Source organism: Rattus norvegicus, chromosome 15 (assembly GCF_021556685.1).
Source record: "Rattus norvegicus strain SHRSP/BbbUtx chromosome 15, alternate assembly SHRSP_T2T, whole genome shotgun sequence".
NCBI lineage: Eukaryota > Metazoa > Chordata > Mammalia > Rodentia > Muridae > Rattus > Rattus norvegicus.
Window position 1 is genome coordinate 84,965,938 of NC_141548.1, and position 288,358 is coordinate 85,254,295.

Consider the following 288,358-nt stretch of genomic DNA (forward strand, 5'->3'; position numbering starts at 1 on the left):
AGTGGTCCTTGTTAGTTTCAGCACTAATAGGGAATGCTTCGTGCTGCAACACACATAGCTTGGGTCATTCATCCTAGCAGTCAGAAACAAATCATAAAACCTCACTTCACCGAGGCTATGGAGGCTATCCAGCAGAAGTGAAATGGGCACCCATGTAAAATGCACCAGTAGTTGCTCTCCTTTGAATTTGCAGTGCCCTTCGAGGGCCGCATGTGTTAATGGCTTGCTCTTCAGCTTGGCACTATTGGGATCTGGTAGAAACCGGCAAGGTAGGAACCTAGAGAGAACGTAAAGTCACCAGGAGTGCTCGCTCCCGAGGAGGATTGTAGGGCACTAGCTTTCCTCATTCACTCACTTGTTCTCAGCCAGGAGATTTTCCATTTCATTTTTTTTTGCCACAATATAGAATCTTTCTAGAGACTCTCCAAAACAAAAACAAAAGCAAAACCAAAGCAGAACAAAATTACGGAATCAAGTGACATGTTCTGAAACCTTTAACACTGTGAATCAAAATGTCTTCTTTTATTTAAATTGGTTGTCTTAAGTATTTTGCTCCAGTAATGGGAAGTTGATGATTATAACAGTAAACATCAAGTAACTGTTTGTTGTTGATATATTATTATGAAACATATATATATGTTTCATATATATATCATATATATATATATATATATATATATATATATATATATATATATATATATCTCCTACACCTTTCTAAAGTGTCAGTACCAAGAGTACAGAATCTTTGGTTGTGGTAATTATTTATTAAAGAATCAAGTTGTACAGCTGAAATACACACACACAGACACACACATACACACACACACACACACACACACAGACACACACACCAAACCATAACTCAACTGAAAATAATCTCAAAGAAACTAGCATATTATCCATGAAATGATCAAATCTTTAGGGAATCTTCTAGGAATGTCTGTGGGCAACTCTGAAAACTTCTTACTTTTCTAGATCCATGCCTTATAGGGTGCTATTTGAAATGTGCTTTGCAGTGCCTTAAGAACAACTAAGGGAGAATTATTTAACTTCAAGGTAATTTTGGTGTAGTCCAAAAATAATGTTTCATTCAGACATTACTTAAAGTCCTCCCTCCATCCCTCCCACTCAACACGGAATTGACTTGAATGAAGAGGAGGGATGATTCAGGATGCCGTTCCTATCCCAATTATTTCCCTAACTATTTGGGATCCAAGTTCTTTGGCAGGTAGACAAACACAGAAGGAAATACATGGGAAGATACTTGGTATTTCTTAGTATTGGTAACTGGAGGAATGTTCACTACATTGTTGAGGGCCTTTTATGACCAATGTTGAGATAAAACACAAGATTATCATTTATTTCACTGGAGCTTAGATGCTAGTCCATACACTGATACTTGAAGCCCAGGGGTCTGGTTTATACTCAAATCTGCCATTGGCCCAATTTCCATCGTTGTCTCTATAGTGTACTTTGCAGTGAGGATCCCCCAACCAGATGGCTGTGCTGGAGAGCAGATATTAGTCAAATGGCTCCAGCCCAGCTACCCTACTGAGAGTAGACTTCCCCCTCTTCCCCACATCAAACAGAAAGCACAGACTACTTTTTCACAAATCCCTTCTACTTCCCCAATTTTTCTAGAATTCTCTTATCCCACTTTCAACAGAAAGAGAGTGTTGGCAGCTATCTGCCATCTGAACAAATCACCAGTTAGAAAGAGCATCAGTCCCCTTTTTATAAACACCCTTATCCAGGGATCATCTTCATTTTATATTCCCTAAAAATTGTTTAGGGAATATAAACCTAATACCATTTACATTCATTTTTTTGTTTATTCATTTGTTTCATTCTAGTTTATTTACTCTCCTTTAGTTATAGGAAGTACTTGAGGACATACTATATGTAGTTAAGATTTGGAACAAAAGAGGAAAATGATTGCTTTTTTAGAATCTAACTGTAAAGAATCAGAGGTCAAAAGCCATGAGCAGCTGCTAATGCTGCTGTAACTCTCAGTCTCTCCTGGAGCACATGAGAAGAAACATTTTCCAATAGTCACACAACGAAGCTAACAAAACAATATTAAAACCCAAGAATTCTTCAAATAAAACGTCATCAGAAAAAAAGTCCAATATAGCAAGCAAAATTCAGCAATAAACATCAAGTAGTAAATTTCAATATAAAACTATTGATGGATTAAAAAGAAGTTACATTAATGACCTGACTTGGAGGCCCCATTTGGAGGTCACATATCAGACATCCTGCATGTCAGATACTTACATTATGATTCCTGGTAATAGCAAAATTGCAGATATGAAATAGCAATGAAATAATTTTCTGGTTTGGGGATCACCACAACTTGAGGAAGTGTATTAAAGGGTCACAGCTTCAGGAAGGATGAGAACCACTGCTCTAACAGGTTCAGAAGTATCCTAAGAAGGTGGTATAAGTAACAAATGATAAAAAAATGATTTATCTAGTTGTATAACTTCAACACAGTGATACAGAACAAGTCAACCTCATCACGCCATCTCCCCGTTTGGCTCCATTATGAAGAGTAAGTTATACTCTATCCATTCTCCAATACTGAACTGGTCTTGTTGGCATAAGCAAGCGGTTAATTAGGTGAGATGCCCAATGGTAACACCTGTGCAATTGGAAAGAAAGTTATGAAATAAACAAACAGCTAATAATCACTGGTACCAGCTCATTTTTTGTGAGGTAGATAGGAAATGGTGTGGCATGAAATTACTCTATACATCTGTCAAAAACAAACTAAAATGATTACATCCTATTTCATGCTGTTTGAACACCGAGGTTATTGTTTTTATCCTCGAATCATAGCCTTTTTGCTGTGACACTGTGATCCCAAGTTCCATTAGAATGTAATATAAAAATAAATAATAAACAAGTTATCAGAAAGGACAATTTCATTCAAGGAATGAAATGAATTTGTCAAGGATGAAAAGAACAAGATACCGAATAACAAAGTGTTGTAAATGATGCCTGCATACCGGAGCTCCATGAACACATGCTGTCAGTATACAGCAAGTATTAGTAGCATGTGGTTTATTCAGTAGCCGTCATCTATGAGGAATACAGAAAGCCTGCTGGCATCACGGTTACACTGCTTTATTAGAACTACATCTGCCAACAGGAGCAGAGTTATAAAACTCTATACACTGATGGCAGTGTCAGAGAAAGCTCAGATTCTAATTTACTTTTTATCTTTAGGAGATACAGGTATGGGAAATTACTACGGGTGAATATTAATAAATGTGCCAAGTCAGTGGAGCGGCAGTTTGGTGATGAAGAAGGAGTGCTGAGGTCAGAAAAGATCCCTTTACAGAGCATATAGTCATAGATCTGCATCTTCAAAGGGAAGTCAGTCCTTTTTCAGTAAGAGTTATCCCTGCATCCATCAGCAGGAAGCAGAAAGGCGTTGTAGACACAATGAGCAGGAGCACAGAGCTATGAAATAGGCAGCCTCATCAGAGATGGTGCAAATGGTTTTGTCTAGAAAGGAAAAAAAAAAGGTTCAAGAGATGTTAAAAAAGTACAGTGGCCAAGTAGACAAGAGTCAAAGGATCTCTGGTGCCACTCCAAGAATTATGACCTTTATCAGAGTAAAATGTATCATAGATAATTTTATCACGAAAGGGTGGATATTAGGGTGTAGAGGTCAATTCGGTGATGGGATGGAGGAGTGAGAGGAGCCACATGAGATGGGAGGACAAAGAGCCTGGAATGAAATTATTCCAAGGAATGATGAATCCCTGAACTGAGGCGTGACACTGGGGTTGTAGAATCCATGAAAATTGCCAGGTAAAAGACTTTTAGAAGACTAAGGTATATGTTGATGAGTAGGTATCTTTCTTGGGTCATTGTAAAGAAGTGCTTGACTTAGCCTTATTTATAGTAGCGAGAGGCTGGAAAGATCCTAGATGTTCTTCGACAGAGGAATGACTACAGAAAATGTGGTACATCTACACAATGGAATACTACTCAGCTATTAAAAACAATGACTTTGTGAAATTCTTAGGCAAATAAATGGAACTTGAAAATATCACCCTGAGGTAAACCAGTCACAAAAGAACACACATAGTATGCACTCACTGATGAGCAGATATTAGACCCAAAGCTCAGAATACCCAAGATACAATTCACAAGCCACATGAACCCCAAGAAGTAGGAAGACCAAAGTGTGGATACTTCAGGCTGCCCAACATGGGGATGCATCCCATATACAACTACCAGACCCAGACAATATTGTGGATGCCAAGAAGTACATTTTTCTGAATTTACACATTAACACCAAATAGAAAATAATGCATGGATCATGGATTAAAAGATATAAAAATTATTTAAGAAGAAAGACTATTGGGGGTGGGGATTTAGCTTAGTGGTAGAGCGCTTGCCTAGCAAGTGCAAGGCCCTGGGTTTGGTCCCCAGCTCTGAAAAAAAGAAAAAAAAAGAAGAAAGACTATTAAGTAGTCCCTTAAAATTAATGGCTGATGGGCAGTAATGAGGCTCAGTAGGAAAAGGTGCTTGCTGTGAAGCCTGATAGCCTGAGATAAATCCTCAAAAACTGGGGAAAAAAAACCCGAGACTCTAATGTCCTCTGATACACACACACACACACACACACACACACACACACACACACACACCAAATGTAAAAAACAAAAGAAACTGAGAAATTTGTAATTCTAGTTAGTCTGTGAAAATGATCACTCAACAGCCCCCTCCACAAAACAATAAAGACACGACTTTGGAGGAGAATGTCTGAATTGTACTCCTAGAAGTTGGTGGGTGGTAGTACTGAGTGAATTTGGTAAAAATACATTGTATAAATTCATGGAAAATTTAAAGAATAAATTAAAATTATGAAAAAACACCATCTATAATTTCATTATCTTTTTCCTGTTTCAATTATGATAAATAGAAAGTCCAAACAGTCTCCTTTATAGACTCTCTTGCAGCTATACATGGCCAAGTGATTCAGTTTTAGTTCACAGCTGATACTGGTTAAGGTATTGGAGAATTTTTTAAAATACAAAAGATAACTCCAGTATTACATACGTTAACTAATTTCTACTTCATCCTTGAATCTGGCAGGCAATTCAAGCCTAGAGGGACAGCAAACATACTGCAAGTGTTAGGATGAGAGCCTCCCACTGTGGGCAGTGGAGCAGATAGAACAGGATGCAGCCTTGTGAGTGACATTCTGGAGCAGTTTCGTCATACCTCAGCTTCACATCTTATTTTGAGGGGATAAAAGGCCTTATCTGTGTAAGCTGGTGGTGGATCTGCATTGTGTCAATTGAAGTAAAAAAACGTCCAGGTCGATATGCTCGCTGATTTTCGTACTCTTAACAAGAACTGTCCATCAAAAAATTAGACTGTTGGCAGAAAGCCCAGGGACAGAGATACCTCCTAGGTTCTTTATTCCTTTGAGAGACAGCAGGCTGCTGAATTTATTCACTCACAGTTTACAACATAGGAAGTTAGGGGAGCATTCTTAATTTACTTTGAATTCATTCATTTAAAAAAGTTTTAGCATTGAAACTAGGTGCCTTTATTTTTTAAATCCACTTTAAATATAGTTGTGGCAATTAAATAGGCACCTGAGTTATTTACTAGAGACTAGGACCTACTCCTTCAGAAAAGCACATCAGTACAATTCTGGACATTTAAGCAGATGGGGTTTCACATCTACATAACTGACAGAAACCATTTTCTTTGTAAGATGAGTTTGCAGAAGTCTCTGACATCCCACCAATTCCTGAGTGATTTTCCAGTATAATTAAGGTACAATTCCATAATCTAAGACATCTCCTGGACCCAAAGGAAAACAACTCCTTATTCTAATTTAGTGTTTCTTACTCAGTCATCTGGAATCTGCTTTTAAATAGTTTCTCAAGTATAGGACATATGCAATGTCTAATAGCTTCCGAGAAACATTGTTTTAAGAATATTTTTTAAATATCCTAATTCTCAAAATTTTATCTCATTCTTTCACTTACATTTACATTGCAAATCTACTGCTTTCATTGTTTTACATCTGTAGCCCCTTTTAAACTAGCATTTTTCTTTAAGATTAGATGCAATGCAAAAGCTTTATGGGTACTCCCAGATCTACAGCAATGAAGTTCACCCATACCGACTGTGATGTGGGATCTGCAGGACTCTTACCTGAATGAGGCAGCGTGACAGCTGACTGGCAGGCAATGGAGGGCTGAAGGTCTATTGACACCTTGTTTTAAGGTAGACTTAAGTTCAATGTTGAGGGAAGTACTGAGATGGGCATGTACCTGGGTGGAAGGAGACACCCTGAACAGGTACAAGCCTACTCTGGGCTCAACACACACACGCACACACACGCACTCACGTACTGATGTAGAGCAAAGTACTAGAGCCTTATTGATTTTCCCTCCTTTTACCTAGGATCCTATGAATCCCATCATCTATAACACACAGACTATTTCTTCAATATGAGCATTTCGAATCTCTGACTTTTAGCTGCATATGCTTTTATTTCCCAATTACTACCATGTGCACACCTATCACACTCTGAATTCTACCATTTATTTTGTCTACCTTTCTCTTCCTTTTATGTGGTTGCTGTGCCAAAGCCATTGTTTGTAAAGCTTGTTATCTCAGATGGTTACTCTAGGTACTATGCATATTTTATTTTTATAACTTTTGATGACTTATAGAGAGATTTGTCACATTAATAAATTGTGCAGGGGCTCTAGCATGGGGCTTTGCTGAATTTCACAAGTAAAAAAAAAACCACTCAGAAATATGTATATTGTTAATTAATGAAAAACTATATACTTAGATTTTTTTAATGTAGCAGAGACTATTTTGAGGAGCTCTTAAACGTGCAATGTTACTTAATGTTTTCATTTCAAATTTCCCAGCTGTTTGTTGTAGTACCACATACCATCTTGTGGTACCACTGGGAGATGATGGAATCTTTAGCAAAAGGCTCCTAGGAGTTAAGTCAATGCACAGGAGTCCTTGAAGAGGATGTGAGGAACCCAGTCCTCTATCTCTCTAGTTGATTCTTGGCTTTCATGTTGTGGCAGTTCATTCTCTACATACATCTGCTTTTGTTTTCGTCTCTCACCAGGATCTCCAAAGCAAACAGGGGAGGAAACCAGGAGTAAAAATAAACTGATTCATCTCAGGAACTTGTTCTACTGGTGAGATTCTGTCCTGTAGTGGAGATTATTCCCTTGTTCCCAAATTAAAAGTCCAAGATGTAGGGTAGTGTAGTATATCACTCAAGGTCATTACGAAGTAAAGTAACCCTCTAGACAAGCTCTGCATGAGACTGACTATAGTCTGTTCTTTGTAAGCATGGACTTCTTAGGCTCAAAAGGCTGGAATAATTTTTAATGCTGTGTCTTTATCAAAAGGAAAAATGACACAGAGACATGTACACAGGGAGATACCACTTGAAGTCAAACTCAGAGAAATCTGTGGCACTTTTGTAAGCAAAAGCTGACAGATCTACATAAGTGGGGGTACGGTAGAGGACAGATTATCTCAGACATCAGAAGGAAGCATGAACATCAGCGTCTTCCTACCAAGCAGTGAGACAGATTTCTGCTGCTCAAATTAACTTATTTGTGGTATGTGTCACAGATTCCCCAACAAGCTAATATATAAAGTGTCTCTATGCCTTGACCATGGCACCAGCTCTGGGTCAGTCAAGTTTTTAGAGCAGCCCTTAGCTCTGAGAGTTTGTTCTCTCCTTCCGGATGTACCTTTTTTATATCATTGTTACCATGGATATGCAATGGGGGCTGGTTTTGGAATATCTACAGAAAGATCAATGAATGGAGGTCTGTTATTTCTTACTTGAATAGACCCTTTGTTATGACTTTCTGGGCTTGAGAGGAACACTGGAAAAACCACCACATCTCTTCACAGTGTCTTTACCTCCAAAATTCCAAATGGATGAGGAAGAGCATGTGCGTGACACACTCCTCAAGGATCAGGTGTGCCAATCAACTTAAAGGCATCTACCAGGACAAGAGGAGGCCTGCCTGTCAGCAAGCCCTCAATAATGCAGTTATAATACTCAGATCTGTTGTACACAAAGAACTCATGCTGATATCTCTGTCTGAGAGAGAGAGAGAGAGAGAGAGAGAGAGAGAGAGAGAGAGAGTATAACAAGAGGCCTGTGTTTATTTTCAATGGAGTGAGTCAGTCAAGGAAGACCATATTCAAAGAAACAGGCGTGAGAGAACAGAACTCACTATGAGCTCAGGAAAGGGCTGGCCATTTTATAAGAGCCTGGGCAGGAGGGGTTATATCTTGTCTGTATTTGTTAATTGTTTTCACACAAAGGAAAGTTACTTCCTGTTATCAGCAAGGCAGGCATTCATTTCTTCAACTTGAAGCACAGCCCCTTCAGAGGCTAGAGTTCTATTGCTTCCCAGAATTTGAGAGATTACAACACTGCCTTTCTTGATGTTGGCCCCTCAGTGGGATGACTCCCAAACCCTGGAGGTCAAAGTTGTAAAAGTAGAGGAAGAACTTGTGGAATCAATTGCCTCACAAAGGAGTAAGAAGTGATTTACAGCTGGAAGCTTTTGGGGGTGTGTGTGTCTCCTTAAGTAGACTCATGGCATCATGAGGAGAGAGGGAAGAAGTGCCCATGAGAAGACGGGCACGACTTTGTCACTTTCAAAACAGTTCATCACACATGGGTGTGATTATAAAGTTGGCCATGCTAGGATTTGTTGGAGACCACAACTGTAGCCCAGGCTCTGCCTTTGAAATCAAGTCCAGATAGGCTAATTTCAAACAGCCCCGTATCTCACAATCGTAGTACAGAAAATACTTAAGTTAATTTTCTCTAGAGTAGGATCCTGCCTTTGTCTCTCACCCGTACAGTCAGTACTGGAGACCGAATTCCCGCTTGTGTCTTTAGAACAAAAATTTAGGCTCCAGGAAACAAATGGTTGGCTCTTGCTATGAGGCATTTATTAAAGATTTGCCTTGATACAATAATCAGATAATTGATCTATTTCCTGTGTGGATCAATCATGCTTCAATTGGTTTGATCATCAAAAACACTTTGAAGATTTTTGTTTTTTAGTTGAATGTTTGTTCCCAGACCCTGTCTCTGAGCACTTTTGATATCCTGATTTCAAACACTCCAAAGAATAAAACAGGCCAAGTCACTAATATGCAGATATATTTGGGAGCTAGTGAATAGGGCGAGGAGGGAAATCGAAACCCATCACATAAAATGTAATGTATTGTGTAGAATGTGTTCTCACATGTTCTAGTTTCTATAGTGATTTTTGAAATAGTTTAGTGTTTATTGAATAAATAGATTCAGCTAGTTGGCACACCAAATAAAACCAAAGAGACTTCACAAAATGTTCCTTACTTAGTTTTTCATTTAAATTTTATATTTTTTGAGATTTTCATTTATAAGTGCTATATTTACATCATTTCCCTCCCCCCTTTCATCTCCCTCAACTCGTGTATTTTTATGGATTTTGATTTCTTAACCTAATACTCCAAAAACAGAATTAACAAACTAAATAAGACAAATGGCATACTGGATTTCTTTAGAATTTCCCGCTGTTTTTATGCAGGAAAGGTGAGTAAGGGTCTTTCACTTTTCTCTGTTAGCCCCAAGTCTAATAGCAGCAGCAGCAGCAGCAGCAGCAGCAGCAGCAGCAGCAGCAGCAGCAGCAGCAGCAGCAGCAGAGTTTACAGTTCCCTCTCACGATCTGAGTTGCATTAGTGTGAAACCACAGCCACATCTGGCTCTCTTTATGAAATTCAAACAATTGCCTAACCTCTTGCCTCTTGGAGAAGAAGTTTGTGTGGGCTCACATGACATTTTGTGGTATATAATGAATCTATTAAATTTAAACCAGCTTGCAAAACACAGAAGAGGGAGAATAAATAAATGGCTGCAAGACATCTGGTTGGTTTCTGCGGGAAGTTGCTTTCTCGTTTCTTCTTCATGTCTCCATAAAGTTTGTTCTATCTGTCACCCCTTAAGTCATTTGAGTTCCTGAAGGCAGCAAGATCATGAAGGAGTCCTGGGGACAGAAATATAGTGTCTGGATCCCAGTGTGGCTTCCTGTTTGGCAGAAGCTGAGGCGGTCCGTGCAGGGGAAGAAAGCAGCCTTGAAGATTAGTTTAGTATATGTTGTTTGGTAGACACACAGGCGACTCCCAGGGATCTGCAACATGTCTCTATCGAAATGGTGCATACTGTGCAAATTTGTCCAAGATTCAATTCTAGATGTTTACGGGTGTTGCATAAACAACACGGAGTCAGGCAAGATAATGGGAAAAGATTCAGAGGGAAAATCAATGCTTTATAGTTTTGATCAGATATAACAAATTGTGTGCCAGAATGATTGAATCTAACAATCTAACTTGCTTTAATGTGTGTGTGTGTGTGTGTGTGTGTGTGTGTGTGTGTGTGTGTTTATAGACAAAGCAAATGTCTATACAACTAAGGTGAAGGAAAGGAAAGAATTTAAAAACTTGAGTATAGAAAACTTCATCTACTATAAACCAAAAAGCCCAAATAATTGTAGAATTTTGCTTTTGAAGAAGCCACATGGAAATAAAATATTAATGCATTTCATCTGGTAGATACCGCCTTTGCATTTGACAATAAATAAAATTGACTAACTCAGACAAAGAAATATACAATCAAATACCTTTGAATAATTAGTGTTATGTAAAACCTCTAAGAACATGATTGAGGGACAGTCCTAAGAGTGATTTCATTTAAAAGATCAAAAAGTAAGGATGAGGTTTGTACACTTATCTGAACTTAGATAATACTTATTGAATATCTGATATAAATTAGAGGATACTCTAAACACTTCATGGTAACTGTCATTGCATTGCATAACAATGAGGTAATAATATCCATTTTCCAGTGGAAAAAATTGAATAGCAGAAAACTGCAAAGTGTAACTGACATTGGTGTCTGCAGCATAAAGTAAGAGGATTTGGGCAATACCTTGTTTCTAAGACAAAACAGTGCAAAACAAAACAAAGCCAAAAGTATACAAAGAACAGAGCTGGGATTTATGCAACTAAATTCTTAAATTCTTCATGTCCTAACTTGATTCCAGAGTTTGAATTGTGTATGTATAAATTATGTAAACCCACAACTTCATTTTAAGTGTTTAAACGCCATCAGATCACCTAGAAGGCAAAAATGTACTTTTAAAAAATATATTACGCCCATAGAAAACAAACACTTCACTGAAGTATGTTCACTCTACCCTTCACCTACTAATATTTGTGGAAAGTGATTAGTGTTTTTTTAAAGCCAACTTATTTTTGTATGACAAAACATTTCTAGGAAAAAAATCATTGGAAAGTGAACTGCTTTTGCATATGCATGATCCATACAGAAGCATCTAAATCATTGCAATGAAAATCATACCTTAAATGGACAATAATGCTTCATATGTCATAAGCACAAAGAGTATGAAGTAAAAAATTTTTAAAATATATAGATAATTCAGCGAGTTAATTGAAATAATTTGGTTTTGTTTTGTTTTATTTTTAATTTAAATTACCCTGTTGATTCACTTTTTGTTAAGGTATATTATAAATATGTGTTAGCATGTAATAATAGATAATATAGTATATAGTAATATAGTATAGTATATGGCTCTAGCTTGTATATCATGCTGTATACTCTGGTCAACTGTTATTGTATACTGTATCGAGTGGCAGCAGTATAAAGAATTGTCCCTGAACAAAGACATTATTCACCACTGTAAGAATTCTTCAAAATATATGAACATATCTGTTATCATGGCCTAGAAAATTAAACACAAATAGAACAAATAATAAAAAAGAGAGAAGGGTCCTTATTAGAAAGGTCATTGGCCTCACACAACGCAAGACCTCACCTCTGTAATGAATTGCCTAATTTCATCGAATTCACAGGGAAACTGGGGTTGAACTAATTCAAATAATTTAAGGTTCGATAGGACTAAGCTTAAACTTTCCAGTATTTAGAATACTGTTCTTGGTGGAAGGTGTGCCCTCCTGGTGGCATCTGTTGCCTCCTCTGTGGCTTATACCAATTAACTATCAAGTGGCAACAAAACCAGTCATGCTGAAGTCTCACAATCAAGAGACACATAATGCAATCCAAGGGGAGTCTCACAGGATGCTTGTTCTTGGGTTTACTTTCGATTCTGGATTATTCATCATTTTATTTGGGATTTTCTTTAGTCAAGCAGCTACACAACTCCCCACCCATACAATGTGCAAACCACACAACCAAGTTCCTGCCCTTCATCCAACTTGCTTATGGACTAGCACATAATGCCTTCTTTCATAGGCACCATCTCTTCTAGATATGTTGAACTGCTCTCATTTTTTGGTCAACATGAAAGATAATTTACTCTACATTGTATATTACACACACACACACACACACACAAACACACGCATAACCCAGTCCCTTTATAAGTATGAATAATGAGCAGACATCATTTAAAAGTTTCCAAAATAAAAACTAAATCCTGCTCCTTTCTAAAAATGTTTATTTTATTTTAAAATTATGTGATTGTATGTGTGTAGGTATGTGCATGTGATTATACGCAGTTAGGAAGAAGGCATTAGATCCACCAGAATTGAAGTTGTGACCCACCTGACATGGGTGCTGGAGACTGAATTTGGATTCTCTGTGAGAACAAGTACTTTTAACCACTGAGCCATCTCCACCCCTGATACCTTGGTCTCCAGGAAGAGATATTAGCAGCATGGGGCAGTAAGCTGGCCGTTCCACAAAGTCCCTAAGAGGTTAGGTTGACCATGTACTTAGTCAACACAGAACATGTGTTTGGGTCTGTGCAAATAGAACAGATGTTAGGATACAACCATTCAACACCCCCCAAGAACTCTGAATCCTTCATTCCTGCTCTCCCAATTTCTTCTGTTGAGGATGTTGGCAATTTGGTACTTTGCTCAGGAGGCGAGTAACAAAAGTGAGTTTGTAAAGAAATAGAAACTCACATGCCCAAATCCCTACCATTCTTAGACTCCCCTTCACATTTGATAACTTTGCTCTCTGGAGATACAGAACCCATTGGGGAGTGAAGGACTAAGCTGAGTTTGGTCACACATAGCCATGCTTTGCAGTCACAGATAGTGCTGAGGGTGACATTGGTTCCTGGGCTTTGCTTTGCTTCTTACCATGAGCTGTTTTTACACATGACCTGTTTTTTGTTTTTTTGTTTTTTTTTTAGTAGAACTCAGATTCAATTTTCACTGCTGTTCGCATTAGCTTGTTATGTTGGCAACTAATGACAACTTGAATAAATTTTAGTCCCTTGAGGAAGGCATTTTATGGCAATCTAGTTTCTAATGCTGTGTTTGCCTTAGGGTCCACAACATATTGTGGCTGCCATTAAAATCATCATTTTTATGCACATGGAAGCTTAGTAACAATCTTGAGGCTTTCTGATATTTTGGGGGTTCTTCTTATTCCTAGTGCTTCTGGATTCCTTGGGATTGAGTTCATATAAACTGGTAAGAAGATTAACTTTATATTATCCTCAGTTACTGTGGGAACAAAATGATGCTTATTCTAAGGCACAGTTTCTATCTGGATTGAATTCACTTTCACCCTTGTTGCCCTGTGGATGTATTTTAGTATATTTTCTTTGTAGAGAATATTATACACAATTCAGTGGTTTTCCCATTTTTGACATCTTCTGAATGGCTGTGGTTGCAAATTTCTCTCCAAAGGGCTCATGTAGAATGCCTGAAACTCTAATTTTCCACACCTCCTCACTCATAAAGAAACCAACATATATGGGAGAGTACCAGTGTGTGTAGGAGGCTGAATTAGAAGCCAGAGATGTTACCCACTCTCTGCAATGATGGTCTCTAATCCCAAAGCCCTGGGAATCCTATTTACTTAAATATACATTAATAGTCTGTGTACTAAGCCTGTGCATCCAACCCTGTGTTTGAAAATAGTGCCTCATACAAAGCAAAGTCCAGAATTTTCACCAAAAAAATCATGATTAATTATATATAGCCATGATTGCATAGGGCACAGCCTGTATGCTCAATCATTCGATTGAGCTTGCATAATTTTTTACATAGAGGAGCATCAGTGATTTCAAAACTCTAGTGGGAAAATCAAGTCCAAAGATTGATTTGGCTAAAAAATTTGTTTAAATTCATAAGTACTCAAGAACAAATCTTCCAGGTTTCATTCCATGAGTTTACAAGGCATGAAATCAATGGATATTAATGATATATGAGTTGAATAGCCACATATGTAAAAATCTCTTCATTGTGGTAAATTTCAAACAGACACGAAAATAGACAAAAATATGTTATATTATCAAGAATTTGAGCAATTCCCAGCTACTTGCTTTTTTAAAACTGCATCTCTCTTTTACTTTTGCCGTGTTTATGATATGACCAACCATAATGTCACATTACATTTAAATCCTTAATGCACATCAGAAATTGTAAAATTTTCCTGTAATCATCAAACCTCAATCATAACAAATTCAATAAAACATCAAATTTGTTATTTGCAATGTGATTCATTTTAGCTTTGTTCACTTGGTTTGTTAGAACCAAGAAGAAAATAAGAACCACTTGTTACAGTTATTTGTTTACAGTTTTTTTCCTTCTTGATAAGTCCCCTTTCCCATTGCTTTCATGCCATCGGTTATTAGAAGAATCTGTGTTTTAAGGTTCAGTCACAATGATTATTCACATTCTCAATGTAGGTGATGCTTCCTCAGGGTGCCATTTATTGTCTTCATCTATTAACCCATATTTCACCTTTACCATTTTAAATGTGTATTCTTGAATATATGATAAGCATAACCATGTTTTTGGCAAAGGCAAAATACAGAAGATTGATATTTGCCTATTCTTCTGTTTGGATTCTGCCTCCACCTTCCTATGCTCTTCTTGCTATGCTTGCATACCTTATTTCATCCAGTGGCTCAATACTTTGATAAGTTATTTCTTCTTCAATTCTGCAGAACGTACCCTAGATCACCAAATTCAATACTAGTTTTGGCTTTTTCTTTCTAGCTCTTTTCTAGCATATGTACCAACCTGTGTCCAATAACATATTGTGGTGATATTTTCTGGATACTCACCAACGATCTGATTGTAGTGAAGTGTACACAACTGGCTGAATAATAAGTCCATACATTTAGCCTCTTTTGCTCAAGAAGACAAGTTTTCCTTTAATTGCTGAAGATTCACAATTGCATGGCAAGTTGCAGAATAAAGCCTTCGCAATCACCCATGAAATGATATCAACTCTAGTGAATCATAGTTTCTGTCAGTAGGTATGAATCTCTTTTCCTGCAGAAGATTCTGTAGTGTATTTTAATGCCAAAGATTCAAACTCAATGAGCAATCTGTTTTGGACAGTTCTATTTATTATGATTTTCTAGATTAAGAATGAATAATGGAGACCCTTCTGGTCTCCATCTGTACCCAGAGCTGTACCACAGCCCTCAGACACAAAACCTGCCTGCAGAGAATTGGACTGCCAGGAGTACTCTCCCTTCTAAGCCCATAGCCCACATATGGAACACCACTTTCTATCCCTTGACTGTCCAAAGAGAGATGAGCAGGGAGTGCACAGGGCTTAGGAGCAGCAGGGTGGCCTGGGACAGGACCCTTCCAGTCTCCGTTTGTACCCAGGGCTGGGGCTCTTCCACAGCTCTCAGACCCACAACCTGCCTGCAAAGAGCTAGTCTATCAGGAATGTTTTCACTCCAAAGATAGGCTCACAGGCTCACAGGCCCATTGGAATAAAAAGGTCCGGTGAGAGACAGCAAGACCAACTAACATCAGAAATAACCAAATGGAAAGAGGCAAGCACAAGAACCTAAGCAACAGAAACCAAGACGACTTGGCATCATCAGGACCCAGTTCTCCCACCACAGCAAATACTGGATATCCCAACACACTGGAAAAGCAAATCTGGGATTTAAAATCTCATCTCATGATGATGATGATAGAAGACTTAAAGATGGACATAAATAATTCCACTAAAGAAATACAGGACAACACAGATAAACAAAGAGGAGCCCTTAAAGAGGAAACAAAAAAATCCTTTAAAGAATTACAGGAAAACACAATCAGGTGAAGGAATTCAACAAAACCATCCAGAATTTAAAAATGTAAATTGAAACAGTAAAGAAATCACAAAGGGAGACAAACCTGGAGATAGAAAACCTAGGAAAGAGATCAGGAGTCGTAGATGCAAGCATCACCAACAGAATACAAGAGGTAGAAGAGAGTATCTCAGGGGCAGAAGAGACCATAGAAAACATCGACACAACTGTCAAAGATAATGTAGAGATGCCTGTAAACATACAGGAAGCCTGCAGAACTCCAAATAGATTGGACCAGAAAAGAAATTCTTCCTGTCACATAATAGATAAAACACCAAACCCCAAAAACAAAGAAAGACTATTAAAAGCAGTAATGGAAAAAGGGCAAGTACCATATAATGGCAGACCTATCAGAATTACACCAGGTTTTTCACCAGGGACTATGAAAGCCAGAAGATCCTGGGCAGATATCATACAGACTCTTAGAGAACACAAATGCCAGCCCAGGCTACTATAGCCAGCAAAACTATTAATTAACATAGGCGGAGAAACCAAGATATTCCATGACAAATTTACATAATACCTTTCTACAAATTCAGCTCTACAAAGGACAATAGATGGAAAACTCCAACACAAGGAGGGAAACTATACCCTAGAAAAAGCAAGAACGTAATGTCCTTGCAACAAAACCAAAAGGGAGACACACAAACATAATTAAACCTCTAACAACAAAAATAACAGGAAACAACAATCACTATTCATTAATATCTCTTAACATCAATGGACTCAATTCCCCAATAAAAAGACATAGACTAACAGATTGGACCCATCATTTTACTGCATACAGGAAACATACCTCAGTGACAAAGACAGACACTACCTCAGAGGAAAAGGCTGGAAAACAATTTTCCAAGCAAATGGTCCCAAGAAACAAGCTGGAGTAGCCATTCCAATATCGAATAAAATCGACTTTCAACCAAATGTTATCAAAAAAGATAAGGAAGGACACTTCATATTCATCAAAGGAAAAATCCACCAAGATGAACTCTCAATCCTAAATATCTATGCTCCAAATGCACGGGCACCTACATTCATAAAAGAAACTTTACTAAAGCTCACAGCACACATTGTACTTCACACAATAGTAGTAGGAGATTTCAACACCTCACTTTCATCAAGGGACAGATCATGGAAACAGAAACCAAACAGAGACATAGAAAGACTAACAGCAGTTATGAACCACATGGATTTAACAAATATTTATAGAACATTTCATTCTAAAACAAAAGAATACACCTTCTCAGCACATCATGGGACCTTCTCCAAAAATGACCGTATAATGTCACAAAACAGGCCTCAATGGATACAAGAAGATTGGAATAATCCCATGCCTCCTATCAGATCACTATAGACTAAGGCTTGTCTTCAATAACAACAATAATGACAGAAATCCCATATGTACATGGAACATTGCTCTTCTCAGTGATAACTTGGTCAAGTAAGAAATAAATAAAGATATTAAAGACTTTTTTTAGAATTTAATGAAAATGAAGGCACGACATTCCCAAACTTATGGGACACAATGAAAGCAGTTCTAAGAGGAAAACTCATAACTCTGAGTGCCTCCAAAAAGAAACAGGAGAGAGCATACATTAGCAGCTTGACACCTAAATGCTCTAGAACAAAAAGAAGCAAATACACACAAGAGGAGAAGTAGGCAGGAAATAATTAAACTCAGGGCTGAAATCAACCAAGTGAAACAAAAAGGATTATACAAAGAATCAACATAACCAGAAGTTGGTTCTTTGTAAAAATAAATAAATAAATAAATAAATAAATAAATAAATAAATAAATAAATCAACAAGATAGATAAAGCCTTAGCCAGACTAACCAGAGGGCACAGAAAGAGTATTCAAATTAACAAAATCAGAAATGAAAAGGGAGACATAACAACAGAAACTGAAGAAATCCCAAAAATCATCAGATCCTACTATAGAAGCCTATATTCAACAATACTAGAAAACCTGGATGAAATGGGCAATTTTCTAGACAGATCCTAGTTACCACAGTTAAATCAGGATCAGATAAACCATTTAAACAATCCCATAACTCCGAAAGAAATAGAAGCAGTTAGTAAAAGTCTCCCCCCGCCCCAGAAATAAGGCCCAGGACCAGATGGGTTTAGTGCAGAATTCTATCAAACCTTCAAAGGAGACCTAACACCAATACTACTCAATTTGTTCTTTGAAGCCATAGCTACACTTATACCTAAACTACACAAAGACCCAATAAAGAAAGAGAACTTCAGACCAATTTTCCTTGAGAATATTGATGCCAAATTACTCAATGAGATTCTCACAAACTGAAATCCAAGAACACAGCAAAACAATCAACCATCATGATCAAGTAGGCTTCATCCCAGGGATGCCGAGATGGTTCAATATATGGAAATCCATCAACATAATCCGCTATGTAAACAAACTCAAAGGAAAAAAAAACACATGATTATTTCATTAGATGAGAAAGCACTTGACAAAATTCAACACCCCTTCATGATAAAAGTCTTGGAAAGATCAGGAATCCAAGGCCTTTTACTAAACATAGTAAAAGCAATATACAGCCAACCAGTAGCCAACATTAAACTAAAGAGAGAGAAACTTGAACCAATCCCACTAAAATCTGGGACTAGACAAGGCTGCCCACTCTCTGGGTACTTATTCAATATAGTACTCCAAGTCCTAGTCAGAGCAATCAGACAACAAAAGGAGGTCAAAGGGATACAAATTGGAAAGGAAGAAGTCAAAATACAGCTATTTGCCAATGATATGATAGTATACTTAAGTGGCCCCAAAATTTCCACAAGAGATGAATTCACATACCTTTGGTCACTTGATCTTTGACAAAGGAGCTAAAAACCATCCAGTGGAAAAAAGATAGCACTTTCAACAAATGGTGCTGGTTCAACTGGAGGTCAGAATGTAGAAAAATGCAAATCGACCCACTCTTATCACCTGTACAAATCTTAAATCCATGTGGATCAAGTACTTGCACATAAAACCGGATACACTCAAACTAATAGAAGAAAAAGTGGGGAAGAGCCTAGAACAAATTAGCACTAAGGAAAATTTCCTGAACAAAACACCAATGCCTTATGCTCTAAGATCAATAACTGACAAATGGGATCTCATAAAAGTGCAACGCTTCTGTAAGGCAAAGGACACTTTCATCAGAACAAAATGGCTTTCATGGGAGAATTGGGCTCTGATGATGCCAAGTAGTCTTGGTTTCTGTTGATTAGGTTCCTGCGCTTACCTCTCACCATCAGGTTTTCTCTGGTGTTAGCTGACAGTGGCTTGAGCCTCCTGTAAGCCTGTGTGTCAGTACTCCTCTAGACCTGTTTTCTTTCAGCCAAATCTGGGAAGAGAGGGCTGTTCCCGGGTTTGTGTGACCTTAAGCCTCCAGGTGAGTCGCTTGAAGCAGAAGAGTTGGTCTTACCTCTGCTCTCAGGTATGTAGGTGCTCCTGGAGACTGGCTTTCACCTCTCAGTGCAGGCAGAAACTGGAAAGGTCCTGCCCTTGACTGCTCCTAGGTCTCTGTGCCCAGAGTGCAGAGAGGGCACTAGGTGGGTTCCTTTTGGGTCAGAAAAAAAGTAGTTGTATGCTCTGAGCTCTCTGGATTGTCAGCACTTCTGAGAGTCCAGCTCTCTCCCTACCTCCATAGCTTTCTTTGAACGCTCAAAAGACTTGTTAAGATGTTTATTTAAACCAAAGAATATTTTTGACTCTGAAAAATGAACATCGTGTTTCTTTCAGATAAATATGCTTAAGTCAGCCATCTCTTAAAATATTATTGATTTTCCTTCCATGAACACTTAAAATAAGAATAGCTTTAGTTACTTTATAACATCGCTAGAATGCTTTATCCATAAGGTTGAAAATACAGTTAAATTCTATTTCTCCATGAATAGTGTTAGTTTCATAATAAGTGTTTGGTTGGTACTGGTTGCTTCTACTGTTATTCTTTCACCATGTATCTTTGATCTAATTTTTTTTTACTTGCTGCCACAAGGAGATTAGACATTTGATAATATACACTGTGAGGACTGACCACGTTGATGACTTCAGATAGCTCTTCGCATGTTGTGACATGATCAGACACAGTATCTCAACACTGAAGAAAAAAAAGGCTGAGTAACGGATATGTAAGAATGATTGTTTTCATTTTATTTTCTTGTTGGGTTTTATTGTCTTTTTTTTTACTACACTTTGTGGTTTATTGGCTCTCATACATTGAAAGAGCATGGAATAAAAATTGCCAGATTATTTTTGTATCTGTATCCCATAACAGTGGGCATGTCTTGGGAAAGATGAAAGGATGTCACAATGAGAATTCTTGCAGATCTCTGGCTTTTTTTCCAATTGGTTTCTGTTACTAAACAGATTCATTGCGCTATGTCTGACTTGGAGCAAGGTATGCACACACTTGATGGGCTTTATCTCCATTTATAAGCCTAGTCACACATTTAAGGGAGTAGTTGGTGAAGTTGTTGGCTCATCTTGATTTTATCTCAAATGTTTAAGGAATCCTCTCCCTTGACAATTGTTAGATACCTTGATAAACAAAAGGAATGTTGTGCTTACACTTTTTGTTAAATTTTATTTTAAGATATAGGAACAATAAGAACACAGACAAGCATAGGACTATAAGGTGCAGAAGAACGCCCCAGACTTTTCTCTCTAAAATTGGAAAAGATTGCTGTTTCCTTGTGCACTATATGTTTTGAATTGACACTGGAAATGAGAGGAGTGTGCAGTATTTGACATCTGGGAAGAAATGGAGGTAGCTACTGACCGTTTGGAAAGAGGAGCCATCACACACACACACATGCACACACACATATACATATCTACAAATGAATGGTTCTATAAACTGTGACACATAGCAGCAATTTGTTGTTGTATGGTAGGACTGGAGAAAGGTATAGTCTTAAAAGGGTATATACTCTCATGCATGACACCATAGAGTTTCTGGTGACCCATATGGATTTCTCTGTGTCTCTTTACCAAGAAAAAAAAATAATGATTTTCTACTCAAAACCATAACTATGTGTTCATCAGCAAGACCATCATTTGCTATAATTATACACACACACACACAGACATGCACACACACACATGCATACACACATGCACACACACACGCGCACACACATCCGCATGCACACATACACATATCTACAAATGAATGGTTCTATAAGCTGTGACACATAGCAGCAATTTGTTGTTGTATGGTAGGGCTAAAAAGATATTTTCCCCATCAAACAAAAACATAACAAAAAAGAAAGAGCAAATAAGCGAGTTGTTTTTAATTGTCAGTGACATTTTAATTTCCACCACATCACATAAACTTATTTGTTCAGGCCAGCATCACAGTTCTTAACACTTTGTGTTTGTCTGGGCTCGTTAAATATTTAGACTTCTTTGTTTAGTTTGTTTATATTTGTAATATATTTTTTCTAGGCTGTTATAATTATTTGAAAACAAAACCAGGAACTTCTAATAAAATATTCTAAAAACATGAAGTACATGAAAGAGCATTTCATGTAGTTTTAATCTATTGCCTTTGGGGTAAAAATGGATTTTTGTGATAGAACTGTTACAGATACATTATCTTACACACACAAAAATACTGTAGGAATTGGAAGAAATCTAAAATTCAGAGTTGACCATATTTATCTGTTGAGAAATGACATTTATGTAAAAGGTATGATATGATGAGTCTATTTCATTTGCAAAAAAAAGGCATTTTTTTTCGATTGTTGGATGAGAACTATAAAAAGAAATGTTTTCCTCTATATAGATTGATTTCAATAGTTCTTCAGGCAGAAATGTAAAACCATGTAGCTCATAATGTATGGAACTGTACAGAAACCAGGGTGCAAAGTTTTCATTAATTCTTGAAGTGTGAGGCCATCATCTCTGGGGCAGCAGAGTCTAGCTGTCAATTCAAGGACCGGTTCTTCCCCAAGCATCAGAAAGACTTCTGCATTTCCACTAGCTTGAAATGGGGACAACAGAGTTACAAACATTTATCTCAGCCAATCAGATCAAATCTTCATGTAACTGGAAGGAAATGTGATTGTTATATGAGTGAAATGTTTAGTAGTTTCTGCAAAGGCTAGGGAGATAGGGCAAGGACCACTTATATACATGTAAAGTCAAGGTCAACATTCAGAGTTACAAAGAATAAAGTCCTCTTAGAAGATGGAAATATTTAAAGATCTCTGAGTAGTGCTAATTCATTACACAGTATTCAGGTCTCTACAAAGGGATTAAGAATATGTGTGAGCCCTTCAGGTCTGCTTCTCTATCTGGGCCAGATCAGAGGGCTCCTATATCCTATAGTCTGCCTGTCTCCCAAGAAGTTTACAGTAACCAGGGACACAGGTGACACTCCCAACCAAATACCCATGCCAGCTTGGGCACCAACAGAGCACAGCTGATGTGAGACCTACTCTTCCTGCCAAGCTCCACTTTCCTTCTAATCTGCTACTCTACCCAGGCCAGTGTAGCAGGCTAATACCCTCCCACACCCCACAGCCTGCCTGTTTCCCAGAAGGTTTGCGATAACAAGGGACACAGGAAGTCTGACTTAACCAGGGACACAGAAGGTCTGCCTTAACCAAGGGAATGGTCCTTCCAATTTGCAACAATATCTTCAACTAGAACCCAAAGTCTACATGTCTCCCAGGAGATTTCCCCTAACAAGGAACACAAGAAGTCTGCCTTAACCAGGGACACAGGAAGCCTGCTTTAGCCAGAGACACAGAACCCCCCCCCCATTCCCCAACTGGAGACAGGACTACCTGACTCTCAGAAGCCTGGCTCTAACCCAGGTCACAGAGCTCTACATGTCTCCAAGGAGAGTCCCATAACCCCTAAGAAAATAGAAATAGTCATGAAAAACCTCCCAACCAAAGAAAGCCCATGACCAGATGGCTTTAGTGCAAAATTCTACCAGATCCTCAAAGGAAAACTAATACCATACTCCTCAAACTATTCCACAAAATAAAAACAGAATGAACCCTAATTTATTATATTAAGCTATAGTTACTCTGATAACTAAACCACACAAAAACCCAACAAATAATATTGTTGCAGAAATGCTCAATAAAATCTCATAAACTGAATCCAAGAACACATTGAAGCCATTGTTCACCACAACCAAGTAGTCTTCATCCATGGGATTAAGGGATTCAGGGATGGTTCAACATATGAAAAATCCATCATATATACACACACATACACACATATATATATGTGTGTATGTGTGTGTGTGTATAATTTATATAATCAAAAAATCACATGATCATTTCATGAGATGCTGAAAAGGCTATGATAAAACACAACACCCCTTTATATTAAAAGTCTTGGAGATATCAGGAATTCATGGCACATTTCTAAACATAATAAAAGAAATATATAGCAAATCAACAACCAACATCAGATTAAATGGACAGAAACAAGGAATAATCCCACTAAAATCAGTAACAAGACAAGGGGCCACTCTCTACCTACCTATTCAATGTAGTACTTGAAGTTTTTGCTAGAGTAATTAGACAACAAAAAGATATGAAGAGAATACACATCAGAAAGGAAGAATTTAAACTATCACTATTTGTAGATGATAAGATAGTATATTTAAGCAACCTCAAATACTCTACCAGAGACCTCCTACAACTGATAAACAACTTCAGCAAAGTTGCAGGATAAAAAAATTAACTTAAATAAATCAATAGCCTTCCAAATGAGAAACAGGCTTAGAAAAGAAAGAAATTAGGGAAACAACACCATAGGCAATAGCCACACATAGTATAAAATATCTTGGTGTAACTCTTACCAGGCAACTTAAAAAAATCTGTATGACAAGAATTTCAAATCTCTGAAAAAAAGAAATTGAAGACCTCAGAAGATGGAAAGATCTCCCATGCTCATTTATCAGTAGGGTTAACATAGTGCAGATGGTCATCCTACCAAAAGCAATCTACAGGTTCAATGCAATCCCCATCAAAATTCCAACACAATTCTTCACAGACATGAGAAGAGAAATTCTCAAATTCATATGGAAAAACAGAAAACCCAGGGTATCAAAAACAATTCTCAACAATAAGAGATCTTCTAGGGGAATCACTCTCCCTGACCTTAAGCTGTACTACAGAGCAGTAGTGATAAAAACGGCATAGTATGGAGACAGATAGGATGATCAGTAGAATAGAAATGAAGACTCAGAAATAAACCCATATACCCATGGAACCTATGGACACTTGATCCTTGACCAAAATGTCAAAACCATACAGTGAAAAAAAAGAAAGCAACTTCAACAAATGGTCCTAGTCTAACTGGCAGTCTGCTTGTAGAAAAATGCACGCTGATCCATATCTATCACTTTGTAAAAAGTTTAAATCCAAGTAGATTAAGGACCTCAACTGAATCTATTAGAAAATAAAGTGGGAAAGAGCCTCGAACACATTGGCACTTGGGAAAATTTCTTGAACAGAACATCAATGATTTCTGGAGGTTCTCAGAAAATTGGAAATAGTTCTACCTGAAGAACCAGCTATACCACTCCTGAGAATATACCCCAAAGATGCCCCACCATACCACAAGGACCCATACTCCACTACATTTATAGAAGCCTTATTTGTAATATCCAGAAGCTGGAAAGAACCCAGATGTCACTCAACCAATGGATACAGAAAAATGTGATTCGTTTACAGAATGGAATACTATTAGCTATTAAAAACAATGACTTCATGGAATTCTTAGGGAAATGGATGGAACTAGAAAATATCATCCTGGGTGAGGTAACCCAGACCCAAAAGGACATGCATGGTGTGTACTCACTGATAAGTGGATATTAGCCAAAAAGTACAGAATACCAAGGATACAACCCACAGACTGTAAGAAGTTTAACAAGCAGGATGACCCAAGTGAGAATGTGTCAATTCCATTTAGAAGAGAAACAGAGGAGGCAGAAGGAGGGATCTCAGTGGGAGAAAAGAGGGGAGGGGAAAAGGGGAACAATATGGGGGTGGACAGGAAAGAAGCTCAAAGGTCCAGGAGAATGAATGGAAATATGCAGTCTCGGGTGATGTGGAGGGATGGGGTTACCCACCTACAGTCAAAATTACTGACCCAGAATTGTGCCTGTCTAAAAACACTGCAGAAACAAAAGTGGAGAAGACACTGAAGGAAAGGCAGTCCAGTGACTGGCCCAATTTGGGATCCATCTAATGGGTCTAATGGGGGAGGAGCAGCAAGGCTTGACATTATTACTGATGCTATGATGTATTTGGCTGTCTTCTGAGAGGCCCTACTAGCAGCTGAATGAGACAGAAGCAGATATTTACACCCGACCATTGGACTCAAGTTGGAGACCCCTATGTTTAAATTAGGGAAATGACTGAAGAAGTTGAAGGGGAGGGAGACCTCATAGGAAGACAGCAGTTCAACTAACCTGGAACCCAGGCAGCATACTCTGGCTGGTCTGAGGCCCTGGCACATATGTAGCAGAGGACTGTCTGGTCAAGCCTCAGTGGGAGAAGATGTGCCTAATTCTGGAGAGACTTAAGGCTCCAGGGAAGGGGCAGGTTTTGTGGGGGGAGGGGGATCATTCCCTTGGAGGCAAGGATGAGGAGGAATGGGATGAGGAACTGTGTGAAGGGGGACTGGGGGTCGGCAATGTCTGGAATGTAAATAAATAAAATAATCATACACACATACAAATATGCGTGATAACCAAATAAGCAAAACAAATCGAATGTATGATATTAAGGACTCTATGCGGCCGCATGGATAGATAGGACTGTACATTAATATACAGTCTATAAGCCTGAAACATTGACAGTGATATTCAATGATTATTTCAGGTGCATGGTGGTTGGTAAATTAAATGGCTTTCTAAATTTAGTTCATGAGCTAAAAATAATTATCTTCCTGAAGCAGTTTAGCACAAGTTAAATATAAGTACTGGGGGCTTTCTTTTTGAAGAATACTAAGGTAAAACTACATGACTTTCCTTTAAAATAGAAATAATCATGTAGCAGTTCAATATCTTTAGTGAGTATCTTAAAGCAACTTGACAACCAGAAGAGAAAGTCTTCCTTGACTCTCATTTCTAGATTTAAATAGGTTTAAGTTTGATTTTTCAGTGGTTTGGTTTTCAGATACAACATACCATTCAGCTTTAAAAAGTAAGGTCATGCTTCCATTTGCGGTAATGTGAGGCCAGGTTGCAACTGCGGCCTTGTGAAAAACATGGAGAAAGATGTATTACGCGGCATATGACAGACAGTGAAGAACAAATACTCTGTGATCCTGTAGGTATTTGTGTGTGTGTGTGTGTGTGTGTGTGTGTGTGTGTGTGTGTGTGTGTGGTGTGTGTGAGTGTGTGTGTGAGTGTGTGGTGTGTGTGTGGTGTGTGTGTGTGGTGTGTGTGTGTGTGGTGTGTGTGTGGTGTGTGTGTCAGTGTGTGTGTGTGTGAGTGTGTGTGGTGTGTGTGAGTGTGAGTGTGTGGTGTGTTGTGTGGTGTGTGAGTGAGTGTGTGTGTGGTGTGTTGTGTGGTATGTGAGTGAGTGTGTGTGTGGTGTGTGTGTGTGGTGTGTGTGAGTGTGTGTGTGAGTGTGTGTGTGGTGTGTGTGTGGTGTGTGTGTGGTGTGTGTGTGGTGTGTGTGTGTGGTGTGTGTGTGTGTGAGTATGTGTGTATGTGTGTGTGTCTGTGTCTGTGTGTGTGTAGTATATGTGTATATGTGTGTGTGTGTCTGTGTGCGTCTGTGTGTGTGCATGTGTACATTTGTGTATATATGTGCATGTGCATGTGTGTGTGTGCACGTGTCTAGATTAGTAGGAGACCTCCAGGAAGTCTGATAACCGAAGGTGAAGAAGTGTCACGCACATGAACACTCTGGGAATAAAAGGCGCATCTCTCAGGACAAAGAAGACCTTGCTTCCTGGCTTCTGTTCATCTTTTCTTCAAGTCTTGATGCTGCTAGGAGCAAAGCAGAGAAGCACTGAGAAATTCTCTTCCAGTTTTGGATAAAGCTGTAAATAAATTTGTATTTCTTTTTCCATAGATGTTAGTCAACCTTCTCTTAATTTGGACTACTGTTTGGACCCAGACCTGGACCTTAGGTCCAGGGATATCAGTATTTATTTGAATTCCACGAGAAACTAAGATTTCTGAATCATATGAGGAAGAAAGGATGGTTGTGGTCAGAGGGTGCAGGAACAGAAATCAGGCAAAAGGCGCAGGTCAGGCCCAGGAAGGGCAAGTACTAGGAACCTGCACTTACTATTGATGCCTGCCATTAGCAAAGCACATTGTATACTTAAAAATATGACTGGGGCAGACCTTACAGTAAGCATTCTTTTCCTAGTAATTTTAAAGCATGGACAAGAGGAAAATAGGAAAATAGGTTATAGTACAGACTGTGCTAACAGTTTCATAGTCATGGACTAGTTTCAGAACTCAGGCAGGCCAGCCACTATACATGCTGTTATATGTCATTCACACAACAAACTCCAAAAAGAAAAATATTCTCCAAAAGCTTTACCTTTTAACAGACTTTGATAAAAATATTTTGTAGGAAATTTTAGCATTTTATAAATCAAGCGTTTCTAATTCCTAAAGAAACTACATGAAGGGTGCCTGCATTCTAAGAGATAATATAAAAAAGAAACTCACTCCTAAGGGGTGTTAAACCATGTGCACATTGGCCAGTTTCTACATCAGTCCAAAAATCTTTCTTTTTATTCCCTGCCAGTAAAAATGTCATTCCCTAGTACTAAGGCAGAAGAGGGATTCCATGTTTTAGCACAGAGGATTACTGAATTGAAATAATTGAAATTGATAAGCCATTTATTGAGTTCAGAAGACTCCATTTGTACACGATGTTGGGTTGGCAATACCAGTCTGGTCAAGAATGTTTTACAACCCAATCATAGAAAGAGGTTTACAGTGCATGTACACGGTTTATAAATACCTAGTATTTAACCATAACTTTAATTCTCCCTTCCCTTTGGTTTTGCACAATAGTGACTCTTTTGAAAAAAACCACTGGAATTAATGTGCTATTTTATAAGAGCCTATTATGAAAGTATTCCACTCAAAACAATTTGAATGGCCGACTGCTGAAGCAACTGGACCAACAGCAGTCAGTCTTGGGCAACTATTTCACTATCTATCGTCCCAACCTCATAACAGTTACTGGGTTTTCACAACACGAGAAGGTTTTTAAGTTTTGTATGCCATATAGAACAGTGAATACCTAATATTCTATTAATTAGACTCCACAAATCAAACACATAAGTAAAGTGTGTATGGGAAGATCTATTGAAAATGGTTACATTTGTGTAATGAAAAGTATAAGCCAAGAAAAAGATGATATTCGTATTTAACTTAATAATTATATGCATTCTCTTAATTCAGTAGACTCACAATTTTATTACACTTGATTTTCAAGTCTTTTATTTTTTTTTAACTAATTCGTAGGTTAAAAGTCTGTTAACCTTACACTCTCCTGGTGTATAGGTTGTATTTTTGAGATCTTTTGAACTTCTCAGAGTTTCTTTATTAAGATTTTATTATGAGATTTAGTCCAAATGAGTTTCTCTTGATATTCCAATTTAGGAGAATATGTAACTTTGTGTTGAATACTTAAGGAAAATCTCTCGTTTTAAAATAATGATCTAGACTTTTATGGTTTTATTATGTTGAGTTCCTAATATTCTAAGTCAGTGGTTCTCAACCTTTCTAATGCTGTGACCCTTTAATACAGTTCCTAGTGTTGTAGTGACCCCAACCATATAATTATTCCCATTGCTAATTCATAACTCATTTTGCCACTGTTATGAGTCATAATGTAAATATCTCTTTTCCAATGGTCTTAGGCAACCCCTGTGAACCCCCAAAGCCATCACAGTCCATAGGATGAGAACAACACCCATAAGTCAGGTGTCTTTATTTTTCTATGGCTAGGGAAGGAAGTAGAAGGAACCAATAATCTGTGTGTTTTTCTCCTTGTGTGACTCCAATAATAACTGATATAACCAGTAATAGATACATCCAAACTAGCAGACACCTCTGTTAGAGTTTGTTTTAGATGTCATTACTGTGATAGAAAACAATTTTGTTAAGGAGACAGAGGACTCCACATTTACCTATAATTTCCCTATATGGTTACATTTCAGAACATAATGGGTGGTAGCACATAAGATAAGGAACTTTGTGGAGAGCAGGTAAAGGAAAGAAAAGTTTTTAATGGCTTCTTTCTATTTGCATGGATACAGACAGCCCTTGGGATAACCCATTCACTATTATCTAATGTCATTTCCATGCCACACACACCCCCCTTAAAATAAAGTTTATCTAAAATAACCCTATGTGTAATTATTTGTGTGGGATTTACCATCCACTCTGGTTCGTTTTTTCCCCATTGTTTTTTTTTTATTTTTTAAGATTTATTTATTTATTTTATGTACATGAGCACACTTTCACTAACAGACCAGAAGAGGGAGACTGATCCCATTACAGATGGCCGTAAGCCACCATGTGGGTACTGGGAATTGAACTCAGGTCCTCTGGAAGAGCAGGCAGTGCTCTTCACCCCTGAGTCATCTCTCCAGCCCCTGGTTCAGTTTTTAGAGTAAGAGTTCAAAAGCCATGGCAGAAAGACAGTATCTATCCTGCTATTGTTTTTGTAAACATATTATTAGGGAGATACAGACCTAGCTTTTTTAAATGTCTTTCATTACTAGAATGGCAAAGTCTGAAGTACATACTGTATGGATTTTAAAATAAAATAAAAATATGGTCATAAGACATGAACTTGGGAGGTGCTAGAAGAGAAGAGAATGATGTTAGGACACCCTTCATGAATTGATGGAATAGCAAGGGCCACTGCAGAGTCTGAGACAACCTCAACAGAACTTCAGTTGACCAACTGTGGGCACTTAGGACTTGCTTCTCACTATCTTCTATATAAGTTACATTACTCAGAGCTGTGACAAAATATATGATAATAAGCAATTGCATGAAGGAAAGATTTATTCTGCTTCACGGTTTGAGGGTCCATCGGGGTGAGCATGGCTGTGAAGTTTGAGGCAACTAGTCATATATTGTCTAGAGTCATGAGGCCAAGACAAATGGATGTTGTTGCTCAGATGGCTTTTTCTATGCAGTTAGTCAGTCCCGTATCCTCTCTAATGAAATGATGCTACCCACAACGAGGGAGCATCTTCCAACCTCATCAATTTAAGATAGAAACTCCCACACAGACACACCTAGAGCTTTCTTTCCTAGGTGATTCTAGATCTTGTTGACTTGATAACGTTAAAAACTTTAGTTTGTATATACAAAGCTCTTCTACCTCATAGAGGCTTAAAGTTCTTTTGACCACCCAGTCCACAGAGAGATATTTAATTTTATTGATTTATAGAAATTTATTTCATTTGAGTGTGAGAGAGTCATGAAGATCCTGAGGTTTATTGATCAAAGTTCTTTCAAAAGGGCTTTTTAATTCATATCTGAGCTAAGACCAGATACTCTGAATGTGTGAACCTAACTTGTAGCATGATTCTTGCTTCCTTCTCCTTTTCAAGGAATATGTTTTACAAACTCACCCACATTAGGCTAATACTTGTCATTTCCTTACTTTCCAAGGGACTCATATCTCAAGTAATATTTTAAAAGCCTTCCGAAGACCTCTGGGTCCACTCATAGTATAAGAGAGATTAGCATACATGAAGAAAGCCCGGACAAATGAATTTGTGTTAAGAGCATTTCATCCTGCACCTTGCAGTTAAGCATCCTTTCATACTCAAACAGCAATTTTGCCTGCCACAAAGTTCAGCAGACACTTGGGCACACTGATTGCTGAGAAGTAATTCACACAATACCCTGGAAATAGCCTGGTCTCCTTAACTCCATTTTCTGTGTAGTTTCTGCTCTCACTCTTTCCCTAATATTTACTAGGACTTAGGGATTGCTCAGTCACTGTCCTCATGGTTTTAATTTTATCAATGGACTTACAATGGCTTCGTTATAAGTGTTTGCTTCATTCAAGTTCTGGGTAAGAAAGAGTCGGTTTTGAACAACCTCTCTATCCCTTGCTTCTCTGAGTACCTGAAAGTATTTGTTTAAAACTTGGAAACTTGTACTTAATATAGTTTAGTAAACATGGATTTTATATTTAGGATAGTTTATATTTCCTTATTTTGCTTTTTCTTTTATTTCATTTATAACTTGTCCAGATTTAATGTTTTGGATTGTAATATTTACTTAAAAATGTCACCACTAATTTATATAAAAAATCATATTTGTTAAGCCTGACTTCCTGTGGTCTGCTTCTCTGTTTGTGTATCTCAGTAGTCAGCTTGGATAGAGTGAGTAACATTTAGCCTAACAGTCCTTGTGACTCTACACAGAATCTAGCAATTCAGTTCAACTTTTCCTCAGTTCATAGATGGCTTTTTCCTTTTCTTGGTCTGTCTAGGACTTTCTATATATTAATGTATGGTTTTCCAGTCTTCCAGAGATCTTTGAGGATATTATTTTCTTACAAGAATTTTTAAGCTGATGCCTGGGCCCTGGTAACCTCAACAAGCTAGTCTCTCCCACATGTCCCTCACAAGTCAATTAAATAAACACATAATAATGAGAAACAGAAGAAAGATTTACTCAATGTGGATACATTAGAATAAGCAGAGGGTTCCAGCTACCTCCCATTTCAGTTGTGAGCGTGCTGGCATGAGGCATGGGTCTAACTAATGGTGGAGAGGGATACACAGCTAAGCAGTCATGTCACAGAGTGACACTTGCCCATTGTCACTGTCTGGGCTTCAGCCTGTCAAGCATAATTGTCTGACAAGCTGTCAGAACAGTATAAACTCTCTTTTCTTGGAGACAAGCTCCCCCTGTGGAGGACACCAGGACTGGTCCCTTTCCTTTCTCCATCAAGGGACTTTTGGAGCAATGCTGATGGCTTGAGGTTTGTTGTTTTAGTAATGGAGGAGACAGACAGCATGGCATGAGCATCTCTTCAGGATATCCTGATTCCAGGCAAGACAGTTGGAATCCCTTTCGCTGTGTCATTTTCCAGGTTTACCTGGACCTTGCGACACTGTAAGGGTCCCCTCTCATTTCCTACTGAATTTGTACGTGTAGCTTCAAACCTGGTTGTCCTCTCCCCATCATCAAAACTGCTGCTTTTTTTGTGATCAGACCCACGCAGGAAATCTACAGCTCTGACACTAGTCTTGGGTGGAAGAGGGCAGAGCAGCCCCAGGCAGAAACACAGACACCTGCTGCTCTGATCTAAAGCTCTGGCAGGTTTTAAATAAATGATGCTTCTCGGTGTTTTGTCTGCATGGCTGAGTTCCGCAGACTGAAATTGCTGTTATCAACAATTGGGTTCCGTCTTCTACTTTTTGTTTGTTTGCTTTGCAAAGAAGGATCCACCAATCTTCTTATGGTATCATAACCAGCTCTCAGTATTTAATTGGTGTCTTTTCAGACATTGATCTATAGGTGTATTGATAATATCGTGGTTAGGATTTTCAGAAGTCTTTACCAGAATGAGATATACTGAAATATTTATGGCTGAATTATAAGATGTCGGTTGTCAGTTTAAAATTATTTACATCTAGAAGAGTGATTGGAGACAGAGATAAGGCAAACTTGATGGGAATTATTGAACCACAGTAGCAGATACCTAGAAAGCCACTACATTTTTCTGTAATATTTTATGCATTTCCACTGTTTATAATTAAAATACAGAATAAAACAGAAATAATCAAATCCTGAGATCATATGTATTTTAATATCAGAGTTAAAATTAAGCGTTGCGTTCTAACTGCACATTTTGAAACAATTTACTTCCCTTAATCAGGGAATTCACTAATTCACAAGGGAACCTATAAAATTTCAAGTTTTCAAGACATACATTTCTGTATTTAGTTTACCCCATCTTGAAAATGATCATACCATAAATGGGATGGCTTTTTATGATGCCTGCTTTCAGTTCTTTTTTGTCTGTGTCTTGTGCCTGCTTCTCTTTTCATCTGATGTTTGCATAAAAAGTAGCACACTCTATAAGCATAATAAATGTGATTAATAATCTTGTATTAAATCCCTTGTATCTGGCTGTTTTTGGCATCTTTGAAGTGATACTCCTGGGGCCGGTGGATAAGGAAAAAGAGTGTTTTGATGTCGCTGGCATAGAGATCCAGGGGGTACTCAATTCTCTAAGACAAGATAATAGAGGTCTCCCCTAAAACTAAATCTGGGTCTCAGATAGCAACAGAATCTTTATAACAGTGATTTACTCTACATTCCCAGCTTCATCTGGGTACATTTTCAGGCCTCCAAAGTCAACCATGGTGTCCTGGTTAAAATATATATATATATATATATATATATATATATATATATATTTAACAAGAAAAAATTAGCCACTGGCTGGACGTAGAACCACGTGGCACTTTGACCTCCAGTGGGACAGTTGCAGGGCAGAAATTCTTATGACCACTGGTTTATGAACCAGTTCAATTTTCAGCCGTCTTAAAAAGGATTTCTTCTCTATCACAATTTAACTCTTCCACAGATTGCTTTGGGAAATCTTTAAAAGTATGTTTTTCTGCTGAGACAGATTATGAATTACCAGTCAGTGTGTGGAGGGTGCTTTTCAGTTTGACAGCTCCATACTGCAGAGTTGTAGGAATGTTATTAGTTTCACTTGTGGGAAGCTAGACATTGGACCGTTATGAAATATTCCGTGGGAGAGGAGATTCCTTGAGCACCTGACAGGATCCTTTTAAAAGCCTAGTGGGAACATAATGAAAGTGTGAACTTGGGGCAAGTTCAAGGAAATTAGATATCACAAATACTACCTCTAAGATGACTTCCTTGCCGTGCGATGCGTCACAATGGGCTAATATTTCCAAAGAGTTGATAATATAAATTCTTGACTTGAGAAAAAAGAACAAAAAGGGATGTAAATGAAAGACCAATGAGCTTGAAATCCTTAGGAAATCCTACACAGCCTGCACTGCCTACCTGAACACAGTAATCCTGCTCTGGTCTCCATCTTAATGGGAGAATATAGTATCTATCGTTATTTCCAGCTTAATCAAACATTACACCATTATTCATATGTTCTGCATTTAATGACAAATAATCTTTAGAATATTTATTTTTTTTCTTCCCACATTCTTGACTAAGAGCTATGTAAAAAATGGTGTCATGATATCTCATACTCTTTGTGGGATAGTTTGTATTAACCTGTAGTGTCCAGGAGAATCAAGACAAACCACTTTCTTTGCTTAGTATCAATCGTTAGTACTAAAACAAGCCAGCAAACAAAAAGCTTTGACAAGGTAGATAACTCAAAGAGCTCACTTTGCCTTTTACATAAAGTATTTACCTAATAACGATGGAAAGATCTCCCATGCTCATGGATTGGCAGGATTAATATAGTAAAAATGGCCATTTTACCAAAAGCAATCTACAGATACAATGCAATCCCCATCAAAATACCAATCCAATTCTTCAAAGAGTTAGACAGAACAATTTGCAAATTCATCTGGAATAACAAAAAACCCAGGATAGCTAAAGCTATCCTCAACAATAAAAGGACTTCAGGGGGAATCACTATCCCTGAACTCAAGCAGTATTACAGAGCAATAGTGATAAAAACTGCATGGTATTGGTACAGAGACAGACAGATAGACCAATGGAATAGAATTGAAGACCCAGAAATGAACCCATACACCTATGGTCACTTGATTTTTGACAAAGGAGCCAAAACCATCCAATGGAAAAAAGATAGCATTTTCAGCAAATGGTGCTGGTTCAACTGGAGAGCAACATGTAGAAGAATGCAGATCGATCCATGCTTATCACCCTGTACAAAGCTTAAGTCCAAGTGGATCAAGGACCTCCACATCAAACCAGACACACTCAAACTAATAGAAGAAAAACTAGGGAAACATCTGGAACACATGGGCACTGGAAAAAATTTCCTGAACAAAACACCAATGGCTTATGCTCTAAGATCAAGAATCGACAAATGGGATCTCATAAAACTGCAAAGCTTCTGTAAGGCAAAGGACACTGTGGTTAGGACAAAACGGCAACCAACAGATTGGGAAAAGATCTTTACCAATCCTACAACAGATAGAGGCCTTATATCCAAAATATACAAAGAACTCAAGAACTTAGACCGCAGGGAAACAAATAACCCTATTAAAAAATGGGGTTCAGAGCTAAACAAAGAATTCACAGCTGAGGAATGCCGAATGGCTGAGAAACACCTAAAGAAATGTTCAACATCTTTAGTCATAAGGGAAATGCAAATCAAAACAACCCTGAGATTTCACCTCACACCAGTGCGATTGGCTAAGATCAAAAACTCAGGTGACAGCAGATGCTGGCGAGGATGTGGAGAAAGAGGAACACTCCTCCATTGTTGGTGGGATTGCAGACTGGTAAAACCATTCTGGAAATCAGTCTGGAGGTTCCTCAGAAAATTGGACATTGAACTGCCTGAGGATCCAGCTATACCTCTCTTGGGCATATACCCAAAAGATGCCTCAACATATAAAAGAGACACGTGCTCCACTATGTTCATCGCAGCCTTATTTATAATAGCCAGAAAATGGAAAGAACCCAGATGCCCTTCAACAGAGGAGTGGTTACAGAAAATGTGGTACATCTACACAATGGAATATTACTCAGCTATCAAAAACAACGAGTTTATGAAATTCGTAGGCAAATGGTTGCAACTGGAAAATATCATCCTGAGTGAGCTAACCCAAACACAGAAAGACATACATGGTATGCACTCATTGATAAGTGGCTATTAGCCCAAATGCTTGAATTACCCTAGATCCCTAGAACAAACGAAACCCAAGATGGATGATCAAAATGTGAATGCTTCACTCCTTCTTTAAATGAGGAAAAAGAATACCCTTGGCAGGGAAGGGAGAGGCAAAGATTAAAACAGAGACTTAAGGAACACCCATTCAGAGCCTGCCCCACATGTGGCCCATACATATACAGCCACCCAATTACACAAGATGGATGAAGCAAAGAAGTGCAGACCGACAGGAGCCGGATGTAGATCGCTCCTGAGAGACAGAGCCAGAATACAGCAAATACAGAGGCGAATGCCAGCAGCAAACCACTGAACTGAGAATAGGTCCTCTATTGAAGGAATCAGAGAAAGAACTGGAAGAGCTTGAAGGGGCTCGAGACCCCAAAAGTACAACAATGCCAAGCAACCAGAGCTTCCAGGGACTAAGCCACTACCTAAAGACTATACATGGACTGACCCTGGACTCTGACCCCATAGGTAGCAATGAATATCCTAGTAAGAGCACCAGTGGAAGGGGAAGCCCTGGGTCCTGCTAAGACTGAACCCCCAGTGAACTAGTCCATGGTGGGAGGGCGGCAATGGGGGGAGGGTTGGGAGGGGAACACCCATAAGGAAGGGGAGGGGGGAGGAGGATGTTTGCCCGGAAACCGGGAAAGGGAATAACACTTGAAATGTATATAAGAAATACTCAAGACCCGCGGATCCCGGCCCGCAGTAGCTCTCTGCTCCCAGACCCGGTGAGAGAGAGACCCAACCGCCTGGTCAGGTGGGCACTCCTGAGGCTGCAGAGCAGAAGAGACCACCAACACTGCTCACCCCTGCCCACATCCCTGGCCCAAGAGGAAACTGTATAAGACCTCTGGGCTCCCGTGGGGGAGGGCCCAGGAGCGGCAGGACCCCTGCCACAGACACCGCCGGACCCTGAAGGAAACAGACCGGATAAACAGTTCTCTGCACCCAAATCCCGTGGGAGGGAGAGCTAAACCTTCAGAGAGGCAGACAGGCCTGGGAAACCAGAAGAGACTGCTCCCTGCACACACATCTCGGACGCCAGAGGAAAAAGCCAAAGACCATCTGGAACCCTGGTGCACTGAAGCTCCCGGAAGGGGCGGCACAGGTCTTCCTGGTTGCTGCCGCTGCAGAGAGCCCCTGGGCAGCACCCCACGAGCGAACTTGAGCCTTGGGACCACAGGTAAGACCAAATTTTCTGCTGCAAGAAAGCTGCCTGGTGAGCTTGGGACACACGGAAGCAGAATTTCTCTAGAACCGGGCACGTTCTGTGTTTACCGGAAGTCCCACACCCGCGGATCCCGGCCCGCAGCAGCTCTCTGCTCCCAGACCCGGTGAGAGAGAGACCCAACCGCCTGGTCAGGTGGGCACTCCTGAGGCTGCAGAGCGGAAGAGACCACCAACACTGCTCACCCCTGCCCACATCCCTGGCCCAAGAGGAAACTGTATAAGGCCTCTGGGCTCCCGTGGGGGAGGGCCCAGGAGCGGCAGGACCCCTGCCGGAGACACCACCGGACCCTGAAGGAAACAGACCGGATAAACAGTTCTCTGCACCCAAATCCCGTGGGAGGGAGAGCTAAACCTTCAGAGAGGCAGACAGGCCTGGGAAACCAGAAGAGACTGCTCCCTGCACACACATCTCGGACGCCAGAGGAAAAAGCCAAAGACCATCTGGAACCCTGGTGCACTGAAGCTCCCGGAAGGGGCGGCACAGGTCTTCCTGGTTGCTGCCGCTGCAGAGAGCCCCTGAACAGCACCCCACGAGCAAACCTGAGCCTCGGGACCACAGGTAAGACCAAATTTTCTGCTGCAAGAAAGCTGCCTGGTGAACTCAAGACACAGGCCCACAGGAACAGCTGAAGACCTGTAGAGAGGAAAAACTACACGCCCGAAAGCAGAACACTCTGTCCCCATAACTGACTGAAAGAGAGGAAAACAGGTATACAGCACTCCTGACACACAGGCTTATAGGACAATCTAGCCACTGTCAGAAATAGCAGAACAAAGTAACACTAGAGATAATCTGATGGCGAGAGGCAAGCGCAGGAACCCAAGCAACAGAAACCAAGACTACATGCCATCATCGGAGCCCAATTCTCCCACCAAAACAAACATGGAATATCCAAACACACCAGAAAAGCAAGATCTAGTTTCAAAATCATATTTGATCATGATGCTGGAGGACTTCAGGAAAGACCTGAACACACTTAGGGAAGCACAGGAAAACATTAATAAACAAGTAAAAGCCTACAGAGAGGAATCGCAAAAATCCCTGAAAGAATTCCAGGAAAACACAATCAAACAGTTGAAGGAATTAAAAATGGAAATAGAAGCAATCAAGAAAGAACACATGGAAACAACCCTGGATATAGAAAACCAAAAGAAGAGACAAGGAGCTGTAGATACAAGCTTCACCAACAGAATACAAGAGATGGAAGAGAGAATCTCAGGAGCAGAAGATTCCATAGAAATCATTGACTCAACTGTCAAAGATAATGTAAAGCGGAAAAAGCTACTGGTCCAAAACATACAGGAAATCCAGGACTCAATGAGAAGATCAAACCTAAGGATAATAGGTATAGAAGAGAGTGAAGACTCCCAGCTCAAAGGACCAGTAAATATCTTCAACAAAATCGTAGAAGAAAACTTCCCTAACCTAAAAAAAGAGATACCCATAGACATACAGGAAGCCTACAGAACTCCAAATAGATTGGACCAGAAAAGAAACACCTCCCGTCACATAATTGTCAAAACACCAAACGCACAAAATAAAGAAAGAATATTAAAAGCAGTAAGGGAAAAAGGTCAAGTAACATATAAAGGGAGACCTATCAGAATCACACCAGACTTCTCGCCAGAAACTATGAAGGCCAGAAGATCCTGGACTGATGTTATACAGACCCTAAGAGAACACAAATGCCAGCCCAGATTACTGTATCCAGCAAAACTCTCAATTAACATTGATGGAGAAACCAAGATATTCCATGACAAAACCAAATTTACACAATATCTTTCTACAAATCCAGCACTACAAAGGATAATAAATGGTAAAGCCCAACATAAGGAGGCAAGCTATACCCTAGAAGAAGCAAGAAACTAATCGTCTTGGCAACAAAACAAAGAGAATGAAAGCACACAAACATAACCTCACATCAAATATGAATATAACGGGAAGCAATAATCACTATTCCTTAATATCTCTCAATATCAATGGCCTCAACTCCCCAATAAAAAGACATAGATTAACAAACTGGATACGCAACGAGGACCCTGCATTCTGCTGCCTACAGGAAACACACCTCAGAGACAAAGACAGACACTACTTCAGAGTGAAAGGCTGGAAAACAACTTTCCAAGCAAATGGTCAGAAGAAGCAAGCTGGAGTAGCCATTCTAATATCAAATAAAATCAATTTCCAACTAAAAGTCATCAAAAAAGATAAGGAAGGACACTTCATATTCATCAAAGGAAAAATCAACCAAGATGAACTCTCAATCCTAAATATCTATGCCCCAAATACAAGGGCACCTACATATGTAAAAGAAACCTTACTAAAGCTCAAAACACACATTGCACCTCACACAATAATAGTGGGAGATTTCAACACCCCACTCTCATCAATGGACAGATCATGGAAACAGAAATTAAACAGTGATGTAGACAGACTAAGAGAAGTCATGAGCCAAATGGACTTAACGGATATTTATAGAACATTCTATCCTAAAGCAAAAGGATATACCTTCTTCTCAGCTCCTCATGGTACTTTCTCCAAAATTGACCATATAATTGGTCAAAAAACGGGCCTCAACAGGTACAGAAAGATAGAAATAATCCCATGCGTGCTATCGGACCACCACGGCCTAAAACTGGTCTTCAATAACAATAAGGGAAGAATGCCCACATATACGTGGAAACTGAACAATGCTCTACTCAATGATAACCTGGTCAAGGAAGAAATAAAGAAAGAAATTAAAAACTTTTTAGAATTTAATGAAAATGAAGATACAACATACTCAAACTTATGGGACACAATGAAAGCTGTGCTAAGAGGAAAACTCATAGCGCTGAGTGCCTGCAGAAAGAAACAGGAAAGAGCATATGTCAGCAGCTTGACAGCACACCTAAAAGCTCTAGAACAAAAAGAAGCAAATACACCCAGGAGGAGTAGAAGGCAGGAAATAATCAAACTCAGAGCTGAAATCAACCAAGTAGAAACAAAAAGGACCATAGAAAGAATCAACAGAACCAAAAGTTGGTTCTTTGAGAAAATCAACAAGATAGATAAACCCTTAGCCAGACTAACGAGAGGACACAGAGAGTGTGTCCAAATTAACAAAATCAGAAATGAAAAGGGAGACATAACTACAGATTCGGAGGAAATTCAAAAAATCATCAGATCTTACTATAAAAACCTATATTCAACAAAATTTGAAAATCTTCAGGAAATGGACAATTTCCTAGACAGATACCAGGTATCGAAGTTAAATCAGGAACAGATAAACCAGTTAAACAACCCCATAACTCCTAAGGAAATAGAAGCAGTCATTAAAGGTCTCCCAACCAAAAAGAGCCCAGGTCCAGACGGGTTTAGTGCAGAATTCTATCAAACCTTCATAGAAGACCTCATACCAATATTATCCAAACTATTCCACAAAATTGAAACAGATGGAGCCCTACCGAATTCCTTCTACGAAGCCACAATTACTCTTATACCTAAACCACACAAAGACACAACAAAGAAAGAGAACTTCAGACCAATTTCCCTTATGAATATCGACGCAAAAATACTCAATAAAATTCTGGCAAACCGAATTCAAGAGCACATCAAAACAATCATCCACCATGATCAAGTAGGCTTCATCCCAGGCATGCAGGGATGGTTTAATATACGGAAAACCATCAACGTGATCCATTATATAAACAAACTGAAAGAACAGAACCACATGATCATTTCATTAGATGCTGAGAAAGCATTTGACAAAATTCAACACCCCTTCATGATAAAAGTCCTGGAAAGAATAGGAATTCAAGGCCCATACCTAAACATAGTAAAAGCCATATACAGCAAACCAGTTGCTAACATTAAACTAAATGGAGAGAAACTTGAAGCAATCCCACTAAAATCAGGGACTAGACAAGGCTGCCCACTCTCTCCCTACTTATTCAATATAGTTCTTGAAGTTCTAGCCAGAGCAATCAGACAACAAAAGGAGATCAAAGGGATACAGATCGGAAAAGAAGAGGTCAAAATATCACTATTTGCAGATGACATGATAGTATATTTAAGTGATCCCAAAAGTTCCACCAGAGACCTACTAAAGCTGATAAACAACTTCAGCAAAGTGGCTGGGTATAAAATTAACTCAAATAAATCAGTTGCCTTCCTCTATACAAAAGAGAAACAAGCCGAGAAAGAAATTAGGGAAACGACACCCTTCATAATAGACCCAAATAATATAAAGTACCTCGGTGTGACTTTAACCAAGCAAGTAAAAGATCTGTACAATAAGAACTTCAAGACACTGAGGAAAGAAATTGAAGAAGACCTCAGAAGATGGAAAGATCTCCCATGCTCATGGATTGGCAGGATTAATATGGTAAAAATGGCCATTTTACCAAAAGCAATCTACAGATTCAATGCAATCCCCATCAAAATACCAATCCAATTCTTCAAAGAGTTAGACAGAACAATTTGCAAATTCATCTGGAATAACAAAAAACCCAGGATAGCTAAAGCTATCCTCAACAATAAAAGGACTTCAGGGGGAATCACTATCCCTGAACTCAAGCAGTATTACAGAGCAATAGTGATAAAAAATGCATGGTATTGGTACAGAGACAGACAGATAGACCAATGGAATAGAATTGAAGACCCAGAAATGAACCCACACACCTATGGTCACTTGATTTTTGACAAAGGAGCCAAAACCATCCAATGGAAAAAAGATAGTATTTTCAGCAAATGGTGCTGGTTCAACTGGAGGGCAACATGTAGAAGAATGCAGATCGATCCATCCTTATCACCCTGTACAAAGCTTAAGTCCAAGTGGATCAAGGACCTCCACATCAAACCAGACACACTCAAACTAATAGAAGAAAATCTAGGGAAGCATCTGGAACACATGGGCACTGGAAAAAATTTCCTGAACAAAACACCAATGGCTTACGCTCTAAGATCAAGAATCGACAAATGGGATCTCATAAAACTGCAAAGCTTCTGTAAGGCAAAGGACACTGTGGTTAGGACAAAACGGCAACCAACAGATTGGGAAAAGATCTTTACCAATCCTACAACAGATAGAGGCCTTATTTCCAAAATATACAAAGAACTCAAGAAGGTAGACCGCAGGGAAACAAATAACCCTATTAAAAAATGGGGTTCAGAGCTAAACAAAGAATTCACAGCTGAGGAATGCCGAATGGCTGAGAAACACCTAAAGAAATGTTCAACATCTTTAGTCATAAGGGAAATGCAAATCAAAACAACCCTGAGATTTCACCTCACACCAGTGCGATTGGCTAAGATCAAAAACTCAGGTGACAGCAGATGCTGGCGAGGATGTGGAGAAAGAGGAACACTCCTCCATTGTTGGTGGGATTGCAGACTGGTAAAACCATTCTGGAAATCAGTCTGGAGGTTCCTCAGAAAATTGGACATTGAACTGCCTGAGGATCCAGCTATACCTCTCTTGGGCATATACCCAAAAGATGCCTCAACATATAAAAGAGACACGTGCTCCACTATGTTCATCGCAGCCTTATTTATAATAGCCAGAAGCTGGAAAGAACCCAGATGCCCTTCAACAGAGGAATGGATACAGAAAATGTGGTACATCTACACAATGGAATATTACTCAGCTATCAAAAACAACGAGTTAATGAAATTCGTAGGCAAATGGTTGGAACTGGAAAATATCATCCTGAGTGAGCTAACCCAATCACAGAAAGACATACATGGTATGCACTCATTGATAAGTGGCTATTAGCCCAAATGCTTGAATTACCCTAGATCCCTAGAACAAACGAAACTCAAGACGGATGATCAAAATGTGAATGCTTCACTCCTTCTTTAAATGAGGAAAAAGAATACCCTTGGCAGGGAAGGGAGAGGCAAAGATTAAAACAGAGACTGAAGGAACACCCATTCAGAGCCTGCCCCACATGTGGCCCATACATATACAGCCACCCAATTAGACAAGATGGATGAAGCAAAGAAGTGCAGACCGACAGGAGCCGGATGTAGATCGCTCCTGAGAGCCACAGCCAGAATACAGCAAATATAGAGGCGAATGCCAGCAGCAAACCACTGAACTGAGAATAGGTCCCCTATTGAAGGAATCAGAGAAAGAACTGGAAGAGCTTGAAGGGGCTCGAGACCCCAAAAGTACAACAATGCCAAGCAACCAGAGCTTCCAGGGACTAAGCCACTACCTAAAGACTATACATGGACTGACCCTGGACTCTGACCCCATAGGTAGCAATGAATATCCTAGTAAGAGCACCAGTGGAAGGGGAAGCCCTGGGTCCTGCTAAGACTGAACCCACAGTGAACTAGTCTATGGGGGGAGGGCGGCAATGGGGGGAGGGTTGGGAGGGGAACACCCATAAGGAAGGGGAGGGGGGAGGGGGATGTTTGCCCGGAAACCGGGAAAGGGAATAACACTCGAAATGTATATAAGAAATACTCAAGTTAATAAAAAAAAAAAAAAAAAGAATGAGTCCCAGGTGAAAAAAAAAAAAAAAAAAAAAAAAAAAAAAGAAATACTCAAGTTAATAAAAAAAAATCCCAGAGCACAAAAAAAAAAGAAATACCCAAGTTAATAAAAAAAAAGAAAAAAGAAAAAAAAAAAAGAAAATATCACCAAGCCTTCTATACAGTTGTAGCTCAGTGTAGTGATTTCAATGTGTTAGACTAGGTGTTCTGTTTGAATTCACACAGAACATTTTATGGACATATAAATGAGAATGAGTTAAGCACAATATACCAAGTATTAAAAATGCCTTGTAGGTTAAAAAATGGGGTTCAGAGCTAAACAAAGAATTCACAGCTGAGGAATGCCGAATGGCTGAGAAACACCTAAAGAAATGTTCAACATCTTTAGTCATAATGGAAATGCAAATCAAAACAACCCTGAGATTTCACCTCACACCAGTGAGAATGGCTAAGATCAAAAACTCAGGTGACAGCAGATGCTGGCGAGGATGCGGAGAAAGAGGAACACTCCTCCATTGTTGGTAGGATTGCAGACTGGTAAAACCATTCTGGAAATCAGTCTGGAGGATCCTCAGAAAATTGGACATTGAACTGCCTGAGGATCCAGCTATACCTCTCTTGGGCATATACCCAAAAGATGCCCCAACATATAACAAAGACACGTGCTCCACTATGTTCATCGCAGCCTTATTTATAATAGCCAGAAGCTGGAAAGAACCCAGATGCCCCTCAACAGAGGAATGGATACAGAAAATGTGGTACATCTACACTATGGAATATTACTCAGCTATCAAAAACAACGAGTTTATGAACTTCATAAGCAAATCCAGGGAACTGGAAAATATCATCCTGAGTGAGGTAACCCAATCACAGAAAAACACAGATGGTATGAACTCATTGATAAGTGGCTATTAGCCAAATGCTTGAATTACCCTAGATGCACAGAACACATGATACTCAAGACGGATGATCAAAATGCGAAGGCTTCACTCCTTCTTTAAAAGGGAAACAAGAATAGCCTTGGCAGGGAATAGGGAAGCAAAGATTAAAACAGAGGCAGAAGGAACACCCATTCAGAGCCTGCCCCACATGTGGCCCATACATATAGAGCCACCCTATTAGACAAGATGGATGAAGCAAAAAGTGCAGGCCAACAGGAGCCGGATGTAGACCGCTCCTGAGAGACACAGACAGAATACAGCAAATACAGAGGCGAATGCCTGCAGCAAACCACTGAACTGAGAATGGGACCCCAGTTGAAGGAATCAAAGAAAGGACTGGAAGAGCTTGAAGGGGCTCGAGACCCCATATGTACAACAATGCCAAGCAACCAGAGCTTCCAGGGACTAAGCCACTACCTAAAGACTATACATGGACTGACCCTGGACTCTGACCTCATAGGTAGCAATGAATAGCCTAGTAAGAGCACCAGTGGAAGGGGGAGCCCTTGGTCCTGCCAAGACTGAACCCCCAGTGAATGTGATTGTTGGGGGGAGGGCGGTAACAGGTGGAGGATCGGGAGAGGAACACCCATAAAGAAGGGGAGGGGGAGGGATTAGGGGGATGTTGGCCTGGAAACCGGGAAAGGGAATATCAATCGAAATGTAAATAAGAAATACTCAAGTTAATGAAGAAAAAAATAAGAAAAAAGAAATTCAATGAATTCTTAAATCAGCAGGAGGAAAGAACAAGATCAACAACAATGGCCGCAGATATCACCCAGCCTCGACCTACCAGCCAGGTTCCTTATAAGGAAGTATTGATTCCTGTGGGACTCATCATCTCCATCATCTTTATTATTTTCATTTGCATATGTGTGAAGAGGATGTGTTGTACCCAAGGAGACCTCCCTAGGTAGAGAACTTCAGCTGCTCAAGGACTACTGCATCAACTGCCACAAGCCACAGAGGAATGAGGGGCTAGAGGAGACAAGAGGAGAGGTTCCCAACCAGAGCACCAAAATGTTGTCCCAGGAGGAAGATCCCAAGACATTGGGAGGCCCAAGGAGGGCATCAGAATCTGTGGAACTGGAGTTACAGATGTTTTCAAGTACTGGGAGCTGAACGCAGAACCTCTCCAAGAACAGCAAGGGATCTTAACTACTGAGCCTTCACGCCAAACAATGAATGAATTTTTCCTTTAAAAAAGATTTTTATTTTATTTATGTATATGAGTACACTGTCTCTGTCTTCACACACACCAGAGGTGGGCATCAGATCCCATCACAGATCGCTCTGAGCCAGTATGTGTTGCTGAGAGTTGAACTCAGGACCTCTGGAGAGTGAGCAGTTCTCTTAAGCGCCCAGCCGTCTCTTCAGATTAATAAATTTCTTAAAAAGAAAAAAAAAGAGTTGAAGATTGGAATATGGGGATCTACTACTGAAAGCATGCCATATTTTATCTTTAGAGTTTAACTTGTTAGTAAAGCACCAAGTTACTACCCAATTCATTGGTAGAATCTCTCAATGAAGCACAGAGTAAACCTGATCCTCCTATTCCCATTCCCTACTTTCCCATAGGTTTGCACTCTTTCAAAGATGTGTAGTCTATATTTGAAGTGTAAATTACATCTAACTGGCTCATCGTTTGGTTTCTCTTCACTGTTAGAAGGAAAACTTTAGAGGAGCAAAGTTTTTGCTAGCTTTGTCTTCTGGGATGCTGTTAGTCCATAAACAACATCAAGCATATCACCTTAGTGGCCACCTATTCTTTGTGCTCAACCCACTCTACACTTGGTAAAAAGAAATACTTTTCAAACCAGTATAATCCATGATGCCGACACACTAATAGGATTTCCTGTTTGTTTCCATGGAGACTGAAGTTCAGTGGTACTGACAGCAATTTAGGATTCTTGTATCATAGAATAAGTGATTGAATGGAGGCATGGAGAAGGTGGCACAAACAGATGATTTATTAAGAGAAAATACATTTCTAATGGAGAATATTATATGCCCACTTGTGGATTGGGTTGTAAGCCTAGTGCAGGATGTTTCACATGTGTTCAACCTGCTATATTTTTAATTTGGCCTGTGCTTGAGTGTGTGTGTGTGTGTGTGTGTGTGTGTGTGTGTGTGTGTGTATGTATGTTCTTGCTAATATGGTTTTTTCACATGTTAATTTTGTAGCCATTTCACAGGCCTTTCAAACTTCACTTGCTGTCCTATTCTCCTACCTTTCCAGTGTTTAAGAGTCGGAAACATAGTTGAGGTCATGCAATACATAGGTAAGATCAATCAAGCTAGATGATCTGCCTCGTATGATTTCCTCAGTCAGTGCAAGTCATGTTAACTTATCCAAAGTACACATAAGCCATGTGTCTCATGGAGCAGATCAGTTGTTCTGTGGGATCTCTACCCTTGTCCTTTCTTTGAAATTAACTATTTCAATCATTAGTCAGTTTTCAAAAGAACATTTTGACCCATCCAAGTATATTTTCTGCTTTTCATGTTGCATCTGAAGTTTTTTCCAAAGGTGTACGTTGCCTTCATGTGTGTTTTACAGCGAATCATCTGATAGCTGATCCATTTTGGAAGGGATGCTCAGTATCCAATGCTTTACTATCAAGCCAAAGACTACTGTATCATTCTGATTTCCTACTAATACCCCCCCCTTTCTGAGCCATTTTAGAGACTGATTCAGCAAAATGGAGCTCAAATGATAACTTCAAATTTCTCAGGTCTTCAGCAACTGACTGACTGTCCTGTACTAGCCTTGTGGAATGCTTGAATCGTTGAAATGTAGCTTCCTTTGCATTGACATTTCTATACTTGGGGAGACAGGTAGGTCCCTTTGCTGTTAGTGTTAAAGCTTCGAGCTTTAGGGGTTGGGGATTTAGCTCAGAGGTAGAGTGCTTGCCTATCAAGCGCAAGGCCCTGGGTTCGATCCCCAGCTCCGAAAAAAAAAAAAAAAAGAAAAAGAAAAAGAAAAAAAGAAAGCTTCGAGCTTTGATATGTCAGAGACCCAAATTCTCAGTAGCTAATGTCAAGAGTTCTAACATTAGGATTATTGGATCTTCAACTCTGGCTATAAGAAAGTCCTGTGATAACCTCAACACAGTATCACAGCTCTGGATTGCTGCTTATCTGCCCAAGGTAACAATCTCACTGGGCTTCTGAACTCTTCTTGCTACTGGTTTGCACTTTTCCAGTCTGTTTCCGCTCTCTACCATCTCTAACCTTCCCAGTGCTTTTATAGTCTCCTCTTAGTTGTCTGCCTCCACTGCTCCCAGCTGCTCTCTGTAACACCTCAGTCAACCTCTAATTGATGCTTCTGGGTAGCCTGGGGTTAGCCGCCTTAGCTATCATCCATTCTACTTGCAACCCAGCTCAGCCCAATCTACTCTTGACAAAAGACCAAAAGTAGTAAATAAGCCCCTGGGATGTAGTCTGTGGGTCCTTTGCAGAGAAGTCTCCAGGGATGCTAGCCTAGGTCAGGAGGAATGTTGCTCTTATAGGCTGTCAAACAACCATGCACCATCTTCAAGGAGATAAAGTCTTATCTGGTCATTGTGGTTCCTTTGAACTCTCACCTTCATATCGATGGATGGATCTCAGTATCTCCTAGTAGATCTGGGGAGCTTAAACAGACTAGATTATTCTCATGACAAATTAAGGACTCCCTGGAGAAACGACCTCTTGCCTAACAGCTCTTGTTATCTCTGCAGATGTGATGGGCACTGAAGCTATGGCTAAGACAGTCTGGATAGACTCTAATGAGTAGCAGCAACGTTCTTCACAGTCATGCTGCATTTGACAACTGAAACTGCTCGCTCCATATCTGTCTTCTCTTCCTGGCAGCCCCAAGGCAATCATTTGGCTCTTATCCAAGTTACCTGCTTTTGCACCGGAAGCCTGAGAAGGTTTTGACAGCTGTCAGTCAAGCAGCAAAAGGCTTACTCCTGTTTCACTCAGTTAAAGAAAGAATGAAAATACAAAATACAATAAAACTCTATCATCAAATTAACATTGTCAACAGCATTTAACTCCCCATCGGAGGTAAGGTCCTTCTGAAATGTCTCATGGGCTGTCTCAAGCTCATTTTTTCTTTAATTAAAATCACTTACTACTTTAATGTCATTATCTAATGGCTCCGTTCTACAACATGACTTTAGACTCTGCCTTCAAAGCTGTAGGAGGAACATTTGAATAGCCAGAAGATAATAGAACATACATGATTATGAACAGATTCATTCATATTCTGAGTTTGATCTTCTTTTAAAGATGTCACCATGTTCTGTCTTCCTTGGGAAACTCATAAACCTAACCTCATCTGAGTTCTCAAGTTGTACATGAGTGTTGCTAAAAAATGGGTCACTGTAGCTTCTTTTGATACTTTATAGGTTCTTTTTTCCTACCTTTCTCCACACCTTTCCCACCCTTTTAATCCCCTGACCCTGGATAGGAGAGTAGGAAAAAATGAAAGCGGGGAAAGGGGGCGATGTTATTCTTAGACTACTTCCTGCTGAATATAGACATTGGATTCCTTGAGACAAGTTTGATCTTCACTCTCAGGATATCTAATTTCTTATTGTTGTTTCTTCTTTATGCACAACTACTTAAGAGTGACCCACCACAACCAACAGCAAACCAACAACACCCCACCACATCCCTAGGGGGGCCTTAACATTTATGTGCCCTCTGAAAAGTCCCTAGAATTCCAAACATCACACAAACGCAGAAACTATCTGCAGCTAGGAAAATCTGTGCCCCTGCTGAAGCACAAGACAAATCATAGTCAGCTGCTGTTAAATGGCCCCACATCCCCACATTTGGGATCAAAATAAATCATAAACTACTTCTGTATTTTTTAACGAAATCAACATTCCAAAATTGTCGCTACAGGTGATATTATATGCTTAAATGCCGGCAAGGTAGCTCAAGGTATCTAGAAATGACTATGAACATAGCTGAATTAATATCAATCTCTCATGCAAATCAGGGGGACAGGTATCAATAGTCAATTCTTCATTTCTACTTTACAGCAAAGTGCCACATATTATAATTTTTGTTATCAATAAGAAGAAAAGATAACATGACTATCTTCAAGGCTCACAATTGATAAATGTTGCAAGTTGACATTTACCTTAAAATTAGGGTGTCAAGAACCCTTAGGCTAGACATCTCTGCCTTTCATTATCTGATCAAAAGGAGAGTCTTGTATGCTGAAGATAATTTGCAAAGATTGCAGGATTGAGTTTTAAAGGAGAGAACAGCCTCTCATTATTTTGTTCTTTCAAATTTATTTTTCTCTAAAATTACAAAGTTGTGATTATTACAAATAATAATACATTTTTAGCAAAAATGAGTTATTAATCTGCAACTGTGGTACATGTAACAATATTAATTAGAAGCTGATTCACTAAAATTCAAAATTAATATAGCATTTATATATTTAGCACACATTGAGTTATAAGTATATAGCTTTCCTTGACACACAGATATATTTCTGCTGAATCGTGTGTATTTACCAAAAGTTTTCGATTCTACTCAGTAAGAATCCCTAATAGCAAGAATTAGTTACTTGATATTACTGGATAGATACTGTCCCAGTCTTTTGGAGCTACAAAACAGTAAACCATCATGCTTATTACTAATGAACATGGTATGATATAAAAGTAGAGACAAATATTTATCAATAATATTAGAGTTGATATCAGGTTCTTGACTGAAGCCAAGAGTAAAGAGTGGGTGTTTCAAAACAAAATGAAGATTAGATAGTGAGTAAAGAAATTCTCTAAACTTAGAACTTTTATCAATTATTTCTTTTGCTCTGCATATTTTTGACACACACATAAAAGCCAGACGCTCCAGGATGAATCAGGAAATTAAGAGGTTGGTAAGTAACAGTCTGAAATGCCCTTGACATTTCTTTCACAATCAGTGACTGAATACACAAAACAACCATAAGACTGTGGCTGAAAGCAGACATAATTTAGCTGAGACTTATCAGGAAAGGAAGATAAAGTATCCCAGAGCAAACAGTAGCAACCCACACTGGCTGAACTATAGCAAACAAAGCCTTCGAAGGCAAAGGAATGGAAACAGACTGGCACTTGTCCATGTCGAGCTCCAGGAATCTGAGACAGAACAACAGGCGGAGACACAGCCACTTGACAGCAATTTAACGCTATGCATGTATCAACCCAGACAAAAAAGAAAAGGATTAACAATTCTTCACCAGCAAGGTAAAAGAGGATACATGCTTAACATCAACCTTAAACTTAACATCAACCTTAAACTGTTGAGATGGATGTCACTGTAGACTAATTAATTATAGTCTATAAATTTGAAAACGTGAAGCAATAGGAAGACTTGTGTGTGAATTTGTGTAGCTTTGCGCTCTTCCCAATCATTATTGTTTGCTTCGTGGGATATTCAGGTCCACTTTTCAGCTTCATTTTCTTGTAATTCTAAAGCAGTGTCAGGCTTTCTCTTACTTATCAAAATTGCCAGGCCACACTACAGCGTACCCAGGGGATTAATTATGGAAATGTGGAACAAAGACATCATTTGCCTATTGGTTTGAGGAAAGAGCCTCTTGTACTTCAATATCGCCCCTCATATAGAGCAAAGCTCTAGTAACAGACTGGTCAGGGCACTATAGAAGATGCTCTGTGGGTCCCAGTTAAGAAAGGGGGAGAGCATTTCCCAGCCTTAAGAAAGTGACATAGCAGATGAGATAGAATAGTGAGGGTTCATAGAAGGTATAGAGCCATCCATGCCAAAGGTTAAATGATAGACACCTGTAGTTTCCATTATGAACAAACTCTCCTAACCATTTTCACACAGTTTCACTGAATTTAAGTTAGATAAGCTTTGCTCTTTCCCAAGTGTATTTCATTAAACACTCATTATTGTTTTAATCTCCACCATGACGAATGTCTGATTCATGGTCAGATGTCACGTTATTGAGTATTCTATAAAAGATCTCATGGTTTCTCTAGAAAAGCATCAGATGATCCCAAGTATTTCTTTGGATAGGTAATGAGTTTTTGAGTCATAAAAAAGCATGCTATACCTATTAACAAAAGGAAGCCATGGAAACTAGCAATCAATCAATCTCAGAAAGCCTCAACAGAGAGCCGAGCCCTCAGGATTGTGATGCCTCCCATGTTAGCTGTCAGAACATTACCAGGTGTCATTTAAGAGTCATTTATCCTATTAAAAGAAGGATGTCAAGGCACAGGATCATTACAAATGCATTTTATGAAATTACTTCTGAAAGTTTTAATCACAGGAGAGCCAGAATTTCCTTTACCTTGCTGAAAGATGCTTTTGATGCTCCAATTTAGACGAAAGCAATAGCTACTGAGGTTTAAATATATTTCTTCTGCATCTCGCTGATTCTATTAATTTTTCTATTGAATTCAATTATTTTTCTTATGCAAGAATTTTCTTAAGATCCATTAACTCTGGATCTTAAGTTCCAATATGTGGGCAGCAATCATCATGAGTCTAATTCTGATTCTACATGCATGAAACCATATATCTTTAAAAATATTTTTCAGTTTTTGAGATTATAATTATGTCATCTTCCTCTTCCCTTTCCCCCTTTATATACTTATACTACCTTCATCTTTTCAAAATTTATGGCCTCTTTCTCACTGTTATTAGATACATATCTGTACGTAAATATGTGAGAATATACATTTCTAAACACATAAATAACTTGGTCTATATAAAATTACTTGTATGTTTATTTCTAGGGATAATTATTGGATAATCATTTGATATTGGATAACTACCATATTCTTCGTCAGGGAAGACTGGTTCTTCTGCATATATATGTATATCTGTATGTATATGTATACATGTGTATATGTATGTATGTATGTATAGAACAGAGAACAACCTCCAGTGTCAATCCTTGCTACTTTTTTTAACCTTATATGACACAGAGTTCTATTTGTCACTGTTGCCCACAAAAGTGATTTGCTAGCTGACTTGGGAGCTTCTGAAGATTCTCAATCTTCAATGCTCATCTCCCTACAGACATGCCCACAGTACACACATGTACTATTTCTTCTAGCTTTAAATGAGCTCAGGACCTTTTGTTTGTATGAAACATTCTGTACCCATGGGAGTTGTCTCAACCTCCAGCTTATGTGTTTTCTTTTCAGGTATTTAAAAATGGCTGACATACCCAATTAACCATTTTGTCGTTAATGTTAAATACATATCTTATGTTTAAATAAATCAGTAGTGATTTTTTTTCTGTGATGATCATTGCTGGAACATTGAAGTCTCTTTTAGTGTTTGAATATTGTAACTATTTTTATTTATTTATTTATTTTTGGTATTTCCAATATTGAAAGTTTTGTGTGTATGTGCACGCTGTGTTCTGTAGTGTTGTGTCTCCTTATGTATTTCAGACCAAGAAAATTCTAGAGGAAACAGGAAATATAATATATGGTGTGTATCCATAGTACAGTTGTATAGTGATTAGATTTCTCACAAGTGATTTTCCTTGTGCTGTATTTATATCAGCTCTGTCCCTTTCTTCTCACAAGACCACCAAACTGTCCAGACCCACAGGGTTTAGAAATATGCCATCAACTCAAAAGTAACTGGGACTCTGACAACTGTCTTTATACTCACTCTCAATTACAGTTTGACCCCATCACTCCTAATGGTACTGTCAGTTCTTAATAACAGCACATTTTGAAAATTATTTAATGTAGCATCTGAAATTGCTTCCAATGATATGTTTAAATCCAGATTATAATATAATGGGAAAGAAAATTTATAACATAAGTCATACAAAATAATATAAGAATGGCTGAATTAAATTCATATATTATCATATTTTATGATATGATTTATATCAACAGACTATATATTATCAATGTCTTCACACATATTTTATAGTAATTTTCTAGGTGACAATTTTTGATAGGGGCTAAATTAGGTACAAACAATACAGATATATTGCTACTTTGTGATGGAGCTACAATTAGTTGCCAAAAGACCAGCCTGGGCTTGGAGAGGTGTTCTGAGGACCGGGTATTTGAGAGTGGAGAAACAAAGGACTCAAAGTCAAACCATTGGTTACAACTGATGGCCTAAGTTCTGCTCCAGACAGTTTTTTCTTGCTATTCTAAAAGCTCACTACACAGCTCATCTCTTGCAGTTCAAAAACCCAGATTTTTATTTACCCCAGGTTCCCTTTTGATTATCCTTTGAATCAGCATCCCAAGACCTCAGCCCCTTCATTCTTAGAAAGAGACAGCAAGCACAAGCCTAGATGATAAGATAGCAGTGTGGGATCCCATCCTGAAATTACTATTCCTCCCACTTCTGGGCCTGTACCTTTACTTCCTCTATCCCAAACTGACTTTGAACTCAGGAATCTGACAGCCTTTATAAGCATAAACAAACAAACAGACAGACAGACAGATACCTTTGCTAGTTGTGATCTTGCCCTGCCATCAGCACTCCCAATCTCTTTATCTCCTTCCTTAGTATCTTTCTGACAAGCTGTCTCATAGTGCAGCTGCCTCTGTTCCTTTAGCTCTCTGAAGTTCTTTATATAGTTCATATTACATCTTTATTTTTGCATAGTTGAGAGATTATATATTTTGCAACTCATGTTTCCATAGTTCTTTCCCACAGCCTTAGGAGCTGTCCTGAAGGTCACGGTGTTCTACCATTTTGCTAAGAGATTAGATACACACTTGGCTCCTGGACTTGGGCTCCCATGTAAGACCCAGCCCCTTGGTCAATGGTACTTACCAGTGACACACCGAGATGGATGCAAAAGCAAGAGGTTTATTTTCTGGCACATTGGGGTCAATCTTCAATTAGTCCCTCAATGCGAGTGACTAGAAGGTGACACCTAATGGCTATTACAAGCAGTTTTAACACATTTTAGGGGCACAGGTTAGGCAAGGTTGCAGTTCAAACTTATTGGCTAAGCATATTAACCTTTAAATCTATTGGCTAGCAAGCATCAGTCAGTCCATTCTGAGAATTTTCTACTCAACAATGTTCCTGTGGATGGAGAATGGAACTTGGCCTAGCCTTGACCCACGGCAGGAAGCTGGAACCTGGCCTAGCCTTGCCCCAAGGTGGGTGGGTGTAAGGCTGGTGAAAGCCCCTAGAGTCCTTCATCCCTGATTATCGTGGTGTTTTTAACCTTGGCAGAGAGGACATTCCTCAAAGGAGGAGGATACAAATATATATATTATCATACAACCAGCCTTACTCCCTCAGGAACTATCAACATGTACAGAGGCCTACACTGGCTCTATTCCAGGAGCAGGAAGCATGTCATGCTATCCCTACCATAGCCAAGCCAGACTTAGCAATTAGTTAATTTGATATTGAAGATATGTTACTGTTTTCCTCAGATAAAACTGATGTAGTCTAAGATTAGAAAAGAAAATACCAACATCTTTTATAATATAGCTAATATTTCTAATTTTTAACTAGTATAACTAAATATGAAAATACATCAATATTTTACAAAAGAAATACAGAAAAAGTAAAAGTTTAAGGCTATGGAACCTTTTACACACAAATTTTCACATTGATATGGTCCCTTTAAACAATAGACATTGCACAATGACACATAGACAATACAGTTTTACTGCATCTAACTCCAATACCCAATAATCATGAAAACACATAAATACAGGTAATATCATACAGACTAAGCAAGTTGTATTCACAGAGTTAGAAGTGGGGCGTGCGCTATGTGTGTGTGTGTGTGTGTGTGTGTGTGTGTGTGTGTGTGTGTTTGCAAAACAAAGAAAAAGAGGCCATAAATTTGGAAGAAAGCAAAAGAAGGGGACACATGAGAGGGTTTAGAAGGAGAAAAGAGTTAGGGTTTTTTTTTAAGGAATAATTTTGGTCACATTGGGTTGAACAAATAAGCGTTCTTTGGATAAATTATACATATTATAGTAAGAAAATAACAGTGAGCCTCTTCTTGCCATAATCATCATTTGGCAATTGAGTACAATTTGAAATTTTCAAGGGAATAAACTCACTATCCATTTGGCAAGGAAAGCATACTCTATAGGGAAAAAAGTAATACACTCCCCTACAGAAAATATAAGGCAGAGTTTCTGCTTAATCTGGTTATATGTCTATTTTAGTACTGCAGTCTATTGTACCTTGCCATAGAGGGGATGAGGTAAACACAGCCCTACTTCTAGTCCCTATTTCATCCTTTGGTTTTTTTTTTTAATTCAAGAGATATTTATTAGGCAAATACAAAATTCCCAAGGAAATCCAAGTGCTGTAAATACAGTGGCTTTTATAGAACAAAACCAGGCAGGACAAACTGACTTTTTACTGTGAAAAAGAAAGAAAAAAATGGGATATGAAGCAATGAACTAGGAAGATAATTTTAAAGAGTGAAAATTAAAAAAAAATCTGCAATTATAGATACAACTTATATAAATGGAAAATAAAACCTTAGCAAAGAAAGTAATGTCATTCATGGTAGAAAGATTATACATTTGGCTACAAGAATCACACATAAAAACACACACACACACACACACACATCTATCTGAAAAGGTAACTTCTGTGATGAAATTTTTGTAATATGGAGGAGACAGCTATGCAAGTGTAAGACTTGAAGTGAGTCTTAACTACCTGGAGAGCCCCCAAGTGAAACACAAGAATTCGGAGTTCAGTGTAAATTCAAGAGGTTTATTTTCCAGCTTGTCAGGGTCAACCCTCAATCAGCCCCTCATGGTGAGTGACTAGAAGGCAACCACAAATGGCTGTTACGAGCAGTTTTTATACTTTTTAGGGGCACAGGTTACCTCAGCAAGGTTAGAGTTCAAATTTATTGGCTAAGTGTATTGACCTTTTAATCTATTGCCTACCAAGCATCAGTCAGTACATTCTGAGAATTTTCTACTCAAGAATGTTCCTGTGGGTGGAGAATGGAACCTGGCCTATTCTTGACCCAAAGCCGGTGAGTGTATATGAGTGTGAGGGGCTGGTGAAAGCCCCTAGGGTCCCTCACAAGGACTGAGTTAGATATCACATTTAAATTGCCTAGCCCAGGAACCCATATCCCACCTGATCGCTTTCCTAGACAATAACTGATATCTGTCGGTCCTCTCAAGTCATAGAGAAAAAGACCATCCATGGAAAGAAATAATGAAAAATAGAAAAATAAGATTACACATTCAATTACTCATAAAATATTAAAATTGCAGCTAGATTAGAACTGACTAGGATTTAAAGCAACTGAATACAATTTTTAGAAGAGGTATATGTGGCTTTTGAAATATGACCCTGTGGGGGAAGATCTTAGACTCAGTCCAGCGCACATGAGCTATGCAACTTTTTGTTATGAAGAAAATATTAGTGGATCAACAATTTATATTTAAAAATGTGTCCTAAAATAAGAATAGATGTACAAAACACAATTATTCTCAATCATCTTATTACGACGGAGCCAGAGGCTCGCAGAAAACCAAGCTTTGTATTTTTTCACAGTGGCAACGTTTCAGAATTCGCTAATTCAATGTTTGTGGGAATTTTATAGAAAATACATTTTGTAAAATTATTATATCTCCCACCTGTTAACAGTTAACGATACAGAACAAATGCTCACAGAAACTTCCTTCAGCCACTCAGTAGGCTGGGCATGCTAATACTATTCATCATCCTATATAATTTCAAAAAAAAAGAGAAGGATCTACAATGGTCCAAACTTAGCATAGCAATAAAATGTCTCCTAAGGATGCATTGCTATATGCACATATTAGTGCCTCACTCAAGCCCCATCGAAGAAGAGTCTTACAATAGATGGAAATTAGCACAGAGACTCACAACTGCACAACGTGTAGAGACAGACAAACATTGGAGGACTCAGTTCTAACTGGGAGGTCTTTATCAAATCCATCTCCTATAGGAAGAGGAGATGGAAAGATTGTAAGAACGAGGGATGGTGAGTTAACTCTAAGGAAACAGTGTCTTCTATATAGAGGAGAACTGATACACTCATGAACTCACAGAGACTTTGACAGCATGCACAAAACCTGTGTAGGTTGAAGTCATACACAGTCTCAGCACTGAGAAAGGGAAGTAGAAAGAAAGTCCCACTCCTAATCAAGAGACTCTTTGGGATTAATACGTGTGAGAAAAGGAAAAATCAGATATTCCAGTAGAGCATTACTGTGTGTATTAACCACACTCCAGGGCAACTCCCAGGCCAAGGAATAGTTGACAAATAGGAAATGGATTTCATGGTGTTTTGTCTCTCTGACTTTCTATGTGTGTCTTGGTGTCTCTTTGTCTCTCTCTTTCTTCCTTCCTTTGTTTTGTTTTATCTTACTGGTTTTCTTTATTTTGGTTTGTTTTTATTTTAATTATTGTGGGATTTTTTTGAGAGAGAGAGAGAGAGAGAGAGAGAGAGAGAGAGAGAGAGAGAGAGAGAGAGAACATGAACTTAAGTGGATGGGAAGATAATAAAGGTCTGTGAAAAAATGGGAAAGGGAGAAAAATTTATCAAAATACACGTCTGAACAAAGTATAATGACCCAAACATTTTTCTCACCATTAAAAGATTTATAATTTATCTAAGAATGCAAATACAGATATTATAATGTGGATTAGGATGAAGATTATATCTATGTGTGTTACCAGTTGGGGAAAATTGGGAATGGTGTATTTCTTCCCATTTTTAAATTGTGTCTTTAAAATTCATTACTATGTTCTTTTAATAAAATTGGTCGTTTTTCTGAGGTTCACATTATCAGAAAGGAATGGGACTCACTGTTTAAGGAAAGAATTCATGTGATGTACTTTGGTCTTTGTACATTGAACATTGAGCAAACTTTGGGTTCTAGTGCAGACTTTGGCTTGTCAAAGATCTTCCTTGTTAGACCATGAGACCTCTGACCCTTCCAGTCTCTTCTTTTTGCACAAGTTCATTGTGACCCCCTCTTGTTCCTGATTTTTCTTATCCTTCCTTAGAATATCAACAGAGATTTGTATCATCTCATGATAGGAATCTAGTTATGGCAGCATTCCTCCACTCATCACAGACGGCTATTGCCCTTGGCAACTTGATCTTGTACATAATATATCAAATGTCATAAGGAGAACTTCCCCATGTGTCACACAGACCTGTTCAGCAGCAATCTTCAAATAAAGATTCCACTGACTCTGGGCTTATTTATGCTTCAGCCTTTAGCAGAACAAGAGAATTAAAATGTTTACCCATATTTCTTCACTCCTATTAAGAATTCAAATGAATCATTCCATTTGTGGGTAATTTTCAGAATGCAATAGAAACAAAATCTTTAAACAAGCAGTGATCTGCTTTGCTCTGTTTCAAAGGTCAACTGGACTGGGGCAAAAACTATTTCCTAAAGAGTAAGACTAGTTTTCTGAATTAATTTTCTTCTTTATGTCTTTTAGCTACGCGAATGTCAAACTAAAGAGAATATTTACCTTCTATTAAGAGTGTCTTACATTTTACCTAAAATACAAAATAAAAATCCCATCAATGCAATGAACATGTAACTTGTGACCTAATTTGAGTCCCTATTTGGTTTGAATTGTTAGAGTCAAGAGCCACATGACCTCCATCCAAATGTCTACATTAATAAAACAAAGGCCATCAGTTTCCTCACGCAGTCTCATCGACACATGCATAAAGAGTTCTCAGAGACAGGGGAACCACGGAGACAAAGGATTCTAACAGCAGTCACTGAGAAAGTACTGACATTGAGGGGTGAAATGAGAGGAACATCCTTCTAGTTCAATTCAACAATTGCTTCTTTGTTTTTCCACACTAATCAGAAGCACACATTTCCTACATTTGTTCCTTTAGCGTCCATGTTTCTAGCTGGCACTGACTTATCTTATGTGTTTTATTTTACATGACGAGTTCTCTATACAAATAAGCATCACCATTTCCTTAACTTTGCATGCAGAATGTCATTTGGACTCCACGAACGGGCTGAATACATTGTCCTTAAAGGCAAACAAACATTGAATGATGCGTTTATTTGTCTTGCCAACTGGAGGGAAGCCCCAGGAACCTAAGTTTATGTAGTGTAGTTGAAGCCATTTAACAACACTTGGAGAAAAAGAATCTTGACAGTGAATCCCCTCCATGCATTTATTAATGACTGTAACTGTTTGATAAGCACTTTCCTAAGAATTCAGGCATGGACTCTAGGAGCCAAGATCAATGCTAATGAAAATGTAGAGATATACTGAGGCTTCCTCAACCTTCTTCCAGATAGGTTTGTCCATAGCAACTTGCTAATACAAATCTATAATTATTGACCAACTGGGTTCCAAATGTGCTTCTGCGACCAAAGCATAGAAGGCATCACTTAAACAAAAAGCCAAGTGTGTGTGTTTCCTCCTCAAGTTCCCTCAAGTATCTTCTCTTCTACTGTAGTTAGTGGTCCCCCTTTGGAGCAGGGTCCATTGCCTTGTATTTTCCACTTAACTTAATTATTCTAAATTCTGTCTTTCTCCTCGTTAATCCACCTTCACAGGAAGAACATTGGGATATGAGCATGCGCGCGCGTGCGTGCGTGCTTGCGTGTGCGCGTGCGCGTGCGCGTGCACGTGCGCGTGCGCGTGCGTGTGCGTGTGCGTGTGCGTGTGCGTGTGCGTGTGTTCATCCAGGCCCGTGGCAGAGCTTCCTCCATCCATTGTATTAGGCATGTTTTAAGCCTGTTGAGTTATTGTCTTGTCTATTTATGTCTGGAACTTTTGTTTTCCATGCCTCAGAAAATGCACAGTTTCAGCACTCTGAATGTCTGACTTTGCTGGGGTCTGAATTTTGGACAATTGTATTACTATCGACTTTCTATTTTAAAATAAGGGTAGAAGAAAAAGAAAGGACGCTTTAGATAAAGGTTGATGGAAAACTTAACTTTGACATATAAACGTAAAGGAAAAGCTAGTTCACAATGAAAAGCTGCCTGTTTTTGCCCATTTAATCGATAAATATTTTCTCTGTAAACATAAAACATGTGTGTCCTTGAAAAATAATTTTAATAAAGTAACAAAATCACCAGTAAGTGTTCTCTTTCACACAAACTCTGAGATATGGGTATCATTTTCATATAGTGAAAAATATCAACTATTTGTAGTTTTCTTTTGAAAATATAAAATTAAAAATGTTCTAACAGATGCACGGCAAAGGCGATTGTTTTATTGTCCTTTGTTCTTCGTAATGTTTTCCTTGGAGATTCACTATTTATGGCTTCTAGGTTTTAGGTTCATCAATGTTTTAGTTTGCAATTTTTTTGAAATAAATCTATTATTTATTGTTGCAAGTATCTTTCATAATTGGTTTGTTCAGATTTGAATATTTGTCTTCCATGCTGTATTAGTCACTTTACTTGTTGCTGAGGCAAAATACTGACAAAACCAAAGTACGCCCTAACTGTTCGAGATCACAGTTTGAGTGTGCACAGTTTGAGGGTGCAGTCCATGATGGTGGGAAATCATAGCAGCGACAGGAGGGTAAAGGCAGCTATTGACTCTGTGCCCACAGTCAGAAAGCAGTGTAGAATGTAAGCTAGAGCTCATCTCACTTTGTCCTTTTAGTTCAGTCTGTCACACCAGCCCAGGGAACAGTTCCTTACAATTGAGGTTGGTTTTCCCATTTCAATTAACCAGATGTGGTGAATCCATCACAGATATGCTCAGAGGCTCACCCTATAGATGATGCCATATCTTGTCAGGTTGCCAGATAATATTAATCATCACATACGTAAGAAGTTCAGTTTTTGTTTTTGCTTTCTGCATACATATGCATAAATATCCTAATGTCCTTGTTCGCTGATTCTATCATCATTGAGCAGTCATTTGCAGCTGCTTGCAAGTGTTTTCTTCTTGTAGAAAGTGACATTTTCTGTTCATTTGCATGCCCAGTTATTTCTGCTGCAATAGGAGACATCATAGTTTAACTCTTGGTTGCTTTGCTTTTGTATTTCCAACAAGGCCTGAACACATTTTGATCCTATCTTATCCAGTGCAGCATTTAGTCTAATATTATTTTTTTCCCCATAACCAAAGCAGAATTTCTCTCATTACTGAAGCTGATAAGCCATCTATAATAAATTCTTAAATCTTTCTGGGAACTGTTAATAATTCTGATCTTGCTCAATGTAACTTCTCTCTCTTGGTCCTTTCAGAGTAGCCTCTGGCTAAGCATTAGTGAGTTAATAAGAATCAAATTGAAAACTGAAGAAGGACACCTACAAACCCCATAATTAATTTTATGTAGATTTTCATTCATGAACTTTGTTCTATGAACTCTTTCCTGATTTCTGGGTACTCCCTGCTTAGCTTTCTCAACTCAGAGAAACATGAAAGTTCTGCTTGGAAATGCCTTCCTCAGCCACACTCTGAAACTTTCTCTATGCCAAGTTTGGGAAATCTCCACATTCATCTATTTGACTCCCAATCCTCAAGGATCTCTATATTCTGCATTGCTCCCTTCCCCCATCCATTCCCCATTGTCTTCTTCAACATCTTAATTGGTATAAGCATTTTTTTCCTTCTTGATCAAAAGTGGATATCTATCATTATAAAAGAGGTTTTAGCTTTTGTCATAAAATATTGTTGAAATATATTTAAATAAATTTACAGTATTTTACATTAATAATGCAGTACTTAAAACTTTTCCTTCAACCTTTTTTTAAAACTATTCCTTATTGACAAGAGGTCATTTATCTTAAATATATCTCAGACACGGAGTAGATGAAATTATGTTAGTTTTCGAGGACAACTTTAACAACAGTACAAACTTGGTGATTTAAGGGACATACCTCACTTGTAAGTTGTAGGTATGGAGACTAGAAGCCCGAGAGCTAGGTGTCCATGGGACGGATTCTTTCTGGAGGTTAAGAGAGAAGCATCTCTCCATGCCCCTGCCCCAGTTCTGCTGGTATCCTGCCAATCTGACACTGCTTGTTAGATCTTTGCTTTTGTCTGCATGTGCTGTTCCCAACCTGTGGGATTCTGTGTCAATTTCCCTTCTGGAAGGAGTAATGAAACTATGAATTCACCCTATGGCAGAATGACCTCATTATGTAAAGACACCTGCACTCTCTTCCCCCTGAGTTCATATGAGCACAGAGGGTTAGTTCCTCAATATGTAAATGAATCAAGATGGAATTCAACATATATATATGTATATATATATATATCAACAGACTGTTTATATATTAAATGTGACTGTCTCCTGAGAACTTAAAGAACTGATATAAAAAGTGAAAGACTTAGAAACAGGCAGAACTCTTCAAGTTCAAGGCCAGCCCCTGGTCTACAAAGGAAGTTCCAGGACAGGCAGGGCTATTACACAGAGAAACTTTCTCTTATAAAAACAAAACAAAAAAAAACCTATCCTAAATAATGAATGTATAAAGAATAAACAAACAGTCCTTTATTTTTTAAAAAAAGTTAAAAGACTTGATTAAAGCACCATGCATTTCTAACATAATGAAGTCCTGTAGATCACCAGCTCATTGATAAGTGTGCCCACTTCCTTAAGACTTTTATATGCTATGAAATATATTACAGCATCTTGCCACTCCCATTCTCTGAACACTTTGATTCCCCCTGGGTCCCATCTAGATTAGATATATATTTTCCTTTGCAATTGTTTATTGATCTTTCTTTCTGAGTGAACTTTCTTTAGCCTTATTTAATCCATTTCCTTTTTCTAAAATTATTTTATGAGAAATACTTATAATTTATGTGTGCCTTTTTGCAAAGAGGGAATCTATCAGCAAACGTAGTGTGTGTGTGTGCTTTTCTTAAATTGAGGTCGACTCTATCAGTAAATGTTATTTTATGAGTGTTTGTTCTGGTGTCTATAAAGCCATTAGCAAACAAAGTCAGTTCTATTAATTCAAATAACAATATTCTGAACCATGTGTCTGCTGGCATATTAGGGGTTATGAATAGCCTAACCTGGAACTTATAAACACATAAATTTTGCAATTGCCTTTAAGGATAGCTAACAAGGACTGGGTTAGATAAGGATCTGTAACTGACTGTGAATTAAAATATTATCCCTGGTGCTGAATTCAGAAAAAAAAAATAAGTGGAGAAGGTATGGGGCACATTTGTTACATGTAGGCTTCCTGTCTCTTTATTTCAGCTGACAATAGCTTTCAGCATACCGTGTTAATATTATCCCATTACCCAAATCAAGAAACACTGGATTATCAAAGCTGTCTTAGTTAAGTTTTTACTGCTGTGAACAGACACCATGACCAAGGAAAGCCTCATAAAGGACAACATATATTTTGGGCCAGCTTACAGGTTCAGAGGTTCAGTCCATTCTCATCAAGGTGGGAGCATAGAGGCATCTAGGTGGGCATGGTGCAGACAGAGTTGAGAGTTCTACATCTTCATCTGAAGGCTGCTAGTGGAAGCTAGCTTCCAAGTAGCTAGGGTGACGGTCTTATAGCTCACATCTACAGTGACATACCTACTCAATCAGGGCTATACCCTCTAATTGTGCCACTTTCTGGGTCAAGCATATACAAACCATCACAAAGACAAACAAAAGTAGTCCTTATCATTCATTCAACCAGACTTAATAATTACTCAGTGCCCACCACTGAGCTAGGTACTAAATAAATAGTGAAAATGGGTCATGGATTGCTTTGAAATGTAAAGAACTGAGAATAGGATTAGGAAGAATATGAGAACAAATTGAAAGGCTAGAAAAAAAATGGCTCAGTAGTTAATGATGCTTCTTATCCAGAGAACCAGAGTTCAATTCCCAGCACTTATATCAAATAGGTAGCAGCTGCCTGAGACTCCAGTTCCAGGAGATTCAACGCCCTCTTGTGACCTCTGTAGGCATGTTCACACACACAGTGCTAAAAACTAAAAATAAATATTAAAAATATATTTAGAATTTTGCCCCGTTAGCTCAGTGGGCAAAGGCACTTGCCTCCAAACCTAAATTTGATCCCTGGGTTCCACATGGCGGAAGGGAAGATGGGGTAAGTTGTCTTCTGAACTCCACTTACGTGTCTTGGCATACATTTCCACCCGACCACACACAAATAACAAATGAATACTATTATATAAAATTTAAAATAGATATTTTAATTTAAATGCGTATTAAATTAATAGAGATTAAATATATAATTTAATTTAAATTCTTTCCATTTAATTTAATGAATAGCCTATAAGTAAAGTAAGAGACTGTATGGCCTGATGATTGGAGAGTTGTAGGAATGATTGGCTCCAGAGGAGGCACAGGGTGATAGATAGATATGGATTTATTAGCATTCTTCTACCTGCAGACATCCAGTCTGACCGGTACTCTTTGATGAAGTTGCTGCTTGTCTTCTAGTTGTGTTTCTAGATTCTTTATAAAACAAAAATCAGGTATCCATAGGTGTTTAGATCTATGTCTGCATCTCCAATTCCATTCTCTTGATTAACATTTCTGTTTTTATGCCAAGACCATGCAGTTTGTACTACTATAGCTCTGTGGTATCTGAGGTGTCCGAGAAGGTGACACCGCTAGCAGTTCCTTTATTGTTTAAGATTGTTTAAGCTATTCGAGGTTTTTTTTTTTTTTTCCAATATGGGAATTGTCCTTTCAAGGTCTGTAAAGAATTGTGTTGGAATTTTGATAGTGACTACACTGAATTTGTAGATTGCTTTAGGTAGGATGGCCATCTTTAACTATGTTAATCCTACCAATCCACAAATATGGTAGATAGTTCCTTCTCTTGCTATCTTCTTCAATGTCTTTCCTCAAAGACTTGATGTTTTTATCGTACAAGTCTTTCACTCACTTGGTTAGTGTTACCTCAAGATTATTATATTATTTAGGCTATTGAGAAAGGTTTTGTTCCCCTGATTTCTTTCTCAGTCTGTGGGTCATTTGTACATATGAGGGCTACTGATTTTGTTTAATTAACCTTGTTTCCAGACACTTTGCTGAAGGTGTTTATTACCAGCTGTAGGAGTTTCCTGATAGAAATTTTAGGATCACCTATGTATACTATCACCTCATCTGTAAATAATGATACTTTGACTTTTTTCTGTCCAATTTCTGTCTCGTTAATCTCCTTTGTTATCTCGTTGCTCTTGCTAAAACTTCAAGTAATACATTGGAACGATATGGAGAAAATGGACAGTTTTATCTTGTCCCCGATTTCAGTGGAAATCCATTTAAGTTGATGTTGGCTATGGGCTTTTTGTAAATTATCTCTATTCTGTTTAGGTATATCCCTTATATCCCTAATCTCATGACACTCTTATCATGAAGGGGTGTTAAATTTTTGTCAAAGGCCCTTTCTGCATCTAATAAGACAAACATTTTCAGTTCATATGGTGGTTTACATTTCTGAGTTTCATATATTGAATAATCACTGAATCTCTGGGATAAAGCCTATTTGATCATGGTAGATGATCTTTCTGATGTGTTCATAGATTTGGTTTTCAATATTTTATTAAACATTTTTGCATCAATGTTCATAAGGGAAACTGGTCTGTAATTCTTTTTCTTTGTGGAGTCTTTATGTGGTTTGGGTATCAGGGTTACAGTGGCCTCATAAAATGAATTGCGTGATGGTTCTTCTCTTTCTATTTTGTGGAATAATTTGAGGAGTATTTGGTGTTAATGCTTCTTTGAGAATCTGGTAAAGTCTACCCTAAAATCATCTAGCCCGAGGCTTTCTGTGACTGGGAGACTTTTCTTGACTGCTTCTATTACAGCAGGCGTTATAGATCTACTTAAATTATTTTTCTAATATTGATTTGACTTTAGTTCATGGTACCTATAGAGAGAATTACTCATAAATTCAAATTTTTCCATTTTTGTGGAGGACAGGTCTTTAAAGTATGTCCTGGATTGCCTCGGTGTCTGTTGCAGTGTCTCGCTTTTCATATCTGATATAAATTCGGATATTTTTTCTCTGCCTTTTAGTCAATTTGGATAAGGTTCGCCTACCTTGTTGATTTTCTCAAGGAAGCAACTCATTATTTCATTGATTCTTCATGTTATTTTCTTTGTTCTAATTTTATTGATTTTTAAGCCCTCAGTTTGATCATTTCTTGTCTTTGGCTCATTTTTGGTATGCTTAATTCTTCTTGCTCTAGAGCTTTCAGGTATTGCTAAGCTGTTCACTTGCTGTCATGTAGGCACTAGGAATTTTCCTTTTAGCACCACTTTCCTTGTGTCGCATAAGTTTGGGTACACTGTGTATTCATTTTCAATAATTAGTGCAAAGGTTGTGGGTTATTGCTCAGTTGTCAGTTTTCTTATGCAATTCAGGACCACCTACCAAAAAGGCCGTGCTAGTCATAGTGGGCTTGCCCTTCCCACCACAATTAATAATCAAGACATTACCTCACAGACATGCCCACAGGCCAGTCTGATCTGGGCGCTCCCACTATTAAGAGTCAGTTTCAGGTGACCCTAGGCAGTGTTGGCAAGCCACGGTAACAAGAACCCCATATGTGTTGATTTTTAATATAAACTGATAGGAAAGGTTTTTTAAAATGCAATAAATATAAATAAAATTACAGAAATTTGGACCGTGGAGTTTTGTTTTGTTTTTTCCTTTTCCACTTTGTTTTATAAGACATTTGGTAGTGTTCATTGTGTAAAGCTCCAATGGCAGTCTTGCCCTCAATTTTAAGGACAGAAATAAATGCTGTTCTCGTACGAATGTCTGAGGGGATATTTGATGAAATATGCTATTAGAAACCATCAAAAGCTGAAGGGCTTATGGCTCTAATATAAAGCCAGCTTTATTCCATCTGTAGAAATCTGGTAACACACACAATAAAATATAACAGCCAATAAAGCCTGTTCTCCACTGTTTTCCTCGGCACAGTCTTATATTTGCAGTGGATTTTTGTTCTACTCTCTTTGTTTAGAAAAATATGCCGGCAATGGGCTGTTTGCTTATTATGACGAACCAGAAGGATTTTCCTCCTTCGTCCTTTGGACATTTGTTCTCTCCTCTCCACCCAGGTTCTTCCTCAACTCCAAAGTCCAGCTTGAAATTTGTCAACAAATAACTCACCAGGGGTCAACGCTGTGCTTTGAGGTCTCTTTTCTTCTTTCTTTTCTCATTCCCTCTGTCCTTTTATTTAAAAATTTTTTTTATTCTCTTCCTTTTATTTCTTTGTAGTCCTGCCTCCCAACTTTGATGAACATTTAAAGTTGAAAAGAAATTGGTACAAAATACCTTTTGGCTTCAGACTCCTGTAATGATAAGTATCTATCCACAGAGCCATCAATTATCCTCTGGGTTACTTTTATTCCTAGGCAACAGTATAATAGTGAAAAGATCAATATCATCCTAAATAAGTTTAGCACCAGAAAAAAAAGTATTAAAATCTGTCAGCAATCATGTGTGTAATCTAATTAGGCAAGTCGGCCTCAGTACCATCCATGTGGGTTTGCTGGCTGGCATTTCTTCAGAAGGCCCATAACTAGCCTTAATTTGAAGCTGCATTTGGAAGGCTGCCTGGAGTAGAAATTATAATTATAGATCCCATGGCAGTGGGAGTGCCATGGAGTTCCAGGATCCCTAGAACAAGTGAAAATTAATCTTGCCCTATGTTTGCCTGTTTGGGAGTTTTGGAGGAACTTTAAATAATAAGTAAATATTTTTATACAAAAGGAAGATTAATTTTTTTCCACTTTATCTAATTAAAATTTAATCAGAACCAACTGATACCAAAGGAAAGCATTTTCAAAAGCTACCTGGCCCTTCTATTTTGAATATATTATTAAGCTATGTCATCTTTGCAAATTGAAATTGGGTTCTTAAATTATGATATCAGTATTCTGAAACATCTTCACAACCACTAATTACGCAATCTCATCTTCTTTGCTGTTTCTTGGGCTCACAGTTGGGATGTTTCCATTTTTACATTTAGCAAAAGATTGCATGTTGCAACTTAAATTGACTTTTTTTTCTGGCCTTAATGATTGCCTGGTTTAGAGGATATCATCAGAAAAAGTTCAAAGCCATTCCAAGGAATGCAATCAACCTGTTTCTAGAGATGTGCATGAAAAAATTCATAATAATTTTCTCAAATATTATAATAAGTACCCTTAATAGAAATTTCAATAAATGTCAACATGGCTAAATAAGAAATTACTATAATCTAATATGTATTATTTTATCTCTCTGAAATAAAATGGTCTCAAACATTGAAATTGTCCTTGGCATTGAATGGTTTTGTCTTTGGGTAAATTATACTTTAAGTGGAATTTAGGCTTCAGGAAGGAAAAAAAAATCCATCAAGCCAACCTTTAAAGAGTGAGAGTTAAGAAGGCAGAAATGTTAAGTGCCATTTCCCTCCCAAAGAATCACAAGGATCTGGAATTAATATAAATATTACTTTTAAATCCATTTTTTCTGATTCCGTCTTTAAATAACTCTTCATGTGTCTTTCTCTCTTATTTCCACTTTGTTTTTCCTTGTCTCCCAGGGCAGTCTTCCTGCTATCTCAATATTATTTATAATGGTTGTCTCAGTCGGAGTTGTGTTATAGCACAAAATATCACGACCAAGAAGCAAGTTGGGGAGGAAAGGGTTTATTCAGTTCACACCTCCACATTCCTGTTCATCACCAAAGGAAGTCAGGACAGGAACTCACACAGGGCAGGAACATGGAGGCAAGAGCTGATGCAGAGGCCATGGAGGAATGCTGCTTACCGAATTGTTTCCTTTAGCTTGCTCAGCTTGCTCTCTTGTAGATCTCAGGACCAACAGTCCAGGAACGGTACCATCCATAATGGGCTAGGCCCTGCTCTCTTGATCCCTAGTTGAGAAAATGCCATACATCTGGGTCTCATGGAAGCATTTCCTCAAGGCAGGTTCCATTCTCTGTTATAGCCCCAACTTGTGTCAAGTTAACACACAAAACCAGACAGTATATTGGTATCTAAAACAAAGCAATAATTTTCTAGGCTGCTGTGTGCTTTAGTGTTTCCAGTTTATTAGAACATCTTTACCATGAGTGGTATAGCTGGGTCTTCAGGTAGAAATATTTCCAATTTTCTGAGGAACCTCCAGATTGATTTCCAGAGTGGTTGTACCAGTTTGCAATCCAAACCAGCAATGGAGGAGTGTTCCTCTTTCTCCACATCCACACCAGCATCTGCTGTCACCTGAGCTTTTTATCTTAGCCATTCTGATTTGTTTAAGGTGGAAACTCAGGGTTGTTTTGATTCGCATTCTCCTGATGACTAAGGATGTTGACATTTCTTCAAGTGCTTCTCAGCCATTAGAGATAACTCTGTTGAGAATTCTTTGTTTAGCTCTGTACCCCATTTTTTAATTCAGTTATTTTGGTCTGCCTTCCTGTTTACATCATCTTGCTTGAGAAGAAAATTAAGCTTTCGTGTAAAGGAAGTAACAAAATAACCATTTTAAGAACCTGAGATGTGTATTAAAGAGAGTGACGAATCTTACCATGGGCAGTTTTGCATTTTGGAAACTCAAGAGTAATCAATGTCTGTATTACTTCCTTTATAGCAGGTTGTTCCATTGGATACTTTTTGAAGATCCTATATTTATTCTCTCCTTTGGAAAGTGTGAAAAGACTTGAGTCCTTTTGTAAAGACAGTCTAAGGTGAAAGGAGGTACATGAGTCCAAAAGTGTGAATCTGCTCTAGCTGTCCCCTGACTTTGCTTTTATTTTATTTTTTAATTTAATTTAATTGTTCTTAACTTATTCACATTACATACTGCTCACACCCCCATCCTGTTTGCTCCCTCCCACAATCCTTCCCCCATCCTCCATCTCCCCTGCTTCACTGAGCTGGTGAGGGCTCTCCTGGGTATCCCTTTTCCGAACCCTGTCACTTCAAGTTCCTGGGAGGCTAAGCTAGACGCTTCCTCTCCCTCTGAGGCTAAACAAGGCATCCCAGCTCTTAGAGCCTATCCCAAGTACAGGGAACAGCTTTTGGGATAGCCCCTGTTCTAGCTGTTCAGGACCCACATGAAGATCAAGCTGCTAAGACATCATGAATTTTGCAGGCAAATGGATAAAACTTGAGAATGTCATCCAAAAGGACATGCATGGTATATGCTCACTTATAAGTAGATATTAGCCAGAAGATACAGGTACTATGTCACACTCCACAGAAGCAGGAAGGTCCAAGTGAGGAATATAGACTCTCACTTAGGGGAGAATGAAATAGTCATAAGAGACAGATGGAGGGCAGGAGCTGGGAGGGAGGGGGCACAGGGAGTGGAATGGGGGATTCAGGATCAGGTGTGGGGAAGGACAGGAGAGATGGCAAGATGGCCATGATAATGAATGGAAACCTGCAACTGACAGGGGTGAGGAGGTGGGGGGACATCTCCAGGATGAGACAGAGACCTGGAGATAAGGGAGGCACCCAAGAATGAATTGGGGTGACCTTATCTGTGACTCCCTACCTTGGGGATATGGAACCTGAAGAGACCATAGAAATCATAGAAAGTTTGGGTTCCATCGATATTAATAATTTCATATTTCACTTTCTTATGAGAATACAGACTAAGAAAGTTTGGCTGATATATTAGTTATTTGTTTCATAGCTATGTCAAAGAACCATGACAAAAGCAATTTGAGGAAAAAGTATTTATTTCAACTCATATCACGTTTCAAAGGTAGGTCTATACTCTTAGTCATGGCAGCAGCAAGCAAGAGGCAGCTGGTGCTACAAGGTGCACACACAGGAAGAATAACACAACAAATGCTAGCTCTCAGCAAACTATCATTCAGTCCCGAATCCCAGCCTATGAGATGGTGCCACCTACAGCTGAAGTAGGTCTTTACCTCAATCAACATAATACAGATAACTGCTCACAGGCATTCCCTCATAAGCATGCCCTGTGGTTTATCTCTTAAATAAGTAGCTTAGGTCAAGCTGAGGATCAATACTAAATATCAGGGCTGGCTTATGCAAGAAGATGCACAAAGAACGAGCGGCTAACACATAAGTGCCAGTATCCTCTAGTAGGTTTCCGCTATCCTTAGCACTGTTCTTTTTAAACGGTTCTTTAATAAAAAGAATTATTGCTTATCAATGACTGCTTAATTCATTGGATTCAACATCAACCAATAAAATTATTTTGCTGAGTCTTTCATAACCTATGAAAGTTCTGAAATGAATATTTGGAATATCTGGGTGAATATTCTGACAACCTTAGCTGTTTAGTTTCACAATAAGATAACAGCCACCTGAAGTCAGCCCAAAGGCAGGTGAAACTCGTTACAATTCTCAGAGTTATTCTTTGGAGAGCCACTGGTTATGATAAGGGTCTGTAAATGACTAGAAGACATTGCCATGCCTTTCAAGAGGGAGGCATTTGCTTACATCACAGACACCTCTTGTCACAAAGAATAAAACCTAAACTTTCAGATGAATGCAAAGGATAGACTTTGATCTGGTCCAAATTTACAATTGCCATTTACAGATCTGAGGTCCTATGCTGTAAGATTTCAGTAATTCAATTCAACAGTATGCATTATGGTTCAGCAGGCATGACCTAGATACAGGAAAACGCAGGGTCTACAGGAACATTAAAAGATAAAGTATGTCATTCTGGGTGAATTTGCCCACAGTAGTGTGTGTAGACACATGAGTGTGTGTGTGTGTGTGTGTGTGTGTGTGCGTGTGCGTGTATGTGTGTGTGTGTGTATGTGTATGTATGTGTGTATGAAAATTGAAACCTGTGATAGTTTTTAACTGAACAAATACTTCAAAGAATTGATGTTAATAATGAAAAGCTTGTGATCTCTAACACCTGATCATGTATGGTAACTGTGCATGCTTACTGCGCCTGTGTAGGTCTCTGTCAAAGGTCTTTTTTTTTGGGGGGGGTTCTTTTTTTCGGAGCTGGGGACCGAACCCAGGGCCTTGCGCTTCCTAGGTAAGCACTCTACCACTGAGCTAAATCCCCAGCCCCTCTGTCAAAGGTCTTTAACTGAAATAGTGCTAATGTGCCACTCATTCACTTTCAAACATGATGGAAATACACTCAAACAGTAGATCTACATAAAATAATTATGAAAGTACAAAATATACAATACATATCAAAGGAGCAAAATGCTAAGCACAAAAGTAGAATAAAGTTGCATTCCCAAGCCAATTACAACTGGACACAACTTAGTTTTCTTTAGCTGCCCACATAGTGAAAGAGCATAAAAGAACAATTTTATAGTGATAATTTTTCTCTCCAAGACTCACAGAATTCTAAATTGCCAAAATCTCTTCTATTTTCCTACAGGCTTGAAACAATTGAAAGACATAATCCCAGAGCTCACACACAGCAAGGCTGGTAATATCCACGGGCAGGTATCCCTGAGAGTATGCTTGAGGACTGCAAAGGCTTCTCTAGAATAAACTATAGTCAACGGGAAGCTGGTAATATGCTGTCAGAATGTTGGAGAACCAGGAAGTTTGGTAATATAACAGAGTTGTGGGCCTTCTTGCTAATATCTCTCCGAATGGTCTAAATCCTAGAACCCAAAGGCCGAAGACTCTTGGATACAGCAAAGTGTCCTTTACCTTTTTGATCTATTTAGATACCAAAGGGGATTGGTGATGGTTGATCTGTACAGAGTTCCCTGAGTCAGTTGCACATCAGTTCCATACCATTCCCACAGATGCACCTCAGAACGCTTTCCCAGCCATCTGAGCATTCTGTAGCCCAGCCAGCCAGGTAAATAAAACTGCTCAGCACACAAGCTATCCCAGAACCATACAGTCAGTGTGTGCAATCCTATCCTGCCTTTTGTAATTCTCATTCTTAATTAGTCTAGCTTCTGCTCATAATGAGATTGCCTTGGAGGAAACGTTTGACTTTGGAACTCCAGATGGGTACCTCTGTACCAACACTGCTTTATTGCTCTCATTGACTATTTTTATCTGTGTCTTCACTATCATTTTGCATTTCTGACAAAATAAAAAGAAGAGACCAGCAACATAACTCAGCAGATTAAAGGCACTTGCTGCCAAGTCTGATGACCTGAGTTAGATCCCCTAGACCAGAGGTTCTCAGCCTGTGGGTTTTGACCCTTTTAATAGTTAAACAACCCCTCCACAGGAGTCACCTATGACCCCTGGAAAACATAGATATTTACATTATGATTCATAACAGTAGTTAGATTACAGTTATGAAGCAGCAATGGAAATACTTTTATGGTTGGGGGTAACCACAACATGAGGAATTGTTTTAAAGAGCCACAACATTAGAAAGAGTAAGGACCACTCTGGTAGACCCACATGACACAGGAGAGAATTTACTTCCAAAAGCTTTCCTCTGAACTTAATATGTGTGCTGTGGCACATATGAACATATATATATATATATATATATATATATATATGTATATATATACACACACATACAATATATACGCACACACACAAATAAATAAATACATGTAATTTAAAAATAAAATAAATTTTAATAGAAAAAGTTTATATATGATTTAGGAATAATTGAGTTTGAATATACATACAAATAAATATTCATAATTTAAAAATAAGATACATTTTTTAATAAAAAAAGTTCAGAAATTATTTACAAATAATTGAGTTTGAAGGACACCAGGAAAATCTTGCAAACCAGCTAGGATGGGATGCACAAAAAATGGCAGGCAGAGGCAGTAGTGTGCATGAAAGTCTGTAAGCAAAATGAGCATGGGTTATCAAAGAGACGACACTTCCATATGGAAACTCAATGCTCACTTCATCACATATGTATTATGAACCATATGGTTATAGAATATGCTAGAAAGAAGCAGAAGACGTGGGGGAAGCTAAGGGCTCTCAGAGGCACTGCTGGTGTTCATCTAGTAGTCATTCCTCCTTCTAACAAAACACCATTCAGAAACCCATTTGCATTTTAATCATGAGCCTCAGGCTTTTCCCAGACTGGCATACACATGAGTATGTCATGCAACTACTCGAGGCTGGGGAAATTCTAGCCTTATTCTTATGATACCTCATATACTTACATGGGTTATTCATTTCCCACTAACTGGGATAACCACAAACGGGGTCATCAGATAATAATTGTCATCTGTTGAGTGTGCTAAAGGTCGCCCCATAGAGTTGGGATTTCAGAACAAACTTCATTTCTGGATAGGTTATTTCAATTTGAATGAATTATTCCATTTTTTTCCAGTAGTATCAATAAGTCCTTGGAAGCAATGGGTAGAACAGGTAAGAAGTATTCATTACACACAATAGAGAGGGAAGATAGAGAAGGGGACAGATGAAATAATAAAAGCTACTGTTAAGCGCTCCTTTCCTCTCTACACCCTGGTCCCAAAAGAGAGCATGCCTTATGACCTAGTATTCTTCTCCCAGGTGGAGATGGTCCCAATCATGCTGGATTCACCATGATGAAAGCTCAGCTATCGCAGGATCTCTGCATTATATGCACCTGCTCATTGATAAACCAACAGAACACAGAGGTGGATGTGGGGTGATATGAGTCTCAGACTAAGCATTCTCTAAGTGCACAGGAAAGGTTTATAGCTAACCATCTGTTTAGCCGTCCCAGTAAAGACCCATCACATCAGTTTTCCACTGGTCCCGTGACCTAAGATTGGTTGTCTCACACAGAGTCACTGGCTCTGTGAACAGGACATCTTCAATCTCTCTCCCAAGGCTAACACGATTCACACTTCACTTCTTTTTCCTCCATGCTCTTCCAATTTGTTTGCATTTTTTATTTTCAAATAAATATGATGCCTTTAAAGCACTTTCATAGCCACTAACTGCTTAGCAGAATTATTTATTCTTAATTGCACTCAGGGCCACACAGTTTTGTCTTAAGCTTACTCTTGTGTGATATAAATTATCCTGGTAAATTGTCATGTGCTGTTTGTAGTTGTAGAAATTAGACTCTGGGTGTTAAAACAGCTCCTTTATTCCAGACCCCAGCATGTTTATCTCAGTTGTAGTCCAAGATTCCATGTCATAGGGCAGGCTGGATCTTGGCTTTGAAACATGGGTAGGAGAATAGCAAACAGGTAAGGGCATTGAGATCTCTGCTCTGAAGAATAGCTGGAATTATTCTAATTGATGTGACTATCACCAATCCTAAAATAGAAAATTGTCTGTGGTCAGAATAAGAAGCTGGCAAATTGTCCTGCTCTTGACAGAAATAATTCATTTGGCAAGTCCATCCAGAGTGTGTCTACTGGGCTTCCACAGTCATGACTGCTGGATACTGTCAGTTGATCGGATGTTGCTTTGAAGTCTGTCTGCTGCTTGTTATTTGTTCTTTTATTTGCTATATACTTAATTTTCTTGCTTATTTAAACACAAACTCAATACTATCATGAATGATTGTGTGTACAGAACATCTCAATTACTCTAGAATAGTGGTTCTCAACAATGAATGGCAACTTCTTTGGCGGTCAAATGACCCTTTCACAGGTGTTGCATATCAGATGTCCTGCATATCAGCCACTTATGATTCATAACAGTAACAAAATTACAGTTTAGTAGCAAAATAATTTTATGGTTGGGAGTTACCCGCAACAGCAGGAAAGCTGAGAATGACTGCTCTATAATATACAATCTGAGATCAGAATTTTATCAATTTGTTCCCTATTTCCTCAATGCCCAGAAAAGTGTTGAGCAAAAATTAACATTCAAGAAATATTATAAGTGAACAAATACATCTTATTGTCTAGAGACCAACTATGTGAAGCAAAATCAGCTCTAAAATTGATTAGTGTGTTTTACAAAGCACTGGATCCTGAATATCATTGTAGTCTGTGTTTTCTTTGTCAAGTGTGTCTGTTTGGAGAGAGCAGTATGTTCTTAAGTTTATTAGATTCAAGGTAAAGATCAAGAACTTTAACATTTTTCCTTTTCCTTTTAGGAACTAAATTGCCCTTAGCAATTGAAGATTTAAGAGCTAGAAAGGAGGGCTGGAGAGATGGCTCAGCGGTTAAGAGCACTGACAGCTCTTCCAGAGGTCCTGAGTTCAATTCCCAGCAACCACATGGTGGCTCACAACCATCCATAATGGGATCCGATGTCCCCTTCAGGTGTGTCTGAAGACAGCAACAGTGTACTTACATACATGGAATAAATAAAATAAATCTTTAAAAAAAAAGAGCTAGAAAGGAGGAATAAAATGACAGGTCAGCAACTAAGAGCTCATACTGTTCCTAACAAAGGAGACAAGTTTGTGTTCTTGCACCCAGAATGGGCAGCTCACAACTGCTCATACTCCAGTTCTGAGGGGAATTGACACCCTCTTCTGGCCTCTACAGGAACCTTCACTCAAGTATACACACACACACACACTTAAAGTTTCTAAATAAACCATCAAATAGCTGAAACAAAGGTGTCTAATATTCAAGAAATGTTTTACTCAGCTCTAGCACTGGCATGATACCTGGACCTTCTGAGCTGGGTCTGCAGTGAACTGTTTCTCTGGGAATAGCTGTGCTTCCTTAAGAGGACCAGTCACTGCTAAGGATCTCACTTCACAGGTCATGTAATGCAGAAAAGGCTTCTGATGACTACAAATCTTTATCTTTTCTTAGAATTTCTATCAAAAGACATTTATATCATTCTTCTAGGAAGCTTACTTGGATTCTCTTTTTAACCATCACGATTCAGCCTTCATGATAACTGGTTGTAATAGCTTCACACAGAGAACTAGCTTCATTGAAGCAAAAAATAAAGGAATGAACAAAGTAAATAGCAAAACAAAACTAAACCTATTAGAGTGCTCACTGTGAAATGCAATGCCAATGATGTGACTGGGGAAAATGTTAAATGTCACTGAGTTCTGAAAATCCCTGCAATGCCTTCTCTGTCTCCAAGTTCCATGACCCTTTGTTGGCCTTGAACTGCCCTTTGACTCTCTGAGTTGTGACAAGCATATCCATGCACTCCTGACCAGCACAAAGCACAGAGAGGATTCAATATTTTGTGGGGGTGGTGGATATGACTTTGAAATCACCCTGGTGTCCAACTCATACCATGCATGTAAACTCACTCTATCATGGAAAGTGATTCTGCTTCTCTGTGACTCCTGCTCTCTCGCTCTCTAAGCTGCCTACTAAGGAGTAAACTTTTCAGCACAACTAAGGCCATTTTTAATGAAAGAATCCATTCTTAAAGAATAACATCTGCTATGGCCAAATTTTTCTTCTGATATGTTTATTCTTGTTCATACATGAATATATTATATGAAAGTCACATATGGCAGGATTGTTTGTATTTTAAGCTTAACACTAAAAATGCAAAGAATTAGAAGTCTAATCCCAAGGTCATCCCTAAAATTATACATATGTATACAAACCCACACACATGGACACTAGAATGACCACAGAGAGCAAATGCTGATCTGACTCCCCACTGTGCCTTAGAAAGGGTAGCTTTAGCAATTCAACACACTACTAATTTTTCTAGGCTAATGTAGTCATTTGCATATATGCATGAAATACATATGCAGTTTTGATACTAACAAAACTATGTGAAACATATTGTTCTGTAAGATTCTTCCCATTAACAACAATTTACTACCAATTTACTTTCTGGATAGTTCAGTCATCTCACTGTAGCTATAGGATTTTCCTTTCCATGAAAGCAGTTGGAGTTAATGGCACAGGAAATACCATCCCAGTCTCCACCGCAGTCTCTCCAGCCTTTGCTAGTATATGTTCTATGATGATTAGTCTCTTTCAAAATGATTTGGTGATGATATATATTTCCCATGAAACGACATTGAAAGCTAAGAAGAATCCGTGCCCAATTGCCTCCTCACATGTGTATCACGAAGACAGTGGATGCTAACTTGAGGGTGAATTTGAGAGCTAATCTGCAGTCCTTTCAAGCAGCATCATGGCACAGAGGATTCTGCATTTGTTCTCAGTCAGCTTACCAGTTTGATTGACACTATGCTGCCCAACATCGTTATCTAATCTTTATCTTGAATGTCAGTCATGAGCAGCAACAAATGGATGCTAACGTGTGTCTGGAGAAGCTCTACAAATCAGCCCATAGCCCCATTTCTAGACAAGACAGCATAAGAGCTGCCTTTCTTTTCCTGCTTCTCAAATACTTTTAGTAATTAGCATTTTTATAGCTTTAAAGTGGCACCATTTTTCTCACTGTAAATATTTAATTCCATAATGCAAATAACCAGCATTATAAGAATGTACATTTTTCCCATTTAAAGCCTCAAGAAAGTGATTAAAATTTCAATGAAATATGTCATGCAAAATATGCATATTTCAAGAATGTGAAACTGTAAAACATATACTGTATGCAGATACTTTTTCTAAACACTCTTCTAATTTAAGGGTTTTATCTATTACAGTTTCACAGAGAATCAAAATTCAATCCTATGTTTATTCTGTGGAGTAAAACTAGAAGTCCTAGCTATTTTTAATTCTGAATTGGTTCTTAATAAAGGTCAAAGGCATCAACAAAATCACTGGTAAAATTGAGCATTGTAAATATTTTTTTGTATTCTCCAGTATTGTTTTCAATAAATGATCTTTTGGAGATGGAATCTTGTCATTTGTCGCCTCACTTTGTGGCGTGATATTTTCCTCTGGACCTTGATGCTGCATCAGGATTGCTGTTATGGGAAATTTCTCTGAAATGATTTTTACCCTTACAAGGCCTTTGGTGAGATTTTCCTCCTTGTCCATCTCCCCCTGCTAAAAAAATATAGATGGCAATGTAAGTATGCCAGATAAGGACCAGAACTTGTCAGTAATTTAGACATTTTTTTCCAGGCAACTTTTATCATATTTTATTTTCATAAAGAACATACCTTTCCAAAATGAAAATTTGTGCCACAAGACAGCTAGAACTGGCTACTGCTTGTGCTTCTGTTAAACATCAGCACAGGAAGGAACACTGCAGAAGATCCACAAATGAAACTTTCAACAGAGGCCATATACAGATACAGGAAGCTGCCCAAATCATCCTATATTTAAGAAGCATATCTATTACAGTTTCACAGGAAATAAAAAACCACTCTGCTTGTTGTCTCAAGAAGGCATTTAATGAGGAAGTTGAGTGCATATTAAGATGTTCACAGGTCTCATGGGAAAGGCAGCTATTAACCCATGAGTAAAAAGGAAAGCTAAAATTTAGAAATAGAAATATATCCCATGGAGGGAAAATGGTGAGAAAATGCATTGACTGCCTTCAGGTAATCAACACATTCAGGGATACTGAGACGCAGGGTCACTCCCACCAAAGCTCACACAGAAGACACTGTAGACCTTCCATTCTTGTCAGCAGAGTCTTTTGTTCTTCTTGTCAGAACAAACGCCAACTTTAATCCTATGTCTTGGCCTTTTTATGGGTGAAAATGTAAACATATCAGCAAAACTCTGGAGCGTTTAGCCCCCAGGCTTCAGACACAAGGAGGTATCACGGATAGGAATGGTTCTGGACCTCATCAGAACACATCTCATTCAAAAGTTCATTAGTATGATTTCTAAGATCACAGACAGGGTCTCTTTAGAGACCCAGAAACATACATGCATCTCAAATTTAGCTGACACTGTTTCCCTTTGAAACTTATTTGGATGTCCCAGTTAGACACACACACACACACACACACACACACACACACACACACACACACACACACACACACCACAAAACACAAAACAAAAAAAACCTCCAAAATTAACATTTCTAAAGATGACAGCTTTGTTAGAATTATACTCTTAGATAAACCTGTTTTCATAACAAAACTCAGGAGAGCAGACCTACTACCTCTCTCTGTTTAGTTGCTAGAGTTATAAAAGAAGGAGAATGAATTATGAAAGTTGGCTAGCACTTTCTTAGTGCCAAGCCACATTAACACCATTTCCTTCCTCTTGGGTGATATGTGCATAGAAGATGATTAATGTGTTTTCAATCTGGTTAGGAAGTTTTGGATAACCAAAGTCCTTGTCAGTTTTATTGAATCATTCATGAAATTGATTTGAATTTGTACAAGATTCTCTCCATCTTCAAAGACTAATTTAGTTATTTGAGGATGAATTTTTTGGCAGTTTTCAAAGTATATTATCTGTCTCTATTTTAATGAGCCTCAGGTTTATATAATCTTTGGTAGTTTCTGGCAATGTTATTCTCAGTGTCTATGGATTTCAGAAACTTAGGCACCAACTTTTCATTTTTAACATTTGGTTTTTAGCTCCAGAGTTTTATAAAATATCTGCCTTAAATTATACTTATATCTTAATCCCAAAATCACCACCATGCTATAGCAAAACTATATCTCAATGTTACTTCATCCTTCAGCATATAAAAAATTAAAAAGATAGTAAGATACAACTATGCATCAAGTAGAATGACAAATTTAAAAATCTTACATTGCATATTGGCAAGGATGTGAAAAACATTGGGACTTTTTATAAATATAAATTGCCAAACTATTGGCAAACAGTTTGACAGTTCTTAAAATATTCAATATATACCCATCAGATAGCCCAGCAATTTTCTTTGTTAAATATTTACTGAAGAGAAATGAAAGCAATTACTCAATAAAGATTCATGCATAATCATAAAGCTGCATTTGTAATAGCACAAACATAAAATAAACAACAAATGACAACCAACAGATAAACGGTTAAGTAAATGGAATAAACCATTAAACATTCACCTTGGCAAATGGATGTTAAGGTAGTTATGCTGAGTGAGTAGCGCTAAACAAAATGAGTAAGTGTTGAGAGTCTCCATTTACACATAATCCTAGAAAATATATGGTATCTATATGAAAAAGAAACATACAGGGATTTGGGATAAAGGAGTTGGAGAATCAAGAGAAGCATGTTGGGCTTTGGGATTTAGGAATAGGTATGTTATAACAATCATGCATGAATTTCCTGAAGAACAAATTAAAATAAAAATAATCATAGGCCTGGCTTAATTAGATTTTCTGTCTGGGGTTTGTTATTCGTTACTTTTCTGTGGCTGTGAGAAACCAACTTGACCTATGAAATGTATAAAAGAAAAATTTTATGTGGGCTTCAAGCAACTCATTCAAGGAGTAGGAGTTCATAATTGTGGGCATGCTAGCAGGCTGGCACACATGGTGGCTGGAACAATGGAACAACATCTGGGAGCTCACATCTTCAATGGTAATGGAAAAGACAATGCAGAGAGAGCATTCTAGAAGTTTAGTAATGCCAGTGACTTACTTACTATAAAGCCAGAATTCCTAAACCCCTTCAAATACCACCACCAACTCGGGATCAAGAGTTCAATGGTCTAACCCTATATGAGATATTTCTCATTCAAATCATGACAGGGCACTTCTGGTCTTCTGGTACCAATTTTTAATTCTGCTAAGAATCTGAAATTGTGATCAAACATCGTGACTAAAAACAATCTAGGTAGAAAAGGGTTTTAATTTCATCTTAAAACTCTTAGATTACAATCCATCACTAAGGGATTCTAAGGCAGGAATTCAAGCAGGCACAGAAACAGGAACTATGAATAAGGTAGCTTGCTGGCTTGCTACTTCCAGTTCCTTTTCTTATATCCCACAGGACCACCTGTTCTGGAGTAGCCCATCCATAGTGGACTGGACACTCTCGCATCAATCGAAAGTCAAGAAAATGCAACAAAGACAAGCTTATACACATCAAAACAATACTCTTTCTTCAATTGAAGTTCCATCCCTTCAAGTGACTCAAATTTGTGTCATCTTGACAAAAATTAACCAGCATTTGGTTTCTTATGAAGTTCAATCAAAAGTCCAACAGGGCTACCGTTAAATCAAAGGTAGCAGGAGGATCCTCTTCCAAGCTGGCTAGGCACATGGCTGATGGCAGATGATCTTGTTTTCTTTCAATGGGTTTTTTTTACATGAATTTGCTTCTGTGTCTTGTACACAATTCAACTGAAGGAAAAAGAAGAAATCATGTCTTTTAATTAATCATCTTTTAATTGCCGTGCTATCACTTTAGCCATCCTGATGTTCAGAGACCAACCCTGGACAATGTGGGGAAACACGACTCACAGGATTCCCTGTTTGATTTCCTGCCCTAATTGCTTTCAATGATGAACAGTACGTTAAATAAATCCTTTCCTTCCATTTTTGTCATGGTGTTTCATCACAGTGATAGTAACCATTACTAACATACCCTCTTTGCCAAATAATTGAAGAGTTGCAGAAAAAATTAAATCTAATATATGAAAAGAATCAGAATTTGACTCAATCTCTTCAGAACTCGTTGACCTCCAGGATCTTTACTGAAGGTTTTAGACATTATGTATTGATATTATTTGAGACACGAAAAGGTTCATTGCAATATTAAGACAGGAAGAACTAATAGAAAGGCTCATTGGCTTCTTATACCAAATATCCATTCAGAGTCACATAAGGCTTGTAAAGTAACAGTCTAAAAGATAAGGTTTTGAAATAAATCAGATCACTATACTATATATGAGTATAGATAAAATAAAATATTAGCCTCAGTTTTACTTCTTGTACATAATGTTAACAATGAACTAAGCAATTAAAAAAAACATACTTTTTTTCAAAAGGAGACCGGAAGCCCTTTGTCTCAGTTCCCAGCTCCCACAGGTAATTCCTGGGAACACAATTAGTCAAGATGGCCAGGGGATCAGACAGATAATCTTCCCTCTCCTTCTTTACCTTCAATTACAATATCCAAGTCTCAACCCCAGATTTGTAGCAGACCATCTGCTATGATCTCTTCCTCTCTGAGGAAGGAGGAGAGGTCTACAAAGATCTTAGTTGGACAGCCAGCTTTCTTCCCTGAAATGGACAGACCTTCTCAACGTCCTACCTCTTTCTAACCCATCCCTATTCTTTCATGTCAGCTCCTAATACCTAGAAAGAGACTCTATCCTAGACTCCAGTGGCCAAAACTGGCCGGATGTCAGAAGCAATCTTTACCATGTAACCCATAGCCACACACTCTCCTGAGCACCAGAGAGTGCAAAATAAAACACAGAATCAAACACAAATCCACAAAACACAAGACCAAATATCAACATCTAGAATTACAATCATCTCAAATCCAGATGCCTAAATGCCAGTATGAAAACCCAATTAACATCCAGAACATATGTCTCCACTGGAGACCAGCAACCCTACTACAGCAGATCTTAGAAAACACAATATAGCTGTCCACAAGACAAGAACTTCAAATTAGCTATTGTAAATATGTTCAAGGATCTTAAAGAGCTTGTAAATAGATTAATAAAATATGTGTGTCTCTGCATCTACATGAATACTTGTGGGTTTTTTTCCTGTGGTTCTCTTGTTTCTATTTGTTTTGTCTTATTCCAAATTCCTTGTTTTTTGTTTATCTTCTAATTTAATTTTATTATTATTATTGAGAGGCCTGTTTGTTTTCTGAGACTCAAAGATCATGATGTATTCTGATGGAAGGGGAGAGAATAGAATGTCAGAAGAGTTAGGAGAAGGAAGCTGTGATCAGAATATATTGAATGGGAAAAAAACTGTTTTTAATACAAAAAAGAATAAAACAGATTGAAGAGAATATTAATTTAGTAAAGTGATTTAATCTTTGTATTTCTTGTTTTATATTTTAGTCATGAGCATTTTTCAAAGGTTTTCATGCTTAAAGTTAATCATTATGTTTCTAAAAGAAAACCTTTCTCTTCTTTGCAATTAATTTTATTATGACAAGCTGTTGCTTTCATAAACACTCACTCAGGCATGCTAAAATTGATTGGAAATATACTAGACTGTCAGAGTGCTTCATCCAGGCAGGTAGAAGTGGTTCAAAGATTCAACATGACCTATTAATCTTGCCCAGAATCAGAGTTTGGTTCCCAGCACCCAGGAAGCCCACACTAGCCCATACTGCCAGGGTATCTGATACTGTTTTGGATGTGTGACACCTATACACATACCACCAAAAGACAGACTTGCCTACACATGATTGAAAATAAATCCCCAAACCTTATCCACCACCACATGCAGATTATAGGTAAATAGACTGTGAACTTTGTGCTGGGGTGGATGTGAAGCAAGATGGATACTACTCCATTGCTGGTGGGAGTAAAAGTTTGTACAGCCACTGTGGAATATGGCAGTTCCTCAGAAAATTGGGAATCTATTGACATCAAGACTCAGCTACACCACTTTTTGGTGTATATCCAAAGGATGCTTCATTCTAACACAAGAACACTTGCTCAATTGTATTCACAGCAGCTTTATTCATAATAGAAACTGAAAACAACCTAGATGTCCTTCAAACAAAGATTGGATTTTAAAAAACATGGTGTTTTTACAAAATAGAGTATAACTCAGCTGTTAGAAAATATCATATCATAAAATTTGCAGGCAAATGGATAGAAGTAGAAACAATCATTCTGAGTGAGGTAACCCAGACTAACAAAGACAAACATTGTATGTAATCACATGTAAGTGAATATTAGCTGTTAAGGAAAGGATTATCATGACAAAATCAATGCATAGATGGAGAGATGTTAAGTAACAAGGAGGGTTCAAGGTGGGGATGGGGGAGATGCATGGATCTCCCTAAAAAGGGGAAATAGAATAGATTTAGTAGTTTGACTGAGATGAGTGGGAATGGGAATTAGGAGTAGCAGAAGGGACAGGAAGGGATAAAGGAAGAGGGTACTGAGAGGGTCAACTGAAATTTGGGTCCACTTAGAGTCAACATAGAAATCTAGTGCAGTAGAAACTCCCTGGAATCTATGAAGGTGACCCTAGTAAAGATTCCTAGTACTGAGAGGTAAGGAGCCTGAACTGGCCATCTTTTATATTTAGGCAAGTTTTCCAATGGAGGAACTGGGAAGCCAAGCAAGCCATAGAACTTTCACCACACAATTTGTCCTGCCTGAAAGATATGCTGAGGTAAAGGTGGCACAGAAATTCATGCCATGAGGGGAAGCCCATGCCTGACACTATCTGGATGACCAGAAACCAAAGGCTAGATAGCCCAAAGACCTGGTATAGAACCAAACAGGACTGTCAATAAGAAAAAAAAAGTCAGTGAAATAATTCCTAATGATATTAGTTATACTCATAGATTGTTGAGTAATCCAATTGTCATCAGAGAGGTTTCATTTAGCAGCTGATGAGAACAAATGAAGACTCAAAGCCAAACATTAACAGAGCTCAAAGAACCCCATGGAAGAAGGATTGTAGGAGCCAAAGAGGTCAAGGACACTACAAGAATCCTGTCCACTCACTGTGGTTAGGACAAAACCGCAACCAACAGATAAGATCTTTACCAATCCTACAACAGATAGAGGCCTTATATCCAAAATATACAAAGAACTCAAGAAGTTAGACAGCAGGGAGACAAATAACCCTATTAAAAATGGGGTTCAGAGCTAAACAAAGAATTCACAGCTGAGAAATGCCAAATGGCTGAGAAACACCTAAAGAAATGTTCAACATCTCTAGTCATAAGGGAAATGCAAATCAAAACAACCCTGAGATTCCACCTCACACCAGTGAGAATGGCTAAGATCAAAAACTCAGGTGACAGCAGATGCTGGCGAGGATGTGGAGAAAGAGGAACACTCCTCCATTGTTGGTGGGATTGCAGACTGGTACAACCATTCTGGAAATCAGTCTGGAGGTTCCTCAGAAAATTGGGCATTGAACTGCCTGAGGATCCAGCTATACCTCTCTTGGGCATACACCCAAAAGATGCCCCAACAAATAAAAAAGACACGTGTTCCACTATGTTCATCGCAGCCTTATTTATAATAGCCAGAAGCTGGAAAGAGCCCAGATGCCCTTCAACAGAGGAATGGATACAGAAAATGTGGTACATCTACACAATGGAATATTACTCAGTTATCAAAAACAATGACTTTATGAAATTCATAGGCAAATGGTTGGAACTGGAAAATATCATCCTGAGTGAGGTAACCCAATCACAGAAAAACACACATGGTATGCACTCATTGATAAGTGGCTATTAGCCCAAATGCTTGAATTACCCTAGATGCCTAGAACAAATGAAACTCAAGACGGATGATCTAAATGTGAATGCTTCACTCCTTCTTTAAAAGGGGAACAAGAATACCCTTGGCAGGGAATAGAGAGGCAAAGATTAAAACAGACACAGAAGGAACACCCATTCAGAGCCTGCCCTACATGTGGCCCATACATATACAGCCATCCAATTAGACAAGATGGATGAAGCAAAGAAGTGCAGGCCGACAGGAGCCGGATGTAGATCACTCCTGAGAGACACAGCCAGAATACAGCAAACACAGAGGCGAATGCCAGCAGCAAACCACTGAACTGAGAATAGGACCCCCGTTGAAGGAATCAGAGAAATAACTGGAAAGCTTGAAGGGGCTCAAGACCCCTTATGAACAACAATGTCAAGCAATCAGAGCTTCCAGGGACTAAGCACTACCTAAAGACTATGCATGGACTGTCCCTGGACTCTGACCTCATAGGTAGCAATGAATATCCTAGTAAGAGCACCAGTGGAAGGGGAAGCCCTTGGTCCTGCTAAGACTGAACCCCCAGTGAACTAGATTGTTGGGGGGAGGGCGGCAAAGGGGGTCAGGATGGGGAGGGGAACACCCATAAAGAAGGGGACGGGGAGGGATTAGGGGGATGTTTGCCCGGAAACCGGGAAAGGGAATAACACTCGAAATGTATATAAGAAATACTCAAGTTAAAAAAAAAAAAAAAGAATCCTGTCCACTGACTCAAGTACTTAGGTTTCATAGGGACCTGAAGCAACAACCACAGTCATCATGCCTTCATGGCTCTGAGGTAGGTCCTCCAAATATATGTTATAGCTTGATATTCTTGTAGGACTCTTAACAATGGAAGTGGAGGCATCTCTAACTCTTTCACCTCCTTTTGGGTTATCTTGTTCAACCTTGATAAGAGAGCTTGTACCTAGTCTTATTGTAACTTGTTAAGCCATGTGTTGGTTACTATCACTGAGAGGCCTGCTGTTTTCTGAAGGGAAATGGAGGAGGTGTAGATCTGGGGGAGAAGAAAGATAGAAGATAGAATGTTATGAGTGGAGAGAGGAAAAACTAGTCCAGTTGCAATGTATGAGAAGAATTAATTAATCAGTTAGTTAATTAATTAAAACAACTAAATAAACCACCTCCTCAAATACAATGCCTTGTATGCAGAATTTATGTAAATGGACTGTAAACTGCATGCTGGGAAACTTAGCTCTGTGTCACTAGCTCTGATTTCCTCAGGGGGCCTATTGATAAGAAGTCAAAGAATAAACTAGTCAAGTTCTACATCAAGCCTAGTTCTACAATGACCAACTATACATATGCAACTCACATGAGTATTTTATATTTCTCTTTCTTTTTTTTTTTTGGTTCAAAGGGGAGTTGATTATTTTTTGGTAATAAATGGGACTATCTGAACTAGGCAATCTTTTTAATTTGGATGTTTTAAATTATAGCAGAATTAAAATCAAAGTGACAGAACAAATTTTTAAAAAGGGTGTTGGAGAAGTTTATCTACATGAGAATTCTTCCTCTTTTACATAGAAAGGACTTCTGTCAGCCCAGATGCTAATATTCCTTAACTGGCACTGACTGATTGTTCTAAAAATAACATTGTTCTATCATACTGTCTATGGAAATGAGTAACTTACTTTCATATGTTGTACCATTCATCCATTCCTTTATTTTGGTTGGGTAATGTGAGAGAAGGCCATTCCCTCCAAATTCCATGGAATGGTCTCTATAATAACAGTTTTTCTTACTGAAATAAATAAATAGATTTTAGATACATAAAATTTTCTGGCTGCACTTTCTACATGTTAATGAGCATATTAAATAATTCTTATGACTTGGTTTTTCATATGGGATCAATCATCTTTTAGCTTTGTGTATCTTAAATGTGAAGGTTGCCAGTATTAAAATATTATGCACAACTGTTATTCATTTCATGGTATGATTGTTTACAACTAAAGCTATAAGAAGCTTAAGGAAAAGCACTTTGCTATAAAACTTTTCTTATCCTAAACATAATTCTCAGAGCAGTGTTCTCAACCAGTGTCAATCAACAATATCAACCAACCAGACCCCCCGCCCCCAGGAATGGACCCATGGCTCCAGCCGCATATGTAGCAGAGGATGGCCTTGTCTGGCATCAATGGGAGGAGAGGCCCTTGGTCCTGTCAAGGCTTGATGCCCCAGTGTAGGGGAATGCCAGGGCAGGGAGGTGGGAGGGAGTAGGTGGGTGGGTGAGCACCCTCATAGAAGAAGGGGGAGATAGCAGGTTTCTGATGGGGAAACTGGGAAAAGGGATAACATTTGAAATGTAAGTTTAAAAAAATCCAATAAAAGAAAAAAATGTCAATAAATAAATAAATAAAGCCATAAGGATAGTGCTATTTGTTAACTAACTTCAGAGGCACACCGGAGACTAAATGCATCCAAGAAGTATCTGCACGAAGACATTCTACACAGCCTGGTGTCTGCATTGCCACAGAGAAAGGGAAGTATCTAGGAACGTGATGTTTATGCTTTCACAGGACCAAGAACAGGCCGGGCTCACTTTTGGGTTACTACACTGTCTGTTTGAGTATAAGTGGTAAACATTGTGAATGGTGTTTAAAGTATGACCGAACAGCATTCTTACTCAGAGCAAAGAAGTGAAGGGGAAAACACATGACCAGAAAACCATGAAAGATTGACATATTGTGAAAGCATCGATCAGACTAAGTTATACAGTGAGATATATCATTCTTCAAGCAGAATGTAAAATCACTTATGAAGATTTTGTCAGAGTTGTTTGGGTTAGGCAAGGCAAAAGTGGAGCAGCTAAATCTCTATTTTCAGGTGTATGGCAAGAATGCATAAAATTGAAACTTATTATGATTTCCTTTTGTTCATGGTGTACAGAATAAAATAAAATAGCATTAAATCAAGTCAGAGGCAATTTAGGTTAGACTTAAAATCATCTGTGGTCTCAAAATAGAAAGCAAGCATACGCCCTCCAGTGGGACACTCAAAACTCTGGCTTTGATGGTAAACAAGAGGAAGAAGAGGAATAGAAAAAAAATCAAAACAAAACAGAAGAGAAAGAGGAGAATGAGAAGAGGGAGGAAGAGTTTGTATTTCTAGTTCTGAGCTAAACAGTTGTATTTTCTTACTGTCCTTCATATCAACTATGTTAATCATTATTTCTACTCTTTATTTCTTTCCATTGTCTTTTACAAGGGGGATTCTTAGTCTAACCCAGAGGATTCCTAAACCATCGCCAAGAAAAAGCTGAAAGGAGATCGAACTGAACTTAGAATGGGCCATGCAGGACTCATGATGTCTCTCTCATAGGTGGGGTATAGCTCACTGCCTGATTATTTGGGTTCGGGTATTGGTAAAAACAGGGAGACGATTACATGTACAGGGAACTGTATAGTAAGATCATGCCTTCCTGTGTGGAGTCAACATGATATCGGGGCCACAAATGAGGTAAAGAAGCACGAGTCGAGTTTAATGGAGACTTGGATCATTGTTGGTTGCACATAAAAATGTGAACATTGTTAATGCTAGGAAACAGGGCAGAAAAATACTTGATAAATGTTATTAATTTTCTGCTTTTCAGACCATAAGTAAACATGGATGGATACATATACATATATTGCTGAAGCTTCAACCCTATGACCCTAGCACAATCGACAGAAAGAGATGTGGTAAGCATGGAAGGGCAAGAAAGTAGAACCTACCCAGCAATGAAGGGTCCAGAACTGCGTTTTCTAAAGGAAGAGCAGATTCACCCAAAATACGGTCTCTCCAAGAAGTGAGGCGATTTATTTATGGCCCCAGGACAAGTACATGGTTGCAGGGAGACTGAGTGGTTTAAAATAGAGCAGAGCTGCCTGATTCTGTACATCAAATGGACAGGTCGTTGTTGAACCTAAGAAACCAAAAGTGATGGACGTGTTTACTACCATAAGATTGATGGGATGTCTATTGTTTGTAGAAATGACACAACAAAGGTCTTGACCCAGAATGAGGCAAAGAGCTAGGAGATGACTTTGGTTTTCATGCAAATAAATGAGACCCCTTTCCCCTTTTTTCTCTCCTCTTTTCCCCTTCCTCTATCCTGTCAAATCTTATGATATAGTTTCTTTTCTTGAGAGACACTTCAGAACATTTCACAACTTTTGGTATATTTCCTCTCTGTTCATTTCTGCTCCTCATTTAAACAAGTTCTTTGAAAACTGAGAGCTTGGCATTGTTCTTGTCTTCCTGAAAAGGATCTTCCCTCCCACAATTGTTCTTCCCTTAGAAATGCTGATTGTGATTTCTCAAAAGACATTTTATTAAATGTGTCTTTTCATAGCTTTTTACAGATCCAAAAACAAAAATAACACGATTTGATATAATAATTTCTGAAGAAAGGCATTTAGAAAGTTTGACTCATGGGAAGGTAGAAGGCCAATTTCTGAACTTTATTAGGCACTTGTTAGGCAAATTATTCTTTTCCATTTGAAGATCATTGACCAGGGAAAAGTAAGATTTGCCCCGGATCTCTCTGTCTACAAACCATTAATCCACTTTATCTTTTAATCATTTTTTAGTTCACATTGCAGATGGGAATAATTCTCTGTGCTTAAGGAAAGTTAAAGTTTATCTTCAACAACAAAACCTCAGACAGTGTCCTGTAAAACTCTGGGTACTGTGAGACTTGGCTGCAGTCATCATATCCAAGTCCAGTAGCCAACCAACATTTGGTTCTTTCTAAAGGACCCTTCTAAATTTCCCTAAAAACTTAGTTCTTTAAGTCATATGTGGCCACACTCATCTGTATTCTGGTATTCAGTAAGAGTAGATATAACTTGATGTTAGGGGTTTTACTTATAAGCAATGTACCATCATCTGCCATCAAAATAGGTAGATACATATTAAATAAACAGATATTTAGAATATGCACATCTATTTAAAAATTTCTAGTAAGACACACAAACACACACACAAACATACACAGGGTGGAGATAGGGGCAGAGAACTACAGATGAAACAGGGGCTGATTCTGCCTGTATGGATCATTCCTTTTAGATTTCGAGGCTAAAATATGTTCAAGCACAGACAGGCAAGCAAACAGTATGATGTTATTTCAACAGTGTATTCCCATTGTCATTCTCTTCTAGATTCTTATACAAAGACACAAATCAAACAATAAGATGGGAAAGGAGAGGTGCTCCTAGAAGTCAGCTTAACTATTTCCCATTGGATGCACAATCTTAGCCACAACAAAAGATGCAAACTGGACCCTTTCTTAGGCTCTTTCTCTGGTTTCTGGACATCAGAAAGTCTTTCAATGTCTTCTGTTACAGAGTAAAAGTTTAGGGACACATCTCATGGCCCGTCTTGGCATTCGAGTACCTCTAATCCATTACTCTGCTCACAGCAGAATCACCTCAGTGCTGAGCTCAGCATCTCTCAGCACATCAGTTTACATCATTGAGTTCAAGTGTTTCTAATCACCTTTGAAAATGTGTCTTATAGAACTTGGGATTCTTGTTAATGTTTTGCTTAAGACTTCGCTCATTCTGGAAGCTCAGCAATTCTGTGCAAAACATATAGGAAGTCACAGATAAGGGACATTGATCCGCTGCACCTGGGCATGAATGTTATTCCTCTTAAACTAAAAGAATAGTGATTACTTGTATTTGGAGGACAGAAGTGACCTAATAAATGATTCTTCAATACTTGTTGGGACAAAGTGGAGGCACCAAGGAAATAGATAAATCATGTCAGCGGCCTGGAGGTCTACAAAGGACACCTTCACACTGTGCCCTCAAGTTGGGCGGACTTACCAGAGGCCTATTTCAGGAAAACCTAAAACTTTAATAAACCAGTTTCAATTTTGACAGGAATTGATGATGATTCTTTCTAAATCAATACATCTTAGTTAGTGTTTTATTGCTGTGAAGAGACTCCATGACCACAGCAACTCTTATAAAGAAAAACATTTAACAGGGGCTGACTTACAGGTTCAGAAGTTTAGTCCATTATCATCATGATGGGAAGAATGGCAGCCTGTGGGTTGACTTGGTGCTGGAGAAGAACTACAAGTTCTTCGTCTGGATCTGTAAGCAGCAGAGAGAGTGACAATTGGTATTGCTTGAGCATTTTAAACCTCAAGCTCCCAGGTGGCATACTTCCTCTCACAAGGCCACACTTAGCCCAACAAGGTCATACCTCCTAACTGTGTCACTTGCCATGAGCCTATTGGGGGGGCATTTTGATTCAAACCACTACCTTCCACTCCCTGAACCCTTCGAAAAAGGTAAGACCCCCCTCATCATCCCCCAAAAAAGCCAGCAAGGTAAACTCCAAATTCTGCAACTCCATTTCTGATGTGAAGATTCACTTCAGATCTCCAAATCATTTCAGCTTTGTTAACTGCAACACACTCGTACTTTGGGCTGTTCTCGTTCCCTGTTAAGCAGCTTTTCTCTGCAGGAATCCCATGGTTCTGACATCTCCAAGACAATCTAGGCTTTACTTTTCACTGCATCTCACTCTGTATAGGCAACCATGTAGGGACATCCCTCACCTATGTCTGGCCTCAACAACTTTCCTTACCCATAGATGGGGATTCCACAATCCCTTTCTTTGACCCTTGACTCTAAAGCTGGAAGCATGCTGATGAAGCTGCCAAATTTTGGTGCTGGCTGAGACTGGAACATGGCCTCCTCATTCCATTACAATTTCATTGACTTTCTGTTTCTGCTTTTGATGGTTTCCTTCACTGCTTAAGCATGGCTGCCTAGGCTGACCCCAATCTTAGAGATCTGACAGCCTCTGTCTTCAGAGTGCTGGGATAAAGGTGTGCACCACCATGCCTGACACTAAGTTTTCCTTTAATTCCTTTTCACAAGCTGAGCTGGGTGGGGTCTTGCTCTGAGGTCAACACTCTCTTTATTCCACTTAGTATTAGGCTTTTTTTTTCTTTTTCTTTTTTTTTTTTTTTTTCGAAGCTGGGGACCGACCCCAGGGCCTTGTGCTTGCTAGGCAAGTGCTCTACCACTGAGCCAAATCCCCAACCCCAGTATTAGGCTTTTTAAAAATATGTTTATATTTCCTGGTGCCTCCTTTCTCCTCAAACTGTGTGTTTTGTATTTTTTTCCGTACTCAGCATGATCCTTTACATTATAGATTTGCATATAGCATGGCCACTAGTAACCAAGCAACATAGTCAATCCTATGCTATCTGGAAATCTCCCCTGCTAAAGCTGTCAATCTATAATTCTCCACTTTAACATCAGGCAGATTAAAGGTTTATTTTTTATGGGGTGGTAGGGGGAGACAAGGGCAGAAAGCAGTCACATTCTTCATCAAATATTACAAGAATGTTCTCCAGGCCACATATTAATATTCATCTCTGAAACCTCTTGAGCTGGGTCCCCACAGTACAAATCACCCACAGCACTGCTGTCTTCCACACATAATAGCCCACTGTGCCCTGCCTGATGCAGTCAAGTGGTTCTCTAATCCGAAGTCCACATTCCTCCAAACAGAAGCCCAGTCAGGCCTATCACAGTGATAATTTTAGCTCTCCAGTTAAAGTAGGGGCTTCTGGAGGTCAGATGATTAATGAAGTTTTGGCTAACATCCAACTCACAGAAGGTTCGGTGTGTCACCAAACTCATCCTGCTATTTCCCCAATTCCGGAATGTATAACTAGAGTTAGAAGTTGTACTTAAAAATTCTTAGACGTTGGAAGAATCTTCACATTGGTTGCCTGACCTGCAGGATTGAGGGCTATTATGATTGGAAAGGCTACATGGAAGCCTTTACAGTTGCCTCAGCCAAAGAAATAATGAATGGAAAACAGTATCACATCCCTGGAGGAACCACAAAAATTAGTACGCACGCACCATAAAGGACTTGAAACAGTCAGGGGTGGTGGTTCTCATCTCTTCTCTCTTTAACTCTCCAATCTGGCCAGTGCAGAAGACAGGTGGATCACGGAGAATGACAGGAACTATCAAAATCTCAGTCAGGGAGTGGCTTTGACTGCAGCTTCTGTACCAGACGTGGTGGCCTTATTTCATTATCACCTCTCCTGTACATGATATGCAGTGAAGGACCTACCAAACACCCTTTTCTCAGTACCTGTCTGTTAGGATGACCAGAAACAGTTTGCTTTAATTTGACAAGGCCAGAAGCATATCTTTACAGTTTTGCTTCAAAGACATATTATCTCTCCTGCCCTGTGCTATAGTTAGTTAGAAAGGATCTCCATTATCTGTCTCTCCAACACAATAACACATTGGTGTACTATATTGATGACATCAGGCTGCTTGTACCAAGTGAGAAGGAGAAAGCAACTGCTTTAGATTCCTTGGTAACAACTATGCATATTAAGATGGCAAATAAATCTAATCAAAATTTAAGGGCCTTCTACCTCAGTGAAATTCCTAGGAGTCCAGTGCGGCATACAGAAATATTCTTTCTAAGGTGATGGATAACTTACTGTATATCACCATCAGAAAGTGAGCCAATGTTTAGCAAACTTACTTGGATCCTATTCAATCGGGTGTGTTACTCTGGCCTCTATACCAAGTGATACAGAACGCCACTAGCTTTGTATGGGTCCTGGAATAGGAGAAGGCTCTTCAAGAGGACCAGGGTGCTATATAAGTTTCTTTACCACTTGGACTATTTAATCCAGCAGACTGATGGTACTCGAGTTATTAGTGGCAGATAGAGATGCCCTTAGGGGCTTTTGGCAAATGACTATAGGCAAATAACAAAATAGAACTTTGGGATTTGGTAGCAGGGCTCTACCATCATATACAGACAACTATTCTCCCTTTGAAAGATAGCACTTGGCCTGCTAGTAGGCCTTAGTAGAAACTGAATCTTTAATAAGTTCCCATGAATCCTGAGCTGCCCATCTAGATCTGGGTGTTATCTGATCCTGATCCGCCAAGTCATAATTACAATGTGCATAGCAGCAATCTATTTTCAATGGAAATGGTGTATAATGATCTTGCCTAAGCTGTTCTTGAGTAAAAAAGCAAGTTAAAAGAAGATGTTGCCTACAGTCTCTACTCCCATCATAACGCCATATACTGCAAAGTATGTACCTAGAGCCTCATGATGCGTTCCCTGTGATTGGTTGACAGAGGAAGAGAAGGCTCAGGCCTGGTTTTTGAAGGTTTTGCATGTTATGCAGACATTAACCAGAAATGGAGAGCTGCAGCATCACAACCCTTTCCTAGGACAGCCCTGAAAGACATCTGGTCATTGTTTTGAAGGAGAAATGGGCAAGTGTATGATTGTTCACTGACTCATGAGCTGTAGCCAATGGGTTGTCTAGATGGTCAGGGACTTGGAGAGAACATGATTGGAAAATTGATGAGAAAGACATCTGGGGAAGAAGTATACAGATAGATCTCAACAAATGGGCAAAGGATGTGAAGATACAACTTATGTCCTATGTAACTGAGCATCAAAAGATGAGCTCAGCTGAGGAGAAGTTCAATAATCAAGTAAATAGGATGAACTATACTTGGATATTGAGCCTCAGTCCCCAGCTAATTCTGCCATTGCTCAATGGGCCCATGAATAAAATGGCCATGGTGAGGTTTTGCATGGGCTTGACAATATGGACTTCCGCTTACCAAGACTAGCCTGGATATGGCCACTGCTGAGTGACAGATCTACCAACAGCAGAGACTAACACTGAGCCCCAGATATGACACCATTCTTTGGGGTGACCAGCCTGGTGGCAGGCTGACTATATTGGATGATCTCCTCCATGGAAAGAATGATACTTTGTCCTTACCAGAATACTGTAATTATGGATTTTCCTTTCCCAAGAAAGGAAAACCACCATTCATGGACTTTCAGAATACCTTACCTACTATCACGATATTCCATACAGTTTTGTTTCTGACCAAGGATCTCACTTCATAGCCAGAAAAATGTTATGGTGGGCCCATGACCATCATCCTGAAACATCTGGTCTGATATAAAATTATATAGCTTTCTGAAGGCACAGGTATAGCACCAATTAGGTAGCAGCAGCCTGTAGAGCTGGGAAGGGTTCTCCAGAAGGTAGTGGGTGCTTTGGGTCAGTATCCAGTATATGGTAGCATTTCTCTCATGGCTAGGATTCATGCATCCATGAATCAAAGAATGGGGAAGGGAACAAGTCTAGTCATTATCACCTCCAGTAGACCACTAGGAAGTTTTTTGCTTCTTGTTTCCACAATCCTAATTTCTGCTGGCCTAGAGGTTTTTATTTCACAGTAAGGAGCACTCCTGTCAAGAGGCACAACAAGCATTTCATAAACTAAAAAAGCTCAGAATTCCACGTGACCACTTAGGTCTTCTAATGCCCTTAAACCAATATTCAAAAAAAGGAATAACAGTGTTAGGAGATAAGGTTAATCCTGATTACGATGGGAAATTCAATTGATTCTCAACAATGAAAATAAAAAAAGATTATGTCTGGAGTTCAAGAGATCCTTTAAAGTCAATGGGAAACCACAACAGCCTAATCTATTTAGGCAAGATGACAGTGGGCATAGACCCATCAGGAATGATGTTATGGTTCACTCTTCCAGAAAAAGAGTCATTAGCTGCTGAGCTTCTTGAGGGGGAAAAATACAGAATGGGTAGTAAAGGAAGGTAGCTACAAATACCAGCTTAGGCCATGCCACAAGTTACAAGTTAGAGAAATAAGGATTATAGCTGATATAAATACTTTTTGTTAAAAAATGTACTTTGTTAAAAATGTTTATACAGATATTTATGTTTTCTTTCAATTTCTTTGTCATACATTGTAATATAAATTAAGAGAGTATTAGCAGTTATTATATTTATGTTTGGGTACTGAAATAATGTCCCCCTAGTGACATTGCCACCTATTCTAAATTTATAATGTGTTTGTGGTTGTGTGAGGGACATTAATAGGATTTTAGGCATAAATATGACCTGGTGTACAATTATATGTGAGATACTTTGATTATATTTAGGTATTATCATAACCTGGTTATTATTTTCTTTTTGGAATTAACATGACATAAGGAGGTATTACTATGTGCCAAGTAGACCAGGGGTAGACTTGTAATGGCTATTATTGGCTCTCAATTTGACTATCTCTGGAATGAACTACAACACAACAAGATATAGAGGACACAACTGTGAGAGACATTTTGCTTGGTGTGAAGTGCTTGAAGTGGGTAGGTCCACTTATAGTCTGAACTTTGGGGTAGGAAAGATATACCCTTCATCCAGACCACACCTTCTGCTGTAAGTCTACATAAAGACATAGAAGAAAGTTTCTGCTCTTCACCTGTTTGTCTTCACCTTGCTAGGACATTCATTTCTTCACTAGCATTAAACCTGCTGCTTCTTCAGGATCCCCACAATAAATGAAAGACCAGTTGAGACATCCAACTTTGTTAACTAAGCAAGTACTCAACTCTTGGGCTTGCCATTCACAGCCAGCCATTGAAGAAAGAGAAACAGAGAAAACTCTAGAGAATACTGAATAATAATACACAGGGATTCTTAAATTTCATTCTGCTGAAAATATGACTAGAGAGCTTATTTAAAAGCTAACTATCAGAACTAGAGAGATGTCTCAAGAGTTAAGTGCAGTGGTTGCTGTTCAAGAGGACCTGAGTTTGAATCCCGGTGCTCACATGGTGACCCATGACCATCTTTAACCCTAGGATTTTGGGATATGTATACAACTGCATGCATGTGGTATACAGGCATAGATGCATTCAGAACATCCATACACATACAGTAAAAGTAAAGGTTTAAAGAGAAGAAAGAAACAAATTATCAAGAAATTCTGAGATGATCCAGTTATGGGTGCATTTAGAGATCAACTTTTGTGTGGTACCAGGGAACAGAACGGTTACAATAATATACAGAAAAAAAGACCATTTCCTGTTTACATATGGTGAAGTTGCCTCTTCGGAGAGCAATACATACCTAAAACTTAATGTGCAATCTGTGACAATAAACTAACTAACTGTGACAATAAACTAACCAGTGCTAGTTTGTGAGCATGACTTTGTTACCAGTCCGAGTTCACACTGCTTCATTAGACCTTTATTATACCAGGGGCAGAATGAATGGGATGATGGGAAAAGCACACATCTATGCTGGGACAACCTGATATATGGATCTGTATGTTGGTTTGGGAAACACTAAAGCTATATCAGATGTTTTGTTCTTTTCTGTGGCTGGTAAGAATACTATAAGCCACACAACTTTGGCTATGCAAAAGGCTTTAGAGAGCTTATTTTTTGTCCTGAAAAGTTGGCCATTGTATCTAGGAACAAAACACAATTAAGTGTGCAGATTAAACTTAATTTTTTAAAAGCTTTCCAAGTGAAAATAAAATGTTTTCTAAAACCACTTCTTGCCAATCCTCAGTATACATGAAAAAGCCTGGCAGAAAACTGACAGTGGCTTGGCTGACGAATAGCAGTGGCGGGTTTTCCCATACTCAGTTCACAGAACATGCCTGGAGCTGCCCACAAGGCACTGCTGATATCATTGCCTAGTACCTTTGGTAATTTTGGCTCCTCTCTCACCCTACCTACCTATGTGAAAACTTACCGGATGGAGAAAACTGATCATCCAAGCGAAAGCCCTTCTTTGTTAAATGCAAACAATTCAAATGAAACACAAATATACTGCTTAGAAATGTTAGCAATATCTTGGGAAGAAAGAAAGGGTTACCCATGAAGCTGAATTCCTACTTTGTATAGGATGTAGCTACAGAGCCTTGTTACCTTAGATCAACCTTTCTAATGCGTGTAACCCTTTAATAAAGCTCAACATGCTGTGTTGACTACCAACCATAAATTATTTTGTTGCTACTTCATAATTCTAATTTTGCTACTGTTATGAATTATAGGAATATCTGATACACAACCCTGTGAAAGGGTCATGTGACCTCCAAAGGGGTCACAACCCATAGGTTTTAGAGGAAAATAGGTTATTACATATCCAAGCAACTCCCTGATGAAAAAAAATTCAGCCTCATGCTAACCGTGTAACATTTGATTGATTATTTTTCTGTAGACATTAGTCATGTCATAGTGGATAACTTTTAAATTAGCTGGCAAATGGAATGGTTTCTCTAATTGTTCCTGTTAAAGATAAAATGTTAGCTAATTTCAATAACAGAGAAGAGCAATTAGACAGATCAGTGAATCTTTCTCTTCATACTTTCATCTCAGAAGTTCTATGTTAGCTTGAATAGCGCTTTCTGCTTTGATCAGAATGATTATCAGATGGCTCTAGTTTATGTGAGACAAGAGCACATCTGAATTGCCAACACGTCTGTGAAGCCCATGTCCAAGTTGCATTAGCTAATTTCTACTAATAGTGGGTACATTTTCAATTAAGTGATGATTTGATCTGTGAAAAAAAAGTGATTATTAATTTAGTCATTGTCTGTGCTCCATTTTGGCTGAGTAACAGAAACTTCAATGAACTCAAGCAAAAACTAAGGAATTTCTTGGGAGGGAAGTTTGCTCTTGCACATGGTTCTCTGTATTAGCTGGGCTCCTCCTGGACTGTGTGCTTGGGAATCAGAATGCTGGATTAGTTGGACCAACATGTCTTCTGAGTCTTAAACTCAGCCTCAAGTTAGACCATGGTTGGATCATACATATATTTTGATAGGGCAGAGAAGTTTTAGTACAGCTTGGTTCAGCTGTCTTCCTATTCACTCAGAAGTTGATTTAATAGGCTACCATTACTTCTGAGATAGAACCAAGCCCAGCAATGCATATCTGAGTAATTTTTCTAACTGTACACAGCTAATGCTAGAGGTCATAGCCATTCATCTTCATGACTTTAGCATCTTCTAACCCATAGAACCAACAGGCTAGTGTGAGTCATTTAAGTGCTCACAATAACCACTGAAATTAAGATGATATCATTCACGCTAATGATGGTCATCACATCTACAAGATTAATTATTACAAAATTATTTAATCATTTATCAATTGATTATTAATACATTTAATTATTGGCAAAAACATAAACAGGGTCCTGAGAAAAACTAAAGAGTTGCTCTAATAATAATGGATAATTTTTACTCTGTTATAACAAGACAGTTTCTTGTATGGTAAAGTACATACTCCACTGAGTGTCTAAGTGTATTATCAAATTGAAATCTCATATTTATTCAAGTGTAGTATCATTGCTCTTATTTAGACGTAAGCTTTACAGTTGTGTTAAAGAAAAAAAAATACTCAGAGTCAAATGGTTAGAAGATATTCTTGAGAACCAAGTATGATTTGGATGCCTTGGCATGATGGCTTGTCTTACTGCGTTATTATTTATATCAGTGCGCCTCCGTTCACTGTTCACACATGGCCCTGGAGAAGAGAAGTGCAATGAAATTCCTGACTCCTACATTTTACCCTAGTAATCCTGTCCTTCCTCATTCTGTTCATAATTTAACTATGGACAATTATGACCGTTTTAGGGTACACACAGAGAAGGTGCAGGAAGGAATAAGTAGGTATCTAAGTAAGCTTAAATGATTTGGGGTTGTAAATCACTTAAAAAAAAAAAAGAAAGAAAAACGACCTTCAAAATGGAAATTTTCCAAGGCACATTGGTCCTTGTATGTTGTGTTCTTACCCTGTACCTCTTTACAAAAAGATGCACTAGTATATTGTCTTCTTCATATTAAATAATTTTTTTTATTAACTTGAGTATTTCTTATATACATTTCGAGTGTTATTCCCTTTCCCGGTTTCCGGGCAAACATCCCCCTCCCCCCTCCCCTTCCTTATGGGTGTTCCCCTCCCCACCCTCCCCCCATTGCCGCCCTCCCCCCATAGACTAGTTCACTGGGGGTTCAGTCTTAGCAGGACCAAGGGCTTCCCCTTCCACTGGTGCTCTTACTAGGATATTCATTGGTACCTATGAGGTCAGAGTCCAGGGTCAGTCCATGTATAGTCTTTAGGTAGTGGCTTAGTCCCTGGAAGCTCTGGTTGCTTGGCATTGTTGTACTTTTGGGGTCTCGAGCCCCTTCAAGCTCTTCCAGTTCTTTCTCTGATTCCTTCAACAGGGGACTTATTCTCAGTTCAGTGGTTTGCTGCTGGCATTCGCCTCTGTATTTGCTGTATTCTGGCTGTGTCTCTCAGGAGAGATCTACATCCGGCTCCTGTCGGTCTGCAATACCCTTGGCAGGGAAGGGAGAGGCAAAGATTAAAAAAGAGACTGAAGGAACATATTAAATAATTTTTAATTCAAGCTAATTTCTGGAATAGAGTGGGGCATCTGACCTGTACTAAGTCAAGAAAGAGCAAAGCCAGATCTCGCTGCCAATCCTGCCAACAGATAAACAGTGAATCACCGAGAAGCAACATGGTGCTTAGTAGATTTATTTTTGAACCGTTAATAATGGAAGGGGAGAGGAAATTTTAAATCAATGTCAAAAGTATTTTTAGAACACTTTCTACAGAAGTTTAATGACCACTATATACTTATACATATACAATACTACCTTAGATGGTGTCATATCTAGTCTAGTAGATCTTATAAAATGAAAATCAGGCCTCAGTGATGCCTCAAAGCATAAAGACTCCTGCCTACCAAGCCTGAAAACCTGATTTCAATCCCCAGAACCGACATGGTGGACTAAGAGAATCAACTCCCTCCATTTGTGCTCTGAGCTCCACACTCCTGCCAGGGCACATCTGTGCCCTTTCCCACAAACACACACAAATAAATATTTTATCAGAGGATGGCCTTGTCAGGTATCAATGGGAGGAGAGGCCCTTGGTCCTGTTAAGGCTCAATGCCCCAGTGTACGGGAATGTCAGGGTGGGGAGGCAGGACTGAGTGGGTAAGTAGGTGGGGAAGCACCCTCATAGAAGCAGGGGGAGGGGGGAAGGGATAGCAGGATTCTGGAGGGAAAACTGGGAAAGAGGATAACATTTTACATGTAAATAAAAAATACCCAACAAAAGAAAAAAAAAGAATATATTGTAAGAACAACAACAAAGCCCGAAAACACAAATCTCCCTAAGTGCATAGAAAGACAGACTTCAAAACTAACCTGGACAGGAAGGAGACTGGAGGGGTGCCAGGCTGAAAACAATGATCATTTCTCTATAATTTTATTGCCATCATGAGGTCTTTGTCCATGTCATTATTAATGTCAGAAATATTCATTGGTGTGCACCATAATACGTACTAGGCACTTAGATAAGCAATGGCTGAAGTAAACAGAAATGGCTACTTCCCTCTGGAAACGTTAGGTTCCATAGTCTTCATTTGCTGACAAAGTCATGACCATTCTCCATCAATTTAATGAAATTGCTGTTATCCTTCTTTGCTCAATATTTTTTTTCCAGAAAATGGTCATTGTTTCATGTTTTCATGAGAAATGGTACAAAGAAGAGACAATGGCGAAAAGGACAAAGAGCGAGGTACTCCCGCATCTTATCTCCTACTGTTGGTGCTGAAGATTATGTAAGGCTGAATAACTCTGGGAGTAATGATGACACAGGTTGAGTGTGGTCAACCTTCCTCTGTGCAGATGCCCATTTCTGATGCTTCTTCACCCATGAAGCTGAGTATGTGCTAGTCTCTTACCTTAATTAACTTTAAAGTTTACATCCTGTCTTAGTCAGGGTTTGTATTCCTGCACAAAACATCATGACCAAGAAGCAATTTGGGGAGGAGAGGGCTTACTCAGCCTACACTTCCACATTGCTGTTCATCGCCAAATGAAGTCAGGACAGGAACTCTCACAGGGCAAGAACTTGGATCAGGAGCTGATGCAGAGGCCATGGAGGGTGCTGCTTACTGGGTTGCTTCCCCTGGCTTGCTCAGCTTGCTTTCTTATAGAACCCTGGACTACCAGCCCAGGAATGGCACCACCTGCAATGGACTGGGGCCTCCCACCCTTGATCACTAGTTGAGAAAATGCCTTAGAGCTGGATCTCATGGAGGCATTTCCTCAAGGGAGGCTCCTTTCTCTGTGATAACTCCAGCTTGTGTCAAGTTGATAAGAGGTACAACTGACCTCTTATCAACTTGACACATAAGCCCATCACTAAGCCTACTCTCTTATCCATCCCCACGATCTAAATAACCTTTAAAGGCCTTACAAATTCTTATGCATTAAAATTTCAATCCCTTTCAAATATCTAATCTCTTTTGAAATTCAAACTTTTTATTTTTATAATTCAAAGTCTTTTAACTGTGGGCTCCACTAAAATACTTTCTTACTTCAACAGGGAAAAATAACAGGGATACGTCACAATCAAAAGCAAAAATCAAACCATACCTGTTCAGTGTCTGAGATCCACACACAATCTTCTAGGTCCCTCCAAAGGTTTGCATCACTTCTCCAGCTCTGCTCTTTGTAGCACACACCTTATCATCTAAGCTCCAGCTGCCTGTACTCCATTGCTCCTGCTGTTCTTGGTGGTCATCTCACGGCCCTGGCATCTCCAAAACATGGCTATCCTCTGCTGTAACTGGACAACACTTTCACAAATAGTCTTTCATAGGCTCTTTTCGTGGTGCTAAGCTTCAACTTCTCTGCATGACCCCTTCAGTCCTGGGCTGTCAACTGCCACTGAGGCTGCACCTTCACCAATGTCCTCTCACAGTACCAAGTATCAGCTGCCACCCCTTCATGTTTCAAAACAAGTGTCACCTGGGTGACTTACACAGTCCCAAGTCTGGCTGCCAGCATGTGATACAACCGTGGCTGCCACGGGAACACAGCTTCTCTCAGAAAACACTTCACAGATGATTTCACCTCGGTGATGCTGGTCTCCTCTTAATCACGGCTAATTTCTTAGCTCCAGCTGACCAGCATCAACCATCCCAGTAATACTAGGTTCTGCTTCAGCAGTTCTGGCATCTTGTTAATCACAGCTGATTCTTCAGCTCCCATAACCAAAATCACAGATTCTTCACAATCAAAACAGCAATGGCCCTAATATGAGTCTTTAATTTTCCCTCTGAAATGTCACAAGCCAGGCCTCCACTGTTTGCACTGTTCTCAACATTCTCTTCTAAGCTCCTGCAGAACATCCCACAGAGCTCTTATCGCCCAATGGCTCTTCTAGCCCAAAGTCCTTCTACAGAACTGCCAAAAACATAATCAGGCTGTCACAGGAATACCCTACTCCTGTACCAATTTATCTTAGTCAGGGTTTGTATTCCTGAATGAGACACCATGACCAAGAAACAAGTTGTGGAGGAGAGAGTTTATTCAGCTTACATTTCCACGTTGCTGTTCATCACCAAAGGAAGTCAGGACAGGAACTCACACGGGGCAAAAACTTGGAGGCAGGAACTGATGCAGAAGCCATGGAGGAGTGGGACTTACTGGCTTGCTTCCCATAACTTGCTCAGCTTGCTTTCCTATAGAACCAGCCCAGGGATGGTACCACCCACAATGGACTGGGCCCTCCCCTCCTTGATCAGTAATTGAGAAAATGCCTTAGAGCTGGATCTCATGGAGGCATTTCCTGTGATAACTTCAGCTTGGGTCAAGTTGATACATAAAACCAACCAGTATACATCTATAATGTGTATATGCATACACAGGTGGATGTATGCATAATATGGCATAGTATTTCATAGGCATAAAATGGAAAACCAAATTAAGAGAATGGTGCACACAGTGTTGATTTCTGCAGTATTGTAGAACAACTTGAGTCCTCATCATTCAAGAGCAATGGAAAGTATTATTCTAAAGACTCCTGGAGGTATAACCCCACAAACTCATCTAGTTCCACTGCATTCTGGATGCGCAGTAAGCAGCGTTCTTGAAAAACCAGCCTTTCTATTAGAAAGTGGTATGAAAGTTTATCTTCTTCCAGAAAAATGAAAAAATGTCTAATAACGTGGTAGGGTTGGAAAGTATGATTCCAAAGATAAATAGGCCACCCTGGGAATACTCGGCCTAAAATGAAGGAAGGAGTAATATGCACCCTTTGCTGTTTCTGTTGCTCATTCTCTTAGAGATAGTAAATTTCATTAAATATAATAATTCACATATGATAAAACTAACATTTCCATCCCTAGCAAGAATGTCTTTAAATACATGAAATTAACAAAAAGATTTTAAAATATCTAGTCATGTGCTATGTTAAACTTTCTTTGGGTTTTTTTTTTCTAAGATCAACATCGTTAGTCATAGCTGTTGCATTATCAGGACTTACCCCTGAATAAATGGAATTCTTTACTACTTTAAGTGCTGTGTCTAAATTTGAATAATATTATTTATAACTTTTAATGTTGTCTAGTAATCCTGCGATTGTTCCCACTTGCAAAATGTTCTTAGAAATGTACAATAACTATGTTTGTATTTGGCCTATCTGAATTGAGATAAAACTCATCTTGGAATTGGCTGATACAGCTTTCAAATAGCTTTTAATCTATTTATTAGTTCATATTTCTAGTCTAATATATTATACACAATATATAATATATATATACTTATTCATGTATATATGAACACATAGGTATGAGTATGTGTGTGTGTGTGTGTGTGTGTGTGTGTGTACACATATATGTGAACAAACCAAACCATTTATTTTGTGAGATTTTTTTCTAACTTTCTGGCTTTCACTAGTTGCACCCCCTGGGAATACACTATATCTGAAGTTTCAATTGCTTTTAGAAGATAAATTCCCATAGCATATGTCTATGTTTTCTATTTTTAAACTATTTCCTACTATAGATCCATCATAATAAAACATATTTCAAAAACTATTTATTAAGCTTGCGTTACCTATACTATATTACGTATTTCATGGGACAAAAGCAGTTAGCTTTCCCACCAGAGTATGCACAGATGATGACGACACTCTGCTTGCCACAGCTTTCTCCCACATCCAACGCCTCTTGCTGCTCTCCCTTCGCACAGTAAAGTAGCATTTGATTCACAGGCATTTGGTTATGAATTAAACGACAGCTTGGAGTGTGATGCTATTCTTACTACACACAAACACATGCACTACCCTGAGTGACTCCTCCATCCCTCTTGTTCTAAAAATACCTCCACTGGGTTTGCCATTTTCCCGGGAGGATAACCTGACGAGCCAAATCTTTGGCCAGGGGAATCTGACCACAACATCTGAAATCACTCATGGCTTAATGAGTTGAGTCTGCATGAAGTCAAAATTTAATTGTATGTTTATAAGACTTTTTATCCAGGCCTCAAATGATTTCTTTTGTACATGTTTCTAAGGGAAATGAAATCAAGTCTGTCCAAACTTTGCTTGTCTGCCCCAGAGAACTGTGTGGTTCACATGAGAAGCACTAAAATTCTTTATTCAGCAAGAGACTAATCTCTGTGGATGCGTCACACTCTGGGCAGGAGTACCGGATTTCAGTTGTTGATTGAATCCACACTTCCCTTAACACCACTTCAACTGTTCTTTTCAGATTCTAGATGTTACCAAACTTTTGGCTAGTCAAAGGTGACTCCACCCACACTCTGTACTCTATTTGAATTTAAAGTCAGAATGTGATGCTGACATCAACTTTCCCATATTTAAGGAAGTTAAGTTCCCATAGGATTTGCTTTTTCAAAATGATTTTTTTATTTTATTTTAGTGTGTGTGTGTGTGTGTGTGTGTGTGTGTGTGTGTGTGTGTGTCTATGTGTGTGTTCCTTAAGTGTTGGGATGCCACACTTGAAGAAAGTGGCCAGAAGATATCGATGAATCCCCTGAGCTAAAGTCAGAGGTGGTGGGAAACAAACTCAGATATCTGCAATAGTGGTGCAGTATCTTAAGCACTGATTCATCTCAGCAATCCCAACAGGATTTTCATTGTCATTGTCTTTCTGTTTCCTCCAGTGTATGTCTTCCCCAATCATGCCAGATGGTTTACTGGACATTTTAAAGGACTCACTTCTTCATTATACCCTAAGTAACACATTCATTAGAAAAATCTCGAGTCTGTCCCAATTGCTCACACCCGAAAAATTCATCTTCGCTGGTTTTCTATTGCTTTTGCTTCTGACATTTATATCTCTCACAGCACAGCTCCGAGCTGCTTACTCTCTGGAAGCACACATTCTCAAATACATCTTTGAAGCTGCCTGGCTTTGCTCTTAGACAGGAGAAAGGGGCAGGGTTACTGATTAAAATTCATTTCTGGAGATACAAAATCACTTCAAGCTAAAATCTACTTAGGTTGAAGCATGTATCTGATCTTTAACACAAATGAAACAAACCCTAAGAATAATTTACTGAATATAGAACAGAAAGCATAATCAGACCAGATAGCCCATAAATTGCCAATGCACAGCACAGAGTCAGCTTCTCTCATGTAGAATTCTCATTTTCCTTTCCTTGATGACTAAATGGTCAACACCAAAACAGCCTCTAGAAAAAAAGTGTGGCAACTGGTGACTGGGGTGAGTTAGAGTAAAACAGAAATGCTCACTTTGGGGATGCACTAGATAAAAAGAAAGGGATAGATGAGCAATTTAAATATTCCCCTTTCTGTTCTCAGTGGGAGAGGATGGACCTAGTCCTACAGTAACTTGGTGTACCAGGGCAGGTTGGTATTCATGGAGGGACCTCCCCTTCTCTGAGAAGGGAATGGAGGATGAGAGGAAAAGGGGTTGGGAGGGAGGGATAAAAGAGGAGGAGGGAGAGAAAGCTCAATAAGGATGTAAAGTGAGTAAATTAATTAAAAATTCACATATTGCATCCTAATTAATAACAGAACATCCACACGAATATAGAAGTCTTATTTGACCAGAAGACAGACCACAAAAGAATGGGGTAATCTGAACTTGATTTTTCACATTTTTGATAGTTCCTAATTTTATCCCAAAGGGGGGCAATAAAGCTAACAGCCTTAACTGGTCTGAGGTTACAAGTTACATGTAAAGGATGCCAGTCACTGACCAACCTCTTCTTTGTAGAACTGGAAGGTCCATGGAGTGCTATTTTGAGTTTTCTGCACAAAACAACAAAGAAACAGACAAACAACAACAAACAAAACAAAGCCAAAAGAAAAAATCCAAACCAAAACCAAACCAACCAACCAAACAAACAAACAAAAAAATAATGGTGGCTCTCTGATGGTATGAAGAACTTCCGTTGCTGGCATCGGGACACTACAACCAGAATTAGAATATTGGAACTAAATAAAGCGCAGTCTGGAGCCAACTGGTCAACCTTCTCACCTTTAGTCACATTTCTAGAGAAGTAACTTATTTGAAAATAGAGACAGGTTTAACTAAGTCAGCACTCTTTGGCAGCAATTGGGCTAGCTTCTAATCAAATTTTAAGTTACTCATTTGTGTGGCAAAGGCAAACTATTCTTTGAAAGAAGACTACCAACGAAAAACTAAAACTCCAACTTTGATGATGATCAACATTGAACTAAATGCACCTGCGCACACTTACCACCCACTGCCCTAGTTTCTTTTTTCTGCTACTGTAATAAGAAAATACTCTGAGGAAAGAAACTCAAGAGAGACATTGTTTGTTATGCTTCAATTCAAAAATAGAGTATCACATTACTAGGTAGTCAAGGCAGTAGGCAGGAAGTCACATGGCACCTGCGGTCAACAAGCAGAGAGACAATAAATGGATGCTAGTGCTCGTCTCTCATTCTCCACCTTATGCAGTTCAGAGTTTCTACCCACAATTGATGAGTACTTCCCACCTCTATTGACATTCTTAAGATAATCCTCACGAGCATGTCGGAACTATCTCAATAGGCAATTCTTAGTCCCAACAGGTTTACAAGGAACACTGTCTATTACACCCACATGGACTGAGCCCAGGTCTGGATAGGAAATAAGTGCTTGATTTGCGCAAACTTCTGGGCATCCACAGTGCTCTTGACAAGACCTTTTACTCATTCTCCACATCAAACTCCATCTTGTAAGCTCTTCTTATCCCCATGGTACACTATATGAGATTTTGTTCTTCTTTACTTATTGACATATTGTTTCTCCGGGAAACCTATTCCTATAATAGTTTAATCATCCCAAGTTAACCAATGTGAGATACAGATAGAACCCTGTTTTCGTCCATCTACAATGAAGGAATCACGTCCCTAAAACCTACTCCTGCACCCCATCACCAAATACATCCTCCTTACTTGGGAACCCAAAGGCACATACCATTTTTCTTTTGTCATTATCTCTGTCACTATATTCCTAGACTAAGCAACATGGTCTTTCTCTGACATTATGATCTAACCTCCTAACAGAAAAACATGCCTTAGCTCTTGTCTTCCCACCATTTGTCCATCTCTGACCAGCCATATTCCTCTCAGTTAAATGTAAGACAAATCTGGATTTCCTGACTCACAGCTTCAAAGTGCTTTTTAACCCACTCGATAAATTCAAACTTTTTAACCTAATGGAGGAGGAGGTGAGAGTAGTCCATGAAGAAAGGGAAGAAGAGAGAATGATTAAAAGGATTATTTTATTTACTACTTGTGGTTTGGAAGAATCCACATGAGATTAATGAGGCTTGCAAGTTGGGCAAACAAGGCCTCTTTTGTATGTAGTATTATTAGATCCACAACCTTGGTGGTTACTTTCATTTTTCTGTCCTAGACCTTATTCATCTCTTTCTTACTCCAGTTCTTCCAAAAAGTACAAATGAAATGATTCACATATCTAGCACAATAACAGATAGTAATGTGAAAGAAACAGTATACCAAATGGTGCCATATATGACCTAGAACAAGGCATTGTATTATCACAACCAAGAGAAGGAGGGGACAAGTCTAATGAACTTAGAGGACAGAGAGCATAGAGCATAGGTCTCTAACCTATTAGGGACCCTAGGAAAGGGACTCAGCTAATTTTGGCTTTCTTTTTATTATGTGAATAAAGAATGTAAAACCAAACATTCAGATGAGCTCCCGCGACCACTGTGTTTACGGTCAATGCGTTTCTTCTTCTTTCTCCACCACATGAGAAAGCAGGCACCATCTAGGGGATGAGTCGTTTATGCCACCTTTTGCTGAGAAACCATTTCTGTTGTCTCTTCCTTATGAGAACTATACAGAACTTCTGGACAAGCTTTGGCCACATCCTCTAGGTTATAGCTTTGGGTCCCAGAATAAAGTCCCATTACTCGGCAGATATTTTGATGACCATCCTACTGAAATACCTTGTAGCAGAACTGGAGACTGTACCCATTCTACCTGGGAAAACCCGTGTCCCCACTCGTGATCCTGCAGCCTCTGCTGCCCCCTGGTGGTACCTACTAAAGTTACTGTCCCATTGATGGAGTCAAAGTTCCCAGGAAAACTCAAGAAACAGTTTTTGAGACTTACTGCATTTGGAGTATTGCGTATACAGAGCTGTGGCACAATGTCATGGCATATGTTTTTCAATAAAAACAACGTTCAAGAAAAATATTAATTTTCCTTGAAAAAAAAAAAGATTATTCCCTGATAGCTAACCAACCATACATGGAACTGTAACTAATTTTATTATCAGAAACACAGAATAAATCAACAGTGCCACTCGCACATTTCAAAGTTTAAAAACAAGAGTTATAAAGATAATTTAAAATAGTTCAGGTGAAGTTCATAGGTTTTACCTAAATGATAGTAATTTCCCCATCTTCAGAATATGTACCATTTGATACTTAAAATTCTCGTGGGTGCCTCTGCTTAGCCCAAATTAAACACACATTAAAGCCTGAAACTGAAATAAAAAAAGAGGAAAATTTAGGACTGCCTTATGGAATCTAATATTTCCATCAACTATGTTTTTTCATTTATAAAAATTTCCACAAAGAAAAATGAGTTATATTTGAAATACGGTTTTTGTTTTTTGTTTTTTTTGTTTTGTTTTATTTTTTGTTGAAGCATCTTAGAAAATGGCCTCTAAGTTGCCACAGTCTACTTAGGAAATTCAAAGACTATGACATATTTCTCAACCCTTCTACTATTTCTCTGCCTTTGACTGAGAGTCCGCTAAAGAACCATTTTGTCTTTGAGGGTTTCATTTAAGAAAATGTCTGGTAGTAAGATCATTTTCACGTTCTAGGAGGACATCTGTTTCCAATTCCATTCCTGGAAGCCAGGCAGAATCCTGAACAACTCAGATCCATTTGACAGTTTCCCATCCTTGTTTCCACTGGCAAAGTGGCCTTCTTAAATGTTCAACTTTTCTCAAATGAATTAATACCTATAATTTGTGTTCATGCCTAATCTAATGTTCCCAAGCTGGGATAATTTCTCCTCAACGATTTCCCACAGCTGTTGGGTAGTAAAGGTGTTCCGTGCTTTGTTTTTTATGTGCCCGCATATCACTATCAACGCAGAAACCACATTTTAATGTATCCGAATCTGTCTTCTTTGGATGCTCATAAATTGGATATGTGCTCAGGGCCTTGTGGGTGTTTTTTTTTTCTCACTGTAATAAACGGTAGTGAAATCTGAGGAGTTATGATGTACAACCTTGGGCTACAAGGGGGGTACTTTTGACACTCAAATGTCTCCAGAAGATGGAAAATTCAATTTATTTTATTGCCCCTCTTAAAAGTTCTAAAAGTTCTGGAGAATTAAAAACTGTTCTCCATACTTCTTAGAAGTCTTAAGGTCTGTGACTAGTAGGAATTAAAATGTCTATGCCTTGTATAACATACAGAGATGCTAAAAATAATTTATTTGAGTTGAAGCCAGGAATAAGATGACTGGTACTAACACAGACAGACAAGAATCAGGTAGTTTCTGGTGAGCTGGATGTTCACCATCAGGAACTTCAAAGCACCAACCGGATGAACTCCTATTCTTGTTTTCTGAATATTGCTAACAATTTCAAGACTGAAGCTGTCTTTTTTTTTAAAGATTTGTTATTTGTTTTTAATTATATGTATATGTAACGGAGGAGGACATCATGCACAGAGGTATGGGTGAAACACAGAAAAAGACATCAGATCTAGAGCTGGTGTTTTGGGTGGTTGCGAGTTACCAGATAGAGATGTTTGGAATCACATGTGGGTCCTTTGCAGTGAAATATGGGCATTTAACTACTGAGCTATCTCTCTGACCTCAAGTTGCTATTCCTTAGTGGCTAACTTTGTAGGTCCTTCTGCTTAATATGTTCTGGTCTCTCGTAGTTACTCAAGATCTAAGAAGACTCCTACTTTTACTGTCCTCATCATAAATCTTTAAACACTTTCTAACCAATCTGAGAAACACATGGTTTGTGAACCGTTCATTAACCTCTCAGTTACTGACTTTTATGCCTTGAGCAGACCATGCTGGAAATGGTAACTACTCACTTTTATATTACCTTAATTAGTCTAATGAGCAACATGGTGATGTAAAATTGGTTTCATTTTTCAATCTCCAGCATGGAAACTGTGCCTGACACATAATTAGTGATAAAAATTATCAATTGAATGAGTGTTGATAGCATACCTTAAAGACAGTCAATTCTATCTCCACACAAAATTAAATATTATTTCTAGAACCTTAGATTTTATTGTAATAAAGAAATGTGCCCTTGTTAATCTTGATTCTGGGAACAATTTTGGTTGTACAAATACTAGCCTCTATTTGTCAAACTCTAGCTAAAATAATTTTTTTAATTTATGGTAGTTACACAAAACTAACTTCCAAAGATAACATTAATTAAATGAAGTTCACTAATCTTTTTTCTCTCTTGCTCTTAAAAAAATAGTGTAGTATGTTTACTCCTGATTATTAGGCTTAGATCTATTCACTAGAGTTAATTTTTAAAACTTACACCCTAGAATATGATGATTTATACCCAGAAAATGTTCAAGTATTTATTACATACATAAGGTAATTATAAAGAGTATACTGAGTAAATTAGTTCCTTGCATCTTATGTGCAGCCAATTTTGTAATACTCTGCCAATTCCCTATTATATAAAATCTTGCCAAGACCAAGTGTTATAAATCTCTGGACTATTCTCCAATATTATCTATCCACCAAAGTTCTTGACACACAGAGATCAGAATTTTACACTTAGGTCCTACTTGTACATTCATCAAATTGATCAATGACACAAAAAGTATGAAAATAATCTCCACTATAATACGGCTTTTACGTTTTGACTTTAGTTACATTCAAGAGCCTCACGCTCGTCTTTCTTCCTAATTCTGGGAATCCAGACACTTAACCCAAGGTCAAGGGAAAATAGAATTTATGACATGGAGAAGAAAAAGAGCTCATAGAATAATATTCATCAGAAAACCATGAGGCATTTGTGATTAGAATACGTACCTGTTGATTCATAAAGCCCAGGTAATGATCTATAATTAAGTAGCTTTATTAAGTATAAAACAAGGTAAAGTAAAAGAATAAATAGCAAGTGATGATAAATAGAAGATAGATGATGATACAAGATAAGTAGATTATAGGTAGATGATAGATAATTAATAGATAGATGAGTGACAGATGATAGATATATAGAAAGATATGTAGAGATGATAGATAGATAATTGATTGATGATTGATAGATAGATAGAGAGATTATAGATAAATGGTAGATTATACACAGATCAATTATAGACAGACAGACATATATCATTAAATCAAGTACTCATAACAGCCATCAGAAATCAAGTGGGAAAGCCCCTTTAAGACAGTTGAAGTTCTCAACAGAGAGAGTCCCTGGCAGAGCAGTGTCCCCTTATGTGACGCTCCCAAGTGATAGAAAAAATAGCAACAAGTAGAACAAACATGTAAAGCCCTGGGGAAACTCAGTAGAAGCTGACAGAGGAGGCTGAGTAGTAGCTGAAATCTTGTTGATTTCAGTGGCGCATTCTCTCTTTGGCCAAGTTTTCCATGAACTTCTGCCTTCTCACTGTAGACACGTTAATATCCCGAGATAAACAATAACATCTGTCAGAAATGTTTAACCTTCGAGCTGCTCTTAAGGGCACAGTGCTTTTATTCTTGGGCTGCTTACCATTCTCTCTTCCCTGTCACAGAGTTGAGGTGAGGGGAGAGAAGGGCAGCTTATTTCCAGGCAGGGGGAATTGGAGGACATTCGATGTGAACATGCTTGGCTTGAAATGGAGCAAGGCAAAGCCTGTTTCCAAAGCAGCTTTGCAGGGATCTTAAACAGCACATGAAAACCCGCCAATGTAATAATTACACTTGATACTTGAGACTAGTATGTTGTCCGCTGGTAGATCATAATTATAAGACTCCTGTTGCTGACCCAAATGGACATCGTGTGTGTGTGTGTGTGTGTGTGTGTGTGTGTGTGTGTGTGTGTGCATGCGTGTGTGCATGCGTGTGTGTGTGTGTGTGTGTGTGTGTGTGTGTTCTGTTTGTTGTCACTCACATCTATCATGGTTAAGTGTTGCCCCTTTATGGATATTCTGTCATGCTAGTCATTGTCATGGTTCATAGATGTTACAGCTCAATAGTCATATTTTTCTCTTCCTTGGCAGCTTTCATAGAATAATCTAGATAGAATAGCGAGGAAGGAGGCTTTCAGATTAGATCCATCTTAAATCACTCAGGTCCTATGTCCTAAGTGTGCAGCCTCTTTAGTACTAGGAGTTATTGCTCAACTCCTGAGAAAAAAACCAAAGCTACATTCATAATCTGCAGAGATTTCAGGACCACTCGGACTACCCTGACCGATCACTTCAAAGTTGTGTGTGTGTGTGTGTGTATGTATGTGTGTGTGTATGTGTGTGTGAACATACACTCATATATATTGTGTATAATTTGAGATAGATATAAAAAATATTATTCCTTGAGGCTTTTTCAAACACACTTTGTGTTATTATCAAAGGTCAAAGAGGTATTACTTCCAGAGTCAATTGTCCTTCATATTACACTTAGAACCACACCTCAATACTTCAGCCCTCCATCCTGGGTTTCTTGCTTTCTTGTTATAGAAGATCGATCCATATTTGTAGGTCAACCCTTGTAGGAAGGCAGTCAGCTCGTCCCTTATTCCAACAAGTCCTCAGAACTCCACTTTAGTTATCCATCCTGGATTCCTAATTTTTTCCTTGTAGCAGACGGGTCCACATTTCTAAGCAAATCTTTGTTGGGTGGTAATAAATTCCTCCTAGAAATTTCATTAATAACTTATAAATACTCAAAATTCCCAACTCTACTATAAGGCAAAGGCATCAGGGTCTTTCATTTGTAACAAGCACTCCTACGATAGACTCTGCAGTTTGGGCAGGAAGACCGAAGGCCTGGCACAGAGGGATCTGTGGCGAAGACTGCACACCTAGAGGCTGCAGTATGCACAGTGGGCATTAAGCAATTAGTTCAATGAAGAAGATCTACTTTTTATTATGAGCCTTGCTTTAATGGAGGGAGAATTATCTCAAAAAGTGAGTGGATTAGTAAGATTTTTAACATCTTCAAAGGCAAATTACCATAACCATCTGCCTTGAAATCTGCGAACTCTGGAAGTATGATTTGAGCTAATATATTTCAGGTTTCAAATTCTCCTAGTGAGGAGACATTACTTATATATCTTATTCCCTTGTATATATAAAATATAGTGTTGGCTTTGGGCAAGATGCCCTGGGCAGTTTTGATAGAGAGAGAGAGAGAAAGAGGGATGGAGGGAGGGAGAGGGGAGGAAAGAGAGAGAGAGAGAGAGAGAGAGAGAGAGAGAGAGAGGCGGAAGCTAGATAAGATGATTTTTGCAAAAGTCTCTTCATTAGTAATCAGTGTCATGGCAATGCTAATTTATGTCTGTCTTCTGAGTGGCTGGAACAGAATTCCAAACTAATGCCATTTCTGCTTTCAAAGGACTCTATCTTCTAGACCTCATTTAGCATGAGGATAGAGAAACACAGATAAATGTCTTATCAGGCGAAAAAGTAATTTCATGTTCTTGCAGTTCTTCCCTCTGTCTATTCAAATGCTAGATGCCCTTTCATCTTCTACAAATGGTTTTTCTCTTAATCTGCAAGAAACTAGCCCATTCTTCCTAACAACATCATTATATTTTGAGTGAATTATCACAGAACAATTAAGAGCTGTTCTCATGTGGCACACACTTATCTTGGGCTGTTTGTTTCAAAATTTCATTCAGCTGTGCCCTCCACAATTTCCTTATTTTGTTGAATGCTTCTGTCAGCTCCCAGCAAGGAAAATAACACAGTAGGGGGCAGGGCAGAAGTCACAGTACTATAAGACATCATTGCTGCTCCAAACAATGTTCTCCATTAGAGTTCGCTGAGCTAAAGACAATGCATTATTTTGTTAAATGGTGTTACTGTCGCTGCGGCAAAATATTAACCAATTGGTGGAATATTAACCAAGCTGTTCCTCTGACACGTGTGTGTCTGTGTGTGTGTGTGTGTGTGTGTGTGTGTGTGTGTGTGTGTGTGTGTGTGTGTGAGTGTTTGTAAAGCCCTGCTGTGCCATGGGTTGTATTTTCAAGACTTTATAAATAGATTTATAAATAGGTTCATGAATAGGTTTAATGTATTTCAAAATGGTATATTACAGATAAGAATGATAGCTTTAAAAGAAGTCCTGAAACTTCATTCTTACTCAATTGATTGCTAATGATGTGATTTTTTTAGACGATATAATTAATTCTCCTAATTTCCAATGTCTGCATCAGAATGAAGGCTTGTGAAGTTTTTAGTACTAAAATTAATGTGTGTGACTTAGGGATCCATGCAAGGAGACACTGTAAAGGGAGGAGGTATAACTATCAGTAGGCACAATTAAGGCATTTTACCTCAGAATTCCATTAAGCCCTGGTGTTTCTGATTTCATGTCTATTGCTGTGATAAAATGCCTTGACTAAAATCAGTTTAGGAAAAAAAGTTTCTTTGGCTCCCATTTCCAGGTTGTACCCCATTGTTGTAAATCACAGAGCAGAAGCTGGAGACAGCTAGTAGGTACATCACAGTCAAGAATAGAGACGAATGTAGGAACCTATCCTGTTTGCTCGCTGCTTCTGTTCTTATTTAGCTCTCTTCTGTTCTATACAGTTCAGGACCCTTGTCTAGGGAATGGTGTTACCATCAATGAGCTGGATGAGAGCTATTAACAATCGAGACAATCCCCCACAGACATGTTCACAGGCCAGTCAGATCAAGGAAATCTTTCATTTGAGATTTCTTCCCAGTTGACTCCAAGTTGTGGCATGATGACATTTAAAACTAACACAGAGGAAATAAAAATACAGAAGTGTGTGTGTGTGTGTGTGTGTGTGTGTGTGTGTGTGTGTGTGTGTCAGAGAGAGAGAGAGAGAGAGAGAGAGAGAGAGAGAGAGAGAATGTTGGTGAGAATGTAGCATCCCTATGTTTTACTAGTGGGAATGTGCAACTTACTTAGTGGGTCTTCAGAAGTCAAGCAAACAATTTCATGAATTGGAGATTCCACTCCTATGTGTATGTACAAGAGAATCAAAGGCAAATATTCAAGTTCAAATTAAACTTGTACATAAATATCCATAGCAACATTGTTGCGATTAGCCAATTGGAGAAACAATCCAAAGAATTGTCAACAGAAGACTAGGTCAATTACAATACCGTATATTTGTACAATATAAAGTTATTCAGCTTTAAATATTGCCAAAATGTTCATATTATAACTTGTATGAACCTTGAAACAATGCCCACTGAAACAAATCAATCACAAAAGATCACATACTTTTTAAATCTACTGATGGGGTTGGGGATTTAGCTCAGTGGTAGAGCGCTTGCTTAGCAAGCACAAGGCCCTGGGTTCGGTCCCCAGCTCCGAAAAAAAAAAAGAAAAAAGAAAAAAAAGAAATAAATCTACTGATATAAAATGTTAAACATATAAATAAGGCTGAACGGTAGGTGATAGGGAAATAATTCCCAACATGTAGACAGATGGCATTGGTCATTACGGAAGTGTTCTAAAACATGTGACTAGTGGGCTATAACCCTGACCATACTAAAGACCACTGGAATACACATATAACAAATAAAACTGAATTGTCACTAAAATTATACCCAAATATAAATACTCCCTGACCCCTGTTCCATGCACTTGGATATTAGGGCTCTGAGTTCACCCTGTCTACTGCACAAAGATGTTTTTGTAATAAGATCTGAGATATGCATTCATCTCTGTGTATAGAGATGGTTATTTTGAAAGCAGTTTGCTCATAGGCCCCACTTAAACTACTACTTTGTTAAACTAGAGTAGTATACTTTTTGTTTGTCTGCTTGTTTTAAATAGTGGAGATTTTGTTCCATATTTTGGTGTTCTGAATTTACCAAAGCCATTGAAAGTTAGCATTATAAATTGAAATTGTTTTGAGTAATAGCCCAAAGTGTTCTTCCCCTTGGTGTTATTCAACTTTAAGGAATTAATGCATTTCTTGAAGTCGTTATCATTTGGCAGAAATTATTGTCTAGTTAATGGTGTGGAGCTAGAAGTAAAAAGCATAGCTTGAAGTTATCTTTATACACCCAACTGCTCTCCCTAAGTAGACTGGATGCTGCATTCTGTCTTTCTATCTATAATAAGTCATGCTGAGTGAAATTCTGGATAGAAGTGCCCTTGTCACCATCCTAGCAGGAATGAAGATATTCTGGGGATGCTTATGACTACCCTTTGGCTGTCAAAGCCACAAACCATGGACAACTAGAAATGGAAAATTCCTCAGGACTCTTATACTGGGATGAGGAAAATGGTGAGGCCTTAGTGTCAGCCAGAGGATGCTTATCTCTGGAAGAGATTTCACATGCTTCTGAAAGCCCGTCAGATCATGTTGCAGGAGGCTCAGATTAGACAATGATGATGTAGAGGACCATATCTTAACCATGACTGCTTATTTATTCATACCTTTTGCCTTTTATTTAAGCCTTATCCTCATGTCAGGATCCTAGAAATGGACCTGTGGACTCACGGGAACTCTTTATCTACCATGTGGTGACATGGAATAAATATTCATTCTCTGTGTTTCCCTATCACTTCATCTGCTTAGGTAGACTATTAGACTAATGGCCAATATTGACTTGTTAAGCCTACCAGGATCCAAGTCATGCCCCTAACAACACTGGTAACACATCAGAGAATAGCAAGACATTAGAAAGAACATCCTGAATTGTTCCCCCCCTAGTTTTTATTTATACTTCTCCTCGCATTTTCTAAAGTTCTTATTCCACAAGACAGTCACAAGTCACTCACCTAATTGGTTGCACCTGTTAATTGCAATGTTCAGAGCCAAGATCTCATGTTCAGCAACTAAACCACAGAGGAAGGCCACATTTCTCTCTTGAGCTCGCCAGCAGAGAACGGGAATGCTGTGGAATGTATCTTTCTGCCAAGCCCAGAAGGAAGTAAAGAAAGGAAAGGACTGAGAAGCCCAATGCACACCCTGCCGGAATACATGTGTCTGCTCACTGCTGTAAGCCTCCACTCCTGACACGAGCATCCTTCTCTCCCTGGAGCAGCCAGAGCATCCCTGCTGTAACCAGCACATGCAGATTTCAGCGTTGCTGTCAGTGCAAACTATAAATATCCAAATGAACCCCAAAGGGATTTGTCACGTAGGGAGCATGGATATTTCAATTTATGGAAGCACCATTTACAAGGAAGATGCATAGCATCTTAGAACAAACTAATTATTCGTGGATATGTGCCTCGGACTAAAGGGACAGAGGTAAGAAGGGTTACCATTTTAGGGGAAAAAATAAGATCTACTAACAGTCTTCAGTCTGATTTATAGTGCCAGCATAGTGAGGCAGAGGTGGTGCTCTTCCTGTCTCCTGTTCCATTCACTCCTCACTGTGTGTAGCTGAGAGCATTCACATTTCCTGTCTGTCTTACTGAAGAAAGCATGTTTGTGTCTCACGTGTAACTCTTATTTACCCAAACATTTCTGCTTTTTAAAAAATATTTATTTGTTCTATATAAGTACACTGTAGCTGTCTTCAGACACACCAGAAGAGGGCATCAGATCTCATTACAGATGGTTGTGAGCCACCATATGACTGCCAGGATTTGAACTCAGGACCTCTGGAAGAGCAGTCAGTGCTCTTAACCGCTGAGCCATCTCTCCAGTCCCCAAATATTTCTGTTTTTACAGTTTTCCTTTAAGCCATTGAAATTGCCCATTTCTAAACAGAGTTACAGGGTAGCGCAAGGCGTGTAGCATGGGCATGCTTTTCCTACTGAGGTACTCAGTGCTCTGCACATCTCTACACAAGTACCCTGTAAACTTACAAGAACGAAAACTGTGAGATAAAGTTTTCTGACTCAGAAGTGAGATTTCTGCATGGGGTTTTCAAACTGTCATTCAACACAAATTGGAAGTAATTGTTTCCCTATGTTGCACCTGGATAGTACTAAAAAGTGTAATTCAGGTGTAATAAGGTGAAATGGTGTCTAACCATTACCTACAATACCTTATTTAAGAAATTCTAACAACTTACCTGAGGAAAAATGCTCTTTATAATCGGTTCTTAGGAAACATTGCTGAAATTCTGGTTCATTGTTTCTCTTGTGAGATATTTTGATTATTAAGAAAACACAACATTTTTTTATTATGTATCTTATACTTTGAAAATGTTTTCTTTGCTTGTCATTTTCTTTTGACATTATGACTCTTTGATGCAATGGAGAAATTCTAGTTTTGTTTATGTGGATTAGGTCTAGACATTTTTTTTCATCTCCTGCCTTATGCTTTAGAAGAAGACTTCCATGGCAAAGTTGTTTTAAGAAGAAAATGTGCATTTAAGGTGTTGTTATTAATCACAGTCACTACTGCTCACCACGACACTTGAGCTCACTCTGACACTGTAAAATGGTATAAAATTTAAGAAAACAATTTCTTAATGCTTTCAATGTTATCCTTTTACAATCGAATGTCTTTATTTCTTACTATTGAATAAAGCATCAAGTAGAGCTGTAATTCTATTCTTTAAAAAATCAAAACCAAGCCAAAAAGTTTATCTGGCCTTCCTCTAGAGTCTAGCAAATCCTCTATTTTCTGTCTCTCCCCCATTTATTTATTTATTTATTTATTTATTTATTTATTTATTTATTTAATTCATGTTTAGTTTCACCTTCCTTTAGCTACTTAAACACTTACATCAATTTTTTTAAATGTAGTTGCTTAGGAAAACTTTGCATGTTTTGGGTTGCTGTTTGTTTTTTTTATTTTTTTTTATTTTTTTTTATTAACTTGAGTATTTCTTATATACATTTCAAGTGTTATTCCCTTTCCCGGTATCCGGGCAAACATCCCCCTCCCCCCTCCCCTTCCTTATGTTTCTGAGACAGGGTTCAATTATATCGCTCCAGCAGGCCTGGAAGCTCACTACATAGACCTCTGCTTCTGAAATGCTAGGATGTGAGGGTTAGGGACGTGTACAACCATGCCCAACCATGCCCAAGACATTTTAAGTTGAAAAAAAAAAGTCCCTTGGTACCAGTTACTTTTCTATATCAAAGCATTCCTAGATGTTTTCATATTTGGACTTTGACTTGAGTTTTATCATTGTTTAGAACAGGGATGTGTTCCTCCTGATTGCCTATGACTTATTTTTTCTCCTTGTGTATTGCCTTAGCAGCCTTTATTTGGTCTGTGCTTAGATATTTTAAATGTGTTTCTGATGATGTTTTTTTTTTCTTTGTGAGTCACGAATAAAAACAGACATAAGGAGGATGTGATGGATAAGCTCGAAAAACTTAACATCTCATTTGGAGCTTGTAGTTCTACAAAGTCCATCACTGAGGAAAGAATTGTTGTAAGCACAAGTTATGTAGGAATTATGTAGTTCTGTAGACAGGAACAACTGATGCAAAGCAAATTTCTTCATAGTATGCTATATTGGGTCTTTAGGAAGGAGGGGACCTCTGCCATTAGCACCAAGTGCCTGGACATCCATGTCTTGAACTTGTTTTTAGCCCACATCATATTATGGTCACTGGTTCACTAGAGAGGTTTCCGTAAGGTCACAGATGAAAAGGGACACTTGAAGATTCCAGTAGCTATTTATTGTCTGTACCATTCATGCTCGACCTGCTTCCGTGGGCAATTAACCACCCACCCCCACTCTTATTCAGCGAGCACAGAGTACTGAAACTACATGAAGTATACATGTTAAAAAATAATGAGTGCAGGCTCTTAGGTAGTAAAAGAGAGAGCCGTGCAAATATTGGAAGGACAAGTGCAAAGAAGGGGGAGGAAAGGAGAGCTCTTCAGAGGACGTGCACCCATGGGAATTTCAAACAGCCTGAGTTGCAGTGAAAGGAACTTAAAATTCCACTCTCTGGAAATTAGTCTGTGATATATATATATATATATATATATATATATATATATATATATATATATATAATGGGCTTGAATGCCAAGGTAAAAAAATGTAGACTAGATTAAATCTAATTTTTATTTCAAGTTAAGCTAGCTGTCTATGAAAAGGTTTATCTAAAAATAGAATGAGACACACGTGCCAGGGAACCCCAAAGTGGAAAGAAAGGTCATGTGTAAAGCATAGAAAATCTGAGGTCTGGCATACATCCCAACAGTAGCCCAGCTCCTTACATATAGAAGGCACACATTAAATATTGAATGAATTAATGAAAAATAAATGACTGGCGAGGTTTTTTGAAATCAGGCATTTCTAGAAGTTCATAATTTATAACAGTTTCATCTCAAGATTTGAGCCACACATTCTTCTCAAGCACAAGATTCCTCCTAGAGGAGCAGTGTCTTGCCTAATGAGAAAGACAACATTAAGGAACCAGAATCAGGAACACAGCAGCAATTAAGCCAAGGAATTAATGTTTCCTAAGCACTCAAGACACTGCTTTGCACAAATTAAATGCTGCATAACTGATAGAGCTATCCGTTAAGTAAATAATGAAGGCTGGAAGACAAGACCAAGATAAGGCTGTAACAGAGTAAATGTTCAAGTCAGATGCTTTCGCCTCCTTTAAAAGTACCTGGTTCCCATTTTATTCTCCCCTGCCACTTCATTATTTTTGAAAAGCTCCAAAGTAGTTTATTAAGCATTTTAAATGCTTCATAAACAACATTTAAAATAAAATCCTTTTTATAATTAAATATGAGCAATGTCTCAAAAAAAAGCCTCATGAGTAAAGACCAGAGTGGTTCTTCGGGAGATGATGTACACATTTGTAGTAGGACTTCATGAGAAGTCTTTGTCATATCGAGAAAATGCTCTCAAAGGTAACTGTGAGAGCCTGGTTCTTTTCTAAATCGTTATTCTTCCTGGTTCATAATATGATTTTTGTCACATGTTTCTGCCTGTTATATCACCCTTGTTAGGGACATGAATTATTGGGCCCACGCTCAACTGGAAACTCCAGAAGAATGAGCTTTATCTTTTAGAACATGATTCCCTAGAGTATTTTGTTATGCTAATATGATGTTGACCAACATAACTCCTCTTGGAAACAGGTTCATTTGAATCAAGGTGTACACAGAAAGAGAGGGAGAAACATTTGCTTCATGACACAAAGCTCCGTGCAAATGATCTGTTAAGGCAAAGAATTCAGAGATAAGCAGGATACAGCTTGTCCAGTTTTGTGGATTTTAAGGCCTGGGGATTTCAACTTAAAAACAGCAGAAAGCCATTAATGATATTTAACAAGATTACCTGTCTATACCTTGATTTTTAAAAACTATTCTTTCCATTTAGAGTGAAGAATACACTTGAAAAAAATGAAGAAGAAACATCAGGTAGCTGTCATTTCAGTCAGTAGAAATGACTGGTTTCGACTTTAGTAGTGGCTGTGGAAATGAAAAATCACGAAGAGGCTGAGTGGAGATCAACTCCTCTGGAGATAAAGAAGAGTAGTGTTAAGAATACAGACTAGGTTTTGTGGCACAAGAAACTAGGAACCATTTCTCAATGACAAGTGTTTTTCAAATATGGGTTCTGGGGAAGGAACACATTATCACTTTAGCTCATGTTAACCTTCAGAAGCCAGATTCGAGTCCTCCAACTAGAGATAGTAAGTAAGGAGCAGGTCGTATGAATGGGAACCTAAGAAATATCGGAGATAAAGAAATACATGTGATGTTTATATTAGACCATCATAGGATTCAAATTTACAAGCTTGCACACCAACCTCTTACCCCAGTCAAAACAGCCACAACGTGAGCTGTTGCTTTCTACATACGTTAAAACAGATGTCTACAACTTTAATATTATAATGCCCTCCATTGGACTTAGGATGTACCAGTGTGCTGTTCTGTGCATGTACTGGCTAAAGCTTATTTTTATACACCCCAGAAATATGAAAGAGCTAAGAATTTCCCATCAGACCTAAGTCTAAAGTATTCCACCATTTTACAAAGGCATACTTTTGGAGGCCAAGCATTCAACAGGTGCACCTTCAGGGGACATTTAAGATTTACACTATAGCTCATGTCTGAAGCTACTTTGAAAGGAAAAGGAAGCTGATGAATGAACATGGTTTTCACCCCTGGGTATACAGAAATGGAGATGAGTTTCTCCAAGCTTCTCTGATGCTCCAGGAAAGATCCAATATCAATCACCCAAAGAACCAGTCACGTTGATCATCCATTCTTTAGCAGGCTTGCCTTTCAGCCTAAACTCACTTCATCTGTGCATCATTACCACCGCTGGCTAAGATAGCTTCCCAAGTAATAATTGCATGCAAGCCTTTGTCTTGCTAGTAGAATTATTGAAGTGATGTGAATGTACAAGACCAAAGAGAGAATGAGAAAAGATGTGAAAAGCTTCAAAATTTGTTAATTTACTGATCATGTACAGCCAAGAAATTTTAAAGAAACTCTAGTTATGAAAAAACTTCAACAAAATTTAAGATGAATTTAAAAGCAGTATAGAGAGAGGGTAGAGTGGGATGACCAGGGGTTGAGGAGCCAAAAGATTATTTAAATCAGCCACAGTAAATAGCTGAAGAGTTGAAATCTTAAAAAAGAAAAAATAAATAAAAATTAAAAAACTAAAAAAAGGTAAGCCAAACATTTTGTAGTAAACTTGGAATCATGGAGATCAGTTACGTACACAGTTAAGGTATGCATTTTTTTTCCAGAACACACAGGTAGAAAATAAAATATCCCATAGAACTAGAATCAGTGAATTTCCAAGTTGAAACTCTTAGAGAGACAAGGTCTTCATCTTCCTAGAATGCTAGAGCTCCCTACCTATGAGGCCAATTGTGAAGGCCTTTTTTTTATTATTATTTGGTTTTATGTTTTTTCTTTATTTATTTTTTATTGTATATTTTATTTATTTGCATTTCAAATGTTATCCCCTTTCCCGGTTTCTCCTCCACAACCTCCCATATTCCTTTGCAAAACCAAGATCTGAAGTTTCACATTTCTGTGTTGAAGTTTGAGGGACTACCTGTAGAAGCCAGAAAACACGAAAGGAGCTATGAAGATAGTGGAAGGAAATATATGTGGTACGGAGATGGAATGTGGAAAAAACTAGAGATGAAAAGGTTGAATTTGGGATGAAGCCTAGAGGAGAAAGGAAGGAAGATAGTGGGAAGGGGACCAAAATTATGGACTATGAAAAAAATCATAGGAACCTACTAACATATAGGCTGACTAAATGTTATTTTTAAAAAGAAGCTCGGCTGCCCACAGAAACCGAATGAGAGGAAACTTTACTGAAGGCAATACACACCTTGGATATAAGATAGGGAAAAACTGTGACCGACCTGGAAGATTCCTCCCTATTACCTAGTTTTCCAATGCCAGAAAGTGTATTGCATTGAAAAGTCATCAATTACCTGACCCAATTCTGAATTCTATGTGTTATATTACTAACCTACCAGAAAACTATGCCCTCCAATGGAGCACTGGCATGACTATTTTGGGGGTAACCAACTATTTCCTGATCTAATCTGAGGCCTATTCCACGAAATATAATTCATGCCTGAGACTATAAACCTTATCAAAAGCTGGTGGATAGGGAGGTCACAGGCCATATGGGAGAATCTACTTCTGACATTTTTCTTAATGGATTTATAATTAAATTGTCTTCTAAATATTTGCGTTTATACTCATGGACTACAACAACTTCCTATCTTAGAGAAGCCACAAATGTCAGACATGACAGTCAGAGCAGAGACATAGGTCCTGCTAAAGTGCTGTGAGTAAGAGACCAGCGAGTACTGAGTCCTACATAAACATTCACACGTGTCTGACTTTGAGGGCCACTGGAAAGACGGCATGGAAAGAATGTGAGAGCCAAAAACAGAGGGGTTTTATAAAATGCTGTCCTTTAGATATGACATGGCTGTCGCAATCATGATCACACAGTAGTTCTCCCCAACCACAAAAGACTTGCTCAAGGCATGAAAACTGAAAACAGATAGGAACTAAGATAGGATGACGTTATCAGAAAGAAAAAAAAAGAACGGAAAAGCAATGGGTGAGTGGGTGAGATGTTATCACTGTTTATTATATAGAAGTAAAGAGCCGTCAAAAACTTACAACTAATAAACTCCCCAGCACCTGGTGACCATCAATCCACTCAACGTTCATGAAAGCCCTTTGTCTATGTTCCATGGATGAGTGAAATCATACACTGTTTGCCTTACTATACTTGATTTACTTTAAGAATCACAAAGGTCTCCAGTTCCACCCCTACTCTTATACATGACAGGACCCCATACATCATATGGCTGAATTATATTCCGTTGTGTATATGCACCATATTCTCTTTACATACCTGTAAGTTGATGGTCACTTATTTCATTATTTTGAGCAAGGCTTCACTGAAGCTTGAATTAAAACTATCCTTGACTTATTCCCTTTCCTTTGCATCTATGTTCAGCAGTGGGGTTGCTGGATCGCTTGTGGTTCTATTATTACGTTTATGAGGGAATTCTGACCTGTTTTATATAATGATTATTTATAGTTATTTACTCTCCCAGTAGAACTTTTCTCTAGCACTTTTCAGAAGTTATAGTCATGTTTCCTGAGGTCAACTTAAATTGTGGTTTTAAAGTGGGATTTCTTTGATAACCAATGATATTGGAAATTTTCATATACCAGTAGACCATTTATGTCTCATTTTGAAAGATGTCTATTTGGGACAGGTGCTCACTTCTCAATAAAGCTACTAATGCTTCTATTATTTTGATAGTGAGATTCCATAGTACTTTCTATTCTCAGGATGCCAACATCTTGCTAGATCTACAACTGCCAAATATTTTTTCCTACGTCACAGGTTGTATTTTTACTGTGTTGTTTATTTCTCTTGCTGCACGGATCCTTCCTAATTTCATGCAATCATAATAATTTAACGTTTTTGCTTTGTTTTTAGTGATCTAGGGTCTTAGGAAAAAAATCTTTATCTATTCTACTAGTTCAATATTCCTTATAAAAGTTTCAGGTCAGTTGTAGGGTTGGTGAAGATCCTCTCCCAATCTGTAGGCTGCCAATTTGTCCTATTCGTAGTGTTCTTTGCCTTACAGAAGCTTTTCAGATTCATGAGGTCCCATTTATCAATTGTTGATCGTAGAGCCTGAGCCATGGGTGTTCTATTTAGAAAATGGTCTCCTGTACCAAAGTGGTCATGGGGTATTTCCCAATTTCTCTTCTATTAGATTTAGTGTATCCAGTTTTATGTTGAGGTCATTCAACTACTTGGACTTGAGTTTTGTGCAGGGTGATAAATATGGATCTATATTCATTCTTCTCCCTGTAGAGATTCAGTTAGACCAGCACCATTTGTTAAATTCTTCTTTCTGTCATAGGTTTTAGCATTTTTTAATAAAAAATAAAGTGTCCATAGGTTTGTGGATTTATTTCTGGATCTTCAATTTGATTCCATTGATCAACGTTTCTATAGCAATACCATGCAGTTTTTATCACTATTGTTCCATAGCACAGCTTGAGGTCAGGGATGGTGATTCCTCCTAAAGTTCTTTTATCATTCAGGATTGTTTTGACTATTCTGGGTCTTTTTGTTTTTCCATATGGAATTCAGAATTGCTCTTTGAGATTTATAAAAACTGTATTATAATTTTGATGGGAATTGCATTGAATCTTGCTTTTGGTAACATGACTATTTTCACTCTGCTAATCCTACCTATCCATGAGCTTGGTAAATCTTCTCTTCTAATATCTTCTTCAAATTCTTTCTTCAGTGACTTGAAGTTTTTGTCATACAGATTTTCACTTGCTCGGTTATGTTGTAGAAATCATTTAAATTCTGGCCAGAGGTTTTGACCCTTCTTATTTAAGTTCTGAGATGTAAAGTGCACACAACCTTTATATTTACAATTAGCCCTAAACAACACAAGATGTTGGCAGATATTACTCTCTATTTTGTTAGAACCCACTTCTCTTTCAAAAACCCCAAGTTATTACTCACTATGTTTCATCTGGGCTATTCTTAACTCCAATTGGTCAGTCCACAGTTCTAGATTCTTATTATCTTGACACCTAACCCATGGCAGTTTCTTCCTTTTCCTCCTCCTACACTCTTCTCACCCTTGTGGTACCTTTCTGACCCTAAGCCTATGAAACCTAAACCCCATCTATGTACATGTATGTCTCTTCTGCCCAACTATTAGCTATTGGCATCTTTATTTACCAATCAGAAATAACTTGGGGGCAGGGTCACTTAGCACCTTATAGGCAAACTCTCTCATCTCTGAGGCAACCAATCTTGGGGGTCAAATATTAACATTAAAATCCAAGTAGCATAAGGCCAATCCACTATGGAGTTACACCAAGATGTTTTCTATTGTTTGTGGCTATTGTGAAGGGTGTTGTTTCTCTAATATCTTTCTCAGCCCACTTATCATTTGTATAAAGGAGGACTACTGTTTTTTTTTAATTAATTTTGTATGAAGCTACTTTGCTGAAGCTGTTTATCAGCAGTAGGAGCTGTTTGGTAGAATTTTTGGGGTCAGTTATGGATACCATCACATCGTCTACAAATAGCAATACTTTGGCTTCTTCCTTTCCAATTTTTATCCCCTTGATCTCTTTTAGTTGTTTTATTGCTCTGGCTAGAACTTCAAGTGCTATATTGAATGGATAAGGAGAGAGTGTACAGCCTGTCTTGTCCCTGATTTTGGTGGAATTGCTAATACCCAAAATTTACAAAGAACTCAAGAAGCTAGACACCAATGACCCAAATAACCCAATTTAAAAATCGGGAACAAAGTTAAACAGAGAATTTTCAACAGAGGAATCTTGAATTGGCGGAGAAACACTTAAAGAAATGCTTAAAGTCCTTAGTGATCAGGAAGAAGCAAATCAAAACAACTCTGAGGTTTCCTCTTACACCCATTAGAATGGCTAAGATAAAAAAAAAAAAACTCAAGAGATAGCACATGCTGGCGAGGATAAAAAGCAAGGGAAACACTTTTTCCTTGTTGATGGGAGTGTGAACTTGTACGACCATTTTGGAAATCAATTTGGACTTTCTCAGAAGACTGGGAATAGTTCTACCTCAAGACCCAGTTATACTACTTTTAGGCATATACCTAAAAGATGCATCAATATCCTAGAAAGACACTTGCTTAACTATATTTATAGTAGCTTTACTCATAGCAGCCATAAACTGGAAACAACTTAGATGTCCCTTAACTGAAGAATGGATATGAAAATGTGAGACATCTCTGCGATGGAATACTATTCAGCTATTACAGACAAAAACATGAAATTTGCAGGCAAATGGATAGAACTTGTGAGTAGTCACCCTGGGTGAGGTAACCCAATCTCAAAAGGACATGAATGACAAGAACATGTTGTCCTCTGAAAGTCTTCACCCAGCAGCTGGCCCAGACATATACAAACACTCACAGCCAAACAGTAGATGGAGCTTGGGGACTTTTATGGAAGAATGGGAGGAAGAATTGCAGATCCTGAAGGGGATAGGAACTCAACAGGAAGACCAATAGTGTCAACTAACCTGGACCCTTGGGTCTCTCAGATATGAACCCCAACCAATGAGCATACATGGGCATGTTCCTAAGCATCTGTGCACATACATTGCAGATATGCAGCTTGATCTTCATGTGGGTCCTGAACAACTGGAACAGGGGATGTCCCAAAAGCTTTTGCCTGTCTGGGACATGTTCTTCTAGCTGGGCTGCTTTGTCTGACTTCAGTGGGAGAAGAAAAGTCTAGCTTCACAGAGACTTGAAGTGCTGGGGGATGGGGAGGCATCCACTCATAGGAAAAGGAGAGGAGGGATGGGGAAAGGATTGTGGGAGGGGGTAGCCAGGAAAGGGGCAATGGTAGGATGTAAAGTGAATAAGTAAAAAAATTAAATTAAATTAAAAAAGTTTTGTGTCTCCCATTTATGTCTTTAATCCATTTTTTTGGTTGATATTTGCAAGCGGCAAGAGAAATGGATCTACTTTTATGTGTCTGCATGTCAATATCCAATACTTCCAGCCCATTGAACACTATCTTTTCTTGTTATTACATCTTTAAAATATTATTTTGTTATAGATCTCTGAGTATACCTCTAGCCTTATGATTGCATTGAAATGTCCAGCTGTCCCATTGTCCTGTAGTCTCTCTGCCTTTCAGTGTGTAATATTTACTTTTCTGTAACAGCTATTGGATACAACATTACTTGTCTCCAGCTGTGGGAAACCATAAAAACGTAATACCAATTAGTTAGTCTACTGTTGAATAATATATCTCTCAGGGTACATTCACCAATAACTGCACGAAATCAATAATTTTCTATTGGTTGCCATCATTGATCTTGTAAACACGTTTGCACTTAATCTTTAGGAGATTAAACTGAAATTGCCTCTGCAATGCTTTCTGTAAGACAATATTTACTCACCTTTTGTCCATATAAAAATTATCTCATGGGAATTACCTTAGGTTTAAACATCTCAGCTTTAGAAGGATCGTTAATAATAAACACTTTCTATCATAGAAAAGCAATCAACGTTTTGGAATTCCCCCCATCTATCTGGTCTGTAGACACAGTAATTAAAATTCAAATCCAGTACCAGGGCAGAGATGTCTTTTTATTTTAGCAATTCTTGAATTCCATCTCTAACTGTTGGTAGTAATTTTTCCTGACTCCTACTCACAGCTTTAAAATCACTCGCCCAGAGGCTCACAGCAATTCATACATGTCTTGAAATGTATCTGAACTGAGAGGAAGAGCTCTGACCTGTGATCTACAACTCGGATCACAACATTGGTAAAATATGATGCTGATTGAAAACTAAAGTTGAAGAAAATAAATTATTTTCATATTTTACCTGAAAATGTCAGTAATATTATTCAGTTCCTAAATTCGAATGCTTTTCTCCAAGCTAACCATGTATATCAAGATACACAAACACTTTGAGCACTAATAGCTAACACTCCACCAGGTATAGTGTTAATGCATGATGCGTGCTATGCCTGAGTATTTGGATCACTCTACAAAGTTGGTAACATGTCCATTTCACAGGTAGAAAAACTGAAATGTGAGGGGTTAATGAGTTAGATTGACAAAGCTAAGAGAGATGATAGAAATGGAATCCAGTAAAGTAAAAGTATTGTACAATTATAATTAACCAAGCAGATCTTTTTATTCCAACTTTATTTGCACAAACTTTCAGTATGGACTTCTCTTATTCTTACCATACCAAAGCTAACATTCAAAAGTAAGAGATGCTCAAAACTGGTCCAAAGTAGCTCCTCCCTGAAAACACAGACCTGAGACTCCAAATGACTACTGACTGGTGCTTAATTATAACCAATATCAAACTTGCATGACACCACAAATCTACAGGAAAAAAAAAGACAAACTTTGTATCCTGAAATGCACCCTTTCTCATGACATTTCCTTGCTGGATTCAAAAGCCTCCAGTGAAAGAGAGACTCTATGCAGGCAAAGAATCAAGCAAAGAGGAAAAATTACAAGTCAGAAAGAGCCATGTTTGTTTTTGCCTTGTCAGCAAGGCTGGGAATCCATCTTGTCATGAGTCACCTGCAGCAAGCCACCCACACTGCTCAGAGTTGGCAGCCCAATACTGACAGATAAACTTCTCTATTATACTTGACTTTTATTTCTTGCGTTTGAAAATGCTAATTGCTAAAATTTGACCATGTTGAAGTTGTCAAGGGAAGAAAATAGACTCAAGGTAAACATATGATACAAAGAAAATTTACCCGAGCACCAAACAAGTTGGTCTTATTTCAGGGCAATTATTCGTATTGAATATTTCTACTTATTCTCCTGTACTTGACAAGGCCAATGATTTCTGAATAAAATATCGCATTCTTCTGGGCCTCCAATTTGAATTTTTGTACATGATTTCTTTCAAGGATGCTGTGATTTACAGTTGATTTGCTGTGGTTTGAGTGTTTGTGCCTCTCCTGCAATTCAGGAAAAAATGCAGATGTGGATTTTTAACCTCCCTAAAGAGTGATAGGTATTAGGAGGGAGGAAATTTGGGGTAGTGAATAGACCACAAGAGTTGTGCCCAAATGAATGAGATTAATGTATTATATGGATTAAATCTAGAGTGTCACTTTCTTAATTACCTTTCTACTGCTTGACAAGACATCATAACCAAGGTAACATATAGAAGGAAGAATTTATTGGGGATTGCATACAATTTCAGAGTGTGAGTCCATGGCTGCCATTGTGGGGGAGTATGGCAGCAGGTAGGCAGGCATTGAGCTTGAATAGTAGCTGAGAGCTTATATCTGATCCACAAGTAGGAGGGGCACGCGCGCACGCGCGCGCGCGCGCGCGCGCACACACACACACACACACACACACACATATGGGGGTGAGAGAGAGAGAAGAGACAGAGAGAGAGACAGACAGAGACAGAGATAGAGAGACAGAGACAGAGACAGAGACAGAGGGACAGACAGAAACAGAGACAAAGCATGGGAAATTACATGGCTTTTTGAAACCTCAAACCCAATCCCAGGTGATAATATCCTCCAACAAGACCTCACCTGCTCCAAAGCCCCACCTCCTCAAGACCCAAGTAGTGTCGCTCCTTAATGACTTAAGTATTTAAACACTATGAGGGTTGTTCTTATTTAAACCACACTATCTGAAATATCTGGGGACAATGCATTCAAATATATAAGCCTGTGGGGATGAGTCTCACTAGGCAGTCAGCTATAGGCTACTATTGCCTATACATGGCCTTCAGCTAGAGGGTTTGATTCCCTTTGTTTTTTGTTTTGTTTTTTTTTTTAGAAGTTCTTGAAATTTTGTCAGGTATAGCCTAACTGGAATAAACTGGGCACTAATGGTGAACATTCGAGGGTTATACTATAGCTCTGGCTATACCCTCTAGCCTTACCCTTTGTGTCTTGGTCTCTCACTATGCCAACAAAATCTGTTATATATGAAGAATATATAATAAAATATTATATAACAGACGAATGTATAAGAGTTCAGCTCACCATGAACTAAGCTGTTCCACCAGGATGGATATAAACTTTCTCACACCATGGACCAAAATAAAAATTTTCTACCTTAAATTGCTTTCATCAGGCCTTCTGTCATGGTGATAGGATAGTAGTCCATACAGAAAATTGTTACTGATACAGAATGTGGAGTAATTGGTGTGTCTAACCCTCACCACATGGCGATTGAGGTCTTTTAATGTGTTGGTAGAATGGATTTTGAAGAACTTGAATGCACAGCTAGAGAAGCCTTAGAAGCCCATAAATAGGCCTTCATGAATGATTCTGGTAGGAGTGCAGAGGACCAGAATGTGGACAGGGATGTGGTCAGTAAGAACTGCATCATGAAGGTTCTGATGGACATAAGGACTGTATTGACTAGAGCCAGTTGTTGTCTATGCTAAGGATTTTCTTGTTATTTTGCCTATATGCTGAAAAATTGAGTGAGGTGAAATTCAGAAGTAAGGAGCTAATTAATTTAGTGGAGGAAAATTTAAGATAACATCACATTCAAGCTGTAGTATGGTTATTACTAGCTTCCTTTAGTGAGGTTTAGAGTAAGAAAAAGAAGCAAATGAAGAGCAGAATGATCTGGAAATTTGTAGTTTGACTACAAAAGGGGGATTGTTCATAATCGGAAGCTAAAAGGCCTTAGTTGCTAAGAGATTAGTAGTATTAGAAGACTCTACTCCATGTGTTTTCTATACCTTGTGTGTGTCTTCCCACCTCAATTAACCTAACCCAGCTAATCTCTCATGGGCATGCCTGTAGGCTAATAATTCCTCATAGGCAGACCTAAAGGTTTATCTCACAGATGATTCTAGAACATGTTAAGTTGACTAAAAAGATTAACTATCACAAGGGCATTTGGAGAATTGGCAAAATCTCTCCACATGATATAAGAATGTAAGGTCAAGGAAAAGACTTCTCTAGAACTATAGTGACTACTGAGTACCATGCTCAGGCCAGGCACCTTTAGAAGTGTTTCCCACAAGTTCTGCTGCTTTGGTGCTTAGCCTTAGTTTTTAATTCATGTCACTTGAATTTTCGTCATTTTGAAAAAAACATCAAGAATTAGTTGGCATTCCCCTACCCTGAGGCATCGAGCCTTCCCAGGACTAAGGACATCTTCTCCCATTGATGTCCAACAAGGCCATCCTCTGCTACATATGCAGCTGGAGCCCATGGATCCCTCCACGTGTACTCTTTGGTTGGTAGTTTAGTCCCTGGGAACTCAGGCGGGGCTTATCTTCTTCAGTCCTTTCTCTAACTCCACCATTGGGGACCCCGTGATCAGTCAAATGGTTGCCTGCAAACATTCGCCTCTGTATTTGTCAGGCTCTGGCAGAGTCTTTGAGGAGACAGCTATATCAGACTCCTGTCAGCAAGCACCTCTTGACATCCACAATAGTGTCTGGGTTTGGTGGCTGTGTGGGATGGGTCCCCAGGTGGGTCAGTCTCTGGATGTCCTTTCCTTCAGTCTCTGCTCCACACTTTGTCTCCATATTTCCTCCCTTGAGTATTTTGTTCCCCCTTCTAAGAAGGACTGAAGCATTCACACTTTAGTCTTACTTCTTCTTGAGCTTCATATGGTCTGTGAATTGTATCTTGTGTATTCCGAGCTTTTGGGCTAATGTCCACGTATCAGTGAGTGCATACCATGTGTGTTCTTTTGTGACTGGGTTACTTCACTCAGGATATTTTCTAATTCCATCCAATTGCCTAAAAATTCATGAAGTCATTGTTTTTAATAGCTGAGTAGTACACCATTGTGTAATAGTACTACATTTTCTGTATCCATTTCTCTGTTGAAGGAGGCAGGAGTAGGTGGGTGGGTGGGGGAGCACCCTCATAGAAGTGGGGGGTGGGGAGAGGATGGGATAGGAGGTTTCCAGAGGGGAATCCAGGAAAGAGGATATCATTTGAAATGTAAATAAATAAAATATCCAATAAAAAGGCAAAAAGTAGAACTAATGAGACAGAATAAATGGCTCTACTCCAGTCCCCCAGAGTTCTTGTTACTGTCAGAGCCTCATGAGAATAGCCATTAATGTCCATGTTTTTATTGAGATTGTGCTCTTCCAAACTCCCACCAGAATCATCTATAGGACTAAGGGGCACAGACACCTGAAAAACCAAAAAAGGACCTTGGTGTTTTCATGTATTGCCATTGTCTTGTTTTGAAGGTATATACACTATAGAAGTTCGGGGAATATAGGATTTTCATAGAAAGTTTATTGCTCATGAAATGTGTTTGGGTGAATCTTAAGAGGTTTCCCATGTATTGCAGACTGGTAAAACCATTCTGGAAATCAGTCTGGAGGTTCCTCAGAAAATTGGACATTGAACTACCTGAGGATCCAGCTATACCTCTCTTGGGCATATACCCAAAAGATGCCCCAACATATAAAAGAGACATGCTCCACTATGTTCATAGCAGCCTTATTTATAATAGCCAGAAGCTGGAAAGAACTGAGATGCCCTTCAACAGAGGAATGGATACAGAAAATGTGGTACATCTACACAATGGAATATTACTCAGCTATCAAAAACAATGACTTTATGAAATTCGTAGGCAAATGGTTGGAACTGGAAAATATCATCCTGAGTGAGGTAACCCAATCACAGAAAAACACACATGGTATGCACTCATTGATAAGTGGCTATTAGCCCAAATGCATGAATTACCCTAGATGCATAGAACAAATGAAACTCAAGACGGAAGATCAAAATGTGAATGCTTCACTCCTTCTTTAAAAGGGGAACAAGAATACCCTTGGCAGGGAATAGAGAGGCAAAGATTAAAACAGACACAGAAGGAACACCCATTCAGAGCCTGCCCCACATGTGGCTCATACATATACAGCCACCCAATTAGACAAGATGGATGAAGCAAAGAAGTGCAGGCCGACAGGAGCCGGATGTAGATCTCTCCTGAGAGACACAGCCAGAATACAGCAAATACAGAGGCGAATGCCAGCAGCAAACCACTGAACTGAGAATAGGACCCCCGTTGAAGGAATCAGAGAAAGGACTGGAAGAGCTCGAAGGGGCTCGAGACCCCTTATGAACAACAATGCCAAGCAACTAGAGCTTCCAGGGACTAAGCCACTACCTAAAGACTATACATGGACTGACCCTGGACTCTGACCTCATAGGTAGCAATGAATATCCTAGTAAGATCACCAGTGGAAGGGGAAGCCCTTGGTCCTGCTAATACTGAACCCTCAGTGAACGTGATTGTTGGGGGGAGGGCGGCAATGGGGGAAGGGTGTGGAGGGGAACACCCATAAAGAAGGGGAGGGGAGGGATTAGGGGAATGTTTGCTGGAAACCGGGAAAGGGAATAACAATTGAAATGTAAATAAGAAATACTCAAGTTAATTAAAAAAAAGAGGTTCCCCATGTTTATAAAGATTTAGCTGAAGCCTAATCTAAAGTGAAGATGCCAGGATATTGGGAAGCCAAGAATATAAGATATGCCTATTGAAAGCTGGAGATACCACATGCTGACAGCTTAAGACAGAGGGCTTATCAGTGCTCCAAAGGGCAAAGCCATAGGGATGGAGCTTTCTCAGGGCTCATATGATGACACTATGCAATCCAGGTGCTGAACATGCAGAACCAGAATTCGTCCTTTGGTCTCACCCATCCCACCTACCAGAAAACATAGTATGTAAGTAAAAGACCTGTAAGGTTTTTTTTTAAGCTCAGACAAAGCATTGTTAAACAACTACTCCAAGAGTATTATTGAGTTCATTCTGTGTTGTTCATACATGGGTGGGTATGGGGCTGTCCATGAGGACATGCAGTGTATATGCAGTGAAATTCCAATAGAGGAAACTACCTTCCCTCTCTGAGAGCATTTATCAACTAGAGATAGATTCTGTGTTAAAGATGGGGCATGTGTTCACTTTCCTTCTCAGCACTGGGACCCTATCTGATTTAGACCTGTGCAGGCCCTAAACATGATACTAGAGTCTCCATGACTTCATATGTGCATCAGTCCTGTTTTATATAGAAGGCAAATTTTTTGCCTCCTGTTCTATAAAGTTCCTGAGGGGAGGAATTTGGCGGGTATATCCCATTTATGACCGAGTGTTCCAAAGTCACTTGCTCTTAGCACATTGTTCAATTGTGTGTCCCTTTATTGTTCTCATTTATTGAAGGAAGAAGCTTCTCTGGTGATGACTGAGAGATACACTGATTTGTGAGAAGAGCAGAATGTCAATTGGAGTCATTTCTTTGTTACTTTCCTTTATCAGAACAATGGCATTTGGTTTTCCCCTAGGAAAGACTAAACATGTCATTGGCCTATTTAGTCCAAGCATCTTGGCCAGGCAAGCAGTGTTGATTAATCACAGGTTCCATTTCCTTGAGTGGGTTTAATTCCCATCAGACCGTGGTTGGTTACTCCCACAATTTTTGTGTACTATTGCCTCAGCCTATCTTGCAGGCAGTTCACCACTGTGGACCTCAGGGTTTAAAGCTGCTGCTTGCCTTCCTCCTCTCATAGTGCACAGAATACCTTATAGTACCACGAATACCAATCAGGTGGATTAATGGTCTTAGGTAAATACCAGCTCTTGACTAAGTGAGTAATGCAGGTGTTGCCGATGCCCTTACCATCTGTCCTTTAGGAAGGACAACCAATAGCCTGTGATGTTTGAAGATTTCCATGGCACCCCTTTGGCCAACAACTTGATTTGGCATAACATATTCCTGGCACTTGAGGTGAAGTTGCTGGAGAGATATCTAAGTGGTTCTTGCTCTCCCCCAATTTATACAACCTTCATATATGCAAGTATTTTAAGAAGATTTTACCACATGAGGTTTCTCTACAACTCTACAAATTGCCCTGACTTTCTGCCGTCCTCACTATTCACTCCCTTACTTAGCTTGTCCCTCCCATTCCAGTCCCCTATCTATCTATAACTATCTATTTTATTTCCCCATCCAAAGGAATCCTTCCCTCACTCCTAGTATCTTACTCTACATCTACTCTCTGTGGTTGTAGGAATTGTAATGTGCTTATCGAACACTAATACCTATATATAAGCAAATATGTATCATATTTGTCTTTTGGAGGTATCTCACTCAGAATGAGTTTTTCTTTTTTGTTTTTAGTTGCATTTTTAATTTACATTTTAAGTGTTATCCTATTTCCTGGTTTCCCTTCCAGAAACCCACTATTCCATACTCCTGCTTCTATGAGGGTACTCCCTCACCCACCAACCCACCCACCTACTCCCCACTCTGAAATTCCCCTACACTGAGACATCAAGCCTTCACAGGACCAAGGACTTTTCCTCCCACTGATGCCTGACAAGGCCATCCTCTGCTACATATGCAGATGGAGTCATAGGAACATTTCTGAGTTCTCTTGGGATGGTGGTTTTTATCCCTGGGAGTTCTGGGCAGGGTGGGTATAACTGGTTGATATTGTGTTCTTCATATTGGGTTGTAAACCCCTTCAGCTACTTCAGTTCTTTTTCTAACTCTTCCACTGGGAACCCTATTCTCAGTTCAATGGTTGGCTGCTAGCAACCACCTCTGTATTTGTCAGGCTCTGGCAGAGCCTCTCAGCAGACCGCTATATCAGGCTCCTGTCAGCAGGCACTTCTTGACATCCACAATATAATCTGGCTTTGGTGGCTGTATATGGGGTACACCACTATGTGGGGCAACCTCTGGATGGCCTTTCAGTCTCTGTTCCACATTTGGTCCCTTTATTTCCTCCTGTGAACATTTTTGTTCCCCCTTCTAAGAAGATATGAAGCATCCACATTTTGGTCTTCCTTCTTGACCTTCATTATAAATAAGGCTGCTATGAACATAGTGGAGCACATGTCTTTGTTGTATGTTGGAGCATCATTTGGGTATATGCCCAGAAGTGGTACAGATGAGTCCTCAGGTAGTCCAATTTCTGAGGAGGTTTTTTTCTCTAGTTCTATCTATTTACCAGAAGATTTCTTGATTCATCTTTAGAATAGCCGAGTAATCTTCCATTCGTTAAATGTATTACATTGTCTCCATCCATTCATCCATTAATGGACATCAAAGCTATTTCCAATTTCTGGCTATTATGAATAAAAGCCACAATGAACATGGTTAAACAAGTATCTCCGTAGAAGGATATATAATCCTTTGGGTCTATACCCAAGAGTCTTGTAGCTGAACCTTGGGGTAGACCTGTTCTCATCTTCCTGCACTGATTACCATAACAGGTCTACTAGTTTGCAGTCCAACAGTCAATAGGTGAGTATTTCCCATACTCTGCATCCTCACCAGTATGAATTGTTATTTGTTTTTTATTAATCTTGGTGTATTCTGAGTGTTGTAAAATTAAATCTCAAAGAGTTTTGTCATGTCCTTGATGACTGAGGGTGTTGAATAGTAAATGTTCCTCACCCATCTATTTTTTCTCTTTTGATAACTTTCTGTTTAAATCTGTGCCCCCTTTTACATTGGATTTTTTGTTTTGTCGATACCTAGATTTTTTTGTGTTCTTTGTATATTTAGGACATTAATCTCTATTAAATGTGTAGTTTGACACACACACACACACACACACACACACACACACACACACACACACACACGTTCCCATTCTGTAGTCTGTTGCTTTGTCTGAAGAATGGTGTCCTTCAGGAGCAAACATATTCAATCCCTGACAGGGCTATGTTTTGAATAGTTCGATTCTGTCTGAACATGCTATCCTTGGAGGTTCTAGAAACTTTGTGAGGTAGGCGACAGCTAGCAAAGTTAGGTAAGTGGAGATGGTTCTTCCAAGTTTATAGTGAAACCTGGTTCTTGCCTATCTCTTTGTCTTAGTTGCATTCTCTGTTGCTGTGATACACTACCACAAGAAAATCAACTTAAGAGATAAAAAGTACATTTGGTTCATAATTTCAAGTTATAGTCCATCGCTGTGGAGAACTCGAGGCAGCAAAAACTTGAGGCAGCAAGTCATACCATTTGGCAGTCAAAAGCAGATGGCAATGAGTTAATAAGACATCCTAGTGCTAAGATCATTGTGTCCCTCTATTAACCCTCTATTAAATGTGTAGTTTCATTAATTTTATCATTAATTCTGGACTACAGACCATGAAACAATGTCTCTCATAGTTAGGGTAGTCTATCTCAATTAACTCAATTAAAAAAAAATCCCTCATAGACATGGCCTACTGGCCAACCATTATAGACGACTTCTCATTGAGACTCACTTTTGAAGTGATTCTATAATGTCTCAAGTTGACAGTGAAAACTAGCCATCACCTTTCTGCTTCCTGGCTTGCTGTGATGCAAACAGCCTGTACCACAAGTTTCCTGAGCTTGATCTAATGTGCCTTCTCATTGTGATGGACTGAAGCTTGGTTGAACCATGAACAAATATAAATCTGCCCTGTCTAAAGTTACTCTGGTTTTTGTCACTGTTGCAAATAAAATTAACAGAAAGCCCTTATTACAGATATCCCAGATGGCTGCCTTGCCCCACCCATCATGTGAGAATCCAAGCAGAAAATTAAGAAAGTCATACCTGACCATATTTATAATTATCAGATACCTCGATAGTGGATTTCTCAGATTCCACAACTTTGTTTATATGCTCCTCACTGTATGCTGTTTTGCTTTTATAGAGATTCCCAAATAGAAGATGTGGTTTGCACAACAAATACTGGTCTCAAGATAGAGATATGAATTTAAATCTCAAGAAAACATACACATGAACATTGTCCTTTATGTCACTTTGAGCTTCAACACTGTGATGGTTCATATATGCTTGACTCAGGGTGTGGAACTATTTGGAGGTGTGGCCTTGTTGGAGTAGGTGTGTCACTGGGTGAGTGGGCTTTAAGACTCTAGTCCTAGCTGCCTGGAAGTCAGTATTCTGCTAGCAGCCTTCAGATGAAGATGTAGAACTCTCAGCTCAGCCTGCACCATGCCTGCCTACACACTACACACTGTCATGCTCCTGCCTTGATGATAATGGACTGAAACTCTGAACCTGTAAGCCAGCCCCAATTATATGTTGCTCTTATAAGAGTTGCCTTGGTCATGGTGTCTGTTCACAGCAGTAAAACCATAACTAAGATAAACATCCTTAATGAAAAATAAAAATTGCATTACTCACATGATGTAGTAGTAAAGACCATGTATATGCTTTCACAGTACCTAACATAACATTAAAATTTAAAAGTACTGTCTGAATCCCAAGATCAATCCTTTACACAAAAATTTTCTTGTTTAGATGCATTATTTTATCACCCAATAAATGGTCATTCGTTTCCTCTCCTCTCCGTGGGGTACTAAGTTTCTGCATAGAATTACCAGGTATAATTGAAATTGATAGTAGATGTAAGCACTTTCACCAGGCAGCTATAAAGAAAATTACCTTTTTGAAATGTTCCTGCTGTGAAATGATGGTTTACTAGCCACAGGGGGACATAAGAAGGCCACTGGCAGATGGACAAGACTGTCCTTCGTCTTTTGAAAGTTCTACATGTTGCTGACAGTGAATTTGCTATGTGAGTAATGGAAGAGAATAAATACGCACGATCTTCTGTTTTCTTAGAGCTACTGACTCGCACTGTTCAAAACCGAAATGAACACTGGAGGGTTCCAAGCATGTATTCCTTCCATGACGTGTGGTTCTTTAAAGAATATAATCTGTTGTTTCTTGGAATATATGAAGAGTAGTTCTTAGATTTGGGCCATTCCCAATCTGTTATATTACATTCATCGAAGTGGTCCTGGGAAGATAAAAATAGATTTCCTTTGAAAAAATAAAATTATACACAAAATGAAAAGTTCTCCATTTCAACACATTGCCAGAGTAGTGACGCTTACAAACTGCATCTTCTATTTCAGTCCTCTGAACTCAAGATAAGAAGGTTTCTTTTGTCTATTTTATATAAAAAAAGTTTCCTTATGGCCAATTCATCTCAACTGGCATCAAAGTGTAGGTTAAGTCTTGTAAGGTATTATATCATAAAGAATGTGATTTTTTGCAAATATGTGTGGGTATCATGTTTCTTAGGGAATGTCTACTTAACATTCAAGGTATGTACATGTATATATCAAAATGTAACTATCAACAGCTTTCATGAGTCACTTTGATATCCTTGTTAAGAACAGAGCAAGATTAAAGCAAAGAAGAGGCATCCTGTATTCTCTGAACCTAGCTACACATAATCACTGGTTTTATTTCCTAGCAATCTCGAAGGAGATTAATGTAGCTATAAAGAGATTTGGTTGAATTAGTCTAATCAGTTAACTATCCCACCTCAATAATTATAGCTAGATTTACTAGACAGCTCGCCAAGGACACCACACATTACCTATTAGATCATTGAAACTTTTATAGTAGATGACATTCCAATTCCACTTTATAGAAATCCAACTAAGGCATAATAGAGAAGAAGGTGGGTTGTGTGTTCCATGGAGATAGAGCCTAAGTGCAATGAACTTGGGGACATCACTGAGCCTCATGAAAATGATCACACTACCTTGTAAGTAGGCTAATAACCAGATGCAAACACAGCCCTAGTCCAAAAGAATGAGCTCTTAGGTTATACCATTCATTGGTGTCTGACATCTCCATGTCAAATCCAAATAGCACTACTCTGAGTATATAAAACAGAAATTCACATCTTTAAAAATTTACTTGATGATTATTCAATAATAATCATTTTATTTTTATTACCAAGTATTCTCTTTTGGGTGAAAGTAAAAATGCTAAATTCAAAGAAGCCTAGGCCTTTGATAAGGTCTTCATTTCCTAGAAGGGTTCATGAGTATACTTGTCTCAGTTTCTACAATAATTCCAGCTATGAGGATCCATTTTGTATGGTTGTTAAGAAACCCATCATTTGTTGGCATTGGAATCCTGCTTTCTTTGGATAGCACTAGGTGACAAAGTCAGTCAGTATTCTGGTTAGTTTTTATATTGCCTACTTTACACAACCAAGAGTCAACTGGCATGAGAAAATCTAAATTGAAGGGTTTTATTTTGTTTGTTTGTTTGTTTGTTTGTTTGTTGTTTTAGATAAGATTGGTCTTTGGCCATTGTCTCGACTGTTGTTTAATGTGAGAGCCCACAGTGGATAGTGCCAACCACACATAGGTTCATGGGGCTGAATAAAAATCAATCAGGAAAAGCAAGAACAAGAGCAAGAGTGATAGTGAGAATCAGACAGACAGACAGTGTGTGTGTGTGTGTGTGTGTGTGTGTGAGAGAGAGAGAGAGAGAGAGAGAGAGAGAGAGAGAGAGAGAGAGAGAGAGAGAAAGAGAGAGAGACAGAGACAGAGACAGAGACGAAGACAGACAGAGAGAGACAGAGAGAGACAGTATTTTTTTCCTGCCTTGACTTCCCTGGAAATGTAAACTAAAACAATCCATTCCTTCTTCAGGATATTTTTGGTCATAATATTTCATCACAGCATTTGCATCTTCTGTCTTTGAGAAGTTTGGTATTACTCCTATTAATCCAGGAGCACAATATCAATGTCCAATGTTAGTGTCTTGCCATTAGTCACCCTTCTAGTCACCAGGTCAAAGGGTTACCCTCAGTGCCTCACATGAATCACAAAGCATCAACTTCTCCAGTCAATGTGCTTGCTGAGCAGCCCGACCCTTAGCTTCCTATGGTACCTTGGCTTTCAAATTCATAATGTTTTAAATCTATTCTTTGCCTCAACAAACATTTACAATAGATTTAATGAATCTATGTATTACTGAAACTGTCAGGAATAAAAATATAAATCTTATAAAAATGCTCTCTTTATCTACTAAGGGGACTAGGAAAATAACACAATAGAAATATAGTGCCGTGATATAATGTATGAAGTACTTAACTACACTAAAGCAGGGTAGGAAATACTGGGTGTGTGTGGAAAAGATGCTTCAAGGGCAGGATAGTTATGTCACAATATGAGCAAAGTGGGGAAATGAGGCTTCTGTCCATCCTCCCAAAAAGAGATGTGGGAAGAGAAGAGAGTTCGTTGAGAACAAACAAGGTCATACAGCTATGTGAGCAATGGAGTGAAAGAGATGGGGTCAGACGCATAGGGGCTTACAGGGTGCGGTAGGCCACACAATAAAATGACTCTTTTATTTAAAAGTGATAGTATGTTCATTTTGTATTTCTACCTTACAAAATGTGGCTGAAAAATTTAATGCTTAGTGGTGGATGCCTGTGACCCCAGCACTTGGAAAGCCAAGATGTAAAGATTGGGAGTTTGAGGACAGCCCAGGCTGCTTAATAATATCTTATTGCAAAATATAACAAAAATAATTGTTATATTGAAGAATCTTGAACAATTTCTATCAGTCAGGAGTTGAGTAATTAACTATACTTTCTGCACAGAACTTCAAAAGGATAAAATGAGACATCATCTAGCTGTATCCTACTTAGAAGTGTTCAATGGAAGAATATATTTTCAACTCCTTCAAGATATTTAAAAACATCTTTCGGTCCAGATGTTTGACTCCTATCCCATCCTCTTCCACATTTAAAAGATAGAGAACCTCTCAGACTCTTGCCATGCACTATATACAACAGTGTAACAATTTGCCTCCTGTAGGCCACCAAAGTGTCTCTGATTCAGGTAACTCTGTCTTCTGATCAGGTCAGGCCAGGATATTGCTTCTTATGATTAATTCAAAGTTAATTGATTTGGGAGTTTAATTACATCTGAAAATCCCATTATCATCACAAGGTCTTCTTAGATTCAGGGGCAGGGTTTATATTCCATTCAAAAGGCAAAATGTAGAAGGGGAGCTTAGAATTCTCTCTACAATACACCATAAGTCAGGGAATCAGAACAGCCTAAATTAACTCCATGCAAGTTTCGACACAGTAAGCTTACCTAGATTTCTATGCAATAGGTTTTAGATAAAGAATAGTACCACTGGGATAAATCAAGAAGCCATTACCATGGTATAGGTGATGTTTGATGACAGGTTGTATGACCTAGCTTCCAAGACAGAGTCACTAGCTTTGGTCTGGGTATGAGGCATGGATTCTGTGCTTGGAGGGCACAAAGCTTGTCATCATGAATATCAGATGATGACATTTTCTCAACTTTTGAAAAGCAACTATACATGCCGAGGTTTCCTTCTTCTCCCTCTGGACAAAAGCTGAATGCAGCTGCAGCCTCCAAGGTCTGTACTCACTAACCTGTGGAGATTGCTCCTCACTAGCTTATGTAATTGAATGTGACAGGAATGCTGCTCCGGTGAGAAACTCTCTTCTTCTACTATTTTGAAAACTAAGTTTCTATTTTCTTTAGGCCTTGGGTTTCATCATAATTTAAAGAGAAGCCCCACCAACCTCATTAATTGAGATGCCCATAATCACCTTGTTGAAGAGCATTCTTGGCACCTGTGATCTACTATGTAAATTTTCATTTGCTTGTGCCATTCCTGTACTGACACACATTTTAACTAAAAGACTGCAGTAATAGAGAAGCACTGTATTAAAAACCACCAAAACCACGCCTTGCAAATAAATGATTCAATATCTCTGAAATAATAAATGACAAGCCTTTAAGTCTCCATCAGTGATGCCTAATCCCCAGTCAAACATACAACAGCTAAGGATGGGACAAGCAGCCATTCTTTTGTTGCTAAGCACAAGAGTATAAGGCTCTGATCTATAGATCAGAGAGAGACATTTTGAAGAGATAGCATTGTCCTGGGGACACAGCGACAGTGCCATTGATTCCTCCAAATGAGGGTGAGTACTAGATCAAGGTTCTTGAGTGGTCCATGGTGGAGCCTTCAAATGTCTATTCAGTTAATAATTGGACCAACTATAGCTGATTGATACCTGGGCTCTTAAAATTGAACTCACACTGCAAGAGAATAGTTTGTATTCTGCTGGAAGATCTCCACACCCTTTGGGGAACTATTCGGGTTAGTTTTTATTTTTAATTTTCACAAACTTAGAGTTGCCTGGGAAGAGGGACCTGAAGCATTCTCTCCAGCAGATTGAGAATTCTGGAGAATTAGCTTGATAGGTGATTGCTATGAGAGAGTTCATCCCTCTATGGGTAAAACCATTCTTAGTTAAGAGGGTCTAGGCTATGTAAAAAAGCTTGCCCTAGAGAGCAATGCAGTAATTAGCATTCCTCTGTGGGTTCTCTTTAGAGCTCCTGTTTTGAATGACTGCATTAACATCCCTGGATAATGGACTGTAACCTATAAAATGACATAAACCTATTCATCCTAAATTGCTTTGGCCATGGCATTTATTACAGCAACAGATAGCAGACTAGTATGGAAAGAAAACTTACTTTTGTATGTGTGTGCAGATGCTTTGAAGAGTGCTCAGTCACTTGTGTGTACGTGTGTGTAGAGGACAAAGCACAAGTTTGGATATTGTTTCCCAGGTCCCATCTACTTTATTTGTTTGTTTGTTTACTTATAACTTACTGTGGTGGTTTGAATATGCTTGGTCCAGGGAGTGGCACTATTAGGAGGTGTGGCCTAACTTGAGTAGGTCTGGCTTAATTGCAGGAAGTCTGTCACTGTGACTAGGTGGGCTTTAAGATACTTGTGCTAGCTTCCTGGAAGCAAGGCTTCCCCTGCTTGCATTTGGAACAAGATGTAGAACTCTCACTTCCTCTAGAGCCATCACTGCCTGGACCCTGCTATGTTTCCAGCCATGATGCTAATGGACTGAACCTCAAAACCCCAATTAAAGGTTGTCCTTTATAAGAGTTGTCTTGGTCATGGTATCTCTTTACAGCAATGGAAATCCCAACTTATTATGAGACATTGGCTGGGACTTTCCAAATAGTCTAGGCTGGCACCAAGGACACATCTGACTCTACCTGGTCTGAGCTGGCATTACAAGCACATATCACCACACCTAGGTTTTGTAAGTGAGTTCTGAGGGATCAAACTGAGGTCCAAATCCTCATTCGGCAAGCACTTTCTAAGTGTTCACTTTGTACAAGAATGCCCTTTCATCCTGCTTCTTACAAGACAATAATACCCTAGACAACTTTATGGTACAGGCACATTAAAATCTTTCTTAACTCTTCTCTATGTAGTAAGAATATGAATGGATCTTGCCTGTTGAGAATGGCTAGGGTCAGGATGGCTGCACACACTTTTCCAATTGTAAATTGCCTTCAAAGTTAAAAGGAAAAAGCTATAGTGTTCACGGTGCAATGCAATTTCATTTCTATTGCCTACAACAATAGAAATGTATTTGTATTATTTCCAATGTGAAACTTGTCATAAAAGTAGCCCTTTGTTTCTTTTATCTAAACAATGCAGAGTTTCTTAAAATTGTGCCTCATTATTTCTGGTCTCTAATTCTTAGGAACTCACAAAACCCTGAAAATGCCACGAAAGTAAACTGTTGACAAGACACAGCTGACCTTACTGCTCTCCAAAAAGTAAGCAAAAGCATTATCTTGACAGAATCTTAGCGGCACTTTAGAAGGTGAAGGGTCATATTGATTATTTTTGTGCAGCTTAGAAGTGTCGTAGAGACAGCTCTTCTGCTGTGGACGTTGATTAGTGATGGGTGGCACCTATGCTAGAACACTTTAGGTTTGGTGAACATGGCCAGGGTCACTGAGAAGTGAAAGTGCTTTGATGCTAACTACTGTAAAGTTGAATGTCTGATGTTCGTTTAGATATCTTATTATAGATGATTAGGAGTTTTCTAGACAGGAAAAATATGGTGTTACATATTCGTGAGAGAAGTGACTTGGGAGAGTAAAATATTAAAACAGGATTATTGCAGACGGTGAATGGCATTGCCCTCTCAGTGTGTGGCTATAGATCACCCTGCTTCTAAAATAAGTGCAAATATTAAGATTATTGATTCAATTAGAATTAAGGTTTTCTAATTTGGGCTAATGGCTGACGCTTGATTAAATAATTTATGTTGGATGTTACTAATTAATTTTGCTTTTATGATAAAATTCCTTGAAGGAGAAAACATCTATTATGATTCAAAGTTTCTGAGAGTTCAGTTCATATCTTCATTGCCCATGAAGCCCATCAGCCACAGGAGAATATCATGGAGGAACAGAAAGCAGAAAGAAGGGGGTGCTGACCAGGGGCAACCAGCAAAAGCAAGCCCTAGTGATCCATTTCATCCACCTTGACCCTACCTCCTAAAGTCTCAGGAACTTCCCCAGATAGTATGCACTAGAAACCAGACATTGACCATGTAAGCCTGTGGGGACAGTTCCTGTTCAATCCACAAGGGGCACTGAGTTTAACCTACCATCTTCACCCCAGCCAACATTGTCTTTGTTCTTCCTGTTGCCTCCCCTCTGGACATTTTGTATTATAACCACGTCACTGTTCCGGGAACACCAGGCTTACCCAGGAATTCATTACTGTGTTTTTATTCATGCTAGCAGAAACCTTTGTAAAATACCATGCTTTCATGTAGAAAAACCAGAGCTAACTACTACGTATTTCTTATTAGGAAACATCCACCCATCTCCCAGAAAGCATTTCCGGCACCTGTGTTACTGCCTTACACCTTGGAGGAACAGATTGGTATCTACTTGATTTTATTACACAGACTATAGCACAGGTCATTGTAAGTGCTGTGTGGACATATTAGGAATATTCTAGAAGTAAAATTCATAGCCCCTTTCTTCAAAAACTACTACCTGGGAATCAGCCGAAAGGAAAACAAGCAGTTTCCTATGGATTTGACCCTTTTCAAAATCCATCAACGTCATCCCAGAAGCCAAGCTCACTTCACATTTTAAGAGCCCATTGTATTTCTTCTTCAAACATATACTACATAAATTTTTAACCATTCTTCCTGCAAAAGGACAACTAAGTCCTAGAAGTAATGAATCAAGAAACTAAAATTATAGAAAAATGCCCAAATATAGCAATAACTATTGCTGACTACTTGGTGAAGCACTAACTTCTCTCTGCTTTCAAGTTAGAATCATCATGCTTTATAAACCTGGATTTTCTCTGTATCTCTTGTTTTCCTTCTTTGGAAGAGACTTTTGCAAGTTGTTTTATGGGCCAAGACTATTAAAAGTTTCTTGAGTTTAAGTTATTGTCAAAATAGTTATACATACATACACATATACACAACTACAAAATAGTTTTATAGGATATTTTTCATATACCATGTGAGAACATATATGTATGTATATATAGAGATATATACATATATATTATATATATACATATATACATATGTATATATATATAACACATAGATACATCTATCTATCACAAATATTAATGAAAAGAAAAAGGGGTCAAAGAGGGGTACCCAGAAGGATTTGGAGGGAGGAAAGTGAAGGGGAAAATAATGTAATTATATTGTGAACTCAAAAGTAAATAATAATAATTTTTAAAAGAGCATTTGACTGTCTCTCCTTGTATGTAGATCTCAGGTATTTATGCTGTCATTTGATTCAATAATGTGTTACCTCCTTCTTTAAAACAAGTGATGCTTTGCTTGCAATTTTCCATTATTTTATATAAATTCTCATTACTTTCTTAAAGGCCATGTGATTTTGATGCTGTCTAACTCTTACAGAGGTTATAAAATAGAAGATATGCCTGAATTTCCACCACACATTTCTCATATCTCACTACAGCTAACAAGTTGAAATGCGTTCAAGAATAGTTCACATCGCATTAGCCCCTCATTTTATCTTGTAACCAATTCTTCCTGAGACCCATAAACTCAAGGTTAAAGTCAATAAAACTGATTGTAAAACATTCTGGGAAAATATATATGTACACTCACCTTATAATAACCATAAAAGTGCATAGTCGCCCCCCATAAAACCTGATGCTGTAATTTGATCCCTGTAAGCTCTTGGAAAATCTCTAGTGTAAGCAACGTGGACCTGGTTTTACTCATGAGAGATTATATACTGAGTGAATGCAGCAGGAAAGAGATCACTCTACAAACATTATGTGCTTTCTTGTTCAAGGTGAATATATATGTTCTGACACTCTTACTTCGTTTCAGAAAAATCAAAGTAAATTTTGATCAGTAAGGGGTGAACTTGCTCATGAGAGTAGTTTCTAATATATGATATCAATTACTTCTCAAAAAGAATCAAGTTTTTTGTGATGGTATAGTTTCTTCTCCATAAGTGATTATTGGTACTACAAACATAAATATTATTTTAATTTATTAAGTCTCTATGTGTGTTTACGTACATGTGCATGCAAAGCATATTAGAAGACCTCCTGCAGGAACTGGGATTGTTTTAATGTTCCCCCATGAAGGATCAATGATTATGCCTTTCATTTGTTGAGAACTAGTATCTCACACTTTAGTACTGTACCTGTGACTGTATTGTACAGCTCAGCATCAGATTTGGGAGAGCAACTGAATTCAAGTAGTGTCTTCTCTATTGCCATTGTGACTTCAGGTTGTTTATTTAAACCCTTTGATATCTAGTCTCCTCATTTCTAAAACCAAGGTATTAATTTTTCTTTCTAGCTTAACAGATAATAGCAAGGAGCAAATTAATGTAAATGATTCAAAAGTTTGGTTTTTAAATGCAAAGCTTCTCCTATTCTGGACGTAAAAATAGTACTGACTCTTAAGTTTTTGACTGACAGATTACAATTTTTTTGAGACTGTAAGTCTTGGGCTTCAAAGTATAAAGTCTTCAGTTTCAGAAAAAAAATACCAATATCAAAGTGTATTCTAAGGTCTGAACTGTTTGCTATGTACCTAGACAAAAATTCTTATTGCTGTTTTAATATAACTTTTTATTTATTTTTTTTTCTTTTTTTTCAGAGCTGAGGACCGAACACAGGGCCTTACACTTTCTAGGCAAGTGCTCTACCACTGAGCTAAATCCCCAACCCCATAACTTTTCATTTAAAAACTTAACTCTAATGGATGTCAGATCTTCTGTTTTCTTCACAAGTTATATTATTACACTATGCTACTCTCCAGAAAGAAAGGCAAGAACAAATGAAATGCCTCTCTTACATTTAGGAATACTTTTGGCTGTTCTTTTAGCTTGACCATTCAAGGGGAACCCTCTTCAAAGTTCATTTTATCCACTACATTAACCATTAACCTTGTTGTGTTTCTTTTAGAACACTCTCTTCTGATATGTGAGTCATGGGCATATGGTCCCTTTATTGGAAACTAAGGAACAGATGTGTGGTTTAGTGAGTACACACAAACACGTGAAGGTCGAAGGCTGGTGGCTCACTACTTTTGCTGTGTGGTAGAAAGGATAGACATGATTCACTTGCTTGGGAAATTTATTCCTTGAAACAGCAGCATCACAAAACCTACCATTTTATTTATTTTTCTATGAAGGCTTAAAAGGATCTAACGGGTATATATATCTTTTGAGTTGTTAATAATTCTCTGGGAATCCAGATGGTGCATTTTGGAAAATGTTCTGCAAGCCAAACCAAGGAATGAACACACATCAAGATCTTTCTCACATCAAGATCTTTCTTCATTGACTATGAACGGGAATTTCTTCAATGTTTGTCTTCCTTATATGAACATTCAGCTCATATGAGAAAACTGGGGGATCACTTGCCATGTCAGGGTGCTCTACTTACTTTCTTTCCAGAAAACAACTCTTTCCCAGAGTCTCTTGAAACAGAATAAAAGAAAAATGTCCCTATGCCCAGGAGGAACACAAACTAGAATTGGTGGGTTTAAAAAACGAGCACTTAACATTGCTTGCATGTGTGTTTTTTGACAAATTAGTATTCAATATTGAATTAGGGTACCTATTCTCAGAGAAGATTTATTCTCCCACTTTCAGAAGCACTCATTGTTGATAGCTGTTCATCCATGAATAGGGCCATGTAAGAATCTCCATCTATGCTAGCATGTCAACTGGTGTAATCATTGTTCGGGTTATGTGTCATAAATTTGAGATTTCATGGGTGTGGTTTCTCTGCTTTATGTACAGAGCAAAATCCCGGTCCTCTGACCCTTACAGTTCTGTCCTATCTCTGCAATGTTTCCTGAGCCTTGGGTTTAGGGATGCTGATACAGATGTTTAAATTGGGACTGGGTAATCATTTCTGAATTTGTCCATTTATGGATTTCTGTAATGGTCTCTATTTAATGGGAAACAAAGCTTCTTCGATGGCTGCCAAGAGGCTCACTGATCTGTGGGCATAAGGAGAAGTGTGCTGAATACACGTAGAAATCATGCTGGTTTAGGAAATGGCACTAGTAGATCCTCTAGGTTCCATGGCCTCATCATCTGCAGGCAATTGGCTAGCTTTAAAGTAGTACCAGGCTTGGAATTATTCCTATGGAGCAGGCTGTAAGTCCATTTAGATGGTTATCGACTACTCCCAAGATCATTGCTACTATTGTAACTTTGGAGGATATCTTGTAAAGCTGATCATTGTTAACATTCAGAGGCATCAGAGCAGGGTAAGAACACTAATTGATTCTTTCCATGGCGACTTTCAGAGCACCTTACAGTGTTATCAGAGCTAGTCCTCAGGGAAGTGACATTAAGACCAGATCCAGGTCTCTCTCTCTCTCTCTCTCTCTCTCTCTCTCTCTCTCTCTCTCTCTCTCTCTCTCTCTCTTTCTCTCCTTCCCTCCCTCCCTCCCCCTCTGTGTGTGTGTGTGTGTGTGCACGCGTGTTATACCTCTGAAATAAGGTCTTACTTTCAGATTCTAGGAGGCAGCAGAAGTAGTCAGTCCTAGAAATGAGTACATTATTAACACAAAATGGACTCAGCTTTATATGTATAATTTGCTTATTTCTTTAATAATTAAAGGGAAGGAGACCATGATTTTGAAATGGGGGAAGCATGGAGATAATTGGAGATTACAGAGGAAGGAGAAATGATGTAAATACAGTTACAAAATTCTCAAAATTATAAATACCAATCAATAAAAGAAAAAAATTTTAAAACCATGAAATTTGGGTGATTAGGGAAGTGGGATTGAATCTGGAAGGCATTGAGGTTAACCATAATCAAAATCGGTTTGGTTTTATGAAGTTCTCAAAAAAATTAACAGTATGTATATATTTTTTTAAAAAAATCAACAAATGAAACTATATGTTCTTGAAAACTTTGAGACCTATTTCCAATAGCCTGTGTTTTATTTTTTAAGTCCAAGTCTCCTGCCCTGGCGTTTATCCCCGTGTTACAACTTTAGAGACATCAGACACCAGAGATAGGGAAGTTGAACAAAGTCGCAGCAGAAGGAAGCCATGCTCTCTCCCTCTAGTAGGAGTATGAGGCATTCATATCTACCCATGAAACCCAACGTTTTAAATACTGAAATGAGACCACTTTGTACTTAAAGGTATCTTAAGCCCTTGGACTGCTTTCTGTCAACTTCTATAACTTTCTCGTCTTCATGAGCAAGCCAAGAGAAAATGAAGTTCGCTTAGCAACCTGCCAGAGCAGTGGGAAGAGGCGAGGTTTGCTCTGTGAATTGAATTCTAAAAATTATACCCATTCAGAACACTGGAGACAGCTGTTAGAGTCTCCCATACCTTAACTTTCACAAGTGAGTGAAAACAAGCCAGCTCACTTTGCACACCACTCCACGATTTAACTTTGAGAAACCTCACGCCTTCTCTCCCAACAGACATGAAACCACTCATCACATCGAAGACCTCCAACAAACCCACCATTATTCTAATGATATTAGCAAACATTTTGTCAATTCTTCTAATGCCCCTGTCTTTGGCAGATTTTAGTTTTTTTTTTGGACTTCTGGAACTGCTGTTCAACTTTTGACTTAATGTGTCAATATGGTTACGCTTTTCCATTTGTGGTGTCAGGATTTAGTCTTTCTAGCCTCTAAGATGGAGAATAAATGGGAGCAAAGCATAAAGGTTCTGAAAAATCTGCCTCCATTACAGCTTAGTAAAACTATAAATATGCACATTTCTACCGAATTTTGAAAATAGAATTTCCTTCTTGCTATTTATAGCTGTGTTTTTTTGCTCTTTTCTTTCCTCCCACCCTTGACATCTTGGTAATAGAAAACGTTAGCATCAAGCACATGTTCTAATGAGATACCTCCTCCTAGAAATTCTCATTTGAAATGCCAGGGTTATGATCTCATAAATCAATTTTCGTATGCAGTAAGCAGGAAGGGGGACATTCTTTGCTGCTGGTGGAGATTTCTTACTCTTGAAATTGCATTTTGCAGACGGTGCCTAAGACACACTATAGACTGCATTTATGTTGTCAGGTGATATTATAAACATACATATATATTAACTTTTTAAACATATATTTTCTTGCTCTTTTTCTCAAGAGTCATAAAGAGCTCCTGAGTAAATGCTCAATTCCCAAGACTCAGATTGGTTTGCAGAAAATGAATCAGACAGATGCCAGTGGCTACCCAATTTCCATGGATGGAGTTTTCTGATGCACCCTCTTTCTTGATCTATGGAGAGACTGCTAGAAAATTTCAACTTATTTCCCTCTACATTTAGGCATTCCTTTTGATTTCTCTGTTTTTCAAGATTGAAACAATCATTTTTGGTGGCCTTAGATTATGAGTCAAAATAATAAGTTTACAGCGTGCTTTAAGTTCTAACTTCTATTTCCCCACAGAAAATTATGGGCTTGAATTTCCTCTATTTAATCAAAAGCAGTTAACACTATCATTCTAATTCAAAGCTTCATACAAGTACCAGTAGGTGTATACAAAGAGTGTGGAGTAGTTTCTAGTGAGTCAAAAAGAACACAAATCATAAGGATTTTTGCTGATACCCTGGTGTGTTACTGACTCTGTACACACTTGCTGATTGTGTACCTGTCCTGGTGTGTTACTGACTTGGTATACACTCACTGATTGTGTCCCTGCAGTGTATCCTAACTCTGTAGAGGTGACCCTCATATGGAGAAAAACATCCCTCTGCCCCTCAAAGACTCCTTTCAAATCCATTAACAGATATCACATACTGACAACATGGGGCCAGGGGTGGGTGGGCAGTGGGCGGAAGACCTAAGAACAATTTAAGGTGAGAGCAGAAGAGAATGTTTCATTTCGCAGGAAATCAGGTTGTGTATCCTTAAATTAATTTTTAGTGAGCACTTAGATTTGTTAAAATAAATTAAAATGCAATTTGAGGTATGAAGCCAGATTGTTGACCAAAACTGATTGGGTTAGCTTTGTGGACACAAGACTGGATTAAGGAAAGAGATAAAACTGAGATTTTAGCACCTGTGTAACATTCAGTGCACTTCAGGGCATCTACTGAGGAATGTGGCAATGCACAGATTCACACAGGCATGTTACATGCACGTGCCCTATGAATGTTCCAGAATGACCTTCCTCCTTGATTGGCATACGCCTTTAACCTCACTGCTTACGGTAGACCATTGCATAAACCTGGATTCCCTCTTTCCTAGCTTTGTGGCTAACATTCTTCCCTTTTGTTTTTCTATTTTTTTTCTGTGATATTCATTTTTGTGTCTTGGGGTCTTTAAATTTAATTGTGCATATTTAACATGTATTATATGATGTTTTAATATTCATGTACAGATGTATATTGTGAAAAGATCACTAGTAAACAAATTAGTTTTCTAGAATCTATCTTTTGAGGAGGCATGATAATAATATGTAATTCTACTATCTTAGCACAATTTTACATACATGTTTCCCTCCCTCCACTCCTCCCAGTCTTCTCCCACCTCTCATGTGGATCCAATTCCTTCTGGTCACAATGAGATAATAATAAAATGAAACAAAATATAATAAGACAAAACAAAAAAAAGAACAAATAGGAATAGAATAAAACAAATAGAAAAGCCTAAGAAAAGAACAAGGAACAGGTCGAGGCACAGAAATATACTTGTGCACACACTGAGGAATCCTATAAAAACAAAACCAGAAACCATAAGGACCTTCAGGGGAAATAAATAAATGAATACATACATACATACATACATACATACATACATACATACATACATACATATAAAAATAAGTTCTGACATGATGTTATGAGACAAGGAACCTCCAAAGACATGTTGAGTCCATTTTCTGTAGGCCATCTAGTGCTGGCCCTGCAACCTACAGCTAAGAGTAGTTTGTTTCCTCAGTAAGACTGACTCCCTTGGAGAAAGCAAAATTTTCATTTGCAAGTGGTTATCAATTGGCAATGGCTTCTGGGTTGAGAATGGGGAAATATATCCTCTTTTCCTTTCAACTGTTAGGACCCGGTCTTGTGCAGGCCCTGTGCAAACTGCCTATTTCTATTTCTGAGTTCATGTGTGTGTTCATGTATGAGTTCATGTATGTGTTCATGTATGAGTTCATGTATGAGTTCATGCAAGGCCTCGTTTCCTTGTTTTCCACACCCCCTGACTCTTATACCTTTTTTGTCTTCCCTTCAGCAGGGTTCCCTGAGCTTAGAAAGGGAGGGATACGGTGAAGGCATCTGTTTAGGTCTGAGTGTTCCAAGGTCACACACTCTGCATGATGTCCTGCCGTGGGTCTCTGTTTTCGTTCACATCTACTGCAGGAGGAAGCTTCTCTGACGATGGCTGAGCGGGGAAGGCATTAATCCCTGAGGATAGATAGCACAGTGTTATTCAGAGTCATTTATCGCTGTGTTCCTTTAGTAAAACTGTATTAATTAGATTTCCCCTAGTCTTCTGGACTACCTAGTCTCATGTTCAAGTCATCCAAGCAGTTTCAGTTCTAGGTTTCGTCTTATGGAGTTGGCTTTAAATCATATGGGATAGTGGTTACTCCTACAAGCTTTGTACCACCATTGCACCTGAGTATCTTGCAGTCAGGTGACCATTATAGATGGAAGTGAATGCTGTTTCACTTTTGGTAGTATGTAAGCTACCTTCTTATAGCAAGAACACTATCCCCCAGGGATAAAGGCTCTTGGTAGGTACCAGCTCATCTTCTTTGTGCTCAATGAGTTGGCTCAGTGCTGTCTTCAGCAGTAGTGCCTTGTGGTCAGCTTCTGTAGAACAAATTATGTGTCCATTTTTGGAGAGCAAAACTATGGCCTTGACAACAGCCTGGGTTGTTTGGGGATTCCCGCAAAACCCCTTGGACCAACACATCAATGAGATGTATCCCATTTCCAGTACTGGAAACTTCATTTGATGGCAAGAGATGACATGAAAATTTTGTTGGCTTTAGTTCTGCTGTTCATTAAACCTCCATGATAATTCATTTCATATAATAAAACTTCTTGGTGTTATTTTTATCAATTTATCTTTACTTTTTCCTACAGACATATCTGTGCCCCATGTGGATGCCTGACACCTGTGTAAACTAGAAAAGGATATTTGATTCCTGTAACTGGAGTTATGGTCAATTGGAAGTCACTATGTGAATACTGGGAACCAAACCGAAGTCTTCTGCAAGGACTACAAGTGCTCTTAACAGCTAAGGCATCTCTCTGACCCCTCCTGGAGGTTTTTTTTTTATACAGTTCCATAATGAAGACAATGCCATCTGTTTAATAAGGTCCCTTATATTCTAGGTTTAGAAAAGTATATAAGGAAATATCTGATACACACTCAACAATGGCTTTATTATCTCTATAAATTACTATGCAGTGTTCTCTAACAACTTTGCCATTTCTCAGCAGTTCACAGTCCTAGCTTCCAGAGTAGCTCCTGTGTTCAGGCTGCTCTATTGAATTCTATTGTACTTATATAAACCAATTCTGCATTCAGTTGAAAGTTTATGCTTAGAATTTAGGTACAACACAAAGATCAATATCATATTTTATTTAGTATTTCACCATTTAAAGCAAGTTGTGTGTGTTCTGCTATGCACCCATATCACCAGTAATCCTTTCATGCTTGTTTTAGTTGAGATTGCTTGTGGAATTTCAAATGCATTGACCGGAAAAGCAAAAAAAAAAAATCTTTCCTTTTAAAAAGGTTTGTAATTGATTTATTTCTTCCATTTGGAACTTGCAAAACAGTTCACGATTGTGTGAAATAAGAGTTATATTAAAATTAGAGGCCATTTTGAAGAAGGGCTAACTTCTTATTTCTCAGACAAAGTTCTGTTTCCTTTGATCCCATTTGTATTAACTTCGATCAAGTGGCCCAAGATATGGCTTTCATTCTTTCCTTTTCTCTCCACTTTTTCAATGTACGTTTTATTTTTTCTAGTTACTAGTCATGCTGTTTAGTTTGGTTTGCTCACGGTTAGCAATGGCATCTTTATTTGTGAGGAGCGTGTGGTGTTTCTGTGACACATGTTCCGTTGTGTCTAAGTATACTAACACACTACTTCCTTCCTTTTTAGTTATCTTGATCATTTATCTCGTTGGTGAAAGTTGGGTCTTTAATAATTTAATTCATTAATATTTTTCTAGTTACTCTAGACAAGGCTACATAGCAGGATTCTTACCCAAACCCACAAAATACTATAAAAATCACTGAAGATCTAATCGTTAAGAACTCCCATTAAGCCATTTTGCAAGTACTTAAAACTATCTCCAGTGTTTTAAAAGTAAGAATGAAGACACTTAAAATGAAAATGCACTGATAAACTAGAAGCCTATATAGCAGGCATTACTACAGCAAAGACTAATTCTATAATAACAAAAGGTATGTGGGAGCAAAGCAAATGCCGATTGATTTAGATTTATTTAAATGCACCGAGCAGACACAATGGCACACATCTGTAATCTCAACACTCGGGAGAAAGAGCAAAGAGGGTCAAGGGCTTAAGGCCAGTCTGAGCCTGGGCTACACAGTGAGCCCTTGTCTCAAATATTAAAAACAGATATACATGTAACAAAACCAGAACTATTATAAAAGAAATGGCATTTCTATAAGCCAGTGAGTTCAATAGAGTTCTCTCAATATATAAAGATCATGAAGCAAAAAATATTCTTCCAAATTGCTTTAAATTCTAAAAGAACTGCAATAATTTCCAAAAGAAAAAATAAAAATAAATGTATTTTTCTTCAGGGGGAAAGATGCCTGTAGATATGTAAAAGTTAATAATAAATTGTAAATTTTTTTAAAAAAGTAACTACAGAATTGTTTCTTACAAAGCAGAAGACAAAAGAGGAAAATAAAGATAATTTAAATATTCAAGAACCATCAAAACACATAAAATATAGAAAACTCAAGCAGCAAACTGTTCACTTATTGATTTCATACTTTTAGGAGGAAAAAGGGAAATGAATGAAATGTCTTCATTCTGAACTAGATAATCCTCAGCGATGATGTCATAGCCTCTTCTGAGGGGATCTGATTGTCCACACAGGAGGCTGTCTGTGTTCTGCATGGCCTTCCTCAGGCATGGGTAATTAACTGGGCTGGAGGTCAGCTTGCAGCTTAGGAACGTGCTTAGGTTAAACAGTGACAAGTGAAAAACAGTGGGAAAAGATGAACAGGATTATTATTATATACGATATTACATTATTACACTCTATTCTTGAACAATGTATCTTTATTCAAATACACTTTGGTATATCAAATTAAAAAAAAAAGACTGGCAGGAAAGAGAAACTCTGCTTTGGTACTTAAGTCTCCTCAAAAGAAACAGTCTTCCAACATCCTAGCTACTAATTGACAGGGTTCCCAAGTTGGGTAAGAAAGAGAAGCCAACATGTCTGACTGTTGGGAGAAGGGGAGAGAGAAATATGAAACAGTTTCATGGCGCTGACTTCATCAGAACTCAACTTAGCCTGGTGGCTGTTTGTTCTCCACATCAGGATTCTGTGTCATTCCCATTATTAGCAGTAGACTGTGAGGGGCCAGTGTCCTTTTGTACCCAGTAGCGACTCTGCATGCTTCTCACTCAGAGACTACAGAGAAAACTAAAGATGCCACGTTATCAAAGCATCTCAGTGTGTCCTGTTAAAAAGATGGACTCTGACCGCAAGGTTTCCTGATCATTAAGAAGAAAAGGCCTTCTTACGGTTGTTAGAGTCTTGGACAAATAGTGACGTTACACATTTCTGCCTTATGAGCCACTGAAAAGCTTTGCAGAAGATTAGCAGAGAGCGCACCGAGCTAGTTCCCCGTACCAGCTTTTTTCCTTCTTGTATTCTTTGCACGTTTGTTTGCAAAGATGCTAGTAATACAGAAGGAGTGAAATTAATATTTAATTACAAGAGGAGTAAATGCGCAGAAATAATAAAGCTGGATTTAAGGCGGGCAATGGAAACCATGTGCCGCCTGGCGCTATACGCTGCTAACAGGAAGCTGAAAAAGTCTGTTTATTCTTTCAGTCAAACCCAAATAAACCCAGCTTTTTACAGTGATTGTTGTCGGAGCTGGAGAGACTGTTCACTGCTTAAGAGTACTTGCTCTCACAAAAGATCCAGATCAGGTTTTCCCCACCCAAATGGTGGCTCATACCCATTCGTAACTCCAATTTCGTGGGATGAGATGCATTCCTCTAGCCTTCTCTGGCACCGAGAATGTGTATGGTGCCCAGACATACATTTTGTTGGCAAAACAAAACAGTAAAACCATAAAAATTAGTGTGTCTTGCCTGATATGAACTTTATATTTAAGAGAATGGATTTTTCTCCTCAAAACTTGGCAACTTCTTTTGGCAACTGTGCTTTCTTCCCTAAATGTCTGAGGAATACTGTGGAAATAACCAACCTTACCTATCGGGATACATAGCACATTATCAATGAACAACAGATGGAGAGCACCTTGCTTTAAAAATCACGAACGCTTTTTATTCTTCAGTTTACCATGCTGTGCAAATGGCATAGGGGCAAAGAGTTCCCCCAGAAACAATTCTCACAGGGCCCAAAAAAAATGGAATACTTTTTAACATTTCAGAAAGGCCACTCGTGTTAACATGATTTCAATTTCTCAAGTTGAAATTGAGAGTTAGTATTGTATCAGCTCCCTTCACTTACAGAGGTAGATTGAGCAGGTAAGGAAGCTAAATAACCCAGGAAACAGAAGTGATGGCTTGGACTTTCCTTCCCCTCAATTTATCTCAGCTTGTCTACGTTCAGGTCTCACCTGCTCTAAGAACCTTCTGGAACTTCATTGGGCTATACCTATTAGCAGCTAGGAGCTTCGTTTTTGGTTTTTAGATCAGCTACCAAGCACCAAATGGTCATTATAAATAAACCGGCCTTGGGGCCCACTTCTATACCCACGTTCTTGCAAGAGACCTTTCCTGTATTCTCAGCCATGGCTCTATGTCTTTATGTCCCAACCTCAGAGGCATTCCTGCTCTCTATGTTGACCTACTAATAAGCATCTGCCCCATGCTAATCACACCCAGAATGTGCCAGCCATATTTCTTCTTCAAGTTACAGTTTTAAGCTAAGCATGATTAGCGTCCCTGACCGAGAAACGTTCCAGACAATCCCACCATGAAGTGGTTTCCCATAGCAGTGTGTGCAGGCTCTCCTAACTAAATCCCTAAGCTTCCTTCACCCATGAACAACATCTCTGTGTAAATAAACCCCGTGCTTCCCTTGTCTGCTGCAGTCAGTGTTTCTTCACTCTTCCATGCCCCCTCAGGGCTTGCGTGTGCACTCCAAGATGGGAATCCATGGTGTCCGGTCACATAACCTACTCTGGAACAAATGCTAAGCTTAACAGAGTTGGAACAATGTAATAAAGTATTGTTTGGAATACTTGCCTAGGGATGAAGCAGAAAAACAGACCCACATTCCTGACCACGTAGTTACTAGGAGGATCAGGCAAGCGCCAAAGTCAAGTAATTGGAGCTGGTGACACCCAAGTCATGTTATGAGAAGTAAATAAGAGAATATGCTACGGAAGTAATAAAGTGATAAGTGATCGGTCAACCACCATTTGTCCAATGAGTCTCCTGGAAAGAAAGGGGGAGGAGAGGGAGAGAGGGAGGGAAGAAAGGAAGGAAGGAAGGAAGGAAGGAAGGAAGGAAGGAAGGAAGGAAGGAAGGAAGAAAGAAAGAAAGAAGTTCAGAAAAACAATTTATAGAAAAGATTTCTGCCCATAAGGGAAGAAATCTCTTTCTATAGTATCTTGTAATGTGAGAGCAAATCACTGAGCTGTTAAAAGTCTAAAATGAAGAAGCCCCAGGAGTGTCCTCAGGACCATCAGAGAGAAAATGAGTCAGCAGCTCTCCCGACGGGCCAGCAGACCTCTGTCAAAGCCAACGCATGATCAGAAGCAATGTCAGAAGGATGTGGGGTTTGGCTCCAACTAACAAATATTTGTGTGTGTGTGTGTGTGTGTGTGTGTGTGTGTGTGTGTCTGTGTTTGTGTGTGTGTGTGTACAAAGTGATTATCTTTTACTCATTAATGTATACCTTTAAAATCATCCCATAAAAGTTCTAGGAAGAAGATGGGCCATCACCATTTCATTTCCACGTGACGGTATTCCCAAAGGTGCTGTGGGAGAGGAAATATGCAGTAAGAGTAATTTTCTAAACAATGCTCTGAGGACGCACAAGGACATCCATGCTTAGTTAAAGTGTGCCGTGACTCACAATGTAAAGCGGAAATCTTGACCTACATTTTCAAGATGGTTTAAGAGGAAAAGAGCTATAGCCTTACTGTGAAAAAGAAAACACGTTGAAATTTCCTTCTGTCCTTTGTCTGTGAAAACAACTGAATTTGAAAGTAGAGATACATTTTGCAAATATGCCTTATGATGTTCATTCATTTCTCCATTGATGGATACCTAACCTAAGCTGATGCCATAACTTGGCCACTGGAATTAAAAGGGGGAAGTGATATTAGCAGGAGAATGAGCTGAACTGGGACCCATCGCTTTCAGTAAATTAAGGAAAGCTAAAAAAGACAAATATCTCATGTTTTCACACACATGTGCAGGTGTGCACACGAGAGAGAGAGACAGAGAGAGAGAGAGAGAGAGAGTGAGAGAGAGAGAGGGGAGGAGAGGGGAGGGGAGGGGAGAGGAGGGAAAGGAAAGGAAGGGAAGGGAAGGAGAGAAACTGTTTTAAACTTAAGAATTCATCTTTCTTTTGTAGATGCTGAAAGCATATGAGGGAGTAGCCACAACTTGTTTGAAAAGTAAATGTGTTATGTAAATCATTGATTCATGTTACAGCTAGAAAGTTTTTGTATATTCTCATGCTTATTTCATTCACCTGTTGCTGTAAAATTATAAAAAGTTTTCCTTTACCCTTTCTAGATCCGGTACCACAGTGCCCCAAGATATCTGGTAGGTATCTTGCCAGAAACACACATCACAACTTCACGGCATCCCAGTGTCTGTGCCACCATACACTCACTTAAACATAAATCATGACCTGAAAGAACACACAGAACAATAACCTCTGATCCAATCGATAATATATAATTGCCCACCTAAACATACAAAGCCCTACACATCCATCCCTTAAGAACATTCATAACAACCTATAAAGATACAGTGTGGAATCTTAACATCGCCTCCATGTTCTCTCTACTGCTTCTCTTCTAGTCTCCTCCAGTCTTTGTCCTTTCCATTCCAGTCTCCTCCTCTTCCCTCAAACTTTTCTCCTGTCCATTCTTCCTTCTTGTCCAATGACAGGCTTCATTCTATCTTGTACCCGCCTCTCCTGTATGACATCATCTCACATTCACCTTTTTTCCCTCATCCTTTGGAACAAACTTGATTTCAGACCAGAGTCCCTTTTAGACGAATAGGGTTGGTTAATGCACACCCAGCTTAAATGTCAGGAGACACTTCCTACTCAACCTGGAATAACTTGAAGCCAAGGTAGTTGTCAGTATTGGAAGAAAAGTGTCTACTTCATTCAATCTTCAAATATTAGTATCTCATTTTGAATAATTAACTGTATTTTATTGAAAAGAGAAGGATGCTTTCAGTTGAGGAAATTTCACTCCCAATGGCACAGAGACTCCAGTGATCATTGAAGTCAGGATTCTGGATGAGGCTGGTAGTTTCCAGAGTCTCCCAGTAAGAAAATGATACCCAGGAATGATTCTATCCAAATGCCTAGCACTCCATAGCCCCATCTAGGGAACATATGGGAAGCCACAATGGCCAGTTTGAGCCAAAATAGAGCCATTTGTACCCCTGACTGCACATAGCACTTGACAGAATTATGCATAATTTGAGCGAGCCTGCTGTACCTTCCTGTGAAGTCAAATGGAATTCAAGGCATCACTTTATACTGAATTGTCTCTTGCCATAACCCACACATTCGAAAAAAAAAATCATGTATATTGTGAAGGTCCCACATTTCTAGCATAAAGTATCTCCATTCGGATCTGGAAAAATGACACTACTAATACTTCCAAAGTTTTCCTTTCTTCTCTTTCTGTCTTTCTTTGTTTCTTCCGTTGTTTCTTCCTTCTTTTCTCGCTCCTGTTTCTCTTCCACCTTTTTCTTGTTCTTTTCTGTCATTGCCGTAAAAGAGGAAAGTTTTGAGCTAAAGATATTGTGCACTGCTTCATCTTGACAGTCATCTTCACACCTTTTTGATTGGCTATGAGCATGGGATCCTCATTTTTGTCCTCCTTTGGTGGCCCCAGAGTCCCAGACAACAACAAAAAGCATGCATTTGCTTATTGATAATACCCAAGGCCTCGGTGTTCAGTAACATTTTAAAATTTATTTCCCTTATTTTTGAGAATATTATAATAAAATCACATCATTTCCCCTTCCCTTTTCTCCCTCCAAACCCTCCCATAAACTTCTCCTGGTCTTTTAAACTCATGGCCTCTTTTTTTCACTGATTGCTGTTACATGCATATATGTAAATACATGATCATATATTTCTAAATACAATCTGCTCAGTTTATATGACATTACATGTATGAATACGTGTATGAATAATATGTTTTCAGGCCTGACCATTTGATATGGAATAATCAATTTCTATAACCTTTCCTAGTTAAAACTACTACTTCTGCTCTCTGCATTCCTTCATTGCCTGTAGTTCTTTGAGTGTGACTGAGGCCTTCTGGTCTTTCCGGTGTTTGTTTGTCTATGTGTCTACTTTCTATTGGCTTTTCAGGTCATGTTTAGGTAATTATGGTGGTGAGACATTAAGGGGTGTGCCATCTGACATTACTAGGTGACACAATATCATAGCAAATTCCTTGATCCTGCAGGAATCATATATACATATATATATATTTTTTTCTGAACACTGTTGCATAATACTTCGCTGAACCTTGGGTGTAGTGTGGCTGTAAGTGAAGTCCTCATTCCTCATCAAGGAAACGTCTCTGCAGTAACCAAAGACCATTATAGAAAACCACGACCAATCAAAGCGCAGAGTTACTTTAAACAGTTAACACATGCTATTCTAAAACCACTTGGAGATGCTTATGAAAGTGAAATTCTCGAACTTCAGTGAATTCAAACGCATGCAACAGGAGGAACTGAAATCCCTCATACCTTATCACGTGTATTTAATTAGACTCCAAAGCAGATCCCGGTTTTGCAAACAGGCACCTACTTCTCTAGTGGAGATTTCTCTGAGGGGCTCTACCACACATTGGTGAGTTTCAGGAAATGAAAACGTTTTCTGTAGGGAGCTAGGACTTCAGATCAGCGAGTGGAAAGCATGATGTTTTTGGGGTGCATTTCCTCAGCTGCTTATTCTTTTAACAGGGTTTACGGTGTTACCTTGAAGTAACAAATTCAAGTGGCTTTATAGCTCTATAATACTGCCATTTAGAAGGCTGTCATTATGAACAAATCAGAACCTAGCAGCCTGCAGGAACAGAGCAGAATAAATAAATGATGACCACCTCTAAAAAGGGAGCTGAGGTAAAGAATTAGGAGAGTGGCATGCATTTAATTAGGGAGCTCTAGAATTTTTGGATTAAAGACATTTTTACCCTGTAGGATGGTAAATACCATTGATTCCTAGAGCCGCCACCAGCTTTCCCTTTGGTATCCCTAGCAGGGCAACCCTAGTGAGCTCCTAAGTTTCCTGTGTGATGGATGGACACCTCTTTGTTGTCTCTGCCTTGCAGTGTTTACAAAACGATGACTAGTGCCAGCTACCTCAGGGTTCCATACACTTGGCGGTGATCAAGTACCAGATGACATATTTACTGATTAACCCTCACCTGTGGAGTTTATTTTTAATTGATTTGAGAGAACTGGAAATAGTAGAATTGTTCAAACGATCAGATATGACATCGATGATTTACGGCTATGCTTCTGCGACTGAGATGGAAATAGGCTCAAAGATATTTTCCTTCCGTTACCTCTTTTATTGGTTTGAGCTGTTGGTCTTGGGAGATTTTTTAATTCTACCCCTTCTCCCTCTCGTTTCCTGTTGTCATGCTTGAGAAATGGTGAGATGCTTTTCACAGATTTTTCTGGATAAACTCTACAAGTGCAAAACAACAGTTTTGATGTGTTCTCCTAGCTGCATGGTTATACAAGTAGACCCTGCCTTCATTTTCTGTTCTTATGTCAATTGATCAAAAACTATTTTAATGATGGGTCTGTGAGAAGACAACTCAATATAGTCATTAAAGTGTCAGCCTATAGTACTATGATCTGGGGTATAGTCTTAAGAAGAACCAGCCTGGCCTTGGTCATTTATTTCACATTTGTAAACTTAGGGGCTAGTTGCTTAATCCCTGTGTGATCGGGAGGGTAATATTGTTAGTACCCATCATGCAATTTGCTGCAAGGATCCACTGCCACATGAGAAAATACGTTCTGAGGGACTGGCACACAGAAAGCATTGAAGGTCAACTGTCTTTAATCTACATCTATAGGCTGCCTGCGTAATTCCAGACTGTTCACCAGGGAAACATTAATCTTAAGTAACAGTTTAATTTAACCAATAAAAACTATAAAAATTAACTTAAATAAATCTATTTCCACATCCTAAACAGCAACATAACCTCTTCAATGGTGGCAATTTAAAACTTTATTCTTTGAAAAAATTATATACCTGTGTTTATATTTGATAAAGAGAATTTGTCAGTAAATGATTGGGAGTACTTATATTTATAAGAAATATGATAATAAGTAATTAGACCTTTTAAATCTAATAAGAAAATATTTTATTTTTAAAGGCATTTTCTGTATATAAGCTATGTACATTATCATATTTTTGTTTCATTTTATGGCTCTATTAATATGATACATATTTATATCAATTATCAGTTATATTGCTTTAATCTTAACTTTTTGATAAGCTAAACCATTTAGGATGGATATTTGGGTCTGAATTTCAGATTTATCAGCCTACCTATTCTTTTAAATGTAAATTATTTATAGCTAAAAGGAAATTTTCCAGAAAAGCCACATAAAGTCAGATGTGAAGTGATGCTCCTCTTGAAATATTCATAATGTACAATTAAAAGAACTACTGATGTTAAATTATCAAGTTAGAGTGATGTATGCCATCCAGTCAACATTTACAAATCATAGCTCAATGCACAGCTAGTTATAATTCTGCAGGGGAAATTAATGACCTTATTTGATTTTCAAAATAACCCTTGACCTAGATTCTTAAAAGAAAAAACTTCACAGTTTAAATGGGACATCATGGATAAAATGTGATATTATTGTAAGTTTTCTGGAGAAAAACATATTACTAAGACAATATTTTTATGTGTTCCAATTTTTTTAAATCTCGGTAGTTATATTTCCTAACTAAAAGAATATCATTTGTAACATTCAAAACACACAGTGACATTAATTATTCATTACAGGCATCTATGGTGTGTGTGTGTGTGTGTGTGTGTGTGTGTGTGTGTGTGTGTGTGTGTGTATACACAGGTATATGAGTGTGCCTATGCCCGTGTATGACTATGCATGTATTCATTTAAAATTCATAGTTTTCATGCACACTTATAAATATATATTTTCCCTCATTATTATATCATTTGGCCTTACATATATAAACTATCCTGGAAAATGGGATATCTGGAATTTACATTGTCAAATTCTTTTAAGTAATGGGAAATGAATATTCATCAATATTGCTTTACAAACTTAATCAACTCTATGATTATTTCATAATTCTGTCAATCAAAAACCTATTAAACTGTATGGCTTTCTCACAAATAGACAGCATTTGATATTATAAACTATTTGTTATACAATAATACATGTCAGACAGAAATTTATTTATCAAGAGTAGAAAAATACTCAATTACACTTGGAGTTATTAAACTTAAGGCATGGCCGTTAATGTGGTAGTTTTGCTTATGACTCTGTCCGTAATAATAAAGCAAATGGCCTCATTCATTTTGCATTCAGTATTAAAATTATTGTATTGAGATTAGGAATAGAAAAATATTTTGAAAGTACAATTGATTTCAAATTGAAGAATATATCTCTTAATAATATATGGTAAGAAAATAATTAAATGCAGAGTGGATTTTTACAAGCATAGCAGGAATAGTTTATAGTTGAATTCAAAATGATTTGACGAATTAGAAAAATCAGACACTTAAATAAATTGCCAATATGATTTTATATGCATAATCAGCTTTCAAAGGTTTTATGTTTATTCCAGATTAGAGAAAATGATTTTCTAAGTGTCTAAAGCTAATCTGTTTTGTGCTCTATGCTGAAGATTGAACCAGCCACTTGAAGGCTGTTCTCTGTTTGTAGCCAAGGGCCATTGTCCTTCCAACCAAATCAGCTATTTGAGTTCTAATCTCCATAAAATCATCTCTTAATCCAAAACTTTCAGAAGGAACTAACTTCTTTCAACTTAAAGTCATCTTTCTCAAGTCTTGCCAAAATCACACTGGGTAACATAATTTTTCCTTGTTCCCACCTTAGCCTAACTTTTGGAGGATGAAGACAATGATTAAACACTTGAAATATCAAAAAGCAACATGACAATGCTCACCCGAGGTCCTAGCATTTCAGAGACAAGACAAACTGATCAAGGTTCAAGGCTACCCTCAGCTACGTAGCATTTGAGGATAACCTGAACTATCTAAGATCCTGTCTGAAAACGTGACTAAAATTAAGACGAATCTTGTCTCTGAGACCTCAGCTCCCCCATCTGAATCCCACTTTAGATTTCTTGGGGGAGTAACAGAAATGGCAACTGTTCTGTTGCAACCACTGGAAGAGATATCGAAGGTCCTCATCTTTTGCAACTTAGGTAGCCCGATACTTGAGCTGATTATTCTTCTCTATACTCTTCTTCTTGCTTGATGCCCTCTGTGTAGCTCCCATGCTGTCTTCAGTTGCTACTTTTCTTGTCTCTACCTATGGAGGTTCCTTGCATTTCCAGTTTTTCTGTTTGAGCAATATAAACTATGCCATTTCATAGCCTTTTTCATAGTGAAATTAGTACCCACTTCCTTGGTATTATTTTATTGACTAATGCTTCCTATAGATCTCTTCCTTTCTATATTTCTATATACTTCTTTTTCTATATTTCATATAAGAAGGCTGGTTGATTAATTGTTTTAGGGGCCCACTGAACTTCAGGATGGCATGTTATTCACTTTAAAAATAACTTTTTGAGTAACGTTTCATTCTCGGGCATTAGAGCATGGTGCTTCAATTCATCTCTTTGGTGAAATTAATCTGATTCTATAGTGTGCACATTTACCTGTTTGAGCTTTTGTTTTCTAATTTTATTTTCTAACATATTCACTTTATATCATGCTCACTGCCCCTTTCCTGGTCACCCCCTCCCAAAATCTTTCCCATCCCCCATTCCCTTCTCCTCTGAGTGGGTGGGGGCCCCCTCTGTATTTCCTCATCCTGGTACTTCAAGTCTCTGGGAGGCGAGGAGCTTCCTCCCTTACTGAAGCCAGATGAGGCAGCCCCAGCTAGAAGAGCATATCCCATGAACAGGCAACAGCTTTTGGGTTAGCCCCCATTCCAGTTGTCCAGGACCCACATGAATATCAAACTTAGATCAAGATTTAGTGCAATTTAGGAACCTAACAAAAAACATATATGACAAAGAATTCTTATATTATGTCTAGATTTGATGAAATAATAGTAGTGCTCTCTTGAACTCTGAATCCATGAAAACATACAGCTTGTTCTTGCCCACCGGTCTACTAAATTTCTGTTTCTCCCTACTAACTCAGCCACTAAGATATTGCCAGTTATACATAATTTTTATGGGGAAATGAATTCCATTAATTGATGTTTATCTGTACTCATATAGCACTGAATTACAAATTAGCAGGGCACATAATAAAAAAGTATTTCTCGGAGTTGTTTTTAATCACTTTTCCCCAAAAAGGAATGTTGGAAATACCTATAATATAGAAAATCCAGGTTTCATAGAAATATCTTTTCTATAATGTAATAAAGTTTTGATTCATCAAATTCCTGACTAAAATGTCATTGTAACTGTATTTCTTTTCTTCATGTAGCTATTAAGACTATTCTATAAAAAAATAATATATAACACAGCCAGGGTAAAGATAAAAGCCCTAAAGTGCTCACATTATGAAGATGAAATATTAATGTTAGCAAAGACATTAGAAGAAATATTTAAGCACATCGTAAGTATAAATGTTTCTCATGATGGCTTTTCACAAAGCATATCACAGTATTAATCAGCAACACTCAGCTCTGGATATTGATAGAGATTCGTATTTAAAAATAAGTACCCACTGCAGTCATAAATGAATTGCCTACCTTCAATGGCAATTATGTAAATTAACCCAGGTACAGCTGCATTTGAACAGCAGAGTCACGGAAGAAGACCCATTCGTAGCTAATTCTGTCCCAGTTACAAAGTTGCTTCACATTTATCATGAAGATTAGATATTTACACAAGAAAATCTATATAAAACTGGCTGCCACACTCTCCACACAGGGTAGACACTTATCAAAAGCTACCATTGTTAATATCATTCAAGGGCCAGGAAGCTATAAGCACTGTTGTGAAAAAATATATATATATATACTTCTTTAATCTTTTAGCATGTCACAGAATTCCTTTCAAAACAGTGATTGAGGTCAATCCATAACTTTTGAATGCCATGTTGATAAAATTATAAGTAAATATTTCAATCACATGTTAATAAAATGGTGATAATGTACTCTGTTATTTAAAAAATCCAGTATGGGGTCATCTTTTATTTTTAAGGGATTTCAAGACAAGGAACCTTCTTAGTAATATTCTAAAGATAAATGGTTCCTAATCATTAGCATGCATCAACATCATCTAGAAAGTGTGTATAATATATGTTTTACACACTCCTTCCTGTACCTGGGAGTGCAGAGTGAATGAACACTCATGAACATCATGTGGAGATCGGAGGTCGGCCACAGATACTCTGCTGTTCTCCGCCTTCGCTTTCTTTTAGTTAAATTTCTTCTATGATGGTTTCGTTCGTGTACCTCGTGTTTCATGTTTACTCTCTCCTTCCATCTGGTCTACCTTTCTCCTGCCCGTGTAACTCACCCCTTCTCCTCTGCAGGTGCTGTCTCACATTTATGCCTCTTTGTTCATTTCACTATATTTTTTATAGGACCTTCTGTATGGTCCCAGGTTTGGAAGTATTTGTTGAAGCCTAACCCAATAAGCAACCTGTTGGAATACCATTGAAAGCAATGGTTCTTTGTCCCGGAGAATCCATCGGTTACCAATATCCACCAGGATGGGTTAAGGCCCACAGGAGTTCCCTCTTCAACCGGTTGTCCTTTCATGGTTAGATATCCATGTCATCTCTCTGGGCCTGGGCTATCTCACTTGGTATAATACTTTTCCAGTTCTATCCATTTACTGGAAAATACCCATGATGCAATTTTTCTTTACAGAGGAATTGAATTTTGTTTGTACATGTGCCACATGCATCTCTTTATACACAGTTAGGCTGATTTCATTTCCCTGCTACTGTGAATAGCACATCAGTGAAGGCTTACGAACACGTATCTCTGTAGTAGGATATAGAGTTGGCTTATTTATTGATATTCCCAGGCATGATATAGAAGAACCATATGGTAGTTCTATTTCTAACTCGTTTAGAAACCTCCACAATGATTTCCATAGTGGCTGTCCCAGCCTATACACCCATCAATGGTGAAAATCTGTTCCTCTGTCATCACAGCCTAGCAAGCATATGCTGTCACTTGACTGTGTGTGTGTGTGTGTGTGTGTGTGTGTGTGTGTGTGTGTGTGTGTGTGTGATAACCTCTTCTCCTTTACTCTTTTCCACATACATTTTTGAAACAAAGTCTCTTATTGAACCCGGAGATTGCCATTCATGCGGGATGGGTAGCCAACAAACCATAGGGATCCTCCTGTCTTCTCTTTTCCAGTACTGGGATTTCAGGCACACATCTCTTTCCTGTTTCTTTGTGTAGACGCTGGGGAATCCACACTCCGATTCATGCTTCTGTGGAAAACACTTTTACAACCAAGCCATCTCCCTAACCTTTCTAGAAGGTTTTCCTTCTATAAAGCATAGAAGCTTAGACTCTTGAACTTCTGCATCAGTAAGCATTAGTGGTGGCTCCAAAAATGTGTATTTTTAATAACACATTCCCAGGTGAATTTGGTCTGGAAGCAACAGTTTCTGAATCATTACCACAGGTCAATTACTGGCAAAAGTTAGAACAACCTTTCTAATATTTCCTTCTCTAAACCAGACATATTGGTGTTATTAAATATCTAAGAAGAAATATTTGGGTTGTCTTGCCAATATATTTTCTGATTGTCATTTAATTATTTCAACATACTTGAATGGGTGTGGAGGAAAGTTTGATCATGTGATAGCAATTTCCAATCCCAAAACACAGACATTTTTGGTACAGGCTTACTTTCAAAACCTACGAAGAATGAATAGTGGGAACCAGAAGCCCTTCTTGACCCAGAGGACACAGCACTTCTTTGTTAGGGGCCAACAACACATCCATTCAAGAATGCTATTCAAAACATGAGAGTTTTATTTTTAACTGATGCAGGCTTGGACAATTAAATCATCCTATGTTCATTACATAACTTAAAGTCATGAAAAAAAATCTGTCTCTGCTTCCAGAACATGGTCAGCAGCCTTGGTAGTTTTCTCATAAAGAATATTCAAAATGGTGGACCACAATGAATTCTGCACAGTAGACAATATGTAGTTTCACTGAGGCTATACATCCTCTTTTAATTCCAGATTTGATAAGATTGAAATAAAAGATAGAGAGCAGGACTCATATTAGCATCATTCATTAGTTTAAGGAGCATCATGCAGAGGGTGGGCAGCCACACACTCATGAACAACTCCCGGAAAACTGATATTTTGAGTCACAAGAATGGACTGGGCTAAAACTGCATGTGATACTTCAAAGTTCAAAACTTTTGTTGGTTTTGCTTAATTCCATTTCATTCCCAAGCATTCTTCCCTCTAGGACAGGACTTAAAGGACGATCTAGACTTCTAATTTCTCTTGGATAACATAGGTATATTCGGTCTTCCTCTCACGCACTCTCTTTCTCAGGTTTCTTCCATCCCTTTCTTCTCTCTGAGAGTGCCTGAGTACAGGGAACTGCTAATTCCCTGTTTGCATGGAGCCTCTGATTGTCACCAAATGAACGCCTCACTCCTTCGTTATGTGCAATTCTGAAGTGGCCGCAGCGAACAAAAGCTGTGAATTGTGTCCTCAGCCTGGCAAAGGATGACAATTGCCTCCAAGGAAATCAAAGCAGAGTACACCTTCATCTTTCATCTGTTTCGGGTTTCCTTGCAAGTACAATCTCTCTTTTACTCACCTTGCTGCCTTCAGTCTAATCTTATCTTCACTGACCATTCATAACTTCCATAGCAGAGCTAGGTCAGCAGGACAAGAGCCCAAGAAGGGGAAGCACAGCCAGGATGACTGCTGTTTTCCTCAGGTTCCTGCTGTTTTCCTCAGGTTCCTGGAAGAAGGCCACGTTATTCTTCTTGCTTCCGCACCTGAATGTAGCTTGTAGTTTCAAAAAAAATGAACCAAGCTAAAGCCGGCTAGGCACCAGCACTGGCAGTCGTGCACCCCCACTTCCACCCCCAGCCCCAGCCCCCGGTGGTTAACTTAGTGTTGAGCCACTTTGTTCAAATATCTGCTCCCAAGCTCTCTTGTTCTCTGCTTGCTAAGCTGACTGAATCAGTTTTTCCTCCAATGCTCGGAGCCTTGCCTCAAACTTCCCAGGCCAGGCACCGCCTGTGGCTGGCTTACAAGAAGCCAGCTACCACTCACTCAGATCCCCATAGCCACATGAAATGAAAACACTAGAGACATCATATCATATACCAGCCAGATTTATGACGGTAAATCTCCAACCCCAAAATGCCCAAGCAAAGAACATAAGACTCAATTGCTATAAATATGAGCTGCACACCTAGACTGGGCAAATGTGCCTACACCACTCTATTGTCCATGTATGAAATTCCTAGCTACTTGTGACCCCTCTAGGTCACATGGTTCTGGTTCATCCTTCCTCTTCTTCCATTGTTCTCTCTGTCCTCTAAAACTTTCAGCTCCGCCCTTTCCTTCCACTGCCCAATCACAGGCTCGAGGCTGATTTGATCCATTAAGATTTCACTTGACCTCACCTGAGTATGTGATCCACTCCTCATTGGGGCACTCCCCTTGAGGGAGCAGAAGATCCACAACACCCAGACCCACGCACTTGCCCACATACCACAGTAATGAAAACTTTAAATCTACCTGGGCTTGCCTTGGATTCTCACTTCCTACTGCTCAAATGTTTAGTTAGTAGATGTAATTGTGATGAGCAGACACCTAGATAACATACACATATATGTATTTCATTATTTGAATGCACGTATTTGTCTGAATTTTCTCTCTTAACATAGTGAGGCTTTCATTAGTGTTGTGTGACTATGACTAAAATTCCCATGTTAGCAGCCAAAAATTGAAATCTGTTCTTCAATCTTTTTTACTTCTTAGTTAGTGGGGTCTGTATTAGTCAGTGTAGCAGATATTCTGGTTGGAAATACTTTTATGTGAAAATAAAAAAAAAGAGCACATATATGTAAATATACATATATACATATATATGCATATTGAACTTAGATTTTAGGAGATTTTAATAGAAAAACTAAGTCTGCTTTTAAGTTTTACAGTCAAGTGTTTACTTTTCTTACTTCACTCAGAGTCATCTAGAGCTACTGAAATAACCCCTGAAAGTAAAAATGAGAGTCATGTTGTGGTACCCACCTTCTCTGTCACCTAGCAACTCTGCTCTTAAGAGTCAGCATATGAAAACTCTAAAGCAATCAAAGTAGAAAACCATTTCTAATTGATTTACAGAACTATCTCTTATTTATAACTCTCACTATTATTAACCAAACATCGAAAATATTTGACTAGCAATAAAACTCAAGTAAGTGATGTTGAAGAGTAGTTACAACGACGTAGATACATCCTTAAGGGTCATCATCTGGACATCACGAAGCTCAGTCAAACTGTACAAACTTTCTCTTTTCTTCACGAAAGTCAAATACCTTTGAAGAAATAGAATACTTTACCCTTTTCATGCTACAAATATAATGTTCTTATTTATATTTTCGATTATTAATTTTGATCATCAGGCTAAATTGGATTAAGAAACCCCTAGGGAAACCTTAAAAGTCACCCTTAGAACTGGATTTAAAATGTCATATGACATGATGATCACAGTAAATATATAACTGTGCTAGATTTATCTAAAACAAAACTATAGAGTCAGCCATAGTAATTCACGCCTATAATACAAAAGTTTATGTGACTTTCCAGAAGGTTCGAGGGTTCTGGGTCAGCCTGGGATATCTCAAACTATACTTACACATCTAAGCATGTGTACACATGTATTTGTGTGTTCACAGTATATCTAAAGAAAAATATAAATTTTACAAGAATCAAGCGATACTTCCACAAATCTGAATTAAGGTCAAATAAAAGTAACTCCCAAACTTTGACACTGGACAATATCTCTGAATTATTTTAAGATGGACAATGCCAAATATACCTGAAGAGTGATCAACAACACCCAAGATTCCACCCTCCCACACATTTGCCTCTGCCCACATGTTGTGCGGGAGTCCCACTGGTTGTCCACGAAGAAAATGAATGACATATCCTTCAGTGCTTCCTCACTCCGTAGCAGATGTCAGCAACATCAGTCACTGGGATTGCTACTTTCTCTCAGGAGAAGAAAGCATGGACTTGGTAACAGTCATAGATCAGCAAGATTTGAGATAATGGCCCTGGATAATGACGAGGGAGGACAAGAAGGAAATGAGGCATGATGTAAAGCAGGATGAAAGGGGAGAACGGATGCACGGGACAAGTGATGGTGTGGCACTGCAGACTAAATACAAAGGTGTGTGGTGTGTTTCTCCCTTACTCTGTCTTCTTGTGCTTAAACACGCAGAACGTGCAATAACCGCTCACTTTGCCATGAAAGAAGTGGTGTAGCAATCATTCAGAGCAGTTAGTATGAAAGCAGGAAGTCATCTGTAAAAATAAAGGAACTAACATTTTATGGTCACCCAACCCTCAGAATGCATGTTTTTATACTCACTGAACATAAACTCATTAAAAGAAAAACTGTTTGGTATACTCCCAGTGAAACGAATTAGAGCAGAGATCTGCTGTGTACTTTGGAACAGATTAAATGTGGGTGATATGGATGACCAGAAATTTAAACATGGTTCTCATGCCAATTATATTTAAAAGGCACATTAATTGATTTAACTTTGAGTAAGTATGTCTTTACTATTTGCATCTGAAAAATAGCACTAGTGGATTTCTATATTATCCATAGGAAGGGTCTCTCACAGAGCACACAGGGGTGTGTGGGTATGAACTTTGATAAGTCCAGGTTCCTCACTGTGGTTCACTCACAGGAGCTAAGCCTTGGAAGCAACCCAGCTGTTCTTCACTGGGTGTGTGAATGGACGGAAACAGTGTAGCATCTAATCATAAATGAATTCTTTCTATAGTAAAGTGGGAGAAAATAAGTTGCTTCTGACAACATATATAAACCCAGACGGACAATATGATAATTAATATATCATGGTCTAAGGGAGAAGAGTAGACAGGGAGAGAGAAGAGGTTGATCAAGGACACGAGTAGACAGGAGGAGTAACCTTCAGTAATCGATTGCACATAAAACACAACAGTGCATTGCATATTTCCTAATTGCTAAAATAATAAAAATTTACCAAGAAATAGTGAGTAAAGTAGATTTACTAATTAGACTTGTGTAATTATTCTGCATTATAAACATAAAAGTTACATCACATTCCATTAATATGTATTATTAATCACAAACAGTTAAATTGTTAAATGTAATTATGGAGGGATGAATTCTGGAAAGAAAGTCTGAAGAGCCTGAGGGTCTTTCCCTGGGGATCAAACATGTCTAGTGAACACCGTGAAGATACACTGATTTAATTGTCTATATGAAGTTATTATAAATTATTTGCAGGGCATTCAACAAATGGAGAAATAATTACATAAGAAAATTTGCTTTATTTAACAAGAAAATTGAGAGCATGTCATGGTGGAGCCATGGCTTTGTCCCCATATCACTCTATTTCAACATCCTAGATGCTGAATTTGGAAAGTGAGTGCATTTAAGAACAGAGAGGTACTTCCTCTAGTCCAGCTTCTGCTTCAGGAATAGTATTTTATAGTTTCAGGGAAGCAGTATTTTCCATTCTGTCCACCCCTCCCAACCAGGGAGGTCCAGTCCTGGCAAAGCAATTGAGTAGTCTGGGCTCCATTCCCTCCAGAATCTGTTCCCTAGATTCAGCTCTCTACAGAATCATAGGCCAAGACCAGTGCACTGTCATGACCACCCTCACTTTTGCACCTTGGAGAGCAGAGTTTTCTCAATGGCAGAGGCAAAGTAGAGAGCAATCAAGGACCCTGCCCATTCCCACTCTTAATTCTGGAGAGCCATGGTGTGCTCCAGAGCAAGTGGCCAGGGTCCCTGTCACCAGCTCCATGGCTGAAATGTTGAGTTTTTTTTTTAAAGAGAACAATTGGCTATAAGAACAGAGAACACCAGAGGCTATCCCCAGGGCACTGGTTTTATTTGAAACAGAGAGTAAGGATGTCCGAAGTAGAGTGCCTCAGAGGCAAGGCATATCTTAGTAGTAACCAATTAAAGGAGTGCGGGAACTCTAAGAAAGAAAGAACCAAACTGTTAAAAAAAAAGTTTTCAATTTAATGGCAAGAATCACAGACAGAAATAGCTAAGAGTTCTCTTGGGAGTATAATAAGTTTTCAAGCATGAACCTCAAAGGCTATCCCCACAAAAGAGGCCCAAATTTAATGAGATCAAACTGTGGAGCGGTGTATGCCCCAAGGCTTTGTCAAAAATAATAGAACAATCACTAGACATTGTTAGAAACTAATAGCTGAATGTGATAACAGAGGTAGACAATTTACCAAGAGGTCAGGAAGAAGGAAAGATAAAGAGGGCCTCTTAAATCCATGTTATCCCATGGTGACTGTTAATAAGCCCATGTCTGCTCTCAAGGATGTATTCTGCACTCAGAGGAAACTAGACGTCATTCAAATAGCCTCCCAAGCCTCCAATATGTAAACAAACAGACTTAATGAAAGCATGAGCCTGGAGCAAGGTATGTGGAAATCATGCTTCTGAGTTGGCGTAAAATCTAAATGTCTAATTATTCACAATTGACAAAATTGTGGAATATTAAAAACAGAAACTGTGACTGGATCACATGAAAAAGAGCAAAAACCAGAAATGAACCAGCTAAGTTGATACATTTAGCAAATCATTCAAATCGATTACAAATGAAATCCAAGAAACCCATGCTTTAAGCAGTAGAGAAAGATAAAATGGCAGTGTGACCACATGGACAATGGACAGTGTAATCCAGTGGACACGTGACCAAAAATTTGACCATCTTTTTTTTTTTTTATTAACTTGAGTATTTCTTATATACATTTCGAGTGTTATTCCCTTTCCCGGTTTCCGGGCAAACATCCCCCTAATCCCTCCTCCTCCCCTTCTTTATGGGTGTTCCCCTCCCCATCCTCCCCCCATTGCCGCCCTCCCCCCAACAGTCTAGTTCACTGGGGGTTCAGTCTTGGCAGGACCCAGGGCTTCCCCTTCCACTGGTGCTCTTACTAGGATATTCATTGCTACCTATGAGGTCAGAGTCCAGGGTCAGTCCATGTATAGTCTTTAGGTAGTGGCTTAGTCCCTGGAAGCTCTGGTTGCTTGGCATTGTTGTACATATGGGGTCTCGAGCCCCTTCAAGCTCTTCCAGTTCTTTCTCTGATTCCTTCAATGGGGGTCCTATTCTCAGTTCAGTGGTTTGCTGCTGGCATTCGCCTATGTATTTGCTGTATTCTGGCTGTGTCTCTCAGGAGCGATCTACATCCGGCTCCTGTCGGTCTGCACTTCTTTGCTTCATCCATCTTATCTAGTTTGGTGGCTGTATATGTATGGGCCACATGTGGAGCAGGCTCTGAATGGGTGTTCCTTCTGCCTCTGTTCTAAACTTTGCCTCCCTATTCCCTGCCAAGGGTATTCTTGTTCCCCTTTTAAAGAAGGAGTGAAGCATTCACATTTTGATCATCCATCTTGAGTTTCATTTGTTCTAGGCATCTAGGGTAATTCAAGCATTTGGGCTAATAGCCACTTATCAATGAGTGCATACCATGTGTGTTTTTCTGTGATTGCGTAACCTCACTCAGGATATTTTCCAGTTCCAACCATTTGCCTACGAATTTTATAAAGTCATTGTTTTTGATAGCTGAGTAATATTCCATTTTTTAGATGTACCACATTTTCTGTATCCATTCCTCTGTTGAAGGGCATCTGGGTTCTTTCCAGCTTCTGGCTATTATACATAAGGCTGTGATGAACATAGTGGAGCACGTGTCTTTTTTATATGTTGGGGCATCTTTTGGGTATAAGCCCAAGAGAGGTATAGCTGGATCCTCAGGCAGTTCAGTGTCCAGTTTTCTGAGGAACCTCCAGACTGATTTCCAGAATGGTTGTACAAGTCTGCAATCCTACCAACAATGGAGGAGTGTTCCTCTTTCTCCATATCCTCGCCAGCATTCGCTGTCCCCTGAGTTTTTGATCTTAGCCATTCTCACTGGTGTGAGGTGAAATCTCAGGGTTGTTTTGATTTGCATGTCCCTTATGACTAAAGATGTTGAACATTTCTTTAGGTGTTTCTCAGCCATTCGGCATTCCTCAGCTGTGAATTCTTTGTTTAGCTCTGAACCCCATTTTTAATAGGGTTATTTGTCTCCCTGCGGTCTAACTTCTTGAGTTCTTTGTATATTTTGGATATAAGGCCTCTATCTGTTGTAGGATTGGTAAAGATCTTTTCCCAATCTGTTGGTTGCCGTTTTGTCCTAACCACAGTGTCCTTTGCCTTACAGAAGCTTTGCAGTTTTATGAGATTCCATTTGTCGATTCTTGATCTTAGAGCATAAGCCATTGGTGTTTTGTTCAGGAAATTTTTTCCAGTGCCCATGTGTTCGAGATGCTGCCCTAGTTTTTCTTCTATTAGTTTGAGTGTATCTGGTTTGATGTGGAGGTCCTTGATCCACTTGGACTTAAGCTTTGTACAGGGTGATAAGCATGGATCGATCTGCATTCTTCTACATGTTGACCTCCAGTTGAATTGACCATCTTTTGAATTCTACATCATTCAATAGGATTAATTGTAGGTGATGAATAGAAAATACCGAGATTCCAAGAAAATCTTGTGGCATTTCTGACTGGCACGTCTGCCCTCTACAGCAATGCAGGCCCACTCCACTCTCAGCAGAGATCTTTGTTGTATATCTATGACTCTATAAGTCATTCTTTCTGATATTCTAGCAATAACCTGAGGCTTTGTTTCAATTTTAATGTAATTGTAAGAATTTTACATCCTCTTGCTTCTTATAAAGAAAAATTATTTTTTGAAGAAAAAATGAGATAAAATAAAGTCACTTTAATGATAATGAAACATTCAGATTCTTAAGATGTTCTTTGAACAGAGTGAAAGAGTCCTTATTCAAATACATCGAGAAGACCAAAGGATTCCAGTATCGCTAATTACAAATGAAAGAAACAATACGGATTGCCTTGCCGTTTTCCTACCTCATCTAAATCAATCAAATGCTATCCCTATATCAGTACCAGCAGGTCTATGGCATGAAGCCATGATTTATGTGAAATTCTGGCACAAAGAGAAGAGTAGAAACAAGTTGTATTGAGAAAAGAGATGGTACTCTGATGCATAAACCCTGACATAGTCATTCTACCAGTAAAGGTGAAAGGCATGTTTTGATTCTCAGTGTGGATGCTACGATCTGTAATCAATTAACTCTAATGCCTTTGGGCCTGTGAGGAGGGGTGGGACAGAACATTAAGTAGGAGTGTGTAGTGGAGAAAAATTCCTCACTTCATGATAGGGAAGTGGAAAACAGAGAAGGTGAGGATGTCCTACTATTTTTTTTTTTCAAATGGGTTACACAGTCACCTGAAGGCCCAAGATAGACACCAACTCCATGAGGTCCTAGGTTCAGTACAGGAGACTGAAGGTAGGGCCTCATACATGCTAGACAAACTGCTAATACACAACTACTAAGCCTGACCTCTTAAAGATTCTAGTAGCTTCTAATTATGCCTTGGGGCTTGGAACACACAGGTCTCTGGGGGGAACTCTGGATCCAAACTAAAACATTCGTGAATCAGATGTACTAATGAAGAGAACAAGGTAGGAAAATAAATTACTATTATTTGATAAAATGAGCATGTTTTCAAAGCCATTTGAGGTCAAAATAGAACTATTATTTCTTTATTTTAAAGAGTGTATTATATTTATGCATTTGTGAGATATGGAAATAGATGAATGAATAGATAGATAGATAGATAGATAGATAGATAGATAGATAGATAGATAGATAGATTCTAGCATGAATGTGTTCTGTGGATATTTTTATTACAGCATATGTATGGAGGTCAGAGGTTAAGCTGTAGGAATAGGTTCTCTCTCCTTCTACCACTTCAGTTCTAAGGATTTAGGTTAGGTTGTCAGGCTCAGTGAAAGGTATCTTTACCAGTTGATCATCTTGGTGGTCCAAGAAAACTATAATATTTGGGCATCTTACACAAATTGCTACCCTGAAAATATATAAAGTACCAGGTGTTTTCTGAAGACAAGTTTGTTGCTGTTTTTGTTGTTGCTTTTACATTTGATTCTCTTCTGGAATATCCATGACACAAAAATCATTTATAGTTAATTGAATAACTAATGAACAATATAAATTTTCTAGGTCATGAATGTGTTTCATAACAAAGAGGATTGTTCCTAATATTGTATGTTTATTCAAAATAACAGTTCATTCCGTTCCTTCTCTAAAAGCTGGGTGAGATGCTCTGTGCAGAATAACATGTTCATTGTTTGCAGCATCCAGCTAAGTAGGCCAATTGACCACTTGTAAGCACTGTTGTGCTACATTTAGTCATTATCTCAAAGTAAAATGTTATATAAGCCAAGGACCATAGTCACTACAAACAGCCAATGTGCCGATAAGAACTTAGCAGGGTCAACTAGGGCCAGAATAATCAGAAGAACTGGAGGGTTACGGTCATCTGGGTAGATTCTGATTGTTCTCACTTCTGTGACCAGACAATGATTGTTCTGACTCATTCAACAGAGCAATCTGGGGCTGGGGTTCTAGCTCAATAGAGAGCATTTGCCTAGCATATATGAGGTCTTAAGTTCAGTTCGCACGACCACACTAAATCCAATCAATCAAGGAAAACAAAATATGCCTAAGTGAATCTTACTTGGCTCAAGACTATGAAATAGCTCCCAATATTGTAAAGCTGCATCCCATTGTCAAACTTTCAGTGTTTATTCATTATTTATTAAATGTTTATGGCATGTGAAGAAATGTATCTGGCACTGAGTAAGCAGGAAGCTATGCCTGTAATGTTTATTCAGAGTTCAGTGCAGTTTTGAAAGTCTATTTGGCACCAGGCACTGTACCTGCTGTGAGACGCTCACTGGTAGAGAGAACTGTTCTTGATTTTCGAGAGCACACAGTGGGAAAGGTGCAGAGGGATGACTGAAAGCTATAACTGAAGGCAAACGGAAGCTCTGCCACTTGCAGGACCTGGGTGACACAGGTGGACATTGTGCTAAGTGACTGCACCACAGTCAAATACTACCCAGTTTCACCTGCGTGTTGAAGGTAAAGTATTTTAAAAAGACAAAACTATAATATGTAACAAGGCTGATTAGAGGTTGAGAGAGTGTGTGTGTGTGAAGAAATTACAGTGATGAATTTTAGGCAAAAGAAATGAGCTGAAGAGGTCATCTGTGTAAAATCATGACTGTAGTTAATACCAACACATTACATACTTGAAAGTTGCTAGAATAAATTTGAAGGGCTCTCAGCAAACATATAGTGTGTGAAGTAATTTATATGTAAAATGGTCTGATTGTGTTAAATGGCTTAGATACAATGTATCTGCAGCATTAAACTATATGGAGGACATGATATCATTGCATCAGTAAATAAGTTAATAGTAAGAAGCACGAGAGCTTAAGAGCTGAATGAACTGTGACAGATTCTGTGGTGTGATTCATGGACTTGTTTCACGTCTACTCTTCGTCTCCTTTATCATCACTGGGAAGTAGAAGGTCTTGCGTTCATTAATTGATGGGAATTATGAAAGACTGTAGAAAGATGGGTGCGTGACTTCTTCCATTTCACTTCAAAAGGTCACTGGTAATACTCAAAGTTGAGGAAAATGGAGCCTAGTAAGAACTAAGGTAGTTTCCTAAACTGCTCAAGAAGAAAACATTTTATGAACCTAGCCACAAGAGGAAAGAGTATACAGCAAGAACCCAAGAGAATGCTCTAATGCATGACTTGTAAAGCTTAAAATGGAAAGAAATCTTGTCAGCTGTGACAGAATGAGAGACCCTCAAGGCAGTAATCTAAATGAGAGGAGAACAGATCTATAAATTTATTGTTTAATTTATATGTAGACTGAACTGCTTCAAACTCAGGTTCAAAGTTGAAACACATACAAACAGTGACCTCTGGCTTCTCTGAAAAACCTCATTGTGTCTAACAACACAGAGAAATGAAAGTGGTGGCAAGGCAAGGAGACCTTGGCAAGCAGGAGATAGTGAGAAACTAACTGGAAACCGGAAATACTGGATATCAGCTCTGCAATGGAAATGAAATCTGGACAAAGTGATGAGGACACAGAAGAGTCGTCCATGGGCCCAAGTCGTGAGGCAGCAAACAAAAGAAAGAAGCAGCCTCCAGAAGCAAAAGCAAAGTTTCGGCTGGGTAAGATGCGTACTGTTGATTGTGAAATTTATAAAAGTAAAAACAATGAGGAGAGTTAGTGAAATACACCCTTGTGTGCCTGTCTCTACAAGGGTGATAATTGAGGATAAAGAGAATAATTGAGGGGGGCACTTTCCCTGAATGTGTGTCATAGCATGGGCTAGGACCCAGACTGAATAAAATGTGGGAAAAGAATAATGTAAGCTAAGAACTAGCATTTATCCCCGTCTGTCTGTCTGCCTGCCTGCCTGCCTCTGTCTCTTTCTTGCTCTCATTCTTATTATCTTCTTTCTCTGTCTCTGTCTCTCTGTCTCTGTCTCTCTCTCTCTCTCTCTCTGAGTGTGTGTGTGTGTGCGTGTGTCCTTTTTAGTGTATTGAAATGTGAGCAATAGGGTTTGTCCATGAGGCAGCTCACATTAGAGTTTGGTGGACAGCCAATCGGTGAGGCAGACAGACAGACAGAGGCACAGACACACACAGACACACACACACACACACACAGACACACACACGCACACACACATGCACACAGACACAGACACACACATACATACACACACACACACACACACACACACACCTTGAAATGGGAGGTGAAGTACCGCTAATATGGTCTAGCAGCAGGCAGGTGTTACTCAAAAGAAAAGTGCTACTTTACTCTAGAATTTTATTATAGACCGAGAATACCTTCTCTGTTAGAAACCTGAGACTTGGTCTCCTGATGGCCACAATATGGCTTTCTCTGTTCTTTCATTTCCCAGTCTCCATTCCTTCATTGTACAGGACGCCCCTGGTGTATGTACATAAAAATATTAAACTTTTTGTTTTTTTAAAAAAAATGAAATGTGAGCCAGTTTCCAGATCTTAGGTCACAGTGTCATGGACAGTAAGTAATCCACTAGGACATTGTCACTCTGCCTAAAAAAAAGAAGATGCTAGAGAAGAGACTGGCATCTTTGACAACATCACAAGCTGAGACAAAGGAAGAAGTTAATCCTGACAGGAACTCTACAAACAAACTTCTCTGCTGAGAAAACTTCAAGATTCACTAATTTATAACCAACCCAAAGCCCCAGGTCCACTGAGTCAGCAAAAAATTACCTTAAAAACCACCATGAAGAGGGATGAAAGCCGGCCTGAACAGAAACTCGCTGTTACAAATATAGTTAAGCAAACATGGAGAGATACAGGCTATGCAGAAGAGCAGAGCCTGAGCGAGGAGAAGCAGTCTGGTAACAGGAGAAACCCTAGGTTGCAAATGAAAATACAATGGATGTGGCCATATCATAGTGTGGGACACTGAAGCAGTATACATCCAGCTAGTCCACTAAAGAGAGAAGCTAGTGGAGCGAGCCCTGAGCTGAGGTGGTGTTCAATGCTGAAAGGTGGAAGGACTCATGATCAGTCAACGGGGGTGGAGTGGGGGATGGCTTAAAGAACACTCCTGCCAGAAATCAAGTCTAGCAGCGAGCAAAGTTAGAAAGTGAACTACAAGTTGTTTTCTAACTGAAGCTTTCCCATAAGGAGGAAAGGCTACAAAGATAACTCTGAGACTTGAGAGATGGGTCCACAGCTAAGAGCGTGTGCTAGTCCTACAGAGGACCCGAGTTAGAGTCCCAGCAACAGGCAGCTCCCACTACCTGTATCTCTAGCTACCGGAGTATTTGCTGCCTCTAGCCTTCACTAGCACCTGTACATATGCACCTATGTACAAAAATACACATTAATAAAACCATAAATCTTTAAAACAGAAAACATAACCTTGGGGATAGGGGAAACCTACTTTTATCACAATCAGGAAGGAATGTTGACTGATATATTTTTCCAGTGTATTATTCTTATTTTTAATTTTTGGCTTTTAGTTTCTTCCATCCTCAATTAAGTTCTGTTTGGTGTCTGTCTCTGCACCATTCTATTGCACTCTGCATTATTTATCAGACACTCAGCCCTTGTAACTTTCCTCAAATTATCTCATAGAAAAGGTAAGGGAAACTATGCCATTTTATGAAGTCAGGTGCTTTGCTATGCAAAATAGATACATGCATAGTCAAAAATGAAAGTCATAAAATAATTCCCCTGAGGAACATGGACACCAATAGTCCCAATAAAATATTTGCAAAACAAACTCAACACCATATTTTTAAAGATCAAAGAGAATAGTTAAGTTGGTTTTGTTCTAGTTTGCAAGAATGGCTTAATTCACACAGCTCTGTACATGGAATAAAATCCATAAATCATAAGTAAACTCAAGAGCAGAAAATACATGATCTTTTCAATAAATGGACATAAGATAAGGTCACATACCTTAGGTAGGTTCTAAACTTTCCCATCACAAATTCTTAACTACTTCATCTTAAAATTTGAAATAATAGTGGAGAAGGGAAATGGGATATAGCACAGACAGTAAAGAAGCACCCTAGAAACAGTGTGTTAAGTTAGGTTTGATCCTTAACACTGGGGGAAAAAAATGAATGACAGAAGCAAGACAAACTAGTGAGGGAGAACTATACTTCCAACTACTTAAGAGGCTGAAGCAGGAGGATCAGAGTCCAATGCCGGATTGAGCTGCAAGGTAACTTTAATACCATGTTGTACAGCTAGAATACAATATGACATATATGTATATAAATATACATACATACATATAAATATATATTTAATTTTCCAGTTTGGAGACAGGTGCCTTAACTCGATGTCTGCTTAGCCCTTCAGGCCTCCATCTTATTTGAAAACAGTTCCCTGTGATTCAGTTTCCCCACTGGAGATGAATCCTTCATCTGGGATCACAAATTTAATAAATTAACTCATAAAGATATTCACAGGAGCTTCTAATAGACTATTTTTAACCTATAGACTAAGAATACCATTCACTTGTATAAGTTCAATGTACTACTATTGAATACTTCTCTTGTGAATCCAAACAATGGCCAATGGTCCAGTAAAATGTATCCATTTGCCTATACACCTGTACGACAGTAAATATTTCCATGTGTCTCTTCAAAGACAATTATGAATGGAAATTTTTCTTATAAGGGAAAGGTTCTATCCTCTGTTTTGCTGATAATGATTCCATTATTAAATGCCAGCAGGAAGTTACATATTTTAATTGATGATTTTATCATAGTAACTACATAGACCTTTTCCCCCTGTCTTTCTGCCATTTTTAGGAGTGTTTCTAAAGCTATCAAAACACCTTGTTCATAAAATAATAAAATACATGTAAATGTGCAACAATCAAAAGTCTTTTTCATGCATGAGAGGCTGTAGACATTTAAAACAGAGTTTGTATATCAGAGAATTGTCCTTTTCGTTCCCTTCCGCCATGTTCAATAGGATTAGCAATGTAAGTTTACATACTCCTAAAATTTGTTGAATTCTGCCTTTGCGAGACTTGATATTACAACACAACATCACTTTCTTTAACACTTCCAGAAAAGTGTACCCAATTTTATATGTAATAAACATATATAACATCGTATCACATATAAGGTATAAAACAAGCACATAAATCAAATTTAGATGTTACCAAACTTCTATCGCCTAGTGACATAATAAAATATGAATTGATAATATTTAGATAAAATACACATGTAGAAAACCAGGAGAGGTTGTGCATGGCCAGAAAGATGGCTTAGTGGGTAAAAGCAACTGTCACCAAGCCCAGATGCTTGACTTACATCCCCGGGGATGCACATCAAAGGAGAAAACTGATTCCCACATATTGTCCTTGGGTCTCCATGTCAGGTACACAAGCTCTCTCTCTCTCTCTCTCTCTCTCTCTCTCTCTCTCTCTCTCTCTCACACACACACACACACACACACACATGCACACATATGGTACAAGGCACGGCACCTAGGTCAACCTTAAATTCCATCTTCAAATTTATCCTCAGACCTGGCCATCACCTCCTGCTCATCAATCCTTTACTTGGGTGTAGCTACAAATTACATAGAGTGAATTGAGACTGAGAAAAGAACAATTTATTTAAAGAAAGTGGTCAAGGAATGGTGCCACCTACCCATCTCCAAAATTTTAACCCAGAATTGCTCCTGTCTAAAGGAAATACAGGGACAAAGAGTGGAGCAGTAACTGAAGGAAAGGCCATCCAGAAACTGTCCCATCTGAGGATCTATGCAACCACCAAACCCAGTCACTATTGCTGATGCCAAGAAGTGCTTGCTGACAAGAGCCTGATATAGCTGTCTTCTGAGAGACTGTACCAGATCCTGACCAATAGAGATGTGGATGCTTGAAGTCAACCATAGGGCTGATCGCAGGGACCAGGGGAAGGACTAAAGGAGCTGAAGGAGCCTTATCTGCCATCAAAGGGAGGAGAGACCCTTGGTCCTGTGAAGACTTGCCCCCCCTCCTATGTAGAGGAATGCTAGGGCGGTGAGGTGGGAGTGTGTGGGTGGCTGGGGGAGCACCCTCATAGAAGCAGGATAAGGGGGGATGTTATACAGGGTTTGCAGATGGAAAACTTGGAAAGGGAATAACATTTGAAATGTAAATAAATAAAATATTCAATTAAAAAAAAAGAGATGGTCTAGTGCAATATATCCCACCATACTCTAGCCAGTATCTCTGGACTTCCTTTCTTCCATAGTTTAGGATTGAAAAGTAACTGCAATATTTTGGGTCTTATTTGTACTTTTTTTATTCATTGAGAGATATAGAAAAATTCAAGCTGAAGCTTGTTTATTTGTTTCTTAGCTTCCATCATCACATGCTATTCAAGACATCTCTGAAACAGGGGTATCATTATGTTAAGACTTCATTTCTTCTTGTTATGTCAATGCACACAGCCTGTTCATATCAGGCTTCAAAACTGAGTTTGCAACTGAACATTACAGTTACTTCTAATAGATTTTTAGAGCAAAACAACTCTGAATTATTTAGTTTGTGATTGGATTGAATGGTATAACTTAGTTGTGTTTCAACAACAAAAAAATCCTATAATTCAAAGTGTTAGAAACATCAAATAGTTCTGTATTGGTTTCTTGTTCCTTTTGAGTAATCAATTTATTTCCTATGACCTTTATGTTTTAAAAGATTATAAAATTTATAAGAGATTATTTGTCGGGGCTGGGGATTTAGCTCAGTGGTAGAGCGCTTACCTAGGAAGCACAAGGCCCTGGGTTCGGTCCCCAGCTCCGAAAAAAAAAAAAGAGATTATTTGTGTGGTTCAAAGCTCTGTTTACCATAGGATGTCACCAGATATTGTTGAGGTCCATCTATGCCACTTATTTTGTCAAGAAAGATAGAAATAAGAATACACTTCATTAGAAAATCAAGATTTAAAAAAGAAAGGAAACAAAATGCTTTTCTAAACTTAAGACTTGAGAGATGTTAAATAGTGGCCTACACTGTCTTCCTTGCTAATTTTATGGATAGATTAAGAACAGGCTACTATTTCAGTTCCTACGTACTGCTTAGACATTTGTTCTGATCACAAGAATATATCACGTTTTAGTATTAAGACACTCAAAGCTTATCTCATCTCCAGAAGATTAGAACTCTGGGTTCTCAGATATTGGCTGTTCATTCAGCCAAATGTGTTAAGAGGGGTTACTAGCCTGGGTACAAAATTCAGAGCAGCAAACAAAACAACAATGGTTTTCAACTCCTGAGGTTTTGTTCTAGTAGTAGAAGACACTGAACACAGATGAGTAAACATTATCTCAGAATGCACTACAAAGAATAATAGTGTAGGGGTGGTGATAGAAACTGTGATGAGATCAACTGTGGTACTCTCAAAAGAACAACAGAGAAGGAAGGCAGAGGTCTACAGCACAGCGACCTTTGGGAAATGAAGAGGCAAAATATGAGATGTGTTCATAGCTCTACTAAAATTGACATTGCTTGAGAACAGAGACACATACTAAATTTCTTAGACATTTTCATCTCTCTAGCCCCTCTTAGGACTTTGCACAAAACAGAAATCGGAACATATTTAAATTGCTTTGGAATCTATTTCACTAGTAACTTCACGGGACTGTCACATGAATCCTGCCAGATCATAATAGTTTCTCAGTTCTACTCGGCTTAGCTAGTATGAGAAATTTCATTGAACAATACAACAAATACATACTGGCAAATGAGGAAGATAAGAGTTGAATGTGTTCTTCAAAGTCTGTCATACAATGGTCTGCCAACTCCCATGTAGGAGCAGGAACCTAACTCATTTAGTTGTCATGATCTTACTAACACCTACAGAAACCTACCACCAATGTTAGCTGTCACATCTACTCATAATGTGTCAGTCTAGCAAAATTAGACTACCTGTAACTCACCTAAGAACTAATTTCCACAGACCTAGTCTATGCTGCATCTTAACAGTATAATATTTCAAGAGTCTTCATCCCAAAGAGGCTACTTACTGATGCTTGTCTGATGGAGCATTGTCTGAGTAGCAAGACCCTTCTGAGTGAGTGGATACTGAAAACCAACATTGCTTAAGAAAACATCAGATGTTTAGGGGCAAAGTGGCTCCATCTTCAGTGTGCGTCCCCAGGAAAATCAGGGTCAAATACTTAGCTGATGATCTAAGCCATGAGTCAGATACAAACTGATGTGCATATTGTTTCATTTTCACACATTCATATCCAAAGATGCACTACAGCTCTACATATCGCCTCTGTTGTCCAATTACAGGGCTTTCTCTACCCAACACTGTCCTTTGATGCCCAGTTGTGCCAGATCCAGACCTTGGACCCTTGCTTGGGCCATTAAGACAATTCCACGATCATTAAAATCAAAATGCATATGAATGCAAAGGTCTCCTATCATTTTGACATATTCAAAATACCAATTTGAGCCATGGTTAAGGTAACTCATACACATATTTTTTTCATAGTTAAAAGGAGAAAATGTATTATTTTTCTATGCTGGTGCTTTGCACTGGCTCGGCTCTTGGATTTCTCAGATCATCTCTGTTATGGAACAGTTAGGGTCAGGGCTGTTTTCCTCTTTTTTTCTAGAACTTCATTCACTTGAGGTAAGAACGGTTGATGGGAAATGTTTTTCATTTTCTCTGTCCTCTCTGACCTCTGCTTGATTGTTTTGTTGAGGCAACTAACATATTTTTTTCATTACTTCCTAAGTTGACACCTCATGAGGACAGATGTGTCAAGATGCTTTCTGATCTTTCCACATCCATGTGTCCTTCCTGTCTAGCTCAGATGGGGAATCTGACATACACTGTGATCACGCTGTAATTCTGACAAGAGAAATCAAGCTAAAAAGACCGTTGTCTCTGCACAAATAACCTAGAATTCCTCAGTCCTTTCCATCCATAAAACAAACGGGAATGTCAGCTTGCAACAGGGGGCAATGGAAAGAATGACATCTTGTGCTGGGTTAAAGCAACAGAGGTTTTTATGTCTCTTGTGCAAAATATTGAGTCTTCAATAACACTTTCATCATTTCCTTATTAAACAATGGACTGTATATAATATACTTAGACAACCAGAAAAACAGATGTCTGGGATTAAAAGGAAGGGATTGGTGCTCGGTTAAGATTTAGTATCACAAAGAAAATTAAATAGATTGAGAGGAAAGTGAAAGCGTTGTTTAGATGAGATTCTAATTCCTTTTTGCTGTCACTTCCATAATTCCCCAATCTGATCAACACTCTCTTAGACTTCTAATAGGCAATTTAACACAGGCTAATAGAAAAATGGCACTATTTGTTATAGCTTTGAGGGAAAGAAAACAGATTCATCTTCATTTTCACTTCCCCATAACATTTATTGAGTAAAAATATTCTAAAGCTGTCTGAAGAAAACTGAAATAGCTATCTTTATCTGGGATGGAGGAGGATCTTTGCTCATTTTACGACAACCTTGGAGAGCTGGTTAGATTACACTTAATGAGTGTTTGAGAAGGATGAAGGACTTTAAGTGTGTGAATTCTTTCCTTTTCATCCATTGGAAAGTGCAGTTCACTCAAGCCTATTCACCTCCCAGTTGCAGAACCTTCTGCATATCCAGCACCACTCATGGTATGAAGAGCTCTGCATTGCCTCATGGTAGGGATGAATACAGCTGCATCGCTGTCCTCAGAGAGGAGGCAGACAGCTGTGAGTCCTGAGCTGTCATTTGTCCCTAGAGAACATCCATTTGCAGTTTCCTAGGTATATCGTTCATACTTGCCGCTTTTCAATTAAAGAGAAGAAAGTCAACGCTATAAAAGTACTATTATTCGATAAAAATGATACAATTGTGTGGGACATAAGTAAACTTTAGTTCAATGGTCTATAGCAAAAACTTCATTAGAAAAGACTAGTCATGCTCTAAAACTACTATTTTCTAAGAATTTGCCTTGGAAAGAGATCTGAGGTGACAGGAGTTCATGATATAAAGTTGAGATCAGGCTTGTTCAGGTTGGTATGACCACAACAACATGTTGTAAAGAATTTCCTACTTAGAGGACTCTTGACCAGAGGCATGGTGGAAGCTAACTTCATGTTATATTGCCCTGATTTTTCTCTTTTTTGTTTTTAACTTTTGGTGCATAGAAATCACACTTATTTTTAGTATCCTATGAAATGTCCCAAATGATATCTCTGTGCAAGTATGCATTGTATTCTGTTCAAATCAAGATAAAGATATCAACTCCAATATGTATCACTATTTTCGTATTGAGAACATATATTTATTGTTTTACTATAAATAAATTGAGATTAGTAAAATATGAAACATTAAAATAAGTTTAACTTATCTGTCAATTTAGTGTATGGTGGTTTGAATGAGAATGACTCCCATAAACCCAGTGAAGATGTGGTACTTAGTCGTTAGCACTGTTCGGTGGTGGTAGTGGTGGTGGTAGTGGTTGTGTGTGTGTGTGTGTGTGTGTGTGTGTGTGTGTGTGTGTGTGTGTGTGTGTGTGCGCGTGCGCGCGCGCACGTTTCTCAGTCTTGCAGGAAGAAGAAGGACATCCTGTGGGTGGGCTTTGAAAGTTCATGGTCTGGCTTCACTTCCAGTTTGCTCTCTCCAGTTTGCTCATCATTTTGCTCCTACTGACATGTGTGCTACTCGGTGCTATAGGCATCCTGACATGAAGGTCTCTCATCTCTCTGGAATCACGAGACAATACAAATTTTTTCTTCCTTAAGTCACTTTTTGTCTATGTGCTGTTAATATATCAATTTGTTTACGTGAATGAAACAAGAAAATTTCTATAAAAACAAAGAAGTTAAGATAGTCCCTTATGAGTTTTTCCACTGAAAAAATGTGCCTTCATGACACAACTGTTATTTGTTCTTTTTCTTATATTGAAAATAAATTTTCCCTCAAATAATATGTTTTGATTATAAATCTTAAATGACCTTGATTTCCCTCCCTCTTTTCCTTTCAGTTCTTCCTCCCCTCCCATCCAAACCCCACCTTCTCAGTTTTTTATTAGAAAACACTTGTTTAAGGGATAATAACATATATTAAAATAAAATATAACAAAAAATCCCACAAAAACTAACACTTCAGAATTGGAAAAGAATTAAGGAAAAGAGTCCAAGAGAAGATACAAGAATCAGAGACACACTCATTCAAAGACTCAAGAATCCCTCAAAAATACCAAACCAGAAGCTATATTATATACACAGAGGACCTGGTGCAGACCCTGTGCGTGCTGCTTCAGTCTCTATGAGTTCATTTGAGCTTTGGTCATATGGTTTAGAGGGCCTTATGCTCTTGGTCTCCTCCATTCCTTTTCATTCTTACATGCTTCCTAACTCCTGAGGGCTTCCCTGAGCCCGGATGGGATGAATTTGATGGAAACATTCCATTTAAAGCTGTGTGTTCCAAGATCCCTCACTGTGCATGTCTGGCTATGGGTCTCTCTGTTTGTTCCCATCTGCTGCAGGAGGAACCTTCCACTAGACTTGTGGATCAGTTTCTTGCTCAAACACTATCAGAGAAGCCTCCTGAAGTCACTTTTTATCATGATGTTTTATCACAGTCAACGGAAAAGTAACTAATGCAGAAGTATAGTGTCAAAGGAGAGAATGTGTATTAACATGCTCATAAATGTATGAAAGGTCTTAAATGTTATTATTTTAATTCTTTTTATAGTGCTATAAAACATATCCTAAAATTAGCACTATGTTAACTCTCATTTCTGAAGCCAAAATCTTTTCCGTGTAATACCTCTATCAAATCCCAATAAAAGAACGTCTTAATATAGGAACATAGTAAACGAGTGTTATTTTTGAACCATAACCTACTGGAATTTCATCAGTTAGAAACTAATTCGATCAGTTGTAGATCCATAACAATGAGTAAAGTTATTCAAATGAAATCAATAGGAGCTGAACCCAGAATGATTAAACTTCTACCGGAAAGCTAGAACTCCAAACATGTTCACATACACTTGACAGAAGTCAAAGCATGTACACTGATCTTGGCATGGCGCAAAGGAGCAGTGGCTTCCCCTTGCCCAACCTGCTGAATAATCAGAAGGGCTAGGTGATACTCATGAGGGTTGACTCTTTCATCTACCAGCAAAAATTTGTTTTGAAAACAAGTTGGGCGAGAAAAAGAGAACTAGATGAAAAAAGAGAGGAGAAAAAAGAAAGAAGGGAAGGATGAAAAGAAAGAGGGGAAATGAAGAAAAGAAAGAAAAGTGGTAGAGGAAGGAAGAGTATTTTCAAGTCTGGAAATGCAGGTTTCATCACGAACACAGAGTGTGCTTAGTAGGGAGGAAGGAAGGACCAGCCTGGTCCAGTTTCGCACTTTCTGCCTCTTAGGAAAATGAAGGATGTCATTGTATCCCATGCTGATTGGATCTTTGTAAATGAGGGATGAATTAATAATCATGCAGTGGTCACAGATTTTAAATAGTGGTCCTTCCCAGGACACAGAGTGCAAACTGTGAGAGCATGAACAAATGGCTTCCAGATTCTACTTTGAATCCTGGTGACTTAGCCCATGAAAGCATCTTCAGAGGCAGTTTCTTTTCTTTTCCTCAAAGTCATTCATGCACCATTCTGACTTCGTGGTCTCCTTGTGCCCAGTTGTCCTTCTCCCGATCTCCTCTGCAATGAAATGACTGTATTGCTATTTCTTGTGAACAAAACAGAAAATTTCAACTGTCTCTGGAACTGTTCAAAGTTCATACTTCAAAGAGCAAAACACTCGTTAAGTCTACCGAGGAAGAGGTTGCTTCCGCCAACGTTTCAGGAAAACGTCACTGCCATCTGCTTTGAATTTAAGAATGTTCTCACTCTCCATTAGCTGTGCCTGGGCGTTCTGTCTCTGAATGCTTTGTTTAGCATGCCAAAGCCTGTTACACTGCAATGCATGAAGCTTTGTTTCCCTGTTTGGGTTATTCACTCTTGCCTTCACTTTTGAAGAAGAGAGTTTCAAAATCTACTAACGCACTTCCTTTTGATAAAAAAGGATATCGGGTGTTTCTAGTGGCTGCAGCCTGGGGAGTTATCACTTAACTTGCTGTGCCTTCTCTCCTGTAAGTTCTCTAAGCCTGACGCTTAGGAGTCTTGCCTTCTGATAGTCTGCCAAAACGCTACTCATTATGCTAAAATTAATAAAGATTATGCTGATAATAATTTAATGAGAAAAAGTAGAAAGCTCGTGCACAAAAAAAGTGAACAATGCATTTCTCTAACAGTTGTGTACTCTTATGGGATTTTAAAAATAAATTATAAAAGCTCAAAAGACAAGTCAAGAGGAGCTTTGCTAGAAAATTTAACTTCTAGTCTATGAAGCCCACCGGTTGGCAATGCTGTACCTGTTGTTTAAATATAATGTGCCTTAATTTAATGGAAGTCAAATGAAAGGCCTGTATGTTTCTTTTAATAAATCAATTATTAATAACTGAATTTGCTTACATCAAGCTGAGGAAATAGAATTCTCTGCTTGGCAGCTTATTTTTCTACTCAAGGTTTTGTTTTGTTTTCTCTTAGATTGCATCTATTTGTCTCCCCCGCCTTGTCTCCCCCCTGTATGTAATATATTGACAATTAGGTGATTTGTCATTCTTGCTCAAGATGCCGAGCACTGCATACCTCAGAGCCTTATGAGCTACTTAAAATGAAAGCCTGGTGCAAAGTTCTTCTCCCCAGATTTGCATTTTACAATCTATTATTTATCGCTGCTGCTTGCTCCCTTACTGTACTACTGCGAGCAACATGCATAGTCCGAAGTTGTTATCTTTTCCCACTCGTCTACCCAAAGCTGAAACCGAAGAGAAAACTCATTTTCCCCTCCTGCGGACAATGCAGGCTCGACCAGTGGAATGACTGAAATGGCGTGCACTGCTTTACTGCCAGACTAAGTACCCACGTCCTGAGCACGGCACGGAAAGACACACGGCGTCCGTGTCAAATCATTCATAAGCTTCTCCGATTCTGGTCTCTCCAGGACACTGGTGTCTCAGTGAGTTGCTCTAGAGATAAAATAATAATAAATGAAACATCAGATGAGCTTCCGCCCAGCTCTGTTGCTCAGACCAATCCGTATTGCCTCAGGCATTCTCAGTGCGTATCACCAGAATCAGATTCAGGACACGGGGCTCTCTTTCCTAATCGTGACCGTGAAGGATGCTTTCTCTCTTGGACCAGAGTAACCTGTGACTCCTTTAAGGTTACTTTATTTATTATTAAGGAAATTAATTGTGAAATGTATATTGTCCAGTATAAAAAGTAAAAGCATAGAGTAAGGATTCCAGAGCAGAAAAATCAATTCTAGTAGCACACAGGTATCAGCTCGTCCTTCTGCTTTATTCAGACACTAGTCAATGTCTACCTTCCAAATAGCACTTTGAATGGCGTTTTCTGTTTGTTTGTTTCTTTGTTCTTTTTTTATTTTTCAGCTGAAATAGGCTATGGTTTACTTTAAGAAAAAAATCAGTGTGGGAGAGCTGGTGTATCTGCCCAAAGTAACACACTACACAGCAGCTTAGCGAGGGGAAGACGTTAATCTTTCTAAACACGTATTTATCATCTCAAACCTAGGGAGTATAGATCCATATTTTAAATACAAATACGACCCATAAAGGTAAAATATTTTGGCCCTGCAAACGTTTTGCAAATATCTGAACAGCATTCACTACTTAGGATAGAACCTATTTTTTTAAAAAAGGAAAAAATAACAAAAGAAAAAGAAAGCCTTAAAATATATTTTTATTAATGATGTCTCCCCTAAATCAGTTTTTTAATGAGCATGAGGTTGTAAAATCCAGAGGAAATTAAAAATAATTATATTTTTTCTCAGTTAAAAAAATTTGACACCTGCTGAGACAGTTTAGGACTCAGTTCAATACACAAAATGTAAGTCACATTAAACATTTCAAACATCATTATGGAATTTACAGCAAGCTCTGTTATTCCCAAATCTCTGGTTTCATCATTTAAAAATAAGTACTACAAAGGGATATATCATAATACCCTATGCATATTTTGACTTAGGCCTCAGGGATACAAATTACAAAAAATCAATTACATAACTCCATCTTCTTTGATAGTTAACAAAAATTTACCTCTCAATAGTGCTTAATAAACACAGTACATTTTCCCTTTAAGTTAGTGATCCAATAGTAAGCATTTACTTGGGAAATATAATCAATATTTGTTTTGATTTGAATATAAAAATGACCCTCTTAACATCCGGGCTCATGAATGCTTTGCTCCCAGATGGGGATCTGGTTTAAAAGGTTTAGCAAAGTTTAGGAGGAAGTACCAATCTGCCGGAAGTAGACCACTGGAAACATGGCCTGAGGGATGTTTCTTAACTCTGAGCTCTGTTTCCTCCTCTCTGTCTCTATCTCTGTCTCTGTCTCTGTCTCTGTCTCTGTGTGTCTCTCTCTGCCTCTCTCTCTGTCTCTCTCTGTCTTTGCCTGTCTCTCTCTGTCTCTTTCTCTGCCTCTCTGTCTCTCTGTCTCTGTCTGTATCTGTCTCTGTCTCTCTCTCCCCCTCCTCTCCATGTCCTCTCCTCTCCCCCTCCCTCTCCTTGGATGAAATAAGATAAAGAACTCCTTCGATCTACACTCCCTTATCCATAGTGCTCTTCTTAAGAGCATGAGGCTAATCAACCATGGATAGAAAACTCTAAAACTGTTAACCTCACCAAATCTTTCCTCTCTCAGTTTGTTTTCTTAGGTCTTTGGTCATAGTGACAAAAAAGTTTAACAGAGAATTCCATCTTATTTTGTTAATGTGGTCACTGTCATGGTCAGTTTTTCTTTGGTGCCTACTACTTACATTTTTCCCATGAGGGGAGGCACCATGGGAGCCATGCTGTGCATATTTTCTCAGTTCACTTTTCACAGCAAATGATGCTGTTGAGAAGAATAGAAGCTAAAGAAGTTCAATAAAGTCCTTGAAACTCTACACATAGGATTAAGCCCATCTCTTCACTCCCCAACTCTATGACAGTTTAGCTACTAATTTAGGCAAACTAAAACAGAACCTTGGAAAGAAAACAGGTACTCTAGAATATTTGGGGAAAACAGATTGGAATAGTGTTTTCTTTAGTATGTATATGTCTCCCTGTATGAATACATTCCTCCATCAACACAAGTACATCTGAATTAGACACAGGTGGGTAATCCTAACACTTGGGCAGTCTAAGACAGAGGATCAAGAGCTCAAGGTTACCTTCTTCCTATATGGGGTTGAAATACAGACAGTCAACTTCCTAATCATCCTGGTATGCCATGTTGATGTTGGGTGTAGCCCTCTGGAACTGTTAGCCAAATAAATTCCTTCTCTCTTAAATTGCTTTGATATTTACCACATCAACAAAAGCAACCGAAGCACATTGAGCATTATTTCTCAAGAATTCTTTACCTTGAAATGCTCTAAGGCTATACAGTCACATGACCATTTATTTATGCAAAACTGGGGTGCACCCACATAAAGTCTCATTCAAATACTGAGGGAACCCCATCATCAGATTAAAATGTATTCTTTGCCATTCAAAGGTGGCATCTCATAGCTGTGACATACTCCCTCCCAGAAGCAATACAAGGGAGTTAGCTCATGGTATCAGGAGACATCAGTTCATTGTGTCTGGAAAGCAGCAAAAGCAGGTCAGTACATAGTGATGGGGGCTTGTCCCAGGACATTCTATATTTTGATGAATCAGGTAACAGAAAGCTAGAGCCAAAAGTGGGGCAGGTCTTTCACTGTTAAAGGTCTGCCCCTAGTAACTCAATCCTAACTACCATGCCTCGGTTTCCAAAGGGTCCACACCTTCCCCAGACAACACCACACTCTCAGGCCAAGTGTCTAGACATTGTGAGCCTTGAGGGATGCTTCACATCCAGTCCATAATGGGCAGTAACTGGACCAGCATTGCTATCAGTATTTTTTCACGATCTTGTCTAAAAGCCTGAATTTTTCGCTTTACTCCAAACTACTGATCCACTATAGGCATTTTTAGCACAACAGCTTATTGACTTATATTAACATTTGTATTAGTATTTGTAAGGAGAATTTAATGTTAGATTGAGAACTTCAAGTTGTTCTTAAATGAGGTTGTTTGTTTGCTTTTAAGAAAACACTTAGATTATTAAAAAATTAACTATAATAATAGAACTAAAATATGCATTTATCCTTCCGGGAAATTCAAGCACTAAAACATTTTATTTATTGAAGCTTCTGAAGCATCTTAATTTTCTTTGTCAATTTTATATATTGGATATGTTTTATTTAAAAATTTACATGAAAAGACTTGATGTTTCTCAATCTCAGTTGCATGTAAACAAAAACAGAAACAGGACCTATTAAGAAAATAATAACACACACACACACACACACAACACAACACACACACTTTTGTTCAAATGGGACTCTTCAAAGTTTGTTAGAATCATCAGATGGGTCACAGGCTGAGGTAGTCCTGAGTCAATGTGTTAAAGCCCAGAGAGAATGTGCCTCTTTGATAGTTAATTGCCTTAACACGATGTCTCTGTGGATAGGCCCAATCTAGTTTTGCAAAAGAGTTGTTACACCTAACTTTACCTATTTCCCAGCTATTTGAAATATACTATTACATTTGCTCTCCTGTATTATAATGATTTCTCGTCATTTTGCTTCGGGAAGCATTTTACACCCTAACAAGAAAGGCTGTTACAGCCTCGATAGCCCTCTACCTCTGTCAAGAGGAAGGGCGAGGAAAAAGACCTGGGTTCATTATATTGACAGAGGAAGCTGGAGAACAGGAACACTAACTACTCAAATAAAGTGACAGTATCAATTCACAAGCCTCGATAACTGAGTGGTTAAGAACCAGTGTTTTCTCTTTCTATTGGTTAAGAACTATCCAACAGAATCTTAATTATATCATCTCTCAGACTATTGCCTTAAAAATTCAGAAATGGCAGCACATTTGAAAGTTGAATGCATTTCAATTAAACCATTCCAAGTGTCCTCACAGTGGACAAGAGGATATAATATAACATGTCAGATTGCCCTTATCAATATCAACATGGAGAGTCTTAGAAATGAATATCCAAGAGTTCCCAAAGACACTACCAGAAACTGAAAATAAGAAATAACAGCAGACATAAAACCTTAGGAGAAAGCAAAAGAAGTTTATATAATACAGGAAAATAACTTCTTTATTATACTTGAACACATTCCCAACTTTTTAACTCCTCACATTAAAAAAAGAAGTTAACGTATGATTTTACTAAATGGTATATATTTGTACATATTTATGGTATAGAATATGATAGTTCAATGTATATAAGATTTAAAATGTAATTGACACTTTATATCTTCAAATGCTTATGTTTTCTGTGTTGGGAAACTCTTCCTTTTCTCCCTCCTAATCATTATGATACATTGCTGTAGATGGTAGATACTTCTGTATAGTGGGACTGAAAATTTGTTTTTCCTCATCTATTGTTTTTCTGTACTTATTAACAAAATTCTTCCTACTCCATTTTCTTCCACTTACATTTTCTAATGTTCTCAATACATGATTCTGTGAATCCAGTTTAATCTACTTCCATGATTAGTAGAAACATGCAGTTTTTGACATTGGTGGCCTGCCTGCCTTTATACAGCACAATGTCTAGCTCCATCACTGTTCTCCAAATGACAGGATTTCATTCTTTTCATGGATTCAATGCTCTTCTATTTTTATATATTTAACCACAAATGAATACCTTGATTCCATACCTTGACTGTTATGAATAGTGCTACATTTTAAATAATTTTAAGGAATAATATCTTTTAATATCTCTGGGTCTACTTAAGGACTCCTTAGTGCTTCACATTTGAAACACTAAGTGTTCTCATTTGACTCTGTATAATATAACTTCAAGCTGAGAAGGAAAATTGTTAGGCTTAGGGGGTCAGTGCTCTTGGCTCAATTGACCAACAAAGCACAACCTAATTGGGAAGTCAATATTCCTTTAGTATAAACTAGGCACTTAGTTTCCTTTGGAAGAGTTTTTCTTTCAATCTCTCTCAAAGTCTTCTTCTGAGAAGAAGTCACAGTTGAATGGATTCTTGGAAACAACAAGTAATTTAAATCCTTCATAGGCTTATGTTTCTTATTATGAAATGAAATTTTACACATTAATTTTGTCCATAGTAATAGTTAGAAAATCGTTGAATCACAACTCTTACTTTTGAGCCAGGCATGGTGGTTCATGCCCATAATCCAGCACTAAGGAGGCCATAACAATATCACTGGTATGAATTTGAGGCCAGAGTTCAGGACACTGCGTGAGAGTCTATTTTTAAAAGGAATACTCTGCTTTGTGGGTTATCAACTAGATACAAAGAAGACACAGGGAACTAAGTCCCCAAGGAGGGAAGGCTTTAATAACCAAGCAGAGATTCATAGCAGTATCCACACTTGGAAAGAATGAAATGCCATAGGAGAGAAGTAAGGAATCATAGGTGGGAAGTTTAGAGACACTCATCCCCAACAAGAGAGGACATGGCTCAGAAGAATCAGTGTGGGTCAGGTCCTGAGAACACAGAATGAGAAAGAAGAACATTAGCAACAACACTGCTAGGAAAACTGAATATTCATAGACAACAGAATAAATTTGCTACTACTATAGTATACACACACGTACACACACACACACATGTACACACACACGTATACACACACACACACACACGTACACAAAACTAATCAATCAGCTCAAAATGGGTAAATGACTCAAATATAACAACTTAAATTGCAGGACTCTCCTAGAAAAAAAAGACAGGGAAAAAGATCGTGAATTTGGTTGTGACAATGACTCCACATTAACCTAAAATTATAGGCAACAAAGGGATAAATTAACAAACGAGATTACATCAAAGAAGTTGTTATAGAGATATGGAAAGAATAACAGAGTTAACATTTGCTAACAGGACAACTGAAATATCTAAGAAATTCCTTCAGTCGATACTACCATAGCTGATAAGCAAATGTTAAAGGGGCTAAACACTTAATGAGCATTTATATAAAAAGACATAATGGAAGAATTTCACCATCACTAATCATAACAGAGATAAAATACAGTGAATAAACATTCGTTGTATGTTACAACTATATTTGACAATTAAATCTTATACAGTTAAAAATAGAAAATGATGGGTCAAAGGAATATATTAGAATATGAAAAAGTGTTAGGCGTAGTGATACCTGCATGTCTGTAATCCCAATACTCAGAAGGTAGAAATACTAAAAGTCAGAGTTCAAGGTCATTCTCTGACTATATAGTAAGTTCAAATTTAAAGTGTTATATGAAGCACTATATCAAGAAAAATAATAAGAAACAAAATAATACAACAACATTTTGTAATAGCTTCTATTATAATTTCCAAATATTGCCCTAAAACAAGGAGCAGAAAATGGAATTCAAACAGTGACCCCTCTCAACTTTACTCACTCACAATGTCAATCCTACAGTGTCAAAAAAAAAAAAAAACACAGATGCTATGAACTTTTCCAACTAAATCAACATTCAATCAAATTTTACCTTCAGCCCTAACCCAATACATGTGAATCATTGAGTGAATGGCCAGAAAGTGAGGGAGAATGATCCAAAAATGTTAGTGAAAATAGTACCATTTTCCCCTAATTTTGATGCAAAGACCAATCAAAATGAAATTATAGACAAAGATTAACAAATTCAAGCAGAATATAGTAAATAACAACAACAACACTGTTTTCACAGCACGGACAAATCCTTAGTCTAAAGAGCAACAGGGAGTGGGTGGTGTGCATTTAATAAAAAGGGGCTGATAAGAAAGTCAGGGAACTTAAAAGTTGTAAAGGCAAGAAGACAATCTAATGGATTTTAAAACTGAGAAATCTCAAGGTTGATAAATTGGTAGATAGATAGATAGATAGATAGATAGATAGATAGATAGATAGACAGACAGACATAAACAAACTCAGAGTATATGTATAATTTCAGAAAAGGGAATAAGATGGTAAAGCAACTGTGGAAAAACAATAGTATAAATATGCACAAATGAAGAAAAGTATCACCTGTTGTTTGCAAGGACCCAGTGGAATCTTGGGAAGAGGAGATGTGGAGGAATCTATACCAAAAATCATCCATTCATCAAATTCTTGAGCAATAGTGAAGTTAAAAACCTAGGGAGATACACGTGATTTGAGTTAAGCAAAGATTTCTTCTCTAAGATAGAAAGGTCACAGTCCATGAAGAAGACAAAATAGACTCCTCCGAGGTATAAATGCTTCTTCCTGCTCATAAGGCAATGTGAAGAATGGAGAGGCAAGCCACAGTGTGAGATATTCAGAGCACATACACCTGGAGAGGGAACTATATTTGAAATATGTAAAGATCTCCTATAAATCATTGGTGACCTAATTTTAGAGATGGCAAAAAGACTCGAATTTTCACCAAAGGATATGCATGAATGTCCAATAAGCATATGAAAAGATGCCTGGCGTTATTAGTCACTAAGGAAATGCAAATTAAAGTCATGCAGAACCCCACTAGAAATTCTGAACTTGACAAGGTTGAAAAGACTGGCAGAAATACAGAGCTTGAGAAAGCCTCATTCCCCTACCTTGTAAATCGGTTCGGCAGTACCTTAAAGGGGAAACACATAGCCATAGTCTAACCCAGGAGCTCCACTTTGAATTAACAAAAGCTATATGAAAGTGAATATTTATCAACAACAAAATTCATAGAATGTTCACAGCAATTTTGCCTGTAATAGCTAAAACTGAATATAATCCAAATGTGCACCAAGAGCACTATGAATAAGCAAAGTGGCATGAAATAGTCTCAGGAATGAAAGGGGATCATACACAAAACATGAATGCATCTCACTAATGTTATATTACAGCGAGAAGCCAAACGTAGAGTGGATATTGTAGAATGCCGTTTATCACAAATCAAGGACAGGACAGGCAAGCCAATGGTTGCAGAAATCAGGCAATAATGTTTGTCTGTGGTAGTGGAGTTATGGTTTAGATTAACTGGAAAAGGGAGGAAGGAGCTATCTACAGGGGTGGTGTTCTGCCTTTCTGTCTGGCTTGCAGATTGCTTACACAGGTGGATTCATTCACCAAATGGACTGGACTTGGCATCTGTTCCTTTCGTTGTTTATAAAGTAACATTACTTTTAAAGCTTATTGCCTTATGTGTCTCATTTGCAATGATGGGGATGACAGCGTAGTTATTATCTGGATTTATAAATCGGAACATTGACTCTTAGTGGGATGTGACTGGGTGGGGTCTCTTGCTCCCTGGTGGGTTTTTGGCCACTATTTTGCTTTCTTTGCACTGCATCCCCTTTACCCCCAGCATCAAGGAAGGCTTGGCTACAAGCATTGGCACAGAAAAGAGTTAATGGATTTAAAGTGTTGCGAAGGAAGAGGTTTTCTGCTGGGTTAGCACAATTCCAACACTAAATATAAGCTTTGCATACGAAATATATTCTTTTGTCTCTTGACCACTGTGCTAGAGAATAGGGAAATATGCCAAAGAGGGAACTGGAGAAGACCACAGGGAAATGGGCTGTGGTTGCTAAGGGAGCAGCCTTCTTTTTGGCTTGGAGATCTTCTTTCCTGTTCAGAACCACAGGGGAAAGAAAAATAATCATGACCAGTACTGAAAGACTAGAGGGAAATTTGAGAGTCCTTCATCAGAGCCAGCCTAGACAGAGGTAGATGGAAGGGAGGCCACTGTGGGAGCCATGGCTTAGTCCAGCTAATGCCATTGTTGATTTATAAAGCTTATGTGTCTAAAGAAAACAAAAGGGTTAGATCTGAGATGGCAAACTAATTACTAGAGGTGAGTGTGGAGTTTGTCCAGGCTCTAGCCTTCCATGAATACCAATACACATTCAAGGACCTCTGACTGACCTCCACTCCCTTGCCATACCATTGCAGCTAAGAGAATAATTTATTTCTGACAGCTAATACACACACACACACACACACACACACACACATACACACATGCACACACGCACACATGCATATGTATGTGCTGTAGATAGTACTGTGTGTGCTGCAGCTAATGTATATTATTACATAAATTATATATATTACATATACAATATGTATAAAATGACCAGAAAATATAACAAGCTGAATTGTCCTGAATTAAAGAGATTGCTAAGTAAAAAGAAGGAGGTATCTTCATGACACTCAATCACAATAAGATTAACATGGCCTGACATAGAAAAATGGCAAATTGCTCAACCATATTCCTATTTCTTTTTCTCAATAATGCCAACCTCAGAACTCACAAGAGAAAGTAATTATTTATTCAGAGAGAGGAAAATTGTGAAGAAAGGTGGTTCTTGTGAACAATGATGGATGAACATGAATCAGGTGAGTGGTTGCCCATGCACTTTTAATGAAATATACTTGATTTGAATATAAAATTTCCCCCACAGAATCACATTTCAACCATCGGGGTGCTATGAAGCCTTTGATTGATGGAGCAGAGGTGAGGGAATTAGATCAGTCCAGGTCAGCCCTTGAACATTAGAGACACCCAAAGTTTCAGCTGTATTCTTACTTCCAGGTTCACTCTCATATAGCATGTTTCCTATCTCATGTTCCTGCGGCCATGAATTCTGCCATGTCTTGGCTGCCATGATGACTGGAATATGTCTGAAACTATCATCCATCTGGTAATTTTGTGACAGCCATACAAAAGTAATATGCCACCGTGCTCAGCTTTCCCTGGCCAGAGAGTCTAATGTAATTGTAGAGGAAGGAAGGGCATGTCAACATGAATTAGGATAAAGGTGGATCTGTGGTTCAGTCCAGAGTTGACAACTACTGACTTAACCAGATGCGAGAGGGCACACAAAGTGAATGAAATCTAAATACGCAGATTGGCATATGACAGACTGGTATTATCTTCCCACAGAAAGACAATATGTGTTCAGGAAGGTTTCTAGTTAGGTAGATAGTCACAAATGAAGGTAGAGAACTCAAGGCAAAGAAACTATCCTGAAGGCAAATAACACAACCCCACAGGGATTCATTGCTTCAGTCCGCTTGCTTGAGCAGAGGTAAATTTAAAACTATAAATCTCAAAAATATAGATAAACAAAAAAATTATAGCACTGAAATCCAAGCTATGAGGTTTATTTTTGCAATATAACTTTTAGTCATTTTCTTCCTTTTGTTTTGTTTTATGTGTTTGTTTTAAAGAAGGGATATAAAATGGTAAGGGCGTTATAAAAACAGAAGCAGAATAACTCAGCCGAAATAAATTGGTGCGGGCTGAGGACATAGCTTCCTTGGGTTAGTGGTTGCCATGAACCTCACGGTGTCTTATAAAGTGACAAGCATTGCCTACAATCTGAGAACTTGGAAGGCTGAGGCAGGAGGATTGTCTTAAGTTCAAGGCCTCCTTTGCCAACATAGTAAGTTCTGAGATTGCCTAGGCTAAATGGAAAGACCTCATTCTGTAACCTCTCCACAGGCATGAGCAGTATCACCAATTCCCTTCAACACTGTCCTTGAAGCACTAGTTGGAACAAGAAGGTAGAAGGAAATTAAAGGAATACAGAAAATAGAAGAACGCTAGGTTTCCCTCTTATCTGCGTATAATGATATTATATATCAGAAAGCCCCAAAACTCTACCAAAAAACTTCAAGACATGATAAAAATCAACAAAGAGCAGGATACAGAATCACTTGCAAAAATCAGTAGCTTTTCTATCCACGAATAACAAACATACAGAAAAAGAGGTCATGGAAACATTTCCATTCACAATAGCCTCAAAAGGTAATCTAAGGATGAAGCTAACCAATGAGGCGAAGAAACTGTGATGAAAAGTTCAAATCCCTGAAGAAAGAGACAGAAAGAAATGCTTAAAAATGGAAAAGAATGCTGTGCCACTGGATTGGTAGAATTTAAATGACCATTTACCAAAAATAATTCACATATTCAGTGCCATACCAATTGATTTCTCCATCTCATTCATCCCATGCAAATAGAAAAAATCTATCCTTAAATTCATATCAGTCCACAAATTTTTCTGGGTAGCCAAAATAATCCTGAGCAATAAGAATAATTCTGGATTATCACTCTAGATATCAAGGTATATTACAGAGCCGTAACAATAAAAACCTATGACTCATGTTAGGGTACATGAGTACATGAAACCACCGCTATTAAATATTTACAAAGATGTAAAAAACATATGCTAGAGAAAAGAAAATGTCTTCAACAAAGATGCTACAAAGAGAATATCCACTTGTAGGAGAATGAAGTTAGACCCATATCTATAACCTTGCATAAAAACTAATTCTAAACAGGCCAAGGACCCAGATGTGAAGCTCAGAACACTAAAATTTCTCGGAGAGACCATCTGTGACATCCTACCTGATGTACGTGAAGGAATGAACCTTCTGAATAGGACTGCATCTGCCTAAGAATTAAGGCTAAAACTGACAAGTGAGACCTCATAACACTAAAAAGCCTTTGCACGTCTGAAGAGTCAATCTGGTGAGGAGGACGCCCACTGAATGGGAGAAAATCTTTGCCAACTATACATCTGACAAGTGATTAATTTTTAGAATTAATGAAGAAGGTTTTTTAAAAATAGTGGAAAGACAAACAACCCATTTAAAAACGAGGCCGGAACTTGGATAGAGTTCGTGAAAGAAGGAAAACTGGCTAAGAAATATCTAAAAGCTCACCCATCATCAAAATCAAAACAACTGTGAGAATTCATCTTACTCCATCTAGAATAGCAAAGATCAACAAAACAATTAACAACAAAGGCTGGGGAGGCAGGGGGTGAGGGAACCCTCCTTCACCGTTAGTGGGATTGCAAACTGTCCCAGCCACTCTGGAAATCAGTGTGGAGAAGCCCCCCCCCTCAAAAAATGAATCTACCCCATGACCCACCTATACCATTTCCTGGTATGTTCTCAGTGAACTCAACCTCTCTGTGCACAGACGGCTACTCGGTCATGCTCGCTGCTTCCCCATTCCTGGTAGTCAATCAGTGGAAACAAACTGAACATCATTCCGCAGAAAATGGTTACCCATGCATTATGGAATATGATTCAGCTGCTGAGAAAAAATAATTTTGTTGGTAAATGAATGGAACTAGAAAAGATCATACTGAGTTAGGGAATCCTGGCACAGAAAGACATACTCCTACTATTTCTTCTCATGAACGGCTCCTTCAGATGTGGCTATAAAAAAGTGAAACAAGCAATAAAGACATAAATATCAGGGCACAAGTGATATGAAGATGGAAATAAAAAGGGGAAGGTTCATTAAGGGGTGAAGAGGGAAACTAATACAGAAAAAGGAGGGGAAAAGATAAAAGATCAGTAAGAATATCTGAAAATGTAATACGGAACCATGCTATTTCCTATCTGCCTAAGATACTTGCATGTAACTTTGTATACAAATATACTCATATACTTTAATCATTTTATTTATCTTGGCTTTCAATAGTCAAAGGTCACCTAACAAAAATCCTAAAACTGGTTCTCTTTGAATCTTCTTTTGAGAAGCCCTCTTTTGAGTCGTTGGTCAGGGTTGTTGAATAGACTTCCAAAACATTATAAGACTATTTCTGCTGCAATTGGTTGCTGTCCAGGCAGGTTAGTCCTTACTGTTTGTGATGGTTTATATAAGCTCTGCCCATGGAGTGGCACTATTAGAAGGTGTGACCCTGTTGGACCAGGTGTGTCACTGTGGGTGTGGGCTTCAAGACTCTCATCCTGGCTGTGTGGAAGTCAATATTCTGCTAGCAGCCTTCAGATGAAGATGTAGGACTCTCAGCTCCTCCAGCTCATGTCTGCCTGGAGGCTGCCATGTTCCCGCCTTGATGATAATGGACTGAACCTCTGAACCTGTAAGCCAACCCCAATTAAGTGTTGTCCTATAAGAGTTGCCTTGGTCATAGTATCTGTTCACAACAGTAAAACCCTAAGACATTGCTGAAGACACCATGCGCTTCAGACTCAGGACTTGGAGGACCTGAACTACCTCTAAAATACAAACTTACCCTCTGAAACTAGTTTTCATGATACCGGAAGGTGTCATACAAACTGCCAAAGGAGGGAAGCATCCAACGGTTCTATTGAGCGATGATCCCCATGAGCTACAGCAATAACCAGCATGTTAAGATGCTTATAGTATGGATAAAATGTACAACAGTGGCACATACTTCCCCCAAGAGCTCTTTAATTAGAAATAAGACAAGAGGGAAACCATAGCTGCTCCTGGAAACCTAATCAAATACCCGGGGCTGATGAAGTCATGAATCTCAGAGAAGAACCTATAACCTCTACATTACTAAACAAACATAATCCCAGATTACATTCTAAATAGTTGTCTTATACCCACAGATAAGCATACATAGTCCCCACCTCTCATCTAGGAAATTCACTTTGCAGCACACAGAGACAATTGCAGTAAACCATACCTGTCTGAACAGAGTCCATGAATGAAACTATATGAGGAGAGTCCTAATCTCTGTACCTCCATAACATGTCTTCTTGGATTGCATTTTATGCCCCTCCTAGGTGAAATAATAGGAGCGGGTTTACTTTAGAATAACCATCGTCTTACCCATTATTACTCAGAATGTTCCCAAGCATGACTTGGCCTCACCACTGTATACTCCCTAAAAGCATGTGACCTTGCCTTTGTGACTGCATACAACTTGAACTCAAGTGAAGTTTGCTCTTATGACTTGGCTTAACCCTCAGAATATAAACTGTCCGATGCCCAGAATAAAATTGACTGTTGCATGAGACGTCAGTTTGCCTCGTGGTTAGGTTCCACACTCCCAGGTTTATGCCACCAAATAGAGTGGCAGCACACCCAACCACAGTGCACAGTTGTGGAGCTCAATCCTTACTGATACATCTACAGTTCCTACATCTGAGGCGCACAGATCATTGTAGAAGATTGTAGGAGCCAGACGAAGAGGGAAATTCGTGTGAGACTGTGTCTCCCAAAAATGTTAGAAAAGGTGCACAAATCAAGTCTCACCAACATAGCCACCTGAACAGGGACAACACCAGTAGATATACGACTGTGAATGGGGCTCTAAGCATAGACAAAAAACTAAGGAATGCGGAGAGCAGGACCCATTACCAAGTGGTCATCCCTGAAAACACATACATACAAATAACATTTTAAAAACTAAGCAGGCTATATTTATGTATTTAGGAATATATATATATATATATTATAACATACACATACACAGACAGACACACACACACACACACATATATAGGAGGTTGACATATATACGTATATATTATTGACAATGGGAAGAATATATAATGCTTTTAATTTTATGATTGACTATTAAAAACCTAATTTTGTAAACGCCATTGGTGAAAAAACATTTTCTAATTCATAACAAATCTTGTTCTTTCATAAAATATTTTTCCTAGGTTTTCAAATTGGAAATTTATCTAAGAGACTATTTACAAATTCTTTCATATACTTACCTATGAGATTGATCACGTTGGAACTAACTGGAATATCTAATTGTAAAGATTACACAATTAGCTCTCTAAATCTTTGCTATTAAAAATAGGAAAATTACAATACAAAAGACTACTATAAAACTAAATTAGATGAATATTATGATATATTGTACACTGTATTCTTTTGGAAAATATATAAACATGGAGAAACACGTGTTTCCTGACTATGAACTCTTGATAGCAATTACCTAAGCAAAGAAGCACTTCCTTTACTGTGTCTCTGTAATCATAACTTTCATGTAATGTTGTATCCTTCATTTAAAGACAAAACCATAAAAACAAATAAATAGAACTGACCAAAATTTTATGACAAGATACAAACAGCAGATATTTCAATGGTATAACTTTAGTATATCTAGACATTCTAAGGATTGATAACTACAAATATATTACCTTTACAATAAAATACTAAAAGGGATTTTAGGCTCATTTAAAAACATTCAGCATCTTCAAATACTTCAGCTGCTCTCAATATTTTATTTTACTTACTGGGAAAACTTAGTTTTGTTTTTTTAAAGAATTATTAGTTTATGTATGTGACAGCTCCATATCTGCCAGGCATCCATACCAGTTGCTTCTAGCTTAGCCAGTGACTGTCCTGTAAGTGTTTGTTTAAATTGGGGAAATGTCCTTGTCACCATGTAGCTTAAAGAAAGAAGCCACTCTCTGGTTCTGCTGCTCTTAGAGACCCCTGACTTCTCAACTGATGCTTCATTCTGTATTTTGAGCTAAAGGAGCTTGACATCAACTTTATTTTCTATCATTTTCTCTGAGTTGAATAATGGTTCCTGGCAAGGCTGCCTTAAGCACCAGTCGCCATTCTAATTACAAGGCATCTGCAAATAGTCAGGTGGCACTTGGCATAGGAATTCTCATCCAAGTGTCCACTTGAAAATTCCATAGTCAGAAAAGGAGGGTGGTGTTTTGAGATTCTTGGTCTTTTATCTTGACATACCAGAGGCATTTCTACATAAGAAACGCCTTATAACTTGAGGCTTAGGTCTTTTTTTCTCCTACACCCTCTGCAGAACAAGATGTATTTTCTTATGAGGTTCCATATGCTTCTCCCTCTGAACCTGAGAACATCTGTAACCACAGATTCACATATTCTCAGTGAAAATGTATCTGTATAGGTAAAAGACACTACAGGGAGAGCACGTGTGTGCACCCTAATGCCAACAGCTGGTCAGAGAGGCATGGCAAGACTCTACAAGCTCCCTCAACACTGGAACTACAGTGGGTTCCCCAGTATGTCCTCTGTCCTAAGTATACAGAACTGTTCTATGATTCTTGACAGATTAACTGAAGATAACAAAGAGACGTATGAATAATTGGCATCTCATGGAATTGTTTATGGGGCATACATATTTATAAAAAAGCAATCAGCACAGGAATAGGAAATAGAAAAGCAGCAAAAGTAAGACCATCTCAGCAAAGCAAAGGCCAATATTTTTTCCAAAGGAAGTTCTAATAGATGAAAGGAGCTGGTGTACAAAACTACCAACACCAGGGGAAGAAGATTCTTCATGGATTGGAAGAACTCCAAGCCCCAGACAAATTTCTCACTGGAGAGCTTGTCTCCTCATTGAGACCTACAAATTCCCCAAGTGATTCATGTCTCTCTACCTCTGAGTGGTAAAGCTTCTACTTTCCAAAATGGGTGTACCAGAAGAGAGACAGACTCGTCTGTGTAGAAAACTAAATTTTCTCCCCTTCCTTTGTATCTCAAACCATGAGATTCAAAGAACAATCCAACTTTCCAAGGGATTAAAAATAAAGCCACTTGTGGAAGAACTAGCACATCCAATCTCTGTATCCCCCTGGGTCCATCTCTGTTCCCTTCTCTTCCATTTCTGCCTAATTAAAGACCCACATGGTTCATCCATGTAACCAACAACACTAAAACCTTCCAAGCATTCACAATGTTTCACAATTTAGAGGGTCAGAAATCCAGGTTCTGTCATTTGGGTTTCCCTTTGGATTTTGTGTTCTCAAAGTTCTCAGAGAATGGTGATAGACAATTTCAGCTGGAGTTTTCTATGAAAATGTTCCAGAGACATGCCAGAGATTTTGCAGCAGGCTGACCCAGACTGTAATTCTTTACAAGCATACAATGATGAGGAAAATAGAAAGTGCTTACCCCCATGGAGCCTCAGTGCATGGCTGTTTCTGTGTTTCTTCCAAGAACCCCACTGTTGCCGTGGCCCGTCTTGACGGCATGAAAGCTGAAAAGAAAAGAAAAGAAAAGAAAAAAAAGGAAAAGAAAAGAAAAGGAAAGGAAAGGAAAGAAAAGAAAATCACTAGAAATACACTATGTGGTCAAAGGAAACAAAAAATGCACTAGGTAAAAAATCACTAATAGATTGACACAAAAAGAGATTCACAAGAAAATCAGTCATTTGTCACATGTGTTAATTTGTATGTATGCCTTGATAAGTAGCTAGAGATATGCCTCAGTGAACACAGAACTGGAGTCCAGAAGGATAGTAGTCGTTGCTAAGGAACATGCTTCTCGAGGGACCTAGCAAAAAAAAAGAACCTACCTTAATTCTTCCATCCATCAAAATGTGGGAGGGGTTGACTATAGGTGGGTCCACAATGCCCTTGGTACTAACATGGTGCTGAGCTGAAGGTCACAGCCAAGTGTATAATTAGACTCAAGTTTTGAAGTGGACTCCCTAATAATTTGAAGGGTCTTTTCCACAGGATAGACATACTGCTTCTCACAGGCAAGAGGAACAGTTGGACAGCCTCGTTTTACAAGTGAAAGAAATCTCACGACCATCTCATGGTGTCTGCTGTCATCTAGGCTATCACACTGTCTGGCAGGCTGGGAAATGAGGTGCCGAACAACATATCCAGCTCTCTTTGAAGAACACCGGCTCCGAGGCTCGTCAGTCAGTCCTAGTATACTGCAAAGCATTCCCAGAGGGCTCTTCAGCGAGAAATGGATTCTCTGAAGGCAAAATTCTGCACAGATTGTGAAGAAAGTATCTTGCTTTATGTTTGTCTGCTATCTCGAGATCATTTGAGTTGTCTGTATTGCTAACAAGCCCTGTCTCCTGGTGAGACCTTCTACTCAGACTCATCCTCAGCTGGTCTGATTGTACAAACTCTAAAGAGTAAATTAACCTTAACTTTAACCTGTAGTAAGTTAACCAAGACTGGAGTTACATATATAAAAGCATAGTAGAAAGTCATTACATTAAACTTTAAAAACTGCTGTGACACAAAAGTTCACTGTAGGAAACTGCTTCAAATTCATGCACAGATATTAATCAGGTCCAATGCTGTGCAGCCATAGGCCTGAGGGCACCTATGGGTGGTACAGCCATAGGCTTCAGTGCACATAGGTGAGAAAAAAACTTATGAGGAGTCTACTTGCCAATTAGCCTGTGCAGGTCCTACCACTACAGACAATAGAAGCAAACTTTGGAAATAGAACTTTCTTTGAATTGAAAACATTCTAGGGATACTACTAGTAAATGGACAAAAATATACAAAGAGTAAGAATTTGATGCTCTTCTCTAAGAATAGTTGCACGTAAGGGCCATGCCTCCATTGTTTAATGAGACATGTTTAATGGTTTTGAATAGCTGACATTTGGTCAAATTTTATCCAATTCTCAGGGAAGGTTTCCTTGAGAGAGTAACCTGGAGGCACTAAAATGAATACATTCAGATATTAAAGAACCAGAGATCCGTGCTGGTAAGAACATCCACATATACACAAACCCTAAAGCCACCATCACTGAGGAAATACATGCAAGATAAGAAGTAAAAATTCAAACCATTAAGAGCAGGTGACAGTGTTAATCCCAGCCAAACCTTGTTCTTTGGGATCTGAGCTTCCTCCAACACGAAGACGGGCCTCCCAGGAACTACATGAAAATTAGCTCCTCTACCCACTGAGGAACCTGAGATAGTAATGGCTCGTGACTCCTCATCCCTCTGTGTTTGGAAGTTGTTTTAAGACCCTATCCTCTGAAAGATGCACGTCTGCCTTTGAGGTGAAATTGAAGAACACTGCATTTGCATTGCTAAAATATTTCAACACTGTGTAACTACTTACTAGATGTTTGAATTTCTTGTTTGTGATACTATCAGCTTGGGCCCTTAAAAAATTGCATGAGCAATTTCTAAACTTGCTTTAAATTGTTTGCCTAGATAAGAATTATTTAATCTAGGAAAGTAATGTTCACACAGCATTCATTTCATAAGTTGTTATCAGGCAGTATGTTGTTATGTAAAGTACATTCCTAAGGTTCATCACTTCAACAAGTATCAGAAAAACACTTTTATAATATTCAATGTTTATAACCAATTCTTTTAAAAAAAAGACCAAAGCTAGAGGAATATGTTTCAATCAATGATGACCATGTGATTTAAATCAATATACAAAATACAATATACAAACATGCATACATTTGAAAGAGGAAAAAAACTCTTAGCATAAAAATCTTTCTGTAGAGAAGTCTGTTTACATATCTTCACTACAAAAGTCTTATTTTTATTTGGGGGCTAATAAGCTTCTTCCTTTGCTATCAGATCTGGTGTGTTTCCAGAAGGATCCTTTGCATACACAAGCAAATATTGGAGTGTGTGCATATGCATAATATATAAGATAATATATTCTTAGAGTGCCTTCCATCAAAACTGAAGACCCAGAGGAGAATAATCCGTAATTACCAATATTATTTTACATTGTTCTGACAGTGATTAGGAAACAATAAGGTGAAAAACAAAAGTTAAATGTCTTTGGTTTCAAATGTGTGCAGAAAAAGAAAATTAACTCAGATCTAGTTAGTTCCTTAAGCATTAGTGACATGGGGCTGGAAATGGCTCAGTTCTCTGTGGCACAGGCATGAGCACTGGAATTCACATCATCAGAACCCACCTTAGAAAGAAACCCATGGTCACAGCTTCCCATTTGTGGCCCCAATCTAATGTAAAGCACAGCTAAATGAGAGATGGTGTGCCTATCCCAGAAGTGGAATCTTGGGACCCTTCTGAAGACCAGCAACGGGGAAAGGTGTTAGGGGATGTTCTTGCATGAGTAAATACAAATGGCTGGCTATTACTTGAAGCAAATTCAGTTTTGCTTTTGTTCCAAGAATAGAAAGTAGAGTAAAATTCAACATCATTTTTTCACGCATACATTTGAAACAGAAAAAAAAACTCTTAGCATAAAAATCTTTCTGTAATGAAGTCTGTTTACATATCATCACTACAATGAGTTTTATTTTTATTTGGGGGCTAATAAGCTTCTTCCTTTGCTATCAGATCTGGTGTGTTTCCAGAAGGACCCTTTGTATACACAAGCAAATATTGGAATGTATGCATATGCATTGTTTTAGCTTTACATTATATCTTGGCGTTTACTTCAGTGCATATATGGACATGCCGCATTTTAAGCTTTTACATAGAAACTAAAGCATCATTTCCAGTCTTTTCCCTATCTCTTTCCCCCTTTCCCAACCCTTTAATGTCACTGCGCTGACATATGAGTGATGCCTGTGTCTCCAGACCAGAAAGCATTGCTAAAAAGCACTGACTGTTTCAGAGTGTTGAAATGTCCTGTGCTGGTTCAGAGTGAATCTTATCTTCTGATCTATCAGAACCTTTCTCCCCTCTCTGTGAGATGGAGACACACAGGGCAGCATATGATAACAAACGGAACCAGATATGTCTGTGGTAGACACTGGGGAAAGAACAAGGGAGTAAGGAGGTCTCTGAGGATAATGACAGTTCAGGGATTAAAGCCAACCTCACGTCACTTCTACTCCTGGATCTCCAAGGCTCCAATACAGTTTCTTATAGTGCACACCACCATAGATGAGACTTGTTATTCTCAACCCAAAGAACATTAGTTGAACTAGTCATCTCTGGTATTGGAGAGACCATTACCACCACCCCATACATGAATAGTTCACAGAGGCTGTCGCTATGGCACAGACAAGGTGAGCATGGATGTTTGTGTACATAATGTGGAGAATAAGCATTAATACATTTGACGAGATAAGCCCTTGAAGTAAAAGTGCTATCCAAAGGAAAGAGAATTTAAATTTTTGTACCACTTTCCAAATTTCACTGCATGGACTTCATAGCGATTCTGAATATTAATACATTAACAAAGTAAACAAGTATCCATTCCCCAAAAAGTCATTAACTCAGGGTTAGCAAAGCTCCCGGTCATCAAAACTTTTGTTTCTAGCAGGAGTATTTAATGTTGGTAAAGACACAGTATGAGACACCCCTCTGTAATTCTGTTAGGAGGGTCAGACTGCCTACAACCTTTCTGGAAAGCAATCAGGCAGTATGAACTAGAACACTTAGTAAGTTCATCCTCTCTGAATGAATAGTTTTCACCTCAGTGACTCTAATGTGAGGAAGCTTTCACAGATTTGGACAGTGATTTATAGATGAAAGACTTAAGAGTTGTTGTTTAAAACAAAATGCTTCATTTAAGAAAAATGATGAAATAAATCATTTCATATACACAGGATATTATTCAGTCATCAAGTAAGTTGTAGAAAACATTTAATGTTTTCCAAGGTAATATCAGAAACAAATCATTCATGTAAAACAGTATACACAGTTTGAAAGGCCACACAAATACAAGCCTGTACATGCTTACCTATTACCTATTCATTGACAGGTAGAACATATCATTAACTTTCTTATATACATATACACTCATCAAAGGACTCTTTACAATAAGATCAATTCTATTTTTTTTCATTTCTTGGTAGATGGAGTAGTGAATGGTTCTTGATTTATTCATAATAATCTTTGACATTTCCAAAATTCCAATTGATGAGCATGTGCTATTTTGTAATCAAGAAAATGTTACCTTCCCCTGCCGTCCTTTGCCTTGAGCCTGACAAGGCATTTGAGTTCGCAGTTAATCAGAGGATAAGACGACTTCTGGTTCATGAAACTTTCAACAGGAATGAAAAATGAATACTTTCTGTAGCATTTGAGAAACGCTTTTCTTCCCACTCCAGACTGTCAATTTATTAAGTTGTATGTAAGGTTAGAAAATATTCATTACTACATCAAATTCCCCTGCCTCATGTTCATTCAGTGTTTTTCTAAAATAATTTCAATTTATCACACATAATTCCTGGACAGAGTGTGTATATGAGGGGGACCTGACATGTAAATGTTTAGTTGACTATTACCAGTTGTATTGTGTACCATGACGTGAGAAAAGTTTTAAATCGCATTTTTCAATATGTAGCCTCAACTGAAATTAAATGGGAAATTTTTGAGTATGGTGAAATAGGAGAACCCAATGGCAACAAACCTTTAAAACAAGACTGGGAGAAAAAATCAGAGGGAGGTAGGATTGCTGGCCTGTGTTTTAGTGGAGAGCTTCAAACATGATGAGAAAGAACTATTTGAACCAATTTTGAACACCTAAAATAGAGGAAAGATGTGAGAATCGATGTCTCAAGACTTCGGAGTAGGCAGGTGAGTGAGTTGTCCTTTACAGGAAAGACGTGCATTGAGACCCTAAGCCAAGGCTGTCCCAGAGGCCCGCCCCATACTCTCACTACGCAGCCAGCACATTTGCCCTGACTGCTGCTTGACGTACCGTTCTGTGGGCCACTCAAACTGCCAAGATCTCTCACACCCTACCATGAAAGAAAGACAAGTGAACGTAGTCTTTGGTAGAGAAAACAAAGCAGGAAATATCTATGAAGTTTGTAAATATGAACTATTTCTCACCTTTTATTTTTAACATTTTTGAAATGAGATTATAATTTTTGATTTATTTTATATCCCAACTGCAGTTTCCCCTCCCTCTTGTCCTCTAGCTTCCTTTCCCCATTCCATTTTTCCCTTCCCTTTCCTCCTTACTAGTCCTCTCCCATACCCTTCCCCTACTATTCTTCAAGTTCATGACTGCTCCCTTCACTAATTGCTATTGTAAGTATATATGTTGGGTATTATATATATTTTTTTCAGGACCACTTAACAGTGGATGACCAATTGCTGTGATTTCCCTAGGGAAAGCCATCTCGCTCAGTTCCCAGTTTTCTTCAGTTGCCTGTAGTTTTTGTGTGGGATTCAGGCCTCGTGGACTTTCCTCCATCCAACTTGGCACGTTCATTGGTGCCTCATCCTTGTTTAGCTGATTTGGCACCCTCTTTACTTAACAAACTGTTTTAAAATGTATTCAGCATGCTCCGGGAGCCTGAGATACACCTAACCTGCATACGTCTTCTCTAGCAACAATGGAACATCTGGAACCACAGTAGTAATCAGAGTTACTGTGAGGTGACTTTATAATGATCAGACTTTGAAGGAACTGGATCGACAGATTTAAAGCAGATAAGGAAATGGCAGGGCTGGATGACTCGTTCTGGAATATTCCTCAGCACTTTGTCCCTAAAATGGGCCCACAAGTATAGACAGGGCTACTTTCGAGAATTTTGTCTGATTTTCTTATTGGGTACATCTTGCCTGAAAGACTGATGACCAAGGTTTGTTCCTAGTACCCCCCCCCCAATTTTATTAGCAGGAAATTATTATTGAACCCATCCATTAGTGGCTTCATTAGCAACAATTCAGTTAAACCAAAGTTTCCCAGGCAGTCACTTAATCAGGAAGCTATGACAATGGTTTCCCCCACACATAAGTGTCAAAGTCAACCATTCCCTCTTGTCCTATAAGCTCTGAAATGTTATGGTGTTTCTTTTGTCCCAAGTGTTTGAAAGTAAACAAATGGCACAGGTCTTTTGGGAAAATGACTGGGAAATGATGACAATATAGAACATCCTAGGAGTAAGGCTTCCTTTCAGTCACTTGGGTCCCTCTCAGAAAACTGACTTCAGTTCAGAAACCTAGCTACAAACTGTGACCTTTCACCACACTGACTGGGAAAGGTAGAAGCTCCTTCAACTCCTCTGTGAGTGCTGATGTCAAAGGGCACAACTGCTCTACTCCAGTGCTATGAGATCACATGCCCTATGTATTCCCCACAATATCGTAAAATATTCTTAAAGTTTATTAACATATTGGGCCTACCTTAACTGCTGTTTTACACCTTGATATTGACTCAGGAGAAAGAGAAGAATATATTCCTATTAAAATTTTATATTATGTTCATTGCAGCCTGATTTGAAATAGCCAAAATTTGAAGCAACCAAATGTTAAAGAATTTATGAATGAAAAACGAAGCGGGTTCCGTCCTTGCTCAGCAATAAAACGGAATATTAATACACAAAATTAATGGGAAGAAGCAGCTTCATCAAATGGCTTTAAATGTTATGCAAAGTGAACACAATCCAATAAAAAAGACAACAAATGTGATTTTATTTACATAAATTCAGGAAAAGGTAAAACTATGCTTTTAGATAGATCTTATTTTACCCAAGCCTGAGGAGATCTCACACCAGGAACTGAAAGGAGCAGATGCAGAGACCCACAGCCAAACATTAGGTGGAGAGAGCCTAAATTGGAGACCTCTACTGGTCCAAGGTCCTTCCCCCGGGAGCTCAGAGGGAACCCCACAGACAAGGGGAAGGGTTGTAGAAGTCAATGGGGTCTAGGATACCAGGAAAACACAGCCCACAGAATCAATTAAGCCCTTATGAGAGGACAGGGGCTCACAGAGACTAAAGCAAGAAGCATGAGGCCTGCATGGGTCTGAGACAGGTCCAGGCAGCATATACTAGTTGGTAAGAACACACACCCCCAGTCCACCCCAAAATATACTGTAGAGGACTGTCTGGTCTGGCCTCAGTGAGAGAAAATGCACCTAACCCTCAAGAGACTTGAGACTCCAGGGAGTGGGGATGTCTGGTGGGGTGGGGACAGGTGTGGGGTGGGAAACATCTTCTTGGAGATTGTGGAGGTGGAATGGGATGAGAAACAGTAAAATGACAGACCAGCAGGGGGTTAACGACTGGACTGTAAAAAAAAAGATTGAAGAATAATGACAATAACAATAAATAATAATAATAATAATAGAAGAAGAAGAAGAAGACGAAGACGAAGAAGACGAAGAAGACGAAGAAGACGAAGAAGACGAAGAAGACGAAGAAGACGAAGAAGAAGAAGAAGAAGAAGAAGAAGAAGAAGAAGAAGAAGAAGAAGAAGAAGAAGAAGAAGAAGAAGAAGAAGAAAATAAAGTAGAGATTGCAGAGCAAAACTAATTAACTAGCAAAACATTGGGCAAAGTCCAGGGGTTCTAAGACTTCTAAAGTGCTGAAGTTGAGTGGTAAGGTATCAAAGAAGAAAATATAAAAGAAAAATTAAAACTGAAGAGGGAAACTCATGGAAAGTTCTTGAAAAGGGTGTGACAAGCTAATGCACAATGCAATTGGAAAGGTGGCCACAAGAAGGCTGTCAACAGATAGGAAAAGCACAGCCCACGTTAAGGGACACAGCAGCTCCTAGAAATGCTATGAGGCAGTACTTTAATTAAAAGTATCACACTTGCTAAGAGTTTATAAAAAAAATACCTCTTCAAATTTCAATCTACTGTTTATTTACAGATCTCTTTCTGAAACTCTTAGGTGTTAATTAAAGCCTTTATAATGATTTGCACATAGCAATTTTACTGTTGTTCAAGGAAATATGTGGAAACACTTCGGCTTTCAAACACTGTTTCCAAATGATTGATATCAATGTACAATCATAAAAGCAGAACTTCAGCTGTCTTCTCTGTGCTGCTGGCAATGGAATCTTTTTGCAAGAAAAAGATAGTGCAACTGGATTGCAAAACACAAAATTTCTAAACGTCCCTCAGATATTTATGCTGATTAAATTAAATTTCTTTACCTCTAGGGTTGAGTGATCAACTTGTGGAACAAACAAAACCTAAGGAAGTAAAAAAGAATATTCTTCTCTTAATGTCTGCTTCTCAGGAGTAAAAATGAATTTTTAAGAGCTCCATTATTTAGACTGGAAGAAGCAAAACTCTAGCAAGACAGCAGGTGGTTATCATTTTGAAACAGAAAAATAAACAGTTTCAAGTTCAAAGCATTCCTCTGAATTTAGGCCAATTGAACATTAATCTCTCTTGAGCATTGATGTCTATAGGTGAGCTCTAAAATGCTAATGTGATGACTGACTTCATCACTTGGGACCAGAGACTAAAAGTTATAAATACAGGAGAAAAAAAAATAAAGCATATAACAGTGTGGCAGAAAACGTATTTCCTAGATTTTTTTTAATGCCTTGTAGAAAAAGGTATTTATTCAGTTTAAATGTTTTCTCTGCTTGTATTTAAGTGCATCTTGTGCATGCAATGCCTGAAGACACCAGAAGTGGGTGCTAAATCCCCTCTGACTGGAGTTTGAGAAAGCTGTGGGCTGCCCTGGGAGCTGAGACCCGCCCTGTGGGAGCTGAGACCCAAACCTAGGTCCTCTGCAAGAACAGCCAGTGCTCCTACCCACTAATCCATTTCTCCATCTGGATTTAACTTATTGTGCTTTTTTATTAAAATCTTGACACAGATTACATCCCAGAGTTACATTTTATTTTCATGGTGCCTAGAAAGGAGCAGAAGGCAGTCTTTGTATTTGGTGATTCTGTTTTCCGACTTCTGAGTTGGGGAAAAAAATGGCATAGAGTTTGATAAGGCTGGCTTTAGAACATATGTACCATATGGTCCTCATATCTCTGCTGTAACACATCCTAGTTTGTGAGTGCACACTAGGCTGTCTCTTTGTAATGTGTAAATAAAGAAGAAGCTTAGATTCCACCAGGGTAACACTCCCAATGGTTTTGGGGCATGAACCTGGGACTGAGACCACCTAGATAAGAACGGCCATTTTTTTTCTTTATTGGAACAATAAAAGTTTTGAGTTCTACAATAAAAAAATAATAAAGAAGAAAAGAAAAAAAAAGAAAAAAGTAAAAGCACATCATCCTGCTTACCCTCTGAGAGATCAGTTCTGATCTGCTTTTGGAGAAGATGCAGTGGAAAGGCAGTGATGGTGGTCGAGCTGGATTGTTCAGCTATATTCATTTTCTAAGAACAATTATATATTGCATGTACAAAAAAATGCCAGTCTTCCTGGGACAGCATCAGTTCCCATAAGTTACAAAATATAATATGATTGCATTGCTTAATTCTTTTTTGTCACATCTCCAGAGACGTGATCGGGTATTTCATTTTTTCAACTACAGTGGATTTCTCCTTTGTCTGGAATGTAGAGGAGAAAGCTTTTCTTCCTTTAGAAATGTGTCTGTGTGCATGTGTTTCAAAAGTCAATGCCCAGTGTCTTTCTCTATTGCTCTCCACCTTGTATTCTGAGAGAGGATCTCTCATTGAGTTCACAAATTGGCTAAAAGCTCTTGGCATCCTGGTCTGCACCTTCCTGGAGCTGAGACTGCAAGGGTATAACTCTATGCTTGGATTTTCCCTGGGTGCTGGGAATCCAAACTCCGGTGCTTACACTGCTAACACAGCAAGCACTTTTCCCACCAAAGCCTTCTCTCCCTCTGATCCTCAGGTTTCCCCTCTTAGTGTGAATAGGAAGTTATCCACGATCCTGATAGTCTGCCTTGACAGATGTAAAGTGGAAACACACTGATAGGCCTCAAGCTTGCGAAACACCATAAGGCATCATTCTTGCAGAACACACCATTGGGCTACTATGGGCATCGTTCTATTGTGAACATGGAGGTCCTGTGGAGAGCAGGTGAAAAGTTGGGGGGATGCAGAGTGTATTCAATCCACCATTCGCTCTGTGGGGACAGGTTCTCTATTCACTTGTAGATGACACTGACATCTTCAATGTGGTCCTGACTTCTGTCAGGTGTTCTTTTAATCCTATGGGAAGGGTATCATTATTTCACTTTTCACTTTATACTGAAGAAACTGAGGCAAAGGCTGGTTGCCTAAGTCCTCCGTGATCATAGAGAGAATAGTGGAATGGTTGGGAAGCACATGGTCAGCTCTCAGAACCTGGAACTCTCTGCCTATTAAACAGTGACCTCGTTTTATTTTTATCCGTTTAAGAGGAAAATGAGAAAAACACGAAGAGTTCATGTGTGGGGTAATAACCAGAAAAATTGATGCAGTCCTCGACTGAGACGCAAGCAAACACTTGATATTTTTCTTTCGGATTTCAAAAACAAAAAGCAAAATGAATTAGCCATGGTATCCGGAACAAAATTTAATTATAAGACAATTATTCGTTCTCTTAATAGGATTGAACATCACAGCTGCACAAAATAAGAAGGGACTGTAACAAAGGGTTTCTTTGGTTAACTATTATTTTTATTAGTGCTCTCTTTTAGTCTATATTAACTATGCTGAGTAATGGGATATTTGATAAGCCAAATATCCCAAAGCTAAAACATCTGCCAGCACTTTTGTTTTTCTGTTGATGCTTTTTATTTCTGTGTTTTCTCGTGGTCTCACCTTACTATTCATTATGGATGGGATTCAATCCAATTAAAAGTTTTGAGCATAAAACCTTATAGAAGAAGGGGAGATAGAACAGGGGCCTTATGGATGGGAAACTGGGAAAGGGAATAACATTTGAAATGTAAATAAAAATATCCCAAAAAAAAACCTTATAATGTGTTATATGGAGCTTTATGTAGTGTGTAAAATGTTACATAAAGGTTTTAAAACAGAATTTGGCCTTATCATACCTTTTCCCTTTGAGTAAGAATAAAAGATTACTGGTGTTAATACACCAGGCAAATGCATAATATAGTTAGTCCCACGAAATGTATCTTCCTACTTGACAACATTCATATATCACTCTTTGATGCTGACAGGTAATGTGATTGCAAGAATTTTAGAGCTGAGCTGGTAAGGGATGTCAAGGTTCACATAAAAGAAATTCCAGCAGTTGGAGAAAGACTCCTCAATGAAATGGCATCTCTTACACCTGAAATAGACACTGCTCTGTATTGGCAGATAATGGTATTTGGAAGGAACTCGATTAGCAAATTCAACACTCTCAAAACACACTTTAGACTTTCAGAATAGCCTTGTTCATTCAAAAAGTCACAATTCTTAATTCTAAAAAGAAGAATAAAAAAATTCCCACCCTGGAGACTTTTAAAATAAAAATACTTCTGCTGTCTGTAACTAGATGTTTGAAGTGCCCAAAAGCAAACACATTAAGATGAGTGAAAGTTATTTCTATTCTTTGCATTTTTTCCCTAGAGGTTGACGGAGAAAATGTTAATTGAAGTGACTATTAAAGCAGCATCTTGGAATCTTCAATACCCCTGTAATTGTTGCTATTGGTTATAAAGAAAAGCTCTGGCTCCCAAGATCCACTTTGTGATCTTACAGGATATTTCACAAGCCTGTGGAAAACATTATCATTATCATTAATGATACTTGGGAGAATGACACTAATGATGGAGAAGTGCACACTTTGAGCCTGTACCTGGTTTCCTATCCTGAACACCAAGTTTACTGTATACCTGAGACTGTCTTACACAAAATTATTGAATTTATGTTAAGGCAGATTCGGAAATATGTAAGTTTGGTCATTTTCATCAAGCGGTCTTTTATTTTGCCTCACAGATAACTCCTTATTGTCTAAAGTATTCATTATAAAAAGGCTTTCGGGCTGGGGAGATGGCTCAATGGATGAAAGGGGTTGTTGCAAAAGCATAATGACCTGAGTTCTAATGACAAGCCATGCTAGCCCACAGAGTTTACCCTGGAAACAAAGTGATCAGCATGGCTTGCTAAATGCCAGCCTCACTTCAGATTCAGTGAGAGCCTCTGCGCTAAGAAAATAAGATGGTGTGTGGTAGACCAGTAGATCCAGTGTCGTCCTCTGGCTTCTGTGAACGCACAGGTGTGTGCACCTTTACAAGTGCATGTGAAATACATGACCTTTGTGTACACACCAAGAGAAAGAAAAGAAAGGTAAATTTTAAGACTAGAGAGGAAAAGAGGAAACTTGAGAAAGGAAAAGGACAGCAGGAGGGTTGGGGGAGAGAGAGAGAGAGAGAGAGAGAGAGAGAGAGAGAGAGAGAGAGAACTCTAATCATTCTATTGCTCTATCTAAACCCAAGAGAATGAGAGATGCATGGCTTAATAAAGAAATGTAATACCAACAAAAATTTTTTCCTAGCCCTTGCTCTAACTGGATCTGAAGGTCAGTGTAATTTTACCAGGAGATGTTGCCTGTGAGAATCTATGGCAGAAAACAAAGAATAATAGCAAGGTACAAAGCAAAATGAAAATGAAGGAGTCAGCAGTTCCTGCTCTTTGCCTGCTTTTTCTCCAACCTCATTTCCCAGCCCCACCTCCCTGAGTCCAGAGGACTGAAAACCTGGTGCTGTCTGTGTCTTCCTTCTTTTGTTTTCAAGCAACAGAAGGTCACTTAGGTTATTCTATCATCGGGAGAAGGGAGGTTGAAAGTAAGGATGCTCTCCCGTAGAGCTGAAGTCACTGTCCTTCATCCCACTGTATCTTTCTGCACGTCATCTCGGTCACTCTCTGAGTGAGTCTGTGTCTTTTATATTCCTTCACAGTCTCATGCCACACAAGGTTTTAGCTGCCATAACCCCAATCTATGCCATCCCTTCAGAAAATGAATTCCGATCTTGTTTTTAAATCTGTATCCCAAGTCAGAAGGTGTGATGGATCTAATTCACTCTTTTGTGTTCTGTCCTTGTTAATAAATATTGACTTAGTTAATGGTTGAATTGTTTTTTCCCAAAAAGACAAATGAAGTATTAACCTACAATATCTAAATGTAACCTTATTTGTAAAGGAGGCCTTTTCAGATATGCTTAAGCTAGGAAGAGATCACTAGGGTAGACTCAATTCAGTGTAGAAGGTATGCTAGAGGAGGTGAGGAGACACAATCATGGCGGAGGTGGATGGGTGCAAGCACTGGCAGATACTGGATTTGTTTTTCCACAAGACATGTTTCGTGACCTTTGGTAAAGCAGAACATATGGTGGAAGGGTAGTCCTGGAAAGAGCTGCTTAGCAACCAAGAAGCTGAGAGAAACAGACAGAACAAGGTAAAAAATGAGTCACCTTTCAAAGGCACACCTCCCCTGTGACCTCCTTTTCCAACCATACCTCACATAATAAATCTCCACAAACTGCCAGCAATGCTGTTAAAGTCTGACTGTATTTGTGGCCAGGGCACTAGTGAAGTTGGTAAATGTTTGCCACACAAGCAAGAGTCTAGGGACCTGGGTTCAATTCCCAAGTAAGAGCTGGGAACAATCGTATGCTAATAACCCCAGTACTGTGAACATAGAGATAGGTAGATCGCTGGGGGTTTTGGCCAAGCAGTTGAGTTAATTGATGGGTTACAGGTTCAGTGAAATACTCTGTCTGAAGGCTCTTCTTCTCTCTCTTGTTCCTCTCCCTTGTCTCATTCTCTCATTAAAACCTCTCCATGTGGGAAAAAAGCAGGGAGCTGTTAAGAAAGATAACTGACACTGACCTCTGGCCTTAACATGTATGTATACACACATGTGCACATGCAACTACACATACACATTCACAAATATGAGAATATATAGACATGTGAAATTATTTTTTAAAAATTATAACTAATACTTTTAAAAATTATAACTTTTAAAATTATGATATTAATCTTTGATTATGTCAGAGTCTTCTACACTCACTGATCTCTCTGGTGTTGAAGTCATCAGCTGGGGAACAATTCCTTAACACATGTGCTTGTGAGAGAATTTCTTTATTCTCACATTGGCTCCTTACTTTGTTCTTGTACTCTACTAGTCAACTAGTTGAAGATGATGATCTGAATTGGACCTCGTGTTTTCAATTTGGTCTTTTCTCTCTCTAAAATTAACAATGTAGTCTTTTCTATGTAAGAAGTCCCTGAGGTCTAATGATTTCTCAAATTCTTCAGGAAAATGGATCTCTGATACAATCAATTAGGCTCACTGATATATGCCATCAGTGACAGTAACTTCAAGACAAGTAAGTATTACCAACAAGCTGCCCCTTCAGTGTTCCACCAGGCAAAGCTAAGAGGCTCCGAATACCAGTGTTCTGGAAATCATTCTCCACTGTTGACAGGTTGCCACACAAATGTCCTTACTTAGAAGTAAAAGCTGCATTGTAAATAAGGGAGAAACCCTTTTGCAAGTACATCTGGATGCAGGAATCATACAGGCATATAGACTCCCAATGCTAATGGAGGTAATCTCACATTATGGCCAAGTAAAAGGTCAGGAATGATCAAGTAATATTTTCTGGCATCCTTAAAGATAGTCCCAGTACCATTTCTTCTCCAAATAACAATTCCGTGCATGTTGTTACTGGACCCAGGGACACATATCTCATAACCACACCCTGGCATATCTTCAGAGACATTCAGATGGTGAACAAAAACCACAGTGATCTTGTTCTAGCTAACACAGCCTCAAAATAAACAGAGGTACCACACAATATTCTGTACTTCTAATGTATACATACCACCCCAGACCCATAGGCTTTTAGTCTACTAGACCTGTTCCATGTGCAGCAGAGAATTGCAATATGAAATAACGAAAAGCACATTTTGTCTGGCTTGAACCTTGCCAATAATGTGTCAAATTCAGCGTGTGCCAGCTTGCCTGAGCCGAATGTTAAATCTTAAAGAAATTCTATGAACATTGTTAACTTAAATTTGACCATCTTGGAGAATATTGGTGAAAATAAATAAATCAGATGGTTTGTCGTTTGTTTGTCAAGAGAGCTGGCTGCTAAATATTCATCAAGGTACCACCAAGAACGATGTTCATACACCTTTAAAAGACATATGTATATAACTACCCGATATTTCACCACTGTGTCTCAGGTTTCAGGCATTGCCTTTTCAGAATATACCTGTTCACCCCCTCACTCCACCACAAGCAAACAATGAAGCAACAGAGCCACGTTTTTGCAGTTCTCAGCAACCACACATCTGGCCCACAGATTAGAGAATCCGTTTCTTGTCACTCTTGGTTTCCATTTGACATCTTGCCACCAACCTAAATCCTCTCTACATGTTCCAAAGAGATAGGGGAGGTTTTTAAACAGTCAGAGTAAGTTTAAAAATGAATGTGTGAGGCTTTTGGATGTGGAGAACAAAATGTAGCTAACAGGAGGCCCCCTGGTTTAGATGGCAGATCCGCCAGGGTTCGACCCTGGAGGAGTTATATTTAGAATAGCTTACAAATTAGGATGCTAGTTGCGGCGCCCAGCGATTGAGTTACCTGTAGATTCTAAACCAAGATTGTGTGGCGTTTTCCTTCATGCGGTGACTCAACTGAGTTCCAGAGAAAGGTACGGTGGTGGGACATCCAACCAGCCATGAGAATTTGTAGGTGTGGGGCTGGTGTGGCAGGAACCTACCATGGGAACTTGCCGAGCCAGGTGGAGAAATTTCAGATCTCTGGGGTCAGAGAGCAGGCCACCAAGTGCCCACCAGTGCCATGCCAGCGGTGGCACTGGATTCTTTTTCTATTACTTCATGCAACAGATGATGCCCAATGTGACAGGCAAGAATCCACTAGAAATTTAAGATTCTTAGCCTCAATTAGAAATCTGGAGATTTGTTGAGCCAAGCAGAGTCGAATTACATGTTTACTCAAGCGCTGGAACCTTGAAACAAAGAAAGAGGACTCTGCGGTCCCCTGCTACGAAAAGAGACAAGATGGCTGCTTTGAGTCAGAGCTGGAAAACGGAAGCTGCCTACCTTTTGGGACAGATATTGATTGAACTGTGAATTTATAAAATTGGGATTACTTGCTTTTAGGATAGATTTATATACAGATTTTGGTCTGAATCACGTGGGGAATTTCACCTATGGTTCAGAATTAAGATATGGAAGGATATAGGACTCCAAGTGGAGAAGAATGATAATTGCCTGCTATGGACAGGTATTAATGAACAGAAATCTGTGGCTCCAGGTGGAGAGCACAGCAGGTGGATGGTATAGTAAAGTCTACAGGATAACCCATATTCTTTGAACCTGGGTTCCATGGGAGTTTTGGGTTAATTTCCTAGTATAACAAATTAAAACAGGCCTAGAATAGGCCAACACAGTCAGTGTTTGCTTAGTAGTTCATTTGTTTTGCATTGTTTTTATTATCATAATGAGTAGGATTATGAGTTTCTTTTTTTTTTTTTTTTTGGTTGTTTACTAATTCTCAGAAAGAGAAGGCAAGACACAAGTTTTCCTGGTTGCACACCAAAGATTGCTGATTTGGGGGAAAAGGTTTTGTCTTTGAATTATTAGAAAAGGTGATTAGTGTTTATACACCTTCCAGAATTATATGGATCAGATATGACAAAGGGAGACCCCCTGAAGAGCTAGATTCCAGACATTCTCTAAAAGTTATCCTGATGATACTAAAAATGTGTTTTGAGATTTATATATTACAGAATGTACAGCTTTGGTGAGTCTCATCATCAGACCTGCTGAACTCATCTGCTTAACTGATCTCAGGGACTTTCAGCCGGATCCAGTCAGGACACAGACATCAGAAACTACAACCATTGTTGCTGTAGCCTTTTTAAAGCCAAACAACTACCCCATTTTCACTACCCCCCCCCTTCAAAGATATCTCAACACCCATATACAGCTGGAAGTAGTTATAAAGAGTCATCACCCTGGTTCCCTGGACTTGGAGGTCTGGAAGTGGTTATTCTAAGTTGTCTTTTTGGGGAATTTTGAAATGGTCATGATTTGAATAGGGAGGAAATAGCTAGACTTGGTTGTGTAGCCATAATCTCATTTGGTAGAAATCTTTATAATAGTTACTAAGTTGAAGTCATGATTTCTTACTTTAGTACTTAGAATTTATTTTGCTACAAATTTAAGGTTTTCATTGGTATAAATTTCTTATTGACATAAAATTGCGATTAATATTCTTACCCTCATGTAGGCATTGTGCCTATTCAACACATTTAAGAATACAAGGCCTAGACCCAGTCCTTCTATAACTGTTATTACAAACTCCTTTTAGAAGATTAAACAGTACAAGTTAAGGGACAGATAGCAAATCCGTGGCTCTGAGTTAATTGCTAGGGTGCTTACAAGATATTTTGTTCGGAAATAGCTAACAGTAGTTAACGGATAATAGTCCAGATTACTTTACAAAGATAGTTTTCAAAACATGTCAGAAATCTACAGAATGTGGTATTTAATGTTATTTATTCACTTGTTGTTGAGACATAGCTGCTCCCACCTCATGAATTCACAGAAGCAGCTGAGCATCTCTACCTCCAAATGAGGTTGCACATTGTGACTAGGTGGCCACTGGGCAGAAGTTGCCTATTTCTCCTACAGACCTGTACCTTTCTTGAGAGGATACAAGTTACAGGTTCTGCTGAGACAGAATAAGCTAGTTCTTAATAATTCCTGTTTCACTAAGGTCTGCTATTATCCTGGGCCAGAAGGCTGATGACTGATGCTCCAACTTCCTGAAATACTGAGGCTGTATGGGTAGGCAGCTGTCTCTACAATTGGTCTCAGTTCTGGAAGCTGTGTTAGGCTTCATATATTTTTAGATAATATTGTCTCATAGCCAGCCCAGGCTATTTAGCATTGAGAGACTATAGTAAGAGGGCAATTTTCAGATAGTGTACAAGCTAATCAGGACATAATATATGGATTGTAAGCCTTTCTTAAGTTAGGATAGATAACAGAGTGTTCCGTTTAATTGACAAAAATGATGGATGTTAGGTGTTAGGTATATTTCGGACTTTATAAATTACAAAATGGTAAAAAAAGAATATGTGAAAATATTGAGTAATAAATGTTTTAATTGAAGACTAATTCCTAAGGCGTGTGCTGTCCACCAGGAAAGACAGTATAGTGCTGATTACTCGGACAGGCTGCTTCTGCAGAGAGGAAGAGCAAGCAGCTGGGAATGTTGGCCTCCATCCAGTTTGATAAACTAGGTCCGGGCTACAGCTGTTCGTGGAAATCTTAGCATTCACTCTGTAAGACCTAGCATGGGGGCCACTTACCCTTCGTCTGTTGTGGTTTTCAACGGCTCTCTTTTCAAAAGAAAGAGACGTAAACTTTGCTTTACATTTTAAACCCTTCCAGAATGCAATAATAAGATGTGGACCCCGTTTTTCCACTGGCTTAATAACTGTAGTTCCTTCCCCTTTTTCTTTGCGGTTGATAAAACAGAAAGGAATCCCATCATCTCCTTACCCTTGCCCATGCATTCATTTTCTATGGCTTCAGTTACCCAAAGTCAAATGTGACTTGAAAATGGTGAACAAAAAATTTCAGAAATAAATGATTAATATGTTTAGAACAACTTTAATGACAGCACAGTATTAGAATTGTTCCATGTTATTAATAACTGTAGTTAACTGTAGAGTGTGTCTAATTTATGAGTTAAAATCTATTATAGGTTTGCAGTTACAGGGAAAAACCACGATATCATTTTGATAATGCCATCCTATTAATGTCAAGTGACGTCTCACTGTGATTTTAATTGTGTTTTTCTAATGATCAGTGATGTTGAACATCCTCTCATACACCTGTTGGCTCTTTGTGTGTCTTCTTTTTAAAAATAATGTCTATTCAGCTCCTTTGCCTAGCTACTAATCAGATTGTTTATCTTCTTGTTACTGGCTTGCTTGAATTTCTTATATGTTTTAGATATTAACCTCCCTCAGATATATGCTTTGCAAGAGCCAAAGGTTTGCGTCAGGTGAGAATGAATGTTTAACATATTGAAGGCCCTGGGATTAATTCCTAACATATGCAAAGAAAATGGCAGTGCATAGGATCTCCAAATATGTCATCAACAGATAGAAGGCAGGATACTATACTCATAAAAGGTGTGTTATTTCCATAGATGGTTCCTGAAAAGTGCACATAAAATGCACTCTGACTGAAAAAATAAATTACTCTTATAAATCACCCATCATATAATGTCCACCATTAAAGCTTCATCCCTTTAGCTTACAAAATAGTCATATATTACTCTGTAGTAAAATTGTTGAAATGCCAATATGTCTTCTATTTGTGTTTATACCCAAAGATAAATGCTACTCCAAGCCTCTATTTATAAGAAATGATGGTGAACGCAGAGATTCATGGCTGTCCAGGTGCTGAGAGTAAGAGGCAATTGCATGTTTGGTCCTAAACAAGATATTTATGCCACCATTTCTAAGGCTTAGAGACCTCATGGAAGAGGGGTCAGAAAAAAACTGTATGAGCCAGAAGACAGACAGACTGTGAAATGCCATCTTACATGTATGACATAACCAATGTAGTCATGATCTCATAGTAGCTGGGACTACATTGGGCCTACACAAAACTGACTGTCAACATTCAACTGGGTCCTAGCCTTGACTACAATAATACTGACTACTAATGGATTATGGGAGAAGGGTAGTCACTGTCTTCAGTCAAGTTTCTAGTGAGGAGCTCACTAGGCTTCAGGATCTAAGTCCAAACCTCTGATCACACAGAAAGCCACAGTTAATCTTAGTGGGCCTTAAAACAACAAACAAAAAAAATGAAATAAATGTAGGGAAGAATATACATATATTGCATATATGTATTAAATTGTCAAAGAAAATTCAATTAAAATTATTTTTAAAAGGACTACATGAAAGCATTAATATTTCAATAAGACTCAATCACCTCAAACTTGAAAAACATACAAACATTTTGCCCTATAACTTATACTGAATTTCTACAGTTACAGAGGCTGTGGGCTGCATTAAAGGGATCCATGTGTAAAACTATGATTGGCCTCAGAGAGATCTGCATGAAAGACACAAAGCTTTTTCTAAAGTGTCTCTAATGGAAGCAGACCTGGCTTTTCCTCCACACTTCAAAGCACACTCCGCTGATCAATGGTAGAGCTGAGTTACGTCAAGATATAATTTCAAGCTTAGAGTAGTAATCTTCTCCCTATATTGCATTCCTTGGAGAGATGGAATAGTGATAAATAACTATGGACAGTCAACAAACCCTAGGGACTTTGGGTGCACATTGAATGATACCAAGTATAGAATATTAAACATTTTTAGGATTTGGTCATCACAGGGTCACAGTGGGACTACATGTGCTTAGTAGGTGGGAGGATCTGGGTTTGATCCTCAGCAGGAGAAAACAAAACAACAAAAAGTATTACCTGGTGTGGTTTGAATAGTAATGGTTCCCTTTTTGAAGGCTTGGTCCCAATTTAAGAAGAATTAGGAGGTATGGCCTTACTGTGGGAGGTGTGTCACTGGAGGTGAGCTTTGGAGTTTCAAAACCTCATATCATTTCCAGTTAGTTGTCTCTCTAACTCCTGCCTGGAGATAAGGATGTAAGTTCGGTGCCATGCCTGTCTACTTGATGCCATGCTTCCCACCATGATGAGAAACAGCAAGTCCAAAATAAACTCCTTATTATATAAGTTGTCCTTGTCACTGTGTCTTATCACAGAATAGAAAAGTAATTAAGTTACCTGATCTTCTTGGAAAAGAACAAACATGTCTAGTCAAACAAAACATGACCCAAAAATTCTACTTTCACTGGTTGGATGGTGCAAACCTTTGATCATAGCACTTGGGAAGCACTCAGGTGCAGAGGCAAGTGGACTTCCATGAGTTTGAGGCCAGTCTGACCTACTTAGTGAATTCTAGAGTTCTAGGCCAGGTGGGGCTAGAGTGAGACTCTGTCTCCAAAATATATCCTTTCTCCTTTTAGAAACGCCCTGTTGTAGGGAGGGTGGTAATGATGGCTTTCATTTAACAGCATGCAAATTCATTGTCTACAGCCTCTAAAAGAGATTATCAGAAATTGAGCAATTCAGCAGCATAAAGCAACAAGAATGCCTTTCACTGCTATAGAGAAAGCTCCTTATAGACTGTATGGATGCAACACCTGTCAAAATGACAGGTAGCTGAGGCAGGAAAGAGTAAGCAGGACATCTGTTGTGCAGAAAGGATTCTGTGACAGAGCCAAGCCTGGGAGGGTTGGGCCGGACATAGAGGAAGATAGTAGCAAGTAACTAAGGACTTAGAATAGAATAACTTAGAACTTAGAAGAGAATAACTTTAGCTGCTCATTACCCAACCCACTACAGTAAAATATGTGTCAGTGTATATTTTTCATTTACATATAGAAGAACATAGATTTGGAGATTGTCATTCTGTCTTTTCCCAAAACCCTTGGAAAATACGGAGAGAAACAAACCTTAGCGTCTTAGCGTCTTTACCACACAGACCCATTTCTCTTTTTTTTGTTGTTCTTTTTTTTTTTCGGAGCTGGGGATCGAACCCAGGGCCTTGCGCTTCCTAGGCAAGCGCTCTACCACTGAGCTAAATCCCCAACCCCACAGACCCATTTCTTATTATCTACCACGTTACCCACAGTCCTAAGATGGGTCATATCTGGGAAGAACGCAGACCGTCTCAATATTCCCATGGCTGTTCAAGCCTATTTTGTTGCTTCTGTAGTTGCAAGTTGAACATGTGGGTTAGCTACAGATAGGGAGTACTGCTGCCCTTGGACTAAAACTACCAGAATCCCGACCATGAGTCCCACACTTTTGAGGCTCTGCTCTGTTCACACTACTGCTATGTCCCTCAACTCAGGGCAAACTCTAAAGGACAAGAAACGATGAATTGGAGGTCAACACCCCCCCATTCTAGGTTATATCCTAAGACCCGAACATCTTTTTCTCCTTAAAGTGACCTTTCCTGCCAAAGAGAACTATACTGCCAGTGTGGACTCCTTAAGTACTGAAGGATACTGAAGATATGACTAGGTGACTTATAGGGTCACTGGAAAGAAGGGATTGGAACATCTATTTACATGGTCCAGGCTAGAACAAGTATGGGAGGAGAAAGTAAGAGACATAGAACTTAGCATCTCTATTCATCTTCATACTTAAGGACCTGCAAAAACTAAAAGTGTACTTGACTGTGAGGACAGGGATGGAGGGAAAGCCAGGCATTGACGTACTTTTCTTGATGATGTGACAGGAGATGAGACCATAGATGATAATTGGGAACACTTAGCAACTTACCCTGCTGAGTTACAGGAAATATCTAACGAATGCCAGAAAATACATAACATCAACTCCAACATACATTATTGACTTTATAGCTGGCAATTTTGGCTCAATTATTTCTTCCCTTGAATGTTATCCTTGAAAATATTTTGAAATACAGGACTGTTATTTTCATTTCTAAGTTGCTTTTTTTTTCTTTTAAGAAAATAAAAAGAGAAATGTCCCCAATGCCCAGTAGTAGACAAATAGCTAAATTAGCAGCAGCATACTGAAATCAATATAATGAAGCTTACAAAATAATGTTTATAAATTGTTTTAATAATATGGAAAACCCCTTTAAAGTTGGATAAAAACAAAGCAATTAGGCATAAAATTTTAAGTCCAATATGGCTCCAACAATGCAAAAATAAATTTTAGGGGGAAAAATGACTTCAAGAAAATAACCAAAATGTTAATTGCTCACAGGAAGGGAACATCTGGCTTATTTTTATTATAATTTATAATTTAATTAACAAATTATCTACAGCAACATACATCACTTTTGTGACCAGATTTTTTAAAAACCACCTTAAAGAATAGAAGGCTGAGACCAATTACAGAGAGCAGGTTGAGCACCTTTGCTGCTCCTTACCTGAACCCTACTGGATGACAGTAGGGAGTTTTGGGGCTCTTTGTTTTGTTTTTTATTAATAAAAGCATAAACCTGCAAAGAGGGGATTTGGGAAGAAAGCGACAGTAAATCTCTTTGGAAAACAAAAGGCTGGTGAGCAAAAGTAAAGGCGAAGTGGGCCTGTGAAAGGTGCCTGTCTCCCAGGAATAGGGTACAACACACAAAAGTCAGGATCAGAGCCTCCTCATCGTTTAAGAGCGGGAGAACAAATGTGCTACAAAAACACAGAGAGCAATGGAAAATCTGTACAAAATACACAAAGGATCTCAGCAGAGCTTCCCAAAGAGATTAAAGTAAATGCATTTTTACCTGCACAGGGCCTCCACAAGACTGAGTCTGCCAATATTTTATCATTGATGGGGAGGGGCTCATGAGTCCCCACCCCTCCCCATCTGTGAGAGACTACTGGAAATTAACAGTCATAATTTTCATAACGGGAGCAGCTGTTGAAGAGCAGCCCAGGGCCCAGTACAAAACCTCCCACCATGCTCGCACAAGCAGCTCTGCCTACATTCAGTGGGTCACAGTGGGACACACAAGTAGAAGAGTGACCTGGAACAAACAAGAAAGCATTCATTAGAAAAGGGAAGAGAAAGAAAGGGGCGGTGGGATGAAGATGACCTGAATTCACTATTTGCATTTATGGAATCGTTCAAAGAATAAAAACAACAATATGTGAAAGTAAATTGAGCCAGAAATTCTGGGCCCAATCTAACAAGGAGAGCTTGGGTGGCGTAATTTAATTAAGAATACATGAATCGTGTAAATGGTGGTATCCCATCCCTTTCCCCTGGAATCCTGGTGTGAACCATTCAGACAGAAATCTGACCAAATCAAGAGAATGAAGCATATATTCTGGTCATTGATGGATTGATACACCAGCTATTTATCAATAGTTTTTTCATGTTTATCCACAGTGATTAAACAACCTTTTGCTGTCCCATTCGTTCTTCAAAAACAGTGGAAGCCAAGAATCATGAGTCACCCTAGAAAAGTTCCTAGCTTGAAAGGGAGAGCCCAGGAAAAGGAAACGAACACTATGGAACGCAAGCATAAATTTTGAATAATCATTGAAACCCTCACAGAGGAGGACCCAATGAGTTGATGATCCTGGGTTATGCAAAGGAGTAAAGTGAGCCAGCCATGGGGGACAAGCCCATAAAAACATTCCTCTATGGCCTCTGCTTCAGTTCTTGCTTCCATGCTTCTGCCCTACATTTCTGCCCCAAGTTCATGATGGGCTTCATATGAGATGGAAAGAGACATAGCCCTTTCCTCCCCAATCTCAAACACTGTTTATTTGATAATTTTGTAATTCAAATTGCCTACCACTTTCTTTTCTTTTTCTAGGTAGGTGCACAGAAAACTGACTCCCCATTTACTACCTTTGTAAACAGCAACTCAGATTAGTATCAAATTAATATCAGACCTTGAGAGAAAAAGGATCCATGGGATTTAAAAGATAGTGTGGCAACTGAATGAAAGGTGCCAAAAGTTTTGAAGTAAAAAACAAACAAATGAACGAATGAACGAACAAAAAACCTTCATCTGCCGAGAGGTGGGACTGACTTGAAAACCTGCCTTTCACCTCAAGAACCAGAGTCCATCCCCTGCCATTCATCAACACCATGCCCAGTCTTTTCTAATAGAGGTTGACTGAAGTTTGAAGCATTGGTGACATTTACCTGTCTTGGCACTGCTACACCAAAGCACCCTGTCTTCCTGAAGCTTTATTGTCAAGCTTTACCACTCATCTGAGAGTGAAGCCTAGGTTTCACAGGTCCTCTATCCACCACCCTCTGCCCCCAATCTCAGAGAGTTTATCTGATAATTGCATAACACAAATTGCCTACTGATTCCCATTCTTTTTCTAGATGGTGCACACAAACATGACTCCCCATTTACCACCTTTGGAAACAACAACTTAAACTAGTAGGGAGTCACTGACATATTCCCAGAGGGCCCACAATCCCTTCTGATAATACCAGCCAAACCCACCATGAGCCATCATTCTGTACTTAGAGTTCTCATCTACCCAAGACCATTAATTAGCCATTTCTTCAGCACTCTGCTACAGTTGCAAATGCTAACTTGGGCCTGTCCCCTTCGGTGTGATTGAAGCTTTCACCCCAGCCAAAGCTCCCTTTTAATCCTTTGATTCTAGTTCACTCTGTATCCTAAATTGTAAGCACATTCAAGTACAGTATGACAGACTTGGGACTATGACAACACTGTTGAACAGTGTCATTCTCACAGTCAGGGGGCTAGCTTTGCAGGAAGTTAAAGATTTGCTTTTTAAAAAGCTCTTAGACTTTTAATTTGTCTGTGCTGTAAGCATTAGTTTGGTCTTGTTTTCCGAGACACACTGGGATTCTGAAAAGAGAAGAGACTGCATTGAATAAGAATTATTCAATGCACTATTTCATTAAAATAGATGTACTTATAAAAGGCAGGGCACATATATTCCACCTTGACAAACTTCGAGATCTCAATCTATAAAGCAAGGGTGCTGGAAGAAGTTGTTCGCATCACTAAGATGTCTGGTCAGAATTAATTTCACAAATAAGGTCTATTAGTTAACCAAATGGACCGAATTATGTACTGTGTAATTTAGGAGTCGTGCCCTGGGACAGGTGGGTTTACCTTGATGTGAGCTACAACACTAACTGAGGTCATGAAGCAATGTTGTATCAGGTTATCCTGATTTGGTCCTATTCACACATCTGTGATTCATGCAAAGTGGGTCCTTTCCCCAGTTTCAGAAGCTGAGCTACTTATCAGAATGGGAGAAAGAAGACACCCTCTCTGTCCTTTGCAGCTACCAATGCTTTTAGTGGTGCCAAGAAGTTACAGGGTTGCCTTGTTGAGTACCTGAAAGTCATTCAAGAGAAGCTTCTGAGGGAAAAAAAATTAGGAATAGGAATAAAAGGGTTAATTTCAAACTTATACCTTATTCAAGACGTTTTGAGGAAAAAATAATAATAAAACCAACACATTCCACAGGCGACTTGGGAAATGAACACACTGCTTTCATTAGCCAACCAGAAGAGACAACTCTTGAGTCACACTGCAGTCCTACACCATGCTTCACAGGGAATGCCAGCCTGGTGCGCTCATCTTTTTTTTCTATAATGTTGCTAACCCAAAATTTAACGAGGTTAGTGGAATAGGGGAAAGCTAACCGGTGGCATCTACTAAATGGACCTACCACATGGTTCAGAACCTGGAGCACCGAAAGCTATTAATGGTATATCTCTACCATTTTGACACCTATGAAGGCATTCAAAGATTGCCAACAAAACGACTTTCGAATGGGAGCAAGTAAAATGTATGGCTCACAAATGAAGTGTGCCTCTTAATGGCTGACTTTGCGAAATGGCTTGTGATAACGATGCCCTATTTCCAACCCTGCTACCAGCGTAAACTTGGAAGGTTTGTACTTCATCTTTATACTGACACAGCCAGTCTGGTACTTGCCTTGTGGGGATTTGATAGATGTTTAGAAAATAAGTTAATTAGTGGTTCAATGAACTGCTTCAGCATGGTTCCTAGATGTCTCTTGGCAGAGGAAAAAAAAAAAACAGACTGTAGAGTCAGGGACACTTGGGCATACTTCCCTGCTCCCACAGGCAGCAGTTGATTCTTGGCCTCTCTGCACCATGGCATCAACCGCAAAGGGGGATTTTTATGAATGTCAATGCCTACCTCATGGAGTTATTCTGACAAAGGAGTGACAGAACACATACAAAAATAACCCATACATCCCATTATGCATGTAAGCATAGAGGCTGCTTCCCTGACGCTTTGTAAATACTATAAATATGCTTTAGCAGAAAAAAAAAAAAAAACCCTTACCAAGCAAACTAAATTTCAAATCCCAAAATAACACAGCCCCGAATTATCAAATCCTGCAATAATAGAGTTCAACCAAATTCACTGTCGTCTTCAAATGGACACAAAAAAGAGCAACTGGCTGGTGTAGCAGCACAATGCTGGCCACTCAGTCGGCATGGGCAGCAGGGCCCCAAGCTCCTAACCTACCTGTCTGCAAAGTGAGTTCACGACCAGCTTGGACAATTGAGTGAGACAACGTTTGCTGATTGTGCTTGTCAAGTTGACTATATCAGGAATCAGCTAAAACCCCAGCTGCTGGCCATGCCTGTAAAGGAATGTTTTATTGGGATGGGAAGATTTGCCATAAATTTGGGCCATACCTTCTGGTAGCAGCCTATATAAGGAACAAAAAGGAAGGAAGCATTTGCTTTGTCCTCACGTTCGCAGGCAAGTTCATCTATTCTGATATTGAAGCACCCTACTGGAACTGGTATTTGAACCCACTTCTTCACGATTCCAACAGACCAAAGACTACCAGCTCTCCATGAAGACTCGGGAACATCAGCGGTAGATTGGGGTTGTGAGACATCCAGTCTCATGGACTGAACAGCTGCCAGATTCTTGGCCTTTCTCTCTCAAAAACAGTCATAGTTAGACTACCTGACACATAACCTGTAAGCAACTCTAATAAATATATATGTGTATATATGAATAATTATCATTATATAAAATGTTCTGTTAGATGCTATGTGTTCTATGTTGTTATCATAAATCACATACCACTTATATGACATTATATAAAATATATTATATAATTTATTATTTATTATAATCATATATTTATTAAATATTTATGCTATATATTGATATGTTATTATAATTACATGAATGATGTATTTATGTAATATGAATAAATTCCTATAATAAATATTTATATAAATATATAGTATCATTATATAAATAAAGAAACCATGTATTATTATCTAGTTATATAAACATAAAACTATATATTATATAGTTATATAAATATAAAAACTATATAATATTATTAGTTATATAAATATAACATTTATATATAACATATATATTCTATGAGTTCTGTTTCTTTCAGTAGCCTTATGATGGATACTGTCTCAATATAGACAGTAAAATGAAGGCAGAGAATATATCTCAGAGGTAAAGGAGTTACTTAGGGTGTGAAAGCCCTAGATCTATCCAATCCCACTACTGCTCTCGTCTAAAAATGGTAAATTAGAAATATATATTCTGTACCATTAATTGAAAGCCACAGAGGTCAGTGCTTGGTGTGCAAGCACAAGGAGCTGAGTTCAATCCTCAGAATGCAGGTGAAAGCCAAGCACAGTGGCACGTGTTTTCTGTACATCACCAATGGTGATGGTGATGACCATTGTGGAGACAGAGAGGACGATCTCAGTGTTCGGCCAATGGACCCAAGTCAGTGAGTCCCAGGTCCCAGTGATTAAACTAGCTGGAAAACCAAGGTAGACAACACAACATGTAACAAACTTATTTTCTTCACATGTATACAGAGAGAGGGGCGAGTGGGGATAGAGACCAAAGAGACCTTTACATAAATACAAAATTACCTCAAAAGAAGATGTCTCAGGAGCTCGAAAGAAGCAAGACAGTTAACAGCATGGTTTGTGTTCCTACAGGACTTGTTTGGTTTCCAGAATCCTTGTGTCTGACAAAAACCTGTAACTCCAATGTCAAGGGTTCCCTACTCTACTGTAGCCTCCTTGGGCACCTACACAAAAGTCATACACACACACACACACACACACACACACACACACACACACACACACACAGGCACACACACACACACAGGAACACATACATATAGGCCATTTTAAAAATAAATTAAAACATACAAAAGAACAGACAATCAAAATAACCAAAAGAAGATGTATACGAGTATTACTTTGTTGAGAGTAAATATTCATGTTAGTTCTTTAAAACTAGTCATTTTGTCTCAGCAATTTGTCATTCTTTGAATTCCAAGTTGACTTAACGACAACAAGTGCTACAAGGAAAAGCATAGCTCATGGAATAGTTAGGAATTCATATTTAAAGCCTGAAATTACTGAAATTACTGAAAATAAAGTATGGGTAAAGCCTCAGTAGGAATTCCCTGTTTCCATCACTGCAGAGAATGAAAATCTGGCTTGGTGTTGTTTTTTAATTCCCCGCAAGTCCTTCCACGATGCAAATGTCACGTTGAAAAATTTGGCACTTGCTTTAAGGAAAGGTAAGTTGCCCAGATCTCCGGAAAATGTTTTGACATTTCAGTGACCCTTCCATTCTGTTTTACAATAGACGCTCCAATTAAGCTCAGGGCTTTCATCCCATTTACTACACTGGCCCTGGAAATGAAGGCTGGCAAAGCCCATGCTGTTCTTGCTCGGAGAACAGGACCAAATATTCTGCAAGAAAGAGCAGGGACTCCCAACTACCTCCCAAGAAGAGGGAGTTAGGAAAAACTGCCGAGGAGAGGCAACTGCCGAGGAGAGGCTTACAGATTCCCCACAGCACAGCCTTTTGTTTTTTCTCTTTTCTTTCTTTTGACTTGGATGAATCCCAACACAGATGTTCACTCTGGCTATCAGTACGCTGGGAAGGGCTGAATGCAGAAAGGTTCTGGTCCTTTGATTCTGATTTGTAATGTATCCTGAAGGCTCTTCATCCCTTCAAACCTTTCTCCATTGAGGTGCTCAAGCCAATGATGCTCACGATGTCTTCTACCTTGTGTTTTGTGGGGTGTGTGTGTGTGTGTGTGTGTGTGTGTGTGTGTGTGTGTGTGTGTGTGTGTTGTTTAGGGGCAGGAAGCAGAATTGTGATTTCTGCAGCACAGCCAACTGGCTTCTGTTTTCACTGGAACTCCAAAGTGTGAGGACAAGAATAGAATCGCTCTGAGGTCTGAGAGGCAGATCCCCTGTTACTTAGTTCTAGAGAGCTTAACAGGCCTCGAGTGTCCCAGAGACGTGGATATTTTATTTACAAATTTGCTTCAAATAATACTGGACTAAGAAACGCCTACGTCCCTCTTTCAAGTTAGTCCAGAATCTTGCCTCAAGCTACCAATGATCACCAAGGTAGCTTAAGAGAACGTGGTAATGTGGTCAAACAAATGCATGAGGACCTGTGAACACTTCAAGTATCCAAGCGGTCCATTTTGTCTCTGTTCCTTGTTACCGATCCAGCTTCTCCCACGTCTTCTACTCTCCTTCAGCCTTCCCTCTTCTTTATAACCTCCCTATTCCCTCTTCCTCTTCACCCCTTCTCTCTGATGATCCCCACATCTTCCCCCTCCCTTTCTTCTCCCATGCAGACTTTTTTCTGTCTTATCCTCCAACCCTGTAGACAATACAGACCACCAATCTCTTCGTCACTTTTAACAGGTCCACCCATCCATAGTCGCCCCTTCTCCCCTCCACATCCCAGTTCACTTCTAAATTCCAGTTTCCTTGAACGGAGAACTGATTGGAGCAGATGACCCCGCCTTGAGCAAACAACTGTGAAAGCAACAAGGAGCCTCTCAGGCAAGTTAAGAGATGGGCAATTTGTAATTTTGTTCCACTCTCCACAGGGAGAAAGCACACTTTAATACTTCAGAATTGCATCTGCCTACTCGAAATGGGTTAGGAGAATATTCAAGACCACTAAACTTCCTAATATAGTGAGTAGCAAAAATACAATTTTAAAGTATCATTTTATCTTAAAGCAGGTGTTATTTAACTGGTGTTAGACAGTTGAACAGCATCTTGTTTGAAGTGAAAGACCGACATAATTTTCTAGATTTTTAACCTCATTTAGTTGCTCCCACGTGGTAACCATAACTGAGAATATGGGGCTCAAAAGAGGAGTTCCACTAGCATTTCTTCTTGAAATAATTCATTCCAGCTCAGTGTGACTTGTCCTGTGCCTGAGCTCCACCATAAGACACATTTACGGCTTGTCCTCTGTAAGAGTCCAGACATGAAGGGTACTATGAGGGTATGTTCCAAGGGGAAAACATGGCCACAGGTATTTCAGTAGATCAAATAGATATCATTAGATCCTACCTGAGACTGGCACCATCCTCTCTTACCTGCTCATTAAGTCAGCTTATATTCACTTCCTTCCTTGTTCACTCAAGTAATTGCGTGCTGCCTATTCTGCAAAAATGACCATTTGCTGCTTCTTCCACACAGAATCAAACTGACCAGTTGTTACCAGAAGATCTTGCTCCACCATGCTCAGGTGAGAGCCACTTGTGAGTCAGGAGGCATCCTCTATAAGTACATCCTCACAAGTTTATAGGCTATTGCCAACTTCAAGTTTACAATCATCCATTGTAAAGAAAAAATAATAATTCAAGTCAGCGAGAAATGAATATAGCAGAACATAAAGGCCTCCTGGTAACAGTTTGCTTGTAAATTCAAGCAGGTTTTTTTTTCTATGTATTTTTCTAAGACAAAATATACATGCATGTAATTCCTTACACAGAAATGAGCATGAGACATATCTGCATATTTTCTGATAAAATCAGTATATACATATAATCTAGCAAATGGCTTTTGCTGTCTATCAATGTGTTAACGTTTTCTTATCTATCCAAGTCTTTTAAAAGGTATCCAAGTAGTCTGTTATTTGGATGTAGAAAGAGCCCTTCAATCAACCAATGCATACTCCAGAGCTTACCTTTTATATACAAACATGCTACTGTGAAAGTTCCTACATGTGTACCTTTGTGCGTGGGAGTCAGAAGAATGAATGGAATTGCTAAATCAAAGGATCCATAAAGTTATAATTTAAGTAATAACTGTCAAATTGCTTTTCAGAAAGCTTTTGCCAAGCTCCACCCCACGTCACCTTCTGTGATGTGGACTCCTACACTCCAACCAGCACTGAGTATCTAATCAATGATTGCTACTTGATTACATCCCCACTCTTTAATACTACTTCTTTTATTTTTATTTTTAAGATTATGATTACATCATTTCCTCTTCCCTTCCCTTCTTCCAAACCCTTGCATATGTCCTTCCTGGCTTCTTTTCAATCTCATAGCCTTCCTTTTCATTAATTGTTACATGCACATATGTATATAGATACACACACACATATATAGATATACATGCACATATGTATATAGGTATACACACATATATATATAGATATAGATGCACATATGTATATAGATAATATGCATATACATATACATTCCTAAAGGATGTGCTAAATCTGTATAATGTTACTCATGTGTATGTTTTCAGGACTGACCATTTGGCATTGGAAAACAATTAATGTGCTTTTCCCTGGGGAAGACTATTTCCCTCACTCTCAGCATTCCTTAGATGCCCATTGTATAGGGTTAAAGTTTCATGGCTTTTCCTCCATTCTCTTTAGTACATCTATTGGTACTAAATTCAGTTCATGGTTAGCCATTTATGTCATGAGAGTTTATGGGTGTAGCTTTTGACATTCCTAGGAGTCACGATCTTACAACAAATTCCCTGATCTTCTGACTTGTACTCTCTCTCCTCACCCTCTACTAGTCTTAGGTTTGAGACATGTTTTATAGATGTAAGCTTCCAAAAACGGGGAATCTACCCATAGTCCTACCCAGATCAACAAACCACAGTAACCAGTATGGAAAGACATCCCAAATTATCGGCATGCATGTCTTGATATGCTCTCTAATTGAACTTAAGACCTGATTGGTAAGAGTATCTAATAAATGATTGCTACTTGATTACATTCCCCCTCTTTAATATTACTTCTTTTATTTTTATTTTTAAGATTATGATTACATCATTTCCTCTTCCCTTCCCTTCCCTTCCTCCAAACCTTTACATATGTCCTTCCTGGCTTCTTTTCAATCTCATAGCCTTCCTTTTCATTAATTGTGACATGCACATATGTATATAGATACACACACACATATATAGATATACATGCACATATGTAATGATTGGTAAGAGAGAAAGCACATCTCACACTGTTAACTTGGCCAAGCACCCAGAGCCAGTGGACTTATGGATCTTGGAGGAAGAACCTACAACCACTACTTTACTAAAGCAGCAGAATCCGTTACTACAATTTCATGACTTGTTATACATTCACAGAAAAGCATAGTCCTTACCTCTCATGAAGGAAATTTCTCTTTGCCACAGACAAAAACAATTACGAAGAACCACAACCAATCAAAAGGCAGAATTGTGGGGCCTAGTTTGCTTTTTAAAGGTGTTTCAATGTTTCAATTTACATTTTTTAGCAAAATCCTGATGCATAGTTAGATGTCTTCCGACACTCTCAATGAATTATTATGCTTACATTTTCAATTTTACCAATTTAGTGCTCTCCATGTGTCATTATTACTAACTCTTTGTTGACTTCTTGCACGTTGCTTTTCATATAACCTTTTGTGTCTCTCCTTTGTCTTTCAGGAGGCTTATGATTTGGTAGTCACATGGAAAACAGTGGAAATTCTGTGTAGCACAGACTATCAAATGTCCTTGTTTCCTGCTTCCTGTGTTCTCTCACATTTATCTTTCATGGTTCTGTAACACATAACTACATATTTCCTGACTAAAAGCAACGCAGATGTATAATATTTTAGTTTGAAAGGTCAGAAATCTCAGAAACAATAGTCAGTCTGCACGCTTCCTGGAGTCTCGAGAAATAACCCACACTGCCTTGCATTTCTGATTTCTAGAGATCAGTAGTAGTAGTTTATTATCTGTCAGTCTGTCTATGCATATTCTCTTTCTTATCCGTCTCTCTAGCTCCAATCTCTACCTCTCTCACTACGACTTCTATTGCCCCATCTCTCCTTTTCTGACTCTGATCTTTCTGCTTACATCTTACGAAGATTTCTGTAAGGTAGGAATGTAGCTCAGTTAGTTAAAGTGCTTGCTTAGCATGGAGGATGCCTTGGAACTGAGCCTTAGCACTGCATAAAACTGTGCATGGTAACACTCAAGACCTCAGCAATTGAGAGATAGACAAGAGAAGGATCAGAGGTTAAAAATTGTCTCCAACTACTTAGTGAACATGAGGCTTTCCTGGGGTTCATGAAACCCTGCTTCAAAAGCAAATGAAAGAATAAATACCCTTGTGATTATACTGCACTTGTAATAAGTTTTCTTTACTGTCTTTTCATATTTCTAGTTATTTTCTTTGTTTTTTCTTATTTTCTTTAATGATAAACTTTTAAAATTTCATACCACGGATATAGATGCATAAGTCATAGATGATAGATAGATAGATAGATAGATAGATAGATAGATAGACAGATAGATGATAGATAGATAGATAGATAGATGATAGATACATAATGCTTGATAATTTCAATTGACAACAGAATATACATTCATCTGGGGTATGGGTCTCTGAGCATGTCCTTGGGATATTATTTTTTAAAATACATAATTTAATTAATTATATTAATTGAAATATATGACCAGTGGCATCATTTCTAGGATATTCTACTGTGTAAGGTTGGAGAAATCGAGCACTATGCACACATTCATTGCTGTTTTTCAGACTCTGGATCTCTGTGTCCAGCTGCTTTAAGCTTCTGCTGTCATCTTCCATGATGGATTGTACCTGGATCTGTGAGCTAAAGTCAACACTATCTCCTCCAAGTTGCTTTTGTCATGGTATTTTATCACAGAAACAAAGGAAACTAAGGCAGGTAAATGAGCAGAAGATGGAGAATAGAGAAAGCATCTCCCCTTCCTGTGTCTTTTCCTGACTTCCATGGTCCAGCTTAGATTTCCAGTCAAGTTCTTGAGAGAGACAGTGGACACTTTTAGTGACATCCCATTGCCTCTTGCTCTTAAGCCCATTGAAACCCAAGCCCTAACACCTTCAACCACATTTCACTTAGTTTCCCAAGATGTGTCTGCCTCTATCCTGTTCTCCATCCTAACTCTGCAGCTAGAATGTCCACCTCAAAGGTAAAACCAATCACTTCACTATTGTCTTAAACCCTAAATGTAAGTCTTGACTACCTATAATGACATGAGAACTCCAAGGTATATCTGACCCTGGGGGTCAAGAAAGAGGAATCGTCAATGTCCCCTTTCTGGGACACTTTGCTCCAGTCACACTGAGCAGATACTTCTCAGTGTTTCACTTCACCTTGGACCTCAGGAGTTTCTGATATTCTATCCAGAATGTTCTGGTCTTCTCCACAGAGGGCTCTGTCTCCCAAGATTCAAGTTCCTTCATGGAATCTCTGTAACCAACCTCTCTGCCTTCAAAGACATTAACAATACCAGCCATTTCCTTTTTCGGCACCTTTCTCTGTTATGCTTCACCACCAAGATTAATGTGCAAAGGACTATGGACAACTGTTATGCCACATCGAAGTTGATGACATTCTCCACTGTATGTCAGTCAAAATAAACATACAGTTGAAGAGATGCAAGATACCCGCTGGATGATTTCTCAAGATTAATTGCTTTCTATCTCCTCTGCCAATTAAGCCCTCTTCTTAAACCTTTATATGTGTCAGGCATATAGGCAAAAAAGGCACAATCTGCATATGTAACTAAGGAGGGCACTGATATGGAGTTAACTATTTATAAAGTTGTTAGAAAGGCTTGAGGATAGTGAGTCAATGTATCCTTTGGAGAAAGTTGGGTTCCAAAAGAGTTTTCCCTATGAATCAAGATGACTCTGACACCAGCCCAACTGCCACTCTCTTGCAAGCTGATCCAACTGCTCTCACTTCCTTTCACAGTCGTAGTTGATCCTTGGTTGCCAGCCTGGGCCACTGGCACATGGACTCTGTCTCGTCCCTCCTTTCTATCTTTGCTTTCCTTCAAAGGCATCTATTTGGAAGAACCAGTTTTAATCCTACATCAAGGCTAACTACAAGGATGTTAGAAAACTAAATTATGTTCTTCCCTAGTTTTTCAAAGCCAGGGAAAGCACAAGTAAGAATGCAGAACTAGAGATAAGACATGGCACAAAAACAGATACGGATGAATGCATGCAATTGAGTCTTGATATATAATTTTCTCTCCTTTTGTTTCTAAAAGTTGTAAAGTTGACACTGCTCCAGGCACATCCATCTAAAGTCTTAGAGTACCATACTACAATATTCATTGTTTGCCTCCACTTGCAAGACTGTGAGATCCTTGAAATGGAGGCTGTGTCCGGTTTGAGGCTTTATCTCTCTGGGCTTCCTAGTGGCAAACCAGAAAACATCTGATAAATATATAAAGAGAGTGGAGCCATCTGTCCTATTAGGGAGATATGGCAGAGCAGGGCCTCCTCAGTCACCACACTCCTCTTCCCACACTGACTGTTTAAAATGCTTACTCAGAACAAAAGAGGAAACCAAACCAGATGCGCTTTGAGTTTGGCTTGGTTTCATCATCTTATTGATTATTTGTTTGTATTGAGTTTCATTTTTTTAGATTTTGTTTTGTTCCTATTTTTGAAAAGGGGTAGGGAAAAATCAAGAATTTAAGTGGGTAAAGGAGATCTGGGAGACGTTGGAAGAAAGGAAAAGGGGAAACATGACCAATATATATTGTATAAAAATTTATTTAATTAAAGAATAAAAAGAAAAATTATCAAAGTAACAACAAAAACAGACAGACAGACAGACAGACAGACAGACAGATTAAAAACCAGAGGACTATAAAGGTTTCCCTTCAAATGCAGGTTCTCCACAATCTTGACAAACTTATCTTTTCTCTTCCTTATTCCTTTTTTTCCTTTAAAAAAGTCTGCTAGAAATATTGACTAAGGCAATGAATGAAAACACACAGCAGAGCAAAGACTAGGCATAGTGTTTAATACTACTCAGTCTATTAGCCTATTTCCTGCATCTACAGCAGAGAGGATAAAGCCCAAGAAGAATAATGTGGCTTGAAAGACAACACATAGAACACTGATTTATTCTTTTCTGCCATAAGTGGTAATCTTAACTGCTTTGTACTACTGAATCTTTTCTCAGAGTATTTCAAAAGGACTTTGCAAGCAGGAATTATGACACATAAATGTTAACAACAGTAGCTAGGCACTAAAGCTCAGGACTTGAGTGATTTGTCAATTTTCTTGTGATCCACATAAAGCCAGAACACTACTGAGTTTGTTTTGGTTTATTTTTGTTGCTATTCTACTTGTTTTAATTGTGGCTGTTTGAAAAGTCAATTATGGGCAAAGGTCCCTTGAAATTTGCATTGTTAGCAAAGGATCTGACCTAGACTATATATTTGAGAACAGGCAAGGGTAAGAACTAAGGACACACATTATCAAATAGTATTTCTGCTTCTTAATTGTCAAGTTTAGGGACTATTCTTGCATTTATCCTGCAGTCTTTTATTTATTTATTTATTTATTTATTTATTTATTTATTTATTTATTTATTTAAGATGTATCAGGCTTCCATCTGCAGTTAACTAGTTAGTTTTGAGATTGGGCTAAATGGGAATAAATGTCTGAGCTTCCAAGTTCCTTCTCCACTTCGAACTGGGTAGTCTCTATTCTGGCTCTAAGAATTTGTAGAAACAGCTATAGGACCCATTGCACCTTTCATCATTGGCCCACAAAGGGCTAAAAAGACAGTCTTTTAATATTTCAATATTTTCTTTCCTAGTGGAGGCACTAAGAGGTACTAAGATTGGTCATTCTCTGCTTGTCCTTGCCAGGACTAGGGTAAGGGAAGGACAGGGTTGAGGTCTGAGTGACAAACCAAGGCCAAACAATGCACAGAAAGATCTGGAAAGGTGCTGCAGTGCTTAGGGTGGGCTGTGCACTCTCTGATCAGCAGGCATCAAGAACATACCAGGCCTGATGATGGTTCTGTTGTTGCCTGAGCCATTCCTTGCCTCAATAAAATGTAAATAACTGAGTAGTGGGTTGTTCTTTGATTGGTTGGTTTTGTTTTATTTTTTTCCAAGGGTTTTCTGTGTAATGACTTGACTCTTTCTGAAGCTGCCTTTCAACAATGAAGTCATGCAAGAAGAGAAAGAAAAAAAGAAAAGAGAAAATGATTAGAAATGCTGCACTGAAAAGGCCACCAGGGAAAAAATAAACAATACAGATTTAATTGGCCTTTCTCTCAAGGTCATCGATCTTATTTAGTATCCGAGTTAACAAAAACCACTTGATTACTAGGCTAAAGTAGATCAAAGTTTGGATCATATCTGTATATACCCTTATGAATCATACTTGGCTCTTTCTCAGCTCAATAAGAACCAAAAATAAATTTAAAAAAAAAATATGTGCTATCCCAAAGTCTATATTGAGGCTAGGCCTAACTTTCTCCTTGTCCCTTTGGTCTGAACTTGTTCCAGAAGATCTAGGCTAGATGCTCCAGAAGTTTCAATGACTGCTGTATATAACGTCACTGGTCCAGTTTTCTCCTTTGGTCTTTTTGGCCACAGCTTTCCACAAAGGCTTCTTGCCTTTCACACTCTTCCCTTTCATCCTTAACCATGTACAACAGTCTAACTGGATAACTAAAATCTTAGTCACAAACTTCTAAGACTGAAAATTCCAGATGTTTAAGGTCTACAGTTTAGATTCTGCCTAGTTTTTTCCAATCATCTCTTTTTGATGCACTAGCTAAAATGTAGTTCACATCTAGACATTCTGCTCACCTGAATGCCAATAAAAGCAGCGGGATATATTTAAGCTGCTGTTTTCAAGGATATATATCATACCTACTAACATTCTAATAAGCAAAATGTTACATGGTCTTTGTTGACTACAAGGTAATAAACTTTTGACAATTAGTTTTTAAAGTTACCTAGATTGGCTTAAGTGATTTAATTATCAAGTTAAGAACTGATATTTATATATTAGGTTGTGCCATTTAGCCATGAAAAAAAATCTGTGCTCACTGGTTTAGATCATAGAATATCTAATCTTTGAGGACCAAATCGTTTATTTACATATCAATCCAGTCTTTACCCCAGGTTCCCTTTTGGTTGCCCCTTGCATCAGTATCCCAGTAGCCCCTTGATTATTAGAAGAAGACAGCAAGTAGTAAGCCTTTTTGTAAGCAATGCAAATGAATTCAGAGATCTGCCTCCCTTTATAAACTTGGCAGGGTGGGATCTTATCCTGTGCTCGCCATTCCCTAAATTTCTTTACCTCTTTCCTTAGTATCTTTCTGACAAGTTGGCTCATAGTGCAGCTGCCTCTGTTCCTATAGATCTGTGAAGTTTTTTATACAACTCATATTGCATCCTTATGTTTTGCAAAATTGAGAAATTATACTTTTGAACTCATGTTTTCAGAGTTCTTTCCCACAGCCTTAAGGACTGTCCTGAAGATAACAGCATTACCATTTTGCTGAGACATCAGCCACACCCTCACCTCCCAGACTTGTGGTGTTTCTGATTATTATGGAGTCATTAACCTTGGCAAAGAGGACATTCCTAGAATGAGGGACATAAAGTTTTAGGTATATATATATATATATATATATATATATATATATATATATATATATATATATATATATTTGCACACACACACACACACACACCTTAATGTCCACAGCAACCATCAACACCCGTGGAGACCCATGCTCTACTGGCTCTTTTCCAGTGACAGGAACCATGTTATTCCATCCCTTACATGGCCAAGCAGGACCAAACACTTTCTTTTAGTGTATGCATGCATGGGGTATATGTATATAATATATGTGTCCATGGTATAGGTTTTTACTTGCACCCTTCCATGTAGGGAGGCCAGAGGAGGAGGTCAGGTGGACTATCAGTTGTCACCTTATTCCTTGAAGGTAGGCTCACCCACTGAATATGAAGCTGTCCTGGCAACCAGCAATCTCTGCACATATATCCATGTCACCAGTCCCCATAGTGCTGGACTTAATCACATAAAGAGGCTGCACCAGGCTTTTCTGTGTATACTAGGAATTCAAACTCAGGCCATCATGTTTGCACAATGAGCACTTACACTTGTTACCTCTGGAAAATCTCTAACTGATGAAAAGTTAAATAATACACATGTAAATAATTGACAGAGTTACTAAAAGATTTAAAATCAGATATAAATGAAAATGGAACATATCAAAATTTGTTCAAATCAGCTAGAATACTTAACACAGAGCAATTTTCTGTAAACACTATATTTAATCCATATATTAAAAAGAAAAAAGATCTCATGTGAGTTATCTAACTTTTTGCTTTAAAAATTAGAAAAATAAAAGTAAACTTGAGAAGAAAATAATAAGAAAAATGTGTAAATAAAACTGAACAATATCAGCCAGGAAAGGAGAAAACATAACAGGTCTAAGTATGTTAAAATTAACAGGGTCAATACTAATTTCTGCATGCAAGGTCACTGCTGAGACCTGCATACAAAAGTTGGACAATTTAAACAAAATAGACCAAAATTTTCAAAGCTACCAAAATTTACCTATATATTCTGTCTGAGTCATTTTAGGCTACTACTTTAAAAAGTCATAAACTTGGTAGCATAAACAAAATTATTTCTCAAAGTTGTAGAGTCTGGAAAATCTATGATCAAGATGCCAAGAAATTTTATTGCAATGGAGAATGCTACCAAACATTAAAAAAAAGAGCTAACATCAATTCTACATATCTTTTATGGATAGTAGAGGAGAAAGAAACACATTTAAGTTATTTTACAAAGCCATAAATATTAAAACCAAAGAGTGAACAAGAAAAAAAACTCTAGATCTGGCTGTAGATATAAAAATTCTCAACACAATATCAGCAAATACATAAAATTCCACCAGTACACATTATATCACAGTGTGTCGTACATTACAATGAATCATTAGACTACCTACCATATAAACAATACATAAAAGGAAAACTACATCATTTGAGAAAGAAAAGATGAGACAGTATTAAACACCCACTCTGAGATAAGAACTATAAACAAGTAAGAAACAGAAGACAGCCTCAGCCTAGGGAGAAAAGCCAAGTCTGGGGACGGAGGTTCACTCCTTTAATCCCAGGACTCAGAGACAGCAGATCTCTGTGTTTGAAGTCAACCTCCATAGCATGTTCTATGCCAGCTAGGGCTATCTAAGGAGACCCTGCCTAGGAAGAAAGAAAAGAAGAGAGGGGAGGACAGGTGGGGGGAGGGTTGAACAAATGAAGGCACAAAGAGGAAACAGCCACACTTGCCACACTTAGTGGTGGATAACAAATGTTTTCCCCTAACAATGGGGAATAACACGAAATGGCCATCTCACGAGTTCTATTCAAAAATGGACTGAATTTTTGGCCAGCACACTAAGGCAGGAACAAGAATTCAAAAGCATACAAACTAAGGGGGGAAAAGACATAAAGTTCTTTCCAAAGATGGCACAATTGTCTATATAAAAAAAATCTCAAGAAATCTGCAATGAATAGTTGGGCAAAAGATTTGGCATATAAAGGCAGCACACTAAAACCTATGTTGGTAATGAAAACTACAAACTGTATCTTAACTAGTACTGTCTATAATAGCTTCCCAAGGTGAAATAGATTGTGGTTAGCCATATTTGCTTAGACATGAGTCTGTTAGTTCTATTAACTTACCGGTACTACCATGCAGAATGTATATGCCAAAGATTACTAAGTACAATGCTGCTGAAAGACAGAAGGGGAGGCAGGGCATGGTGTTGGTGGGTTGATATGATGTCCTAAAAAGGCAACTATTCATACATGCATTTAACAAAGGTTTAAGGAAACATTTCACGGGATTCTTGGCAGACACAGTCTAACATTTACATAACACAAAAAATAGAGGAAATAGTATAAGAAAAATAAGAATGGAGTTGAAGTAACCATCCCACTCACTTAGATTTCACTGTAAAGCTATGTCATCGGGGCTGGGTAATATTGGAACGAGGTAGACACGGAGAAGTAAAACAAAAGCATGAGAAGAAATAGGTTGGGCAAATATGCCAATTCATTCTGACCATGCTACACCAGCAATTCAGTGGGGGATGACACCTTTAATAACAAACAGTAATAGAGCCATAGGCCATTTATATCCAAAGAAATGAACCCTGACCCAAGTCCCATCTTTATTCATCAGCTAATCCAAAATTGATCCTAGAGCTCAATATAAAATGAAGAATTATAAAACTTTCAGGCAAAAATGAGAGAACAATCTATAAGAAACATTTCTATAGCAAAAGAGAATATGCACACAAAAATTCATTATATACAACAGAAAAAAGTAAGACCAATTCAAGAGTAAGGATATTTACTCTGTGGATGACACTAATAAGAAAAGACACACTACAGAGAGGGAGACTGTATCTGAAAATCCTACATCTAATGGAGAAAGTTTTAATTCCAATACATAGATCTCTTAAAACCCACATTAAGAAAACCAGCAACTCATCTTTAGTCATAATGGAAATGCAAATCAAAACAACCCTGAGATTTCACCTCACACCAGTGAGAATGGCTAAGATCAAAAACTCAGGTGACAGCAAATGCTGGCGAGGATGCGGAGAAAGAGGAACACTCCTCCATTGTTGGTGGGATTGCAGACTGGTAAAACCATTCTGGAAATCAGTCTGGAGGTTCCTCAGAAAACTGGACATTGAACTACCTGAGGATCCAGCTATACCTCTCTTGGGCATATACCACAAGGTGCCCAACATATAAAAAAGACACGTGCTCCACTATGTTCATAGCAGCCTTATTTATAATAGCCAGAAGCTGGAAAGAACCCAGATGCCCTTCAACAGAGGAATGGATACAGAAAATGTGGGACATCTACACAATGGAATATTACTCAGCTATCAAAAACAATGCCTTTATGAAATTCATAGGCAAATGGTTGGAACTGGAAAATATCATCCTGAGTGATGTAACCCAATCACAGAAAAACACACATGGTATGCACTCATTGATAAGTGGCTATTAGCCCAAATGCTTGAATTACTCTAGATGCATAGAACACATGAAACTCAAGAGGGATGATCAAAATGTGAATGCTTCACTCCTTCTTTAAAAGGGGAACAAGAATACCCTTGGCAGGGAATAGAGAAGCAAAGATTAAAACAGAGACAGAAGGAACACCCATTCAGAGCCTGCCCCACATGTGGCCCATACATATACAGCCACCCAGTAAGACAAGATGGATGAAGCAAAGACGTGCAGGCCGACAGGAGCCGGATGTAGATCTCTCCTGAGAGACACAGCCAGAATACAGCAAATACAGAGGCGAATGCCAGCAGCAAACCACTGAACTGAGAATAGGACCCCCGTTGAAGGAATCAGAGAAAGAACTGAAAGAGCTTGAAGGGGCTCGAGACCCCATATGTACAACAATGCCAAGCAACCAGAGCTTCCAGGGACTAAGCCACTACCTAAAGACTATACATGGACTGACCCTGGACTCTGACCTCATAGGTAGCAATGAATAACCTAGTAAGAGCACCAGTGGAAGGGGAAGCCCTGGGTCCTGCTAAGACTGAACCCCCAGTGAACTAGACTGTTGGGGGGAGGGCGGCAATGGGGGGAGGGTGGGGAGGGGAACAGCCATAAAGAAGGGGAGGGTGAGGGATTAGGGAGATGTTTGCCCAGAAACCGGGAAAGGGAATAACATTCGAAATGTAAGTAAGAAATACTCAAGTTAATAAAAAAATGTAAATAAATAAATAAAATTGGAATATTCAGTTAAAAAAAAAGAAAACCAGCAACTCAATTTTTAACATGAGTAAAGGATTTCATGAATAAGGATATGTGAAAGGTGATTAAAAACTAGAGAAATCTTAGGAAATGCAAATTAAAGCTATGATGTGGCAATAAAGCACACGTATCACAAAACTTAGGGCTGGTAAGTACACAGCACAAGGGAAGTTCCAAGGGCTGCTTTTACTCTGGAAAGCAGACTCACAATTTCTTACAAAGCTAAGCCCACATCTTCCACATGACCCCACACTCTGACCCTACACTCTGACCCCTACTTACCCTCAGGAAATATAGGCTTAGGCACACACACACACACACACACACACACACACAGAGAGAGACACACACACACACAGACACACACAGACAGAGACAGAGAGAGACAGAGAGGCAGAGACAGAGAGAGAGAGACAGAGACAGAGAGAGAGAGAGAGAGAGAGAGAGAGAGAGAATGCTCATAACAGATAATCTGTGTAAGAGGCAATGAGTTTCACTGAACAATAAGGCAGAATAATGTGCACACAAAAATTCGGACAATCCCTAAGCATGAGCCTCAAAAGTTACATATTGTTATAATTTTATTAAATGACACTCTTAAAGATGCAAAAGGATCCAGAGACAGATGAACAGTTAGGGGTTATGAGGAAGGGGATGGTATGACTATAAAATCAAAGCATCGAGAAGTCTGGGGTTGAGAATCCCAGTTGCAGCCGTAGTTCCCTGAATATACACACCTACCAACTGCACACTTACTGAAAGATAAAATGTCTTAATGTTTCTGAACTGTGTTTAATTTCTTGGAATATTCCTCTCATCATGCAACTAAATTTGACATAATCATCAGTAATGAGCTTCAAAGGATATGGTCGTCTTGAATCACATGAGGTAAACCCGCTGAATCATTTATTCATAGCTACATTCATTCATTCACTGCACAAATAATCGTTGAGCATTTGAGCTTTGACCTATCGCTGTGTATTGCAGTTAACAATGGAAGGATTTCACTTGAGACATCAAATGTAGACGGCAGGGACACAACTGAATGTAAATTGTGAGAGCAACCATCCATAAACCAAAATAGTACAATGTGGGTGGTCAGGTGGCCTCTCCTACGCCTAGGGTCTAGGATGGATTTTAGAATGCAATGAGAAATGAGCAGATCTCTTGAATGAAAACTTTATTCTCTAAGCTGAGCTTTTAATATAAGATAAGTGGCAGAGATTTTGAGATAATACTCTTGAGAAGTACTTGAAGTGCAGTATTCTTTAGCTCCAGTTAAACCCAGAGCCATTGTGTTCTAAGTCAGTCCAGCGAGGGTAAAACTGTTGTTTCCAATATAAAATCCAAGACGTTTGAAACGTGCTTCAATCCTAAAAAGAAACCACCTACCTCATCCCAGAGAGGCTGTTGCAGCTACTGACAGGAAAGGTCATAGCAAGCTCTGTGAAGGATTCACAGGAAGTATATTTTGAGCCATACAAATAAATTGTAATAAATTCCTCAACATTGAGACTATCTCCTCCAACAAGGATTGAGTTGTAAAGCAGTATATAGTTAAAAATGAAATCATCCACAGATCGTGGCAATCATAAAAATCATTATCACTAAAATATATTTAACACTTAAAAACATAAGATCATCTCACTCAACCCCCCCAATATTTGTATAAATTAAATATCATTACCATTTCCATTTCACAGATTATTCACAAAACTATCTAAGTCACAACCACAGGCTTTGTAATAAGACTCTGAAATAATGTCCGAGCCATTACTAAACCATTAATAAAATGACAGCCAAAATCTTTGCTATTGACCTTGTTTCATTGTCTAAGTTCTAAATATGCATGATATATGTTATACACACACACACACACATATATATATATATATACATATACATGCATATATATGTATACATATATAAACATTGTGGAATTTGTATAATATATATTTCACAACTAACCTACTGTTCCCATAACTTTCCTGAGATGATAAAGTTTAAGAAAAACTCATTAAGAATAAACTGCAGGTAAATATGTTCATCCCTAGTTGAGTGAGCATTGTTAATGCCTTCCCCTAAACCAAGGCCACATCTGTATTTGAGCAAAGCATATTTACCCCCATGGCAATAGTGAGACCACACACTGGGAAGAACCACAAGACTCCTGTGTAGAACAATATTAGAAAGGACTCATTCTAGGAAACACGCTTAAGGTACTGACTTTAGGGAAGTCTCTAAAAGGAAGCCTGTGGATTGAAATGGATGTTGCCAGGAAGCAGAGTAATCTATAATTGTAGAGTCAGTTCTTATATCATAAGAGAGAGGGGAGAATATGGCTTAGATGTGATTAATAAATAAGCAGCCATCATTCTATTATTCAGGGTCAAGGAGGACGTAGTATCTTCCGACTGTGAGCTCAGGTTATCTGTGTGTAAGCACTCTCGTTTGTGTTACACACCATCACAGTCCTCATGTGAGTGTACATGATGTTAGTACCCTCTGGGTCATTCTTTCTCTACAGTGGAACAAAGGCCTTGCTGTGATGTTCAAACCAGCTCCTAGCAACACCAGGGCCAGGCTGAAGGTGTTAGGGTAACTCTCAGCTGCCAGGCACTGCTTTAGGCTCTTTCTCAACACAAACATTTCTGTCACTTCTCATGACACATAATCCTGGGGAATCAAAGTCTGTAATATATCAATTAGGTAATTGCCATTGACTCATCTTTCAGATGGACTGCCTAAGAAACTAATTAGTCTATAATTTTGAGAGACCTATATTTCCTTCCAACCAAAATGAGGTGGATCTCACTCTGAGTCAACATCTAGAAACCATATAGTAGAAGCTGTTTGTTTCATACAAATAAAAACATATTAAGCATTATATCTTGGAATGAAAAAAATATGTGTAATTTTTAAGAGACCAGTAGTTCATGAAAGTCAAGAGAAATATGAGGCTTTATAGAAGGAATATTCTCAGTGGTGAGTACAAGTAGCTTAGTCATGGAGATAGTGCAGGTTTCAGAATAAGATTCAGCTAAACAGCAGCTCTGCTACATCACATGGCCTTCTGCTGTTTATTTAAGGTTTTTATAAGATAGACACAATAATTATACTTGTCATTACAGGCTAAAGATAACTGAGACAGCAGTTGGTGAGATGGCTCCGAGGTTAAAAGTATTTGCTGCTCTTGCAGCAGACCAGTGTTGGGTTCCAAGCACTCACAACACGGCTAATTCTCCTCTACACCCCCATCTCCAGGAATCAGTTGCCCTCTTCTAGCCTCTGTGGATACCAGGCATGCATGCAGACAAAACACTCAAACGAACATAACAAAAATAAGTGACTATTTAAAAAAATATTATAACTGAAATTAAAATAAGAAACCCTCTGCAATTTTCTCAAAAAAACTTAAATATATTGATATTATTATTATGCATATAAAACATTTTATTTAACCATAATTATTTGTGAATGTCGAGTAAAATTAATGATTCTACTAATCAACGGGCTATCAATAATGTCTTAGAAATGAAGGATGCAGTGTAAAGATAAATTCTATTTGGCTGTGTTTTTAAATTAAGTGCAGAACGTTTTTGACATCTGAAAATTCCCCAAAACTCAGAGTTTATAGAAAATGTTTTTATCAAGTGAAAAAGATTCTCTGAGAATCATATAATGTACCATCTAGTGGTACAAAGCCAGTAACGTAAAATAAATGATACACCATACAGTATTGATTTACTACCTCATCTTATAAAAAAAATTTCAGTCCTTGAGGCTCCGAGAGTATGTAATTTTGAAAGAAGACTGAGACTAATTTGAAATTAAAGGCATGTGAAATGACTAGATTTTATGAAAGAGGGTGAAATAAGTCGTTCCATCAATATGCATAGATAAACAGACATGGAAAAAGTATTATCCCATCGGTTCCTAAGGTGTAGAGCCTTAGGGAAGACAATTCCAAGTGAACCACTGATTGGAAGGAACACACAATGAACGAAAATCCATATGAGATTCACTGGATCTATCTGAGGAGGTAGAAAACAAACACAGAGATGGATGGAAGGTAGAACTAGAGACTGTACTGTGAAGAAAATGCAGAGCCATTCCAGGACGCAAAGAGAGCCTCATCAGCACCCACACTCTGTTGTTGACACATGAAAGCACCATACATACACTTAGAGCTCATTCATGACTCAGTTTCCATTCATGTCCGTGATGCTTACACCATCCACAGTGATACCGAAGGTTCTCTCTTGTCTCTATCAACTCTATCTCTATATAAAATCCTCCTGTCCCAAAGAATCTATGAGTTCTAGCTCTCCAAGATCTTGAGGATCTACATGAGAAACCACCCACATCTGTAATAAGTTGAAGCAAGAAAAAATCCAATTTAAGATCTCCATGCTAATAAACATAGATGCAAAAGATGGGAGAGACAATTATAATTCTCTCCAAATGTCCATGGAGATGTCAGAATTCCCTGCTAATGCTGATGTAAATGCTAATAATGACCTCAGAAAGAGGTCAATGAAGTTGTACTTGAAAAGATGGACTTCATGTAGTGACCCTTCAGCCATCAGTTGTTGTGGATGGGATAACTAATTTTTGTGAGACAATACATATTTGATTTCCTGCCCAGTGCTGAGTCTACTCCCCATTGTACATCTTCACATGACGTTGCCTTCATTCCAGGGCGAGCACTAGTGTACTCTCTGCCAGTCAAGGAAACCGTTCTACCTGCATAAGCATTAACAAGCCAATTATAGGTGGGCAGCTCACAGCATTTCTCAGGATAAAACCATTATCTAGGGTGTGAGCATGTGATTTAAATCAGGTCAATGAGACATCAGGGAACAATTTCCAGAGCTTTCTCAGCAATAAAAGGCAGCTATAGAAAGAAGACTTTCTCATCTACCAAGATGATGAAGAAAGCAAGAAGCTTCCTGTGTTACTGACCAGAGCTTTAATGTATACCAGGATCAACTTTCAGCACGAAGTCTACACTGTGAATAACTAGAAAGAACCGAATCCTTTTACATCCTTAAACTATTAGTATCCAGTCTGAAAATCCAGCCTTATATCTGCTCAATGATCACATTGTTCTTTAGTAATTTATCCAGTTAAATCAGACTTCTGTTACTTATAACCTGAAGCAGTTTTGTCATATATATATATATATGTGTGTGTGTGTGTGTGTGTGTGTGTGTGTGTGTGTGTGTGTGTGTGTGTGTATGGCTATGGCAAACATTAAGGGAATATTCTATTCTGTAGCACTAGATATGATGCCAAATCTTATCCATTGTCATCTGAAAATATGACCTGCTCCCACTTCTAGGGAAAAGCCTACACCTGGATTAAAAGGCTGAAAGGGGGAAATAATTTAAGAGATAAACAGAAATAACACAACAGGAGAAAACTAGTGAGTGGAGCATATTTTAGAAAGCACAAGTGGGGTACAGTTAGGAAGGTGGGAATTGAGGTTATCCATCTAAGATTCTATTTTCAGAAATAGGGTTATCATTAGAGTAACAGTAAGGACTGTGCGTGACAGTTGTAAAGTTCTGTCTACACAACTTCTGTATTTTATACCCTCATTTAACCTTATTCCAAAGACACACACACACACACACACACACACACACACACACACACACACACACATTGAAAACTCTAGCGTATCTCTGCTGTTCAAGGTTTGGCTAGGAAAATGAGTGTATCCACAATGATAATAGGATTTGAGTTGACAGGACTTTAATGCACCGGAGAACTGTCAGGAGACTGTATATTGACAACTCTTTGTACATGAGTACTCCGGGTTTTAACCCAAGTGCTCCAAATCCTGTTTTTTCTCATGAATATCATTTTCCTCACACTCTGATGTCTTTGGAGCTATTTTAGATAACAAACAAAGCAAGGTTGGCATTTAGATGCTGGATCGCTTCCATTTTCTGCACAGCAACTGCATATTTTGCCTTTTTGTTTGTGTGTGTGGAGGGGAGTGGGGAGAGCCATGGTGACAGAGTTTAGGGTTCTCACAGAAGCCTTGGCTCTATTCTACCCAGCCCGAGATGCTACCCACTTACACTGGCAGGCAGAATAGATGCCAGGCCCTAGTCTATAAACCACAAGACCCTGTCCATTCATTTTAAACACTTCACAGATGCTCATTTAAACCTAAAATCAATATATGCAAAGTACTCCATGTATCAGCACGATCACCAGAGCACAGACGCGACTAGCCACAGCAGCATTTTGTTAACTTCTTAGAATAAAGAGTTATATCAAGTTTTCCCAAAGGGCTTCAGCAAAAGGAAACATCTTTAAATGTGTTCACTTTTCCTGGCTGGTAGTGGCTCTTCACTAAATTCTTTGTTTTAGAGCTTTACTAAACTCTTCGGGAGCAGTTGTAGTATGCTACACGTATGTGCCATGATAACTTACCCTAAAAGTTTAGAACCACTTCAATTAGAATAGAACTGCGATCTCAAGAACAGGGGGAAAAAATTAAAATCGAAGGAGCAAGATACCATACAAATTCTCACTAATGTAATTAATGCTTTTTAATTTGGCAAGGTGTCCCTGCATGTCCCCAAGCAATTGTACATATTACCGGTGTCTTCTTGTGCAATTTTAACTCAGAGAGACAAAACTATATTTGAATTCTAAATAGATAAAAACATTAGCTTGCTGTCTTGCTTTCTGCAACTTATTTGAATTGCAAATGTGCCTTAAATACGCATAAAATGTGCCAGTCTTTACGACTTGTGCTTTTTGCTCTCATATTGTACTTTTGCTACTGTTACATTGAATCAAAATAGATGAAGCCACACTCTCCTTCAAATGTCCCAGCTATGAACCTGGCTATAATATTACCAATATCATGCTGTGCTTTTGACATACAAAATAGAAACTCAACACTATCAGGGACATATGTCTGTTATGTATCACATGACACACCACCCTTTTGTTTATAAATGGAAAGCTGATCTTTGGAGCAGGAAATTGTGGGTATATTGGGCCTGTGCATTGGTTATTGTTATTTTCATTATTTGTTGGTAATTTAGTTCCCAGAGCAGTAAAATAGACCACCATGGAAGCCATTCTCAGCACAGTACGTCGTTATGGGGTTTCACTGTGCTGCCTGCAATAGCTTTGCTTCACAATGAGACATACATTTCTCCTCACCATGCTGGAATAAATGCTGGCAGGACTGTACTCAGCACACGATAAAACTAAAATATATAGGCTACAACAGCTATTATTGGGCAAATAAAGCACAAGGGAAGTTGAATGTTTGACAGAGATCATTTAATTGGTGCTCTGCATCTTGTTATTCTCTGAACCAAATTAGTAAGAAATAATGAGAATAACAGACACCACTTAGGTGAAACCACTTAAATCCTAAGGTGGGTGGAATTACTAGGGTGCTTCCTGGCCAAATTAATCATGTAATTGCTGTATATTGTTTACAGTTGCAAGAAAGTTCTGTTTGCATAAGGTGCAAATGAATGTCATTCAGCTACTTGGGGGGAGGGCGCCTCTTCTCTTATTAACGATGCTGACATACTCTATGAATAATGGAGCCAAGGTTCCCCAATTCTTCCAAGACCATTATAATAGGCAAGATATCAAGCCAAAAGTGTCATTAGTCACCAGTGACCTTGAGAAATGTAAAAAGTGGAGGCAAATATTCAGATGTCCATTTTCCTCCGACAAACATTTGGTGGCACCCTACTAAGAACATAGCACTCTACTAGGAAATGGATGTGGCAGCTGGGTCTGGCTCCTTGTGGCTTGCCCGTGGTTGACACATAGGAGAAGCAATGCTCTAAGGCAGGCAGTTGTTCATGTTATTTCTGTCATGCAATGCACAGTAAGTAAGTTCTGCCTGAAGAGGCAGACTGACGTGAGTAACATTCTAGGCTCAAATCTTACATATTGTTCATGTCCTCTGGGTTAGTTGCTTAATTTCCCAATGGGTTTTACCCAAATGAAAGAAGAATATTGATACATACTTATTTGAGATTTGGAAGACTGTGATGATCTGCATAAAATGCCAGAGTTGATCAACTATGAGTAGCTTTGGATTCGGATGACATTAATAAAGATGATTGATGATAATGAAGAAGAAGAAAATTAGGTTTTAATAGGTGTGAAAGCTTATTACCACACTCTTTTGGGACAGTCAACCACAACCTCCTCTTCATGACTTGCAGGGTGGCAGAAATAACCTGGCCCTAACTACTGGTAGAAACATAGCCTATCTTTGTATAAGCAGTTCTTGAATTAGTACGTTGTGCTGTGACAGATTCAAAGAAGCCATGGATGAATAGAGCAGACATGATGCTTTCAGCTGTCAGATCTTAAGATGAATTACTTCTCTGTATGCTAAAATGAGGGCCCACTGGACAAGAGTTTTATTTGTGGAGAAGAGAAAAGATAGGCCTACCTGTCTGTCATAGTACGAGGCGTTATTGCACATAGTGAAGCCTACCCAATCAGTCCTATAAAGACCTCCTGTCTACAGTTCCAGAAAAAAACAAAGAAAGAGGGATCAGCCACTGGGAAGATGGATACTTTAGAATAATGACTGGTAGATAGCAAGAGTCTTATATCCTGTGGTACCTTCAATAACCTCCCCTGGTAGGAATGCAGCATGTTCCCGGCTTATAGCTAAGGAATATATAATGGAGAGATGTTCAAACCTCTCTAAGATGCATGAGGCACATGGCGTCCATACCATATTCACACCAAGCAGCCGGATGCCAAAGCCCTCTTTGCCATTGTCGTATGCTGGTACCTGCATCTTTAAGTTGTATCACTAGTTTGAGTTGCCTTTTATAATATTCATCCAAAGTTTGTGTGTGTGAATACACTGTGTCAATGTGTGGACTGATTACACAATGAGAAGTTAATAAAAGGTAAATGTAAAAGGTAGCAAAGTGAAAACAAGACCGGAAGGGTCTATGTCCTAATGCAGTGATGGAGAATGCCTGAGGTGAACACAGGGGACATTTTAGAAGCTCTCTAAAGGGAAGGAACAATTGCTTACTTTTGAGCACAGATGTTAGTATACACTGAACAGTTATTTCCTGAGACAAGGTCACATACTGCAACTTAACAAAACAGGACTCCCAAATCCATTTACTCGGTAATAGATAGAGCAGGACTACAACGATCTCCCAATTTACTTTCTGGCAAGATGTGCAGCTTGTGGTTATATTAGAGGTCAGGAGCTCCATCCTCAGCAGAAATCTTCGTGATGCATAAATTGGAGGAAACACAGACCATGCAAGAAAAAGGAGAAAGTAAAATGTTTAGACTTAGATACAGAGGAGGGTTGGGTACTTCTGAAGGGAGGAGATTCAGTCTATTTCTCTGTTGTTTTAATTCTCAGATGTTTATTTGAGTTAGAAGTAAAACGAACCAGTCACCCTGGTGATGGATTGCCTGTCCTTTATAATGTCTAGCTTCAGCTTGGGTTAACTTATAACCCATATTACTAATGTTTTCCTTTGCCTTTTAATGAATTAATCTTACAGAGCAAGAGCTGAGATGTTAGCTCCCTGCTGAGCTAAATTGCGAAATGAAGGACAGGGATCATCGAATGGCAGAGTCCTTTACTTTTAATCCAGCGTTCTAATTGTGGAGGAGGGCATGAAATCAGGGAAATAACTGAGGAAACATGCAATTTTCGAATGATTTATAAAATCACGAAAACCTCAAAAGTCAAAATAATCCCCGGAAAGAACAACAGCTGATGTTTAAACGAAGGCATGTCGAAGCTATTCACCACAGCTGCTACCTGCACAGAGCTCTGTTCTTATGATGCTGAGCAACCGTAAGGACTTCAAATAAAAGGAGAAAACAGATGAGCCTATGTCATCCACATGGAGAAAGTCTACAGCACGATTCTAATTCTGTATCACTCTGGTGTTTTATAAGCACGGTTTGCATGCTGAGCTTACTGTGCAAATTAAACCACAGAGCAAGACTGCTTTTATAAACATGGTCTTTACTGAAACACCACTACCATCAGACCAATGTTTCCAACCTCACAAAAATACACAGAGAAGCAGGGACGGCTCTGAGAACTCACTTGTGAGAAGAAATCTGTGTATTCAGAGAAATACACCTTTCTCGCTTTTCTATCATAAAGAGTATTTTTAGAACCGTTTCAGATTCATAGCAAAGCTGAAAGAAGGAAAGATTCCCATATTCTTCCTGTCCTACGAACGCATGTTCTGTTATCATGATCTACAACCAAAGTGACATATTTCCTACATGCTGTGGACCTTAGCACCATACATGCATTGAATGTATGTGGTAGATTCTGAATCATACAAATATGTACATATATGTATCTACAATTACAGCATCAAGAGGGAGTTTACTTTTATAATCCTCTAGGTCCTATCCAGTCACCTTTTATTCAAACACAGAGGTCTTCATAAGTCCTTCTTTTTACAAATATTTTTATTGTTTAAATTATGTGTGTGTGTCTGTATATGTGTGTATGTTTCTGTGCCTTTGGTCTTGTGTGTCTATTCATGTCTGTGTCTGTGGCCCATGTCTGTGTGTGTCCTGGTAGGTATGGCCTCACATGGATGCAGTACTCTTGAAGTGCAGAGAACTGTGTTGGATCCTCTGATGCTGCAGTTGCAAGCAGTTGTGAGCCAGCCTACATGAGTGTTCATGACTGAATTCAGGTCCTCTCACGTAGTAAGATTCCTGTAGTGCAAAGAGAGCCAACCCTGATTTTGACACTTAAACAGCAAGATTCATATGAAATAGGACAGGCAGTTTTGACCCCATGGAGAGCTTGTAAAACCCAGTCTTCCCAAACATTCTGAACTTGGGTAGGGATTTTGTTTTCCAGAGTTTAATAATGCTCTACTAGGATTTTGGGAGGAAGGGGGGATATCCATTCTAGGCTAATGTGACCAGGATAATAAAATCTGGGATTCCCTCCAAAAATCCAGTGGACAAGTGCCAGTGAATATCTTCCTTCAGCACCACAGGGAACTAGAAAATAAGCGTGCGTGGGGGGTGGGGGGTGTCAGGAATTCTACTCTGTAAATGTATGCTCTTTCTGTCCCCAGACTGAACACACATACTGATCCTCTCTCTCTCTCTCTCTCTCTCTCTCTCTCTCTCTCTCTCTCTCTCTCTCTCTCTCTCTCCCTCTCTCTCTCCCCTCCTCCTTCCCTTTGTGTGCATCTGTGTGTGTCTGTGTGTCTGTGTGGTGTGTGTGTGCGCAAAATGAAAGGTAAATTTATTTACATGCTGGGGAAAAGTTATTGCAGAGATAGGATTTGAATGTATACAGTAAGGAATCTACTTCATGGAGCAAATTCCTCCTGAAGATAGAGGTGAGAGGGAGGGGAAGGGGCAGGGATAGGGAGAGAGAGAGGGAGAGGAGAGAGTGAGAAGAGAGAGAATGAAAAGCACAGGCAAAGGGATTACTTTTGAGATTCAGAAAGGGCAACTATCGGAAGGAGAATCACAGCTACGAAACATTCAGATGCTTATGTTCCACTGGTTTTATTTCTTCCTCTCCCTGTTTCTTTAACAGTTTATGGTTTCTTTCACTGACAAATTTTCAGATCTTAATTTATAGAAGAGACTAAGTGTAAAGTAACCATAGTGAAGAAACCAAAACAAAGAGAACACAAAGAAAATAGAAATAATACAGCAATGTTTCTCCTGTCACAGAGACGTGACTTACTTCCACCTGCTGCGATTTAACCCACCAGAATCCTCGAGGTGTGGGCAAGGAGTCCAGAGACGGCTGAGCTATTGTACTACGTGCTACGCTGTAGGCCTTTTAAGTAAGTATGCTGGAATAGAAATTGATTCAGTTTTCAAGCAAACAAACTTCCTGAAAACATGGCTAGGAAAGTGATGGTTGTAGGGCATATTTAGAAAACACATTTTATAGTTCTACTTTAATCAAAATAAGAAACAACTGACTTGAAGTATAAAACTCCTGTAAGGCTTTCTTTACACTCCTGATGTGTAAGTGTCTGACAGAGACACTGATTCATTTCCTTTCTCCTTGTCAGACAAATAGAGAGAAAGTAAAATAGTTCTCTCCATGGCTAATTTATACTTGTTTGTATTCCAATTTAATAAACAAAGAGAAAGATCTACCTCCATCCTATGCCCAGACACAGTTCTCTCAAACAAGTCCTGTGTTGAGTTTGACCCCAGCATAGGACAGCCAGTGCTCCTGCAGGGAGGCTTCTGCCAAGACCTGGTTGCCTTCCTAATTAATTAATACAGATTATTTCTTGTGACTAAATACTTCCTATTCTAACTCAATAAAACTTTCTTTATTTGTATAAGTCTCACTTCTAAAAGTTGAGGTAAGACAACATCTTTTATAAAAGGGAATGGAGAATTTTGCATATGGACTTGCCTTCTTTTCTATAGATTATTGAATATAACATCTCCAATGTCCCACGCGCGACTTCCCGCCTGCAAGAAACAGCGGGTACATAGAAATCCTTACTGTGACAAAACTTTATTATAAACTTAAAGAGGAGGCCCCACGCACCGGCATGGCGTGCTTATAAACACCCTAGCGCGGCACACCCACACCTGAATGGTTGTTTACCCATGATCTCATAAGGCACGCCCCGGAGTGGGCAAAGACCTGGCACGAAGGCACTCTTGCACATGCGCACAGTTAACTTCCTGAAAGGGAGTCGGCTGGCGCGGCGAAGGCTGGCGCCATCTTGTAATGGCGGAGGCTATCCTGGCCTTCCACGTGGGGTGCAGTGGAAGCCAGCGCCATCTAGCGGTGGCGAACGTTATTGCGGCCCTCTACACTCCAAGAATGTGAACATGAAGGATTGGGACTATACCTCAAAGATAGAGAAATTCCCTGGCACACTGCAGGCCCTAGGTTCAATTCGCAGTACTGATATAGAAGAGGCAACAGTATGTGTGTTAAGGGAGATGGCCAGACTGAATATATCAAACAGAAGTCACTAAAATACCTTAGGCAAATAGCTGGGTATGGTGGAAGAGATGTGTGTGCTTACTAGACACTGTTGGCAAAAGTCCTAATTTATCGATTCTGAGAGGGAAGGATAGAAAGAACCCTACCCACTCTTCCATATACACGTTCATCTAGTTCTTACCCTCAATATCTCTCTAAGCTCAAAGGTACTTTGGTGATTGGGTTGACATCCCAAATAGCTCTGTGCTTAGGGTAGTGTTCCAAATATGAGGTACATTAGAGTGTCCACCTTGCTCACTTAACTTCTCTTCTAATTCCTATGACTAGCTGATGGCATTTGGTTCCATCTAGGAGAGCTCCTAACTCTCCAAAGGGGATGTTATGCTGAAGACCTGGAGCTATGGGGGTGAAGAATGAAGATAATTGCTCATCACGACATAATTTTCAAGGTCACATTGCCCGAAAGACAAGATACCTGCTAATGAAGGACCAGGGGGTCAAGGCTCCATTTTGATTACAAAGATCAAAAATCTATATTTTCAACCAATCTTTTCAAATCCCTGTTTCATTGCTTCACCTTTTCTTCCTTGGACTCTCTAGACTGCTCATTATTTCCCAATGGGACAAGAACATTTTCCTCTCCATCTTTTCTCCAAACTGCTCTTCTAGTCTAGAATTATTTATGGTTGACTATATTCAAGAAGGAGGGGGAAGAACTTTTGAAGAAAAATCTAATAATGTTTTACTCTTGAGAAGGAAAATGACTCCATTGAGTGTCCTAAGATACAGACTCAAGAATAAGATTAAGCTTTGGGAGTGGAAGCATAAAAGAGTAAGGAATGTGCAACCCATTGTCTTTAAATATCTTTGAAGCCTTCCGGGAAAGAGAAAGAAATGTAGCAAATCAGCTAAGCAGAAGCTGATGGCCATTAAATAAAACAATGATAGATAAAGAAACTTCCAAAAGAATGATAATAGATAACAAAAATAAAGAAAAATAATGGGAAGGGAGTCTTAGTAAATATCTGAAAAGAAGGCACAAGAAAATGTAAACAGAGCAATAAAATCCACAAAAAAGGAAGTAAATAGACAAACAGAAGTGTCTGAACATTTCAGTCACAGAAATATGCTAAGCAAATATGCTAAGCTTCAGAACTGAGGGGGAAAAAATCTCACTAAATAGAAATTTTACAGAGCAAGGAAACACAAACCGGAGGCTGCTTGGTTAAGTGTGGAGCAGAGCTGTGGAACATTGTACGCTGTTCTATTCTTGCTAGTTGTTATTTACTCCATCTTCCCAGTGCCATAACTGTAAAATGAAAATAGTGGTAAGATCCACTGTAGAAAGCTGCCGTGCAGATCATGTGGATTAACAAGTTCAATGAGATGAGATCCTTGTCTGACACAGGACCTATGTGAACCTCTGCTGATATGAACATTGTTCCAAAGAACCAAGACAACATAAGAAATATCATATATGACTAGTAACACAGAAACCACAATTCTTATCAAATATTAGGGGACTTTACTAAAGTCCCATGAATTCTCATACAGTGATGATTAACATTCTGGATTGAGAGATATCTAATGGTGTTTCTGGGCATGGATCTATGAGGGTGTTTCCAGAAACAGTCGGCATGAAAGGCAAAAACAAAGTAGAAGATCCAAGCCTGGTGTGGATGACACCAACGAATAGACTGGACACTGGCAAACAAAAGCTGAAAAGATGAAAGCCTTAAGGCGAGTAACGTCTTCTTGACCGGATGTCCAGTTGGCTCCAGCCATTCATTGTTTATAAACACCAGACCACAGACTCTATGAAAATAGACTTGCATCAACAATTCTTTAAGGAGTGTCCAGACCTTTAGCCCCGGAATGGACACCATTGGTTCTGCAGTTCTGAGAATCCCAGCTTCTTTAACTGAACACACACTGGCTTGTACAGCTCTGTAGCCTGCAGGTAGCCACCCTGAGACTGTCCTGACTCTCTGTGTAACACAAGCTCTAAAATTAAACGTATATTCGACAGACTCTGCTCTTCTGGAGAACACTGACTACTGTTCTTGTCCAATTAAAATCTGGAGTCAGTTGTGCGTGGTAGCACATGCCTTAATTCCATCACAGAAGCAGGTGGATCTCTTTGGGTTCAAGGTCATCCTGGTCTAAACAGTGGGTTCCAGGAAATTCAGAGCTACTTAGTGGAGCCCTGGCTTGAAAACAAACACCACCAACAAAATCATGGAGTCGATACCCACCCGGTGCACTGAAGGGACCTCTTTAATTCCTTCCAACTCTGTGATTATGAGAGACTCAGTAAATCATGTATTAGTCAAGCTTAATCCTTAGTCTCATGATCTTGGTGATGTTAAGAAGTAATGTGTTAATTTACTCTCTCCAAAGGAACATTACAGAATAACTAATCTAAACAACACATGTCATTACTTTAAGTAAGAACAAATTATGCTTCTGCAAATAGTTTTTGCCTTAACTCTGGCCATCAATCATCTCATAATTAGTGAAGAAAATGTTTTCCTCCTTAATTATGAAAATGTTCGCATCTATGAATAAAAAATGGGAAATAACGATCTAATATGATAAATGTAATATACTTTCTTAACACATGGTTCTAGTTCTCCACTTTCCCAGCATTTGGTAACATTCTGCTGCTATTCTATTCTTCTTCCAGGACCTTACAAAGCTTCAATTCACGTAAAAGTACAGTCAGGACCCTAAGCTTGACTGTGAAAGTTCTCTGTGTCTATGATTACAGCTGGCAGGGCTTAGCAGGCCACCTGTTATCAATTACTTTATTTACCATCACAGACTATTTTGTCCTACTTCATGAAGCCTTTCAAGTGAGGGTTGACCGGCAATATTTTTTCTTTCTTTCTTCCTTCCCTTTTCACTTTAAATCAAAAGAAACTAAGAAAGCAATGGGTTTCTTCTTCTTCATTTCTTTTTCTAATTTTTGCCAGCCAGCTAATGATTCACTGGAAAGTGAATCAATCGGTATCTTGTATCAGGAAACTACTAATGAACCATCTCTTTCAGCTTATACCTAGGAGCTGTAGTAGGGGCGATGAAGTCGTGGGTTGCCAGTTCATCTGTGTAACGTCCCGCTACTTGTCCTATCTCGGTGCCTCTGTCAGCTCTTTCTGTTAAAGACATTGTTGTAAAATTAAAACTTTTTTATCAACTTTTAAGGATTTAAATAAATTAAATAGTAAATGAATCTGCCACCGAAGAATCACTTATGACAGAAAAATAAAACTATACAAGATTGGAGCCATGTTTTCGAGGACATGGGTTAAAATTTGGAAAATTAATAAGCACAGAATAATGAGAGAGAATCAAAACACTCATCAGTGGGAAACTGTCCATAAGTAAAAGCAGAGTGGAAAAAGAGGTCAGTCATGAGGAGCAGAGGACAGCACTCACCTCTTGGGAAGGAACCAAGATAATACTGGTTTCTGCCTCCAAGGGTAGGAAAACAAACCCAAGGAGATATCCCAGCAATCATTCTTTCCAAGGGAGACCAAAATGGAGGCCTGGGAGGATCGCCAGCAGTTAGTGCAAGCGCACTTCATCCTTTAGATAGACCATTTCCAATTCCTTCATAGATTTTGTTTCCAATTAGAACATTAGTGCTTAATTCATTTTTTAATCTTGTTAAATTATGAATTAAATGAGAAATTTCTTAGCAGCCAACATAGTTAGTAGACATAATTAGATCAAAAAAAAAAAAAAGAAAGAGAAAACTTTAAAACATCTATCCTTAAAAAGAAATGCAAGTTCTTCTTTATTTCATTAGGAGGTTGTAAAATATTTCTCAAAAATTCTTAGCTTGGCGCTTCTGTGAGACTCCTGACAGGGGGAGTGTATGTATCTCTGATGTTCTGCCTGCTCTTGAGTCATTTCCCCTTATTGAGTTGCCTTGCCTAGCCTCTATATGAGGGCTTCTGCCATGTCTTGTTAGATCTTATTTTGTCCTTTGTGGCTGTTGTCTCTTGGAGGAATGCTCTTTTGTGAAGAAGAACAGAGTAGGGGTGAATCTGGGATAAAGGGAAAATAAGGGGACCTAGGAGCAGTGGAGGGAGGGGAAAGTGTAGTTGGGATGTACTCTATAGGAAAAGGCTTTATTTTTCAAACAACATGCTTACATTCAAATTTATTTTATCAGCATTATGATACACATTAATCAAGTCTAGTGTGACCCAAGAAAATGATGTCCTACAACTGTCTGGCCAGGGGTAACAGCAGGCTCACAACCTGGAGAAGACCAGGCACTGGCTATGTATGCTGTCCACAGCCTGGAAAGAAAGAGCTCCATTGTAAGAGGCTGTTGTGGCTCACTCAATAACATCGGATTCTATGTTGACTTTAAAGTTACATAGTTAATAAGGTAAGTTGATGAGGTATCTGTCTTACATCCTCTGCCCAAATTTTTAGAGTTGTGAAAGAATGAGGAGAAAAAGAGTATTGGATGGAACTCTCAGCTCCTCCCCGATCACCTTATAGCATTCCACCAGGAACCCCACTGGAACTATAACTGACTAAACCTTTGAAACTGTGAGCTCCCAAGTACGTGCCTCTCTTTAAGAGTTGCCCAGGTCATGGTGTCTCTTCACAGCAACTGACTAAGACACCTGCCTTATTTCAAAATATTGTGTCACTGCTCCCCAATAACAACCTTGTTCATTGCTTATCTCATTTCTTGAAGTTTTCAGGTCTAATGCAAACACATTGGACAATTTGTAGTTTTGTTTTCCCTTGTTATATATGTTAAGCTACCACTTTACAGATGACATCGCCGATAAAACAATTTCAGAAATAGCATTGGTTGAGATTAGATAAACAGCAGTGTGAAGAAATTTCCTGCCCACTGTTGTTACCAGATTTACCAAATAAGGAGGTTGTGCTGATAGCACTGGAGATCAGAGATCCCTCCTGATGACTTCCCCAAAGAACTGAGTCACTGATGTTTCTGTGATATGGTCTTCCTTGTGTTTCGCAAGTCAGTGACTCTTAACTGTAGCTGGACTCACAAAGGGTCTTGAAAGACAACTATATTCTTAATATTATATTCTGCGCTCTATGAAATACTGGGTTGATGATGATGGTATCACTTGATTATCCTTCCAGTCTTCCTTTCTGTGACTCAACTGGTGATTTAGTAGAAATCTAATAAGTGCAAGCTTTAACACTGGAATGCATGCTGTCCAATTCTGTAAAGTGCATTGAACATCATTTAGTACTGACTAGAAGAAGTCAGTTTGGTATAACATTACTGAGTTTTAAAGGGTCGAAAGTAAATGGGAAATTCTGATTGGAATTCTATTCTTTGATACAGAACAGGCTCTAATGATTTACCAGAAAATAATTTACCTCCCTCATAGGTAACCTAGACTCTTCTAAACGATGATGCATATCAACCTTACTACTCTTTTATCTTGAAGCACAGTATTCAGAAAATAACCTCTTGAACCAATGAACACCAGCAATCTCAAGTATGACAAATATAGAATTCTGCATCAGTTTAATGATGGGTCTCATTATCAGATGACATGGCTATGCATTACTAATGGTTCAGAAGAGGGCACATTGTCATTATGTACTTTAGTCATCAGTAAATATTAGTTCAAATATCTCATGTCTGTGGTAATATATAAGCGTAAAGGGCCATAAAAGTTCTGTTCCATTACTCACCTCTAGTGTTTATATTAATCAGCCTTTCTAGTTCAATTATGTCTCTGTTCTAAGTGAAATTGAAGGTGATAAACTTGATATGTAGCATTTTAGATGGACGTGCTAAAGCAACATATGTTCTTCTGAAAAGCTCTATGAAATCTCCCTCACAGGGCTGGTTTCTGGTTTGGTTGCAAAGATATTAAGAATGGACAGTAAGTCAGCAGAAAAAAAGGGTAACTGTGCCACTGATGTCTACATTCACTCTATAAAGGAAGGTGGCCACAAACATTCTAGGGCCCTGAGTGACTAAGAGCCTGTCAGTGATCTTTCTCATCAATGACACCAGCATGTGTTATCCATAGTGAGACACACAGCATTAGAAGAAAAAAGATAGATCCTTGAGCTTGTGGAACTTTTACCCTAGTAAGAATACAAAATAATTATGGCATTGCTGCAAATAGGAAGAGTATAAAAATGAGAAATTATTATGATATATATCTAGGATAGATGCTTCTTAAACTCTTCAGAAAAATTTCTTATGCTGAAAACGGGGATATTGCATAAGATGCTTTCTTAGATCTCATAGCTCTGAAATATCAAAGAGCTTAGATTTTAAAAAATGTTAAGGCTGGGTATGGTGGCACAGGGCATAATCCCAGTACTCAGAAGTCAATAACAAGTAGAACTCTGGGTTTAAGGCCAGCCTGATCAGCGTAGTGAGTTCCGGGACAACCAGGGCTGTGTAGAGAAACCCTGTCTTAAAACCAAACAAAAGCAAACCCATAATGATCTAGGCAGAATAACTCAGGATGGTTGTTAAGTATGGATTCAATAGACACATGGACATTCAGTGTAAGGATCAGTCTTCACAGCCTGATCAGGAAAGGCACCGAGCAAACTGACAGTGAATGACTGCAACAGGGTGGAGCAGACCAAGACTTAAACCTGCTTTCTGGACTAGAAACAGCTGTGAGGATCCAAGGACAGAGATGACAAAATAAAAGCAGTAGCATGCTACTCAGCCAGTAGCTCTAGAGACTGATTTGTCCAAGATCAGGTTCTGCCCAGGTCTAGAAACTGGCTCTCAATGAAAATGTGCCCCTAACGTGAGGAACTAAAGTAACTTGGATCCTCTTAGGTTATTTGCATCATATTATAAGTTATTTGGATGTATTTTTAAGCTGAGTATAAATGAAAAGACAAATACTATATTACCGTGGTGTGTGCATATGTATTTTATACTATTTAAAAAGTTATGCTAAATTCTTCTTATGAGGTAACTGGGGAGAGGGGGATACACGAAATTCAAGGAAAACGTTGAGTTAGAAAGTAGATGTTTCTAAAGAAAGGAGCAACTGTGGACTTCTTTTCCAGTTTCCCTAAATGTGGAGGACGTGACTGTAAGATTCATCTCTAAGATTCCACCCTGGTGCAGAATTGAGGGATATATAATCACATCGGCTATGCACTGATGTCCAAGCTCCTCCCCAAGGAGGCGATGCTGAGGTGCAAGTTGTGAGTTTGCCCTGCTGTGGACATGAGCCTTGCTTCCTCTGAATGCACTGGGAATATTAGTCTGTCACGAGTGAGCAGTCTCAGTTTGAGTTCTAGCCTGTGTGCCTCACTCTTGGGTAAGGCACCTCTCACCCTAGTTGACGCTCACCAAATCCTGAATTCTGCACTACACTGTAGCCAGAAATGATGACCCACACTAACCCAATCTATAGCAAGCCTCTGTTTCTTTAGCTACTAAGAAAAGGCTGAATGTCTCCAAATAGAAGGATTCTTTTGGTCTTTATCCTTTGCTTCCAGGGACAGCTCCTGTTGATATATTTATTCTAAAAGTCCCAGTAAGCAGCCCTGAGAAAGACTCAAGGGTGGCATCAGGTTCTCACTAATCACACAGCAAAATCATGTATTGCCCCCTAGTGCTTGGCAGCTGCCAGACTCTGTTTCCAATCTTAGTTATGACCTCTTCCTAAACTCTGACTGGGTCAAAAGCTCTTATAGGGTAGAAGATTCAAATGCCACTTAGGGACAGTTCTAAAGTCTTAGCTTCAATACTAGAGAGCAACCTACAGCAAGCTATACCTTTCTGTTTACAAACATAGCACCTGATACTCAGTAAAACACTCACGTGTTCTATCACAGCTTTTTGGTCTGAGAAACCCTGCTCTGCTTTCTGCATTTCTGAAAAGCAAGACATTGTCTGGGATTTATTCTTGGCTGAAGCCTCCCAAGAATTCACTTATAAAGTTGCTCAGTAGTTGGCCAATTTGCTTCCTTGCAGCTGTGGGTTGAGGACTGTTTTGTCCTAGCTATCTACCGGAGTCCACCCACAGCTGCTAAGGACTGCCCACACTCTTTGACTCACGTCTCTCTATCTCCAGGCAAGCATAGCAGATCCCACCCATCTTTGAATTACACTCACTTCCTCTTTTGGCATCAACCAGAAAAATTCCTATAATTTGAAAGCTCTCCTGTGACTATATTAATCCCACCTGGACATCCAAATATGTCCCTTTTTTAATTTATTCAATTGCCATAGTTGAATTGAATTGCCCCTGTAAAAAACACATTCCAGCCGAAGGCAACACAATGTCAAATAGGGTCCACTGAAAAAGGATAAAGCCAAAACCACCACCACCACAAGGGTGGAGAAGTCCTAATACATGATGATGGTGTCGCCATGACAGGCAGAAATCTGCCACAGACGTAGACATGTACGGGGGAAGATGATTCAGGAAGAAGGTTCTGTTGAGGCAAAGGCAGAGACTGAGCTGATGGAGTGGTAACCCGCAGAATCCCATGGCTCCCTTGACACCTTCAGAACTTACCAAGAGGAAAGAGAATGTTCTACCCAGATTCTGAACATGGTCCTTGTGAGTTTTTCAAATATTTTTGCCTCCAGGTCAAGGAGGCAATCAATTCATGCTGTTTTAAGCCACCCATGTCTGAGTACTTTTCTGAGGTGACCTTAGGAAATGGAGACACTGTGTTGATAATTCGATTTTTCATCATGGCGGCAAACTACCTGAGAGAACTGAAAAGGAAGAACAACAGTGTATTGTGGCTTGCGGTGTTAGGGGTTCAGGTCAAGGGTATTTGAATAGACTATGGTGATGAATGAAAACAAGCAGCAGAAAGACCATTTACAAGAGAGGTGGGGAGAGAGAGAGAGAGAGAGAGAGAGAGAGAGAGAGAGAGAGAGAGAGAGAGAGAGAGAGACCCAAAAGACACATCCCAGTGACTCACTTCTTCCAAAGAGACTCCAGGACATGAAGCCCCCACAGCTTCCCAAAGAAGCAGAACCAGCTATAGGTCAGCATCATGGGCCCATGGAGAGCATCTCACATTTAGATCACAGCATACAACACATAACACGCTAGCACCATGGAACAAATTCAGAGGTTCCAAGGATTATGAAAGGTGGACCTTAAAGAAGTAAGTTTTCAGAAGTCCTGCTTATAATTCATACCATCCATAGCTTTTACGAAGAACTCATCCAAAATTTTTCTGCCCTTGGTTACTTTTCTTTTTTTTAATCTTCTTCTCACCAAACAGGATACAAATCACCAATTGTTCTTTGGCTCAAGGCACTGTCTTTATCTTCTCAGAGGGATTTCCATTCGGTTGGCTGTTACTATTTCCCTCCCAGAAAGTAAGGAGATAAACAAAGAAAAACCCCCAAATTCTTCTTCCAAGTTTCCAATGCCACAGTTGGAAGTGCATTTATGTAACTCAAGCACCAGAAGTCCTTTAAATGAAGGCTTAGTTGTGGCTACAGATTGCCCAAGAGGCCCTTGTGCACCGTGGAAAAGTAGAGAATCGCTTCTCTTTAAATGATACCATGTGCAAAGCTGCAGCCCTTGCTAAACACAACATCTCAGTTGTATCTTATTTCATCAAAAAATGATGAGTTACGAACATTGCCTCTCAAATTCTCAACCATCTCTGTAATTCCCCTCCCTTGAAAGAAGGATACAGGGGCTCCCTGCAGCCACAGTTAACTTTTGTGTGTCTAAAGTCCATCTTGATCTTCAGTCAGCCTACCCTGCTTTCTTCTCTCTACCTACAGAACTTTGTGTAAACTTCCTTTTTGGACCCTCTCCAGTACCTAACAAAGGTGGATTCTACTCCTCTGCTCTAAAAGTTTTCCCTACACTGAATAAATACATCGTGCTCTGTGAGAAGAACATTATTCAGTTCTGATCACTCAGTTCCATGGACTGGGACCTAAAGATATAGACAGCTTCCCTCTGTAGTCTGCATGGAAAGACTACATAGGAGGCAGAAGTTGAACAAACATTGCTGGATCATAGGCGTTATGAGCATGAAGTCTGCCAGTCTTCTAGAAACCGAGAAAACTTGTGGAAAAAACGGCAGGTAAGAATAGAAACGAGATGAATCATGCAGATAATAAGTGGCTGTCATGTGATAAAAATCATAGTGAACAGAAGCCACAGCTCCAGAAAGACAAATTACTGAGCAGCGAAGATGGGGAAACAGAGAAGCTGAGACGATGCAGTGCTGAGGCAATGACAGGAGGAGCGATTGTTGGCTGGCTCCAAGGAACAGCTGAAGTTGCTCGTGAGCCTGTAGAGCTACTGATTCAGCAAGATTTCAAGCAATAAGACTCCATGACTGGGGTACAAAGACTGTTCTTAATATCAGTCCAGGCCACCTAAGCTTATAGAGCATTGGCTTAATATCTCTTTTTTAGTATTCCGTGTGTTACATCTTCAAGTAGGACTTTAACCTCATCCAAAACACATAATCATTTCAACTGAAATTATTAAATTTCAGATAGAAAAGTCTATCATTGCTTGTCACTTTATTAGAGGCATGTTGATTTTGTAGGGGAGATTTCTGATATTACAAATTATTTAACACAAATTGTATAAGCTGCAAATCCTAAGAGTCTTCAGATAGCTTAGAAAACGTGTAACACAATGTTTAGTGCCTTCTCTTGCAAATATTTTTCATTGTGGCTATAACATACTAATTTGTTCCAAAAATATTGTAATGCAGGCAGGTGCATAATTGCAACCAATGTAAAAAGAAATAAGGAATATTTCTCATGATCTCCTCCAAGTAACTATTCCCGTGCTCCTTGGTAAAGATTTATGCGATCCAGTTTGATGCTTGTTTGGCGTTTTCCTTTTGTGGCTTTTTTGTTCTTTGCTGTTATCATTGCTTGAAACTGTGACTGTAAATTCGGTCCTTTATATGTCCATTAATGTTGCTATAGATCAGCTCATTGTATGTGTCTAATATATTATAAAGGATATTTGGGTTAATTAACTGTGGTCTGTTATAAACAAGATAAGGGGTTCCGGTTTAAACTCCTACATGTAAAGAGCCATAAATTGTTATTCTTGTCTATGCATGGGAGAAGCCTAATTACACTAGAAATCAACAGCTTTTCTTGAGCCCTTCATAGAACTAAAGCTGCAAAACAAGCTCCTACTTCAAAATGTGGACTCTCTGGAGAGCCCAAAAAGGCACAGCCAAGTTCTACTCACAGGAAACAGTCCACTAGTGCCATGAACCAGTATCTAGATTTAATCATGACAAATGATAGATAATGCACAAGGTAGAATAGCCCGGGAGTAGAATTTTCTCCCGGTTTTCACAGGATCCTTCAGGAAAAAAGGAAAGAGAGTGCTGTGCTTTTCAACCAATCCCTCTCCGTGACAGACATTATCTCCAAGGGATAGGTAAGGGGAAGTTTCAGATACTCTTTAAGCTGAAGGGAGGAATTCCTCCCAGTTGTATCCCCTTACAGCCTTCTCATCACATTGGAGAAGAAGATGGGGAGTTAAAAGGATCACAACTTCGAAGAAGTAGATTGGGAGCACTAAATCTAGAGATGGGGATAGGGAAATGAGGTGGAGCAGGGATGCTCAACCAATGCATAAACACTTTGTGAAGAAAACTTGTGACTCACAAGGTCCCTAGTATACAAACCTCCTGAAAAGCTGAATTTTCATTTAGAGATTATAAAATGCTCTCCTCACATTTACCACATCAACAGGGCTCCAACATAATAGAACTACTTTACAATTGAAAAATCTGCAGAGCCAAGGGTTTTTCTTTTTGAGAACTAATTAGGGAATCCCCTAAATCAAGAGTGGACAGAAAAACAAGGGCATTATAGAAATTTAAGAACTCCAGCATTTGCAGTCACAAGAAACATAAACAATATAGCCAAGTAAACTCGAAGTTTCCTGCTAAAGGCCTGTTTACCTCAGCTCTAATCAATTGATACAATATGTCCAACATTGAAGATAATTATACACAGGGTCAAAGAATTGGCCTTAGCTCTGACACAGATGTGGAAATTCTCACATAGAGAGTTAAAATAACTGCATATTAATGACTCTCATAGAAAAGGGAAATAATATAATAGTCAAAGCCAATTAATACTGTAAACAGAGGCATGGAGTCGGGGTAGAAGTGGGGTGTAAGAAAAAAATCAAGGGAAAATAAACAGGGAATCAAACTCACATTAACAGCCTTCAGTGTGCTCATTACCTACAGGAAATAGCCAGTGTAAGTGTTAGTCAACTTTCAGTTATGTCAGTAGAATTAAAAAGCAGCAGGAAGTGTGAAATAATGAGAATACATGTGTGTGCTTTCATATTACTTCATATATATGTTTCCATATTAATCCACATACTCATATATCTGAATTCTGCAGGAAGAACAGAGGGAAGTATAAGAAGTTTTGAGGCAGATAATGCATACATGTATCTGTCAGTCGGTGCATAGACATGTGTATTTCCACTGGTGTTGCCTAACTTCACCTTTGTAAGATCATGCCAGGCTGCCCCAAGCCTTGAATACCAGTGAAGTCCTTTCTCTCCAAACCTGACTTTCTCTCTTCTTGATTATAGAGTTTCTGATGGCTGTGTGATATTACTGATTGGGGCCATCCTCTGGCAAAATAATTCTTCCTATCTTTTGTCTTCTATCTCATTTGTTTGTCTTTATCTTATTATCCATGGGATCTCTTATATAGTCTAGATATAAACGTGTGTCCATCCGGTCTGCTCCTGGCTCGCCCTGTTGATCCCACAGAGTGCTGCCAACATCCCACCCCTGCTGCTCTTCCTGCACGATCAGCGGGTGACACTCAGAAGGTTATCTAACCCAAGGGCTGCCCTAGCCTCTCTGGACTTCTCTGCCATCTTGACCCCTTAATCCCTTAGCACCTTGTTAGTCCACCAACGCTCTCAAGCAGATATTTTCATCTTTCTCTCAACTTTGATAGCTCTTTCCAGCACTAGAGTTGAACTGAATTATCTTATCTGCCATTACCAGGAGTGGAGTCCCAGGCAGATGGAACCTGCAATCACACTGATGAAGCTCTTCCCACTCCGCCTGTAAAAAGCTCAAGGGTGTAGAACAGGCACAGCACAGCATGGGGACAATGAAGACTGACTCAGACCTCACTATTTAATCTTCTTTTATATAAAGATTAAAATGGCATACAATACTTAGTATTTCAATATTCCAACTTCTGTCTAAAGTCCTGGAAATGTGAAGTGAATATCTACTACTGTATTATATAGAATCCATTATTTTTCTAACATTCCTGTGAACCTAAGGAGAGATCTCTAACCACACGGTGGAACTTAGGATACAATGGGATAATTGAGTAGGGAGCTAGCAAGAACTAACCAAAGCTTTTGGCATAGGTAATTATTCATAAATAATTCATTCAGTCTCAGAGTCATTATTTTGGAAACTCAGGCATGGATTTAAAAAAAGCCCATGGCTATATCTGGGCAACTGGATACACATCCTCACCTGCTGTAAACAACTCTGCTTGCTGAAATGAGTTATGATCCAATAACTCAACCCGTATTAATTTTACGTTGAGCAGTTTCTAAAATGCAATGCTGTAATTTCTACTAGATGTGAGAATTTGGGGCTCCAAAGAAAAATTTCCTCAATATAACTTTTTTAAAGATTATAATAGCCTCCCAGTCTCCATCCGCTGCCTCAGAGTTAACCCTATGCAACAGCTCCCCATACCCAAATCCTGCCCAGGGAAAGATGGTCTCCTAGAGATGATGTCATTCTTAAGTTCCCAGGTGAAATGACCGCTTTTGCTCCAATAACTGGTCAAAGAAGGACCCATCAGGAGACCACAGGGCACAGGAACTACTGAGAAACTGGGGACAGGATCTTGCCAGTCTCTATCTGTACCCCTGAGTTAATCCTGTGGCAAAGCTCTCTATAGCCAAATCCTGCCCTGAGATAGTTGGTCTCCCAGGAGTGCTGATACACCTAAGGTCACAGGCTCACAGGCTCACAGGAGGGACAGGAGATAACCAGAGGGCATGGGACAATCACAAGAATAGAATCTAAGCCAAAAAAAAAATCAAGGCTACTTGGCATCATCAGAACCCACTTCTCCCATTACAGCAAGTGCTGGATATCCAACACACTGAAAAGCAAGGTTCAGATTTAAAATCACATCTCATGAGGATGATAAATGACTTTAAGAAGAACATAAATAACTCCCTTAAAAAGAATACAGGAAAATACAGGTAAACAGGTAAAAGCCTTTAAAGAGGAAACACAAACATCCCTTAAAGAATTATAGGGAAATACAAGGAGCAGTAAATATCTTCAACAAAATTATAGAAGAAAACTTCCCTAATCTAAAGAAAGAGATGCCCATGAACACACAAGAAGCTTACAGAACACCAAATAGATGGGGCCAGAAAAGAAATTCCTTCTATCACATAATAATCAAAACACCAAATACAAAACAACAAAGAATAATAAAAGCAGTAAGGGAAAAAAGTCAAGTAACATATAAAGTCAGACCTACCAGAATTATACCAGACTTCTCAACAAAGACTCTAAAAGCCAGAACATCCTGGTCAGATGTCATATAGACCCTAAGAGAACACAAATGCCAGCCCAGGCTACTATACCCAGCAAAACTCTCAATTAATATAGATGGAGAAACCAAGATATTCAATGACAAAATCAAGTTTACACAGTATCTTTCCACAAATCCAGGCCTACAAAGGATAATAGATGAACAACTCCAGCAAAGGAGGGAAATTACACCCTAGAAAAAGCAAGAAAGTAATCTTCTGTCAAGAAACAAAAAAGAAAACACCCACACAAAAATAATTCCACCTCTAACAACAAAAATAACAGGAAGCAACAATCACTTTTCCTTTATATCTCTTAACATTAATGGACTCAATTCCCCAATAAAAAGACATAGACTAACAAAACAGATACATAAACAAGACCCAGGATTTTGCTACATAAAGGAAACACACATCAGTGGCAAAGACAGACACTACCTGGTAAAAGGCTGGAAAAAAAATTTCCAAGCAAATGGTCCCAAGAAACAAGGCGAGGTAGCCATTCTAAAATTGAACAAAATTGACTTTCAACCAAAAGTTATTTTAAAAGATACAAAAGAACACTTCATACACATCAAAGAAAAAATTTCTACCAAGGTGAACTCTCAATTCTGAACATCTATGCTCCAAATGCAAAGGCACCCACATTCTTAAAAGAAACTTTACTAAATCTCAAAACACACATTGCACTGCATACACAATAATAGTGGGAGACTTCATCACCCCACTCTCATCAATGGACAGATCATGGAAACAGAAACTAAACAGAGACAAACTATCAAGTTATGAACCAAATGGATTTAACAGATATCTATAGAACATTTCATTCTAAAACAAAAGAGTATACCTTCTTCTCAGCACTTCATGGCACCTTCTCCAAAATTGACCATATGATTCGTCACAAAACAGGCCTCAACAAATACAAGAAGATTGAAATAATCCCATACATCCTTTCAAGTCACCATGGACTAAGGCTGATCTGCAATAACAACAAAAATGACAGAAAGCCCACATATACATGGAAGCTGAATAATGCTTTACTCAATGATAACTTTGTCAAGGAAGAAATAAAGAAAGAAATTAAAGACTTGTTAGAATTTAATAAAAAATAAAGGCACAATATACCCAAATATATGGGACACAATGCAAGCAGGGCTAAGAATAAAACTCATACCTCTGACTTCCTCCAAAAAGAAACTGGAGAAAGCATACACTAGCAGCTTGACAGCACATCTGAAAGCTCTAGAACAAAAATAAGCGTACACCAAAGAGTAGTAAACTGCAGGAAATAATCAAACTCAGGACTGAAATCAACCAAGTGGAAACAAATAGAACTATACAAAGTATTAACAAAACCAGGATCTAGTTCTTTGAGAAAATCAACAAGATAGATAAACCCTTAGCCAGACTAACCAGAGGGCACGTAGAGTATCCAATTTAACAAAGTCAGAAATGAAAAGGGAGACATAAACAACAGAAACTGAGGAAATTCAAACAATCATCAGATTCTACGACAAAACCGTATACTCAACAAAATTGGAAAATCTGAATGAAATGGACAATTTTCAAGACAGATACCAGATACCAAAGTTAAACCAGGATCAGATAAACCACCTAAACAGTCCCATAACCCCTAAAAAAAATTAGAAGCAGTCATTAAAAGTCTCCCAATCAAAAAAAGCCCCAGACCAGACAGGTTTAGTGCAGAATTATACCAGATCTTCAAAGAATACTTAATACCAATACTCTTCAAACTACTTCACAAAAAAAAAAAAAAAAGAAACAAAGGAACACTACCCAATTCATTCTATGATGTCGCAATTATGGTCATACCTAAACCACACAAAGACCCAACAAAGAAAGAGAACTTCAGACCAATTTCCCTTATGAATATTGATACAAAAATACTCAATAAAATCTATGAAACTGAATCCAAGAATACATCAAAATGATCATCCATCATGATCAAGTAGGTTTTATCCCAGGGATGCAGGGATGGTTCAAAATATGGAAATCCATCAACATAATCCACTGTATAAACAAATTCAAAGGTAAGAACTACAGGGTCATTTCATTAGATGCTGAGAGAGCATTTGACAAAATTCAATACCCCTCCATGGCAAAAGTTTTGAAAAGATCAAGAATTCAAGACCCACACCTAAACATAGTAAAAGTAATATACAGCAAACTAGTAGCCAACATCAAACTAAATAGAGAAAAACTTGAAGCAATCCCACTAAAATCCGGAACTAGACAAGGCTGCCCACTCTCTCCCTACCTATTCAATATAGTACTCCAAGTCCTAACCAGAGGAATTAGACAACAAAAGGAGGTCAAAAGGATACAAATTGGAAAAGAAGAAGTCATTATCATTATTTGCAGGTGATATGATAGTATCATGGCTGATAAACAACTTCAGCACACTGGCTGGATATAAAATTAACTCAAACAAATCAGTAGCCTTCCTCTACTGCAAAACAAACGAAGAAAGAAATTATGGAAATGACACCCTTTACAATAGTCACAAATAATATCAAACACCTTGATGTGG

At 38.7% G+C, this 288,358-nt stretch overlaps 3 long non-coding RNA genes across 37 annotated transcripts; 2 read left to right on the forward strand and 1 right to left on the reverse strand.

Annotated features, from left to right (window-relative positions):
• Window positions 1-82,066: 82,066 nt before the first annotated feature.
• On the reverse strand, window positions 82,067-216,179 carry LOC102556284 (uncharacterized). Of its 35 annotated transcripts, none has more exons than XR_015638455.1 (9): window positions 215,966-216,176; window positions 214,279-214,363; window positions 157,378-157,570; window positions 142,446-142,803; window positions 101,661-101,922; window positions 92,727-92,824; window positions 90,455-90,645; window positions 88,376-88,485; window positions 82,067-82,647 (listed from the first exon to the last, which is right to left on the reverse strand). It is a non-coding gene; the product is annotated as an uncharacterized LOC102556284 (long non-coding RNA). The 35 variants fall into 35 exon arrangements; XR_015638452.1 differs by lacking the exon at window positions 88,376-88,485 and adding an exon at window positions 204,654-204,761; XR_015638462.1 differs by lacking the exons at window positions 88,376-88,485; window positions 90,455-90,645 and adding exons at window positions 204,654-204,761; window positions 211,058-211,153 and having other exon boundaries at window positions 215,929-216,165.
• Window positions 119,929-160,496, forward strand: LOC148001107 (uncharacterized). Its single transcript, XR_015638474.1, has 4 exons — window positions 119,929-120,326; window positions 148,387-148,462; window positions 151,825-151,860; window positions 158,258-160,496. It is a non-coding gene; the product is annotated as an uncharacterized LOC148001107 (long non-coding RNA).
• Window positions 183,891-189,717, forward strand: LOC120097062 (uncharacterized). The gene is made up of 3 exons (XR_015638475.1): window positions 183,891-184,073; window positions 184,971-185,186; window positions 189,247-189,717. It is a non-coding gene; the product is annotated as an uncharacterized LOC120097062 (long non-coding RNA).
• Window positions 216,180-288,358: the final 72,179 nt, after the last annotated feature.